The sequence below is a fragment of the Delphinus delphis genome, chromosome 15, assembly GCF_949987515.2.
Source record: "Delphinus delphis chromosome 15, mDelDel1.2, whole genome shotgun sequence".
NCBI classification, from domain to species: domain Eukaryota; kingdom Metazoa; phylum Chordata; class Mammalia; order Artiodactyla; family Delphinidae; genus Delphinus; species Delphinus delphis.
The window spans coordinates 11,910,505-12,154,255 of NC_082697.1; the positions used below are offsets into that span (position 1 = coordinate 11,910,505).

At 43.3% G+C, this 243,751-nt stretch overlaps 5 protein-coding genes, 1 long non-coding RNA gene and 3 other non-coding genes across 17 annotated transcripts; 2 read left to right on the plus strand and 7 right to left on the minus strand.

Annotated features, from left to right (window-relative positions):
- Positions 1–807: 807 nt before the first annotated feature.
- Positions 808–19,313, minus strand: LOC132438646 (somatomedin-B and thrombospondin type-1 domain-containing protein-like). Its single transcript, XM_060032903.1, has 5 exons — positions 19,070–19,313; positions 10,045–10,239; positions 7,673–7,751; positions 4,828–5,004; positions 808–1,239 (listed from the first exon to the last, which is right to left on the minus strand). The coding sequence occupies exons 1-5, from the start codon at positions 19,311–19,313 to the stop codon at positions 1,122–1,124; spliced, it is 813 nt and encodes a 270-aa protein (XP_059888886.1). The 3' UTR covers positions 808–1,121.
- Positions 19,314–39,872: 20,559 nt separating this feature from the next.
- LOC132439024 (uncharacterized) lies at positions 39,873–43,428 on the minus strand. Its single transcript, XR_009522263.1, has 5 exons — positions 43,282–43,428; positions 42,819–42,928; positions 41,377–41,441; positions 40,968–41,048; positions 39,873–40,108 (listed from the first exon to the last, which is right to left on the minus strand). It is a non-coding gene; the product is annotated as an uncharacterized lncRNA (long non-coding RNA).
- On the minus strand, positions 41,207–41,298 carry LOC132439045 (small nucleolar SNORD12/SNORD106). Its single transcript, XR_009522278.1, has one exon. It is a non-coding gene; the product is annotated as a small nucleolar SNORD12/SNORD106 (small nucleolar RNA).
- On the minus strand, positions 41,516–41,606 carry LOC132439043 (small nucleolar SNORD12/SNORD106). Its single transcript, XR_009522277.1, has one exon. It is a non-coding gene; the product is annotated as a small nucleolar SNORD12/SNORD106 (small nucleolar RNA).
- LOC132439046 (small nucleolar SNORD12/SNORD106) lies at positions 43,004–43,094 on the minus strand. Its single transcript, XR_009522279.1, has one exon. It is a non-coding gene; the product is annotated as a small nucleolar SNORD12/SNORD106 (small nucleolar RNA).
- A 208-nt stretch (positions 43,429–43,636) lies between the features above and the next one.
- ZNFX1 (zinc finger NFX1-type containing 1) lies at positions 43,637–71,554 on the plus strand. Of its 2 annotated transcripts, none has more exons than XM_060033435.1 (15): positions 43,637–44,043; positions 45,369–45,476; positions 46,070–46,176; positions 50,354–52,162; positions 56,289–56,420; positions 57,867–58,015; positions 58,599–58,748; positions 60,052–60,166; positions 61,438–61,688; positions 63,373–63,512; positions 64,528–64,682; positions 65,060–65,205; positions 66,819–66,929; positions 67,351–67,446; positions 68,056–71,554. In XM_060033435.1, the coding sequence occupies exons 3-15, from the start codon at positions 46,116–46,118 to the stop codon at positions 70,495–70,497; spliced, it is 5,757 nt and encodes a 1,918-aa protein (XP_059889418.1). In that variant the 5' UTR covers positions 43,637–44,043; positions 45,369–45,476; positions 46,070–46,115; the 3' UTR covers positions 70,498–71,554. The 2 variants fall into 2 exon arrangements, with proteins under 2 accessions (XP_059889418.1, XP_059889420.1); XM_060033437.1 differs by having other exon boundaries at positions 45,369–45,465.
- A 2,285-nt stretch (positions 71,555–73,839) lies between these two features.
- On the minus strand, positions 73,840–93,862 carry DDX27 (DEAD-box helicase 27). The gene is made up of 21 exons (XM_060033438.1): positions 93,711–93,862; positions 91,543–91,689; positions 90,322–90,381; positions 89,966–90,131; positions 88,600–88,643; positions 88,396–88,482; positions 87,609–87,714; positions 85,991–86,164; positions 85,167–85,317; positions 82,411–82,510; positions 82,150–82,291; positions 81,111–81,264; positions 80,202–80,283; positions 79,912–80,089; positions 78,065–78,171; positions 77,756–77,858; positions 76,091–76,185; positions 75,872–75,995; positions 75,263–75,350; positions 74,102–74,176; positions 73,840–73,970 (listed from the first exon to the last, which is right to left on the minus strand). The coding sequence occupies exons 1-21, from the start codon at positions 93,801–93,803 to the stop codon at positions 73,952–73,954; spliced, it is 2,295 nt and encodes a 764-aa protein (XP_059889421.1). The 5' UTR covers positions 93,804–93,862; the 3' UTR covers positions 73,840–73,951.
- A 215-nt stretch (positions 93,863–94,077) lies between these two features.
- On the plus strand, positions 94,078–184,688 carry STAU1 (staufen double-stranded RNA binding protein 1). 8 transcript variants are annotated; one of them, XM_060033448.2, is made up of 16 exons: positions 134,558–134,623; positions 140,788–141,076; positions 142,759–142,883; positions 144,433–144,480; positions 145,906–146,062; positions 148,145–148,283; positions 149,714–149,879; positions 160,423–160,521; positions 174,446–174,676; positions 175,650–175,793; positions 178,038–178,184; positions 179,939–180,014; positions 180,239–180,558; positions 181,168–181,290; positions 182,065–182,150; positions 183,073–184,688. In XM_060033448.2, the coding sequence occupies exons 2-16, from the start codon at positions 140,872–140,874 to the stop codon at positions 183,086–183,088; spliced, it is 2,082 nt and encodes a 693-aa protein (XP_059889431.1). In that variant the 5' UTR covers positions 134,558–134,623; positions 140,788–140,871; the 3' UTR covers positions 183,089–184,688. The 8 variants fall into 8 exon arrangements, with proteins under 8 accessions (XP_059889426.1, XP_059889429.1, XP_059889430.1 ...); XM_060033441.2 differs by lacking the exons at positions 140,788–141,076; positions 142,759–142,883; positions 144,433–144,480 and adding an exon at positions 123,136–123,300; XM_060033443.2 differs by lacking the exons at positions 140,788–141,076; positions 142,759–142,883; positions 144,433–144,480; positions 145,906–146,062 and adding an exon at positions 94,078–94,096.
- An 8,631-nt stretch (positions 184,689–193,319) lies between these two features.
- CSE1L (chromosome segregation 1 like) lies at positions 193,320–235,198 on the minus strand. Its single transcript, XM_060033439.1, has 25 exons — positions 235,085–235,198; positions 227,330–227,425; positions 223,926–224,068; positions 221,025–221,126; positions 220,804–220,949; positions 220,386–220,476; positions 218,672–218,779; positions 214,805–214,897; positions 212,829–212,996; positions 212,593–212,722; positions 211,689–211,754; positions 211,076–211,278; positions 210,543–210,627; positions 208,825–208,886; positions 203,051–203,187; positions 201,811–201,914; positions 199,849–199,946; positions 198,425–198,575; positions 198,074–198,282; positions 197,550–197,647; positions 197,363–197,448; positions 196,829–196,910; positions 195,363–195,509; positions 194,222–194,453; positions 193,320–193,999 (listed from the first exon to the last, which is right to left on the minus strand). Exons 2-25 carry the CDS (start codon positions 227,412–227,414, stop codon positions 193,910–193,912), a joined length of 2,916 nt encoding a protein of 971 aa, XP_059889422.1. The 5' UTR covers positions 227,415–227,425; positions 235,085–235,198; the 3' UTR covers positions 193,320–193,909.
- Positions 235,199–243,751: the final 8,553 nt, after the last annotated feature.

Below are 243,751 nucleotides of genomic sequence, written 5' to 3' on the forward strand. Positions count from 1 at the left end.
GGTAAAGTATTGTGAATTCTATCTCAATAAAGGTGTTAAAATGCTTAGTAATTACAGTTGACTCCCAAGAGGAGAAAATCTGCTCCCTTTCAAGTCCCTTGTAATTCCTCTAGGTTGTCAAGGACCTAGTCTCCATTAGATGCTAGTGTCCCCTCACTCCCTCTCACACACGTGCTAATGTCTTGTTTGAATAACGAGAGAGCAGGCTTCATGCTCGGCTCCTTGGGCAACAACACCTCACCAGACTTGTCTGGTTTCCATCGTGTTTGTTTTTCTGATTGCCTTCTATTTATGGCAGCTGATCATTCAGCTATTCATTTCATTTATTCAGCAAATATTTATTGGGCATTATGGCGTACCAGACACTATTCTAGGCACAGGGGACACAGCAGGGAACAAGACAGACCAAAAACCTTGCCCTCCTGGAGCTGATGTACTGCTAGTGCAGAAAATCTTAGCAGTAGGTATAGCTCATGGGTTTCAAATCCCCACTCTGCCACTCACTAGCTTTGTGTCCTGGGGCGAGTAACTTAACCTCTCTGTGCCTCAGTTTCGGCCCATGTGAAATGGGGATAATAACTGCACCTAACTCAGGATCCAGTGAGTCGGTACGTGTAAAGGGCCAGGACAGGGCTTGGCACACTGTACCTACAGTACTTGTACCTTAATAAATGTTTGCTACTGTTATTTATTTTCATTTCTAGTTGTGATTTTTTTAAAAAAACATTTCCTATTTATACACATATATGTAAGTATAAGCTTCCTTTTAAAAAAACTATTTAAGTAAAAAAAAAAAAAGGATGAGTGAGGTGGGGTGTCAAAAAGAAAAAGGTACAGGTAAGGAAAATAGGGCAAAATGGAGAAGGGTGTATTTAGGAGATGAAATTTGGGAAGCCCTGAACTAGAGGGAGATGGCAGTAAGGCTGTGACTCAGCTGGCACCCAGTGGAAACATAAAGCTATTTTCAGTGTCAGCATAAGGACAAGGCTTGTTCCTTCAGTCTCAAATGTGCAGGTTTCTCCCCACTCCCTCGTCCTGGAGGATCCCAAGCCCTGGGGGTTTCCCTGCCACCCAGGGAGGCTTTGGAAAGAAGGGCTCTGGACAGACGGGGGTCATCGCTGCTAGAGGAAGACGAGGCTGTGGACCTCGGGGCAGGAACAGTCACGGAGCTGCCCAAGCCTCTCCCAGGTCCCTCGGCACCGGGGGTGGCCGGCTGCTTGCCACAGCGACAGCTGGTGCCTGCAAGACATGGGGCTGCTTCAGCGGCGTCATGACTCCCCTGGGCGCCAGGGCTATTTGCTTTCGGGGGCCCCTTCTCCATGCAAAAATGTTTTAAATCAAAGTTTACAACTGCATTATAAAAAGATAAATATAATCCGGGCTGGAGTCAGTATCAGATCTTCACTACTATTACATCTTATTTCTTCTGATTTTAAGAGGATAAAATTAAAGCATTTTTGTGGAGCCTGAACATGTGTGGGCACTGGGCCCTGTGTCTACTGTGTCTGATGAAGAAGTTGGGCTGGCCGCAGAACTGCTGACCCTAGAGGCCACCCGGGGCAATCCAGACTTGGCTCTTAGGGTCTGGTGACACTAAGACATCCTTAACCTCCCTGCACCCCCCTTTCCCTCCTGTTGGGAGGCAACAGAGTGGAGTGATTAAGAAAGGTTTTGGAATGGTGGGGTGGGGAGGTTCATGACCCAGCTGCTAGGAGCCTCTGACTCTTCAATGAATAACAGATAACTATAATCTCCACCCCTCTGAAGTGTTGGGAGGGTTTGATGAGATGCTGTGTGCAGAGAAAGTAAAAATGATCATGACAATAATAGCTAACCATTTCAGCAACAAGAATGAACCATCCAGTGCTACAAGGCAGCCACGTGCACGGACCTTGCAAACCGCATGTCGAGCAAAGGAAGTCGAATTCTAAAAGGTACATCCTGTACCACTTTATATATGTGAAGTTTGGGGGGGGGGGGAATTTAAACTGTAGTGTTTAGGGATCTGCACCGAGTTGAGTAAAGCTATAAAGAAAACTGTACAGTGGATTACCATAAAAGTCGGGATGGTGGTCTCCTCTATGGGGAGGGGAGGGGCTGTGGTTGGGGGTGGGACTGCGGGGCTAGCCAGGTTCTGTTCCTTGCCTGGGTGGTGACTACCCAGATGTGTCCTCTTTGCAAACATTTATTAACCTGTTCATATGTGTTTGAGCCAATCTCTGTAGGTATAATTCACATCTTTTAAAAATGCAAATAATGGCAATAATAACACACACAGATTGTCTTATGTGCCAGGCACTGTTCTAAGCTTCTAAGCACAGTGCCTCGCACCTAATAGGCACTTCACAAACGATAGCATTTAAAGTTACCATTGTTATTGCCATCCTCAGTGTATGAAATGGAATGAATGTCCCTTGTCTCAACAGGGCTTGTGAGGCTTGAGTGGGAGCTCACATCTAAAGCACCCACTTGGTGCCCAGCACACAGTAGGTGCATGACTATAGCAGGTGTTCCTTCTGCTTGTCCCAAACTCAGAGACCCTTCTCATGCTAAATAAACCGTCCTAAAATCCTCAAATGGCAGGCTCACCCTCCCCGGGGCTGGGCCCTTCGCATGCCCGCCCTCACCAGCTGCCCACGGAAAGAATCTGGCTGGCAGCTCGATTCTCCATCCTCACTTTGATCCTCCTCCTCTGCCCAGTCCTGCCTGGTGAGCTCATGCCCCCAATCAGACCTTCCGTCACCTGTTCTGTGAGCCTGGCCTGGCTGGGGTGGGAGCAGAGAAAGATGCCCCTGCCTGGCACAGACCTGACTCTGCTTTCCATCTCTACCCATGCCTGGTAGAGGCGGCAGTCCCTGCGACCCTCATCTCAGCCTCACCAAAGTGCCATGTTCCTGGAGTATTTGCATCCAAAAAGAGAAGTTTGGGATTAATCAGAGTTTTAGGGCTAGAAAGGCTTATTCAAAGATGGATAAGTAAACTGAGGCTCTAATAAGTGAGCATCTAGTCCAAAGAATGAATCTCTAATGGTAGAATCTCAGGTCTAGGACGAGTAAGTGGTGGAGGGGAGAGGTTGGAGGAAGGTTGGTTGAGAGGGCCTCCCTATTGTCTGCCATTTATTTATTGGGCACCTACTATGTGCCAGGTTCATCACATTTATCATGTGTCATTTTCACAAAGTACATATATTATTATACCCATTTTATAGGTTAAACATGACAAGAGCAGCTTCCACTACTAAGCATCTATGAGGAGCCAGGTGCTGTGCAAAGGGCTCAGGATCCTTCCCACCATCTGAGTGGTGGGGACTGTCAGGGTAAGAAGGGTTTGCCCAGAGTCACATACCTAGTAAGGGCCAGAAGTGGGGTTTGAACCCAGATCTGTGCAGTCCCAATGCCTCTCATTCAGATACATCTGTCCCTAACACCCCAACAGGCACTGGCATTCCCTGCTCTAGGTTTACAGTGAGCAGGGCTGCTCAATTTTAAAAGTCAGGAAACTAACATCCTTAGAAATGGGAGAACTCCCTGGAGAGACCCCAGAGAGAGCTCTTGTTCCTACAGTCTAATAATCCCTGCATGGAAAAGTACAGTCAGTGGAAAACAGTCTAGACTTGTCTTTAGAGCTTGGCCAAGGAGCCTGAGAAATTTAGGTTCAAAGCCTGTTTCTGCCACTTGCTAGGTGTGTGACCTCGGGCACCTCTTTGTGAATCAGTCTCCTCATCTAGAAGGAGAGGATCCCGAAAGTATCCACTTTGGGCTCTTGGAATGTTTCAAGGGCATCCTGTGTGTCAATGTGTCCTCACCTCCTTCCACGCTCCCCCTTGCTCATTCCACGCCAGCCTCAATGGTGGCACGCTCCCGCCTCAGGGCTTTTGCACTTGCTGTTCCCGCTGCCTGGAATACCCTTCCCCCAAACCTCCATATGTCTACCTCCCTCATTTCCTTCTGAACTCTGTCCAAGTGTCACCTCCTTAGTGTCACCTTCCTTAAAAAAAAAAAAATCCCCAGAACTTCCCCGATTCTGCTTTCTTTCCCTAACACTTATCTCCCATCTGACAAATTACAGGTTTACTTGCCTAATGTCTGCCTCCTCAGAGCAGAATGTGTCTCCATAAGAGAAGGACCACAGCTCCTTTGTTCACTGCATCTCCCCAGTACCCAAAACATTGTCTGGCACATGCTCAATGGTAAGTGCTCAACAAATATGTATTGAATGAATGAATGAATATAGAGTTTAGAATAATGCTTGGCACATAGTAGGCACTCAATAAACTTTAGCTACTATTGTAATGCTAAGTGCTTTCCAAGACATTTGCCCTTGTGAGAGGAGTCTAGGGGGATGATAATAGCCAAATCTGGGTCAAATCCTGTGTGACCTTGACTAAGTCACAATGCCTCTCTGAGCCTCTGTTGCCCCATCTATAAAATGAGGGTAACCAAACTTGGCTTTTAAGGGGATTGTAAGGATTCAACAATGAAACCAGCTCCCTTTTCTTGAGTACTTTCTGGATGTCAGGAGCTATGCTAAGTCTTCAACTTGCACAATCTCACTTCACTTTCATCATTGCCCCATGAGGAGGTCCTCTTATTATCTGCATTTTCAGATAAGGAAATTGAGGTTCAGAGAGGTTATGAGATCGCCCAAGGTCACACAGCTGGAAATGGCAGGAGCTGCTCCTCCTCAGACACTGGGATCAGAACCCTCCTGCGCCCTGCCCTGGCCAGGAAACAGGCTCCCACTCCCTGGGCACCTTCATCTCTCAGGCTGCAGAGAGGCCCCAGGCTCTACAGTCGTACTTCCCCATGCCCGAGTCCCATGGCTTACCCTCCGGCCCCTCCACCATCCCCGTAGCAGCGCTGGCTCCTGGCATCCTGGGCAGGCCACTCACACCTCACACAAACTGTGTGGCCCTGGGTCAGATACCTTGTCCACTGGGCATGGGGCGCCCTCACCTGCTGGCAGCTCCCTGGAACGGGCCCCAGCCGGAACTGGACACAGTACCTGCAGCCACACAGGAAGACACCACCCCAAACACCTGTGAGCATTTATGCAACACCTACTGTGTACCTAGCCCTATGCAGGCTCAGGTTGATACAATTTCTCCCTGCTACAGAAGAAACCTTTTGGGCAACTCAATCTGCATCCATGAGACTTGGCTCCTGCTTTTTCAAGTTAACATCATTGAGGGCTTCCATGGGTCAGTTCTTCAAACACCTTATCCAAAAGATTATATTGTTTACTTCTCATCTCTCTCCCCCGCAGTAATGTCAGCTCCACAAAGGCAGGAATTTGTATCTGTTTTGTTCACTGTTGTGTCCAAGTCCTAGACTAGGACCTGGCTCGACAAAAATTTGCCGAATCATTTGGTCCAATGGAATAGGGAAACCCTGCAAGGTGGATCTTGGCCCCAGCTTACAGATTAGGAAACCGAGGAGCAGAAAGGTAACTTGTCCAGAGTCACACAGCTAATAAGTGGTAGTGCCTAAAATGGAACCGCCTAACCCCAAAAGCCTCAATAAGCACTCCACCACATTTCGCAAAAGATCCTATTTTACAGAAAAGAGTCACTGCAAGAATTATTTAAATAACTGTCCCATTCTGGAGTATCTGAATTAAGACCCAATTTGCTAAAATTTTACTTCGACCCAACTTTTTCTACAAGTAGTGGTAAATGGCACTCCCTGCTGCAAGAGATGCAGCTTGTCAAGGACTCCGGGAGGTTATTGTGTGGGGCTGCTGCCCCCTGGTGGCTGCAGCCTCTGGGAAGCCCAAGGACTGGACAGTTTTCTTCCAGGAACAGCCCAAAGCCGGCCCAGAGCCCTTTCCTCTCAGCTGCCCCAGAACGCCTCAGGAACCTGTCCTTGCCAGAAGCCTGTGATAATTGGAATTTTCGCCTTCCCAACGTTCTTTCTCTTTGCTCTTTTGGTGGTTTATTTGGGGAACTCTTGTCCTCACCCTACGTGGTCTTGGAGGGGCAATCAATCAGGATGCCTGGTCCTGGCTCCCCATACCTGCCCCTAGAGTGGACAGATGATTCAAGCTGACCAATCAGAGGTCCCATCATCTGGGTCACAGTGATTGGTTCAGGGATGGGCCTAGGATCCAAGCAGGACCAATCAACCTCCTCCAGAAATTACACAATGAGACTGGGAGGAAGGACCCCGTCAGCTGGGGCTGCTAAGCTGGGAGGATGTGGGGCTGCTCGTGGGCATCTTGGCTACTACAGGGAGAGAGCCTGCTTGAGAATGAAGCCAGTATATGAAGGCAGAAAGGGGAGAAGGAGTCCTGATAATATTTGACCTCTTGGCTCCAGTTCATGCTTGAAGTAATATTATTTCAAAACTTCCCTCTCAGTTATAGGAACCAATAATTCTCCTTTTCACCTGAGCCAGTTTGAGCTGAGTTTCTGTGCCTTGCAGTGAAAGGAATCCTAGCAAATAGAGCTCTCCTCTCCATCTCCCTTAGCACTGCCTTAGTTCAGACCTTATTCTTTCAATTAATATTTGTTGAGTATCTGTCATGTGCCAGGCACTGTCCTAGATGCTTGACCTCATCACCACCATCGGCAACACACTGTCTGACTCCAGTCCCTGAAATCCACCCTTCAAAGGCACAGGGCTACCACCCTGGTCCAAACCACCTTCATTTCTCATGTGGACCATTGCTGTAGGCCCCGCATTGGTCTCCCTGGTTCCCTCCTTGCCTCTCTACGATCCATTCTCCAAATAGTATCCAAAGGGACCCTGTGAAAACCTAAGTCAGATCCTGTCATTCCTCTGCCCAAAACCCTCCCATGACTCCAACTCATGCAGAGAAAGTACCCAACTTCCCACCACAGCCTGTAGACCCTGTGTGATCTGACCACCCCCCTCCCCCCAATATATCATATTTCCTACTCTCTCTCACTCTCCCTGAATTCCAGCCTGAACTACTTGCTGATCCCTGAACACCGGGCATGTCCTGCCTCAGGACTTTTGCACTTGCTAGTCCCTCTGCCAGTCATGCTCTTCCCCCAGATAACCTCTTCAATATCTTAGTTCCTCTAAACAAGGATGTCCCTGGCACACCCACCCTCTTCCCTGCTTCATTTTTCTCCATAGCACTTAGCACCATTTGACAGGTTATGTGTTTGTTTATTGTCTGACTCCATGAGGACAAGTATTTCTGTCCTTTTCTCTTCCTTGCTGTAGACCCAAGGCCTAACGCATATAAACAACATAAACATACCTGTCGTGTAAACAATAAACACTGAGTGAATGAGTAAGTGAATGAAGCTGAATAGAGACCAGGCATTAAGGACTCAAAGTTCATGTTCATGGGTTTACAAATGTAACAGAACAAGAAATGGGGAGAAGTTAAAGGAAGAGAGAGGGCTTCCCTGGTGGCGCAGTGGCTGAGAGTCTGCCTGCCAGTGCAGGGGACACGGGTTCGTGCCCCGGTCTGGGAAGATCCCATGTGCCGCGGAGCGGCTGGGCCCGTGAGCCATGGCCGCTGGGCCTGTGCGTCCAGAGGCTGTGCTCCGCAACGGGAGAGGCCACAACAGTGAGAGGCCCGCGTACCGCAAAAAAAAAAAAAAAAAAAAGGAAGAGAGAAACATGATGAAAGTCTAATCCAAGGAAAAATGTTCACAAATCTGAGTTTGACTTTGGGTTCATTTGCTTCCACTTACCCTATTGTCTCCTGCTTCTTGGGGACACCTCGCTTTTCTCGTTCTTTCCCGTAGCTGCCTGTGGTTATCAGAGCAGGGACTGTGGGCCAAGGAGAAAACAGAGTCAGGTAGCCCAGCACCACCGCCCCCAAGGCTATGACACCACAGGAAGCACGATTAGGTACTCCTGGTGTCAGAGGCATGTCTATGGTAGCCCTAAGGAGACTGTGGGGTCTTGTGACTGGGTAGATAGTCCCCACAAGTACCCCTTATGCAATGATGGAGGCAGGATCATATTTATCTCTTAGATTCAGGGCCTAGTACAGTGGGTTGTATAGTGAGTCTCAATAAAAAGTTCTTCAAATGAATGATTTTGATGAATGAATAAGTGAGTGAGTGAGAAAAAAAGAGATGAGTTAATAACTGAATGGATGGTTGGGTGGCTGAAATGATATAAGAAAAGAAGAATGGATGGGTGATGAGTAAATGGGAAGATGGGAGGATGGAAAAAAGGAGAGACAGAGATGATGAATGGAAAGAAGGATGGATGAAGACATGATAGGTCGATGGACAGATGAAGGGATAAAAGAACCAGATGCATAGATGAATGAATAGGTGGGAAAATGTAAGGATGGAAGAAAAGGGGGACAGAGGTATGGACAGATAAATGAATTAATAAAATTATCTTGTTGGGCCAACTTCCAAGCCTCTTCCTTCCTGGAGCAGACAGAGGAGAACACAGGAGAATTGAGGGTCAGTCCATGAGAGGTTGGTGATTCCTTAGGGGGAAAAAGAGCCCAAAGATGTCCCTACCCCTGCCCATTCTGAGTGATGGGGCTGAATCAAAGATATGGTGTTGAACTAATTAATGCTTGTGATCGAGAGAAGGTAACACACTTAATACACAACTTCCCTTTTCTCTTCTCTTCCAACATCCAGTGCTGCTTTTGGCGTAGCCTAGAGCAGCGAGGAGAGCCCCAGAGAAGCCCAGATTCTGGTTCCAGCTCCCCCTCTTACATCTCAGTGATCTTGGTCCTTTCAGAGCCTCAGTCTCCTCATCAGCAAAATGAGTATAATACTAGGGCTTCCCTGGTGGCGCAGTGGTTGAGAGTCCACCTGCCGATGCAGGGGACGCGGGTTCGTGCCCCGGCCCGGGAAGATCCCACATACCGCGGAGCGGCTGGGCCCGTGAGCCATGGCCGCTGAGCCTGCGCGTCCGGAGCCTGTGCTCCTCAACGGGAGAGTCCACAGCAGTGAGAGGCCCACATACCGCAAAAAAAAAAAAAAAAAAAAAAAATGAGTATAATACTAGAATCTATATCATACGGTTATTGTCAGCGTTGAATAAAATGATGCAGGATGAGCCATGTATCTTGGGCAGGTGTTGTGCCTCCCTGAGCCTTGGTTTCCCCTTCTGTAAAATGCATAGTAACACTGGCCTCACAGAGTCAAGTAATGTGGCCAAGTGCATGGCAGATGGCATGTAGGGGCAGTAGTAGGGGCAGTCAGGAAAATCTTCCTGGAGAAAACTGACATCTACACAGGAAGCGATGAACCAGGCAAGTTAGATGTGGGTGGCAAAGGAGAGGGAGGAGGATTTCAGGCAGAGGAAATGACATTCCCTCTTTCATCACCCCACTGCCACCATCCTGGTCCAGACACCTTCCTCTCTTGCCTGCACCACTGCAGTCACCTCTTCCCTGGCCTCCCCGCTGCCCTCTGACCCCTTTTAGTCTCCTGTCCCCACAGTGAACAGAATGATCCTTTAAAATGTAGATGGAAGAAGGAAGGTGAGGTCACAGGAGGTAAGAGCCAGAACACTTGAGCTTGTAGACCATGAAGATGAGTTTGGGCTTCACGAGGGTGCGGGATACCTATTGGAGAATTTAAAACAGGAGGGTGACACCGCGGTAAGGTTTGGTGAAACGAAGGACATGTGCTGAAACTAAGGGGAAAGAGGCCTTTTCTTCCAGCCGCTAGGCTGGTTGCAGGGAAGCCTGGAGCTATCAAAGACCATTACAGGGGGAATGCCTACCTGAGAATGAGGCCAACTCATTAGAAAACAGAGCTGAGAGATGGAGATAGGTTCCTGGCAACATTGCTTGAGCTCCTAGATCCAGCCATGCCTGAATGCAGACCCTGAGATCTTAGTTACATGAGCCACACATTTTTGCTCCGGTCAGTTTAAAATGGGTTTCCTGTCATCTTCATTTAAACAAAGCCCTGACTGATTCACAATGGGAGATGAGCAGAAAGAAGACATCGAGATGCCCAGAGGAAGTCAGAGCTTCTCACCTCACCTTCTCAGACCCCACACGGAAACTTATGGAGGGCCCTGCGGTGCGGGCAGGCTCTTCCCTCTGACAGCCACCCCCAAGGCCACCCCAACTCACGCAAGGACTGTTGGCACTCCACCCCCTGGTGGTTCCAGTACTCCACGCAGCCAGCCCGTTCTTCCAGTGGGGGGCAGGGAGCACCCCCGTTTCTTGGCTCCTGCAGGACATGCCTTTGGCGGAGACGGTAAGAGACCTGGCAGGGCTTGACACAGCGACTCCAGCTGCTCCACTCTGCCACGACGCAGGAGACCGCTGGAAGAGAAGGTGGCGTCTCCAAGGACAACTGCTATGGAATTTGGGCAGCGGCCAGGTCTTGTCCACCTTCCCCACAAGCCGAACCCCCCAAAGCACCACAGTGAGCACCAGAACTTCTGCAAACCTGAATCCATGTGTGCCTTAAAAGTTTCTCTATGACAAATTTGGTAGACGTATACGTCTACCTAAACTTAGAATTCCACGTTCTATTTACCCATCATCCTGTTGGCAATCATTCCAGTGGTTTCCATCACCCATTCCTCCAATTAACATTTCCTAGGCACTTATGACAACTGATTTCACCTCCCTGTGCCTCAGTTTCTTCCCCTGTCAAATGGGTATAAGAATAGTATTCACCTGATAGTGTGGCTTTGAGGATTCAACCAGATGTGACGTATAAAGCGTTCACTCCTGGCACACAGCAAGTGCTCAGTAAACACTAGCTATTCCTCTGCCGCCGTGAAGCGAACCATGACTACACTAGCAACAACGTGGATGGAAAGAAGCCTCTTGCAGAAGCTATTTCTGGTGTGATACTATTTAGATACAGTCTTAAAAAATGAAAAAGAGTGCTATATAGTGTTTAAGAACTCATATAGGTAATATATATATTACATATATATACATATAATACATATATTACATATATATGATACTGTTACATATATATGATTACATATATATGATCATATTACATATGATATGATATGTATATATCACATATATATGATATTGTATTGATATATATACCTAAGTATATATATGTCAATCTTCACTATTCACAGATTTGGTATTTGTGAATTTACCTATTTGCTAAAAATTGATTTGTAACCCCCGAACCAATATCTGAGGTGCTTTTGTAGTCATGCACAGACATACGCAGAACAGCAAAAATTCGGAGTCACCCAACATGCACATTTGCAGCTGAGGTCAAACGAGGCCCCGATCTGCCTTCTTGGATGGAGGGAGCCAGTGGCTGTGTGGTGCAGTTCAAGGAGCTCCAGCTCCGGGACCAGGAGGACGGGGTTTGAATTCCAGCTCTGACACCTGTTAGTGGGGCACTCTCGGGCCAGTCACTTAATACCTCTGAATCTTGTTCTTCCCTTTTTTAAAAGAGAATCTACGAGAATGAGTTGTTTTTAGGATTTAAGATTATAATCTGTGTGAGATAGGTGTGTACATATTCCCCCTAGGAGCAACGGTTCAGTACTTGTCAATTCAGTGTTCATGGGGATTTTATAGACTGTAACTACCATCCATCATGAGAACTGACTGTATATATTTTATATACATTGAATATATATATGTGTGTGTATATATATATATACACACACACACACACACCCCTCCGCGGGAATTATAAATACCAAATTCAGCATAGCAGTTACCTCTGAGGAGGAAGGGCAGGAATGCAGAAGCTCCAGTGGTATTCATCTAGGCTTATTTCTTAGCTTTTCATGAGGGTTTATTATATTGTTCTCTCCACATTGGGCTAGGTCTGAAATATTCCACCATAAAAAAAGAAGGAAGTTGCTGGGCGTCCATGTCCATGAGATGCTCCCTGTGCTACCACAGTCAGGGGCCCAGTGAGTAGGTATTTTCTGATGATGTGGCCTTTGAGACCTTCAGCTTCTTCACCCAAGTCCACAGTCCCAGACCAGGACTGGGCCAAACCAGACAGGGAAGGCCATCTGGCCAAAACGTGGGATCTTCAGACTTTCCCCAGGGAGAGAATTTCTTGACAAGAAATTGTCAAGCCATGGACTTCCCTGGTGGTCCAGTGGGTAAGACTGCATGCTCCAAATGCAGGCGGCCCGGGTTTGATCCCTGGTCGGGGACTAGATCCTGCATGCATGCCGCAACTAAGTCCACATGCTGCAACTAAGAGCTCTCATGCTACAACTAGAAGATCCCGCGTGCCACAACTAAGACCCAGTGCAGCCAAACTAACTAACTAAATATTAAAAAAAAAAAAAGAAATTGTCAAGCGTTTCTTGACAGGCCTTGACAGTCTCTCTCTCTCTCTCTCTCTCTCTCTCTCTCACACACACACACACACACACACACACACACACACAGAGACACTTGTGAACACACAGGGCACTACTGCTGTCAGAATTAGTGCACTCATTCCACAAACATTTACCAAGCATCTCCTGTGAGCTGGGCACTGTCCTAGGTGCTGGAGACACCGTGGGGAACAAGAAAGACCAGGTCTGTCCTCATGACAAACATTCACCGGCTATGAGACATATCCTAGCTCAGCAACATGAAAATGCGAAGAAAAAAAAAAGTGTATATTCTTGAACTGAGGGAAGGAGGTGATTGTGTTGTAAACACAGACAGTGTTGCTTCTGGCACCTCAGGAAGTCACATACTCCTTGCATGGCTCTCAACTCTGAGCAGAGTTGAAATGCTCAGGGGAAGGAGGGAAGGAGGAAATAAAGTACGACAGCAGAACAATCATCTATTGCTTTCAACACCCACCTAATAACGATGTCAATTATGTCACTGCTGCTGGACCAGGCAGGTCAAGTCCCGGACTTCATGTAATCCTCACAACAACTTTAGGGTCCTTCTTTGTGCCCTCTGCCCCCCAGGGAAGCCTGTGCATCAGAGAGGCCCCCTGGCCGCTGATTGAGTTTAGCCAGTGAGGCACCCATGGGGAGGAGAGTGCAGCCCAGGTGTTTATTGCCCCTCCACCCACCTCACCCTCAGTCCTGCATGGAGGGGCCCCTCAGCCATGGATCCTGCCCTCACCAGGCTCCTATAACACCACTTCCCCCTGCCCGCACCATAGCGAATGGAACCCTTGTCAAATTATATTCCATTCAACTCTTCTGGGCGTACCACCTGTCACTCGCCAGAACCCCAACTCCTACATATATATATATGTATGTATTTGTGTTATTGTCGAATCCATCTCACAGAAGAGGCAAGTGGAGCTTAAGGAGACTGAATATCTGAGTCAAGCCAAGACGCTGGAGTCACACAAGCTTGGATTCCAGCTATAGTCTCACAGAATTGGTGCAATGACAGATGTGCAGCACTAGGAAGATAGTAAACACTCAATACAACAGGGGACTCTCTGCATTTATTCAACAACTATTTGGGGCCTACTATATGCCAAGCACTGGCCCGGGTGCCGGGAACACAGAGGAGCAAAGCAGAAAAAGCGCCTGCCCTGGAGGAGCTGACATTCAGTAGGGGAAACAGACAAGAAACAATACAATATATGAGGTAATTTCAACTGGCAATCCATGCTCTGAGAAAATCCAAAGAAGGATAAGAGTGGCAGGTGCAGGGCGACAAGAAACTGTTTTAGATAGAGGGGTCAAGGGGGGCCTACATGACAAAGGTCATCTGAGGAGGTAAGGGAGGGAGCTGTGTAGGTATCTGAGGGGAAATGTTCCAGGAAGAGGGAACAGGCAGTGCAAAGGGCCTGAGGCAGAGTCCTGGTTAGATGCTGGAGGGACAGTGAGGAGGCCAGTGTGGCTAGAGCATAAAAAGCAGGAAGGAAAGTGGCAGGAAGTGATGTCAGACAGAGGCGGGCAGTGATAGCATACAGGGCCTTGATGACTATTGTAAGGAACTTGGACTTTATTCAAAGCATGAAGAAAAGCCACTGCCAAGTTCTGAGCAGAGGAGTGACATTACCACTATTAAGGTTTTAATAGGATGTCTCTAGCTGCCGGATGGAGGTCAGGGCAGAATCAGGAAAACCAATAAAACAGCTACTGCAGTTGTCCAGGTGAGAGAGTATAATCTACAATAGAAAAATCTGCTAGTGGGGACATCTCTGGTGGCGCAGTGGTTAAGACTCCGTGCTCCCAATGCGGGGGCCTGGGTTCGATCCATGGTCAAGGAACTAGATCCCACATGCATGCTGTAACTAAGCAGCCCACCTGCTGCAACTAAGGAGCTAGCAAGCCACAACTAAGACCAGGTGCAACCTGCTCTTAGTTAATAAATAAATAAATATTTTTTTAAAAAGAAAAGAAAAAAATCTACTAGAAAAAGTGAGTTTAGTGTCAGTGTTCACAGAGTGGCTGGACAACTGACAAGGAGATGGCAGTCCAGATTCAGGCACTGGCTGGGCAGCCGGACCAAGGGAATTTCTGAAGTCCCACCATGATCCCCTGCCAGGCAGGTGAGAGATTTTGCAGAAAATTAGGCAGATGCCACCCTACGCATATTCTTTCCATGTCGCTGGCATCTGTGATGTCACCAAGCAGCATGCACAGCTGACACCCCCAGGGAACTGTCATCACACCTCACCTAGACCTAGGGTCACAACCTCGGTTCATGGGATTATTCATATATTGTCAGCCTCCTCAACTAGAATGTCAGCTCTGTGGAGGCAGGGGGACTTGTTCCCTGCTGAATTCCAGGACCAAACACAGTGCCTGACACATAGGGACCCAGTAAATAAAGAGTCAGTGAATTCTGAAAGAGCAAATTGTGCCTTAGCGACCACAAAGGAAATGTGACCGCAAGTTGGCATTCCAGAAAGGTACCACCAGATGGCAGCGTTTCTCAAAACAAAGGCCATCCCACCTTTTTCTGAGTAAAGGAGAAATTCTAGCTTATCAGTGCAGCTGAAAAAGAGGGAGATGCGAGGAGCTTTTAAGGTTGCTCTTCCAGCCCTGGAGACCCAGATAACATCATGTCAGCAGAGCCTGCTGGAGCCAGGCTGAATTTCCCACAGTCCCCTTGGATCCCTCTGCCCTGCCGCCAACAGGCCCAGGCTCAGCAGGAAATGCCTTTCTGGACAATTCAAACCCGACCTTTTTCTCTGAACCTCACTGCCCAGCCCCCTGACTGTGCATCCCCCTCACTGTCTAGCAAAAGGATTTTTCTGGAATGCAGTTCTGACCTGTCACCTGAAATCCTTTACTGGTTTCCATCTCCTGTTGAGGTGTTTTCACAAAAGGTCTTTTGTAAACACTAGCGGCTAAAAATGTGTTTCCCCAGTGCATCCACAGTCACCCCCTGCCTCCTCTTCCTCCTGTTTGATGTCTCAGCACACTTTTACTTCGAGTTCCCTGAAATGCAGGGTCCGCTACAGCTGGAAGTGGGCAGCTGTCATTTCTGCCCTCCCAGCCTCCTTACCCCTATCTTCTGGTAACACCGCCTCGGTTTTCTTTTGAGGAAGCGACCCTCCCCACTCTCAGTCCACATAGTTTGGGTAGGACTGACCTCACCTTCTCACTCCTGGGATTGGGTACATAGGTGACCCAGACATGACCCGTTGACACATTCCTTCTCCCTAGGCTCAGTGATTTATTGGATCGTGAATGAGCATGCAACCCAAACTGGGCCTATGAGAACCATCCCTAGGAGTTTGGCTGGAATAACTAGGAAAAGGATCTCTCATTCCACTAGGGACACCAGTTTGGAGCTACTAGGTACTGTCTTTATCAACACTCAGTGACAGCATGCCTGAGATTGAAACTAACACAAGCAGAGCTGAGAGGTGGAAAGAGTCCCCATGACATCCTTGGAGTCCCTGGATCCAGCCATGCCTGAAGTCAGAATCCATGGACTGTTTTTCAGTTACCTGTCCTAATACATCCCCTTATTAGCTTAAGTAATACGAGTTGTGTCACAACCCTCAGAGTACTGACTAGCACAATGAACACATAAGTGCATAAGTAGGGACTTTGATCCCTACAGGGTTGAAGTAAGAATTAAGGAGCATAAAACACTTAAAAACATTCAGTAAGGAACTTGAAAAACATGAAGTAATGGTGTCCATCCTTTAAGGTTTTACTAGCCGCTCCAGACCCACCCTCTTCCTGACCCCACCCCATCCTCCCCAATCATTTCCAAGCCTCCGCTTGCTCTAACTGAGCAAGCCACCCTGTTGCCCAAAAATAGAATATAAGCTTGAGGGGGACCAGAGTCCCATCTTTCTGGCCCCCACTGGTCCCAGCTGAGCTGGGCACATAGCAGGTGGCCAGCAATGTAATTGAACTGAAGGTGGGCAAGGTCAAGGGCTCCTGTTTCACCTGAGGGCTCGAGCTTCCCTCCTGCGACAGGCTTAAGTCCTCCCACCCTCAAGCAACCATATGGTATTGTGATCTGGAGCCAGACTGCTGGGGTTCAAATCCTAGATCTACTGCCTAATAGCTGGGCAAGTCAGAGTAGCTCGCTACCTCTCCATGTCTCCGTGCCTCATCTGTAAAATGGGCGTGATAACACTATCTATTCCATCGGGCTGTTATGAGGCTTAAAGGAGACAATTTATTTAAAGCACCTAAAACAGTACCTCCCCAGCAGGTAATAAGTACTCAGTAAATGTTAGTGGTTTGTTTGTTTTTTGTGGTACACGGACCTCTCACTGCTGTGGCCTCTCCTGCTGCGGAGCACAGGCTCCAGACGCGCAGGCTCAGCGGCCATGGCTCACGGGCCCAGCCGCCCCGTGGCATGTGGGATCCTCCCGGATCGGGGCACGAACCCGCATCCCCTGCATCGACAGGCAGACTCTCAACCACTGCGCCACCAGGGAAGTCCTGTTTGTTTGTTTTTAAGCCATCCTCAACACCTCCCTCTACCACAATCAATTCCTGAAGTTAGTCAACTTTATCGCCTAAATCACTCATGAAAAAACATATCTTGCCTCCTAACTGGTCCCCATGTCCCCTTCTGCTCTGCTCCCCTGGGAGGTGGAAAAGTGAACTTTTCCCAGGTCTATTCATAAGACCTCAGCTCTGCCCAGCCTAGACAATGGGGCAGATCCTAGACCTACTGCCTTTTTGACACCTCCCCAAAGGAGCAAAACAAAGAGGTGGGCAAAGCTTTGAGGCTGCTGGGCCCACCAGTCCAAGCTCTTTATGTAACGGGAACCCCCGGGGAGCTGATAACATCGTGTGATTCTGTCAGCGTGAATCAAACCGTGGGAAAGTATCACTGATCCCTCTACCTGGTTCCCTTCCTGGGTCCCCACTCCTGCCGTGTGACAGGGAAGCCCCTGTGGGTGCAGCTGAACTAAGAACCTCAGCCCTACACTCTGAATGACCACACGGCTGCATGCACTCTCTGCACAGAAGCAGATGAGTACAAAAGCATTCCCAAGATAGTCCTTCTGCAAGTTTAATCTGGGGGAGTCTCATTTGCTATGATTTGGGAAGACAGCACATCCAAAATTACTTTTTCATCTCTGCTACCTGAATTTCCACCATTTGCCACTCAAAGTTGTGAGAAGCAGCAAGGGGCTAGAAGAAAGGGGATCGCCAGGTCCAAATCCTACTGGATCACCTTGGCTGGCCAAAGCCCGCTCCTCTCTGAGCCACGCTCTTCCCATCTGCTGAGTAGGGACATTATTATAGACCAGAGCCCCAGAGTGCTGTGAGACAGTAATCGGGTTGGATGAGAGACCCAGCCCACAGAGTAGGTTGGTGATCAATAAATGTTGGATCCCTTCAATTTTGAATTGTTTTAAAGCTGCCTTCATTTAAATATAAGTTCCCGAAGGAAGCTCCACTGATATCTCCAGGTAGAGGGCTCCAATCAATCACTCTTCTCCCTGACAAAGGAAAGTTAGATCATATCCGCTTGACAAGGTGACAGAATTTTGTGTCCAATGGGTGTGAAAAGGTTATTCCTGGAATTTAAAAAGGATGGAGTCCTCCCCACTGGGGGCTCAACAAAAGTGGACCCTAATTTCAAAGCCTGGTGGATACCACTCTGGCAGGGGTCTCTAGAGGGAATGACCTAGACCCTGGTCTGGTGGCCATGGCCGGCACTGGGACCAGTGCCCGGACTTTACTTGCCCAGGGATCAGTACATCCCATCCCAACCCCCTCACACCTCCCCCCACTCATTCACCTAAGTTTTAACCTGTTCCACACACACACCCAGTTCTTCTGCCCCTCCCCGGACCACCCAGCCCGTTTCCTCTCTCGGCTCTGAGCGTCCCTCCACTCCAAACCCTCTCCACGCTTCAGCCTTTCTCTCGGCTTCTCAACACCCCCTCCATCTGCCTTGTGACCTCCTTGCCCGCGATGTGGTGCGTGATCCCACTCGCACTCCCTATGCCCCACGCCCTTCCGCCAGCTAAGGTTGCCAGATAAAATACAGGACGGCCAGTTAGATTTGAATTTCAGAAAAATAATAAGTTTTAATATAAGTATGGCCCGTGCAATATTGAGGACATATGTATACTTTAAAAGTATTTGTTATTTAACTGAAATTTAAGTTTAACTGGGCATCTTGGATTTTTATTTGCTAAATCTGGCACCCAAGCGCCCTCTGCGCCTTCGCAACCCCTCCACGCCTCACGAGCCCTGATGATCGCATACGCCCCCTCCTCCCTCTTACCCCTTCCAGCCGCGTGCGCCCTCCTTAGCGAGTGCGCCCCCTGCTCTCTCTCGCCCCCTCCTCTCTTGCACCCCTCAGTGCCCGCACGAGCCTATTTCTGTTGGGGGCCCCGCGTCCCTCACCCGAGCGCCTGGCTCGCGCGCCTCTTCCACGAGCCCTCCGTATTCGCGCGGTCCTCCCAAGTCCCGCGCGAGGGGAGGCCTCTCGCACCCTCTCCTCCCAAACGCCCCTCTGTTCTCCTCGCATCCGTCTCCATTCCGCCCCCTCCCCCAGACTCGCGCAGCGGCGTCCATGCCCGCCCGAGCATCTTTCTCCGCGCGCACCTTTCCAGCCCCACTCTTCGCCTGGTGTCCTGAGCGTCCCCGTCCCCCTTGCTCCTGCGCCCCTCCAGGTCCAGAACCCCCTCCGAGGGCGGCTTCCTCTCTTCCTTGTACCGTCGCACCCCGGTACCCTGCTCCCCTCCGCCTGGGAGCTCCGCCCATGCCACGTGCTCCCGGGGGCGCACCTGGACAGGCCCGCGCGTAGTCGGGGCAGCAGTCCCGGACCTCTCTGCACGCCTGATCGCAGAAGCAGCGAGGGGGCCCGCGGGCCGCGCAGGTCGGGTCACGGCCCGGACAGCAGCGGCCCAGCGCGGCGCAGCCCTGCCGGGACCAGAGCGTGCCCGACGGTCCCCGTGCCCACGACACCGCGGCCACGGCGGTCAGAGCGAGCGCCAGCGGCAGGATCGGCGCCGCGCCGCACGGGGCCATAGCCGGGCTCAGGCTGGGGACCGCAGGCCGACCGGGACCGACCCTAAGCGGCCCGCCCCATTGTGGGGCGGAGGCTCCTGGCCCGACCCCTCCCCAGACCCACCTCCTACCTGTCAAGGAACTGTTATCCACCCCCATTCGTCCTATAAAAACTTTGCGCGGCTTGAGGCGGTGAAATATCAAGATAACAGTAATAATAACCGCAGCAACTTTGCAGCGTATCCCATTGCCCCCAGGTTCCAGGGAGTTAGAAGCGATACAGAGCTTCATCAAAACAATGCATTATAATAGATAACAATAGTGTATTATTATAGCACTAATAATAGTAACAGCCGCTCTGCCATAATTATAAGAGCAACGATAGCTGCCAATATTATTTAAATAGTAATAACGGGCATAATAATTGGTAAGCTTGAGAGCCAGGCTGTGTACCAGGCCCTTTGTGTATCGTCAGTATTGCCCGAGTCCCTTGGATACACCTTCCTTTTTTGCTATATTCCTACCACTTTAACTATCATTTCCTGAATATTTATCCTTAAGTTGACCCATTTTTAAAATTTTTAAATGATTTATTTGTTACAAACCTGTATCACTCAAGAGGATGAGAAGAGGGACTTCCCTGGTGGTCCACTGGTTAAGAATCCGCCTTCCAATGCAGGGGACGTGGGTTCGACCCCTGGTGGGGGAACTAACATCCCACATGCTTGGGGCAGCTAAGCCCACGTGCCACAACTACTGAGCTCTGGTGCCTCACTGAGGCAGCCTGCGTGCTGCAAACTACAGAGCCCACACGCCCTGGAGCCTGTGCCACCACATCTAGAGAAGAGAAAACCTGCACGCCACCACTAGAGAGAAACCCGCACGCCACAAAGAAAGATCTTGTGTGCTGCAACTAAGACCCGACGCAGCCAAAAACAAAAAAGGAAAATAAAATAAATAAATAAAAGAAAACAAGAAAAGTATAATAATAATAATAAAAAGAGGATGAGAAGACAAGCCACAGGCTGGGAGAAAATACTTGCAGAAGACACATCTGATAATGGACTATTAGCCAAAACATGCAAAGAACTCTCAAAACTCAAGAAGAAAACAAACAATTGGATTAAAAACGAGCCAAAGACCTAAACAGACACACACCAAAGAAGAAATACAGACGGCAAAGAAGCATATGAAGAGATGCTCCACATCATGTCATTAGGGAAATGCAAATTAAAACTATGAGCTACCACTACACACCTGTTAGAATGGCCAATATCTGGAACACTGACAACACCAAATGCTGGTGAAGATGTGGAGCAAAAGGAACTCTCGTACATTGCTGATGGGAATGCAAAATGGTACAGCCGCTATGGAAGACAGTTTAGCAGTTTCTTACAAGACTAAATACACTCTTACAACGCAAGCCAGCAATCGTGCTTCTTGGTATTTACCCAAATGAGTTGAAAACTTATGTCCATACAGAACCCTGCACATGGATGTTTATAGCAGCTTTATCCATAATTGCCAAAACTTGGAAGCAACCAAGATGTCCCTCAGTGAGTGAATGGATAAACTGTGGTACATCCAGACAATGGAATATAAATCACCGCTAAAAAGAAATGAACTATCAAGCCATGAAAACACATGGAAGAAACTTAAATGCATATTACTAAGTGAAAGAAGTCAATCTGAAAAGACTACATACTGTATGATTCCAACTATATGACATTCTGGAAAAGGCAAAACCATGGAGACAGTAAAAAGATCAGTGTTGCCAGGGATTAAGGAGGAAAGAGGGGTGAATAGGCGGAGCACAGAGAATTTTTAGTAGAGTGAAAATACCATGTATGGTACCATACTGATGGGTATATGTTATTATACATTTATCCAAACCCATAGAACTTACAACACCAAGAGCGAACCGTAGCGTAAACCATGGGCTGTGGGTGATAAGACTGTGTGGACGTAGCTTCAATTTATCGCAACAAATGGATCGCTCTGGTGGGGGATGTTGATGGGGGAGGGGCTGAGCAGGGGTGGGGAGCAGAGAGTTTATGAGAACTCTGTACTTTCTGCTCAATTTGACTGTGTCTAAAACTGCTCTTAAAAATAAAGTCTATTTAAAAAGAAAACATATCACTACCATAAGTGGAAAGCCGATAATATTTTTTTTCATAAATAGAATGAGAAGGAAGGAAGGTTGGAAAGAGAGAGGACATGTAAGACAGGATACTGTAAGTGCGCTAAATCCTCATTTATTGGAGCAAAAATCAATAGATAATGTCTAAAGCTGGTAAATCAACAAATGTCCACAGGAGTACATTATTTAGGTCTATGGAAATAACAACTAGAAGAAATCGCTACAAGGGCGAGACACAGTTGCCATGCCAACTAAGAATGTGAAAATAGTCAAACTTCCTAATAAGACATTTCAAATGTAAAAGTACAGAGATACCATTTCTTACCAATTAGGGAAAATCAAAAACGTTGATTTCTCTTTGAATAGAATTGGGGAGGGTATGGAGAAAGGATATTGAGTATGAAGTTGGTGGACAAGTACATCAGCACAGTCTCTTTGGAAGACAGTCCATCAATATCTATCAAAATTAACAAAAATGTGTATCTTTGGACTCAGGAATCCTTACAGGTAGAGGCATGTGTGCAGGAAAATGAGAGTACAAGGTTCTTTGCTGCTTCACTATAATATCAAAAAGTTGCCATCGGGCTTCCCTGGTGGCGCAGTGGTTGAGAGTCCGCCTGCCGATGCAGGGGACATGGGTTCGTGCCCCGGTCTGGGAAGATCCCGCATGCCGCGGAGCGGCTGGGCCCCTGAGCCATGGCCACTGAGCCTGCGCATCCGGAGCCTGTGCTCTGCAACGGGAGAGGCCACAACAGTGAGAGGCCCGCGTACCAAAAAAAAAAAAAAAGTTGCCATCAACCTCACTGTCCCTCATAGGGGCTGGTTAAATCTGTTACGATCCATCCCTACAATGGGATATTATGCAGTCTCCTAAAATAACAAAGCAGTTGTTTATGTACTGGTACAGAAGATCTTGGAGATATATTATTAGGTGAAAAAGCAAGGTGCATGACAGTGTAGCCTGTTACCATCTCTGCTTTATTTTAAAGAATATTTATATTATATGCTGACATATGCATAGCATATCTCTGTAAGGAGATGTACTAAACTGGTAGGAGTAATTGCCTTTGGAGAGAGGAGCTGCTGTGTGGTACCTTTTGAAATTTTTACGTCATGCCCGTATTACCTATTCAAATAAATGTGAAAAAAGAAAAAAAAAGTTAAGTGATTGCCCCTAGAGAACTGAATAGGGTGTGGGAAGGGTAGAATGGGATGGTGGCTTTTAATTACATATATATAATAAAATATATATTATATGTATGTAACAATATTACATATATATAAAATATTGATTTACAAATGCTTTAACTACCGAGAAAAAAGAAAGAAAGGAAAAAAGAAGAAAGAGATACAGAAACAGAGAAAGGTGGTCTCTATTGATGTAAGGGTCAGTTGGGGGCAGGCAACCACTCCTGACCATGGCATGTCCCCTTGACAAGGACCAGGGGCTTCCTGTAGTTTCCAGACTCCTTTATCTGGTTTCTTTCTGTCCTGCCAGGTTTGAAGCATCCAAGTAACTGGTGACCCAGTTCCCAGAAAATCTCCCTTGTTGTCCCTTTGTAAGGGCCCTGGGGGCTGTGGGGCTCTTGGCAGATGCCACATCTGTGGACACAAAGAGAAGCTTATTCTCCTCTTAGCAGGGAGGGGGGACCCATCAGAATTCAGAGAGCCGTCCAGCTGAGGCGGAACACCCCTCTCTCCATGGGTCCGGGCTGAAGGCTATTGGGCTCTGGGTGGGGGCAGGGGGGCTTGTCAGTCTCCCTTCACTGCTCACGTCTGTCTCAGTTATCTGCTGCTGCATAACGAACTGCCCCAGAACTTAGAGGCCTAAAACAACAATTTATTATGATCACTCATGGTCCTGTGGGTTGGTTCGGTGGTTCACTTGGGGTCTCTCATGCAACTGCAGTCAGAAGGCAGCTGCTGCCGGGAATTCCCTGGTGGTCCCGTTAGGACCCCGCACTTCCCCTGCAGGGGGCCCGGGTTCAATCCCTGGTCAGGGAAGTAAGATCCCGCGAGCTGCTAAAATAAACAGACAAACAAACAAATAAATAAATAAGCAGCTACTGCTGAAGTCATCTCAAGGCTTGATTGGGCCAGACATCCAAAGTAACTTCTTCACTCACCTGTCTGCTGCCTCCACTGAGATGGTTGGAACAACCAAGGACTAGCGGGCCATCTTTTTCTCTCCATATTTTCTTGTCACATGGCTAGCTCGGGCTTCCTCCCATCATGGTAGTCTCACAGCCAAACTTCTTCGATGGCAACTAATTTATTCCAGAGCAATGTTCCAAAAGCCAAGGTGGAAGCTACAGGGCTTCTTACAACCTCAGAAGTCAGGCACGTCACTTCTACTCCATTCTGTTGGTTTCGCAGGGTCAGCCCAGAATGAAAGTGGGAGGGGCCATACCGGAGTGTGAAGAGCAGAGTGTGTGGTTCTCTACGGGCCATCTTTGGAGGCCAGCCACTATAGTGTTGCCTGCCAGGAAACACTTTCTTCTCTTCCTCCTCCTCTTACCTCACCAGCCACTCCTTCTTAGTTGCTTTGAGTGGTTTTTGCTCATCTTCTGGCTTCAGATTAATCGAGTGCCCCCAAACCCAGATCTGGCCTCTTCTCTGCCTACACACTCTCCCTTACTGGTCTCATCTGGTCTCGCGACTCAAAACACCGATAAGTTGACAACTCCTGAATTTACATCGCCAACCTGGACCTTTCCTCTGAAGTCTAGCCTCTAATATCCAACTGCCTGGGACTTCCTTGGCAGTCCAGTGGTTAAGATGCTGTGCTTCCAACGCAGGGGGAGCAGGTTTGATCCCTGGTTCGGGAACTAAGATCCCACATGGCGTGGCCAAAAAATAAAAATAAAACTAACCATGCAACTGCCTAATTGACATCTGTGCTTGGGTATCACATGGGGACCTCAATGTCAGCAGCTTTAAAAATAACTTCGAGGGCTTCCCTGGTGCACGGGACACGGGTTCATGCCCCGGTCCAGAAGGATCCCACATGCCGCGGAGCGACTGGGCCCGTGAGTCATGGCCGCTGAGCCTGCACGTCCGGAGCCTGTGCTCCACAACAGGAGAGGCCACAGCAGGGAGAGGCCCGCGTACCGCAAAAACAAAAAACAAAAAACACAAAACACCTTCAACCACCTGCTCCCAGACACTTCCCAAAAGAGTATATGTGAATAGCCAGTAATTGCACATAAAAAGATGCACCATAGCATTAGTCATTAGGGAAATGAAAATTAAAATCACAATAAGATACCACTGCACATCCATTAGAACATCGAAAATTACAAAGACTGATCATAACAAGTGTTGATGAGGACAGGGAGCATATGGAACTCTCATACGCTGCTGGCGGAATGCAAAATGTGCTAAACCATTTTAGAAAATAGTTTCTTGAAATGTTAAACCTGTTCCCACCGTACGATACCATCCAGCCATTCCACTCCTATGCATTTACCCAAAGCAACAAAATATTTGTCCACAAAGACTTGTACTGAAATGTTCAGAGCAGCTTTATTTGTAATCACCAAAAACTAGAAATAATCTAGAAAGTTCATCAACGGATGAATGGATAAACAAATCATGGAACATCCATACATGGGATACTTCTCAGCAGTAAAAAAAAAGAAAAAGTATTGATACCTATGGCATCTCAAAATCATCATACTGAATAAAAGAAGCCAACCTCCATCACCTAAAAATGAGTGCATACACTGTGATTTCATTTACATAAATTCTAGAAAGTGCAAACTAATTTCTCGTGACAAGAGTAGGTCAATGTTCGGGGGTGGGGGGAGGAAGGGAGGGAGGATTGCAAAAGGGCACAAGGATGGATAACAGATTTGGAAGGTGATAGATATGTTCATTATCTTAATTGTGGTGAAGTTACCATGGGTTTGACATGTAGCAAAACTAGTCAAATAACACACTTTAAATATGTGCCGTAGAGTGTATAATATAGTGTATTATACCTCAATAAAGTTGAATCAAAGGAAAAGAACAAAGGACCAAAAAAAAGACATGTGTTTGGATGAATACACACCAAAAGTTAATCATCATTACCTTCAGGGAGTGGGAAGGGGGGGCAAGAACTATCACTTGTTACCTTACATGCACCCAGCTTCCTAGTTTAAATGTTTTCCAACACGCATGTATTACTTATGAGCTTAAGAAAAAGAGTAATACATTTTTTGCCCCAAACCTCAGCCCAGCGCTCAGGAGACCTGTGTCACATGCCCCCAGTGGACCAGGTTGTTCCGCTAAACAAAGACACCTCCTGGAATTGAGCCAAGGGTTTCTGGGCCAAATTCCCATCTGGAGACAATGAAAAATGCTCTCCCTCAGAACAGGGACTTTATTTACACCTTATATCTACATTCCAGACTGAGGCCCACATGGGATGATTGCCCAGGAAGATAATGGAGTCATTAATCTCTGCCCAAGACTGAGCTCTCGCAGCCAACTTCCCATCTGAGTAATTAAACCAGCTGGCAGCCTGGTATCAGTCTCCACAGCATCTGCGGGGCAAAGGGAGAGGGTACCTCTGGATGCCGCACTTGACTTCTCCAGAGGGGCAGCTTCCTGGATGACTTTAGGACAAGCGAACTGAACAAAGGCTGGGGTCCTTGGTCTTGACTTGGCTAAGGCCAGGACTCAGGCAAACATGGACCTCTTGGCATGTCAGGGCTTTGGGAACAGCTGTCTGAGCTTCTGTATTTGTGACGTTGCCCATGTGTGTCCTTCTATTTTTCCTAACCTCACCCAAACACTGGTTCCACTGAATGCCACAGGAGTGGGCTACCCCACAGCTAGTCTACCTCTCCCCCAACTTTCTCCCTTCCTCAATAACAGCATCAAGATGTTTCAGGAGACGGCCGCCTCCCCCTGCCCTCAGACCCAGAAGGTAAATCTTGATTCGGCTTGGCCCTCACTACCCAGAACAGAGTCCAGCATCCGCATCACCTGGGAGCTTGTCAGAAATGCAGAATCTCAGGCCCCATCCCAGACTTACGGACCCAGAATCTTCATTTAAAAAATTTTTTATTTATTTATTTGGCTGTGTGGGGTCTTCGTTGCAGCAGGCGGGCTCCTTAGTTGCAGCACGTGGGCTCCTTAGTTGTGGCATGCAAACTCTTAGTTGCGGCAGGCATGTGAGATCTAGTTCCCTGACCAGGGATCGAACCCAGGCCCCCTACATTGGGAGTGTGGAGTTTTATCCACTGCACCACCAGGGAAGTCCCCAGAATCTTCATTTTTTTTTTTTTTAGCAAGATCTCAGGTGATTTGAACACATTAGCTGTCAAACCTAGTTGAACATTAGAAACCCCAGAGAGAGTTTTCCCAATACCAGTACCTGAGATTCTCAGTTGAGATTTTGATTCAGTTGATCTGAAATACAATTTGGACATCAGTATTTTTTACATTTAGTAGAGTTAAGTGCACTAACTTTAAATGGATAGATTGGTATTTTTACACACATGTACACCCATGTAGCCACCACCCAGATAATGACATAGAACATGTCCAGAAAGTTCCCTCTTGCCCCTTCAAGGTCGGATGACACACTGTCCTGATTTGTCCAAGACTGGGGGGTTTTTCTGGGATGTATGACTTTCAGTACTAAAACAACGAATGTCCAGGGCAAAGTGGGACAAGTTGGTCACACTTCTTGAAGGTCTATACCCCAGCCCACTTCCAGAGGTAACCACCATTCTGATTTCTATCCAGTGGTAATTTTAAGAGTTGCCCTGATGACTCCAGTGTGTAGCCCGGGCTCAATCCAGTGTGTATCAGAATCACTGGGAGACCTTGGGAAACCATTGCTGGGCCTCATCCCTCGCCTTTCTAATTCACTAGGCCTGGGGTAGAACCCAAGAATTTGCATATCTAACAGGTTTCCCAGGTGGTGCTGATCCTGCTGGTCTGAGCACCTTCCTTTAAGAACTAGCTGTCTAAGCCAATCACAGTCATCCTATCTCCTTGCCAATGACGGGTTAGCCTTGACTGCAGGACGCTCTTCTGGCTACGGAGACGTGAGGAGAAGACCGCTGGGAGTTGAGGCAGCATTCCGGTAAAGTTTATTAAAGTGATACCCCTGGGTTGTGCATATCAGTAGCCCTCGAGGGGCAGGGGGTTCTGGGAAAGACTTTCCCACTGATAGTGGGAAATGCACAGGAAGGGATGCTCTCCTCTTCCCTTGAAAGTTCAGTAGTGTGTGGGTGTCCCCTGGAGCTGTCTCATGACCTTGAGGCAACAAGCCTGAAGACTAAACGCCAACCACCCGGGATGGGGGACAGGAAAACGGGAGAGAGCCTGAGTCCTTAAAGAACTTGTTGAACTGCTGGATCAACCAACCCTGAACTTCCTCCTTGGGAACTTCTTTCCTTTTAATTTGTCACGTATAATTGGCTTCTCTCTTATTTGTGTCCAAAGGTATGCAACACCCTGCTATTCAAAGTGTGGTCCTAGAACCAGCAGCATCAGTCTCGCCCGAAATCTTGCTTGTATCAAATGGCAAAACTAAAACACTTTAGTAACGTGTTCGATGTCTTTGTTGAAGGGCAAACAATCCATGGAGTGGGGGAGTACAGCGCCTCCCGAGCAATGGGACACTGTTCGTGAGGGGTTTGGGGCAAGAGCAAGTTTTATAGAGCATTAGAGGAGGCAATACAAAACAAGGGGGACTTCCCTGGTGACGCAGTGGTTAAGAATCCGCCTGCCAATGCAGGGTACACGGGTTCGAGCCCTGGTCCGGGAAGGTCCCACATGCCGTGGAGCAACTAAGCCCGTGTGCCACAACTACTGAGCCTGCGCTCTAGAGCCCGCGAGTCACAACTACTAAAGCCCGCACGCCTGGAGCCCGTGCTCTGCAGCAAGAGAAGCCACCGCAATGAGAAGCCCGCGCATCGCAACGAAGAGTAGCCCCTGCTCGCCGCACATGCACAGCAACGAAGACCCAACACAGCCAAAAATAAATAATATTTAAAAAAAATACAAAACAAGGCATGATGGGCCAGAAGGTCCTGCTTTCTAGGGTTAAGGTCAGCTCATGAAGTTGGAGGATTGTGATTGGTGTATGTTAGGATTCCTTGACAGGTGTTTCCCACAAGTGCAGGCAGACTTAGGTTTGGATCTGTGACATGAGCCAGGCCACTGAAGCAGCCCTCACTTTGTGGGTCCTGATATACAAATTCACTTTATCATTAGAAATGCAGAACCTCGGGTCCCGGCGCAGAATCTGCCTTTGAACAATGCACATTACCCCCACAGTAAGGCCTGAGAAGCACTGCTCTAATCGACACAGCAGCACGTATGCTTTGAATATTCTGGGCCTTTCGGCGGGCTGCCTGCCCCACCTAATAGCTGCATGCAATCATGCTATTGCAACCACGCAAGGGCTCCTGTGCCCTTGGAGCAGAAAGCCAACGTCTTGACAGCTGTTTGCAGCAAAGCAGGGCGCCAAGCAAGGGAGTGGGAGACAAGCCTCAGATGACTCCAACTTGGTCTTTGATTAGGTTTTTTTTTTTTAAAGGGGAAGAACAAAGAGGTTGGGATTAATCATTATCTTGTGACATTTCTTAATCCTAGTTTCGAGAGTCAGAATGTCTCTGGTTTATGATTCTCTGGCCAGGTGGTCCATGACTTGGGGGTCTGTTAACTCACCTTGCCCTGAAGAAACAACCTGAGTTTGTACGTTAATGATGACGTATCTATAACAGCGATTTTAGTACGTTAACAATCTTATTGACAACAGCAATTGTAGTCACAATTGTAGTCACAACAGCAATTGTCACTCATCTGGTTGATGAGTGGTTAGCAGAGGATTGAGGTCAGAGGGGACAAGAAAGGGAATAAAGATTTGGAGAGAGAGAGATTAATCATAAACCCAGTGAGGGAACTTGGTTTTAGGGAGACTCAGTTTCATGATTATTAATAATCATATGAAAAGATGCCATGGGCACTGCATCTAGAAACTCCCTGGCCAAGTTTCCCTTGCATCTTATTGGTCAGAACTGAGCTGCGTGCCTTAATGCAAAGGAGGCTTGGAAGGTGAGTGGCTGGCTTCATCTGCCTCTAGAGTGGGAGACTGGTTCCAGCAAGGACACGAGGCAAGGAAATGGCTGTTAGGTAGGAACCAGCAGTATCTACCACAAATAAATATTATTAATGACTTTTGCAGAGATTGGACAAGGCTCAGAGGTGTGAAGTCACTTGCCTACAGTCACAGAGCTAGAAAGTACTTGCCACTTCGTAGAAAACTGGTAAATTTTTAGAAATGAAGGTGGCTGAGTCAGTGCCTAAGCTGGGCCTTGAACCTTGATGTCCAATATAGTGATCTAGCCACTTCCTCAAGCTGCTTTCCTCTCGCCCTTTGCGTGTGTTTATATCTTAAATAATATGTTTTTGAAGGACAGAGCTAACTCAGTGGGCAATATGTGTCTGTGTGACTTCCTGTATGGCTAGCCACACCCAGAGTGAACAGATGGATGCCTGAGAAAACTGGAATTTTCCAAGCTGCTTTTGGATACCACCCAAGCCAAAATGCATATGGTACCCTCAGCCACCAGGAAAATGTTATTTTCACCATTTCCTGCCAAATGTCTAGCGGGCTCCACTGGTAAATGATGAAGTTTAGGGTGGAGCCAGGTGCATGACCCTCTCTGGACGGTTAAACTTCCAGCTCAATTTCCCTCTCTGGCAGAGAGAGTCTGAGAAATTGGAGGCCCATTAGTTAGAGATGAGGAAAATTCCTTCAAAGCAAATGAAACACAAGTGTTTAGAATGTCTGGAGTTTTCCATTTTTACTCCACATTAACAAGAGTCCAGGTCTGATAAGTGGTTTTTTGTTTTATTTTGTTTCTTATAAATTTTTTTTTTTTGTGGTACGCGGGCCTCTCACAGTTGTGGCCTCTCCCGTTGCGGAGCACAGGCTCCGGACGCGCAGGCTCCGGACGCGCAGGCTCAGCGGCCATGGCTCACGGGCCCAGCCGCTCCGCGGCATGTGGGATCTTCCCGGACCGGGGCATGAACCCGCATCCCCTGCATCAGCAGGTGGACTCTCAACCACTGCGCCACCAGGGAAGCCCTGTTTCTTATAAAATTTTTTAAAATAAATTTATTTATTTATTTTTGGCTGCCTTGGGTCTTCATTGTTGCGCGTGGGCTTTCTCTTCCCGGGCCAGGGCTCCTACCCGTGTCCCCTGCATTGGCAGGCAGATTCTTAACCACTGTACCACCAGGGAAGCCCCTAAATTTATTTATTTTTTATTATTTATTTTTGGCTGCGTTAGGTCTTTGTTGCTGTGCGCGGGCTTTCTCTAGTTGTAGCAAGCAGGGGCTACTCTTCGTTGTGGTGTGCGGGCTTCTCATTGTGGTGGCTTCTCTTGTTGCAGAGCACGGGCTCTAGGCATGCAGGCTTCAGTAGCTGTGGCACGCGGGCTCAGTAGTTGTGGCTCACGGGCTCTAGAGCACAGGCTCAGTAGTGTGGCTCACAGGCTTAATTGCTCTGCGGCATGTGGGATCATCATGGTTTATCACAGGATATTGAATATAGCTCCCTTTCCTATACAGTAGGACCTCATTTATCCATTCTATATATAATAGTTTGCATCTTCTAACCCCAAACTCCTAACGCATCCCTCCTCCACCCCCCTCCCTCTTGGCAACCACAAGTCTGTTCTCTACGTCTGTAAGTCTGTTTCTCTTTCGTAGATAGGTTCATTTGTGTCATATTTTAGATTCCACATATAAGCGATATCATATGGTATTTGTCTTTCTCTTTCTGACTTACCTCACTTAGCACGTTAATCTCTAAGTCTATCCATGTGGCTGCAAATGGCATTATTTCATTTTTTTTTATGGCAGCATAGTATATCATTGTATATAGGTACCACCTCTTCTTTATCCATTCATCTGTGGATGGAAACAACCTAAAAGTCCATGTCTTGGCTGTTGTGAACAGTGCTGCTATGAACATAGGGGTGCACGTATCTTTTTGGATTATAGTTTTGTCTGGATATATGCCCAGGAGTGGGATTGCTGAGGAACCTCCATACTCTTTTCCATAGTGGCTGCACCAACTTACATTCCCACCAACAGTACAGGAGGGTCCCCTTTTCTCCACACCCTCTCCAGCATTTGTTATTTGTAGACTTTTTAATGATGACCATTCTGACCAATGTGAGGTGGTACCCTACTGTAGTTTTGATTTGCATTTCTCTAATAATTAGCGATGTTGAGCATCTTTTCATGTGCCTTTTGACCATCTGTATGTCTTCTTTGGAGAAATATCTACCTAAGACCTACTTAGGTCTTCTGCCTATTTTTTTTTAAAGCATTTTGGGGTTTTGTTTGTTTATTTTTGGCTGTGTCGGGTCTTAGTGGTGGCACATGGGATCTTCATCACAGCACGTGGGTTCTTTGTTGTAGCGCAAGAGCTTCTATCTAGTTGTGGCTTGTGAGTTTTCTCTCTCTAGTTGTAGCACACGGGCTCCAGAGCACGTGGGCTCTGTAGTTTGAGGTGTGTCTGCTCAGTAGTTGGGGCATGTGGGCTTAGTTGCCCCGCAGCATGTGGGATCTTAGTTCCCGACCAGGGATCGAACCCGTGTCTCCTGCATTGCAAGGCAGATTCTTTACCACTGGACCACCAGGGAAGTCCCCAATACTGTCTTTTAAATGGAAGATTTCTTCAAAAATGACATATTCTAATTTTTTTTTGGATGTGGACCATTTTAAAAGTCTTTATTGAACTTGTTACAATATTGCTTCTGTTTTTTGTTTTGGTTTTTTGGCCCAGAGGCATGTGGGATCTTAGCTCTCTGACCAGGGATCAAACCTGCACCCCCTGCACTGGAAGGTGAAGTCTTAACCACTGGACCACCAAGGAAGTTCCAGAAAATGACATATTCTAATAACTCCATTGCCAGCAGAAGTTCATATTCTAATGATATGTCCAACACCAGCATTGCCAGAGGAGAGTTCATTATTTCTCACTGAGAAAGGACCCTGGGCCAGATGTCAGGAGAAACTCACTATGTCCTTGAACAAAGCAAGCTCTCTCTTTGGGACTCAGTTTACTCATCTATATAATGGGGATAGGGTTGAGGGAGGGCCCTTTTCCAACAGCTCTTACATCTCTGACAGCCAATAAGCTGTGATGCAAATACTTTTTTCCATAAGGGTCATAAGCTAGTAGACCCACAACAGTAAAAACCAGAGGGGACCAGCTCTAAGATGAATTATTTGGGTGGAACTATTTTACACCTATGTGGGTCATGGAAAGTTACCTTATGTTAACACTGTGGCAGACACTGCTCCTTCCATATTACCAGAGTTTATTGTTGCCCTTGAACATTTTTTTTCTAACTGTGGTAAAATACACATAAACATAAAATGTACCATCTTAGCCATTTTTAAGTGTACAATTCAGTAGTGTTAAGCTGTGCAACCAATCTCCAGAACTTTCTCATCTTACAAAACTAACACTCTGTACCCAATAAATAACCCCCAATTGTCCCCTCTCCTCAGCCCCTGGCAACCGCCCTTCTATTTTCTGTTTCTACGTGTTTTACTACTGTAGGTACCTCATATAAGTGAAATCATACATTTTCTTGTCTTTTCATAACTGCCTTATTTCAAGGATACTGTCTTCAAAGTTCATCCATCTTGTAGCATTGCCAGAATTTCCTTGTTAAAGTTGAGTAATATTCTGTTGTGTGTATATACCACATTTAAAAAATCCATTCATCTGTCGACGGACATTTAGATTGCTTCCACCTTTTGGCTATTGTGAAAATGCTGCTGTGAACATGGGTGTATAGCTATCTCTTTGAGACCTTTCTTTCAATTCTTTGAAGTATATACCCAGAAGTGGAATTGCTGGATCATATGTCATATTTTTAATTTTTTGAGGAACCACCATAACATTTTCTAAAGCAGCTAAACCTTCCTACCAACAGTGTGCAAGGGTTCCAGTTTCCCCATATCCTCACCAACACTTGTTATTTTCTGCTTTTTTTGTATGGTAGACATCCTCGTGTGTGTGACGTGATATCTCATTGTGGTTTTGATTTGCATTGCCCAAATGATTAGTGATGCTGAGTATCACTTCAAGTCCTTGTTGGCCATTCATAAATCTTCTTTGGAGAAATGTCTATTCGAATTCTTTACCCTTTTTTTAAAAAAAAAAATTTTATTTATTTATTTTTGGCTGCGTTGGGTCTTCGTTGCTGTATGCAGGCTTTCTCTAGTTGCAGCGAGTGGGGGCTACTCTTTGTTGCGGTGTGCGGGCTTCTCATTGCAGTGGCTTCTCTTGTTGCAGAGCATGGGCTCTAGGTGCACAGTCTTCCGTAGTTGTGGCACGTGGGCTCAGTAGTTGTGGCTCACAGGCTCAGTAGTTGTGGCTTGCGGGCTCTAGAGCGCAGGCCCAGTAGTGTGGTGCACGGACTTAGTTGCTCCGTGGCATGTGGGATCTTCCCGGACCAGGGCTTGAACCCGTGTCCCCTGCATTGGCAGGCGGATTCTTAACCACTGCGCCACCAGAGAAGTCCCAGGAAATGTTTCTCAAAATGATTCTCATTAAGAACTTGGGGGTAGGGTGAGGGTGGGTGTGCAAGACTTCACTAGGAGATTGTTCCTAAGAACAAGTCATGTCAAGCTAGCATTGTTTTTTATTTGTTTTTAATAGAGTCCATATACTAGCAGGCACAGAAAATGCACTTAGCAACATTTCCTGTAATTGTTGGAGAAAAGAATAGAAATGAGAGTAGATCCTGGTCCAAGCCAGAATGAAAACACCGTGGCTGGCAGGAGCAAGCAGTTCTAGGATGCCATTAGCAAAGAGGTTATTTTGGAGTCCTTGGGTTCGAATCCCAGCTCTGCCTCTCTACCAGTCCTGGCCCACTGGAAATAGAATAACTCTAAGCAGAGTATAATTCAAGAAGAATACAGTGGTGCTCACAGAATATAAGGAAACCACAGGAGCTAGTACAAAACCTTGGAGCTGGAAGTAGAGGGGATACCCCTACATCTGAAGGGACCAGGGAAGGAGCATCAGAGCCCAGAAGGAGGGTCAGGTAGAAGAACATCTGGAGAGGTGTCCCCACAGGGTGCGGCCAGGGGGATGCATAGGTCATCCTCACTCCCCAACCCCACCTCCATCTCCTGCTGAAGCTCCCACCACAGGGCTTAGAGCTGACGCTGATGTGTCCCTGCTCTAGGAGTGGTGAGCAAGGTGGACTAGGGTAAGGAGGGGACCTGGATGGACAAGCAAAGGCATTGGTAGAGCCATTTACTAACTGTGTGACTTAGGTAAGTCACTTCCCCTTTCTAAACCTCAGTTTCCTCATCTGTAAAGTCAGGATGATAATATTACTGCCCTTGCAGAGTTGAGGTGAGGAATAAATTATTTTAAAATGTAAAGTACCCTAGATTAGAGGCTGGTAAGAAATTTCAATAAATGGCATTGCAGTTATGGTGCTGTTACTATTATGATTCAAGTAGGGAGAAATGGAGCTTACAGAGGAATGTTTGGACTTGACCATACAGTGCGACTGAAATATTTGAGGCAGCCTAGCATTTACTTTGATGAATACCACCACTCTCAGCAGGTAGCTCCTCTAGCTGTAAAAACACCAGGTCAACCTGGGCACAGCCAAAAGTGACGACAAAGTCCCAGTTTGCACATGCCACCATTTTAACACTGGAGCAAAAAAAAAAAAAAGAAAAAGAAAAAAATGCTCTCACCCACCAGGATCACCCCCATCCCAAACCCTCCCACCTGCAAACTGTGGCCCTGTGGCGCCAGTCTGTTTTAGCAAAAGGACCATTTGTTTAAATGAGCCTGCCAAGTGAAAGGATCCAGATTTCTCCTTTTCTCTCTTTTTAAAAAAGCCACAGATATAAATAAGCCCAAGATGGTCTGTTTCTGCCATGACTAACAGATAAAGGAAAAGACAGTTGCCTTCTAAACAAACCTGCAATTAATCAACATTGGGACCTTGGGAGAAACTGATCAGGGGACCAGCCCAGGGGACCATAGGACCTGCCAATTCTACCCATCCAGGCATTACAGCCAAATTGTAAACTATCGGGAAATTTCAGAAACCCCAATTCCCCCCCCCCGCCAAATAATCTGAGAGGAAAGTTCAAGTTGGCAGAGATACAAGTTACTCAGAAGGAATGAGGTCCATCAAGGCTTCATCTTAAAGAACAGATGCACCATCCCAAGCCAGATGCTCCCTGGAATGAGGTTGCCAGATCTAGCCAATAAAAATACAGAACACCCAGTTACATTTGAATTTCAGATAAATAACGATTTTTTAGTGTAAGTATGTTCCATGCAATATTTGGGACATGGTTAAAATTATCTGAAATTCAAATGTATAATAACTGGGCATCATGTGTTTTACCTGCACCAGGAATGACAAGGGCGGTGCTGAAAGGGTCACAGCTCAAACTCCAGAGGTCTTACACTGGTGGCCTCTGGGCTATATGAGGCTCACATGTGTGCATTGTTCAGTCTTCACAGTTTATAAAATTGGGATCAGTTGCCAACATTTTAAGGGTTTCTGGCTTTCTTTAAAAATTGGAAGCTCCAACCATGTTGGTGGTAGCTGCTCCACTACAACGAGAACAGAAGGGAACACGGAAAAGTGAAAACTGATTACTGACATGTTAGATGAAGGGATCGTGGGTAAATTTGTTTTTGGTTGGTTTCTTACACTGTGAGTGGTGGTTGTACGATCAGCAGCCCATGATTCAGGCCCGGGGAACTCGCCCTTTCTCAGGCTCCCCTGTGACAGCCAACCCCCAAAGTGCTGGCTGCAGGATCTGAAAATCTGGCCTAACTATGAAAACTCCCCTGCGGGCCATCTTCCTTCTTCCTAGCCGGAGAGTGGAGGCATCTCGCACAGGCTGGAGAAACGCGTGTCCACAGCGCCCCCTGCAGACACAGGCTGGAGCTGCAAGTTCTGGAAGGGATAAATGGGATTGTAATGAACAAGGGTGGGGTATGGATTAATGAAATAATGATACAATATGGCACATGGTAAGCACTCAATGAGCACACTTCTTACATCTCCCCAGCACAGATTTTCTCCCATCTCAATGTGGCAGGAAGATTTGTTTATTCACTAGATATGAATTGTGTCCCTATAATGTGCCAGGCCTGGGCTAAGTGCTTTACAGACCTGATTTTATTGAAGGTTTCAACTCTCTGAAGCAGGCATTGTTATGAACCCCATTTCACAGATGAGGAAACTGAGGCTGATAGAGGTAAAGAATGTGCCCAAGATCCCTCAGGTAAGAGGACAAAGAAGTAGAATTAGTCTGAGGCATCAAATGTTTTGTGGGACTGAAGCTGGGGAGACAAGATGCAAAGAATTTGAGCATCTGAGGCCTATCATTGCCTTTGGGGTTCAGGGAAGCAGTGATAGCAAAGCCTAGACACTTAAGGGGGTGGGAGCTCTCTAGGGAACTTCTCTGACCCCTGGCTGGTAGGCATTTGGGGCCACTTCTGACCTCAGAGGTGTCTCACCAACAAGGAAGTCAAAAGCATTGAACTGGACTTCCCTGGTGGCCCAGTGGTTGAGAATCCGCCTGCCAATGCAGGGGACACAGGTTTGATCCCTCGTCGGGGAAGATCCCACCTGCCACGGAGCAACTAAACCCATGTGCCACAACTGCTGAAGCCTGCGCGCCTAGAGCCTGTGCTCTGCAACAAGAGAAGCCACCGCAATGAGAAGCCTGCGCACTGCAGCGAAGAGTAGCCCCCTCTTGCCACAACTAGAGAAAGCCCACAGGCAGCAACGAAGACCCAACGCGACCAAAACATAAATAAATAAAATAATTAATAAATAAATAAAAGCATTTGAACTTTTCAGAACCGGAAATTGGCTCCCTCCTGTATCAGTCAGACTGCATTTCAGTAAGAGGCTGCAATTAAGCCAAGGGTTACAAACTCAAGAGCCAGACTTTAGAAACTGCAGGTGATACAAAGAACTGAAAACACTTCTTGTTCTGGTAAAAGGCAGTTAAGTTGGAGAGAGAAAAGGCGTCAAATAAGTCAGAGTTTGTGACCTGATTCTGTCTCATATAGAGACTGAATTTCCTCATCTGTGCAATAAGAGTGAGAATCATGCTAGTTCTCACCTCACAAGGCTGTTGTGATGAGTAACAAAGTGTGCCAGTCAAGGGCTTCCCTGGCGGCACAGTGGTTAAGAATCCGCCTGCCAATGCAGGGGACACGGGTTCGAGCCCTGGTCTGGGAAGATCCCACATGCTGCAGAGCAACTAAGCCCATGCGCCACAACTACTGAGACTGTGCTCTAGAGCCCGTGTGCCACAACTGCTGAAGCCCGCACGCCTAGAGCCTGTGCTCCACAAGAGAAGCCACTGCAGTGAGAAGCCCATGCACAACTAGAGAAAGCCCACACGCAGCAACGAAAACCCAACGTAGCCAAAAAGAAAAAAAAAGAATAAAATAAACCTTTTAAAAAGGTGTGCCAGTCAAGTACCTTAGCAGTCCTGCCACAAGGCAAGCGTCTGATTCACTTTTTTTTTTTTAAATATTTATTTATTTTGCCGGATCTTAGTTGCGGCACACTGGATCTTTGTTGCAGCATGCAGGATCTTTAGCTGCGGGATCACAGCATGCCGGCTTCTTCGTTGCAGCGTGCAGACTCTTAGCTGCGGCATGCATGTGGGGTCTAGTTCCCTGACCAGGGATCAAACCCGGGCCCCCTGCATTGGGAGCACGGAGTCTTACCCACTGGACCACCAGGGAAATCCCAGATTCATTCTTTCATTTAATATTTATTGAATGGCCTACCATGTGCCAGGATCTGTGCTGCGTGCCATGGAGGGGCCACAAAGGAGGGACAGCTGCTATCTACACTATCTATCTCTTGTACTATCTACCATGGAGTCATGGTCTAATGTAGGGAGACAGACGACAAATATATATGCTACATAAACATACACATATAATGTATGTATACTGTATACACATAGGCACTATTTATTAGGCAGTGAAAAATAATACGAAGAAAAATATAAGGGAATAGAAAGTGATGGGGAAGATTGTTTTAGATAGGTTCCCAGAGAAGGTGACATTTAAGTAAACCAAGGGAACCATGCAAAGATCTGGCGGGGCTAGGCCTGGTCATTCATTCCAGGTTGGAGTGCACCTAAAGTGATGGAGGACAGTTAGACCTGTGTGACTGAAAGAGAAGGGAGGAGATGAGGTCAGAGGTTAATGGAGAGGAAGATGGTCCAGGCCATTGAGTCCAGCTTTTACTGTTGAGCAGGACAGTGGTGTGATCTCTGGTTTTCAAGGGCACTCTGGCTGCATATAATTAGATCTCAGGGAGCAAAGGTGGAAGTACAGACCAGTAATCAAAGCTTGGATGATGGTGGCTTGGATCCAGAAGATGGTAGCAATGGAGGTGGGAAAAGGGGTGAATGTCAGATGTATTTTAAGGGTAAACCGGGAATTCCCTGGGGATCCGTTGGCTTCTGGGGTCTGGGTTCAATCCCTGGTTGGAGAACTAAGATCCCGCATGCTGCATGGCACAGCCAAAAAAAAAAAAAAAGGTAAACCAACGTGGGGAATGGAGCAAAACGTCAAGCATAGCTAAGATTTCTGGCCTGAGCACCTAGCTGACAGTGTTGCGACACCTGGAATAGAAATGGTTGTGGGAGCTGCAGCCTTGGTGGAAGGGGGTCAGTTCAGGTTTGGACATGTTAAGTTGAATGCTCACAGGCATCATGGTGTCAGTAAGGTTTCTAGTCACCAAATACCAGGGGAGGATCTGCTCCCAAACTCAGTTGTTGGCAGGACTCAGTTCTCTGCACATTATTGGCTGGAAGCCAATTGCAATTCCTCACTAGCTTGTTTCACTAAAGTGAGCAAGCCAAGGAATAAGACAGGAAGGGAACTAGGCAAGAGGATGTCAACAAGTCTTTTATAACCTAATATCAGAAGTAATACCCCTCTTGGACTTCCCTGGTGCAGCAGTGGTTAAGACTCCAAGCTTCCACTGCAGGGGCATCAGGCCGTGGTGTGTGGCAAAAAAAAAGTAATATACCCCTTTAGCGAGTTTTCTATTTACCGGATGCACTAGGTCCACACACTCAAGGGACTTGGAGTCAACATCAGGAATCAGATTAGAAGGTACAAAGTCAAAAAAACCCACAATGGAATCCTATCTTCCTAAGATTAGTCATATCAAGTATCTGGGACAGAGTAGGGAAGTTAAAGTGAAACCAGATTAGCCCTATGTCACTAGTCTGTTTGGAACTTTCCATGTTTAAACATTAAAATTTTAAGTTTAATATTAAAAGCTCTCTCTGCCCCTAGAGCTTTTTACCTTAAGTATCATTTGGTTCAAGGTCTCTATCTCCAATGACCAAATACAACAGTATTTTGATTCAAAGGATTTTATTTTCTTTCTCCAGATAGGAAGGCTACAAAGTTAGAAATTTTTATCTAAGTTTAATATAATACTTGATTCTTCAAAACAGCCAGAGGCTTTTCAGCTCTGGACACTCAGGTTACACAGCAACCTTATGAGACTGATTCAACCGGAACCTTCATGCTTTCTCAGTAAACAGGGTCATCTTTTTCCAAGAGACCTTGCATTCCAACTCCACAGTTGAGAAACTCCTTAAAAGAAAAAAGATACATCACGATCAGGACTTCATTCTAATGTAAACTGATATAAACAGCTACTTGTTTGGGATGTGGAAGTATCTAGACTTCAGGAACTAGGTGGATGTTGAATTAAGTACCAGACCGAGGAGAGACTTCCAACCTCTCGAGTCTGGCACCTCACTGAAGTCTGTGTTGTTCCTGATAACGTCAAAATGTTCATCATCAATCTACAGCCTTTCTAGGTACAGTAAATAGAGGTAAGGGAGACAAACCCAGGACCACACCAAAAGTTATGTTGATTCTAGAGGGACTTAACACAAATGAAACTCATTCAAAAGATACTTTAGGGACAAATGGGGGCATCTGAAATATAAAGTGGATAAGCAGACATTAGGGATACAAAGTGTTATTTGTTTAAAAATAAAGGAGGCAGGAGATAGAGACTGCCTGTCTCCTTGGCTTGCTCACTGTGATGCAGCAAGCCACTGTGTTCCTTACCCATGGGGTAAGGAACTGAGGTTGGCCTCCAGCTAACAGTGTGAAGAATTCAACCTTTCAAAAAAAAATTACAACCAATTTCAATCTCAACTCAAAAGATGGCTTGGAGCTCCTCATCTCGTATTATCTGCCAAGGCAGAATTAAGTTTTCATTTAATTTTTCCCCCTTTCTTAGGGAAAGACCTGGTAGTACCAATAGGTCAACAGTACTGCCAAGGACACGATCTTCCCCTCCTGTTTTGCCCAACTTGGAACTGGGTACTCAAGTTACTCCCAAGTGGGCAAACCCAACACCTCTCTACCCTGAGCACATTTAGTAATCATTTTACTAAGGAGGGGTTAACACCTAGATAACAATTTGCAGAAACCTCACCTGTTACAGGACAGACTGAACCAAGCTGAGATCAGGCTGCAATCAACCTACTTACGCCCTGACGCACAAAGGGCTCTGGTCCTGTAGGAAGTTAACAGATGAAGCCAAGATAAATGACTTGAATGATGGAAGAGGGAAAAACCCCATAAGGCAAGCCCAATTCCCACTAAAAAAAGCCCCACAGAAAGTAGTCTGTTGGTGGTTAAGCAGAAAACAGATAAATAGAAGTTATCTTTGTGGCCAATGCATCAGACAAAACTGGCTAATAGTTCAGTTAGATCAACAGGGTCGATCTGACGGGGAAAAAAGTTAAGTCATCAGCTGCAATGGCCATACGAGTCACAGAAAGTAGAAAGCAATGGGGATAACCTCTTTCAAAGAAAAGCAGTTAATAATGGACGTGACTTACCAATTCTCTCCCAATCCTGGATCCATCATGGTCCATTCAAAGTCTGCTTTCTGCCAACAGTGAACCTGAGATGAAAACAGAAACATGACCGCCAGTCAGCTAGATACCCAAAGGAATGGGGGACAGAGGAGATGCTCAAGCTGGCATATCAGACAGAAACTGGCTTAGAGAAGTTAGATCAACATGGTCGATCTGTCGGGGAAAAAAGTTCAGTCATCATTTATGCCAGCAGGAAGCTTTTCGCCTCTACAGAAAGAACCCTGGGGACTTCCCTGGTGGTGCAGTAGTTAAGGATCCGCCTGCCATTGCAGGGTACATGGGTTCAAGCCCTGGTTCGGGAAGATCCCACATTCCGCGGAGCAACTAAGCCCTTGTGCCACAACTACTGAAGCCCACATACCTACAGCCTGAGCACCGCAATGAAGAGCAGCCCCCGCTTGCCCCAACTAGAGAAAGCCCGTGCGCAGCAACGGAACGCCCAATGAAAGAAGGGAGGGAGGGAAGGAAGGAAGGAGGGAGGGAAGGAAGGAAGAAAAAAAGAAAGAACCCTGAACTAGGAATAAGATTTGGTTCGTCTGTTTCTCTACCTTCGACTTCATGCAGTATTTCAGCACTTCTGTGTCCTGTTCTCGGCAATGAGATAGTAGCTAAGACAAATACCTCTGACTTCTGTGCTTACATTTGATAGAGGCCAGCGTGGCTGGCAAGAATTGTGGGGAAATGGCTGGGTTTTACTTAGGTGACTGCAGGGTTTCGACTATGTGTTAGGATGTTACACTTTAATGCAAGATGTCATCACTTAAAACGCGACTTAATACTCTGGGACAGCAAGGTTTAAGGAACACTTCGTCCAAGAAGTCCCACCCTTAACGTGCATTTCTGGACTCAGTTAAGGAGTTGGTAATTAAAGCAAATAGGCCAACAGAAACACATTTGGCTTTCCTTAAAAATGTCATCACACCTAAATGGGAAGGAAATCTGAAAAGAGGGGATATATGTATACATGTAACTGATTCACTTTGCTGTACAGCAGAAACTAACACAACATTGTAAAGCAACTCTACGCCAATAGAAATTTTTAAAAAATGTCATCACATTATCCATCCACTTGGAAGCTTAAGTTTAAAAGAAAGCTGTTTATTAAGAAACAAGTGAAGGAATGGCATCTGAAAATGTGCCTTAAACAGCATTACAAAGACATTTAAAATTTAACACCTATTCACTTTCAAGAGATAATTCACTTATTTCACTTTGTAATAAGATATGTTTTTGTGAATTATAATAAAACCAAGCACCCAGAACACCTCAAAGAAAACCTAGTAACTAAAATATGCTAATTGGCTGCCCTTAATCATCTTTTCTTTCCCTCCAAGCTGCCTAGCAAACTAAGAGGCTCCTTAGAGCATGCGTTTCTTACAATAGGCCAAAAGACAAATGCTTACTCCAGAGGTCAGGAGATTGAAGGTTGTTCATGTCTACACGTGGTTTCCTTGAAGGCCCAGCAGGGACCCCTTCCTCCAAGATCCATTCTGTATGCTGTGATCGCGCAAACCTGCGAACCAACAAAGAAAGGTCATCAAGCGCCATCTTCCCACAGTCGGAAGAGAACATGGCAGCGCCTTTTGAGGCCGGTGTCTCAGAACTAACTGGCAAGTATTCAAAGACATCAGCATTGTCGATCTGATGGGGAAAAAAGTGAAGTCATCATTTACACCAGCCGAAGACTCCTCAGACCCGAGCACAAGGCGCGGGCTTTTCCAGCTCTAACTGATCTCCCCAAAGGCGCTGAGGCCTATTTAGAGTCAGAGCAGAGGCAACCACGAGGAGAGGGGGCCACCGGTAGGGGCGACCGCACAAAAAAGGGAAAAAGAGGCACAGAGATCTCGAAGCGAGGTTTCCACTCACCACATACAGTAGTAAACCCTGGTTGCCGGGATGGGACGACACGGGAGGAGAAACAGAGGAGCTACGGCGAAGAACTGACAGCACCGAGGACGGAAAAGAACAAGCAGCTCCAAAGCCTCCCTTATATAACCAGAGGGGACTCACGCCTGCGCACTGGGCCCGAGGCGCTTCCTCCCCGCCCCCCAAGCCGCGCCACGCGAGGCCCTCTGGGAAATGTAGTCGCCGCGCCGCCCAGGCGGAGGAGGCCTAATGGTTGTCAAGGCGACACTAGCCCCGCCCCTTCCCGGTACACACGAGGCCACCCGGGCTCGTCGGCCTCGCCGCCATGTCGCGCTTCACACGCACCAAGCTGTCCGCTGGGTCCCCGCTCCTTTGGGTACGGCTGAGGCCTGCAACGGCCTCGGGTGCCGTTAAGCCGCCCCCCGCAGTCCCCTCCCCTCAGCGGCGCCGGCCCAAGACCGCCTGCCCTGCCGCCGCGGGGAGCTGAGGCGACGCCCGCGGGTCCAACCGCCCCTGCCGGGCCTAAGGGCGGGGGCGCCGGCTGCGCCAGGGCCCGGCCCCCTCGCTCGCCGTCCCAGGCCCCCTCCTGCTCCCCTCCCTCCTCCTCTGGGCCGGCCCCTCGGCCCGCCCAGTGTCTGCGGGGAAAGGAAACCGAAAGTAAGCTGCGCCGGGCGGGGCCGCTGACCTGCTTGGGCCCGAGTCCGAGCAGCAGACGGCGGCGGCGGCGGCTTCGCTGGCAGAGAGAGGACGCGCTGGAGCCCGGTGAGCGACCCCCGCCCCGCGCCCCGGTCACGCATTTGCTCCCGCCCGCCGCGACCCCCGGCGCCCGCGCCGCCCCTCCACTGCCACTTTTGCCCCGACGCCCGCCTCAGCGCCCCCGCCACCTCCTCAGCCCCCGCGCCCCCATCACCCGCTTCAGCACCCGTCACCGCCTCAGTACCCGTCACCTTCTCAGCGCCCCCATCACCCACCTGAGCCCCTGGCCCCTCTCCTCAGCGCCCCTCTTAGCCCCCTCAGCGCCTCCATCACCACCTCCGCCTCCAACCTCATCACCTAGCTCTCCTCTGTCCCCCCATCTCCATCCTCATTTTCTGCCACAGCTCCCCCTTCATCTTCCAGCGTCCTCAGCTCCCCTCATCACCTCATTCATCCCCATTCTCTACAACCACCCTCCGCACCTAGACTCCCCACTCCTATTTCCAGGCCCTCATCACTTTAGCAAACAGCCCCCAGCTGAGCTCAGCCCCACCCTCTCCTTGAGGCCCCCAAACCTCTTCCACTGTCCCCCACCTCCCCAGCGGCTCCCCGCTTCAGCTTTGCCCTGGCACCTTCTTCACTGCCGCACACAGCCCTGGCTCTCCCTTGACCCTACAGTATCTCCATCAGGAGCTGCTGGGCGCCTGGGTGACAGGGACTTCTCCATCCTTTCTTATACTCTCTCAGGACCCTGGAGACTTCCCCCTGAAACCCAGCTCTCACCTCTTTCATCCCATCCTGGTAATTAATATTCCTCTCTAATTTAACCACTACAGCAGCTTGACCATCACTGATTTTCTTCATCCTGCCCTTACAGGCCTTGATTCCCAAAGAAACCCGTTCGATTCTGCTTTTGTGGTAGCATTTCCTGTTCCTCTCTGCTCCTCCCTTTCCTTGCCTTTCTTTTTTCTTTTCTTGTTTCTTTTATCCCAGAAAATTTGTGAGTTTCTATTCAACAAGAGGAAGAAGGAATTTTCCTCTGAGCATTTTTTTCTAATTAGACAAACAAACAAAAAACCCTCTAAATATTGAACCTGTGCCATGAGAGCTGGGTTTGATAAGATGAGGGATGAGATTCACCAAAAATATTCCCAGCAGGAAGGAAAGGGACTCCTTTCTCTGATGAGGGTAAAAGCTACTCCTCATGTAATGCCAGATCTATTCACAGTTTCCAACTATGAATGTTTTAAAACTCAGTGAAAGGGACAGTTGAAAAAGTCCCTTTGCTGAGGACTCTCAGTTAGCCACTCTTTCCCTAGCCCCAGCCCACATGATGTGTATGAGTAGGATGGAGAAGTTGCCTTATAAGGGGCTTCCTCTTTCTCTTACAGGACTACTGTCGAAAACCATCAAGATAAAAGAAAGAGGAGAAGGAAAGAACTGCGGATATCTAGCTGTCCTGAGGAAACAGCATCCTGTAGCCTCCTGGTTATTGAAACGTAATTTCTTTCTCTTGATTCAATAGAGCGGAGGACTTAATCCATTTGGCTGTGTTCCAAAGAGTAGTATAGGGATAACTGCTCACTAATTATTTATGTACTATAGAGTACTGTAAGCTATAGAGTATTATATAGTATAAATGCTGGATGGAATGGTAAATACATGGTTTGGGGGTTCATAAAAATGTACTTCTTTCTGTTGTGGCAACAATATTTGTTTGCTTTATAGGAGAGGAAAGTGAAACCTAGCAACTGCTTAAGTATCTTGGCTAAAGGCATAAATCAAACAGGAGTTTTGAATGGGAATTGATGACACTCCCTTAACCCCAAGAAAGTACAAGGATAAAGGGAAGGGGGAATTTGATCCTTTGAAATTTGATCCTAGATTGTGAATTTAGTGTTTTGTATCATAATTGAGCATTCGCAGAATTGAACACTTGTGCACATGATTAAAATCTATGTTTGACTCTTAATTAACGAATCATTAAGATGTAGAGGTAGAAAGGATTAGCTTGATACTATTTGGGTTTTTTTCCTGCTGGATGCTGTATTTCAAAAGGCACTAATAACTGTCAACCTGTGCGGACTTCCAGACAACTGAAAGTAACGTGAACGTGGAAGAAATCAGGTGACTCAGACATGGAGAACCGAAGACCTTGTCCGGAGGCCCGGCCCAGGAATCCTCATATTAACCACAGAGGTGAGCAAGGGTTTCTACCTTCAGATGGTCCCAGACTGATGATGGTTCCACTTACGATTTTTTGACTTTGCAACATGGTCCAAAAGCAATATGCATTCAGTAGAAACCATACTTCAAATTTTGAATTTTGAACTTTTCCTGGGTAAGATACTGTCTTGTGATGTTGGGCAGCGGCAGTGAGCTGCAGCTCCCGGTCAGCCACTCTGTCCCAAGGGTAAACAGCTAGTACACTTACAACCATTCTGTACCCAGACAACCATCCTGTTCTTTCAGTACGTTATTCAGTAAATTACATGAGGTATTCAACACTTTGTTATAAAATAAACTTTGTGTTAGATGAGTTTGCCCAATGGTAGGCTCATGTAAGTGTTCTGAGCACATGTTAAGGTAGGCTTTGCTAAGCTATGATGTTTGATAGATCAGATGTATTAAATGCTTTTTCGACTTAATGTTTTCAACCTACAGTGGGTTTATCGGGAAGTAACCCAGTTGTACGTTGAAGAAAATCTGTAATGGGAAGGAAATTGAGTTACTTATGAATGAGCAGGCCCACCAAAATAGACTGCATCTCTTAAGTAAAGAATGGTTTATTCCTGGGAATTCCCAGAGGGCCCAGTGGTTAGGACTTGATGCTTTCGCTGCCAAGGCCCAGGTTCAATCCCTGGTTGGGGAACTAGGGTCCTGCAAGCCGCACAGCATGGCCCAAAAAAAAAAAAAGAGAATGGTTTATTCACTAGCTACAACATGAATGACTCAGACTAGACGACCGTCCCCTCTCCTTAAGAGAGCTTCTAAATGGGTGCAGTTCACTTTAGCAAAGGTAGTGTTGAGGTGTCAGAAATGGAAATAACTGTTTTTTTTTTTTTAATATTTATTTATTTGGCTGCGCTAGGTCTTAGTTGCAGCACGTGGGATCTTGTTCCCTGACCGGGATCGAACCTGGGCCCCCTGCATTGGGAGCGCAGAGTCTTAGCCACTGGACCACCAGGGAAGTCCCCGGAAGTAACTGGTTTAGAGGAGCATTATCCAGTAGAAACATAATGCAAGCCCAAAACTTAATTTTTAATTTTCTAGTAGCATCATTAAAAACAAAAAGAAACAGGTAATATACATTTTAAAAACTTAATATAATAAAATTTGGTATTTGTCTTATTTAAGCCAATATATCCAAATAATATCATTTTATTATAATTGAATATATTTTACTATTATAGTACTTTTCTTGGACTTTTTTTTCTTTCCAGGTTTATTGAAATATAATTGACATACAGCACTGTAAGTTTAAGGTGTACAGCATAAATGATTTGACTTACATGTATCATGAAATGATTACTGAAATAAGTTTAGTGAACATCTGTCATCTCATATAGATACAAATTTAAAGAAATAGAAAAAAAATTTTTTCCTTGTGATGAGAATTCTTAGGATTTACTCTCTTAACAACTTTCCTATATAATATATAATGGTGTTAATTACATTTATCATGTTGTACCTTATATCCCTAGTACTTATCTATCTTATAACTGGAAGTTTGTACCTTTTGACTCCTTCATCCATTTTCCCCTCCCCCAACTCCTTACCTCGGGAAACCACAAATCCGATCTCCTTTTCTATGACTTTGTTTTTGAAGTATAATTGACCTACAACATTATGTTAGTTCCTGTTACACAACATAATGATTCAGTATTTCTATATATTTCAAAGTAATCACAGTAAGTCTAGTTACACAATCTGTTACCATACAAAGATATAACATAATTATTGACTATATGCCCCACACTGTACATTTCATACCCATGATGCATTTATTTTGCAACTGTAAGTTTGTACCTCTTAATTTGCCTCATCTATTTATCTTCTCCCCCTACCTCCCTCCCCTCTGGTAACCACCTATTTATTTTCTGTATCTATAATTCTGTTTCTGTTTTTTTGTGTTTATTCATTTCTTTGGTTTTTTAGATTCCACATATAGGTAAAATTATACAGTATTTGTCTTTCTCTGTCTTATTTAGCGTAATGCCCTCTAGGTCCATCCATGTTGTTGCAGATGGTAAGATTTCATTCTTTTATGGATGAGTAGTATTCCGTTTTATATATATATGTATGTGTATATATAGTGTGTGTGGTGTGTGTGTGTGTGTGTGTTTGTGTACACCCCACATCTTCTTTATTCATTCCTCTGTTGATGGGCACTTAGGCTGCTTCTGTATCTTGGCTATTGTAAATAATGCCGCCGTGAACCTAGGGGTGCACATACCTTTTCTAATTAGTGTTCATAGTACTTTAATAATCTTAATATTTGTATTGACTCCCCCCAGATATTCAAATATTATAATTTTAAGATGTTATCAATATAAAAAATTTTAATGAGGTATTTAACATGTTTTGCTGTTAAGTCTTTAAAATTCCATGTGTCATTTTACACATCTTAATTCAGACTAGTCATATTTAAGATGCTTAATAACTACACATAGCTAGTCACCGTGTATTTGATAGTACATGTCTAGAGTCCTAGGCACCAAAGCAAAGTTAGTTCCGAAAGCATCACTCTACTGTAGTGATTATTCTGTTTGCTCAGAACTTTCTAAAACGAAACTAAACTGAATGGATTCTTGCCTTTCCCTAAGTTTGCAACATGTCTTCTGAGTATCAGTCATGGAACGAATGAGGAGGAACTGTAGAACTTTATTTTATGAGCTATGTGAATGTTGAAAGGATGAGAAATGATACAATTTTCCATTCTTCCAAAATACTGAGTCTTCTAATCAGATCAGATTATTAAAAGTAGGACTTTCTTATGATGTCTTGGGAGTTTGAAAAGTAAATATAAAAGTAACAATTATAAAAATTTAAAGTTCGGTATTACAGTATTTATATTTTACCAAATTTTCCTTTGTCTTGTCACATTAAAATTTTCTCGACAACATACAAAGCAAGGAAATGTACATTAGTGGATTTAGGATCTGATGGCATGAAATGGTACAATCATCTTGAATATGATGTGCATTTGAAACTTTCATAACATTTGTTATCATCCAATCATGGCATACAGTCTTCTTTTGTTTATTTGTTCTTAAAATCTCCAAGTCATTCTGCTAAGTTGGGTCAGCTTTAGAATCCGTTTTAGAGAAAAGGAAATTGAAAGAAAAAGGGCTTGGGTATGTTTGCCAAGGTCACTTATGAAATGTGTGGCAGATCAAGGAAGACAAATTCAGCTTCAGCCACAGGATGATGTTAGCTTTCCTGTGTGTGCTGGGTATGTCTCCTTCCTCTCCCCACACCTCCTTGTCTGAGGCTTGGGAATAGATAAGTACTAGGTCGATGAACTCGTGCTGCAGAAAGGAGGAAAAGTTAATTTTCATTTTTCAGTTTCCTGAATCACAGTTTGAGTTTCATTTCTCAGTTTCCTGAAATAGAACTTGAGTTTTATTTTTCAGTTTCCTTCACAATCTATTATTTGGCTCAAAAACATCTTGGTAAAGGAAGCCCTACCTTCCCCTTTGCCATCTGATGCTGAGGAAGGTTCAAAAAGCATTTCCCTTTATGGTTTTATCCCATTTGATGTCTCTGTTGCCTATGACCTAATTGTTTAGAGGCAGAACAAATGGTCCTAGAGATCAGCAGGGTATTCCCAATAAAAAATTATTAGTATTTCTGTTAGTAATTAACATTAATGAGAGCTTTTTATGTGTCAGGTAGTATACTAAGCATTTTATAAACATTTAATCTTTACAGCAACCCAGATGGTGAAGCTTAGAGAAATTATGCAACTTAGCCAAGGTTATACAGTAAGGAAGTACCTAGACCAAGGTTTGAACCAGGTCTGTTCAGCTGTGAAACTCATGCTCTCACTGTTGTTCGGTACTGCCAAGAGACTGAAAGCAATGAGATGACCTTTTTGAGCCTCTGAAATAATCCCAGCGTGTGAGGATTAAATGAGTAGTTATCCTCTATCATGTATTAGGCACTCAACAAATGTTTATTTTTTCTGTTGCACCCTTTGAAAAAACAATATTTTTGTAATATATACAACAACCCTTGTAAACTAGTTTATATTTATCACGACTTGGTCGGAAACCTTTTTTCTCTCCAAATAAAACCTAAGCTCCTTAGTTGTTTTGGAAAATGAAAGTATGTCCATATCATTGTGCTTACCCAAAATTCCCATTGTGTTTAGGGCCTATGGATGGAGAATTACCACCAAGAGCTAGAAATCAGGCCGATAATCCAGCGGCCAGTGCTCTCAGAGGAGGAGCCAACCAGCCCGGAAGGCATCCTAGGGCCAACAACCATCCTGTTCCTCATCGGCAAAGAGAAGAGAGGTTTGGGGCAGTGGGCAGGAACCCACATCAGGGAAGGAGAAACCAGGAGGGGCATGCCAATGATGAACCTAGAGGCCAAAGACATGGTCAGGAAAATGACACCAGGCAGAGAAGTGGCAACCAGGAGGGAAGGAACCGCAGACCACCACGACCCGGTGAAAACTTTCAGCAGTGGCGGAACCCCCACCAAAAGCCTGCAGAACAGCCACAGCAGGTGAAGAAACTGGGCTACAAGTTCCTAGAAAGTCTTCTGCAGAAAGATCCCTCTGAGGTGGTCATCACACTTGCCACAAGTTTAGGACTGAAGGAGCTCTTGTCTCATTCTTTTATGAAGTCCAACTTCCTTGAGCTCATCTGCCAAGTTCTTCGGAAGGCTTGCAGTTCCAAAATGGACCGCCACAGCGTTCTCCATGTTCTGGGCATATTGAAGAATTCCACATTCCTCAAAATCTGCTTGCCGGCTTATGTGGTAGGGATGATCACTGAATCCATCCCCCATGTTCGAAACCAGTATCCAGAACACATTAGCAACATCATCTCCCTCCTCCAGGACCTTGTAAGTGTCTTCCCTGCCAGCTCTGTGCAGGAAACTTCCATGCTCATTTCTGTCCTGCCAGCTTCTCTTAATGCTTTGAGAGCCTCTGGTGTTGACATAGGAGAAGAGACAGAGAAGAACCTGGAAAAGGTCCAGACCATCATCGAACATCTGCAGGAAAAGAGACGAGAGGGCACTTTAAGAGTGGACACCTACACTCTCGTGCAGCCTGAGGCAGAAGACCATGTTGAGAGCTACCGGACCATGCCCATTTACCCCACTTACAATGAAGTGCACTTGGATGAGAGGCCATTCCTTCGCCCCAACATCATTTCTGGAAAATACGACAGCACTGCTATCTATCTGGATACCCACTTCCGACTCCTGCGAGAGGATTTTGTCAGACCCCTGCGGGAGGGCATTTTGGAACTTCTCCAAAGCTTTGAAGACCAAGGCCTGAGGAAGAGAAAGTTTGATGACATCCGAATCTACTTTGATACCAGGATCATCACCCCCGTGTGTTCGTCAACAGGCATTGTCTACAAGGTGCAATTTGACACAAAATCACTGAAGTTTGTTCGCTGGCAGAACTCCAAGCGATTGCTCTATGGGTCCTTGGTGTGCATGTCCAAGGACAACTTTGAGACATTTCTTTTTGCCACCGTGTCTAATCGGGAGCAGGAAGATCTCTGCCGAGGAATTGTCCAGCTCTGCTTCAATGAGCAGAGCCAACAGCTGCTAACAGATGTCCAGCCCTCTGACTCTTTCCTCATGGTGGAAACAACTGCATACTTTGAGGCCTATAGGCACGTCCTGGAAGGACTCCAGGAAGTCCAAGAGGAAGACATCCCCTTCCAGAGGAACATCGTGGAATGTGACTCTTATGTGAAGGAGCCAAGGTACTTGCTAATGGGGGGCAGATATGATTTCACTCCCTTAATAAAGGATCCCTCTGCCACTGGGGAATCTCTGAGGAATACTGAGGGCTTGAGACATCTCAGAGTTAATGTCTTAGACCCCAGCCAGTGGCCCTCAAAAGAAACCCTGAAGCTGGATGACTCCCAGATGGAAGCCTTGCAGTTTGCTCTCACAAGAGAACTGGCTATTATTCAAGGACCTCCTGGAACAGGTAAGAGAAAATTTTTCAGAGCACATGACATCTGCCCTGTGAGATAGGCAAGGGAGGCTTGACTCTAGGTTTCTGGAATGTCTCGGTTTAAAACATTGCCCTGAAATGGGCATTGAACTTGTTGAAAAAGCAGCTTCTCATAGTGATTTTCCAGTGAGGACCCATTGGTGTGCGTAGTAAGACTGCTGAGGGGTTAGACTTAGGGAGATGCATTACTTCTGCTCCGTTGCAGGCTATATTAATTTGCTTGATCTTATATAAATTTAAGTTAAATAATATCAGGTATATAATAGCACTGGACGCCAAATACTGCTGTATATGATTTGCATCTGTTAACTCATTGCAACTCTGTGAGGTAGAAACCATTCCATTTTACAGATGGAAAAAACTAAGGCAAAGAGAGGTTGAATAATATGTTGAAGCTCACACAGATGACAAGTGACAGACCTAAGACTAGAACTCAGGCAGTCTAGAAGCCGGCTCCTGGCTTCTCTCTCTCTTCTGTTGGAAATATACTTCCCTACATCTTCCTCCCTGTGTGCCACTCTCTAATCCTCCTCTGAGATGACAGCTACTATTAGCAGTTTGACATGTGTCTTTTGAGATGTTTTCCAAAGTTAAAACTGATATATCTTTGTGTCTTTATGGGTATTTATATGTTTACATAGCACACTTTTCCTATTTTTTAAATAACAAAAACAAGATTATGCTCTATATATTGGCCTACAGTTTATATATATGTATATAACATGTACGGATATTTTTACATTCTTTACACTACAGTCACATTTAGAAATATACCTCACTCTTTTTTACCATGCCTGCATTCATGGCATGAATGCACCAAGATTTTTTTTTTGGTTTCATAGACAGTGCTTAATAAGTATTCATAATCTATATCTGTGTGTGTTTATCTCTGAGTACTCTGCTTATTATTTCTGTAGTTTTTTTCCTAACGTGGAAATTCACATTAATAGTTAGGGTAGGTACTGCTAAATTACCCTCCCAAAAGAATATTTAAAAAATAAAAAACAAAACAGGAAGAGGTTCTTTAAAAATAACGATAAAAGAATGGCAACTCATGATAAAAAATTAATGTAACAAAATGGAAAGTTCTTTCTGATAAGAAACACCCATATGATGGGAAAATCTGCATAATTAAAGTGATGCTTTCAGGGCTTTAGAAGAAGAAAAAGGATGTACCAGTTTGTACTGCCACCGAGAATGAATTAGTGTTCCCATTTCCTTATATACTTTCCAGCATTGTTGTATGTTATCAATGTTTGCTCATCAGCAGTTTTTGCTGATCTGAGAGGTTAGAGTTTTTGGCTCATTATTAATTTTAACTTTATGTTTTAATAAAAAATGGTTCAAATATTTTAAAAATTCCACGTCTCTCTCCTCCCACCATCCCACCCAGTACCTTTATCTAAAGCAATGTTATTGTCTTCCTGTTTATCCTTCCCGAGATAGTCTATGAATATTCAAGCAAATGCATACTTATATTTATTTCCCCCCACTTTTTTTTGACTCACTATGCTAGAAAACACTTTGCATGTGTTCTGCTTTGCTCACTTATAAAATACATTGGTGATCCTTTCATACTGGTGCATAAGTATTATCTCACTCCTGTTTGTGGCTGCATAATATTCCATTGTATAGATAGCTCATAATCTCTTTAACCAGTTCCCTATGGAAAGATTTACTGATACAAACAATAGGTCAGTGAATAACCTTGTTTGTGAGTCATTTCACACAGAAGCAGAGTATATCCAGGAGAGAAATCCCTAACTGAATCAAAGAATACGTGAATTAGTAATTTTAATAGATAGTGCCAAATTGTCCTCTGGAAATGTATATCACAGTGGTTAATTTGTATTTCTTTAATCAAGAGTGAGATTAAATATCCTTTCTTGTTTTTATTAGCTATCTATATAACTGTTTCTGTAGATTGCCTTTTCATATTTGCCATATTTCTGTTGAATGGTTTCTTTTTCTTACTGATTTATAGAAGCTGTTTGTATTTTCAAAATATGCATGTTGCAACTAATTTCCCCTAATGTTATCATTTGACTTGAGACTCTTTAGCTCCAAGTATAGTAATATAATCATTTCACTCTAGGTTGATACACACACACACACACACACACACACACACACACACACAGAGCTACTAAGAAACAGCCTACCTGTGAGTTTGAGAGGAATGTGACAACACGCTAGGTTGACACACACACACACACACACACACACACACAGAGGTACTAAGAAACAGCCTACCTGTGAGTTTGAGAGGAATGTGACAACATGCTAGGTTCACACACACACACACACACACACACACACACACACACACAGAGCTACTAAGAAACAGCCTACCTGTGAGTTTGAGAGGGATGTGACAAAGGGGGTCATTTTTGAGGTGGAAATCCCGAAAAGTATCCATTCCAAGGGGAAGGAAGCAGTAGGAGAGGATGGGGTAAATATTGAATTATAAAGATTTTCTTTCCTCCGAAGGACTCCTTAGCCATCCAGTCCTCCAAATTAGAAACATAGGAGTTATCCTTTTCTGTTCCTCACCCCAGCCAAACCATTATCAAGTTCCAATCAAGTTTATCTCTGAAACTTCTCCCCAGTCTGCGTAATTATCTCAACTGCTGGAGCCAGACCTTGTCCTCACTCACTGGAAGATGTCAGGAACCTCCCAACCAGTCCATCCCTATTCCGCCTTGCCCGCTCTTACTCAGTTATCACTTTCCCAGGGAAGCCTCTTCTAATCTCATTGAGTAGGCCAGAATCCCAATTATTTGTTTTCTTGGTACCTTGTATTTCTCATTTCCTACATTTGTGATTTTCGCATTTGTTTGTGTGATTATCTTTCTCTTCTGCAAGTCTGTCAGGTCCAGGAAGATAAGAACCATGGCTATTTTGCTCACCATTGTATTTCTTGCACCTAACCCAGTGTCTAACACCTGTTTGGCACTCAATACATATTATTTGAAGAAAAAAAAGGAAGCAAGAAATTGTTATTTATCTATACTGAAAAGTATTCAGCTGTACTGAAATGTTTATTTTCTTGTATTGCTCACTCAACATTGAGTATTTTTGAGGACAGTGGCTTCTCAGCTTGACACAATGTAAGAATTTAGCTGTTTGTAAACAATTAATTATTGACCATTTATTAATGAGCCCATAACTCTAACTCCGATGTTGATTTCTGTGAGTTTTTCACTCCTATCACAAAGGCAAGTCTACTGTGGTATATTAAAAGCATTTCTAGGGCTTCCCTGGTGGCGCAGTGGTTAAGAATCCACCTGCCAATGCAGGGGACACGGGTTCGAGCCCTGGTCCGGGAAGATCCCGCATGCCACGGAGCAACTAAGCCTGTGCGCCACAACTACTGAGCCTGCGCTCTAGAGCTCGCGAGCCAGAGCTACTGAGCCCACATGCCACAACTACTGAAGCCCGTGTGCCTAGAGCCCGTGCTCTGCAGTAAGAGAAGCCCTACAATGAGAAGCCTGTGCACCACAACAAAGAGTAGCCCCCGCTCACCACAACTAGAGAAAGCCCGCGTTCAGCAACAAAGACCCAACACAGCCAAAAATAAATTAAATAAATAAATTTATTTTTTAAAAAAAGCATTTCTAAATAATTTGCTGTGTGAGATTGGAAACAATGTATATGTCCATCAACAGAAAACTGGCTAAAAAAATGCCTTACAGCCCTGAAAAACAAAAAGAGGATTCTTTTTATGTACTGATAGAGAACTATATTAAGTGAAAAAAGCAGGATGTAGAACGGTGAAAATAGTCTGCTACTGTTTGTATTTTAAAAAGGAAGGGGAAGGCTAGAAAAAGACTGTATATTCGTTTTTGTTTGTGCATAGAATGACTACCTCTGGAAAGTTACACAAGAAACTAGTAACGCCGGTTGCTTCCAAGAGGAACTAGGTGGCTGGGGGCAGAAGAGTGAGGAGGACATAACACACCCATTTGCGCTTCTAGGATTTTAAACCATCTCAATATATTACCTTAAATTTTTAAATAATAATAATAATTTGCGTACATAATTACTCCTTTTAGAAAGTCTCTAAGTTTTTTAACTCTCCTTTTTCCTTGTTTTTTAGGCAAAACCTATGTGGGTCTAAAAATTGTTCAGGCCCTTCTAACCAACGAGGCTGTTTGGCAAATTAGCCTCCAGAAGTTCCCCATCTTGGTTGTGTGTTATACTAATCATGCTTTGGACCAGTTTCTGGAAGGTAATATCTGTAGGCAAAATTGTTCTCTGTTGGGAGTTGCCTGGTGGCCTAGTGGTTAGGATTCTGGGCTTTCACTGCTGTGGCCCGGGTTCAGTGCCTGGTCAGGGAACTGAGATCCTGCGGGCTGTGCAGTGTGGCCAAAAAAAAAGTTCTCGACTTTGAACCATCAGCAAGTTCAGTAGCTTTCTATTGCTCTTTGGATAAAGTCCACAGCCTGAAAGGCTGTGTGTGGTTTGCTCCAGCTTAATTCTGAACCTCATCTCCTACCTCTTCCCTTGTTCTCTCTAACTCCAGCAACCCTGACTGTCTACAGTTTCTTGACTTCCTCCAGCTTCTCCCTTGGCCCATGCTGTTCCCTCTGCCTAGCATGTACTTTTTCTTTCTCCCGCTGTCTCCATCTTGATGCACCCAGCCTGGATGGCTCCAGCTGATTCCTCAGGTCTCACTTCATGTGGACTTGCCCTCTTGGCCCCAGACAAGGTTAAGACTCCTTTTGTATTTTTTCCTTCAAATACTTAATTAGCATATATGTACCAGTTTATTTGTATGTGTCTCTACCCTAGACTATAAACACTAAGTGGATTGGTCCTGTTTCTTGCTATATTCACAGATCCTGGCACATACTAGACACTCAAACAATACTAATTGCATAAATGAATGAATAAGTATTTGTTTTTCCTCTGGAAAATAATGCTTAGACTATTATTTTCCACTCTTTCATATCCTCCTTTCACCTAGATTAAATCTTCCTTATTCCTAGAGTATCAGTTTAAATTAGATCCTTAAAAATTAGATCTCTGCCCCACCCAAGCTAGTTAAGGTCCCCTGTTATACACTTTTAGCATGTATTTATAGTATTAAGTTTTATTATGATAAAATGTTTAATATGTATCTTCTCTGGTAGACTGTGAGACATGAGAACAAATGAGGAACTGAACCTGTGTTTTGACCACTGTATCTTCAGAAACTAACACATGCCTGGCACAAAATAAGCAATTAGTAAATATCTGTAGAGTGAATAATAGAGAACATTTACTAATGCTTACTTTGGGCCAGGCCCTCCCTAGGAGCTATAAGGATACTCTCTCGTTTATCCAGACTATAGCCCTATAAGGAAAGTATTACTGTCTTCAAATCACAGACAAAGAAACTGAGGCTCAACTTAAGTAACCTGCCCCAGGTTACATAGCAGTAAGTGTGCAGACAAGACTTGGGTCCCCAAGTGTCTGATTCTAAAGCCTGTGCTCTTAAGCACCACACTTTACTGCTCTGCAGGTCACATCATCTCTGGGGCCTTCTTGTTCACTGGTGGGGTAGGTTCCCTGTAAGTACCAGTTTGTACCCTAAGGGACCGGCTGCAACAACGTCCCAAACATACACAGCTCTCACCTGAGAGAATCCAGCATAGCTCCTCTTAACTCTGCCATGCTCTGCTTTGCTCCACAGGCATCTATAAGTGTCAAAAGACCAGCATTGTGCGGGTAGGTGGAAGGAGCAACAGTGAAATCCTGAAGCAGTTCACCCTGAGGGAGCTGAGGAACAAGCGGGAATTCCGCCGCAACCTCCCCATGCACCTCCGAAGGGCCTACATGAGTGTAAGTCCCAGCTTTGGAGATCTGAGGTAGCTCAAGGGAGAACTAACCAAGATAGCAGTGGCTTTCTGGGTAGGCAGTCCAAGGGAGATAGGGAGGCTCCACAAAGCTGTGAAGGACCCTGGTTCCTTCCAGCATTCCATTCGGGTAATCCTACGGTGTGATCTTTGCCCTCATAATCCAAGATGGGGAAAGGACAGAAAAGGGCACACCACCCCTCCCAGCCCCTGCCAGGGCCTTAAAGCTACTTCCCCAAAACCACCCATAGCACTTTTACTTACGGCCTGTTGACCAGGTAAGTATCATCTTCTAGCTGGGCAGCATTGTGCCCAACCAAAACTTTGAGTTCTTATTACTAAGGAAAAAAGAGAGCGGTCTCTACCACAGTATATTTGGCCTGCTTTTCTGTTGTATTATTTGTTTCCTTTTCTTACTAGTTGGTAGGAGGTTTTTAGACATTTTAGATATTAATCCTTTGGTTAAAGACTGGCTGTTCCTGTGTTAGCTTTGTTTTCCCTCAAGGCAGAGACTGAGTTTGGGACATGATGATACTTCTTCATCATTTCTTTCCCTCTGTTCTTGATAGATCGTGACACAAATGAAAGAGTCAGAGCAAGAGCTGCATGAAGGGGCCCAGACCCTGGAGTGCACCATGCGTGGCGTACTACGGGAACAGCATTTGGAGAAGTACATCTCCCTCCAACACTGGAAAAGCCTGATGAATGGACCAGTACAGGTAGGGGTCATCTTGTGGGGCACAAGCATCTCTCTTGTCCCCATATTTGGCAGCAGAAGTAGAAGTCCAAAGCATTAGCTATAATCTGCTAAGATGCTGCTGTGATGTGAAAAGTTCCTTTTCGTGAGAAAAGGCAGCTGAATATACTAGTCAGAAACAAGACTCTGGAGCCAGTCTGCTGGATGTGAATACTGATTTTGCTCTAGGCAAGTTACTTAATTTTCTTGTTCCTGTTTCCTCTTTTATAAAGTGGGGATAGGGACTTCCCTTGAGGTCCAGTGGTTAAGACTCCAGGCTTCCACTGCAGGGGACACGGGTTCCATTCCTGGTCGGGGAACTAAGATCCCGCAAGCCGTGAGGCGTGGCAAAAAAAAAAAAAAGTGCGGCTAATAACATTAAGTTGAACCCCGTGAAATTGCCAATATTTTTAAATTTAACTTGCAAAAATGGCAGTTTCTTACAGATCAACTTATTTCTTATAGGATTGTTATTGAATAAACAAGTCAATATTTGTAAACCTCTTGATTTAATAAGTGCTCTAAGTGCTTGTTAAATTAAACAAAATCATAACGAGGCAACCTAGCACATATAGAGGATCTGGGACTTGACAGACTGGTCACACAGACTTGTGACTTGAGCCAGTGTGATCCTCAGGTCCCTCAGCAGTCAAGCAGGAATAATAATAACGCCTGCCTTCAAAGGATATTATAAGAAGTATCTGCTATCTGTGTATTTTTTTTTTTTCTTTGTTGGCTGTACTGCGCGGCATGCAGGGATCTTAGTTCCCCAACCAGGGATCAAACCCGTGCCCCCTGAAGTGGAAGCACAGAGTCTAAACCACTGGACCACCAGGGAAGTACCTGACACGATCTCCGTAAAGTGGTTGGCCAGGAATCCAGTGAGATGGTAGCTCTACTATCAATGGGTTGGTGATTTCCAGGGTTTCAAGCCCCAAAGCCTAAAAGGGTCAGTCAGAGTCCTATAAAGGACTGAAGCAGGCTAGATGTGAGGCGTTGGGAAGTAGCAAGGACTGAGGCAAACTGGAAAAGGGGTGGCAGCAGCCAACTTCGGCCATTTGTTGCCATTTAGGAATGCAGGCTCATTGCTCCCATAGCTCCTGATTTTTTCAAAAGAGGCAGGAAATTTTTGTTTTTAAATCTATGCAAGTCATATTAAATGAGCCAGTTGCCCAAACGTTGCATTTTTAAGAGAATTTTAAGGGAATTACCTCTTGATCCTTTGAGAAGACCTTTCCTCATGCTAGTTGTCATAGAATTCTCATGACTAATAATTCTTTCCTCAGAATAGCGAATGGGTTTGCTTCCAGGGCTGGAAGCATTCCATGATGCTGGAGTGGCTGGGTCTAGGTGTTGGTTCTTTCACCCAAAGTGTTGCTCCAGCAGGACCTGAAAATACAGGTAAGAGGTGCATGTCTGCCTAGAATCACATCTTAAGGTGGAATGGTAAAGACTAGAAGAGCAGGACTTAAAAGTAAAGAGCTATAATCAATCAGAAAAAGACAAATAATAGGTTAATAGGAAAACAGATAAAAGACTTTTAATAAGCACATCACAAAATAAATCCTCATGGTCAATAAACATGAAAAGTGCTCATTAGAAATGAGAGGAATTAAAACTACAACGATATACTATTACACACCTACTAGATTGGCAAAAATTTAAATGTTTGATATAATCCCACATTGAAAGAATGTGGAGCAGTGGGAACTCTGATATGAGGCTAATGGCGATATTAATTGGCAAAACCACTTTATGATAAAAGAAAGGCAGAAGGAACTCAAATATCCATCCACATTTGTACACCAGATGGATAAATTACAATCTATTCAGATAATGGATACAACTGTGAAAAGGATTGAATTACAGCATATACAGCAATATGTATGACTCAAAAACATGCTTGGGCTTCCCTGGTGGCACAGTGGTTGAGAGTCTGCCTGCCGATGCAGGGGACGTGGGTTCGTGCCCCAGTCCGGGAAGATCCCACATGCTGCGGAGCGGCTGGGTCTGTGAGCCATGGCTGCTGAGCCTGCGCGTCCGAAGCCTGTGCTCTGCAACGGGAGAGGCCACAACAGTGAGAGGCCCGCATACCGCAAAAAAAAAACCAAAACCATGCTGAATGAAAAAAGCAAGTTATAGGAAAATATTGATATATACAGTATGATTTCATTTATATAGAGCTCAGAAAAGTCAAAACTAGATGATGGTGGTTGTTTGAAGATACATATATATTATATATGTGGTAAAGTTAAAAGGGAGGTATGACTAATATAGAATTCAGGTTAGTAGAGCCCACAAGGGTCTTCAAAGAAATTGGTAACTTTCTGCTTCTTAAGTTGGGTGGAAGGTACTTGGATGTTCATTTTATATACTTTTATAATCCTTTAAGTTGCACATTTACGTTGTATACTTTCCTTTGTATATGTATTTGACATAAGTAAAACCTTCCTTAAAAAGGCATACATTCATGTGATTTTTTAAATGTAACAAAAATGTATGCAAGGAAACCTAAGTCTCTCTCCCCTGTCATTCCTCCCATTTCCCTACCCAGAGGTAACCACTTAAACCCCTTAAGAATGTCTTCATGCATCTAAGCTCTTATAGGTACCCTTTTTCATCCTTTGGCTTCAAGAGTCTCCATCCCTGTCCTGACTGCTTTCCTCTCTTAGCCAAGGCAGAAGGGGAGGAGGAGGAGGAAGAAGGGGAAGAGGAGGGTTCGCTGATTGAGATCGCAGAGGAGGCTGAACTGATTCAAGCAGACCGGATGATTGAGGAGGAAGAGGTGGTGAGGCCCCGGCGACGGAAGAAGGAAGAGAATGGGGCAGTACAGGAGTTGGCTAAAGTGCTTCTGGCCATGAGGCTAGACAACTATGGCCCCGGGACAGCAGCCGGGCAGGAGCAGGCTGCAGGAGAGTGGGAGGTAAGTTCACTTCCTCGTAGCCCCTGCAAGTCCTAACAGAGTAGGAAATGAGAGTTCAGTTATTATTGCCAGGTGGGTGTGGGTAACTCTCCTAAACAGGCCTGAGAGCATATGTTCTGACCAGAACCGCAGCCCCTGATTTTCACTCACTTCTGTTGCACCGTATTCACTGCATCCTCATAATTAGCTTAATTTACCCTTTTACAACCTAATCCTAGTATAAGATAGGTCTAGGGCTTCCCTGGTGGCGCAGTGGCTGAGAGTCCGCCTGCCAATGCAGGGGACACGGGTTCGTGCCCCAGTCCGGGAAGATCCCACATGCCGCGGAGCGGCTGGGCCCGTGAGCCATGGCCGCAGAGCCTGTGCATCTGGAGCCTGTGCTCCGCAAAGGGAGAGGCCACAGCAGTGAGAGGCCCGCGTACTGCAGGAAAAAAAAAAAAAAAGATAGGTCCAGTTTCCAAGAGTATAAAAATTATGGCCTTTTAGAGGGGCCCTGGCAAGAAATGCTAACTTAGAAAGACAGGAAGTAGGTAGCCAAGTGCTTCTCTTGAACTTTTAGAGAAGCGCAGCACATATGAGTCAGATCAAACACTTACGGTCTCAGTGCTTGGTGCTTTCATGGATATTCTCTTTTCAACTACAAACAAGTCTGTGCATTAAGATTTTAGAGGATTCAAGTAAAACAGAATGAAGTAAGCTATGTAGACTGGATGGAATATTTATCCTTCAATCACTCTGAAATTTGATATTTCTCTTAGAGCCAGAATAGTATAAATGCCCAGACTTTCTGTCCGCTCCTTCCTTTGGTAGAACCTAGTGGTCCTCAGAATTTACCGTGTCTTACTCTGACAATAGAACACTGAACCCCACTGATGATTTAAGGGACTTTAAGGGCAGCTTTGAATGCAGCTTTCTCCAGTCTGCTGGCTTTGAATCTGATCTCCTAGTTCAGTTCAACATCTCTATGCGAGGGACAGAATCATGAGCCCAATACTTGGAAGCATGGATTGGGCATCTGCCATCTGGCCTCTGGAGGAGTTGAATTGTTTGGTTTTGAAGCGGAGGGGGGTCCATAGTATTGTGACATCTATCTGGCATGCCAGTCCTTCTAAAGGCTCATGCAGAGCCGGGGGGAGCACTTTCTCCGAAATGGTGCCTTTTACCCACTTCTTAAAGGTACTATCTTGATATAACGGCATTAAGACCATCTTAGCAGGACCTGTATGGCATTTAACGAGAGAGACGCACCTCCACTACTGTCATGACATATGCTTTAGGAATGAGAAGCAGACTGTGGTCAAAGATGTTCAGTAATGACTAGTGCCAGCACTCTTCTAAAGTGCTTTCCATGTATTTACTCCTTCAGTCAATCCAGCAACTCTGTGAAGAGGTACTATTGTTATTCCCATTTTATGGAAGGGGATGCTGAGGCACATAGAGGTTCAGGTTCAGTAACTTACTCTAGGTCCCGCAACATATAAGAGGTAGATGGGACTTTGAATCCAGACAAACTGGCTCCAGAGCCCTCATTTAGCAATGAAATATCTGTTGGGAGAGTGTGAGACACTTAGAGAAGTTCATCAGAGATGACAGCTCCTTTTTTAAATGTACTCTAGCCCCCGCCTCGGGCTTAGAACCAGGCCCACCTCTACTCAGTGACTCTGACTGGTATTGATATCCACAGACCCAGCGCAACCAGAAAAAGAAAATGAAAAAGAAGGTGAAGGTTGAACTTCGCAAGCTGAACACCATGACTGAGGCCGAGGCCAATGAAATCCAGGATGTTTGGCAGCTGGACCTGAATTCTCGCTGGCAGCTTTATAGGTACTGTGCCCACCCCACCCCCACCTACCCCCAGCCGCAGCCAGCCCATGTAATTTCCCCAGGGGGTTCCTTTCCTGTTCCTAGAATATAAGCCCTTCAGATCTTCAATATTAGTGTTAACCGACGATTGATTGAGCACCCCACTGAGCTGAGTGCTAGATGCAGCCATGGGATAGAATAGACACGCTTGGTTCTACCCTCACAGGGTTTAGAGGCTATCCAGGAAGACAAATCAGTTAGTTCCACAAATAAAAAGTTACAAACAGGCATCAACACCAAGGAAGAAAAGAGCAAGGAGTGCTAAGAATATTAACATGGGAGCTGATCTGATCTGAGATATCTAGGAAAGTGACATTGGAGGCAGAATCTGGAAGATGAGTAGGCATTAATAAGGCCAGTTGGGAAGGGGGAGCAGATGAGCTTGCAGGGACCACACGGGTAAAGGCCTCGAGGGGGGAGGGAGCATGTTTGAGAAATTGAAAGAAGGCAGCCAGCATGGCTGTATCTCAGACAAATAGAAAGTGAGGTCAGAGAGGTGGGCAGGGGCCAGACTGTGCAGGGCCTCTTAGGGCTGAAGAGTACCACTGGAAGGTTTTACAGCAGAGTGGTGAAATGATCTGTTTTACTTGTGGAGAGTTACAAGTAATTCTCCACAATTACAAGTAATTGTGAGGGGAGGAGTGGGGACTCAGGCAGGAATGGAGTAGGGACAGTTTGTGAGAAATTCTTCCTGAAGCTTTTAAAGTCCCTTGCTCTTGTCCAGTAGTTAACCTCTGTTCTTTAGCCCCCTCCTTCCTTAGCTCCTGACCACTTACATACATCTCCCTGCACATCATTTTGTTGGCCATTTTGGACTCTCAGGTCCCTGCACATCTGGGTCTCTCTCCTTTCTCTGTGGCTTGTAACTTCCTCTAGGGTGTAGGTTCCACTTCATGCACAGGGCACACTGAAGGGGCTTCCTCCACCTTCTCAAAAAGCACATGGCTTCCTCTCCCTGGTTCTTCACATTCTCCAGGCTGTGGCTACAGATGTACCAGGCTGACACCCGCCGAAAGATCCTCAGCTATGAACGTCAGTACCGCACATCAGCAGAGAGAATGGCAGAGCTGAGACTCCAGGAAGACCTGCACATCCTGAAAGATGCCCAAGTTGTAGGAATGACAACAACAGGTAAGAAAGCATAGAGTTCACTACTGTTGCCAATGCCTATCAGATTATCTAGGACAGGTAAAGAGAAACTTCTTTAGTAGGTTAGAGGAAAATACCATGAAAAGCTATTGGAAGCAAGCTGTGTTTAGGGTTCTCTTGGTGAAATTCACCCACTTGCTTCTACTGCATTTAGAACCTCAACAGTGACAACATGGGGATGGTGCTCTGGAGACCACCCAGCAGCACTCATTCTCATGCAGTGGTCACCGTGGCCCTGGGTGAATGTGAGGACTCAGTTGTAACAGACCCAGGCTCGGGGGTCACCAATCCAGAAGCCCAGTGGCACAGCGAGTCCAGTACATCCGCTCAGAGAACTCTCTTTGTTCTCTTGACTCGAGGTGCTGCCAAATATCGCCAGATCCTGCAGAAGGTGGAGCCTCGGATCGTCATCGTGGAAGAGGCTGCTGAAGTCCTTGAGGCCCACACCATTGCCACCCTGAGCAAAGCTTGCCAGCACCTCATTCTGATTGGGGACCACCAGCAGGTAGGCCAGGGGCCCCTAGAAGATAGGCTGGCTCTCTGCAGGAGTGGAATCAGGAATCAGACAGGAAGACCCTGGTCTCTGCTTTACCAGTCCTCAAGCTTATTAGTGGCTGTCTGTGACACCTCTTTTCCTCACCTCCCATGTTCAATCTAAGAGCAGGTGCTCTTAGATTGGGGGCATGTTTTAGAGGTAGCATTATCCATTTCAGGTTCCCTTTGCTACTTTTTTTTTTTTTTTTTTTTTTTGGCGGTACGTGGGCCTGTCACTGCTGTGGCCTCTCCCTTTGCAGAGCACAGGCTCCAGACGCACAGGCTCAGCGGCCATGGCTCACGGGCCCAGCCACTCCACAGCGTGTGGGATCTTCCCGGACCGGGGCACGAGCCCGTGTCCCCTGCATCGGCAGGCGGACTCTCAGCCACTGCGCCACCAGGGAAGCCCCCCCTTTACTACTTTTTAATAATCTACCGTGGCCTTTTTTTTTGCGCTGCGCGGGCCTCTCACTGTTGTAGCCTCTCCCACTGTGGAGCACAGGCTCCAGATGCGCAGGCTCAGCGGCCATGGCTCACTGGCCTAGCCGCATCGCGGCATGTGGGATCTTCTGCGACTGAGGCACGAACCCGTGTCCCCTGCATCGGCAGGTGGACTCTCAACCACTGCGCCACCAGGGAAGCCCTACCGTGGCCTTTTAAGTGGCCTGTTAAAACAGCGTGTTCCCCATCCCACTGCTTCCATTTTTGCCACCTTCTAATCCATTCTTCATAAAGGAGCTAAAAAGTAAATCAGGTCATGTTACTCCCCAGCTTAAAACCTTCCAGTGGTTTCCCATTGCACTTAAAATAAAAATCAAGCTTCTGGGGCTTCCCTGGTGGCGCAGTGGTTAAGAATCCGCCTGCCAATGCAGGGGACACAGGTTCGAGCCCTAGGTCCGGGAAGATCTCACATGCCGTGGAGCAACTAAGCCCATGCGGCAGTACTACTGAGCCTGTGCTCTAGAGCCCGTGAGCCACAACTACTGAGCCTGCGTCCTGCAACTACTGAAGCCCACGTGCCTAGAGCCCATGCTCCGCAACAAGAGAAGCCACCACAATGAGAAGCCTGCGCACCGCAATGAAGAGTAACCCCGTTCGCCGTAACTAGAGAAAGTCCGTGCACAGCAACGAAGACCCAACGCAGCCAAAAATAAATAAATAAATAAGTCAAGCTTCTTAAAGTGGCCTACAAAGGCCAGTATTCTCAGGGTTCAGCCTGCTTCTCTGACCTCACCTCATACCACCATCTATCTCATTTGCTCACTGTGTTCCCACCCTCTTCTTTCTGCTCTCTCTTATGGCTTGCTCTTTGAATGACTGGTGACTTCCTCCATGCTGGTGTCAACTCAGATGTCACTGTTCAGAGAGGCCTATGTAAAGAACCTCCACCCCTGGGCATTCTGTCCCATCACCCTTATTTCTTGGCTTCATGGCCTTTGTCACTCTTTGTCCTTAGCCTGTTAACAACTAAAGCAGTGCCTGGAACACAGAAGCCACTTGAAAAACATTTGATAGGTGGGTAGATGGGTGGATGGTTAAAATACATTTTCAGTGGAGAATCCTCAGACGTGTTTCTCTTCTCAGCTGCGCCCCAGTGCCAATGTGTATGATCTGGCCAAGAATTTCAACCTTGAGGTGTCCCTCTTTGAACGGTTGGTGAAAGTAAACATTCCCTTTGTCCGTCTGAACTACCAGGTGAGAAGCTAGACCTTTGTTACTACCAAATGTCCAAGGGAAGGCTCCTGGGAGCCTGCCAAATGCCAACAAGAAAGCTTGGCATTTTTATTTCATTAAAATACTGCTAGTTTAGTAATGAAATGACTCTGTCAGATTTATTTTGTTTTTTTGTTTTAAAATACCGCAAGTTCAGCCTGTGTTGAGTTTGTGTCAGATGAAGGAGCTGTTTACATTCTGCTCTTTTTTCCCTATTATTCTTTTCAAATGTTACTGCCCCAGATTTTCCACTAGCAACTTAGTCTTTAGAAAACTGTCCATTTTACTCTTTGCCCATGTTTTTAATGACATACGTGTCTTGTTTCAGCACCGCCCATGTTTTTAATGACATACATGTTTCAGCACCGCCCATGTTTTTAATGACATACATGTCTTGTTTCAGCACCGCATGTGCCCTGAAATTGCCCGGCTTTTGACACCCCACATTTACCAGGATCTGGAAAACCATCCCTCTGTTCTCAAATACGAGAAGATTAAGGTGAATCTGCCCTACCTGATCTTTCTCTGATGCTGTCAGCAACCTAGGAGGTTATATTTTCCTCAGGACAAAAAAGGGCTTTCAGAAGGGAAAACAGCCAGCTTTTTAAAAAGCTGCCTATTGGGAATTCTCTGGTGGTCCAGTGGTTAGGACTTGGTGCTTTCACTGCCGGGGCCTGGATTCGATCCCTGGTTGGGAACTAAGATCCCTCAAGCCATGTGATGTGGCCAAAAACAAAAATCAAAACAGTAAAAAGCTAGTTATTAAGAAGAGGAATAGAATATAAGTTGAGAATACAGACCTGGGTTTTTGAATCCCAGCTCTGCCATTTAGTAGCTGTGTAACCTTTAGCAAATTATATACCAATTCTGAGGGTCAGGGTCTTCTTTTGTACATGAGAATAATGGTTGCTGCTTCGTAATATTATTGTATTGAAGGAGATAAGGTATATAAAGCATTCAGCACAGTGGAATGCTCCTAAATTAAAGATTATGGTACAGAGTATGTAGAAGCCTTCTAAGGTCCTTCCCTGGGACAGGGTCAGTGGCCAACGCACATGAAGGTAGAAAAAACTACCATGAATGTACCTTCTCTTCTTTTTCTTTCCAGGGGGTCTCTTCCAACCTTTTCTTTGTAGAACACAACTTTCCTGAACAGGAAATCCAAGAAGGCAAAAGCCACCAGAACCAGCATGAGGCTCGCTTTGTGGTGGAGCTGTGCAAGTACTTCCTGTGTCAGGAATACCTGCCCTCCCAGATCACCATCCTCACCACCTATACCGGGCAGCTCTTCTGCCTGCGCAAACTCATGCCTGCCAAGACATTTGCTGGTGTCAAGGTCCATGTGGTGGACAAATACCAAGGGGAGGAGAATGATATCGTCCTCCTCTCACTAGTGCGCAGCAACCAGGAAGGCAAGGTGGGTTTTCTCCAGATACCCAACCGCATCTGCGTGGCCTTGTCCCGTGCCAAGAAGGGAATGTATTGCATTGGAAACATGCAGATGCTGGCCAAGGTGCCCTTGTGGAGCAAGATCATCCATACCCTTCGAGAGAACAATCAGATAGGCTCTGCCCTCCAGCTGTGCTGCCAGAACCACCCTGTTATCCACACTTCAGTATCCAAAGCTTCTGACTTCCAAAAAGTGCCCGAAGGAGGCTGCAGCCTACCCTGTGAGTTCCGGCTGGGCTGTGGGCACGTCTGCACCCGTGCCTGCCACCCCTATGACTCCTTGCACAAGGAGTTCCAGTGCATGAAGCCATGCCAGAAGGTGATCTGCCAAGACGGGCACCGGTGCCCCCTTGTTTGCTTCCAGGAGTGTCAGCCTTGTCAGGTGAAGGTGCCCAAAGTCATTCTCCGGTGCGGCCATGAACAAATGGTCCCTTGTTCCATGCCTGAGTCAGATTTCTGCTGCCAAGAGCCTTGCCCCAAGGTCCTGAAATGTGGGCACAGGTGCAGCCACCCATGTGGTGAAGACTGTGTGCGGTTGTGTTCAGAAAAGGTCACCGTGAAACTCAAGTGTGGGCACAGCCAAAAGGTGAAGTGTGGCCATGTGGAGGACCTCAGGTATGACCTGCCAGTCAAATGCACCACCAAGTGTGGCACCATCTTGGACTGTGGGCATCCATGTCCCGGCTCCTGCCACAGCTGCTTCAAAGGGCGCTTCCATGAGCGCTGTCAACAGCCCTGCAATCGCCTGCTCATCTGTTCACACAAGTGCCAGGAGCCGTGCATTGGTGAGTGCCCACCCTGCCAGCGGACCTGTCAGAACCGCTGCGTCCACAGCCAGTGCAAGAAAAAGTGTGGGGAACTGTGCAGTCCCTGTGTGGAACCCTGTGACTGGCGCTGCCAGCACTACCAGTGCACCAAACTCTGCTCTGAGCCCTGTGACCGACCCCCCTGCTACGTGCCTTGTACTAAGCTGCTGGCTTGCGGCCACCCCTGCATTGGTTTGTGTGGGGAACCATGCCCCAAGAAGTGCCGTGTCTGCCACCAGGAAGAAGTCACCCAGATCTTCTTTGGCTTTGAGGATGAGCCAGATGCCCGCTTTGTACAGCTGGAAGACTGCAGCCACATCTTTGAGGTGCAAGCCCTGGACCGCTACATGAACGAGCAGAAGGATGACGAAGTTGCCATCAAGTTGAAGGTCTGCCCTATCTGCCAGGTGCCCATCCGCAAAAATCTGAGGTATGGAACCAGCATCAAACAGCGGCTGGAAGAGATTGAAGTTGTCAAGGAAAAGATCTTGGGCTCAGCAGGGGAAATTGCAGTCAGCCAGGAACAACTTAAGGCCCTACTGGAGAGGAAGAATCTCTTCTACCAGCTGCTCCCTGAAGACTTCCTGATGTTGAAAGAGAAGCTGGCCCAGAAAAATCTGTCAGTGAAGGACCTGGGCCTTGTTGAGAATTATATCAGCTTCTATGACCACCTGGCTGGCCTATATGATTCCCTGAAAAAAGTGCATGTCTTAGAACAGAAGCAGGTGAGGACTCGATTAGACCAGGTCCATGAGTGGCTGGCCAAGAAGCGTTTGAGCTTCACCAGCCAGGAATTGGATGACCTCCAAAGTGAAATCCAGAGGCTCACATACCTGGTGAACCTGCTGACCCGCTGCAAGATAGCAGAGGGGAAGGTGAGAGGCCGCGTAGCAGAAGAGGTCTCCAGAGTCCGGAAGATCCTCGAGGGGACGTGTAAGTTCACCCGGGAGGATGAACAGCTTGTGCAGAGAAAGATGGAGGCTCTGAAAGCCACCCTTCCCTGTTCTGGCCTGGGCATCTCAGAGGAAGAACGAGCGCAGATCGTCAAAGCCATAGGTTACCCTCGTGGCCACTGGTTCAAGTGCCCCAATGGCCACATCTATGTGATTAGTGATTGTGGGGGAGCCATGCAGAGGGGCACGTGTCCTGACTGTAAGGAGGTGATTGGGGGCGTGAACCATACTCTGGAAAGAAGCAATCAGCTTGCTTCCGAGATGGATGGGGCCCAGCACCCTGCCTGGTCTGACACGGCCAACAACCTGCTGAACTTTGAGGAGATCCAGAGGATGATGTAGGAAGATGACATACCGCTGCCTTTTGCCCTGGCCACCGTATGGCTGGGGCCGGCTCCCCCATGAAAGAACCGAAGTTTGTTTTTTATTATTGTCCTTTTAGTCTTAGCACCTATTTAAGGATCCACTTTTAGGGCTTGCCCACATTTGTTTCTAGATTTACCCCTGCTCTAGAGTAAGCACTTTACTTCCAGAACTGAGAGCGAAGTTAACAGATCTCTTCTCTCTTCTGCAAGTTAGTGGACAGACTGCCTGAAGCACGTTTGGGGCTTCCACCCAGGCTACCTAGTAGTGTCTCTGGATCCTGACTCAGTCACATGTTTTTTTCCGCAGTGCTCCAGAGGCAGATAGGAGCTCAGTGAAGCAGACTCATTCTAAATTGCCAGGACCTAACTTGCACACTCATTTCCAGTCTAATAAAGAGGCCCAGAGGAGTTGTTTATGAGCTGCTTATCCTTTTAAGGAGCACAAGAATCCCTCCTACCCTCCTCGGGCACCCTCATTCTAGGAGACGGAGGCACGTGATGAGACAAAGACTTCACTGACTAATCCTGATGTTACATATTCACTGAGAGTGGGGGAAAGTGTGATAGACCACAGCTGGGGGCTTATGCAGCAGGCCCAGGCCAACTAAGGAGTGATCCCTGTACCCTTCCTGGGACTTGCACTTTGGGATGGTTGAGGTTTTTTTCCCTGCAATAGGAGAGGCTCAGTAGCTGTGCTGGTTCCCCAGGGCCTTGAAAGGACTAAACTCTTATTTAGTACCAGCAGCGCCTATCCAAAGTGTGACCCTTTTGTCCCAACACCCTCTATTGCAGCTTTTGCCTGGGCAGGGTTAGCATGCCAGCAGCTTCTGTAGGTCCCAGGTCCATACCAGAAGCCAGCCCCCAGGCCTGCTGCCTGCATACGTATTCCCTCAGTCCAGTGTTCCCTAGAACTGACACTTAGGCATCTCAGGTCTTTCTAATGTTGGCGAGAAAACGTCCCTTTGCTATGTATACATTTCCTTTTTTGTCTTTACTATGCACTTTAGCCTATAAAGCCAATTAATAAAAACAGTGAGAAAAATCAGTGGTCTGTGTTTGTCCTCAACTGTTAAAAGCAGCTCAAGCAGCTTGAGACAGTGAGGATGGGAATGGAGGCAGTGCCTACGAGGAGTCTGTGTCTTTGGCTGGTAAGTCATTTTCACTCTTGGTGAAAAGAAAACTCCAAAGGTATACTTGAAGTTTCCTTCCCCAGAGGCACTCCTATTAACAGCTTTATGAGTTCTCCCAGAGAAAATCGATCAATCTGTGCATATCCAATATCTAACCCTTAAAAAAGTACGTAGTTCTGCACTTGGCCTAACGATCTAGCTTGGGGATCTTTCTGTAAGCATGTAAAAACGGTGACTCTGGGCTTCCCTGGTGGCGCAGTGGTTGAGAGTCCGCCTGTTGATGCAAGGGACGCGGGTTCGTGCCCTGGTCCGGGAAGATCCCACATGCCGCAGAGTGGCTGGGCCTGTGAGCCATGGCCACTGGGCCTGCGCGACCGGAGCCTGTGCTCCGCAACGGGAGAGGCCAAAACAGTGAGAGGCCCGCGTACCGCAAAAACAAGAACAAAACGGTGAGTCTGGGACTGCCCTGGCAGTCCGGTGGTTAAGACTCTGTGCTTCCACTCCGTGGGGCACGGGTTCAATCCCTGGTCTCCATCTTGTGTGTGTGCCAGTATTTACTGAACTGGAACCCTCTGTTGGCAACTTTTAGGTACAGCCTAAATGAATAGCGTTAAACATACTCTAATCTTGAGGGTATATGCTACTGGATAATAATTTTTGAGCTGAAAGAAAAAGGTCTGTGTACTGCTTAAAATTATGACATAAACTACAATCACAATTTTCCCAAGGAGTGTCCTCTGGCTTTCAATCTAATTGTCAAAGGGACCTGTGATTCAGAAAAGGATGAGAACCACCATTCTACAGGGTACAACCTGTTTTTTTGCAACAAAGAGCTAATTTATCTGGTACCCTTTTCTGGGTTTTTTTGGCCGTGCCGCATGGCATACAGGATCTTAGTCCCCCTACTGGGGATCAAAACTGTGCCCCGTGCAGTGGAAGCGCAGTCTTAGCCACTGGACCACCAGGTAAGCCCCTATGTGGTACCCTTTCTGTCCCCTTTGAGCTTCCGTCTCTCCAGTAGCACTTCCACACCATAGTAAAGGTATAGGTTGAGATATACCATGATTTCAAAAACTTGAATTCCCAACTGTGCAATTTTGGAAACTTACTCCATCTTTCTAAGCCTCTGTTTCTTTATCTGCAAAATGGGGATAACAGTACCTGCCTCATAGGGCTGTAGTGAACTGAATGAAACAGTGCTCAGTACACAGAAATGTCTGGCACACGGCTGGTGCTCAATAGATGACAGCTTTTTGTTTTAGGACATTGACAGAACTTCTAGCACGAATATCCTTATTCCACACCCAGCTCCTCTACAAGCATAGAGATGCATACCAAGTATATATGGCAGTGCCAAGCTAGCAGACGACGTAGACTGTGCTATGGAGGGAAGAGACAGGATAAGATATATAATTAGACTGGTCTCTTCAGCCTCCCAAAAATACTTCTTCCATTTGGTATTTTCTTTTTCTAATTAGTTTATTTTTGGCTGCGTTGGGTCTTCATTGCCGCACGCGGGCTTTCTCTAGTTGCGGCGAGCGGGGGCTACTCTTTGTTGTTGCATGCGGCTTCTCATTGTGGTGGCTTCTCTTGTTGTGGAGCACGGGCTCTAGACGTGCGGGCTTCAGCAGTTGTGGCTTGCAGGCTCAGTAGTTGTGGCTTGCGGGTTCTTAGAGCATAGGCTCAGTAGTTGTGGCGCACAGGCGTAGTTGCTCCACGGCATGTGGGATCTTCTTGGACCAGGGCCTGAACCCGTGTCCCCTGCACTGGCAGGCAGATTCTCAGCCACTGCGCCACCAGGGAAGTCCCCTAGTATTTTCTTTATGTGAAAGCTAATCAAGAAAGGAGTCTTGGGGCTTCCCTGGTGGCGCAGTGGTTGAGAGTCCGCCTTCCGATGCAGGGGACACGGGTTCGTGCCCCGGTCCGGGAAGATCCCACATGCCGCGGAGCGGCTGGGCCCGTGAGCCATGGCTGCTGAGCCTGCGCGTCCAGAGCCTGTGCTCCGCAACGGGAGAGGCCACAGCAGTGAGAGGCCCGCGTACCGCAAAAAAAAAAAAAAACAAAAAAAAAAAAAAAAAACGGGAAAGAACCTTTGCTGACAAGGATGCTTAGGATGCTTAGGAAACAGCTATGTACCACCACCACCCCCAACTTTTCCGTTTCTTTAATGTACAAATGACAAAGATGTATTAAAGTTTTAAATAATTTTTTTACAAACAGAAAAGAGAGACCAAACCGGGATGACTTCCCACAAAGAAGGGATCTAAGAGCCGCCCCATGAACTTCTTCAGGCCACCACGGCTACTTCCTCCTCTTGTACCTATGAAGAAAATGAGCAGAGTAAAGACCAACGCTAAGACCAGAAAGAGGAAGGAGAAGCTCCTTTCCCAGGAAAGCTTTCCTCTCCAACCCCACTCATAGCCTCTGGTCCTCCAGAACTATAAACATTACCTGGATTTAGATTTAAAGTTTCCTCCTCGTCTCTGGTGGGGCAAGCCCAATTGTTTTCTTTCTTCAAAGGAGGGGCTGTGAATGAGAGAAGACGGCAAAATATTGGACAAGCAGGTAATGTTTCACCCCCCATCCTACCAGCTCCCACACAAAGCAGCAGCACCACAGATGTGTCATTTTCAGGGCCTGAGGTTCTAAGTCTGTGTTCTTCCACCTGATAATATGGGTTTATGGAAGTCAGGGCCCAGCACTAAAACAAGACGAAGAGGCTCTTCCTTCTTGTGTATGTAATAAAACTGCTGGGGTAACTTAGTTTACCCAGCCACCAACCCCAGCCCAGAGGATATGAGGAGGAAAGCACATTCCCAAGAGCACACCAGAATCCTTTCTTTGGGGTTCTATCACTCCCCTGAGAGAAAGCTCTATTTCTGAACCAAAAATGTGCTATTTCACCTCCAAGGCAGGAGGGCCTTAACACTTCTCTTACTCTCACCCTGGGAATCCACAGATGGGCTGGCGGGGAAGGGGACAGACAGGAGCCCTTAAAATTATATACAGGCAGACCTCAAAGATATTGAGGGTTTGGCTCCAGACGACTGCAATAAAGTGAGTATCACAATAAAGCAAGTCACACGGATTTAGTGGTTTCCCAATGCATGTAACGGTTACGTTTACACTATACTATAGTGTCTTAATAAAGTGTGCAATAGCATTACATCTAAAAAGAAAAACAATGCACATATCTTAATTTAAAAATACTCTATTGCTGGGAATTCCCTGGTGGTCCAGTGGTTAGTACTCCGCACTTTCACTGCTGGGACCCAGGTTCGATCCCTGGTCGGGGAACTAAGATCCTGCAAGTGTGTGGTGCGGCCAGAAAATAAATAAATAAAAATTTAAAAAATAAAAATACTCTATTGCTAAAAAAAGGCTAACCATCATCTGACAACGCAGGGTTGCCACAAACCTTCAACTTGTAAAAACTGCAATATCTGCGAAGTGCAAAAAGCGAAGTGCAATAAAGCAAAATACAATAAAATGAGGCATGCCTGCATTATAAAGCTGTAGGTATATGAGAATTGGGAGTGGGGAAGGAAGGAGGGAGAAGATTCATAGCTTTCATCAGAATACCAAGAGCTCCATGATGACTTAAAACCCTACCCAGCTCGATACTGTTTCAGGGCCTTCTTGCTTGTGTTGGTGAGTTCTTCGTCAAATACAGATTTCTTCACCTGCTTTTGCTTCTTTGCTGTGCACAGAGAGAATGGGTTAGATATGGCCTTTTTGTCCCAAGCTCCTAAATCCCCTTAAGCTCAAGGTAATGGTTCCAAGTTCAGTGGATGCTCTGGCCTGATGTTTTGACATGGAAGCAAGACATCAGATCCCAGCAGAAAAGAGATAAGGAATCACAAGTACCAGGTGTGAAGAACCACTCCAAAGGATGCCTGCAGAGTCCAAAGGTGGAATGGACCATGTAAACATAAAATGGGCTGAAAACATCTTCCCCTCATTCCACCCTGACCCATTCCTTCAAGCAGCAGCTGGTAAGGATTTAGGCTCCAGAATCAGAAAGGCTTGTGTTCAAATGCTACTAAACATGGGGTCACTTCACCCCTTGGAGCCAATAAAGGACAGCTGTACACACCTACATACTCATTAGTCAAAAAGTGTGGGCTCTTATCATCATCCCTCCCCTTTTGTCCCTGACCACAAGCCCAGGTTTCAGGCAGAGCCTTCCTACCAGCTCCTTCAGGTTCCCCATCTGCCTACCAGGGCCCCTCGCTGGCTCCTCCTCGGGCATTGCTCTGGCCCGCTTGGCTCTGCGGTTCCTCTTGGCCAGCCGCTCAGCGAACATCTGTGCCTTGAGGATTTCAAACTGGGACCTTTCGTCTGCCTGGGGAGAGGATGACATGTAAGTGTGGAACAGACCTGGCAGCCTTGACCCACATCCTCAGGCAGGGACCCAACTCCAAAGGGGAGGCTACTCACTGTCATCTCCCCCTTTTTCTTGACATCCTTCATAAACTTCTTCCTTTTCTTCTTTCCTCTCATGGCTAAGTCAAACTCCTGCAGAGCCTTGGCAACTGGGATGAGAAGAGAGCACGAGAGTCCAGGTACCATTTCATAAAATCTTTTTTTAAACTTACAATAAGAAGTGTACATATTTGGGCTTCCCTGGTGGCACAGTGGTTGGGAGTCCGCCTGCCGATGCAGGGGACGCGGGTTTGTGCCCCGGTCCAGGAAGATCCCACATGCCGTGGAGCGGCTGGGCCCATGAGCCATGGCCACTAAGCCTGCGCATCCGGAGCCTGTGCTCCGCAATGGGAGGGGCCACAACAGTGAGAGGCCCAGGTACCGCAAAAAAAAAAAAAAAAAAGAAGTGTACATACTTAAAAGTGATACATTTAAGGGCTTAAAATGAAAAGCAGCAGTCACTTCCTCTCCTGGCAGTTACCTCCATCTCACTAAATAACCTGCTGGTTCCACTATTTCTTAATTAATCTACTTGAGACATTCATTATATATCTGCCTCATATTATGAAAGATATACTTCCCACCCCTTCCCACAATATAGTTATAACTCTATTTATAACACAGAAACTTAACATACATCACCTTAATTTTTTGTCCCATCAAATACAGACAGTATTTCTTAAATGCTGGTACTACCTCTTTGGAGGGTAATTTTGCAATCCCTAACAAAATAATGAATACACATAGCCTCTGACCTACAATTTCACTTTTTGGAACTTACCTTGTAAATCAAATATGCTTGCTTAATTGTGAAAGGGCATCTGTATAGCTATCTACTACATCACTTGTTTATAATAGCAAAAGATTGGAAACAACCTCAATGTCCCTCAATGGGGAACTAATTAAAATAAACTATAATCCACCTATGTGATGGAAGACCACATAGCCACTGAAAACAAGAAAAGGCAGCTATATATGTGCCTATATAAAATGATCTCCAAACTACAAAATTCATTGAAAAAAGCAAGGTGTAGACAATGTGAATTTGTTTGTTTTTTAAAGGGAGAGAAAAGGGAATATATATATCTAAATATCTTTCTGACTTACTTTTTCTAAATTGTGGCAAAATATATATAACAAAGTTTGCCATTTTACCCATTCTTTAGTGTACAATTCGGTAGCATTAATGACATTCACAATATTGTACAATCATCACCATTATCTGTTTCTAAAACTTTTTCATCATCCCAAACAGAAGCTCTATTACCATTAGAGCTTCCCCATGGCTCCTGGTAATCTCTATTCTACTTTCTGTGTCTATGCATTTGCCTATCTAGGTACCTATTATAAATGGAATCATAAAGATGTGTCCCTTTGTCTGGATTATTTCACTTAGCATGTTTCCAAGGTTCATCCTTATGGCATGTACCAGAACTTCATTATGGCTGAATTAATATCCCATTGTATGTACCTACCACATTCTGTGTATCCATTCATCTGCTGATGAACATGGTTGTTTCCACCCTTTGGCTATTGTGAATAATGCTTCAATGAATACTGGCATACAAGTATCTGTTTGAGTCCCTGTTTTCTGTTCTTTGGGGTATAGACCTAGGAGTGGAATTGCTGGACCTGATGGTAATTCTATGTTTAGCTTTTTGAGGAACCTCCCCAACATACTTTTTTCCTTCTTCCTCTCTTCTTTGGTCTGGAACCAGCTCCTTTCAGGCTCAGGGTTTGGTGCCCCCTTCCCTTTCTCCAGGAGCCGCTGTGCTGTGTTGATCTGTGGGGACAGCAAAAGGATGCCTGCCATGAAACCTACATCAGATAATACAGAACATGGTGGCTGCAGGAAGCCACTGCCTGTAAATACTTGGGGCTCTGATGATATGTTTGGCAGACACAGCATATCAGAAGGCAGACCAGCCGGGGCCCATGCAGTCTGCTTACTAAGCAGCATGTGGACCAGAGCGCTCCTCACAGCCTCACCTGGGCTTCTGACTTTTGCATCTCTTTTTCTTCAGCCTCTAACTGCAGAACTGCATACACATCCTTCTCCATTTTCTCAATCTTGTCCCGGAATTTGAGGATGACATCTCAGGGGAGAAGAATGAAAAAGATTTTAAAATAAGGATGAACATGGTGTAGCTGATGCAAACAACGCAGATGGCGATTTTTCTTTAATTATTTATTTATTTATTTTTGGCTGTGTTGGGTCTTCATTGCTGCGCTTGGGCTTCTCATTGCGGTGGCTTCTCTTGCTGTGGAGCACGGGCTCTAGGCACACAGGCTTCAGTAGTCCTGGCATGCGGCCTCAGTAGTTGTGGCTCGCGGGCTCTAGAGCGCAGGCTCAGTAGTTGCAGCGCGTGAGCTTAGTTGCTCCGCGGCATGTGGGGTCTTCCCTGACCAGGGCTCGAACCCATGTCCCCTGCATTGGCAGACAGATTCTTAACCACTGCGCTACCAGGGAAGCCCTCAGATGGGTATTTAGTGACGCAGAAAACTGGGTTTTTGGGGGGTTTTTTATGTGTGGCTGCTCTGCTTAACACCTCCCCAAAGGCTTCCTGATGCTCGTGGAATAAATTCCAAACTCCTCAGCATGGCCCCTGCCTACCTCTCTGACCTCTGCCTACCCCTTGCTCACAGGCCTCGGGCCTCTGGTCCTCCCTGTCTTCTACTCCCACATCAAGTGTGTTCCTGTCTCTGAGGCTTTGCCCTGGTTTTCCGTGCTTGGCACACTCTGTCCCCAGACCACCCACAGCCATCTCATTCTTGTCATCCGGGACTCGGCTCAAATGCCATCTGTCAGAGGCCTTTTCTCAGCAGCTTTTCTAAAGTAGGCACTTCTCCTGTCGTTCTCAATCACACCTACAATTAGCTTATTTATTGTGTCTTTTTCCCAACAGTGTCAGCTGTTTTGTTTCCTGCTGTATCCCCAATACTTAGAATACAACAAACAGCAATAGACTGAATGAATTAAATGAAATTTTTTTAAATGAAAGGAAAAAAAAAAGACCTATGAATGGAAAAAAAGGTCTTGAAAAGATGTGTATCTAAATGCTGTGAGTGGTGAGCTCTTTCACATACAATTACATTTTTACTCTTATTTGATTTACTTTTTTCCAACACTGAATACATATTACTTTTGTAACTTAAAAAAAAATTTTTTTAACGATGTGCATTATATGACCGCTACAGATGAGTAAAAAAGGAATGAAAGATATACGAAAAGAGTAAGTGCTGACTTCCTCCCCATCCGGGGCCCCCACCAAGAGGAAGTGGTGAAGGGTTAGTGGGGGTGGTGCCTTAAGAGGCCTTCTTGGGCTTCCCTGGTGGCGCAGTGGTTGAGAGTCCGCCTGCCGATGCAGGGGACGCGGGTTCGTGCCCCGGTCCAGGAAGATCCCACATGCCGCGGAGTGGCTGGGCCCATGAGCCATGGCCGCTCAGCCAGCGTGTCCAGAGCCTGTGCTCCGCAACGGGAGAGGCCACAACAGTGAGAGGCCCGCGTACCGCAAAAAAAAAAAAAAAAAAAAAAAAAAAGAGGCCTTCTCTTCCCAAAGGCTGGCGAATACCTATGACTAAGCACTTGGGGCACAAGTCTCTCCTCAGTCCCTTTCACACACAGAGAGAATGAAGCCCAGAGAGGCAAGGGGAGACCTGCCCGGGGCCCCTCAGCAAGGAAGTGGCAGAGCTGGGATTCAAATCTGGCTCCTAACTGCAAAGCGCCTGCTCTCACCCATTACCCTCTGCCCGCTGCCCCGTCCTTCGGGGTCTGAGCTAGGATGCTCCCCCACCCACCCGAACCGCCCTGAGCCGTGGCACTGACGCCTGCTCACCCTGGGGCGGCGTCCGGGCCTTCACGGGGGCCTTGGCAGCCTTCACGATCTCCTTCAGCATCTTCCGCTCCTCCTCTCCCACCAGAGAGACTGAGCGCCCGGCCCGGCCGGCACGAGCTGTTCGCCCCACCCGGTGGACATAATGCTTGATGGTGTTGGGCATCGTGAAGTTGATGACCTGGAAGGCCAAAGTTAAGCATCAGTCAGACCTGGGAGTCGGCGGGGAGAGGGGGACGTGAGGAGGCAAAAGGACTCCCAGCAAAAACTCAAGGAAGATGGGGCCTGCTCACCGTTTTGACCCCATCGATGTCAAGTCCACGGGCTGCTACATCTGTGGCCACGAGGATGTCAATCTGTTCATCCTTAAAGCGCCTGGAAACAGCCACAAACATGTTCCTCTGAATACCTGACCCCAGTCAATACTCTGCAGAAGCCTGAGCCAGCGAAGAGAACACAAACCCTTCTGGAGTCAAGCAGCAGAGTACAGACCATCACAGTGGAGACAGATCCTAAGTGTCAGCCTAACGACACTCACATGCCCCCCAAACATCCCACGACATAGAGCAAATGTAGTTTTGTGTATACCACTTTAAACAGCAATTCCTATAAATAGAGAAGCTTGGGAACCACAGAGCTAGACTATAACACGGAGCAGAGGCAAGTGCCTCAGCATTGAAAACAGCCTTTAAGAAACAACTGTCAGCTGCCTGTGTGAATAAGGACCAGTGGAGAGTCCTAAAGGGTTCCTCCTTGCCTACCAAGCTGACTCGATTCTGCGAGAGTTAAACAAGAAACCACGTGGAAAAGCACAGGGCCTGGCAAGGTAAGTGCTCAAGAAATACGAATGGATTTGCTTCAGGATCTCATTCTAGCAGACCTGGGTATGTCCCCTGCTCTGGAAAGGCTGCAGAGATCAGAGTGTGTGCTGCATCATCCCAAGTCAATTTCCTGCTGTGACCCCGCTCAGCAGCTCCCACGCTCAAATCCTGGGGCAAGAGTATCATTTTGTACAAAGTCAGAGTTCTGAATGTCTCTAAGACCTGACCTTAAAATGGTTAGGCTAGAATTTGTGAAGTGGGGAACTGTACTGTATCCCCTGGTACCACTCACACATGACCTCTGGAGGGTACTTTCCGTCTCTGGAATGAACAGAGCCCCCTCTGAAGGATGGGTGGGAGCCTCAGCCCCCGAAACTTTACCGGAGGGCCTCCAACCGCTGCGTCTGTGACAGGTTGCCGTGGAGCTCGCCCACCTGCAGCCCCATCAGCCCCAGGAGGATGTGCATGCGGTGGGCCTGCTTCTTGGTCTGGGTGAACAGCATCACGTGGTCGGTGAAGGTTCTCATCAACAGAGCTGCCAGGGAGAGAAGAGTGAGCGGGTGGCTGCCTCCAGCACGTCCTCCCTCCTCGCCTGCAAAGCGGCTGCTGTGCCTGGTTCGGGGGTGGCAGGTGAGGCCCCTGCCTTGGGGAGCTCCCACTCCAGGGCAGAGACGGAGAGGCCGAGTCCCAATTCTCAAGGGCGGTAAATGCCGTGAGAGAATGAAGAGAAGATGCGGCAGCTTCAGGGCTGGCCTCTCTGAGGAGGTGACATTAGGCTGAATGACAAGGCAGTCTCATCCACGAGAAGATTTGGGGGAAGATTCCAGGCAGAGGAAAGAGCAAAAGCTTGGGGGGTTTGAGAAAGCGAAAGCAGGCGGGTGTGGCTGGAGGGCCATGAGCTAAGGCACCAAGGCCGGGGGCTCCGGGCAGGCCGGGGCAGGTCCAGGGGTCTTACAGGACTCGCTAGGGAGCACGGATTTCAGTCTAAGAGCAATGGAAGACACCAGGGGGTTTAAAGAGCGAAGGAACAGGAGCGAATGCTTGTTTGTACATGATCCTTTTAAATGGTCTGCAGTGTGGAGAAGGCACCTTCCACAGGACAGGGTGGAAGCAGACGGCCAGGTCAGAGGCCACTGCAACAATCCAGGTGACACAGTAGTGGCCTGGACGAAGGGCCAGAGGGGCAGCTGGAGGGAAGTGGCTAGGAGTTCAGCAGGACATAAAGAGGACTGGATGGTGGAAGGGAGGTGAAGCGACGAAAGAAAGGGAGGAAGAACTCGTGGAGCAGAGGAACAGCAGTACCACACGCTGGGGCACGGGAGACCGGATGGAGGAGTCGCCGGGGAAAGACCAACACTTCGGTGTGAAGCTCAGGGGAGCTGAGCAGCCCTCCCTGCTCAGTCCCACCCTGGGCTTTCACCTGCCACGATGGCTTCCCGGTCCCCTTCCCGGTTTGGCCGGATCCGGATGAACTCCTGCCGCAAGAAGGGGGCCACGTCCGTGTTGCTGTTCACAAATATCCGGACGGGATTCTTCAAGGAGACAGAAGCCAGATCTTTCACCTGCCAGGCACAAAGGCAGGGGCACTGACCAGCCTGTCAGGAGGCAGGGAGGGAGGCAAGCCGGGGCTCCCGCTCAGCCCGGGGTCCTCTGCGCCGTCCCTCTGTTCCCTACAGCCCACCTCATCCGTCATCGTGGCTGAGAAGAGCATGGTCTGGCGGTGGTGGGAACACATTCGGATGATCTCCTTCATCTGCTCCTCGAAGTACTCATCCAGCATCCTGGCAAGCAGGGGAGGGGAGGAATCAAGAGAAATGGACTGGGCTTGCATCTGTATCGATGAAGGACAGAAAACACTGCACAGATGATGTTTCGATACTGTCATTGGTTATGTTTCAGGCTCATTTATTTACTTATTTTATTAGCATTGTTTTACCCTTTTTCCAAGATTCACCAAGAATTATCATTATCATTTTATATTTGCTTAGTCTTTCTTTTTTTTCTTTTGCTGAATCATATGCTATTAAGTTGCAGATATCATGACACCGGACCCCTAAATATTTCAGCACACATTCCCTAAGAACGGTGACTTTCTCCTACATAAACACAATGTCGTTACCACACCTGAGAAATTCAAGTGTCTGAATGATATCTAAAGTAAAGTACAATGTACATTCAGTTTTCCCTAACTGTCCCCCAAACGTCATTCTAGAGCTGTCTTTTTATTTTTTTAGTCCAGGAATGACAGTTCCTACGTTGTACTTGGTTGTCACATCTCTTTAGTCTCCCTTAGTCTACAAAGTCCTCTCATCCTTTTTCACACTCTGAATATGTCTAATTATTCCCCAGTGACTGGATTTAACAATCATTGCTGGGAGCGGGGTGGGGGGCAGCTGTGCACCTCACTCTCACTCCATCCGGAGATAGACAGTTTGTTCCAGCATCACAGTTTGGTCACTTGGTTGAAGTGGTGTCTACCACTCTCCACTAGGAAAGGAACCTCTTTCTCTTTGCAGATAACAGTCATCTGTGAGATTACTGTGACTCCAATTTTTTCAACCCATCCAATCCTTTACAGTATTTCTTGTCCAGTTCAGGCTGCAGTTGAGGGACAGGTATCACCTTTAGTTGTCGTGTCTCTTTGGTCTCAGTCTGAAACTTCCACAGCCTTTCTTGGTCTTTTGAGACACTGATATTTTTGATATTTAAAACCTAAATCAGATCATGTTCCCTTGGCTTAGAACGATCTCCTTTACCTCCTTCAGGCCTCAAGAATGCTCGTGGGAGGCAGTCTACCAGTTATTCAACACCTATTGTGCACCTGCTAGACTCTAGACACGGCCCTGGCACTGGGATGTGGCAGCAGGCAACACAAACACAAAGTCGGCCCTTCTCGAACATGAAGTTCTGGGGAGAAGAGGGACACAGCCACCACACGAGCATTCAGGTAACAATGCGGGAGGTCAAGGAGGTGTAGCACCTCAGAGAACATAAGGCAGGAAGGGAAGGACGAGGCGGGGGTGTGGGGGGAAGGGAGGAACTATTTTTTTTTTTGTTTTTTTAAAATATTTCATTTATTTATTTATTTATTTTGGGGGGCTGCATCGGGTCTTCGTTGCTGTACACAGGCTTTTCTCTCTAGTTGCGGTGAACGGTAGCTACTCTTCATTGTGGTGCGTCGGCTTCTCATCGTGGTGGCTTCTCTTGTTGCGGAGCACAGACTCTAGGTGCACGGGCTTCAGTAGTTGTGGCGTGCAGGCTCAGCAGTTGTGGCGCATGGGCTTAGTTGCCCTGCGGCACGTGGGATCTTCAGGGGTCGAACCCATGTCCCTTGCATTGGCAAGCAGATTCTATTTTTTTTTTTTTTTTTGCTGTACGTGGGCCTCTCACTGTTGTGGCCTCTCCCATTGCGGAGCACAGGCTCCGGACGCACAGGCTGAGCGGCCATGGCTCACGGGCCCAGCCGCTCCGCGGCATGTGGGATCTTCCTAGACTGGGGCACGAACCCGTGTCCCCTGCATCGGCAGGTGGACTCTCAACCACTGCGCCACCAGGGAAGCCCGCAAGCGGATTCTTAACCACTGGACCACCGGGGAGGTCCCAGGAACTGTTATAGAGTGGCCAGCAAAGTGACAGCTGGAGCAGAAACCTGAGGAGGTACAGGAGGTCATTCCAAGCTGAGGGAACAACGATGCAGAAGAGAAGCCCCAAAGTGGGAGTGTGTGGATGGGATTTACCAATGGATATCCTGGGGGGATGAGAAAATGAGGAGACAAAAATGGCACTGAGAATATGGCCTGAACAACTAGAAGGCTGGAGTTGCCCTTCAGTGGGATGGGAAGCGGGAGAGGGGCACAGAGGATGAGAAACTTGGTTAAGGACCTGGTTAGTTTGGAGATGCTTCAGTTTGAGAGTAAACTTGAACAGCCTCCTTACCCTGCCACCTCCACAGCAGTCCAGTTCATTAAGAGTTCATTCTGTTGAGTCACGAAGGAAAGAGGTGAGCAGATGAGACACGAATGAGAGAAAGGAAGGAAGAGAGGGAGGGAGGGAAGAGGAGGGAGCGGGGAAGGAGGGGGAGCCTGCAGAGTAATCGAGGCTGTCGGTTGAATGCTCCCTATGCACTGGCACTATACCGGAGTTACTCCTTGAATCTTCAACAGCATGAGGTGGGTACTTATCCCCGACTTACAAACAAGAAAAGATTTGCTTTAAGACTCTAACGTTTCCCAATCTCAGGAAGCGGTGGAGCCAGAATTTAACTTGCCTTCCCTCTTAACCATCACATTACAGAAAAAGAGCAGGATAATCCAGGCTAAGATGGACAAAAAGGCTCAAACGTGAACAGCTGAACTGGTCAGAGCCAGGTAGGACCAGGCAGAGTGCAGGTTCCCGCCCCGGGGTGTGGCCCTGGGGACCCCACCATTTCAGGTGTACCTGTCAGCCTCATCCAGGATGAGCACTTCGATGCTGCTCAGGTGGAAGGAAGGGCAGTTGTGGAGGTGATCGATGAGCCGGCCCGGGGTGGCGATGAGGATGTCAGGCGCTGCCCGGAGGGCTGCTTCCTGAGACTTCACGTCCAGGCCGCCTGCAAAAAGCAAAGCCCACCAGGCAGCCAGCTGAGTCACCCACCAGTACGGCCTTGAGCCCTGCTACCTGCCAGCTCCCGCGGCAGATGCTGAGCAAACGGCAGAGCACGAGACTGACAGAGGCCCCACTTGCGCAGATTTTACGATATGGTGGGAGAGACAGATTATTTAATTACAATTGTGCCAAGTGCAAAAATCTAAAACGATGATGACACAAAGCCACTTCAGAATACAACAATTCAACCGTCCACCAACTGAGAGATGCAGCTGAGAAACTGATAATCTTTCTAAATCACCTACAATTTCCTACTGCATAAGGAGGGTAAAATGAAGGTTAGATAACACTATCATATAACATCATCAGAAAGATTCTGCCCCAATAAATATCTGATTCATTATTCATGCAAGACAAAATTATATCCTAAATTTGTTCAGTATCAAGAAAAAATTTGTTTCATCATTTTGAAGTTTCGTTTTGCAAGGCTGGTGAAGCCTCAGTCAAAGCCCTCCCCATCGCCCTCACTATCTACTGTGAAAACGTCATCTGGTTTTTAACTGGTTTCAATCACATGAAGGCTTTCCTGCACCCATCACCCTCAGACAGTGGTGCACATCCCCCCTCCACCGTGCCACACTCTGTCAGAGGCAGCCAGCCCTCAGCCAGACACTCACCCACAGCCAGGCAGGTGGTGATGCTGCAGAACTGGGCCAGCTGCTTGGTGACGGAGTGCACCTGGATGCCCAGTTCCCGGGTGGGAACCAGCACCAGCACACGGGTCATCGGAGCCTGGCGGGGTTTGTAGATCAGACGCTCCAAGACGGGAAGGGCAAAAGCTGCAGTTTTACCTGGAGGGAAGGGCAGCAGGAAAGCAAAATGAGAAAAGCTTCTGTCCTTCCCAGGTCCAGGTTTTCACCTGCACACAGAAAACCTACATATCTACTCAGAGGGAAATGAAGCAACTTATTTTTCATAAAACTTTTTTTCTGATTTTAAATCACATGGTCAGGGCTTCCCTGGTGGCACAGTGGTTAAGAATCCACCTGCCAATGCTGGGGACACAGGTTCGAGCCCTGGTCCGGGAAGATCCCACATGCCGCAGAGCAACTAAGCCCGTGTACCACAACTACTGAGCCTGCGCTCTAGAGCCCGCGAGCCACAACTACTGAGCCTGCCTGCCACAACTACTGAAGCCCTCATGGCTAGAGCCCATGCTCTGCAACAAGAGAAGCCACCGCAGTGAGAAGCCTGTGCGCTGCAACAAAGAGTAGCCCCCGCACCGCAACTAGAGAAAGCCCGCATGCAGCAATGAAGAAACAACACAGCCAAAAATAAATAAATAAAATAAATTTTAAAAATCAATCAATTGGGCTTCCCTGGTGGTGCAGTGGTTGGGGGTCCGCCTGCCAATGCAGGGGACACGGGTTCGTGCCCTGGTCTGGGAAGATCCCACATGCCGCGGAGCGGCTGGGCCCATAAGCCATGGTCGCTGAGCCTGCGCATCCGGAGCCTATGCTCCGCAACAGTGAGAGGCCCACACACCGCAAAACAAACAAACAAACAAAAAAATCAATCAATCAATCAATCACATGGTCAATGTAAAAAATCTGGGAAATACAAAATAAAAAAAAAAAGCAATAAAAATCACCCACAGTTCAGCCAACCAGAGGTAAGCATTACCAAAACAGTATCTATATTACCAATCTTTTTTTTAATGGACAAAAATGTTAATTTTAATTCAATAACACTATATATTGTTTAGCAACTTCCTTTTAAAAAAAAAACATACATTTTCCTATTTCTTTAAGTACTCTACTTTTTTAAAATGGTTGCATCGTATTTTATTACATGACTATTTCTATTCTATTCTATTACATGACTATATAATTAACTGCACTAACACACAATGTTGTGATAAACATCCCTTTTATAAAATCTTTACTCCTATGACAGGGGCTTATCATGGGAGTGACAGGAGGTCATGGTTACAGAGACACCCTGATAGGATTAAACAAAAATGATCTTCACCAGATCACCTGAAACCTGTAACCTGTGACTACCCTATTTAAAAAAAGTAAAGAGTATTTTAAAAAAAATAGAAAAATATATATTAATATTTTTTAAAAGGGAAGTTACTACACAGAATATACAACGTTATTGCATTAAAATTTATATTTGCATATTTAGCAAAGTGGGCTTTTGGTAAGTCAACCCAGAGTCTATTCTATGTTGCACATCCTCCTTCTTCCTCCTCCTCTCCCTCCCCCACCCCCAAGTCCCTGTCCTTTTTACCTGTCCCAGTGGCTGCACAGGCACAGATGTCCTTCCCCAACAGACCCACAGGTATGCATGCCTTCTGGATCGGTGTGGGCTCCTTGAAGCCCATGGCTGTGATGGCCTGAAGAAAAAGAAAAGATAGGGTCGGAGAGGAGAGGAGGGGGAGTCTCAGCACAAAACAAACAAGGCAGGTTTCCAAACAGGTTTCAATCCCTCCCAGTCATTCAATCCACCTACTGTATGTCACTTATCTAGGCCCTGAGGATATAGTAATAAACAAAAGGAACAACCCTGCCCTTAGAATCTGGTAGAAAAAACAGGCCGAAAACAAACAAGTGTCATATGAAGATAAATGCTATGGAGAGAGCTACAGCAGTCAAGGGGGCTGGCAAGGGCATGGGGAGGGGATGAGTGCAATTTACAGAAGGGCTGTCAGGGAAGGTCTCACTGAGCAGGGGATACTGAGTAGAATCCTGAAAGAGGCGAAGAGCACCCCAACCAGATTTCTGGAACGATCTTCCAGGTGGTGGGAACAGCAAGCACGAAGGCCCTGAGGAAGAAGATGCCTGGCCTGTGTGAGGGCCAGTGAGGCCAGTGCGACCAGAGCAGAATGGCTGCTGAGAGACATCATCAGAGGGGCTCCGAAGGGGCAGGGCCGTGCAGGCCAAGACGAAAACCTCTGCATAAGAGGGTTCTCTGTGTGGACAACAGAGTTCAGGGAGGCCACGAGCCCAGTTTAGGGCAGACAGCCTGGTTACGGGGCGACTGCAAGAATCCCATGGTTGACAAAAGAAGCCACTACCTTCAGAAGAGGGCGGGAAAGGTTCATGTCCTGGAATGAGAGGTTTTCATCATACTGAGATGCATCTTCAAAAAATCCTCCTGCTTCCTACATCAGAAAATCAAAAGACAGAATGAGAATTCAGCAAAAAGGGAACTAAATGACCTTAAAATTCTTTCGGGTTGTAAAAACAAGCTGCACACTGTTGTCCAAGCCCACGCTCACCTGTCCTTTCTTCTTCTTCTTCTGCTCCTTTACTTTGAGTGTATCTATGGAGAAAAAGAGAGCTGATAATCAGGGCTCATACTTCCTGAGCACTCAGTCTGCTAGACACTGTCCTAAGTGCATTACGTAGATGGACACCTCACTGAATCCATGCAACAACCTGAGGGAGCTCCTGTCACCAGCGTCGCCTCACAGAAGAGGAGGCTGTGCAGCCGTGCAGGTAAGTCACTCACCTGAGGTCAGACAGGAAGCAAACTTGGCAGCTTCCAGAGACAAGACTCCCAACCACTGTGCTATATAAGGACGCTTTAGCACTCATTTCTGCAAGAAATATTAATGGAACACCTACTACGTGGCTGGACTCATCTGAGGTGGGGGACCTATCACCCCAAATAAGTTTGAGTCATAGAAGTGTCAACAGCTGTGTGGGGCTGGAGATGAGGAAAAGAGTGAACGTGGGAATTCTCTGGCAGTCCAGTGGCTAGGACTTGGCGCTTTCACTGCTGGTACCTGGGTTTGATCCTTGCTCGGGGAACTAAGATGCCGCAAGCCTCGCGGCATGACCAAAAAAAAAAAAAAAGAAAAGGAAAAAGAAAAAGAGTGAACTCTGACTGCAAAGTACAACAACCCTACCAAAATCCCAAGGAAAAAGAGAAGCTAGCGCTTCCCTGGTGGCGCAGTGGTTGAGAGTCCGCCTGCCGATGCAGGGGACACGGGTTCGTGCCCTGGTCCGGGAAGATACCCCGTGCTGCGGAGCGGCTGGGCCCGTGAGTCATGGCCACTCAGCCTGCGCGTCCAGAGCCTGTGCTCCGCAACAGGAGAGGCCACAACAGTGAGAGGCCCGCGTACCGCAGGAAAAAAAAAAAAAAAAAAAAAAAAAAGAGAGAGAGAAGCTAAAAGAAAAGAAGTCGGGACTTCCCTGGTGGCACAGTGGTTAAAGAATCTGCCTGCCAATGCCGGGGACACGGGTTCGAACCCTGGTCCGGGAAGATCCCATGTGCCACTGAACAGCTAAGCCTGTGTGCCACAACTACTGAGCCTGCGCACCACAACTACTGAAGCCCACGCATTCTAGGGCCTGTGCTCCACAACAAGAGAAGCCACTGCAATGAGAAGTCCGCGCACCACAATGAAGAGTAGCCCCCGCTCACCGCAACTAGAGAAAGCCCGTGCACAGCAATGAAGACCCAACGCAGCCAATAAATAAATAAATTCATTTAAAAAAAGAAAAAAATTAAAAAAAAAAAAAAGAAAGGCGGTCGACCCAGAGATCTTAAATTTAACTGTGTAGAAGAGCATAGGATAACCTACAAAGTAAAAGCGAACACTCCAATTTCCTGTCCCCATTTCTGACAGTATTGCCTACCTGCTTTGGTGAGGATGTTCTCATCAGCTGATGAGTAGTCAGTCTCTGATTCTTCATCTTCTGTGGCTTCCTCGTCTTTCCCTTCAAAGTCTTCCTGCTCCTCCGGTTCAGAGCCCTCCTTTGCTTCTTTCTCCTTCTCCAACTTCCCAGACTTGGCTTCTTTACCCTAGAAAAAGAAACTGTAATAAAGCAAGGCGACTACAAACTTCAGGAAATCCAGAACCTGTGAAGGGAAAGCGAAGGGAAGGAAGGGAAAAATATTATGCTCCCATAAAGCTCCCATAAAGCTTTACTTTATGCTGAGAGTAAAGCTCAGGGCTCACCTACAAAGAGAAGTAACTGCTTTGCTTACTCACCTCTGTTTTCCTTTTCTTTCGAACTTTCTCAATCTTCTCATCTAATGTTGTGGCTGCCCTCTACAGATAAAAATAAAGAGATGAAAAAGAAACATACGTATGGGAAAGAGATAAAGCAAAGGGCTTCTTAAGGTAGGGTCTCAGATGTCAAATATAGAAAAAGCTCATCTGTACTTGGACAGGTTAATCAATCCATAGATTATTCACAACAAAACAAACAAGCAAACAAAAAACCATTAAATAAATGGTCTTTTTGTGAAAAAACTTCAAATTACCTGGAACCAGTAAGAACACCCACACTGTCGGTGTTTAATATCGAGAATGATACAGTTACCAAGAGATGTCACATTGTATCTGAATGCTACTTGGAAAAACTCTTCCCCTTGCCCATCGGACATAATTTAGCCTATCAAACTGTTGAAAGGCGAGCAAATTCAGGTAACGCTGGATCTTGCTAAAACTTTCAAAAGGTGAGGTAATGGCAGGCCCCCTTGATGCACGCTCAAAGCACCCCGAACCGCTACAGCGCTTACCACAGCCATAAGGAACGGCTTAATTGTTTGTCTAGTCATTTTCTACCCTGCTAGAATGTACGCGCTGTAAGACCAAGTCGGTAACTACATGAAGTACACATGAAAAGGAAAAAAAAAACCCACTCAAGATGACTTTGAAAAGGCAATGCTGTTTTATTTGAAACAGAACAAGGACCAGCAGGGTCTGGATTAAACTGCCTTGAGCAGGCAGTATTTCCCTCGGAAGCATGTGAAATGGAAAATAACTTTTAAGCACCTTCTAGCTTGTTAACCAGATTCAAAGAAAAGCACAGGGTCTTGGCAAACAAGCAGATGACAGAGACATTCACGGCAGTTTTGGCCGTGATGTGTGGGAACCAGGGACCCTAAAGAGAAAGGCCACATGAGATCACCTGGCAAGTGACAAAGAGTGATAGTATCTGTGGGGCAGAGTCAAGCCTTCAAAAACACCACTACCGAGGATGGCTGCTAGATTGTTTTTTGTTACAAAACAACATAAAAAAGGTTTCTTTCTAACACTCAAAACAAGGAGCGAATACCTAGAAAATAGACGATTGTAACATAGCTATGTCCATTTTTTAAGCAATTTATATGTAACATTTGGCATTCCTAAACCATTGGACCCTGAAGCTCACCGTCCAACCCTAACAGCCTACGGCATGGAACTGCCTATCTGTGTCAGTCTCACCTTCTTCTTGAGCTGGCTCATGACGTCAGCCATGGCCCAGCTGCCATCGTACATCCCCTCCTTCTCAGTGAAAACAAAGTCAGGGTTGAAATCGGCACTGCGGTTCTTCTGCAAGGCTTTCTGCTTTCTGCCCAGCACAATGGGCCCCTGGGAAGAGGGAGAGGCAGGATGACTATGGGACTGAGATGAAAGAACACTGGAAAAAGAAGAAGGAAATGAGGGTACCCAATAAGAGAACAGAAATATACAAGGCAAAAGCTGACAGATGACAAGAAGTAGAATAATCTACAATTGTCCTGGGAGATTTTAACACATCTCAATAACTGACAGATCAAGCAGACAAAAAAAATGAGTAAGTCCATAGAAAATGTGAACAGCACAATTAATAAGCTTTATTCCAATGAACATATAGAGAACACTGCACTAGAGCACGTACATTCTTTCTAAGCACACGTGGAATAGTTGCAAAAACTGATCACATAGTATTCCTTTTAAGCAAATCTTCAATAAGTTCAAAGAAATCAATATTGTACAGACTCTGTTCTCTGACCACAATTCAATTAAGTTAGAAATAAATAACAACAGCAACAAATTTTTTTAACTCATACATTTGGAAATGGGAAAGGAAGGAGAACTGGCTGAACTATGGCTTCAGGAGGATAAACAGAAGAAAAAACCCTGAGAGCTAAAAAGTGCTATACTGATTTTTTTTTCTTACTTGAGTTAAACAATTTCATAAGAACTCTGACCCTAAACTTTATTAGTAGTAATGATTATATCTCATTTCTCCAGTACCTAGTTTAAATCGGTAATTGTGTAGCACTTCAAGCTAAACTTGAAATTTAGCATTATCATCTGCCATATTTCCTTCAGTCCTTTTCTATGACAATTTTTAAAAAAATTTTTATTGAAGTATGGTTGATTTACAATGTTGTGTTTAATTTCTGCTGTACAGCAAAGTGACTCAGTTATACATATATATTCTTCTTCATATTCTTTCTCATTATGGTTTATCACAGGGTATTGAATATAGTTCCCTGTGCTATACTGTAGGACCTTGTTGTTTATCCATCCTATACATAATAGGTTGCATCTGCTAACCCCACACTCCCAGTCTTTCCCTCCCCCCCCGCTTGGCAACCACAAGTCTGTTCCCTATATTTGTGAGTCTGTTTTTGTTCCGTAGATATGTTCATTTGTGTCGTATTTTAGATTCCACATATAAGTGATAATATTTCTGTGATAGTTTTCCATTCAAGAAACAAAAAGATTCTGGCTGCTAAGTGGAAAATACACTTGGGGGGAAGGGGGGGCGACAAGAGAAACAGTTAGAGACCAGGTATGTTAGGATTGTAGGTATCCAGGTACAAGATGGCAGTGTGTCCTGGACTAGGGCGGAAGCAATGTGGACTGAGGGAGAAAGAAGCTTAAGAGAGATTTCTGAGGTAGCCTGCAGAACACTGGAGGGGAAAGAGGCTGGATAACTCCAAGGTTTCTGGCTTGAGATAAAGCAGGTTGGGAGGGTGAGGGAGACCAGAGTTCAGCTTTGGAAAAGCTGAATTTGTAGAGGCCGAGGGACACCCAAACCAGAGGTGTCAGTAAGCAGATGAGGCCACAGAGGGGAAAACACTTGAGCTGGAGCTTTAAAGGATGAGCACCTTTTCGTGACACCGGTCCCTTTTTAACTGCCATGCTGTTTAATGTCTCTAACTCCCCACCACAACATAAGCTTCAGGAGAGCGGTGTTCCTTGCCCTTCTTGTTCACTGCTGTGTCCTGAATGCTTAACACTAGGTGTAGCACATGTAGTCAATGAATACTGACTTAATGAACGCATGGATAACCATGGCTCCTTGACTAGGAACCAGGACTGACTCTCTCTCTGGATCTCCATGACACAGCGCCTGGATTAAATATCAGTTCAGTGAATGGGTACTGAGTTCACCAAGGCGACACAGAATAGCACGAGCACAGGCGCGGAGGTGAGGAAAAGCTAGTGGCGAGCAAACTGAGGAAGATCTGGGGGTCCGGGTGAGACCCAGGGACACTTGCCGGCCTGGCAGAGGATGCTGAGCCCTTGGGGGCAGGGACCCGAGGCACCACGGGGAAGGGAAGCAGTCAAGGACATCGGCTGCCCGCCGCCGCGCTCCCACCCCGATCGGCTCATACCTCCTCCTCCTGGTCTTCGGAGTCAGTCTCTGGCTCCACCGGCACCTCATCATCTTCGCCTATGGTCCCGATTAAACCCAGCTCCGCAAGCATGTCGCCACAGCAGCCACTTCCGGAAACCAGCGCGGCGCACTAGGCTGCTCTCCTGTTTCCCCGACCTCCGCGTAATCACGGCGCTTGTGCTTACGTCACTTCCTCTTGGAGGCCGCCCTGGCCCGCCCCCTCTCGCAAACTCTCGCGGCGCGCGAGCGGCAACCTGGGGCGTGGTTTGTGTGACGAAGGCAAGGCACGGCGTTTGTGTTAAACAAAATCCGTACTCTTGGTGCTCAGAAAACGGTGGGACGGTTGGAGGCGTGTGCGAGTTGCGGAGGAGAAAGTCTAAAGAGGTGCGTGGATGAGCTCCGTATATTTATGTACAAAAAAATTGTGGAAGAAAATACACTAAACACTTAGCAGTGATTGTCTCTGGGTGGTAGAATTTTAAGCGATTTTTAGTTTCGTCTTAGGTTTTTTTCCACAGTAAACATTTACTTTCATAAAAAAAGAAAAAATTAAAAATAGGAATAGCTGGGACTTCCCTGGCGGTCCAATGGGCCGCACTTTCACTGCCCAGGGCGCGGGTTCGATCCCTGGTCGGGGAACTAAGATTCCGCAAGCCACCGCTGTGAGGCCAAAAATTAAGAATAGCTAACACTTGTATAACATTTACTCTGTGCCAAGTACTGATCTAAGCACTTCTACATGTATTAACTAATTTAATCCTTACGGCAACCCTAGCAGAAGGTACCATTACTGTCGCCATTTTACAGATAAACTAAGGCGATGGGGCTTCCCTGGTGGCGCAGTGGTTGAGAGTCCGCCTGCCAATGCAGGGGACACGGGTTCGTGCCCCGGTCCGGGAAGATCCCACATGCCGCGGAGCCTGCGCGTCCGGAGCCTGTGCTCCGCAACGGGAGAGGCCACAACAGTGAGAGGCCCGCGTACCGCAAAAAAAAAAAAAAAAACTAAGGCGCAGAGAGGTTCCCAGGGTCACAGAGCCACTTAATTACAGAGCCAAGATTATAACCGAGGCAGTGGCTCCAGGGTCCTTAAGGAAAGTAGATCTCACAGCTTACCAGGAAGTTTTCATCTCTTCTCTGCTTGTGGAAATCTCACTGAATCTTAACTTCCTAAATACCACCTCCTACCTGGAGCCTTCGTGGACTACTACCTATCCTCCTTCATAGCTGTTTGCTCCTTCCGTGTTTAACACTTTGTACTTGCAGCAGAATTGCAGTTGTGTCATAAAAGTAGGTTCAGTTGTCTTTTTTTTTTTTTGCTATTTTAACTATTTTTAAGTGTACAATTCATTGGCATTAGTTATATTTACAGTGTTGTGCAACCATCACTGCTATGTGTTTCCAAAACTTTTTCATGAGCTCAAGCCAAAGCCTTGTAACCATTAAGGAATAGCTAACTCCCCATTCTTCTCTCTCCCCAGTCCTGGTAAACCTCTAACCTACTTTATGTCTCTATGAAATTGCGTGTTTTAAATATTTCATGTAAGTTGAATTATACAATATTTGTCCTTTTGTGTCTGGCTTATTATACTTAGCACAGTGTTTTCAAGGTTCATCCATGTTGTAGCATGTGTCAAGTTCATTATGGTTGAATAATGTTCTGTTGTATGGATATACCACGTTTTGTTTATCCATTCATCTGTAAATAGACACTTGGGTTGTTTCCACCTTTTGCCTATTGTGAATAATGCTGCAATGAACATTGGCGTACGAGGATCTATTTGAGTCTCTGTTTTCAATTCTTTCAGGTGTATACCTAGGAGTGAAATTGCTGTGTCATGTGGTTATTCTGTGTTTAGCTTTTCGAGGAACCACCAAAATATTTTCCACAGCAGCTGTACTCTTTTTACATCAGTAATATATGAGTGTTCCAATTACTCCACTTTCTATCCTGTTCACTGCTGTATCCCTAGTGCTTAGTATATAGTAGGCATTCAGTAATTACTAGATGAATAAATGAGTGAATGAATGTCCTTATGTGTTTTTGAATCATTTTCAGACGTCCGTCAAGTCTATATGTCAATGTTTGCTCAATTCAAATAAGCCTTATGTCAGCTCTGGCTCCCTCCACTCTTCTTCCCTGAGCTCTGGAGGGCCGGAACCATGTCCAAGTCATCCTTGCACCTTGGAGCACTTGTACCTGCAAGTGCACAATCTATAGTGAAGGACCAGCATTTGAAATTTCCAATCCATTGCAGACTGGTACTTCTGTAAAATACAATAAAAATGTGTGACAAGATCAGCTTGCTAGAAAACTTTCTGAAAGCTTATTCTCAATTTCTATATTTATAGTGTCCTGAGCAGGTAATGAACAGTTTACAGTTTAAGTCACACTGTCCATATTTTGAGTCACACTGCCTTGAACTCTTAGAAAACCAAGACAGCATCACATGAGATTAAAGACAAAGATGGAGGTGAACAGACTTTGTTTACTACAAAACATCAGATAAATGCCAATTGTTAGATTAATACTGTCCATTGGAACTTTTTGCAGCATTAAAATGTTTTCTATCTGTGGTATCCAATATGATGGCCACTAGCCACAAGTGGCTGTTGAGCACTTGTAATGTAGCAAGTTGAGGAATTGAATTTTCTGTTTTTATTTTAATTACAATAGCCACGTGACGGCGGCGGGAATAATTAGGAGTTTTGGATTAACATATACACACTACTATATATAAAATACATGGAGAATTCCCTGGTGGTCCAGTGGTTAGGACTCAGTGCTTTCACAGCATGGCTGAATAAATAAATAAAAATAAAAAGATTTATTCTCTTAGCAACTTTCAAATATAAAATACAGTATTATTATCTGTTGTCACCATGCTATATGTTACATCTCCATGACTTATTTTATAGCTGGACGTTTGTACCTTTTGACCACCTTCACCCATTTCACCCGCCTCTGGCAACCACCCACTGTTCTCTGACCTATGAGTTTCAGTGGGGGTTGCTTTTTTCTTTTTAGATTCCACATATAAGTGAGATAATACGGTATTTATCTTTCTCCGTCCTACTTATTTCACTTAGCATTATGCCCTCAAGGTCCATCCATGTTGTTGCATATGGCAAGATTTCCTTCTTTTTTATGGCTGAATAATATTTCATTATGTATAAATACCACATTTTCTTTATCCATTCATCCATTGATGGACACTTAGGTTGCTTCCATGTGTTGACTATTGTTAATAATGCTGCTATGAATATGGGGGGGTTCAGATACGGTTTTGAGTTAGTATTTTCATTTCCTTTGGATAGATACCCAGAAGTGGAATTGCTGGATCATATGGTAGTTGTATTTTTAATATTTTGAGGCATCTTCATACTGTTTTCCATAGCAGCTGCACCAATTTACATTCCCACCAACAGTGCACAAGCATTCCTTTTTCTCCACATCTTCAGCAACACTTATTTCTTGCCTTCTTGATGATAGCCATTCTAACAGGTGTTAGGTGATATCACCTTTTGGTTTTGATTTGCATTTCCCTGATGATTAATGATGTTGAACACCTTTTCATGTAACCATTGGCCATCTGTATGTCTTCTTTGGAAAAATGTCTATTTGGATCCTCTGCCCATTTTTTAAATCAGATTTTCTGGGGTTTTTGGTATTGAATTGTATGAGTTCTCTATATATTTTGGATATTAATTAGTCCCTTATCGGATATGTGATTTGCAAATATTTTCCCACATTTGGTAGGTTGCTTTTTGATTTTGTTGATGTTTTTCTTTGCTGTGCAGAGGCTTTTTAGTTTGATGTAGTCCCACATGTTTATTTTTGCTTTTATTGCCTTTGCTTTTAGTGTCAAATCAAAAAATCATCACCAAGACTGATGTCAAGGAGCTTATTGCCTGTGTTTTCTTGTAGAGGTTTTATGGTTTCAGGTCCTACATTCAAGGCTTTTTTGAGTTAATTTTGAGTTAATACTTGTGTATGGTGTGAGGTAGTGGTCCAGTTTCATTCATCTGCATGTTGCTGTTCAGTTTTCCCAACAGTGTTTATTGAAGAGACTGTCCCATCCCCGCTGTATATTCTTGGCTCCATTGTCGTAAATTAATTGACCATATATATGTCGGTTTATTTCTGGGCCCTCTATTCTGTTCCATTGATCTATGTGTCTTTTTAAAATATGAATACCATACTGGTTTGATTACTATAGCTTTGTAATATAGTTTAAAACCAGGAAGCATGATGCCTCCAACTTTGTTCTTCTTTCTCAAGATTGCTTTGGCTATTTGAGGGGTCTTAAACAATTCTTTACATTAAATTTTCTCTGTTAAAATAACTAGTATAGGACTAGTGGTGGTGGTGCAGTGGTTAAGAATCTGCCTGCCAATGCAGGGGACACAGGTTTGAGCCCTGGTCCAGGAAGATCGCACATTGCTGCGGAGCAACTAAGCTCGTGTGCCACAACTACTGAGCCTGCACTCTAGAGCCCACATGCCACAACTACTGAGCCCTTGTGCCACAACTATTGAAGCCCACAAGCCTAGAGCCCACGCTCTGCAACAAGAGAAGCCACCACAATGAGAAGCCCGTGCACCACAACGAAGAGTAGTCCCCGCTCGCCGCAACTAGAGAAAGCCCACGCGCAGCAACGAAGACCCAACGCAGCCAAAAATAAATAAATTAAATATATATATATATATATATATATTCAGACAAGTGTACACAGTCATATGTACATCAAAACACTGTTTACAACGGTAAAAAGTTGTAAATGACCCTACTGTGTAACAATAAAGAAATAGTTCACTCAGTTGTGGTACATTTTTACAAGGGAATACTGTAGCCATTAAAAAATATGTAGCTCCGTTTATGCTAACATAGAATAATATCTAAGATACAGTAAGAAAGCAGATTATAAAACAACATGTATGGTAAGATTCCATTTTTATGTCTGGAATATGGGGAAGTTATTAAGAAAACGGTTGGTATTTTGTGCTTTTTGCTGCTGTGGACTCACCAAGAGGGGGCAATGGGATTTTAGGCCCACCAAGAAAGGCTAAACTGAAGAGAAACAGCGGAGAAAGCAATGGAGGTGTGTGGCTTCAGGGTTGTGAGAGGAGTGTGGCCTAATGTTTATGTTGGGTTATAGGTTTTCTAAAATGGGAAAGAGGTGGAAGCTCCTGCTTTGGGTTGAAGACGGACAACTAATCCAATCCCAGAAAGTTGTTTATTGGTCATTGTGATGGTTAACTGTATGTGTCAACTTGACTGGGCCACAAGATGTCCAGATATCTGATCAGACATTCTAGGTGGTTCTGTGAGAGTGTTTTGGGGTGAGATGAAGGTAAATGACTAGACTGAGTAAAGCAGATTATCCTCCATAAGGAGCCTAATCCAATCCGTTGAAGGTGTGAATAGAACAAAAGACTGACCCCTGTGTGAGAGAGAATTCTTCCTGCCTCAGGGCATTTGTCAAACTGGAACTGGAATTCTCGTGATTCCAAAACAATTTGCAGCCTTCGGACTCAAACTGGGACATTGGCTCTACAGATTTTGGACTTGCCAGACACATAATTGCATGAACCAATTCTTTACAATCTCTATCTCTACCTCTCCCATTCTTCCTCTGTCTCTGTCTCTTTCTGTATCTCTATAGCCATATAGGTATCTCTAGGTGGATGGGTGGATTGATAGATAGGAAGGAAGGAAGGGAAGAAAGGAAGGAGGGAAAGAAGGAAGGAAGGAAAGAAAAAGAAAGAAAAAGAAGGAAGGAAGGGAGGGAGGGAGGGAAGAAAAAGAAAGGAAAAGAAAATCTTCAGACCTGAAGGCTACATCCAGAAACAATGGCCAAATTACTTTGTAAATCTCCTTTGACTGAGATACCACTGAAGCCACTGCTGTTTCCAGACATCATGATTTGTCCTCTGACTAAAGAACCAGAGATCCCTGCTGCCTCCGAAGTTGAGAGTCTCTTCTGCCATGCTGGCTACAGTGGATTCTGACTGGCTGTCTGCTTCCCATGGAAGACGGGCACTGATCCTCTGATTGGCGGAGCTTAGGTCACAAGCCTGTACTCCAGATGCAGGGATCTTGAAAAAGTGATGATCTAGTCTCCATCTTAGATAGGCATGAATTGATGAGGTGGGATACTCCCGAACATTGGGAGGGGAAGGAATCCAAGGATGTTGAGCAGCCGTAAAGAATAACAGACATTCACTACAGGAAGGCTGGAAGGACAGAGAGTGGTGAATTTCTGAGTATTCAAGACCTACATCTCTCATGCTCCCAGTGCCCTGCAAAGCAGCAAGTTCCTTGATTGGGGTCTCTGCATGGCCAGGCTTTGCACAGAGGAAGTGGATGTTGAGAGCAGAGCCATCTAACTTTTTTGGGACTTGGTCTGGACTTGGTCTCTGAGCAAATCAGCAGTGATCATGAGCAGAAAACTAAATTGGGCCTTCCCCACTTTTCTTGTATTATGGGAACCTGGGCTGGTGGGTTGGTTGGTTGGTTGGTTGGTTTTGCATGATTCCAAGTGATGGGAAAGAGCCCCCCAAAAGAGCTGACATTGGATTTACCGACAAACTTGGTGAATGGAGACTGAATCAAATAAATTCAACACTGAGTTCTCTTTTGAATAAAAGGGCAAGTAGGGTGGTTTCACAAAGTCATCAGGAACCCAGGCTCCTTCCACCCTTTTGTTCCATATCATCATCACGTGGCTTCCACCACACTGTCCAAAATAGCTGCTAAACCTCCAGCCATCAGGCCTCATTCCAGCAAGCAGGAAGGAAGGGGCAGGGAAAGAAAAACACATATCCTACCCTTAATCACACTTCTAGGACTTCTGCTTCCATCCCATTGACCAGAACTTAGTCTGTGGGCATACCTACCTGCAAAGAAACTGGGAAATATAGGTTTTATCCTGAGCAGCCATATGCCCAACTAAAATTCAATGGAAGAAATGGATAACAGCTACTGGAGGCAACAGGAAATCTGTTACAGTCAAGAGGTACATACACCAAAATTTATCTCTGGAAAGGGGGTAAAATTATGGGTGATTTTTAGTTACTTCTTTATAGTTTTCCATAATACTTGATTTTTTAAAAACTGACCATATATTTGTAATCAGAGGGGAGGGGGAAGCATTGTCACTCTTTTCAGTTTGAGGGGGAAATACAATATGAGTAAAAGAAATGGTAAAAATGAAACAGGAGGGAAGAGGCCAGGGCACAACCTTTAAAAGAATGACATAGCCATAGGACATGACAAAAACTGGTTAGAACTAACTACACCCAAGATGGTGGAAGATTTGACTTCCAGTAGACCTTGAGCCTCATTATATGCTCATTGTAATACATTCGCTAAATGACACACCCACCAGTGCCATGACAGTTCAGGGCTAACCATAAAAGGCCAAAAATTGGGTGGTGGCTGAATTCCCGGAAATCCCCACTACCCTGCCACCCAAAAATAGTTGGACTAATCCTCCCACTCATTAGTCTATGAAATTACCCAGCCTATAAAAACTAAACACGCCATATTTCCGGGCCTCTCGCCTTCTGAGATGGCCCGTACTCTATGGAGTATGTTTCTCTCTAAATAAATGCACTTTTTGCCTGTCACTTTGTCTCTCACTGAATTTTCTCTGCGTTGTGACATCAAGACCCTGAGCTTCATTAAGTCCTGAGACTAGTTGTGTGACTTCAATTAAAAGACCGTGGGGGGCTTCCCTGGTTGCGCAATGGTTGAGAGTCTGCCTGCCGATGCAGGGGACACGGGTTCGTGCCCCGGTCCGGGAAGATCCCACGTGCCGCGGAGCGTCTGGGCCCGTGAGCCATGGCCGCTGAGCCTGCGTGTCCGGAGCCTGTGCTCCGCAGCGGGAGAGGCCACAACAGTGAGAGGCCCGCATACCACACACACACACACAAAAACAAACAAAAAAGACCGTGGGTTCGGGCTTCCCTGGTGGCGCAGTGGTTGGGAATCCGCCTGCCAATGCAGGGGACACGGGTTCAACCCTGGTCCGGGAAGATCCCACATGCCGCGGAGCGACTAAGCCCGTACGCCACAACTACTGAGCCTGCACTCTAGAGGCTGCGAGCCACAACTGCTAAGCCCACATGCTACAACTACTGAAGCCCGTGCACCTAGAGCCTGTGCTCAACAACAAGAGAAGCCACCGCAACGAGAAGCCTGTGCACCGCAACAAAGAGTAGCTCCCGCTTGCCGCAACTAGAGAAAGCCCGCGTGCAGCAACAAAGACCCAATGCAGCCCCAAAAATTAATTAATTAAAAAAAAAAAAAAAGACCGTGGGTTCAAGTCCCAATCAGGGTTTTGGCCGGGTTCAAATCCCTGCACGTGGGTTCAAGTCCCAGCCTGAGTTGCATGGTTTCAAAGTGATACCAAGAGCTAAGGCAATTTTTAAAGAAACACATCTGCTCTCTTGTGCAGTGTTCCCAAGGAAATAAAACTTCCCTGGAAATGCTGCTTCTTTTAGCAGCCCTACTTGGCTCTCTCCACCTACAAATAAGACCTCTTCCTCCCCAGAATGCCTGGATGATCTGTTAGGACTTGTCATTGGCACGAGGAATGTTTTGTATTGACGTGTGTCTACTTGCCTTGATTCTGGAACCACCAGGCTGTGTTCCAGGAGTGCTATGCATTTCCCTGCACGTGGTGCCCCACCGGCTTAAGCTTCATTAACTATTTATTAGCCAGATCCAGGCTGCCTTCACATCTTAATTCCCTGAAATGATTTGCGATTGATAAGATCTGGGTAGATGTGGAAATCTTAACAACCTTGCCCAAGAATGAGCAAGTCCTCTGAAATCTTTGGAGGTCAAAGATGTTGGGAGCTTTGGAGATTTGCTGCACTTCCTTGTAAAATCCATCTGGACTCTCACTTCCACCCTTCCTCCTCACCATTCCCACTTAATTTATTATCTCCTCTCCAAACTAAAGTCTAAGAAGAACAGACTGGAAAAAAGGAAAAGAGATTGCTTATTTTTCTCCTTGGGGGTCTAACATCAGCCCCAGAACTTTATTTTTATTTATTTTTGGCTGCGTTGGGTCTTTGTTGCTGCGCGCGGGCTTTCTCTAGTTGCGGCAGGCGGGGGCTACTCTTCGTTTCGGTGTGCGTGCTTCTCATTGCAGTGGCTTCTCTTGTTACAGAGCACAGGCTCTAGGCTCGCGGGCTTCAGTAGTTGTGGCGCCCGGGCTTAGTTGCTCTGGGGCATGTGGAATCTTCCCAGACCAGGGATCGAACCCATGTCCCCTGCATTGGCAGGTGAATTCTTAACCACTGTGCCACCAGGGAAGGTACCCAGCCCCAGAACTCAAGCTGTATTTAGGAAAATCAAGTTTTCCCCCTCCAATTCAACGCAGAGTTTCCAACTGATTTCGTTCTCAGAGAGTCAAGGTGGATATTCTCAATAATTAGTGTTGAGCAATATTCTACTACTGAACAGTGGTACCAAACGTTTTCATTAATTCCACAACTACTTATTGAGCTCCTGCTTTGTTTCAGCCTCTGTTTTACACACTGGGGATATTGCCTTCTCATTCCTTCTCTCTCCTCTCGCCAGAGCCAGCCATTCTCGTGAGTTCGAAGTGTAACCTTCCTAATGGTGCTATCATATGCTCATTTTACAGGTGAAGAAACTGAGGCACAGAGAGATAAAGGAATTTGCCCAAGGTCACACCCTTGGTAGGTTGTAGAATCAGTACAAACTGAATAAATGAGATGAAGAAAAGGCAGGTTGATAAGAGGGACTGTCCCAAAGCTGAGAACTGAAAGTGGAGAAAGAGGCACCAAATGTCGATTTCTAAGAAATCCTCCCACAAACACCCCAGCCCTAGGCAATCACTAATCTACTTTTTGTCCCTATGGATTTGCCTCTTCTGGGCAATCGTGTAATTGTGTAATATATTGACTGGCTTCCTTCACTTAGCATGTTTTCCAGGTTCATCCATGTTGTAGCATGTATCGGTACTTCATTCTTTTATACATGGCTGAATAATATTCCATTGTATGGATATGCCAGATTTCACTTATCAGTTGATGGGCATTTGAGTTGTTTCTATTTTTTGGCTGTCATGAATAATGCTGCTGTGAACATGTATGAGTTTTTATGTGGACATACGTGTTCAGTTCTCTTGGGTACTAGGAGCGGAATTGTTGGGTATATGTTAACTCTATGTTTAAATTCTTAAATAGCTGCCAGACTCATCAGAACAACATTGGGATCATCAGGTTGGGAAGTCTGCTCACTGTAATCACCCGTGGGCCCAGGCTTACAAAGGCTTTATCTCAACATGGGATGTGACGATTACCGCAGCAGTGAGAAGGATATATGACAACGATTGAACTGCCTCTTAGACTTTTGTCCAGAAACAATATAAATCACTTCTGTTCACATTTTACTGGTCAAATCAAGACATAGAGCCACACTCAACATCAAGGGGACAGGAAAGTACAGTCTTACCTAAAGTGCTGACAAGGAGAACTAGAGACATTTACAGAATGATGTTAATAATGGCAGCTGCGGGACTTCCCTGGCGGTCCAGTGGTTAAGACTTCTTCCAATGCAGAGGGTGCGGGTTTGATCCCTGTTTGGGGAGCTGAGATCCCAAATGCCTTGCAATCAAAATACCAAAACATAAAACAGAAGCAATATTGTAACAAATTCAATAAAGACTTTAAAAATGGTCCACATCAAAAAAAAATCTTAAAAAAAAATAACGGCAGCTGCAGTGAATGTTACATAAAAGACGTAGGGAAGGCCTCTGTGAGAAGAGGACCTTTACTCTGAGACTTGAAAGGTCAGAAAGAGCCTGTTGGAGATGATGAGGGCAAAGAGATGCTCAACGTCACTAATCATTAGGGAAATGTAAATGAAAACCACAGGCACTGTCACTTTGCATCCACTAAGATGGCTGTAATAAAAAGAGAAACTGACAATAAGAACTGTTGGCAAGAGTGTGGAGAAACTGAAACCTTCATACATATTTGGTGGGAGTATAAAATGGTGCAGCCCCTTTGGAAAACAGTTTGGCAATTCCTCACAAAGTTAAACACAGAGTTATCACATGGTCCAACAATTCCACTTCTAGCTACATACCCAAGAGAATTAAAAACATCTATCCACACAAAAACCTGTAAATGGATGTTCATAGAAGCCTTAATTCATAATAGCCCCAAATGGACACAACCCAAATGTCCATCACCTGATGAATAAATAAGCAAAATGTGGTAAATATATCCATACAATGGAATACTAGTCATCAACAAGAAGGAGTGAAGTACTGATGCATGCTACAACATGGATGAACCTGGAAAACATTATGCTAAGTGAAAGGAGCCACCAAATATTTTATGATTCTGTTTGTATGAAAGGTCCAGAATAGGCAAATGCATAGAGACAGAAGGTAGATTAGTGTTTGCCAGTGGCTGGGAAGAGGGATGAACAGAGAGTGACTGCTAATGAGTACAGTGTTTGTTTTGGGGTGATGAAAATGTCTGGAATTAGAAAGCTATGAGTATACTAAAAACTCCTGAATTGTACACTTTAAAAGTGTGAACTGTTTTTTAAAAAGGTGAGTTTTATGGTATGTGGATTACATCTCAATTTAAAAAAAGTAACAGGGACTTCCCTGGCAGTCCAGTGGTTAGGACTCGGCACTTCCACTGCTGGGGGCACAAGTTCGATCCCTGGTTGGGGAGCTAAGACCCTGCACACTGCATGGCGAGGCCAAAAAAAAAAAGTAACAGATTAAACCCATTGAATAAAAGAGAAAAATAAAGAAATTGAAGTCTGTACAAACTACTGTTCATAAAATAAGTTATAAGGATATATTGTACAGCACAGGGACTATAGCAAATATTTTATACTAACTATAAATGGAGTATAATCTTTAAAAATTGTGAATCACTATGTTTCACACCTGAAACCTATAATATTGTACATCAACTATACCTCAATGGAAAAAAAAATTTTCTGATAAGGAATAACATATTTACCTAATTTCAAAGTGCCTCTCCACAAAATACTTAATAAGAAGAAAAAAAGAGTAACTATACAGATGTGAAGCCCAGCAGATGCCACCTTAATCAAGTGATCAGAGTGAACATGATCAGCAAGGGGACAAATCGCAGTCACATGTCACCTGGTAAGATGCAATGAGAAAACACCATTAGCAGTGTTTGATTTTCCTGCCAAAAACCTGAATCGAATCATGAGGAAACCTCAGTTAAACCCAGATGGAGGAACGTGCCCCAAATAGTTGCCCTGAAATCTTCAAAAGTGTCAAGGACGAGAAAGTTGAGGAAAGACTGAAGAACTGTTCCAGACTGAAAGAAATAGAACAATCTGAATGCAAAGATCTTTTTGCTGGAAGTTACATTGTTGGGTGAATTGGCAAACCTGAAAGGTGTGTGAGGGTTAGATGATAGCCCTGTATCATAATTATTTTATTTGGATGTGTGTATCACATAGAAGAAAGTCCTTGTTGTAGGAAATACGCACTGAAGTGTTTGGGGATGACGAGGTATCAAGTCAGCATTTACTCTCAAATGGTTCAGGACAAAAAAAAAAAGATCCGAACCATATTCACAACTTTTTTTGCTTGTAGATCCGAGGTTGTTTTTAAAAACGAATACACCAGGACTCCCCTGGTGGTGCAGTGGTTAAGAATCCACCTGCCAATGCAGGGGATGCGGGTTCGAACACTGGTCTGGGAAGATCCCACATGCCACGGAGCAACTGAGCCTGTGTGCCGTAACTACTGTGCTCTAGAGTCAGCGAGCCACAACTACTGAGCCCTCGTGCCAAAACTACTGAAGCCTGCGCACCTAGAGCTCGTGCTCTGCCACAGGAGAAGCCACTGCAATGAGAAGCCCGTGCACCACAATGAAGACCCAATGCAGCCAAAAATAAAAATAAATTAAAAAAAAATACACCAATTTCCAGTGAGGTTTCATACTTTCTCAATTAACCCAGGGACCAGGGACCAGGGATCAAACCCGTACCCCCTGCATTGGAAGTGCGGAGTCTTAACCACTGGACCTCCGGGGAAGTCCCCTCAGTTAACTTACTTTAACGTTAATCTTTTCTGCACCTTACAATCTCTTATATCTCATTGAATATAAATAATATCTACCATTTATGTGGCACAAAATTCTTTATACACGTGTGACAACATGCATGAAAAACCCTGTAATTTATTGTGTCACTTAGAGTTCAGGTTTCTGAATTCTTTTTTCTGCTTGACTAACTCAAGCAGGAAAAAGAATTTACTGGAAGAATATGGGGTATATGGCAGGCTCTGTTTTAACTGTTTCCTCCACTTAATGAAAGTGTGTTGATCTTGGGCAAATGACTTTACTCTGTGCCTCAGTTTCTGCATCTCTAAAATGGAGGAAATTATAGTACCTACCTCATGAGATTGTTGTGGGGGTTAAATTAATTAATACATGTAAAGCACTTAAAAGAGTGCCTGACACATAGTCAGTGCTCCATAAGTGTTATTTGTGATCATTAACTGACTTGTCCAAAGAAGCCATTGAGTGGCCAGTGCAGGATTTGAACCCAAGTCCACAGGAAACAAAAACCTGAACTTGCCAGCAACCCCTTATCACAACATTAAGTGAGCCGTGATTCTCCCTCTTTTCTCGTAAACGTTGATGAAAACTGAAGGATGTTCCTTCTCCCACCCCACAAGCAGTTACTTCCTCTTGCATTCTCCTAGGGCTTATACACAAAAACTTGTCAAGCCAGCTCCACCCTTTCAGCGGCTCAGTTCCTGCCCACACCCTCCAAAAGCTTTTGCTTCACTGGTACACTTTGTTTGCCTTGGGTAATGTTATTCTTTTAAGTATGGAGGACATTTAATGTAAGTAATACTGTCCATGGTCTTTGACCTAGGCCTGCAACAGCTGCAGCTGTGAGTAACATGCTTGCTTCATGCATTGTCTATCTATCTAAGCATTATCCTTCCTTCTCATATCTGATGTATCAGGTCAGCATCTGAAAGAGTAATGCAGTTCCCTGGAAGGTGTAGTATTAATCATGTTTTAAATTTTCTGATGTTTTGACATCTTAAAAAGCTTGCTGGTAGGGAAGAGGCTGCTCCTCCCAGGGCTACTCAATCCTTAGCGATAGCAGAGGACTCAGCTCAGAGCACTGTCTTTCAGATACAAACCAACCAATCTCAAGTCTATAGCTCTAATCACCTCCTTATCTAACTCACTCATCAAGCCAATATTTCCCTTGCCCTACATCATCCCAAGGCTAGGTACCAGGCAACTAGAGACCACCCCTATAGCCCAGAGCCCACTGGGATTATTCAAACTAACCAAACCTAAACGGTTTAGCCCTATTCCAATAAAGGCTCTGGCCCAGGCTTTCCCCTCTCTCCTGTCTTCTGCCACCTGACCAACCCCGGGTGCTTCCCCTGTGGTCCTGCATGGTATAGAGTGATCCCTTCTCTGGCGGACCTGTGAGTAAATAAACTTTTTCCTTGAGGAAGAGCCTCGTTCTCATTTCCACCAACTTTACCATGCTATTGCTAACATCTACATTCTTAGAACGTACTATGAATTGATTATTTTCTAAAAAATATGCTTGATTTATATATGTTGTTAAAATACTATTAATGCGTGTTAATTTTACCCAAATAAAATATATATCGTACACTGTAAAATATATATCGTACACTGTAAAATATATATCGTACAGTGTAAAACACTGTTACAGTATAAAGGAAATTAGAGAAAGAGAGAAGATGACACCTGTAATCTACCATTTCAACAAAACCATCACTTTCATTTTCCAGTCCACCTTCCAACTTTGCTCCATATGCATTCCTCTCTTTATATGAGTAACAAAAATCTATTAACGATTTCTGCTAATTACAGTGTTCAGGTTTGCAAAACACTTTCATCTATCTCATTTTGAGACCTTAAAAAGACAGAAAAGGGACTTCCCTAGCAGTCCAGTGGTTAAGACTCTGCATTTCCAATGCAGGGGATGCAGGTTCGATCTCTGGTCAGGGAACTAAGATCCCACATGCTGCGGGGCAAGCAAGCCCGCACACCACAACAAAGGGTCCCTCACGCTGCAACGAGTATCCCGCATGCTGCAACAAAGATCCTGTGTGCCGTAACTAAGACCCGACGCAGCCAAATAAATAAATATTTTTTAAAAAAGAAAAGAATAGGAGTGATCAGAGAAATAGGATGAAAACTAGAAGAGAGTCAGGTCCAGAAGCCCAGGGAGAAGATTATTTCTAGAAGGGAGTGATGGACCACGTCCAATGCCTGTGAAAGACCGAGCAACAGATCTGAAAAGTCCATTGGACTTAGTGACCTCTTTTAATAAAGTATTAGCAAAGCTTTCAAGAAGTTTGGCTGTGAAGGGAAAGAAGAAAATGGGATAGAGCTGGAGAGCAAATGGGACTAAGGCATTTTTTGTTTGTTTGTTATGTTTTTGTCCTTTAAATAAGAGAGACTTGAGAATGCTTAAATAAAGATTGGAAGAATCTAGTTGAGAGCTAATGCTTAGATATCCAGAAGAGAAAATGAATCATTGATAGTGTGAGGTTTATATGAAGGAGAGGAGGAGATAAGGGTTGGTTTGGATAGGAGAGACACCAACCACTCCTATGGCAACTGGAAAAAGATTGGTTCAAATGTAGATAGGGTTTTGTTTTGTTTGGGGAAGATGAATGAGTTTTTCAGTATAGACATTGGCAAAGCAGATAGATGGGTTTTGACAGGCAAGTACAGCAAAATACAAATGGTCACGAGAGTTTAGGGTGTTGGAAAGAGTGTTCTTGAAATGATGGACCATGAAATCTTGCTAAATACGGAAGGGCACGAAGAATGAAGAAAACTGTTGGAAGGGGAGAAGCTAGATAGGTAAATAGACTAGAGTCCTAATGAGCTAGAAAAACAGTCTTAGTGGCCATTGAATATGAAAGCTGGAAGGGATGTGGCCAGAATGTAGAATGATGTTTTGGATATGTTTATTTTTTATGTCAAGACCCAGTGTATGGCCATAGGATGAGTGACTGAGGAGGGAGGGAGGAGGTCGCTGGAAATGAGAAGGTCCTATAACTCAGTGACCAGGGTCTTTGATCATATGTGTGTGTGAATGTCGAGGTCACTAGGGTGGTGAGTGGAGGGGAGTTATATGAGCCAAGTACCAAAATGTGATGGATAAAGGCAGTGGGGAAGGGACAACTGGGCTATAGCTGAATTACATCTCTCCTGGACTCCATTCTTGAATTTTCCGCTATCTATCCAATATCTCCACTTGGATGTCTAATAGATATATTCAACTTAACAGTGTGGCTAAGCCTCGAAGCAGAGGGGCCAGAAAATATAGCATTTTTTTTTTCCTGGGCACATAGTTCTTTCAAAAATAAAGTTAGGGTTCTATTGCAAAAAAGTGAGAAAATGGATATCATTAGGCAATGGTCTCTTCCACATTGTGTGGAACACTCAAATATTAACAGATATTACAACAGTGAAAATTCAGGTAGCTTTAGAAATTAAGAGAAATATCTAGAACATATAAAGAACTCTTCAAAACAAAAAGACAAATGACCCACTTAAAAAATGGGGAAAGAACTTGAATAGACTTTTCTCCAAAGACGATATACAAATGGCCAAGAAGCCCATGAAAAGATGCTCAACATCATTAGACATTAGGGAAATGCAAATCAAAACCATGGTGAGATGCCACTTCACACCCACTAGGATGGCCATAATTTAAAAAAAGGAAAATAACAATCATTGGCGAAGATGTAGAGAAATTACAACACTTGTACATTGCAGGTGGGAATGTAAAAGTGGTTCAGCTGCTGTGGAAAACAGCTTGGCAGTTCCTTGAAAACTAAACATAGAATTACCGTGTGACTTAGCAATTCCACTCCCACGTATATACCCAAAAGAACTGAAAACAGGTACTCAAAAAAAATCCTTGTACACAAATATTCATAACAGAATTATTCACAGTAGCCAAAGGTGAAAACAACCCAAACATCCACAAACAGATGACTGAATAAACAAATTGTGTTATATCCGTACAACGGAAATTTGGCTGTAAAAAGGAATGAAGGTCTACCTATACATGCTATAAGGTAGATGAGCCTTCAAAACTTTACGCTAAGTGGAAGATGTCAGGCATTAAAGGTCACACATTTTATGATTCCATTTATATGAAATATCCAGACTAGGTAAATCCATAGAAACAGAATGCAGATTGGGGGTTGCCAGAGATTTGGGGGAGGGGAGAATGGGGAGTAGCTGCTTAATGGGTACAAGGTTTCCTTTAGGAGTGGTGAAAATGTTTTGGAACTAGTTAGAGATGGCGGTTGCTCAACGTTGTGAATGTACTAAATGCCACTGAATTGTTCGCTATAAGATGGTTAATTGTACGTTATATGAACTTCACCTCAATTTAAAAAAAATTAAGGGGAAGAGTTGTAGTATTAGGAATGATAGAAAAGTCACTTATCAAGGTAGAAGCAAATTTTTATTTATTTATTTATTTATTTTTGCGGTACGCGGGCCTCTCACTGTTGTGGCCTCTCCCGTGGCGGAGCACAGGCTCCGGACGCGCAGGCTCAGCGGCCATGGCTCACGGGCCCAGCTGCTCCGCGGCCTGTGGGATCTTCCCGGACCGGGGCACAAACCCGTGTCCCCTGCATCGGCAGGCAGACTCTCAACCACTGTGCCACCAGGGAAGCCCAAGCAAAATTTTTAACTGAAAAAAGCAGTACATGATGGTTTGTATGTTCTCACTACAGCAGTAATTCAAACACAGCGCAAAGTGTAAGTACCAAATTTATTTTCTGCTATATAAATACAAGTCTATGGACTTCGCTTGTGGTCCAGTGGCTAAGACGCAGCACTCCCAATGCAGGAGGCCTGGGTTCGATCCCTGGTCAGAGAACTAGATCCCACATGCCACAACTAAAGATCATGCATGCTGCAACAAAGATCCCACGTGCCACAACGAAGATCCCGTGTGCTGCAACTAAGAGCCTGCACAGCCAAATAAAAATAAATAAATAAGTAAAAATAAATACAAGTCTATGTTAGGAAAACAGTTGTGTGCTTTTTGACAGCTCTAGAGTTTGAAAACCCAGTGATGTAGAATTTTTCCCCACCACCATCAAGAAGAAGAAAGAGAAGGAGGGAGAGAGGAGGGGGAGGAAAAGAAAGAGAGACAGAGAGAGAAATACAGGGAAGAAATAAGAGAAAATTTGGTTTCCCATCTAAGTGTAAAGTTCTAAGGAACAGATTTCCAACCCCCCATTCCCTCTGCCAGTATGAGATAGAAAACCTCTGTGTTCTGAAGGACAATGATCTCTAACCTAGAATTCTATACCCAGCCAAATTACCCATGAAATGAGAGGATAGAATGATGATATTTCCAAATATGTAATCTCTCAAAATTTTCTCTTTCTCAGAAAGAGAATGGAGCATGAGGGAGAAAGCCATTAAAAAAGAACTTGTGGAATCCAGGAAACAGGAGTTCCAGCCCAGGAAAAAGGCAAAAGGAAGGGCTAGCGCTGCAGCTTCCAGCAGGTCTAGAGAGGAATCAGTCCGAATCAGAGCAGGAGAACAGAGAGGTATGGGGTAATGTCTCCAAGACAAAAAATGAAGAAAGAAAGAAAGAGAGAAAGAGAAGAAAGAAGGAAGGAAGGATGAAAGGAAGGAAGGAAAGAAATAGGTTACCTATTTCTGATGTGTTTGAATTTATTGAGAGATTTCTATTCCTGTCAGAGACTTTGTGGGTCGACTGGTGATAAACACATAGAAAATGAAGTGTAGCCAATTTGTTGAACAGATGGGGCCTATGGGGTGTAGGCAGAAAAGAAGTTTATTCTTGGATGTAAAGTTTATTCTTTGCATGTCAAATTGTCTCTGGGAAGCCAGTTCTTCCCTCATACTCTTGGATGAAGTCTAGGGCAAATCTCACTCTCAGGTAATAAAACTCTCTCCATCACTTAAAACCCCCAGACAGTCTCAGTTCAGTAATTAAAATGTCCACTCTTACGCATTAAGCAGAATCACATGAAATTGCCATTTTTGTGAGCATAGATGGTTGAATATTAACAATTTCATTTGATTTCACTCTAATGAGTCAAAAATTCCAAATTTATTTAAAGTTAAACCATCTCTCCTTCTGCCACTTTGGACTGGTCACCTGAGGTGAGAAGAGGCCTGGGGGGCTTCTCTGTTTCCCCACCCAGGCCTTGCACCACCCTCCTCCACTCAGGAGTCAGCCTCTGTGGAGGTGGGGTGGGCACTCTCTGACCATGGCGGGTGTTTCCAATGGACTCTACCTCTCTCAGGGTACTTTTGGCATCTGTGATGCTCAGAGATACTCCTCCACCTCTCAGCCCCCACTCTGCACTCCTCTGGATGGGTCAGGCCTCTGTCAACCTGAAGATCCCTTGATTTGATGACTGCTTACAATTCCACCTTTAGCCCCCAGGCATGCAGTCTCTTTTGACGGGGTCACCTCACACCATGGGGGAAACCTCTTAGACAAGATGCAAGCTGGTGTTTCCCCAGCACAGCCCAATCTGGTCCTCAGGACACTGTCCTGCACCCTTGAACACCACCACCCCTTCCCTCTGCCGCTATCAAAGCAGCTAACCAGCCACAGTGCCTTTCATTTATACCTCTCAGGTGTGAGTCACACACCACTTACTGTGTCACCTGAGCTTCCAGAGACACTTCAAGCTCTTCAAGAGGTCTGATGGAAGTGTCTTTCTTTAGGCTCGAAGAAAAAGCATCGTTCTCTTCCCCTTCCCATAAATTGGGCAAACTTACTGTCATCTCATCAGCAGCTCTCTCTCCAAACATTTTCTTTATAGTCCCTGGAAGTTTCAAACTTAGCCCTTTTATGCTCTTGAATGGGTAAGGGACCAAAGATAACAAAATCAGTTTTTGTGTTTTTATTTTAGTAGATTTAATTTACTTCATTTTTTAGAGCAGTTTTAGGTTCACAGCAGAATTGAGCAGAAGGTACAGAGATTTTCTGTGCATCCTCTGACCCCACAGATGCACAGCCTCCTCCAGTGTCAGCATCCCCCGCCAGAGTGGTACATTTGTTACAGTCATGAACCTACACAGACACGTTATTAACACCCAAAGTCCATAGTTTACTAGGGTTCACTCTGGGTGTTTTATATTCTGTAGGTTTGGAAAAATATATAATGGCATGTATCCACCATTATAGTGTCACGTAGAATAGTTTCACTGCCTTAAAAATCCTGTGTGCTCTGTCTATTCATCCCTCCCTCTCCCGCAAACCCCTGGCAACCATTGATCCTCTTCTAACCATCTCCATAGTTTTGCCTTTTCCAGAATGTCATAGAGTTGGAATCACACAGTATGTAGCCTTTTAAGATTGGCTTTTTTCACTTAGTAATATGCATTTAAGTTTCCTTCATGTCTTTTCATGGACTGATAGCTCATTTCTTATTAGTGTGGAATAATATTCTATTGTCTGAATGTACCACAATTAATCCATTCACCTGCTGGAGGACATCTTGATTGCTTACATGCTTTGGCAATTATAAATAAAGCTGCTAGAACCAGTTTTTAATCACCGCTTTTACAAGTCCCACCTGGGTGGACTTACTTTGGAATGGGGAAGCATCGCTTGAAACTGAGATGGAAATAGTTCTCTATTACATCCTGTTACACAAGAAAATGAAAAATCAAGGCAATTAATAACTTCAGGCAAGGAAATTTATGTAAGAAATGAAATTTAACCATACTACTCTACATACTCAGTGGTGAATACTACTTGTACAATCTTAATAATGTAAATGTTGATTGAATCAAGAATTGTGGTACAAACATATTGGAAGGATAGGAGAAGGGGAAATGTGTGTGCTGGAGGGAGTGGGAACAGGACTAAGAGAACAAAATTCTCATATACCATAGTAAGCAAGCAACAGAAGAAGTCTAAATGGGAGAATCAAGGATTATCTGTTCAGGCATGTCGTTTAGAAACATGAAGGGAGATACCAGAGAGCTGCAAGTGTTCAAAGTGAGTGGGTGGGGATGTTGTTTCATGATAAGCTTCTTAAAGCTATTTGACTCTTTAAACTATGAACACATTACTGTGATTAAGCAATTTAATTTAAAAAACTGTAATAAAACATAGAAATTATCTAGAGACTAGGTAATATTTCAATATAACAAGAGCACTTGTACTCTTCTGTTTTTTAACATCTTTATTGGAGTATAATTGCTTTACAATGGTGTGTTAGTTTCTGCTGTATAACAAAGTGAATCAGCTATACATATATCCCCATATCTCCTCCCTCTTGTGTCTGCCTCCCACCCTCCCTATCCCACCCCTCTAGGTGGACACAAAGCACCGAGCTGATCTCCCTAGCACTTACTCTCTTAACGACAAATGATTTGCATGAAGCCAAAAGTTATTTTGCGTGACCAAAATCTTTCTAATGTTACAGGGAAAATGACTCCCTTTAGCTTTCTGCTTCTAGTATAATATGAAAATACACCCTCCTATTTCCAGATAACCTTGAGATAAGCAGTGGATTCTCCTACGAGATCAATATTTAAAAATTATATCGTGAGGGATTTGTTTTTCCCACTGGGTTACTTAGTATTAAATGTGAGAAATAACCAGGTCAGCTAAGCCAAAAGGGGCTACCTTGTCGATCTATAACTAACCCATGATCACTAATTCTCACCTCACTTATCCTGGAGCCCTTAACATCCCAATGATGAAACCCTATCAGGATTTTTTAGGACAATGGGTGAGAGAAAAAGACCAAGAGAGAAAAACAGAGATATGTTCTTCATGTAACCTCCACGAGGACAGGGGCCTGTCTTGTTCGTTTTATATATTTATTTATTTATTTGTTCGTTATTTTTTAAAACTTTTTGGCTGCGCCGCGGAGCATGCGGGATCTTAGTTCCCCGACCAGAGATCGAACCGGTGCCCCTTGCAGTGGAAGCGCGGAGTCTTAACCACTGGACCGCCAGGGAAATCCCCTTCTTGTTCATTTTAGTATTCTCGGTGTCTGGCACATAGTTAATGCTCAGTAAGTATGTAAGAATCTATTGAATAAATAAATCAATGAGTGATCCTAATTCTCCACTTTTCTCAAAGTCTATGTGCATTGGAATAAAGTTATGCTATATTTACAGTTCATAGATCTGTAAAAATCAACAGGTAAGATAGCCCTTAGATAAGGATACCCCATTGGATGTTTTGTGAAACAGCCAATTACAAATACTGGAAATGTAAAATCTACCAAGTGCGTGAGGAGATACGCAAAAATGTTGACCGTAGTATTATTTATAATAACAAGAAATGGCACTAACCTAAATGTCCATCAATAGAAGCCTGGGTAAGTACAAGATGGTATACTCATTTGATGGCATACTCTATAGCAATGAAAATGAACAAGCTAGAGCTACACATGCACATATAGAGGAACCACCCAAAAATGTAACGTTGAGGGAAAAAAGCAAGTCATAGAAGAATTCAAATATTAGTATGCCATTTATATAAAGTTTTAAAATATACAAAACAATATTGTTTTAAGAAGCCTTCATTTGCAGTGTAAGTATAAAAATGCATGGAGGGCTTCCCTGGTGGCGCAGTGGTTGAGAGTCCGCCTGCCGATTCAGGGGACGCGGGTTCGTGCCCCGGTCCGGGAAGATCCCACATGCCGTGGAGCGGCTGGGCTCGTGAGCCATGGCCGCTGGGCCTGCGCGTCCGGAGCCTGTGCTCCGCAACGGGAGAGGCCACAACAGTGAGAGGCCCGCGTACCGCAAAAAAAAAAAAAAAAAGCATGGAAATAAGAAATACTAAATGTTAAATCAATGAATGAATATGCTTTTTAGAATTACCAGCCCCCAAATGAAGATGTTTTCTTTAAAAAAAAAAGCATTTTATTTACTTTTAATAGGTGATTATATATGCACATTCAAAAGAATACTAAAAGGTATTTTCAGTATTTTTTCCACCTCATCCCTAGCTACTCAGTCCTTGTCTCCAGAGGTAAATACTGTTATCACTTTTTGTTTTTGGTCACACCACACGGCATGTGGGATCTTAGCTCCCAGGGATATTAGCTCCCAGGGATCTTAGCAGGGATCGAACCCATGCCCCCTTGCATTGGAAGCATGGAGTCTTAACCACTGGACCACCAGGGAAGTCCCCTGTTATCACTTTTTTAATGTCTCATTCCAGACCTCTGGAATCCAGAGGTGGTCTCTTCATTAATAAACATATATGTGTTCTGCACCTACCACAAAACTTCTGGCTGTTTTTTCTTGAGCAGTATGGCTAAAGATTTATCAATTTTATTGATATCTGCTTTTACCTTTATCATTTCTTTCCTTCTGCTTGCTTTGGGTTTAATTTGATCTTCTTCTTTTTTTTAAATACATTTATTTATTTATTTTTGGCTGTGTTGGAGCTCTGTTGCTGCGTGCGGGCTTTCTCTAGTTGCGGCGCGAGGGCTTCTCATTGCAGTGGCTTCTCTTGTGGAGCACGGACTCTAAGCGCGCGGACTTCAGTAGTTGTGACACGCGGGCTCTAGAGCGCAGGCTCAGTAGTTGTGGCACACGGGCATAGTTGCTCCAAGGCATGTGGGATCTTCCCGGACCAGGGCTTGAACCCATGTCCCCTGCGTTGGCAGGCAGGTTCTTAACCATTGCGCCTCCAGGGAAGCCCTTAACAACTTTTATTTATAAAGTGCAGCAGCATTAATCATCTTTATCATGTTGTATATTACATCCCTAGTAGTTCCTTATAATTAACTGGAAGTTTATACATATTGACTATCTTCATCTAATTCCCCTCCCCCCATTTCTTAGGTCCTTTTAATGTGTTATGAAATTTGCCTTTTCCATAATTGAGGTGCAATTCTTTTTCCAGTTTGTCATTTATCTTTTTACTTCACATGATTATTTTTTGTATTTTCATTGATCTTTTCCCCTAAGCCTCCTGAATTTTGTGTTATAGTTAAAAGGGTATTCTCAAAAAAAAAAAAAAGGATATTCTCCACTTCAGGGTTGTAAAAGAATTCTCCCAGGGATTTTCCTGGTACTCTTATGGTTTCCTTCTTTCCATTTAAATCTTTGATCCTTTTGGCATTTTTCCAGGTATAAGATATAAAGTATGGATGTAACTCTGTTTTTCACTTGCAGAGGCTGCATAGTTGTCCCAAGCCTCTTACTGAATGAAATCCATCTTATCTTAGCCAATTTGAAATACCACCTTTGTTGAATATTAAATGTCTACATGTATTTGAGTCTATCTGGGAATTTTTCTTCTCTTCCACTGATTTGTGGAACTAATTAGGTACTAGTACCTAATAGTCGTAATTATAAGGCTTTATAATATGTTCACTACATGGTCAGGCGTTTTCAGAAATGTTTTCTTGTTAATTTTTCCAGAAGAATTTTAGACATGGCTCATCTAGTTCCAAAACAAAATCCTATTTGTGTTTTTCTTGGGCTGTCATTAAATGTCTAGATTAAATCTCATCAACTGTCTGATATCTTAGTGATATGGCGTCTTTCTAGCCAAGAACATAGCTTATATTTCTGTTTGTTCCAGTTTTTCTGTGTCCTTCTGCGGAATCAAATTTTTTCTTCACATAGATTGTGAATCTTTATTGTAAAGTTTATTCCTAGGAATTTTAAAAGATTTCTTTGGAAATGGAGGCTTCCATTATATCTTCTGTTGTATCCCTAAGATTTCTGAAATAGCCCTAGGAGATAACACTATCTTAAATAATTCCGAGAATTACCTAGACTAGCAAGTAGTTCTCAACCTGTTTCCCCTTGCAACACATACTATAGGTGACCTTGACATAGGCCAATCAATCCTACAGGTGTTCCTTGTTTTTTAGAGACTCCAACAGAGAAAGAGGCTGTCGTTCTTCAGCAGCTGATGGAAATTTATGTGTACCAGACATGCATTGAGGGTCAGGGACACCATGGTGACCAAGACAGCCTGAGTCCCTGCCCTCATGAAAGTTGATCACATAGTTCTAGCCAAACAGAGCAAACTCAGCAAATAATTGAATAATTATAAGGGTGCAAAGTTCTGCTAAGGGGCTATGAGATTGGAGCAGAGATAATGGTCAGGTGTTAACATCCATTAACATCCACACACAAGGCTTCAATTACCTCCCAAATGCTACTCACGCATACATTGTGTCTCCAGTCCTGAATTTCCTCTAAACTCCATTTCCAATTCCCCATCAGGAGGCAGAGTCTAATTCTCCTACCCTGATCTGGACTGGCTTTGTGTTTTGCTTGTAGCCAATTAACTACAGTGGTAGTGTGAGATACAAGTCTAATTTCTTCCTTATGCTTGTGAATATTCAGTTTCCCACTAATTTACTGAAGAGAGGATCCTTTTCTCATTGCATATGCCTCTGGCACTTTTGTCAAAGATCATTGATTGTAAATATGTAGGTTTATTTCTTTCCATTGTTCTGTATGTCTGTTATGATGTGGCTCTATGTTACGTCCAAGGCTAGGTCACATGAGGTAGTGCACCTCTGCCTTGCTGTATGGGACACACACTCTTGAAGCCTTCAGCTGCCATGTAAACAATTTGACAGCCCTGAGGCTGCCATACTGTGAGGAAGCTCAAAGTAGCCCATTCAGAGACCACATGGATAGGCCCTAAGGCTTCCGGAAGAGAGAGAGGCCCAGCTAGCACCCAGGCACTCTGTCCCCCAGTGGTCCACTCCACAGTAGAGACCCCCAAGTTACAAAAACCTAGCCAAGCTCTTTCCAAATTCCAGACCCACAGATCTACTAGAGATAATACAATAATTGCTGTTCTTCCAAAGTACTAAATTTTGGAGCAGCTTGTTTTGTAGTATAGTAACTGGGACCTGGGCCACGTGTCCTACCACAGGGTTTTGCACATGCTTTCCCTCCTACTTGGAACACTTGCACTGCTTTTGCCTAGTTACCACCAACGTGTCTCTTCAGACCTTTGCTAAAGCTACAGTGCTTCTGGATGCTCCATCCTTAAACCCTGAAACCAGGGTTTCATAACATCAGGTACCTTTACTTCCTATACTTATCACAGTTGTATTTGGAGATTCTTTCACTGTCTTTCTGACAGGTCTTCAGCTCCATAGACCAGCATTCAGTCCATGCAGTTACACAGTAAGCCAGGCATTGCAAACTCAAATATCAACAGGTACAGGAAAGTAACATAAATGAGAGATGCGGGCAGGGTGGGGACTGTGGTAAAATATAAGTACCCATCTTTAGGGCACAGCTGCCACTCAGCAGGCTCTGTGCAGCCTAATCTGCCTCCTTTTTTAAAATTTTATTTTATTTTATTTTTTTTGGCTGCGTTGGGTCTTCGTTGCTGCATGCGGGCTTTCTCTAGTTGTGGCGCAAGGGCTTCTCATTGCAGTGGCTTCTCTTGTTGTGGAGCACGGGCTCTAGGCACGTGAGCTTCAGTAGTTGTGGCATGCGGGCTCAGTAGTTGTGGCTCACGTGCTTAGTTGCTCGACGGCATGTGGGATCTTCCCGGACCAGGGCTGGAACCTGTGTCTCCTGCATTAGCAGGCGGATTCTTAACCACTGCATCACCAGGGAAGTCCCTGCCTCATTTTTAAGGAGATGACACAAACCCAGATTATTATGTGTATGTTAAAGTGATAGCAACTAATTAAAAGTAAAAACCCAGAAGAAAGAAAAGGAGAGAAAAGAAAAACAACCACCGCCTGAAGATTTAATACTCCTTGTTTTCTGAGAACGCTGAACTCTTACTTTGTGTAACCAAGAAATTGTATTTAACTGAGGCATAGGTTAGCCGTGGGCTGGCTGTGGTTCAGGAGCGGGTCACTTGGATTTGTTTTTCTCTATTTGTACCGAGAGACTGTCAGTCAAAATCTATTCCAAGGGCCAGAATGCTTCTTGACTCTTGCTTAATAATAAAATAATAATTATTTTTTAGGAATTATTTATTTTTCTTTAGGAAGCAGATGGAAGTAAGATATTGTGACCATTAAGTTACACTAAATCCTGTGTGTTCCTTGCCAGAAGATAAATTATATATGTGTTTGTAATAAGGAATGGAACATGCAAAGCTCATAAAAACCCTGTGAGAAGTTGATTTTTATCTAAAGATTATGCTTCTTGTTAGTTAATGTGTCTGTTAAAAAAACAGAAAAAGAAATGAGCTATGAAGCCATGAGAAGGCATGGAGGCAGGAGTTCCCTGGCAGTCCAGTGGTTAGGACTCGGCGCTCTCACTGCCATGGCCTGGGTTCAATCCCTGGTTGATGAACTGAGATCCCACAAACTGTGCGTTGCGGCCAAAAAAAAAAGTAAAAGAAGAGAAAAGAAAAGACATGAAGGCCACATACATGCAATGCATATTACTAAGTGAAACAAGCCAATCTGCATGATTCCAACTATATGACATTCTGGGAAAGGCAAAACTGCAGGACACAGTTCAAAGATCAGCGGTTACCAGGGAATGGGAGAGGGAGGGGAAGGCAGTGCTCTGAGAACAAGTGATTCCCTAGGATGACGGGTGATCAGTCACTAACAAGAGCAGGTAGGGAATTCCCTGGAGGTCCAGTGGTGAGGACTCCATGCTTCCACTGCAGGGGGCACAGGTTCAATCCCTGGTCGGTGAACTATGATCCTGCGTGCTGCGAGGAGCAGCCAAAAACAAAAAACAAAAAAACCAAGAGCATGTAGTAGCCTTGGTTGCTCAGAGCAGCACACTGAGGACTTCACTAAGGAGCGTCCTATCACTCTTTAGATGGGGAAGTTGAGACAGGGTGTCATCGAACTCTACTAATTCTCATGACCCCTGGATAAAACAGGAAATTGTTTTTCCCGTTTAAGAGGAAAACTAAGGCCCAGCTGTGTTGAGGCCCAAGTCACAGGATAAAATCCAAAGACTGGCTTAGAGAAGGAAAAGAGAGATCTCCCCTCAATATATGGAAGGAGGGAAGAAAGTTGAGACTAGAAGTCATAGGCCCATCACTTGGGTGCCCAAGGGTGATAGTAAAATGGGTCAGAACACCCCCTTCTACCTTTAAACCTTTGAAGAGATTGTCTGATTGTGCAGGGACCTCAGCTTTGGGTTTAGGGAAACCCCTCTGTGTCTGCTCCTTCACCCAAGCGACCTATGGGATCCAGATTGCTTGGAAGATAGAAAGAAGAAAATTCACCTTTAGCAGAGGGCTGGACAATATCTGAATGTTGCTTAGTACTGTCTTAGACTGGCACTCAATGGACAGTGAAATTCCTTTGACTGTTTTTGGTGTCCTGAAATTCAGTCTCAATGTATTTTATAAGGAGCGAAGTAAGGAGGCCTGCCTGGTCCAGAGAAGGGAGTCCTCCAAGGCTGGGGCAAGGTCCCAAAGCACTGTTTGGAGTGGCCCCGTCAGCCACACATTTCATATCATGAACTTATGCAAATTAAACTATATAGCCTTGGCAAGGAAGATTGAGCAGGAGTTAAATTGAGAGATATTGAGAGATAGAGAAACTATTTTTAAATAGTGGGGAAGCAGTCCTAGAGTGAGCAAGAGAGAGCTTGCCTGGACATCTGCAGTCCCTTCACTCACTGTTCCCTGAACCTACCACAACGCGTGTATAATTCTTTGCTGAGTGTGATTCTAGAGGGTCAACATTCCCCACGCCCAAACCTCAACCTGTCATATAAGAGGGCTACAAAAAACTACTTAGTTTATCTAGAACTGGGTGAAAGAAATAGCAATCTGGCACTTCTTGCCTTTTAACTCACTATAAAAGTTACTGATTTTATTGTTTCACCCTCACTAGAACCTAAGTTCCATGAGGGCAGGGATTTTTGTCTGTTTGATCACCACTATGTTCTCAGCTCTGCGAGCAGTGCTTTGCAAGTAGTGGGCGTTTAATAAACACTTACGAAAGGAGCAATTGAGGGAAGGAGAGAAAGGAGTAACAAAGGCCGGAGAAGAGGAATAGGGAAAGGGAAAAAGGGAAGAACGAAGCGGAAGAAGAAAAGAAGGAAGCCCCAGCGTCCGCGTCTAGCGGGCAGCCTGCAACTCCCAGTAGAACTGCAACTCCCAGTAGAACTACAACTCCCAGCAGGCCTCGGGGCCCAAAAGGCTGGCCTAGGAGGCTCAGGCGGGACCAACGAGGGTTAGCCCGGCTCCCGGCGTGCCTTTGCGAGCGCAGGCGTCGCCGCAGGGCCCGCCGGGACTTGTGGTCCGGGCCGCGGGTGGGGCTGGGCATGGAGGCGGGCGGGGGCCGGGGGCGGGCGCAGGCCCCTCCCCCGTCACTTCCTGCCGGGCTGCGGGCGCCCGAGCGGCTGTTCAGTGTTTGTGCCGGTAGCGGCCGCGTCTGGCTCGGCTCCCCCTCCCTCTAACCCCCGGCCCGGCGGCGCCCGCCTCCTCCGCGGCCACTCCGCCTCTTCCCTCCCGCCGTCCCTTCCTCCTCTTCCTTCCTCCTTCCCCTCCTCGCCGTCACCTCCGCCGCCGCCCAGGACTGCCGGCCGGGAGACGAGTTCGGGGCAGCAGCCAGGTGAGGCGGCAGGGCCAGGCCTGGCGGGGCCCGCGCGGGCGCCGTGGCCGCTGGGAGGTGGGTGGCGGGCGGGGTTTAGGCCTCGGCGGGCCCGCGCGCTCGGCCTTTTTCCCCGGGCTTCTCTCCCGCCCGCGGGGCCTTCCCGGAGGAGGCGGGTTCTCCCGCGCCCCCCGCCTCGGGGCGCCCCGCGGCCTGGACCTTGGGCGTCCCTAGCTCCTCCACCCCTTGCTGGGCCCAGAAACAGGTGCCACGCCGCCTTTCCTCATTCCTCTGATTGCGCTGCGATGCCGAAGTTATTCCCGGGGCGGGGGCGGGGCGGGGGATCCCCGCTTCAAGTCCCTGCGGGCCGGAGCACTTAAATCTCCCCAGCCGGGCCTGTAGCGTTATAGTTACGCACACGGCCCAGGTGTCCAGCGCGGGTGCAAATCCCAGCGCAGTCTCTTTAGGCAAGTCACTTGAAGTCTTTGTGTTTTGGTTAGAAAAAGGGGCTAATGCCGTCCCTGCCTCTGAAGGCTGTTAAGGTTCAGTGAAATGGGGCGTATAAAGCGCTTATCAGAGTGCCAGACGCACAGCGTGTCCCAATAAACCGTCTGCATAATTTATTAGCATGATATTAAGGTATAACTTAATGGGTAGAGTGGACCAAAGTTGACCTACCTAGCCGTTTGGGTTTCTTTAGGGGCCGAAGCGTTCAGCGTTTTGCCCACCGCCAGCGCCGGGGCATTGTTTTGGGTTGTTAACAGCTGAAAGGGGCGTACGTTTAATTGGGACACTCTGTAAGTAGGCATTCTGTAAAAGATAGTGTTGCTATTTCCACGTCCTCCGCTGAGTCAACTGCAGGATTTTCACCAGCTCCCTCCGTATGAGCAACCTGTCCATTTTCCTGCCATCATCCGCTTCTTGTTGTCTTTCCATTTCTGGGAAAGTTTCCTTGAGTTTAGCAAACCTTTCTGGAGCACTTGCTGTGTGTCAGGCTCTGGAGGGAGGGTGTACGGAGCTGGAAAAGTTGTCTTTTTTTTGCCGCTGCATTTCTAACTTTTGACTTTTTCTCACGGCAGCTTTGCTTTTATTCCCTCCGTCCCCGTTGGCCGACTTTCCTTTTAAGCCCTTGCCCCACCTCCGTGTCGCAGTATTGCTTATGTGGAAGTTTTCTTCTGTTCGGGCGAAGATGTGTGCTTCAGTCTGTTCTGCCTCTGTTCTCTTGCTGTGGGGACGTTTTTAAGGTCATTCTTCCTGCTTGTAGCTTTAATTGTTTAGAGGGTGGTGGAAAAAGAGTTAGACCAGATTTTTGGTTGATTTTGGACTTTCAGGAATCAGTGTGCTTACCAAATGTATTCAGTAGATTACATTGCAGCTTGAAGTAAAAACTAAAAATACAGTGGGATTGTAGAGGGGGTAGTTTCAGTCATCCTGGTGACAGGTGGGATTTTTAAAACATTATTTAAAGATACTGAGTTTTTTTGTTTTTAATTTTATTTTTTAAAATTTATTTATTTAATTTGTTTTTTGCTGTGTTGGGTCTTCGTTGCTGCGTGCAGGCTTTCTCTAGTTGCGGCTAGCGGGGGCTACTCTTTGTTGAGGTGTGAAGGCTTCTCATTGCGGTGGCTTCTCGTTGCGGAGCACGGGCTTCAGTAGTTGTGGCACGAGGGTTCAGTAGTTGTGGCTCGCGGGCCCTAGAGCGCAGGCTCAGTAGTTGTGGCACACGGGCTTAGTTGCTCTGCAGCATGTGGGATCTTCCTGGACCAGGGCTCGAACCCATGTCCCCTGCATTGGCAGGCGGATTCTTAACCACTGCGCCACCAGGGAAGCCCCTGAGTTTGTTTTAATTCTGTTCTTAGTTGTATAGGTGTACTCTTCATTAAGGAAATTCAATTTATGGAGGTTCAAATTTACAAAAGAGGAAGGAGTGTGTGTTTGCTCTACTGACTGATCCTCCTGTGTCATAGCATTGTTTTAGGTAGTAAATTTCCTTACTGAATTTAAACTCTTTTGATTTACACTCATCTCTCAGCAACACACAGGATGCAAAGTGGCCTCCCTGTTTTTACATTTTCCTGGAATTTTCTGACACAGTGTTACCATCAAGAAATAGTTTAAAGTCTTCGTTTGGATGACTCTAAAAACACCTAAGCAAACAGCTGTAGAAGCACTACAAAGCATGTCTTCTGCCATATCAAAAACAGTAGTGTTAGGGAAATGATGTTTTAACATTTCAGTCAATAATCTAATTTTGAACAACTTTCTCTCATGGAAAACATACAAAAGTCGAATAGTATAGAGAACCCCCCCTGAACTGGTTACTCAGATTTGATAATTAACGCATAGCCAAGGTCAATCTTGTTTTATGTAGTACTCCCTCCCCCAAACTGGGTTATTTTGACATAAATCCTGAATATCATATAATTTTGCCAGGTTGCCCCAGGCTCATAATCTGTCGCAAAATTACTTTTAGTGGAATCATAGTTCTCATTTTGTTTGCTTTGTGGGGCTTCTTATCTCTGTTTATGCATGATTACAGCAGAAAAAAATATCCTCATCCCCCTCAAAGTCATATCCAGGATGCTGCCTTGCTTCTTTGTGTACAAGAGCAACAATTTTTGAGCTATTAATGACTATAATTGAGGAGCAATCAGAAATACAGATATACCTAATCCTGTTTGGTGGAGGCCTACCTATGAAACCACTTTTTTTTTTTTTAATTTCCTGGAACTTTTTAATTTCCTATATCATGGGCAGCTTCCCATTTCAGCACAGATCTATTTCATTATTTTTGTCTCGTGTATTCTACTGCATGGAAAGCTAAGATATTTTTAAATGATGAAGTCATTGGTCTGTGGAGATGATTATTACCTAACGTTTAATTCTAGCAAAATGTCATCAATTTTAACTTGAGAACTGAGATATTTGGCAAAGAGATTGTTCCAGTTTACCTTTACCTATAAAATGAAACCACTTTTGATGGAGAATAACTTTGTGTTAAAATACAGTTAATAGTTCATAATGAAACTTGTAAAGTTTCTTTACAGTATTTGTGTAAATATACTGCTGTCACCTTAGGTTAAGAATTAAGCAAAAGATTTTTTTTTTTTTTTTTAAGCGGTACGCGGGCCTCTCACTGTTGTGGCCTCTCCTGTTGCGGAGCACAGGCTCCGGACGCGCAGGCTCAGCGGCCATGGCTCACGGGCCCAGCCGCTCCGCGGCATGTGGGATCTTCCCGGACTGCGGCACGAACCCATGCCCCCTGCATCGGCAGGCGGACTCTCAACCACTGTGCCACCAGGGAAGCCCAAGCAAAAGATATTTGATTTCAAAAGTGTTGTAGAATTATTTTCTAAAGACCGCCCCCCCAATCTGCTGTATTTACAAACCAATTTTGTAAATATGAATGAATTCACAGCATAAATGATCATATTTTTCTTTCTCATCTAAAAAGAGATCTCTCCTAGAATGGAAGTTGACAGGAATATTATGTTTGTCATTGTTACTTTTGAAATTTCTGGTCATGAACAGTTTTCAACTCGTAGACCTGTAATGTCATTATTTCATTTGTGTAGGTTTACTTTTGAGCTTGATCAGTTACAGTTAACTTGTGTTTTAGTTATTACAACTTGGGAGATGAGGAGGGATATGCATACCTCTTAACATTAGGGGGAAAAAAAACCCCAACCAATTTGGCATCTAAGAAAGGACACAATATGTACTTTATTTTAAAAAATGCTCAGTGCTTCCCAGTAGGCTTTCAGTAAAACTTTTAAGTATTTGGAATTGTTACCGTTAATACAGTTTGTTCAGACTAAAGTGCTCTAAGATTCAGCCAGAAAGCCTATTTATATACAGATTATCTTAAGTTTAGAAATGAGCATGAGGCATGGAACTCCCCCCCGCCCCCAGTTCTTGAAGTCTAACCCATTAACGTTCTGGGTGTAATCATTAAACATGGGGCTGCACTGTGCTGCTTCATCCACAGCTTCTCCCCAATATGACAGTGACAATGTAAGGCGGCACAGAGTGGGTCTCAGCTTGTGGGACAGTTTTCTCTGATGCCTTTTTACTCATGGAGTAAGAAAGAGTGAAATTCGCCAGCATAAAGATGGAACTTTCATGAAAAATGTATCTTTCTGTAGAATGTCATAAATCAAAATTCTAGGAGCCTTGTTTATGAACCTCCAAACTGGATCATACTTGATGTCATACTTAGTGACAAACATTTGCTCAATTTGGGGAAATATAAATTCTATCCCCTCAGATGAGAGCTTTTGGAGTTGCTTTATTTCTCTCAGAATAGGATTTTGTGGCCTTCAAAAATGTTTAGAGAACTTTTTTTTCACTTACATATATATGTATGTATATTATATATGTGTGTGTTTGTTGGATTGTCATGTAAAATGTATTTTTTAGGTCAAAAAAGTTTGCAGGCCACTGTAGTTAAGTTATACTGGCAAATAAAAGCACAAATTAACCTCAAAAAATGTTTAGAGAATTTTATGACAGATTTTTGTTTCACACTAGACCTATAACAGATTGTTTTAAATTAACTTCTTGTGACAGAGACCTTTGTGGTTAAAATGCTTCTGGTGTAATTTTCTGCATGAGCTTTTCCGTAAATGCTTGATTTTGACCAGGTTTTATTTATGCCATTCCAAAAATATAATTTGTAGGTTAGAGGTTGAACCATGAGAAGACATGTTATTTGCTATGGTTATTTTCCCCCAACATTTTGTTATGAAAAATTTCACACACATAAGAAAGTTTAAAGAATTTCAGTGTACACTTCTATGTTTACCACCTACTTTCTGCCATTATTTTACTGTATTTACTTTATTACATGTCTGTTCCATGTGTCCATCTCTCTTAATTCATTAATCCATTCTATTTTTCGATACATTTCCAAGTACATTATAACATTAGCACACAGCATGCATATCTACCACAGTTAATTTTATTTATTTTTTGTAACTTTTTTTAACATCCTTTTTTTAAATAATTAATTAATTAATTAATTTTGGGCTGCATTGGGTCTTCGTTGCTGTGCGCGGGCTTCTCATTGCAGTGGCTTCTCTTGTCGCGGAGCACAGGCTCCAGGCACGTGTGCTTCAGTAGTTGTGGCTCACGGGCCCTAGAGCGCAGGCCCAGCAGCCATGGCGCACGGGCTTAGTTGCTCCGCGGCATGCGGGATCTTCCCGGACCAGGGCTCGAACCCGTGTCCCCTGCATTGGCAGGCGGATTCTTAACCACTGTGTCACCAGGGAAGCCTGCATCACAGTTAATTTTTTTTTTTTTTTTTTTTTTGCGGTACGCGGGCCTCTCACTGTTGTGGCCTCTCCCGTTGCGGAGCAACAGGCTCCGGACGCGCAGGCTCAGCAGCCATGGCTCACGGGCCCAGCTGCTCCGCGGCATGTGGGATCTTCCCGGACCGGGGCACGAACCCGTGTCCCCTGCATCGGCAGGCGGACTCTCAACCACTGCGCCACCAGGGAAGCCCCACAGTTAATTTTAAAAGTGAGACAGTTCTACAAGGTATTCCTAGATCTTTAAAAGCCAAGAGCTTTGTTGACTTTTGTTTCCAATTTTACTTTGATTACAGAACTCTTTGCTATTTATTTTATTTTTTAAATTTTATTTATTCGTTTATTTATGTATCTATATATTTATCTATTTATCTTTACTTATCTATTTATATATCTATTTATTCATCTATTTATCTGTTTATTTACCTATTTATTTATTTATCTATATTTATCTATTTATCCATTCATTCATTCATGCTGCGTCCTGAGGCATGTGGAACTTCCCTGACTAGGGATCAAACCTGTGCCCCCTGCAGTGGAAGCACCGAGTCTTAACCACTGGACCACCAGGGAAGTCCCAGAACTCTTTGCTTTTTAAAGGAAATTGTTTAAAGAACTTTTTGCACCAAGCTGTGCTTACCTACGAATCACGTATTACGAAGTTGGAATAATGTTGATCAAATCCTTTCTTCTCACATAAGGAGATAATAAGATTATAAATATGCAGCTATGTTGATCTTAACAAATGCCACTAGATGGATGGCTTGGATATGTTTTGCTGACAGCTTAATGCTCTGAACTAAAAAACTTTACCAAAGAGAATTATTTATTTTAATAAAATGGTAAAATGAGGAAATTACTGCAAATAGCTTATTTACTTTTTAAAATATTTACATTCCTATAGTAGTGAATAAGGTTGATGTTAAGTGATTTATGTCACCAGATAAATGGAGGTAGAAACAAATTCTCTTCAGACTTAATTATATTTTCTGGAATAACACATGTTCAATTATTTGTTAAAGGAATATATTCAGGGGGCTCCCTCAGAGTAATTTACTGAAAGCAGAAGTAGAAAAATCTATCCAAGAATGTGTTTGCTTTCAATTAAGAATTAGTCTTCTAAATATTAAATCTGTATCCCATCTGCTTCTGTTTAATCTGGAATCTAATTTGGAAAAATGTGATGACTTTGTGAGTTTATAACAGTAATGGAAGCAAAACAGATAATTGTATTATAATAGAGAGGTCATAATTGTCCTAGAGGCTTTTTGAAATGTCTGCTGGACTACAAAGTCTAAGAAAATCTATTTAAGTGCCCTGGGGTCTTTTCCCAAAATGAAAATGATTGCTCATCAGATTGTCTCTATATTTGAAGTAGCGTTAAAATTGGTTGCCCAGTGAGTGTGGGTTGATTTTAGTCAGCATGTCCTCTATTCCCATTTAAAATGTTTTTTTTACAAGTGGTGTGTAACTATTAAGTTTATATTTGTAGATGTTTATATGTGACTGAGGACAGGATCAGTGAATCTGCTGGATAATAATATTTGCTACTATTTATTAAGCTCTTACCATGTGCCAGGTTAGGATTACAGGGTGAGAGTTATTTGATGGAGCAAAGGAATCTGAAAGGTCAGATTGAATTTATCTAATAATATAAAAGCTGCTGTTCACCGAGCTCTTCCTTTGTGCCAGAGGTTGAAGTGGACGCTTTGTGTTGTATTTCTGTTACTCCCCAACGTCTTTGCAAAGGAAGGGTCGTAATAGCTGAGGTGCTGAGGCCCATCTGGGAGGCCAAGTAACTGGAGTGGGGTCCTGAGCTCTTTCCACTGAAGCACAACACGTCTCTAATTATTCTCAGGTGCTTTTTGTTTAGAGTAATTTATTCTGGGTGTCACCAGTGCTTTCTCCCCAGTTCTCCCACCCACCACAGTTAGGATGAATTTTGTTCACTAGGACTTCAGACCAATTTGGAAAAAAGTCTGGCTCGGTAGTCCTCAGTCTTTCAAATGAATGCTGTTCATGATTTCCTTGAAATAGTTGGAAGATTTTCAGTTTCCTTTTGTTTGTTGTGACAGATTACTGTAGTCAAATTAAACTAAAACTTTTAAGCTGTTTCAAAGGTTGGGGGTGGGCCTTAGAGGTAAATGGGGATGAGGATGTTTCATTAGCCTTTGTGTTGAAGGATGCTGTCCCCTAAATTATTGCTATAATCCTTCATGAAGTTTATTGAAAATGATTTATTAACTGTAGACAAGGTTGTTGCCAAGAAAATCAGTTTTTTATTTTTAATATATAAATTTATTTATTTATTTATTTAATTTATTTGGCTGCGTTGGGTCTTTGTTGCTGTGCGCGAGCTTTCTCTAGTTGCGGTGAGCGGGGGCTACTCTTTGTTGCGGTGCGTGGGCTTATTGCGGTGGTTTCTCTTCTTGTGGAGCATGGGCTCTAGGCGTGTGGGCTCAGTAGTTGTGGCTTGCGGGCTCAGTAGTTGTGGCTCACAGGCTCTAGAGTGCAGGCTCAGTAGTTGTGGTGCACCCGCTTAGTTGCTCCGTGGCATGTGGGATCTTCCCGGACCAGAGCTCGAACCTGTGTCCCCTGCATTGGCAGGCAGATTCTTAGCCATTGCGCCACCAGGGAAGTCTGAAACTTAGTTTCTGTAGAATTATATTATTCTGCTTTACTGGAAATGAGTTAACTAAGCCTCTAATTAACTTTATAGGGTTGTTGCCCTCTTTGCTTCCCAGCCATTTTAAAAAAATTTTATTTATTTATTTTTGGCTGCTTTGGGTCTTTGTTGCTGTGCGCCGGCTTTCTCTAGTTGTGTCAGGAGGGGGCTACTCTTCATTGCGGTGCGTGGGCGTCTCACTGTGGTGGCTCTAGGCATGCGGGCTTCAGTAGTTGCGGCACGTGGGCTCTGGGGTGCGTGGGCTTAGTTGCTCTGCGGCATTGGGATCTTCCCCGACCAGGGATCAAACCCGTGTCCCCTGCATTGGCAGGCAGATTCTTAACCACTGCGCTACCAGGGCAACCCTTATGGCTAGTCTTAAAAGGCTAGATCACTGAAATTTAATGTGCCTTTGGATTTGGGGTTATGAGTTTGGATTTGGTATATGAGTTTCCATTCTGTGTTTAACCTCAACCAAGGCATAAGTGTGTCTCATTAATCATGAAAAGGTGTTGGAAATGTGTCTTTTCTGGGAATGAAATGAGCAAGATAATGCTTCTTAAGGTGTTACTATATTAGCTCCTCTCAGGCATGAGCTTTATGATCTACCTAGATCTTGTCTGATTCTCGCACATTTTTGCTCTTTTGAAGTCCATGCTTTCTGTAGATTAAAATTAAGACATGAATTTTCTACCCTTGCAGATTCCATCCTGATACGAATAGGACCATTGTCTGCCGGTGCCATTGTGATTTGGTACAAAATGCAAGGCAGTCCTTTCCTCTGTTAGTAGATAATTTATATGTAATGATAAGTCTGATTATTCTTGGAGGCTTACGTTCTTTGTTGCGCAGTTTAACCTGCTCATTGAGGCTCCATGACCCTTTACCTAGATGACAGTCAAATGTAGTCAGGCAAATAAGTTTCCTTTTGGTTTGTAGTAGAGTGAACCTTTACAGTCTGAAACATTTAGAGGACGACTGCCAAGGAACTATTTCCCTGTTAACTCAGAATTTATTAAGCACCAAACATAAAAAAGCATAAAGTAAAAAAATTTTTTTGGAGGGGACGAGGTTCTTCTTAAGTTTGCTACATTTTTTTTCTTTCTTAAATAGTGTGTTTTGAACATAATTTATTAATATTATTTTATAATATTGGTTACTGTGTACCCTAAGAAAGTGATGTTTATTAGCTAACTTTGTCGTAGTTTATAAGCATTTCACCTACATTACCAGTTCATCCACCCAAGAATAATATGATTATTGTTTGTTAATCATATGAAATTGGTGGTGGTAACCCTATTTGATATATTAAAAGGTTGAAGTCTACAGAGTAACTTGCTCAGGGTAGTTCAGCTGAGCACCTGAGTTGGCACCCAAACTCAAATCCCCAGTCGAGAGTTTTCTCTACGTCACCCACACAGCCATGTCATGGCTTGTTTGCCCTTATCCTAAATCAGTGTCTTGCAGCCAGGGGACCTTTTATGTTCTTTTGTGTCTTCTTTAGTTATGAGGTAATGTGTATTATAAATGATGTTACTACTAATTAAAATGCCACTGTGAATTACTTATTTAAGTTTGTGTTGGAGTCAAGGTTATTCCTATACAAATGTGAATTCCATGAGGACAGGGACTACATCTTATTTGTGTACTCCTCTCTCCCCAGTGCACAGAATAGTGCCTGCTGTTTATTAGGTGTTCAGGAATCATTTGTTGAGTGAATAAAGCAATGAATTTAATTCACTCTCGTGTTCTAGTGTGCTTCTTGAGTGGGAAAGAAAGGGAGTTGGGCTTATCCCATAGTCTTTCTTCTCTGCTGCTGCTTGGAGTAAGTAAGTGGTATAAAGATACACTGGTAGTAATCATGATGGCTTTGGAAATGGTTGGGGATTAAAAAAAAAGTTTGCTCATGGAAGTGTGAATGTGTATATGAATCTCAGCTATCACCTGTGTTGTGTTGAGATGTTTGAAATCCATGGCGTTGTAGACTGATGTTTTTCTCCTCCCTCCCCCTTTTTTTCTTTGCTGTTAAGTTGTTAACAGTTGTTTCTCACTGTTGTCTGATTCTAGCACCTCCTTTTTAACATTTTATTTTTTTAACTTCAGGCTTGGGCTAGAAAACTAGATAACCAAACCTACCAGAAGCGTTCAGCATAGATTTAGATGAGCTTGAATTGAGGGAAGCCCGCACTGGCAAAAGGCATGGCCTCTATTAAGTGGTCTTAGACATTTGTTTGGGCTGTGCAGAGGCCTTTTCATTTTCCATTCATGCTAGTCTTTTGAATGGGTGAGATTGCGGAACAATAGGGTTCTAGATTGGAGAATTGTTAGTATAGTGTACTATTTACAGAAAGAAGTTGGGTTGTTAAAATACTGTAGAACCAATTAAAGCTCATAATTTTATTTCTGAAATTATTTGGACAGTGAACAGCTACTTTTTATTGTTTACTAAGTCACAGTGGCAGTGTGAAATTGAAATGAGCAAAATTACTTTATGTTGTAAAAATGCAAAAAGCATCTCAAGGTAAAGAATTCTATTTGTTACTGACGACTGCCAGTTTACAGAAGGGGCACCTCTAGATAAATGAGACCTGAGAGTTTGAGAGTTAAACTCTTATGTCATCTGAAATCCAGTTCTAAAGAATGATTATGATTTGGATTTGCTAGAGGTAATGTGCTTTTTCATATTTTGCAGTTTAATATAAGAATATTTATGTACAAGTTCCTTTTTGTAAATTTTCCCATGTAATTGCATTTGCATCACCAAGCATATGGTAAGGACATTTATGAATAAAATATTTAATCAGGAGTTAAAGGCTGCAAATTTAAAAATCAGGCTTGTGTGATTGGATGGTATATGATGTCCAGTTCCTTTTTTTTTTTGGCCATGCTGTGCAGCTTGCAGGATCTTAGTTCCCCGACCAGGGATTCAACCCACGCCCTCAGCAGTGCAAGCATGGAGTCCTAACCATTGGAATGCCGGGAAGTTCCCTCCAGTTCCTTTCTAAAAAATTAACTCCGAGGTATTCATAGTTCTCTTAGCAGGAAGTAATTAAGATTTAAAAAGGAAATTTTTACTGTCTCATATGTTTGTGTCTCTGCAAAGCACTTTTTACCCAGTTAGTTCCCAGGCACTTGTTTCTTTTGTAGACTCTACAGTGTGCTGCTTCAAGCCATGACATCATGCTTTCAGAAACTTCCTTCCCTACTTGTAAATTTTAGGCTTCCCCAAAACTTTAGCAATATATATCTTCATTTTCAGAAGAAGATCTACTCTAGTAAACTGCTACTGTTTCTTATTTTCCAGGAGTTTCCCAACCACTTAACCTCTCTGAACCAAAACAACATTGTTGCTGGAGCGCTTGTTTTTAAGGTACGCGTAATTTGGCTCTGTAATTTCAGGCCTGTTCATAATCTGTAATGTTTTTGTATTCTTCAGTGATTTGTGTGGAAAATGACTTTTACTTCTGGCTATAGTATTAGAGAAACAAGAAATTTTATGCAGTTTGATTTCTTTTTACTCTTGAGATTTAATTAGAAAGTCAATACAGGGAAAATTGTTGGCAAGAATGTAAAACCTTCTAGCCAGCACTGCCATACACTTTAAATGTAGAGACGTGAAAATTTACCACTGAAGTGTTGTTAAACATAACTCGGTCAATAGCATCTTGGTCATAGAAACTTTTGTAGTTTGCCTTTGATTTCACAGATTGCTTATGTTAAACCTGGTTTTCAAACTTGTGGAAATAATTCCACATTGTTTTTTGTTGTGAATGAAAACAAGTTCCATTTACCACTGACTGCTTGTGATCACCTGGACCCAAAAAGTTTTACTGTAAGAGTGTTCAGGATTTTACAGTCCTTTGTCAGGACACTGCAAGCATTGACACTGCTTTGTGTTTTTTAGCACTTTCCCTCTAAGGGCTGAAAGCACATGATCATACCCTATCTCTGAGGTGGTAATTAATAGACAAGTTAACCCTTGCTTTCTTTGGGAATAAGGAAATTGATGCATAAGGAATTTAGAGAAGTTATACAAAGCTCGGGGAATGGATTTGCACTCATCACACTGAATTTGTATAATGCTTTTCTTTTCAAAGGACTGAGTAACTGTTACCAGTGCCTCAGGATTCCTTCAGTGTTTTAGCTCTCAGATTGCTACAACTGAGGCTTTGTCAAAGAGCCTATTACAGATTGCTTTGGGGAAACTGAGGCAGCAAGCAGTGGATTGGCAAGAGTTGGGCATATAATTGCTATCTGAGTTGGGAGTAGAACTGAAAGCCACAACTCAGAAGTTTGACATGATTTAACATTGTTGCTACTTAGCAGGAAGGCTGGTTTCTACGTAGATGGCACATGACTACAGACTACAATTTTTTTTCTTTGAAAGAAAAGACAGTTAAGTGTATTGAACCAAGCCCCTTCTTATTCAAGAATTTTTTTTTTTTTTTTTTTTTTTGCGGTACGCGGGCCTCTCACTGTTGTGGCCTCTCCCGTTGCGGAGCACAGGCTCTGGACGCGCAGGCTGAGCGGTCATGGCTCACGGGCCCAGCCGCTCTGCGGCATGTGGGATCTTCCTGGACCGGGGCACGAACCCGTGTCCCCTGCATCGGCAGGCGGACTCTCAACCACTGCGCCACCAGGGAAGTCCCACAGTATTACTCTTAACAATCACCAGCAAATCACACACAGATACTCATTTTGATTTAAAAACACTTCCATTTTGGGAATTCTCTGGCGGTCCAGTGGTTAGAACTCTGCACTTTCACTACCGAGGGTCTGGGTTCAATCCCTGCTTGGGTACCTAAGATCCCGCAAGCTGCATGGCATGGCCAAAAAAAAAAACCCCAAACTTCCATATTTACAAAAATAATAAGTGTTTGTGTTGACTTACTTTTAAGAAGTTCTCCTAGGGAAGGGAGGAGGGGAACTTGATAACGTTTCAAACCTAGAAAAGAAAATAAGGTTTTCAGCTTGTTAGGCTGCACAGGTAAATTTTTTTTTTCCCCTTTAGTGCACAGTATGGTGTGATGGTTTTTCTATGATGAACAATAGTGAATTCTCCTTTAGGAAGTATTTCTTTAAATGGACCACCTAATGGTTACATCTGTGTGTAAAGAAAATCCTCCATTGCCTGCTTGGCCCTGCAATCAGTCACTTGTATTGGATGCAAAGGTCTTGAACAGTCTGGGTTGTTTCCAGGCATTATTTTTGGCTCATTTTATTGTCTTGCGAGTGATTGTGCCTCATCATGGCTTTTTGTTCTGTGTCTTTCTCTTGAGCACCAAGTACATTGTGGTCTTTTTTTTTTCTTTTAAGTAGTTTGGTCATATTTCTTTTCAAGAACCTTTTATTATTGTGTGATTTGATATATGGGCCTGCTGTTGGACATTATTTGCTTGACGTTGACATCGTCTTTTTGGAAATGATTATGTAGGATGATAGTGATTGCCATGTTTCTGTACTTGTGGTTGCCCTGCCTGCAGGTGTTTGGATAACATTTGGAGTCAGTGAATTGCTGTTTCCAGGGGGCAGGAGATGGTGGATGCTGGTAGGGGGAGGTGAAGGTAGGGTGGTATGGTGGTGGGGGAGTGAGTTCACTTGCAGAAAACATAACCACATTGCAGCTAGAAAGATGTATTGGACAGGGATCTTGGAAGTAAGTGTTGGATGTAAGGGAAGGACGTGGGTATTTTAGGTGTATTTCAAGGCTTTTATAGGAAAAGTGGTTTATTCCTTAACTTTTTGTTGTTGACAAAGTTTCTCTGAGAGTGAAGCCTCTCAGAAGCTATAGAGAACAGATTAATAGATGTACAGTTGGTTGCTTAAAGAGCTCTTCTTGTGTCTTTGAGGAAAAGTTTAACAAGTAGTTTCTAGCACTTGAGAATGTACAATCTGCCATAAAAGGGTTCACACGTACTAGATGCTTAATAAATTTTTGTTGAATAGTGAATAAATATATCCTAAAATTGCTGTTGGTACTGTTAATGTTCTGTCATGGTGAGGAACTGGAATATTCCTTTGTATCTGTGTACCCATACTATATAAAATATAATAAAGAAGAGAAGGGGAGATATTTCTTGCAGTGTCTTGGCTATCTTAAAAGCTTGTTCAGAATTGGGATGACTTTCTTTTTCCCTCCCTCCCTCCCTCCCTTCCTGTTTTTTAAAAAACACATCTTGTTTGGAAACATCACTTATTACAAAGGGGAATGATGTGTTGATTGCACAAAAGTATAGATACTTCATTATGTCATGTGTAAATCCTGATAAAAATTGGATATTAAAAATGATCTTCCCTAATTGCTGAAGTAGGTATTTCATACTGCAACAATTTAACAATCTGTTAGTTGAAAATGGTTAGGACTAAGTAGTATTGTAGGTGTTTCTGTAAACTGTTTCTAGAAGGATCTGCCTTTTTGTGTATTAAATCTCTCAGACTGTGCACTCAGTATGGCCCAGTCTTGGTAGATTCATTGCTGAGTTAGGAATATGCATTTTGTGCCTGATCACTTTTTAGCACATCATGTACAATTAAAAAAAATGCTTTTATAGAGGTACCCATAATTATCATCTAACCCCTTATAATGTCGTAGTTCTTATATGTACTCCACAAATTTAGGATTTGAGAACAGGATGAAAATGTTTTCTTGAGTTGGTTTCTCAAGCTCTTCAAATAGGAAAAAAACCCAGGAGATTAAAGGTTCTCATCTGTGCTGGAGGCAGGGAAATAGCACAACACGGGCTTAACAGTCAAGGTGTTTCCAACGCTGGGGAAAACTGGAGTCTCTGTGTTTCAAACTTTTCAACCTAATTTTACTGTGTGTGAAATATTGTTCTTCTGTAAGAAGATTCTAAAAAAGCATTTTAATCTCTTCTAAGTCCCTAATTTATCTGTTGGAAAACAATCCTTAAAGACAGGTGTAAAGGAAAAGATAAGTTTTCATTTAAGGATTTAATCTCAGTATGGAGCACTGTTGAGCAACAGGTTCTAAATTTATACAGAAGTAATATCTCTGAAATTCTGTGATTGCCCTGAATACTTCTGTGAACTATATAGATATCAGTAATGAAAAACTTTATTTGTTCTTTGAATTATGTGAGTAAACCATATATTTCCCCCCATTTATAGCTATGATAGCTGCCTGGCTTCTCTTAGGGGAGGAGCATCTGTTTGGGTAAAATATTAGCATCAGTGTTTTAGAGCCTTTTGAGATGAAAAGGGGGTTTTCTTTTCCTGTCTGAGAATATAAGCTGCTTAATACATTAGTAAGATTTTAGTTTGTGGATTCGTATTATATATGTACTAGAAATAGCATGCTTGCCCCTCTACCCACTAGATACTGATAGGTTCTGCCATCCCCCAAATAGGACAATCAAATAATGGCTCCAGATATTGTCAAATGTCTTTGGGGAGCAAAATTGCCCCCACTTTAGAACTACTGCTTCAGATTCTCTTTTCAGGCTTAAAGACACGTAGAAATGTTAAATTAGTAAATGACTAAAAATGAGTACTGGTTGTTGAATTTTTATTGGTCATATTGGAAATTAAAAATTTGTAAAATACAGAGCCTTATTAGGAGGGTTTAAAATTTTTTTAATTTGCAGTTCTGAGCTACTGGTTTCAACCAGTTGTTTTAAAGACATAACCCCTCCAGGTGTACCTGGGGTTAACATTTTTGGGGCAGTTTTAATTAATAACTTGTTTGTTCCCTTTCTCAACTTCTAGAAAACCTATGAATTTATGTCTGTGACTGGAAATGCTGGCAGTGGGCCTGCTGTAGAGAACGTTAGCCAAAAGAGATCCCTTTGGGCCCCACCCTTTCTAAATTTAGTTCATTCAGTCTCAGACTCTCCAGAGCCACCCAGGGCAGAGTTGGGTTGCTCCTTCTGGATGCAGGTAGACTGTGGAGCAAACACTTTGGCTTTTGGCTTATGTTTTGACCTGTGACCTATGGTTGGTGTTGTGAAGTTGTGAGTATACTCTTTAGAAAAATGCCCTCAAGACAGAGTTCAGAAAGAGAGGGAGAGAGTGAATAAAAGAAGGAGGGGGAAGATTGAGAGAGAAGTGTTTATATTTTGGCAGCTGAATGAAATAAGAACAATGAAACAGGGTCATAGCTGACTTCTGAAAGGTTCTGGACTTGTTTCTTGACACTGGCAACTTATCTGCTAAGACCATTACCTAGATCTTCAGTGCATCTCCTCCGTTATTTTGTTCTGATTTCAAAAGTAAGCAAGGAACAACTGCAGTATTGGAGAATTTTGTTGTATAAGGTAATGTTTATGCCTCTATTAACCAAAGTCATAGTTTAGCTGAGGTTTGCTTTTGTTTTTTGTCTTGTTTTGAACTTTGTAGTCCTTTTTGTTTCAACAAGAGAGGGTGTGCCAGGACTCCTCAAGTAACTTAATTGCTCTGGTCATTCATCTCTTTCTAGAGGTCCAGCGTTAATTAAAAATCATTTTGAGACTTAAAAAAAATAAAGTAACAAAAATTACTCTATAATAGAACTTCCAATTTGTTAGCTTGCTGGCTTCTGCTTTGGTTGGCTTTTTCTGTTCCTTGTTGCTTACTGGTTATTTTTGAGTACTTTTGATTTGCTTAAACATTTTCAACTTTTTGAACTATGACTATAAAAATGAGCAGAACTGTCCTTATTTTTGACTTGTGAAGAAATTTAAATGTATTTAGGATTAATGCCTTTGGAACTTACAAGATGCAGTAAACAGTCTCTGCTCCGTAGGCTCTACCCCTACAAGCCACACTAGTAAAATCATCTGTCTGAAATCTGTTCCTCTCTTCTTCATCTTCTCCGCTTTTGCTTTTAATGATAGAAATACTGTAGAATGTTCTTTGCTATTCAGATGATTTCTCAGGATCATGAGCATTGATGTGGGTGCAGCAATTCTTGTTTGGGATCTGTAAATAAATGAGACTATCTCAAACAAACCTTGTAGGAAAACAAAGAGATCTTTTACCATCATAAGGAAAAAGAAAAAGGAAAAGTGAGGAATTCTTCTCTTTCTTCAGTCAATGTAAAGGAAAGCTCTAAGGTTGCCAATCTGAGCATATGGCCCTAAAATGGAAGCAGTGTTTACATTCACCTGTTAATGGTGTTACAAACCCAGTTTGCTTTCAGTTTCTTATCAATTTGAAACCAGAAACCTTTACCATATCCCATATGCAATGGAAAACCTCTTCATATTTTTTAATTTGCATTTTTGAATATAACTATAGTTTATAATTCTTAATATTCAACAATAAATATTATCATACCATGCCGATTCTCTTTGTAAAATGAACATGCAGGGCATGTGGGTATTGTAGGTCATTTAAAAACACTTTGAGAAATTTACAAGGCTAGTGAACCTTACTGTATACGAAGGAGAGACACATTTCTAATACATCAACATAGCTACGTACTAAACGGGGCCATTATCATACTAGAGTAGGTGACACCAATTTTGACTGAATATTGGCAATTACATATCTCCTCTATAATTTATCTTTTTATTTTCTTTCCCTTACAACTTTCAGGTAGAACTTTAGACTTCATAGCACTGAATTAACCTGCACTGAAAGCTGTTTACCTGCAGTTGTTCACTTTTGTTGAAAGTGACCATGTCTCAAGTTCAAGTGCAAGTTCAGAACCCATCTGCCGCTCTCTCAGGGAGCCAAATACTGAACAAGAACCAGTCTCTTCTCTCACAGCCTTTGATGAGTATTCCTTCTACTACTAGCTCTCTGCCCTCTGAAAATGCAGGTAGACCTATTCAAAACTCTGCTTTACCCTCTGCATCTATTACATCCACCAGTGCAGCTGCAGGTAAGCGTATGACTCCAAGTGTCTTCTGTTTCAAATGTTTTCTTAGCCTGTTTTCTGATCTGATAAGTAGATTGCAGATGTAGGGAGCTCTCACACACATTTACCTTCAAGAAGCAGAAGAAAGTATACCACCCACGCTTCTTTATCCCAGATATAGAACACACTTGGTTGTATATCGGGTTGATGGAGGCCTTTGACAGACCATTTCAAAGTGTAAGAAAGAAAATTGGAAACTAAACTATACAGCCTTGTCTATTATAAAATGGTAGCTGGCAGAAAGAATCGAACAGTAAATACCACTTTGGATATTCATTGTTATATGGGAAAATTCTGCTTTTATCATTATTTCCCAGAATTGATTTGTAGGTGTAAGCCTCCTTTTTGGATGTCTATAAGATTTTTCCCAAGCAAGGGGGCAGGCAGATTTATTGGAAAGCAAAAGAGTGTGTTCGCATTTGATAATTTTTATTTTGAATAAGTAAGCTTAAATTGAGATTCCAGAGGTGGCTAAGAAATCATAGTGAGGACCAGTTAGAAGTTGAACAAAGAAGCAGAGATTTTTAAAAAAGAAATAAGTTTAGAAGCATTCAAATTTAAATATTAGGAAAATAAAAATGAAATAAATGTGCTCATTGATCAGGAAAAACTTGAAACCTCTGGGGAAAAAACCCTAAAAACAATATTCTGCTCCCCAAACCTCCCCTTCCCCCAAGTTGCAAAACCAATTAAATGGGGTGTCAGCATAGGTGTCTCTATGCTAGAGTCACCTAATAAAAAATTCTTTTCAACCTTAAGCCTGACAGTTTCCCTTGCATTTCCTCCTCTTCCTTCATCGTCTGTTTCCTTTGCTTTGTAAATCTGTTCTTAGAGTGTTAGCTTGTCCCACTCTCGGCAGAATGGCATCTATCATGCTGCTACCTCTAGACTTCCTTGGACCGGCTCACCAAATAGCATTCTTGACTTGTCATGGTCCCCTAGAGATTCAGTGTTCCCCATATTTGCCATTTGAATACCATCTTAATAGGAAATGGCACAGACTATTTCAGTCCTCTGGGATTTATTGCTTTTTCTTCTAATGTGTTCTTATATCCACATTTTTTTGACTTCATAAAACTCCCACCCACAAAGGCCATTTTATTTTACTTATAATTATCAGAAATGGATATGGTCTGAGAATGGCAGCCTCTGGAGATAAGACTAGAGGACGCCCTAGGAATGAGAAGTTAGCTGTGTGGAAAAGGACAGTCGTTGTTTGAGAAATGGTACTGGCATATTGAGTTTTTATGAAATAACGAACAGGGTACAGCTGACAGCTGTTGCGGTAACCAGTGTGTGTGTGTGTCTCTACTCAAAAGACCTCCTTGTTATTCCCTTGGTTATAATAGCAGTGCTTCATCTGATTTCAAATCTTGTGTGCTTGCCATGGTTTAGTTATTCCTCTGACTTCTATTCTCTCTCTTTTGAAGACACACCCCCTCCTAGGTTACCTGGCTTCAACTGGTTCAGAAAAGATCCCAGCTGTGTCTTCAGATATGTGCCCCCAGTGTGGTTTGCAGTATTGCATCACTGCTGCTTTAAATCCTTAGACCTTCAGCTTGTTTTCCCTCTTTTTTCATATCCCTGGGAGAGCTGCAGTCTTAAATACTGCTAGTTGACTTCAATGCTCTTACGTTATTTTTCAGTTCCTTCTAACATGGCACACCCCAAAGAGAAAACCCCAATGTGTCTTGTGAATGAGTTAGCCCGTTTCAACAAGATTCAACCTGAGTATAAGCTTTTGCGTGAGCAAGGTCCAGCTCACTGTAAGGTAAATATTGTCCATACTGCTTGTGCATTTATAACCCACTAGGAATGTTTTCTTTCTTTTTATACAGTTGCAAGTGGTTCTGTGATGCAAAATATATATATTTTCAAACTGCTGAGGTTGTCTTAAAGAGACGCAAAAGTACAGATTGTTGGCGAGTCGCTTCTTTTTTCATCCTTGCAGAATGGGTCAAAGAAAAGATGTGCTTGTTTGGGGGATATTTGGCTTTTAAAACTCCAGTTAGTGTGTGGTTGTTTAGCATTCTGAATAGAGACAATTCCCAAGCACCTGTGATTGATTTCCTGTGAGTTTTCCAGGCTCTGGGCCTCCTGGCTTCTGCCTACCTCTGGCTCCTTTCCTGCTTGTTTGAAAGTGCATGTGTACCTTAGACTGGGCAGGGAGAGGAGGTGAATGGGAAATCAGTTCTGCCACTTGTTGGCAATCAGATAACAAGGTTTGAATATGAGAGGTAAAATTAGTCTCCCAGTGAGTATTTTGGATTATCTCTGATTTCAGGTACCCTTCTCATTCCCCTCATCTTAGAGGATGAAAGACTGACTGTAATTTGAATTTTTCCTATTTGTTATTCAGGAGTTCAGTCTTTTAAGCTTGTTTGATATCTGTGCTAATGTATCAGTACATCTTGGAACTTAAATGTTTGCGTATCTGGCTTTATCTTTTGCAGCTGTAGTATGAGACATAAGGAATTGGGCCTCCTGTTTCTGATCCTAGCCTTGCAGTAAGATGATATACTTTTTATAAGGATGAGTTATTTGTCTCTTTATGCCTCATTTTTCTTGACATGCAAACCTCAAACCTTGACTGATACCAGGTTTCTCTTTTCATTTGACTAAAAGTAACATCAACCACAATCATAAATGGCACCACAGGATAGCACAGTTAGGTGAGTTGCCTTTGGAGTCAGACAGATCTGGGTTTGAATCTTAGCTTCTTACTAGCTGTGTGACCTTGGGCAAGTTGCTACTTTTTTTGAACCTCAGTTTTCTCATCTGTAAAATGGGGATGATAATACCTACCAAATAAGTCTATTGTGAGATATATTAAAGTGTGGAGCACAATGTCTGGCACATAGTAAATGCTTGAGAAATGGTACTTATTATTATTAGGCAATTATGCATTTAAGAAAAACAGAAATTTCCCACTCACATGAAGCTAGTTTTAATATTATTCTAAAGCATAATTATATTTGAAATGTTTCTTTACCTTTAGAAGGCAATTAGCCATTTTTTATAACTGTTCTGTTTCTTCTACAGGATTTTTTTTGCAGATCTTAACTTTGGGATTCCCTTTATTAACTGTTTTGATATTTTTGGAAATATGTACTTTCTCACTTGAACTTTAGTACTTTAGGTAATTTGGCTGTGTGTTCAATCTGTAACTGCATTTTTTTTTTTTTTACCTACAAGTTGTTCAAAGAGGAAAAGTTATTCCCTCCTAGATGATTGTTAGACTATTTAAAAAGTCAGAGGTCTGGTGTACTTTTAATTCTGTCTGAACCAAGATCTAACCTCACTACCAACCCTCCACACAGAAGGCAGCAGAGTGGCAGCAGCGCCGACGGGGACAGCCCTGGAGAAAGGCAAGACTGATCATGAAATTAACTGTTTTCTATCTTTTAGCATTTTCCCCTTCAATGTCTTTCCATGAAAGGATCACAAAAATGACTCAGGGATTGCACAGGATTGCAGGCTTCTTCTGCCATTTGACCTTTCATGCCAGCCAGGGTTTTGAGTTCATGCTATTGGTGCTTAAGTGAGTAGCTTTATGAACTGCAGCATAAATATAGGAGACCCCTAATATTTCAAGGGGGATGAAGGATTCTTTAATTTTTCCCCTTTAGTGGAAGCTGTGCACTGAGGGAATCCTGAAGTTAAGACCTATAAGAAAAATCAGCTATAAGGCAGGTTGGCCCCATCCCTTTAGGCACCAAATTTAAATGACCTAGGCATACTCAGATTAACATTTCTCATGTGAATTATTTGTCAATGAAATAAAGTGATATTCTGTGATAAAGAAGATGAGAAGAATAAAAGCTCCAAAGTAGTGAGTTTGAAACGTTGAAGTGCATCAGAATCACTTTGGGAGCTTGTTAAAAATACACATGCTTGGGCTTCCCTGGTGCTGTTCAGTCGAAATCCCTGGGCATGTGTATGTTACCAAGCTTCCCAGGTTATTCTTCAGATGCACACCAAAGTTAAAGAATCACTGAGCTGTGATGGGTCATGGTTTGTTTTTTTTTGATAGAGTATTAGTCCAGTTCTGATCGGATTAACGTAACCTAATTTTACGAATGGAGTGTGCACATGAGTTACCTTTATACTTAAAAAGGAAGAAAGAGGCTTGCCATTGTCAGTATTTGTTGAGGACGGAATTAGCTGTTTTGATTGCCTCCTTAGAATTGAGTTCAGAAACGTTTTTAGATCTTTACTTGCTATGAATCTGATTTGCTTCTGCAAGTGGAAGCAGTGTCTGACTAGTGCAGTCTTAGGAAAGTAAAAGGCAACATTTTCGAACCTGGCTGACATTCCCAAATTTATTTGAGTTTTCGTTCTAATGGGGTTGTGTTTTCAGACAAGCGTCCACAAACAAATTACAACATCAAAACAAATATTGTCTTCATTTGTATGAGGTACTACTGTGTGTCTAAATCAAGTTTGCTAAGTTTCTTCCATGAGAAATAATGGGAAGACAATTTTCTATTTGGATGGCTTCCAAATCATCAGCATTTAATATTTTAATATATAAGCGAACATTTTTTAATCTCTGTACTTACCCCCATCTTTCAAAGCATAGTTTTTTCATGGAGTGCTATGCAGTACAAGTCAATGATATGTGTATCTTTTTGTGTTTATAAAAACAACGAAAAGGGGGATGAAGGGATAAATTATCAAGATAATCACCAGGCCTTTTAAACCATGACCATAAATTATGTTCAAGGACCAAGTGACATATTATAGTCAACATCAGGTTTCATGAATTGAGAGCTCACAATTTTCATTTGTAGGTGTTTACAGTACAGCTAACACTTGGAGATCAGCACTGGGAAGCTGAAGGAACTAGTATTAAAAAAGCCCAACACACAGCTGCTGCCAAAGCTTTGGAAGGAACAAAATTTCCTAAACCTATAGTCCGCCCTTTTCGTAGCGAAGGAAGGAATCCAGGTATTATGCGTGGGCCAAGACAGGTTCCTTTCAAAAGTGTGTCTAGAGGTATCTGTTTAGTATGTATATGAATTCTTTCTTAACTAACTTGTTGGTTTTGAAAGCACAGAGTCTGCACTACCAGTGGCAAATGCTTATCTTTTCAGGTCTTAGCCTTACTCTAAAGCAGTGGTTCCCAGGCTCCAGTCCCTCCACTCCTGCTGGTCTGGAAAGGTGGTCGTGGGCGGTGAAGGATGTCACCAGATGATTTCCGAGATTTTTAGAAAAGCCTAATGAAAATACATGTTTTCTTTTGATAAGGTTGTATAGATGCCAAGAATGTGGGTTTTAGCTAAAATCACTTCAACTCCGTGTGGTCATATTGATTATAACATGTTGATCATAACCCCTGATTATCAGTTTTATGTTTCCTGATCATTAACAAGAATGAGAAAATATTTTAAATATTTGTTTCTTAAATACAAATCAGTAGGTAATATCTCTTCAAGCAAGGGCCCAACTGGGGAGAATACTGATAAAGAGGAGTATCTGGCGGGAGCTTGAGAACCACTGACCTGGAGGCTGTAGGTAGAAGTGGCTGTTTTAGGAGAGTTATTGCTCCAGTACGTGAAGTCATTCCAGGCCCTTTGCACTCGGGAATGATCTGGGAAGATCTCAAAAGATCTCGGTCACACCTTTCTTGTTGCTTTTGATTGCTTTGTGGTATTCTTTCTTTAAATTTATTCTCTACTGCAGATAAATTTTATGGGTCAGAGCTGCTCTTACTTAAAATGCACTATTTGAATTGTGTAAAAAATATAATTCTGATGTTAGCTAGAGAGAGGTTGGTTATTCATGTGACCCTCTGACTTTGCAAACTCAAAGATATTCTTATAAATTTGATTTATGCACTAAACTTAGTCAAACCAGTTATGGTACAGAATCGAGTCATTTTTATTTTCCTCTACATACACCCTAAAGAGGCATTTTAAAATGGATTTTTGTGTGCATTTAAATCGAACTTTGCCATTGCTAGTGTTGTTCTGTGTTTGATATTAAAGTGTTATTTTTAAATGTGATTGTGCCCCTACACTAATCTTTCCAGGCTGGTTTTCTTTTTAAATGATTTTTAAAGGTTTATGAGTTGGATGAAATGAGAGGGGAAAAAAAGGAAGATGAATAATGAATATTTTCTAAAGTTGCTATTTCTGAGATAACCCAAGATATACTTGCTCCTGTTGTATACGGCAACAGATCTCATTTTTCTAACAAGTATTACCACAAGTCAGATCCCATTATAAGTATCAAGAATGAAACATCCAGTGCTTCCCTGGTGGTCCAGTGGTTAAGACTCCGTGCTTCCACTGCTGAGGGTGCAGGTTCAATCCCTGATCAGGGAAGTTCCACATGCTGTGAGCTGTGGCCCGCCCCCCGAAAAAAAATTAAGAATGGGAACCTCTAAATATTTTGTAGGTCTCATCTGACTTCTCCAGATAGAATTTACTTGTCTCTTCCTCAGTGATACTGCACCTTTCCTTATAGCACACATAATGTTGTATTGTAGTTCTTTGAGTGTGTTTTGTGTTCTTTGAACTCCTCTGGGGCAAGAATTGTGTTCAAGCTTAGCACAGTACTCTGCCTCCAGTTAGTACTGAATAAATGCATTGTTCTATGAAATAGTGTGTACAAACATCCTTCTAAGTGTAAGCCAGCCAGTCAGTGCAACCAAAGTTATGTTGGTTGAGTATTCCCAAACAATGAAATGACTTGGACGGTCCTGTGGGATTTTTTAATCATGGAATTTGATGTGTATTGGAACTTATTTCTGACAACTGGCTTTCACTGCTAACATCTTGTGTTACACTGATGCTCCCTTAATAGCCGTTACAGTATATTTTGTGCTGCTGACTGTGTATTAATACCTAGAAATCACAGCAGATTCTTGGATTTCCTGACCTGATGCCTAGCAGTGAAGTATTTAGATCTTTTCCTGAAATACATCATGAATCCAATTAGTAGAAAGCATGCTATTCTTTTTGATTTTAGTGAGTGTCATTCTCACATCAGAAAAAAACAATTCTTTGTGTTGATTCTGTGTTGCAGAAAGCATAACCCCTACTGTAGAGCTAAATGCACTGTGCATGAAACTTGGAAAAAAACCAATGTATAAGCCTGTCGACCCTTACTCTCGGATGCAGTCCACCTATAACTACAACATGAGAGGAGGTGCTTATCCCCCAAGGTATGTGTTTGTTTTGTTTTCAATACAGGTGAAGATATATTTGATCTTTTACGTAGAATAATAAGATCTTTAGATTGTAGAGCACAAAATGGTTTGGTCCTCTCTGGCCTGCCAAATGCTAAAGTCAGTCTTAATTGTCTTGGTGTCATTGGAACTGTATCTTGATGCTCTTTTAACTCCTGTCATTGGAAAGGGCCTGAGCACATTCCTCACGAGCAGTACGGCTCATGCCCCAAGCTATCTGGTTAAAGCTATCACCCTTCTAACTGCTTTGTGCAACTGAGTCATATTTTTATTTTTTAAACAAAGATGGCCTAATGATTTTTATTTTATTTTTTAAAATTTATTAATTTTTTTTGGCTGTGTTGGGTCTTCGTTGCTATGCGCGGGCTTTCTGTAGTTGCAGCGAGCGGGGGCTACTCTTCTTGGAGGTGTGTGGGCTTCTCATTGCGGTGGCTTCTCTTGTCATAGAGCACGGGCTCTAGGGCATGCGGGCTTCAGTAGTTGTGGCGCGTGGGCTCAGTAGTTGTGGCTCGTGGGCTCTAGAGCGCAGGCTCAGTAGTTGGGGCGCATGGACTTAGTTGTTCCGTGGCATGTGGGCTCTTCCCGGACCAGGGCTCGAACCTGTGTCCCCTGCATTGGCAGGCGGATTCTTAACCACTGTGCCACCAGGAAAGTCCCAAACTGAGTCATATTTGAACATGATTCCTGCAATACCACAATTCTCATCATTCACAGATTTCCTGATTATTGTTTATTGGGTACTTTTTGACTGTTGAACTTACATATGTGTTTGTAAATAGCCTTGGTATATGGATGCAGTAAAATATTAATCGAAACCTGAAAATGCCATGTGTTAAAAACCTTCTGCTTGTGGTCATAAGACACTAGTGGATAGATTGATGATCAAACTGGAGGTCTTCATTTTTCATTTCCCTTCCCTACTTTGGGGTAGGAGGGAGGTGGAATTTTAAAAATAGAAACCAGCCTCCACCAGGCTATAGGATATTGGGATTTACAGAAATGAGGGTCCTTTCTAAAAGACGTCTGTTAAAAAATTTCCATCCTTTTCTGGAGACCCGGAAGCGTGAATCTCAGGTACGAGAAAGTAGAGCGAGTTAAGTGTTCTGTCTTAGCCAAAGTCTAATCTATTTTAGATTTTGTAAACACGGGTTAGCTTTATAAATTGAACTCATATAATTTGTAAGGCAGTGTATTTTGTGGCACATAAACAGTATTTGCTCATACCGTGTGGCAATTCTAATGCAGCATAAACATGGGAAGTCTCTGGATGTACTGATGAGGAGTCATTATTGGTGAGTAAACGCTGATGTGATCAGGACCTGTGATGAAGGAAATACCTGGAGTTTTTCAGAGAACGTATGGTGACTTACCTGAGACTCATTTTCCTTACCCCCCTCTATTTTTAGGTACTTTTACCCATTTCCAGTGCCACCTTTACTTTATCAAGTTGAACTTTCTGTGGGAGGACAGCAATTTAACGGGAAAGGAAAGACGAGACAGGCTGCGAAACACGACGCTGCTGCAAAAGCTTTGAGGACCCTGCAGAACGAGCCCCCACCCGAGAGGCTGGAGGTGAGGAGAGAGCAGAGCTGGGGCTCCTTGACGCTTTGGGTGTAGCAGGAAGGTGGTAGGGAAGACACCATCTCAAGTTGCTTTCTCTAAGAGGATGTATTGAGAGTTGTCCATAATGTTTGTTATTTGATAGCTTACAAGTTTTTATACCCTGTAGCTTTCTTGCCTTTCTTCCCCCTTAAAAAAAATGTCTCAGCAAGAAAGTCAGGTGCCTTCTTTTGTGCTCAATGGCATAGTTTTGAGTGAACATGTTAGAAAGATTGTGGACTCACTTGAGTTGTGAAGAACATGCATGGCAGAATTCTTTGGTGCTGAAGATTATGCTTGTCAGAATCTGTGATTTATGGTACCAGGTTAGAGGGTTTTCTAAAGCCATTTTGACCAGTCTTTCTTTCTTTATTATCTTGAAGTGCCAGTTATCCATTGCTGCTTAACACACTGTCACAAAAATTAGTGGCTTAAACACCTACAGGCCTTTATTTTGCTCACAAGCCTGCAGTTTAGGCAGGGCTTGGCACGGGGAGCTTGTCTCTGCTACACGTAGCTTGGGCTGAGGCAGCTATGCAGGGGCTGGAGGATCTCTTTCAAGATGGCTCCTTCACATGGCTGGTGAGTTGTTGCTGGCTGTCGCCTGGGAGCTGAGAGGGGGCTTTGGTCCGGAGACCTCAGTTCCTCTCCTAGTTAACCTGTGCAGAGATTGTTTACACATCCTCACAGTGTGGTGGCTAGGTTCCAAAGGTGAGCATTCTAGAAGACAGGAAATGGAAGCAGCTGCCAGTTTCTTAGGACCTAGGCCCAGAAGTCAGCACAGCGTCACTTCTGCCATATTCTGTAGGTCAAGCAGGCACAGAGCCCAGATTCAAAAACAGGAGGTACAGAATCTCACTTTTTGTACTGAGGTAAAATTCACATAACATAATTTCACAATTTTAACCATTTTATGTGTATATAGTTCAGTGACTTTTAGTACGTTCACAATGCTGAGAACCCCACTTCTGGATGAGAGGAGTATCAAAGAACTTGGGGGCTGAGCCAGCCAACTGCTCTGTGAGTCACTCTGAGACACATTTTATTTTTTTATTTTTAATTTTTAATTTTTGGCCACACCATGCAGCTTGTGAGATTTTAGTTCCCCAACCAGGGATTGAACCCGGGCCCTCGGCAGTGAGAGTGCGGAGCCCTAATCACTGGGCTGCCAGGGAACTCCCTTGGGGACTGTGTTTTAAAATTATCACAACAGGTAAAGGATTTGAACTCTGTGACTAAATAGGAATATGGGTCTTAGAAAATCAGTGATTCCATGCCATTGAGGGTCCAGAGTTCCAGGAGAAACCCACTGAGTTAGAAAACACTGAGATTTCATGATTCTGTTTAATCATAGTATGAAATGCTTCCTGAAAACATCCCTGGGAAGCATTTGACTTTTCTTCATCAAGAAACAAGTCCTCAAAGAATAGGAAGATCTTGCACAGAACGTAGGGCTAAATGGGTGATGATAGGTTTGAAGTTGAAGGGACCCTTGGCAGGGTGCTTGCTGAGGTCCATTGTGTCCAGCTGTCCCCCAGGGTGACCCAGCTCAGGGTGGTGCTCTGTGGCTTCATGGCTGCTGTGCAGGACGGTTTTGTTTTTCTTCTGTTGCAGTGCATTTCCATCTTGAGTGTCATCATGCATTTTAACAGAGATGATCTGTTTCCTGGGTCCACTGAGGACCAAATAAAGGAGAATGGACTATAGCTTAGAAGAGGAGAATTTAGTGAAGTGAAAGGATGAAGTTCTCAGTGGTGAGATTTGTTAAAAACACCAAAGGTAGTGAAATCTGAGTTATTTTTGGAGGCTTCATTTTTTGAGTTGACTTTGGTGCTAATATAATTGGAGTCAGATGGAGTAGGTATTTCTTGGTTCCTTCTAGCCAGCAGTTGTTAAACGATCGCTGAACAGTGGTATGTGGGTTGTCTGCTTCAGAATCACTTGAGAAGTTAAAAAAAAAATTCCTTGGCCTAACCCACATGAATCTAGATTCTAATGCAGTGGGTCTAGCCAGGAGTCTGGCTTTTTCTTTTTTTCCTTTTTCTTTTTCCTGGCTGTGCCGCACGGCATGTGGGATCTTAGCGCCCTGACCAGGGATCGAACCCACGCTGCCTGCAGTGGGAGCGTGGAGTCTTAACCACTGGACCACCAGGGAAGTCCTGCTTTTTTTTTTCTTTTTTAACATGCTCTTAGAGTACCTCTAAAGCACAGTCAGGGTTTGGGAATCCCAGGTCCTAAGTATTTTCAGTGCTTCCCAGGCAGTTTTCCCCCTTGGAATCCTCCTTGGAAGTATGTACTCACCATATCGCTGCAAAGGGAAAGCGCCCGTCAGTGTCTCAGAGTGACTCACAGAGCAGTTGGTTGGCTCAGGTCTTAAGGTCAGGGGGCTGTAGTGGACACCCTGTCCTCGGCTCACCTGACGTTCTATAAGCAGCTTGGCTGGGAGTCATGATCATCACTTGTGCCCCTTGTTTCCTCCTCTTTGCCCCTTTTCTAATTCTATATGGTTTGAAGTAGAGACTTCAGAAATTAGGGTCATTAACTAGGATATGACCTTTTCTTTGAGGTAATAAGTGAAACACTTGGCTTCCCACCTAAATGAGCTGCGCCTGGTCTACCAGGCCCCCTGGAGGGTGGGCAGCAGGGGAGAAGGACATTTTTAAAAGACAGCTTTAATTTTTTTCTTATAAGTAATGCCTGTGAACTATAAAAATTTTAAAACTCAAAAAGAAAAACAAATGCTGTATAAATTTACCACTTGTAGAGAGTCACTGTAAACATTTTTGTGAATGTCAGTGCACATATAAGTAAGCACATGCACCTGTTTCACAAAAATGGGATGATATTGTACAGTAACCACCTTTTTTTCACTGAAGTGCTCATTATGAATATGTTGTAATGCCATTTACTTATAATTCCATGGGGGACTCAAATTCAACATGGTTCTAAGTACTTTTTTTTTTGGCCACACTGCACAGCATGTGTGATCTTAGTTCCCCAACCAGGGTTCGAACCCACACCCCTTGCACTGGAAGTGCAGAGTCTCAACCACTGGACTGCCAGGGATGTCCCTTAAGCACTTGTTAATGGCTGCACAGTGTTCCATTGTGTGAGCATACCAGTTTATTTTTTCAGCAACAGAGGCTTGGTTTTTAGGTTGTTTGCAGTTTTTCCTGTTATAAAAATAGGTAGTGAAGAACATTGTGGTAGTTAAATCTTTGTGTATGTCCGTGATTATTTTTATGAGCCACAGTCCTAGAAGTGGAATTGCATGGTAACGTATATGGCCAAGTTCCCCACCAGGAAGATGGTACCATTTTAGGCCTCTGCCAACAGGGCCTGAGCAGCCTGTTTGCCCACAGCCTGCCAGCACTGGAAATTATCATTTTAAACGAATTGTCCATTTTGCTATTAAAAATTTTTAGCTCATGTGGTGGATCGATTCACCTTCTCTAAAATATAGCCACTAAATCTGGCGGTTTCTGTCTAAGACAGGTGTGGTTTGGTCCCTTGATGACAGGCACTGTGCTTGGCTGACCCTAAAGGTAAACAGCAGCACTGCCCCTCCCCATGTGGAGCTTGGTTGAATGGAGTATCATCAAAAAGTGCAGTGCTAGGATGGAAGTAGCAAGTATCATGAGAGCATAACATGTCTTGTTTAGGTAGGAGTACTGATGGTGCATTGAGGAAGAGTCATTTAAGCTCAGACTGAAGATGAGCAGAAGAGCAGGGGAAGTACATTCCCAGCAGAGGGAGCAGCTTGAGCAGAGGCCCTGAGTTGGGAAAGCACCTCTATTCTATTCTATTCTGTTCTGTTCCTGTCCCGTCCATGGCTTGTGCTAATAAAGGATGACTTATTCAGTGTTGAGGTATTAGGAGTAAGATGGTCATAACTACAGTATCTGTAATAGAGAAAAACAGGAGCTAGCCTAATATGTCCATTAGTAGGGAAATGGTTAAATAAATGAATACATTTATCCCAAGAGTATCAGAGTGTGGTATATCTATTTACGTGGATGTGAAAGGAGGCCCATAATGAATGAATGGGGGGGGAATCATGATCCAGAGCTGTTACTACGTGTATAGTGTGATTGTGTTAAGTAATCAAAATTGCCAACTGTGTGTGCATGTATCTGTATGTATTTGCATGTGCATAGTTTCTATCTTGAAGCTTATAGCAAACTTTAAAAGTAGTTTTCTCTTGGTGGTAGTGGTAGAGGACAGACTTTTAAAAAAGTTGTATTGTTTGAAGTTTTCTTTTTTTAAATACTACTTCTGAAAAAATAAATAAATGCAGTTCTTCCTGGTCTTGAGTTCTTATCTTCACTTGAGCCAGGGACGTATTTAAGTAGGACTAAAACTAAAATTGGAGACCTTAATCTTCATTATACTATCAGGGTCCATTGGACCCAATTTCCATTTTTGAGCTTTCTCTACCTCTGTAATAATTGATATTGCATGACTTTTATTCTTTTTCTAGAGGTTTTAAAAAGAACAAAGAGAAAACATACTTATTTTTGAAAGTAGAATAATGATTTCTGTCTTAAAATGATCATGTGGGTCCTTTGGATCCTTTTATAAATCTTTACGTTATGGAATCTTAATTTTCCTATGCTTTGAAAAACATTTTGCTGCTGTCCTCCTACATATCATTTCAACACTCTTCATCATATTTTCCCAAATATGCAATAAACAAGACTAAAATAATAATAAAGTGGAAGAATGATGAAATCCTTGGTGGATGATACAGTAGTGAAATAATTGTCATTATTGCATCATCCTTTAATGCTCTTACTGCATTGCCTAATGTATCACATTATCTTTCAAGAAGATACAAAAGAAGACTGGAGACACCATCTTTTTACTCTACTTTTAGCTTTTGTTGAACCCAGGAGAGACTTCAGAATTTTTCTTTTCCCATCCGTACTGGCAAAGAGAAGAAAATTGATGGAGGAAGACATTTTCATTATTAGGTAAATCAGAAGATGAATGCAGAGAGAAAAACAGCAGCATTCTAGACTCTATTGGTGATGGTGAGATTGAGTGTTGACGTGACTCAGACTGGGAGTCTTCAGTTGATACCTTAGATAAGTTTTCCCAGACTTGAAGAGTGAGCAGGTGAACTGTGTATTTCTCTGGTGTATGAAAAAGAAATGTGCATTCTCTTCTGGTCAGTCATTCAACAGGAAGGACTTCGCTGCACAATATTTTGCAACAAGAACTGGACCATCCTGTTTTGTTTTTCTAAAAAATTTGTGTGGCAACATTCTCTCATCTTATACGATGTTTGGCCACCAGAGTTTTCTCACCACTTAATGTCCACAAAATAACTGGATACATATAGAAAGAGGTGTATGTATTAGAAGGAAATTGATGATACAACAATGAAAAAAATCATTAGATCCTTCTTTTGGTGTTTATAAATCTAGAAATGAAAGCATTTTGTATTGGGTTGGCCAAAAAGTTCGTTCGGTTAGTGAATCCGTTCAATAATGTTCTTCGTGAAAATGAAAAATGTGTCTTTTATTTTTACTTAAAACCAAACGAACTGTTTGGCCAACCCAGTAGTTACGGGGCAAAGAAGATGGCTTTTCTCCCTTCAACAAAGTTATGAGTCAGTTTCAAAAGTAATGTGTTTTGACAATACCAGTACAAGAAGAATCAGAATCATAAGCTAGAACCCATTGGAGGTGGATTTGAAATCTGGCATCGTTACTATGGGCAGTGCTCAAAGTTCAGGCGTGACAGCTGTTAGTTGCATTTAATGACCTTGCCCATTTTGGGTATATGTACCTTCCTTCCTGACTACAAACCTGGAATAAAAACTTAGGTTTGTTATTTTAATTTTTTATTAAAGTCTCTAATGAAATGATTTTTGTTGTCCTTTTATTCTGTATGTTATTTGTAAAATGTCTTTAAATATAGAAAAATAAAGAGGGCCCATTGGAGCCAGATGGTAAATGGTGATTACTATTTTTCCCTGGCATATTGAGGGTTAAGCATGGTTCAGAGTGTTTTTTTCTTTTCTTAATGTTGCCTAGATTTTATTGCTGAACCATACACTATGGGATTGATGTTAACAGTAATTCCCACTTCATGAAGGTAAGACTGAGGGCCCGCTACACTTTCCTCATCTCACTGGGAATGGTATTTGTGGATTTGTTTTGAGTCATTTGCTGCTTCCCCCATTGCAACATTTTGTCCAGTCCAGATAATATTAAAATTATTTGTGTAAAAGAGCAACATAATCTCACTTCCAGATAAATGTATATCTTTGTTTCCTGTTTTGCATTTTTATTTTACTGGCTGCTTTGTCCCTTTTGCAATTCCTTCAGAAGTAGTACCTTCGAGCAGTGAATCTCAACTCTGTTTGCTAGTAAAATCACGTGGGGACTTAAAAAAAAATCAAATACTATATATAAAACGATATCCTGGGACTTCCCTGGTGGCGCAGTGGTTAAGAACATTGCAGGGGACACGGGTTTGAACCCTGGTCCAGGAAGATCCCACATGCTGTAGAGCAAATAAGCCCATGTGCCACAACTATTGAGCTTGCGTTCTAGAGCCTGCGAGCCACAACTACTGAAGCCTGCGTGCCTAGAGCCCATGCGCTGCAACAAGAGAAGCCAGCGCAATGAGAAGCCCGTGCACCGCAACGAAGAGTAGCCCCCGCTCACCACAACTAGAGAAAGCCCATGCACAGCAACGAAGACCCAACGCAGCCAAAAAAAAAAAAAAAAAAAATCCAGGCCCTATCTGCAAAAACTTGAGTTCACTTATCTGGAGCAGGGCTCTGGCATCTGTATTTGTAAAGCTCCCAAGTGATTCTAATGCTGCTATGGTTGAGGACTGCTGGCTGAGAGTTTAAAATTTAGTAGTAGACCATTGTTTTTTATCAGACTTATGTGGAACCTCAATATGCAAAATAGAAAAATAACATTTCATTAGTAAAACTTATAAGTTTGAACTTTAGAATATTTATAAAAGGCAATCAATGAGAATGATTTATGTGAATTTTCACAACACAAAATTATACTATATATTGTTTTGGTCCATTTGAAAAAGAAAGCCACATGGCTGGGAAAGATCCAGTCCCATTTTAGAATAGCAGTTAACTCTTCTATGGGGAGAAGAGTGAGAAGGGCTTCATTCATTGTTTTCCTTATAAAAGCAAAAAAAAATTGATGTCAATAGTGTCTAGTGTTGGCATTTGTTAAATCCAGCACAATTGCCTGTTACATTATTATCTGTACTTTTCTGTATGTTTGAAATAGGTCATAACTAACAATAAAAGTTAAAAGGAATTGAGCTGATACAGTGAACAAAAAATGAAAAGTGGGGTACATGCATGGCAATAGAAGCATTATCATCCTCATCACCTGGTTTATTTCCAAATTTGGTTCTTGTTGCACCTAAGGAAAACATTCTCATTGACATAGTTATTTATCATGAGAGTGGACCAGTTTTTAAAATAACTCATTTATTTAAAAAATCTATGGATACTCTTCAAATAAACAGCTGTCAGAAAACTTGTTTGTGTACAAAAATGAGTTAGCCTGTTAGCACAAGTTAATGTGTTGATGGTCTCTAGTGTGTTACTGTTTGGTATGAAACACATAGTTTTCTTTGTTGCTTTTCAAAAAATTAAGGTCAAATATATAGATAATATAAAGGACGCCATTTTAACCATTTTTTAAGTGTATAGTCCTATGACATAAAATATATTCTCAATGTTATGTAACTATCACCACTGTCCATTTTCAAAACGTTTTCATCATCTCACACGGAAACTCTTGTACACATTAAACAAAACTCCACCTTCCCCCCCCGTCCTCATCCCCTGTAAACCTCTGTCCTGCTTCTGTCTCCGCACTTGCCTGTTCTGGATACCTTGTATAAGTGAATATTTGTCTTTTGTGTGTGGCTTATTTCATTTATCATAATGTTTTCGAGGTTCATCCATGTTGTAGCTTGTTTCACAATTCCATTCCTTATTAAGACTGAGTAATATTCCATTGTATCAGTATTCCACATTTTGTTTATCCATTCATCTGTTGATGGATGTTTGGGTGGTTATCATCTTTTGGCTATTGTGAATAATGCTGTTATGAACACTGATGTACAAGTATCTGTCCCTACTGAGTATATATTTAGCAGTGAAGTTGCTGGATCATATTGTAATTCTAAGTTTAACTTTTTGAGGAACCACCATACCGTTCTCTACAGAGGTTATACCATTTTACATTCCCACCAGCAGTGTACAAAGATTCCAATTTCTGCACATTCTTGACAACACTTGCTATTGTCTGTGGCTGTCCTTACGGGTGTGAAGTGGTATCCCATTGTAGTTTTGATTTGCATTTCTCTATGATTAGTGATGTTGAGCGTTTGTATATCTTCTCTGGAGAAATGTCTATTCAAATTCTTTCTCCATTTTTGAATTGCATTGTTTGTTATTGTAGTTATTTATATATTCTGGACATTAATTCTTTATCAGATACATGATTTGCGAATATTTTCTTCCATTCTGTGGGTTGTCTTTGCTCTCTTAATTGTGTCCTTCAATGTACTGAAGTGTTTTTTGGTTTCTTTTTGTACAAAAGTTTTAAATTTTGAGTCTCAATTCATCTGTTGATTTTCTTTTTTTAAAAATTAATTAATTTGTTGGTTGTGTTTGGTCTGCGTTGCTGCGTGCGAGCTTTCTCTAGTTGCGGCGAGCGGGGGCTGCTGCTCTTCATTGCGGTGCACGGGGCTTCTCATTGCGGTGGCTTCTCTTGTCGCGGAGCATGGGCTCTAGGCATGTGGGCTCTAGAGCGCAGGCTCAGTAGTTGTGGCGCATGGGCTTAGTTGCTCTGCGGCATGTGGGCTCTTCCCGGACCCCGTGGGCTCGAACCCGTGTCCCCTGCATTGGCAGGCGGATTCTTAACCACTGTGCCACCGGGGAAGTCCTGTTGGTTTTCTTTTGTTGCCTATGCTTTTGGTGTCATATCCAAGAAATCATTCCCAAATCCAGTGTCATGAAGCTTTTCCCCTGTATTTTCTTCTAAAAGCTTTATACTCTTAGCCCTTATGCTTAGGTCTTTGATCCATTTTGAGTTAATTTGTGTATGTGGTATGAGGTAAGAGTCCAACTTCATTTTTGTGTGTGTGGTATCTGGTTTTCTCAGCACTATTGTTGAACATGCTTACTTTTTAAAATACAGTATTTTTTTTGTTGTTCTTGTTTAAACCTATTTAAAAAATAAATTTCAAACCAAACCTCTTTGGAACTCTAGCCTTCTAAGATACCTTGCTTGAACATTTCTGCCTTTAAGGATTCACTCATAAAAAGGCAGGCCCTCTTTCTCCTTATGATTTAAACAACAAGCATGAAAGTGTGTTTGGCTTAATAATTAATCACAGAAGTTGCTATGCAAACAGTTTCGACCAGGTAGTGAGTGAAGTGAAACCAGATTGGAAAGAAAACATTATCATCATGGAAGGAGAGAAAGAATTACAGTGTCTGGTTAAATTTACTTATACAGGATTATATCCTTAATTATATTAATTTTTTTTATTTAGAGTTTTCTTTCTTTTAATTATAGCTTGAAATATGGATCCTGTGTTAGGGTTAGGAGCTACCTGATAAACCTAAGGAAATGCACAACAAATCAAATCCTGGATGGTGCTACATCTGCCTATCCAGTGATTTCAGCCTTGGGTTCCTGTCATGTAGTTCTTATCTTGGAAATAGGATTTTACAAATTCTTTGACAGAAGAATCCCAGTAATAAGAAAAACACAGCTGTCTTGCCATGTTTTGGGGTCACTTTGCTATTACTGAACTTATCTCATTGCTTGTATTATCACTGCCACACAGTATAGACTCCATGTGGTCCGTGTGCACAGAGAAGATCTCTGCCCCTCTGTAGTCCCAGCCTGTGGAGGACTGTAAATGAACCTTGTTACAAAGCTGGAGTCAGCTTTTGTTCAAGGTTCTTTATTAGTCTGCACCTTGCATTTTTGCCAGCAGCAGTGAAGTATGAGACACGTGGCGGTTTTGTAATTGTTCCACTGCAACTTTTTTAAAAAAGTGGTTTCCAGGGATTTTTTTGTCCAAATAAGAAACCCACATACCTAGGTGGAGAGACTTACATTTGTCCTTGCCATGCCCCACACAGACTGTACTTGGACTTTTTCCAGAATGTGGCTTGCCAGTCCTTGAGGAGGCTTCGGGAGTCCCTCTCCCTGAGCGGCCGTGGCTCACTACAACGCGATTAGACTGATCCGTACCCAAAGGCCTGTTATGTGTGGACTGTTTATGTTGGATTTATGAGGTAGAAACTAGCCAAAGTTTGATAGGACACTTTTTTTTAACCTTTTAATTTCAGTGACACATGAAACACATGTGGCTCTGTTCACGGGGTTACTGCTGCATCTATAAAGCCTAGTTTCAGTGCTTTTAAGATTTATCATCACAGCTGGGATCTTGACCGCTTTAACAAGAGTTCACTACTAACCAATTATTCTTCCTTTAGGTGAACGGAAGAGAATCAGAAGAAGAAAATCTCAATAAATCTGAAATAAGTCAAGTGTTTGAGATTGCACTTAAACGGAACTTGCCTGTGAATTTTGAGGTAAGCTTATTTTACACATCTATTATACTGTTGGTGTTCATCATCGGAATTGTATTTTTCTTAAATAACATTGGAATGATAATCATATATATGTGAATCTTCAAATTTAAGATTCAAACTTTATTTATTTTTAAGTAATCATGTTTTATTAACAGAAGAATATACAAATTTTTTTTTTTTTTTGATGGTACGCGGGCCTCTCACTGCTGTGGCCTCTCCCGTTGCGGAGCACAGGCTCCGGACGCGTAGGCTCAGCGGCCATGGCTCACGGGCCTAGCATCTCCGCAGCATGTGGGATCTTCCCGGACTGGGGCACGAACCCGTGTCCCCTGCATCGGCAGGCGGACTCTCAACCATTGTGCCACCAGGGAAGCCCCCAATTTTTGTTTTTTTTTGAATTTTATTTATTTTTTTATATAGCAGGTTCTTATTAGTTATGCATTTTATACACATCAGTGTATAGATGTCAATCCCAGTCCCCCAATTCATCCCACCCCACCCACCCCACCCCTGCCGCTTTCCCCCCTTGGTGTCCATACGTTCTCTACATCTGTGTCTCAATTTCTGCCCTGCAAACCGGTTCATCTGTACCATTTTTCTAGGTTCCACATATATATGCATTAATATATGATATTTGTTCTTCTCTTTCTGATTTACTTCACTCTGTATGACAGTCTCTAGATCTATCCACGTCTCTACAAATGACCCAATTTCATTCCTTTTCATGGGAGAGTAATATTCCATTGTATATATGTACCACATCTTCTTAATCTATTCGTCTGTCAATGGGCATTTAGGTTGCTTCCGTGTAAATAGTGCTGCAGTGGGCATTGGGGTGCATGTGTCTTTTTGAATTAGGTTTTCTCTGGGTATATGCCCAGTAGTCGGATTGCTGGATCATATGGTAATTCTATTTTTAGTTTTTTAAGGAATCTCCATACTGTTCTCCATAGTGACTGTATCAATTTACATTCCCATCAACAGTGCAAGAGGGTTCCCTTTCTCCACACCCCAACAAAAACAACAACATTTGTTGTTTGTAGATTTTCTGATGATGCCCATTCTAACTGGTGTGAGGTGATACCTCATTGTAGTTTTGATTTGCATTTCCCTAATAATTAGTGATATTGAGCAGCTTTTCATGTGCTTCTTGGCCATCTGTATGTCTTCTTTGGAGAAATGTCTATTTAGGTCTTCTGCCCATTTTTGGACTGGGTTTGTTTTTTTAATATTGAGCTGCATGAGCTGTTTATATATTTTGGAGATTAATCCTTTGTCCGTTGATTTGTTTGCAAATATTTTCTCCCATTCTGAGGGTTGTCTTTTCGTCCTGTTTATGATTTCCTTTGCTGTGCAAAAGCTTTGAAGTTTCATTAAGTCCCATTTGTTTATTTTTGTTTTTATTTCCATTACTCTAGGAGGTGGATCAAAAAAGACCTTGCTGTGATTTATGTCAAAGAGTGTTCTTCCTATGTTTTCCTCTTAAGAGTTTTGTAGTGTCCGGTCTTACATTTAGGTCTTGAATCCATTTTGAGTTTATTTTTGTGTATTGTGTTAGGGAGTGTTCTAATTTCATTCTTTTACATGTAGTTGTCCAGTTTTCCCGGCATCACTTATTGAAGAGACTGTCTTTTCTCCATTGTATATCCTTGCCTCCTTTGTCATACATTAGTTGACCATAGGTGTGTGGGTTTATCTCTGGGCTTTCTATCCTGTTCCATTGATCTATGTTTCTGTTTTTGTGCCAGTACCATATTGTCTTGATTACTGTAGCTTTGTAGTATAAAGTCAGGGAGTCTGATTCCTCTAGTTCCGTTTTTTTTCCTCAAGACTGCTTTGGCTATTCGGGGTGTTTTGTGTCTCCATACAGATTTTAAGATTTTTTGTTCTAGTTCCATAAAAAAATGCCATTGGTAATTTGATAGGGATTACATTGAATCTGTAGATTGCTTTGGGTACTATAGTCATTTTCACAATATTGATTCTTCCAACCAAGAGCATGGTATATCTCTCCGTCTGTTGGTGTCATCTTTAATTTCTTTCATCAGTGTCTTATAGTTTTCTGCATACAGGTCTTTTGTCTCCCTAGGTAGGTTTATTCCTAGGTATTTTAATCTTTTTTTTGCAGTGGTAAGTGGGAGTGTTTCCTTAATTTCTCTTTCAGATTTCTCATCATTAGTGTATAGGAATGCAAGAGATTTCTGTGCATTAATTTTGTATCCTGCAACTTTACCAAATTCATTGATTAGCTCTAGTAGTTTTCTGGTGGCATCTTTAGGATTCTTTATGTATAGTATCATGTCATCTGCAAACAGTGACAGTTTTACTTCTTCTTTTCCAATTTGTATTTCTTTTATTTCTTTTTCTTCTCTGTTTGCCGTGGCTAGGACTTCCAAAACTATGTTGAATAATAGTGGTGAGAGTGGATGTCCTTGTCTTGTTCCTGATCTTAGAGGAAATGCTTTCAGTTTTTCACCACTGAGAATGATGTTTGCTGTGGGTTTGTCATATATGGCCTTTATTATGTTGAGGTAGGTTCCCTCTATGTCCACTTTCTGCAGAGTTTTTTTTTTTTTTTTTTTTTTTTTGTGGTACGTGGACCTCTCACTGTTGTGGCCTCTCCCATTGCGGAGCACAGGCTCCAGACGTGCAGGCTCAGCGGCCATGGCTCACGGGCCCAGCTGCTCTGCGGCATATGGAATCTTCCCGGACCAGGGCACGAACCCGTGTACCCTGCATCAGCAGGCGGACTCTCAACCACTGCGCCACCAGGGAATCCCGAGAGTTTTTATCATAAATGGGTGTTGAATTTTGTCGAAAGCTTTTTCTGCATCTATTGAGATGATCGTATGGTTTTTCTTCTTCAGTTTGTTAATATGGTGTATCACATGGATTGATCTGCATATATTGAAGAATCCTTGCATCCCTGGGATAAATCCCACTGGTGTATGATCCTTTTAATGTGTTGTTGGATTCTGTTTGCAAGTATTTTGTTGAGGATTTTTGCATCTATATTCATCAGTGATATTGGTCTGTAATTTTCTTTTTTTGTAGTATCTGTGTCTGGTTTTCGTATCAGGGTGATCATGGCCTCATAGAATCAGTTTGGGAGTGTTCCTTCCTCTGCCAATTTTTTGGAAGAGTTTGAGAAGGATGGGTGTTAGCTCTTCTCTAAATGTTTGATAGAATTCACCTGTGAAGCCACCCGGTCCTGGACTTTTGTTTGTTGGAAGATTTTTAATCACAGTTTCAGTTTCATTACTTGTGATTGGTTTGTTCATATTTTCTATTTCTTCCTGGTTCAGTCTTGGAAGGTTATACCTTTCTAAGAATTTGTCCATTTCTTCCAGGTTGTCCATTTTATTGGACAACTCTATGGACAACTCTATTGTCCATAGAGTTGCTTGTAGTAGTCTCTTAGGATGCTTTGTATTTCTGCAGTGTCTGTCGTAACTTCTCCTTTTTCATTTCTAATTTTATTGATTTGAGTCCTCTCCCTCTTTTTCTTGATGAGTCTGGCTAATGGTTTATCAATTTTATCTTCTCAAAGAACCAGCTTTTAGTTTTATTGATCTTTGCTATTGTTTTCTTTGTTTCTATTTCATTTATTTCTGCTCTGATCTTTATGATTTCTTTCCTTTTGCTAACTTTGGATTTTGTTTGTTCTTCTTTCTCAAGTTCCTTTAAGTGTAAGGTTAGATTGTTTATTTGAGATTTTTCTTGTTTCTTGAGGTAGGCTTGTAGAGCTATAAACTTCCCTCTTAGAACTGCTTTTGCTGCATCCCATAGGTTTTGGATTGTTGTGTTTTTGTTGTCATTTGTCTCTAGGTACTTTTTGATTTCCTCTTTGATTTCTTCAGTGATCTCTTGGTTATTTAGTAACGTATTGTTTACCCTCCATGTGTTTGTGTTTTTTACGTTTTTTTCCCTGTAATTCATTTCTAATCTCATAGCGTTGTGGTCGGAACAGATGCTTGATATGCTTGATTTCTATTTTCTTAAATTTACTGTGGCTTGATTTGTGACCCAAGATGTGATCTATCCTGGAGAGTGTTCCATGTGCACTTGAGAAGAAAGTGTAACCTGCTGTTTTTGGATGGAATGTCCTATAAATATAAATTAAATCCATCTGGTCTGTTGTGTCATTTAAACCTTCTGTTTCCTTATTTTTTTCATTTTGGATGATCTGTCCATTGCTGTAAGTGAGGTGTTAAAAGTCCCCCACTATTATTGTGTTACTGTTGATTTCCTCTTTTATAGCTGTTAGCAGTTGCCTTATGTATTGAGGTGCTCCTAGGTTGGGTGCATATATATTTATCATTGTTATCTCTTCTTCTTGGATTGATCCCTTGATCATTATGTAGTGTCCTTCCTTGTCTCTTGTAACATTCTTTATTTTAAAGTCTATTTTATCTGAGAGTATTTTATTGCTACTCCAGCTTTCTTTTGATTTCCATTTGCATGGAATATCTTTTTCCATCCCCTCACTTTCAGTCTGTATGTGTCCCTAGGTCTGAAGTGGGTCTCTTGCAGACAGCATATATATGGGTCTTGTTTTTGTATCCATTCAGCAAGCCTGTGTCTTTCGGTTGGAGCATTTAATCTATTCACGTTTAAGGTAATTATCGATATGTATGTTCCTATGACCATTTTCTTAATTGTCTTGGGTTTGTTTTTGTAGGTCCTTCTCTTCTCTTGTGTTTCCCACTTAGAGAAGTTCCTTTGGCATTTGTAGAGCTGGTTTGGTGGTGCTGAATTCTCTTAGCTTTTGCTTGTCTGTAAAGCTTTTGATTTTTCCATCGAAGATTCAAACTTTATATTTATTTAGCAAAGCAGTATTTATTCCTAGGGCAGCCATGGATCTCTAGGCGGTCCACAGCTGGCCTCTGTAGGTCCATTAACCTCCTAAAATGGTCTGAAGGGGATCCTTTTGTTGTTCACGTGTGTTTTCTTCTGGCAGGAGGGTCCGTTGGTTTCATAAGATTCTCAAAAGCATCTGCTACCCTCCAAATATTAAGAATCTCCTTAAATGGTCCCTAAAAATGTCAGAGTAATTGTTAAAAAGACATAAGTTTTGTCATTGCCCAGTGTGTGCCTCCCAGTTCACCCATTTAATAACCTCATTTGTTGTTGGAGACTTTGTGGCCTAAAGACAACAATTAATGATTGTTAGTTCAAAATGGAAAATAAAGTACATTTAGTATGTGTTTCTTTCAAAGACACAGTGAGTCCAAATAGGTTAGGCAGGTAAGGGGGAATTTTTTTTAAAGTTTCCATAATTTTCAAAAATTCTTTGCAAATTCTTTCTTTTGATTTCTGTGCTTGGTTATGCAAGGTTGTGTTTTAATAGATTTCTTTATCAACTATTTGATCTTTCAAAGTTATAAAGAGTATAGGTTTAGTCTTCCAAAGAGCTTTAAAACTCAACGTATTTGTTACTTCAGGCAAATGTAATTTGAGGTGGGACATCTGCTTAAAACAATTTTAAGTGGTTCATTAACTTCTTTTGGCCTATTTCTTTTTTAAAAAGCCTACCTGGGGCTTCCCTGGTGGCGCAGTGGTTGAGAGTCCGCCTGCCGATGCAGGGGACATGGGTTCGTGCCCCGGTCCGGGAAGGTCCCACATGACGCGGAGCAGCTGGGCCCGTGAGCCATGGCTGCTGAGCCTGTGCGTCCAGAGCCTGTGCTCCGCAACGGGAGAGGCCACAACAGTGAGAGGCCCGCGTACCGCAAAAAAAAAAGTCTACCTGAAGTTTATTGTCCTGTAAAATACTTTAATTGTGTAGTTAGGTGATCCCCAAATTTCATGTCTGACTCTCATGAAATATATGCCTTCTTCTATTATGTGCTAGTGCCCTAAACTGGCTCCTGAGTTCAGTCCTTATGCCATCAGCTGAGTGATGGTGATGGTGATTTCTGACCTCCAAACTCATCTGTTGCCATGAGGCACAGGTGGGGGTAGAGAGTGGCACTTGGCTCACAGGGCCATCCCACACCCCCCCCACACCCATCCCTGCCCCTTCCTGGCAGGCAGGATCAGTTTATATTGTCCCCTTTCCAGAGTGCAGTGCACCAGATGGCTCTCGGGCTGGCATCGTACCTGGCCCTACATCCCTTCCAGCCTTTCTGCCTCTGTTCTGGGTGGGAGATGGTGGCTGGGGAGGCAGTGAGACAGGGGACACACAGAATAATAGGGGTAGTTGTTGAGTGGGAACTAGGTGGGAGCTTCACCCGGAGAAGCCTCATGGTCTCCCTGGGAACCTGTTTTGGGAAAGGGAAGAAATGCTTCTTTCCCTCCTGCTGAGGGATTAGTGTGGCACAAGAATGGATGTTTAAAGATTGGAGGGAGGGGTACAAAGATTGTGGGAATGGGAGATGCCTGGCTTCTCGGGTCACCTAGGGGTTACAGAGGTGACTGCTGGGGCCAGGGCCCTAGATCCTTGTGAAGCTTGGCACCTGCCCACACCAATTGCTGCTTTGCCTGAGAGTCACAGAGCTTTCTGGACCTTAGTGAGGGATTGCCATTTTATATTTTTGCTCTTTGGGATTTGGGGACCAGATTGCTTCTGTCCTGCCTATACTTCTGTTTAGGTTTTAGATTTGGCTTTCATACTTCTGTTCAGGAATATGTAACACTTAGCAGGGTATTGTCAGGTAGTCACAAAAGAAATTGTGGGAGTGCCCTGTGGTGGTGAATATCTCTTGAAGTAATAATTTAAAACGTGACAGTTTGTGTGTAGGTAGTGTCATTGAGTTTGTTAATATGAGTGCTTATATTAAATAGCTCTCACATATCAAAAGTTCATATTAGCTTCCATTATTAGGTTGAGCAAAGCTTTTATTTTTTCCCCACAGTTCTGTCTCTGGCACCTGGAAGATTCCCTTGCCTATATTGGATGCTCAGGAAATATTTATTGAATAAATGAATAGAATAGTTTTTTTTTTTTTTTTTTATTTTGACAGATAGCAAGATACGTCATGTTGGAAACTGAGTTAAGTGTGCAATAGAGAATACAGGAGCCGTTCATACAGCTTTTCAGAAAAATGTATACAGCTAGATTTTTGATAAAATACATAGTTTTAGTTAGAAAATGTTACGGTGCTGGTTGATATAGTTACTGGGAGGCAGTTGTGACTTGATCCCACTAAATACATTCTAGGTTAAATTGCAGATGTAGATTGGTGGGATTATGATGTGAGCAGACAATGAAAATGGTTGCTGAGGGACCAGGATGGACTGTGAATCTGAAGTGAGCCATCAGGGTGGCTACCCTTACTTTTCAAGTCTCATCTGAGGATGCGGAGAGCACTGTTCAAGGAGGGAGCATTTGGCATATAGGCTGTCAGTGTGGGAGGGCATCCCGGAGGCTCTCTTTTTTTTTTTTTTGCGGTACGCGGGCCTCTCACTGTTGTGGCCTCTCCCGTTGCGGAGCACAGGCTCCGGACGCGCAGGCTCAGCGGCCATGGCTCACGGACCCAGCCGCTCTGCGGCATGTGGGATCTTCCCGGACCAGGGCACGAACCCGTGTCCCCTGCATCGGCAGGCGTACTCTCAACCACTGCGCCACCAGAAAAGCCCCCTGGGGGGCTCTCTAAGATCAGTCTGCAAGCGCCTATGCGAGCGGGGCTCTTCCCAACAAACCTCTTCCTTTGTAGGGCAGTGAGGCCGCTCTCTGAGATGCCTCCCTTTCTCACCTTTGAGCACAGCACAGCCAGTTCTTGGGCTCACACAGATTTCTTGGGCTCACACAGATTTCCTAGCCATCCTTCCAACTTTTTATTTTGAAACATTTCAAACCAATGGAAAAGTTGCAAGCGTAGGACAGTGAATGTATCCTTCACATCGATTCACCAGTGGTTAACATTTTAGCACATTTGCTTTTTTCTTCTCTGTAAATGTACATATTTTTCTATTTTTCATTCTGCTGACTCATTTGAGAGCAAGTGGCAGACATCATGCCCTTTGACTCCTAATATTTCAGTATGTGTCTCTTAAGAACAAGGACATTATCTTAAAATAACTATAATCTGATTGTCAATACAGGAAATTTAGCATTGCTGTAATACTGTTACCTAATATACATCCTAGATTCACATATTGCCACTTGTCCCCATGATGTCCTTTAGAGAAAGTATTTTCCTGGTCTTGAGTCTGGTACAGGATCACACATTGTGTTTAGCTGATGCATCTCTTTAGTCTCCTTTAATGTGTAACAGTTCCTCAGCGTTTTTTTGGTTTTTTTTGTCTTTTATGATATTGGTTTGTTTTGTTTTTCAACATCTTTATGGAGTATAATTGCTTTACAATGTTATGTTAGTTTCTTTTTTTTTTCCAGCATCTTTATTGGAGTATAATTGCTTTACAATGGTGTGTTAGTTTCTGCTTTATAACAAAGTGAATCAGTTACACATATACATATGTTCCCATATCTCTTCCCTCTTGCATCTCCCTCCCTCCCAGCCTCCCTATCCCACCCCTCTAGGTGGTCACAAAGCACCGAGCTGATCTCCCTGTACTATGCGGCTGCTTCCCACTAGCAATCTAGTTTGGTAGTGTATATATGTCCATGCCACTCTCTCGCTTTGTCACAGCTTACCCTTCCCCCTCCCCGTATCCTCAAGTCCATTCTCTAGTAGGTCTGTGTCTTTATTCCCGTCTTGCCCCTAGGTTCTTTATGACCTTTTTTTTCCCCCTTAGATTCCATATATATGTGTTAGCATACGGTATTTGTTTTTCTCTTTCTGACTTACTTCACTCTGTATGACAGACTCTAGGTCCATCCACCTCACTACAAATAACTCAATTTCGTTTCTTTTTGTGGCTGAGTAATATTTCATTGTATATATGTGCCACATCTTCTTTATCCATTCATCTGTGGATGGACATTTAGGTTGCTTGCATGTCCTGGCTATTGTAAATAGAGCTTCAATGAACATTTTGGTACATGACTCTTTTTGAATTATGGTTTTCTCAGGGTATATGTCCAGTAGTAGGATTGCTGGGTCGTATGGTAGTTCTATTTGTAGTGTTTTAAGGAACCTCCATACTGTTCTCCATAGTGGCTGTATCAATTTACATTCCCACCAACAGTGCAAGAGGGTTCCCTTTTCTCCATACCCTCTCCAGCATTTATTGTTTGTAGATTTTTTGATGATGGCCATTCTGACCTGTGTGAGATGATACCTCATTGTAGTTTTGATTTGCATTTCTCTAATGATTAATGATGTTGAGCATTCTTTCATGTGTTTGTTGGCAATCTGTATATATGATATTGGTATTTTTAAAAGTCAGTTATTTTGTAGAATGGCCCTCAATTTGGGTTTGTCAGATTGTTTCCTCAGGATTAGTTTCGGGTTGTGCGTTTTTTGGCAGGGAACACTACAGAAGTAATGTTGGTTCTCAGCAGCACATGATGTCATTTTATCCGAGTGTTAGTGATGTTAGTTTCACTGCCTACACCAGATGTGTGCCACTCTGTGGAGACTTCCTTTCCCTTTATAGTTAATCCATAACCTATGGGGAGATGCTTGAAGGCTATGCCCTTACAGAGTTCCCCAGTGTTTCTAGCAGTCATTTATAATTCTTCCCGGCACCAGTTATTACTGTGGTGGATGTCAAACATTGATTTTCTGCATGTCCAAAGAAAATCTCCTCCTGCCTTATATTATATTAATTTATATTAGTATAGATGCATTCAAAGTGTTACTCCATTATTGTTGCTAATCATTTTGATGTTCAACTTGCCATTCAGACTAGCTCCTGTATCCTTTGATATGCCTCTATCAGCTTTTCTTGGGGGGGTGCGGGGGGCGGGGGGCTGTGCAGTCCGATTCCTTGAGGTATAATTTACATAAAGTAAAATTCATCCTATTTAAGTATGTAATTTGATGTGTTTTGATGGTATGGTTGTATAACTATCACCACAATTAAGATAAAGAACATCTTTCACCCCATAAAGTTTCCCCCGTGTCCCCTTGCAGTCAATCCCTTCCCTCCATCCTCAGCCTTGGGCAACCATTGATCTGATGTCTGTCCCTACAGTTTTGCTTATTTTCAAAATATTACGTACATGGAATTAGAGAATTTATTGCCTTTTTTTTTTTTTTCCCTTTTGGGCTTTCCCTTTATCTATTTATTTAACGGGATGGGTAATAACATTTTGAGAAGCCTGGAGGGAGCACATAAAAATATAAAGCCATCTTAGAAAACACAACCCAGACATGACCTTTCCATAATTGTAAATCATGATAACAAAGGCCAAAGTTCCTTGTACGGTTCCTTCCCTCAGGCCTCTCACCTTTTAACAAATGGCCAACCAGATACAGTGTGTTCGGTGTTGTCCATTTGGAAGTTTGTGATCTTTCCAGATTGCAAGATTACAAATCTACTGGCAAGAGTATATTGCCTTTTGTGTGGCTTTTTAACTTAACATAATGCAGATTTTGAGTCCCTATGTTATATGTATCAATAGTTCATTTCTTTTTATTTCTGAATAATGTTCCATTGTATGGATGTACCACAACTTATTCATGCATTTACCAGTTGAAGAACATTTTCTTTTTTTTCTTAATTAAAAAAATTTTTTTAAAAATTTTTGGCGGGCGTCCCTGGTGGCGCAGTGGTTAAGAGTCCGCCTGCCAATGCAGGGGACGCGGGTTCGTGCCCCGGTCTGGGAAGATCCCACGTGCCGCGGAGCGGCTGGGCCCATGAGCCATGGCTAATGAGCCTGCGCGTCCGGAGCCTGTGCTCCGCAACGGGAGAGGCCACAACAGTGAGAGGCCCGCGTACCGCAAAAAAAAAGAAAAAAAATTTTTGGCTGCATTGGGTCTTCAGTGCTGCGCGGGCTTTCTCTACTTGCAGTGGGCTTACTCTTCATTGCGGTGTGAGGGCTTCTCATTGCAGTGGCTTTGCTTGTTGCGGAGCATGGGCTCCAGGTGCGTGGACTTCAGTAGTTGCAGCGTGTAGGCTCAGTAGTTGTGGCACACGGGCTTAGTTGCTCTGTGGCATGTGGGATCTTCCCGGACCAGGGCTCAAACCTGTGTCCCCTGCATTGGCAGGCGGATTCTTAACTACTACGCCACCAGGGAAGTCCAAGTTTAAGTTATCTTTGCAGTTCTTTTTATCTTTACACTGAATGTGTATATTCAGAGCATTGTTTTCCTAAGTTGCTTGGATTATTTTTTTCCCTATGCTAACAGTCTATTACACAGTAATGTATGTATCTTAAGTGCACAGCCCATTAAATTTTAACATGTGTAAAAACCCATGATTCACACTACCCAGATAAAGATACAGAACATTATCATAACCTCCGTAAGTCCCTGTGCTCCTTTCCAGCCAGAAGAAGCTGCTTTCTGTAATCACTATAGATTTTGTTTTCTGTGTTCTTAGACTTCATATAAATAAAAAGATGTAATGTGACTTACTTCACTCTGTATGACAGACTCTAGGTCCATCCACCTAACTACATATAGTTCAATTTCATTTCTTTTTATGGCTGAGTAATATTCTATTGTATATATGTGCCACATCTTCGTTACCCATTCATCTGTTGATGGACACTTAGGTTGCTTCCATGTCCTGGCTATTGTAAATAGAGCTGCAGTGAACATTGTGGTACATGTCTCTTTTTGAATTATGGTTTTCTCAGGGTATATGCCCAGTAGTGGGATTGCTGGGTCATATGGAAGTCAGAAAGAGAAAACAAATACAGTATGTTAACACATATGTATGGAATCTTAAAAAAAAACAAAACAAAACTGGTTCTTATGAACCTAGGGGCAGGACAGGAATAAAGATGCAGACGTAGAGAATGGACTTGAGGACACCAGGAGGGGGAAGGGTAAGCTGGGATGAAGTGAGAGAGTAGCATTGACATATATACACTACCAAACGTAAAATAGATAGCTAGTGGGAAGCAGCTGCATAGCACAGGGAGATCAGCTCGGTGCTTTGTGACCACCTAGAGGGGTGGTATAGGGAGGGTGGGAGGGAGATGCAAGAGGGAGGGGATATGGGGATATATGTATACGTATAGCCGATTCACTTTGTTATACAGCAGAAACTAACACAACATTGTAAAGCAATTATACTCCAATAAAGATGTTAAATAAAAAAAGATATAATATGGATTGTTGGGTCGAGTTTCTTATCCTTAACAGAATGCTTTTAAGTCTTATCCATGTGTATCAGTAGTTTAATGCTGAGTGGTATTCCAGTGTATGAATATAAAACTCTTAATTTATCCATTGTCCTATTGATAGATATTGGATAGTTGGGAACCATTATAAATAGGGTTGATAAGTCTTCTTGGGTACATGTGCACTCAGAATTGCTAAGTCAAAGGGTAGGTGTTTATAAAAATTCTCAAAACTATTTCCCAAAGTGATTGTACCAATTTACACTCCCACCACTTGTTCCACATCCTTGCCAAAAGTACCTGTTGAAGTATCTTTTTAATTGAATATTTGTCTTTTTATTATTGACTTGTAGGAATTCTTTAAATATTCTGGATATAATTCCTTTGTTTGGTACATATATTGCAAATATTCTCTCCCATTCTATGAGTTCCCTTTTTAAATTTTTAAATGTTGTCTTTTGATGAGCAGTTTTTAATTTTGAGGACTTCTAATTTGTGTTTTTTGTGTTCAAGAATTCTTTGCCAACCTCATGTTCATGAAGTTTTCTCCTGTGTTTTCTGCTGAAAGCTTTATAGTTTTAGCTTTCGTGTTTGGGTCTGTGTTCTAGCTTCAGTTAATTTTTGTTTTTGGTTGAGTTTAGGGTCTTGGTTCAGTTTTTTCCCCATGTGGATATCTAGTTGCTCCAATGTCATTATAAAAAAAAGACTTTGGATTTGCTTTGGTGTGTTTGCCAGAAATCAAGACCGTCTATGTGCAGGTCTGTTTCTACATTCTTTTCTGTTTTATTGATCTTTTGGTTTATCCTTAAACAATGCCATGATGTTGTAGATGCTGTAACTTCACAGAAAGTCTTGAAATCTGGCAGTGTAAGTCTGCTAACTCAGTTGTTCTTTTCAAGGGTATCTTGGCTCATGTAGGTTGGATTTGATTTTTATTTTCCTTCTGTGTGATTATGTAATCACTTTAATTACAGTTAGGTTTCATGTTCATATTTTAGTATTTTCCCCCATCTCTGTTGACTTATTCTTATATATTTAATATGTGTTATACTAAATGGTTCCAAGAGTCAAAGCTACACAAAAAGATATATTCAGAAGTGTCATCTCGTCCCCTTTCTACCCCATTCCCTCCCATCTGCTGTAGGAAACTGATTCCATTGGTTTCTGCTTTATCCTTCCTGAGTTTCTTTTTGCAAAAATAAGCATATAAACACACACACTTGTGTGTCTATTTATATGTGTGTGTATATGTATACATAGATTTAACACCCCCCCCACCCTTTGTACACTCTTTTGCAGTTTGCTTTTTTCAGTTACTGTGTACTGGGGATCACTTTATGTGCTTGGAGATTTTCTTATTCCTTTTTACAGCTGTAGAGCAGCCAGTATTTAATAAGCTCAATCTTGGCTGGCAGCTCAGAGCAAATATTAAACTTGACCTCTGTGTGCTGCATTTATTTCTGGGCTTTGCTGGGCCAGTTTCCTTTCTGCCGTTTTCAGGGGAGCTCACTACATTCAGGACAGTCTGTGACCCTGGGTGGGCGGGAGTAGAAAATGTTTCCCTATTCCATGTCTGTTTTGGACTCATCAGACCTGAGAACATTAACAAGTTTGGGGGAAGAAAAAGAAATGGGAAGAGAAAGCATTCAGGATTATCAGTGTTTACACTCCCTTCATTTAATGGGTCTTGTCCTCAATTCCCCTTTTCCTGTGTTTCGTGTGAAGTAGTGTGCTAACCAGTGTGCCGTGCAGCTGGTAATGAGTGCCTGTCACGCTTTCACTCAGTCTTTCCCTCTAAAACAGGTTGCCCGGGAGAGTGGCCCACCCCACATGAAGAGCTTTGTGACCAGGGTGTCGGTTGGGGAGTTTGTGGGGGAAGGTGAAGGGAAGAGCAAGAAGATTTCAAAGAAAAATGCTGCTATAGCTGTTCTTGAGGAGCTGAAGAAGTTGCCGCCCCTGCCTACAGTTGAGCGAGTGAAGCCCAGAATCAAAAAGAAAACAAAATGCATAGTCAGGGTAAGGACTTTTCTGAATGAAGAGGGCGTTTTCATTGCCCAAAGGCAGCTGGGGGGTTAGAAGGCTGGTGAAGGAGGTCGGGAGCTGGCAGGCACAGGCCCGGCCTTGGAGAGCCTTTACAGGGGCCACCTTGGGTTGCTCCACAGGAGTCCCAGGTTAGGCAACGACAGGGACACTGTGCTGGCTTCAGTGGAGGCCTCCGCAGGCGGCCACGCCCGTCTGGGTGCGGTCACAGTGAGAAGCTGTGTGTTGGCAGCCGCGCTGCCAGTCTGCGGGGAGAACAGTTAAATTGTGCTGCCTCCGTCTCATTGCCCACTGCGCGGTTCTGAACGCGCGGGATACTCCTGGGCGGGGAGATGTCTGGGGCAGGCGTAGGCGTCAGACGTATACACCTTCTTCTTATTTTTGAGTCACGTTAAAGAACCTATCAAAAATTATACTCTCTCTCACCCACCCAAAGAAGGGACAGGGGTCCATTCGGGGACAGTTATGAACACCAGGATCCGTTCTGATTGTCAGTATCGTTTCATGTTGTATCAAAATCCAAGTTTTTCTCACACACAAGTTAGCATATGGTTTCTGGATTTTGAGTCATTGTTAAGAAAGCTGGGAACCCATCCTTATAATGTAGACTTTTGGAAAGTTTTAGAAAGAATTTGTTATGTTTTTTCTACCTCTTCATTTACTGTCATATGTTGACATTTATTGTTCAAAAGCAGATGTTACAGTGATGCTTGCCTACTCGTATGAATGGTGATGTTGGTTTGCTAAGAAGACCTTAAAATCACCTCAGAGCGATCATAGAAAATCATTAGGCATCTTTCAATTAAAGAAAGGTTTAAAAAAGATCTGATTAATTCTGAGCCGTTAGAACAACATAGAAGTAATCAACTGTCATGTCCTTGTCTCTGAATTGGCAAGGTCCTTACTGTGACTAACATGGCACATGGTTTCTACATTCATTGTTCCTCAGCTACAAAGCAGCCCGGAGTACGGCCAGGGGATGAACCCGATTAGCAGACTGGCCCAGATCCAGCAGGCAAAAAAGGAGAAGGAGCCAGAGTACCTCCTCCTCACTGAGCGAGGCCTCCCGCGCCGCAGGGAGTTTGTGATGCAGGTGGGTCAGCCGGCTTGTGGGCGGCCCTTCTCTGACCGCCTCCTGTCTCAGGGCCTGAGGTAGTCCAGCGGCCGGACACCTCTCCCCAGGAGGCCAGGTCCAGTGGGCACTCCCTGCCGCCAGATGTCACTGTTATTAGACCATGTTGCCTGCACTAATCTGATGCCTTAAAACGTGCTTGTCTGCACAGCACGCATGCTGCTGTATCAACAGGTAGGAGCCTGGACTCACTGCGCCTGTTTAGAGGAGTGGGGGAATCATGGGTAACTTTTTTCTTTGTTACTTCTTGAAAGTTACTATTGTTCTTCTCAGAAGCTTTATGAATTATAGAAAGGGTCTGCTTCTCCTGATCCTTCTGTAGAGCCTGGAGTTCGGGGATTGGGTTCACGCCTCAGATTTGTACAGAGCGTTTCTCCATGCACTCAGCTTATTAAACAGTTATTCACACGGGCAGCTGAATGTTTTTTTTGTTTTTTTTTTTTTGCGGTATGCGGGTCTCTCACTGTTGTGGCCTCTCCCATTGTGGAGCACAGGCTCCGGACGCGCAGGCTCAGCGGCCATGGCTCACGGGCCCAGCAGCTCCGCGGCATGTGGGATCTTCCCGGACCGGGGCACGAACCCGTGTCCCCTGCATTGGCAGGTGGACTCTCAACCACTGCGCCACCAGGGAAGCCCTGAATGTTTGATTTGAATTTAATAGTGTTTTCTGGTGAAAAACAGAATACTTCACTCTGCATAGCAGTTTACAGCTTATATTTTTATTTTTTATTTATTTATTTATTTTTTTGCGGTGTGCGGGCGTCTCACTGTTGTGGCCTCTCCCGTTGTGGAGCACGGGCTCCGGACGCGCAGGCTTAGCGGCCATGGCTCACGGGCCCAGCCGCTCCGCGGCATGTGGGATCCTCCCCGACCGGGGCACGAACCCGCGTCTGCTGCATCGGCAGGCGGACTCTCAACCACTGCGCCACCAGGGAAGCCCAGTTTACAGCTTATAAAGCACCATCAGTTAGCCTGGTGTGTTTCACCTCTGCAGTCAGAGGGCAGGAAGAGTAATGACCCTTCCATGTACAAGAGAAAATTGCAGTTTGTTGAGAGGCTCAGTAATTTGCCTAGGATCAAACGGCTGGTAGATGCCCGGTTGGGATTCAACCTCAGGCCCCTCTTCACAGGCCAGGGAGGGTTTCCTTGACTCTTTCGTGACGGGGCTTCTGGTTTTGGTCTGCGGTCAAGACCAGCTTGGAAGGGGATGGTAAGCAGTGATGTGTGCTGGAGTATGTGTAACAGCCAACTCTTAGGGAAAGGCAGTGTGTGTGGAGACTATACGCGTATATGCACACGTATTATATGTACATATGTGTATATTATAAATTTTACTGATAGGAAGGAAGTGTAGCATACAATTTACAAAAAATATGTAATACTCTTGTAAATTTCATACATCTGTGTGACAGTCACCAATAGCAGCGTTACAGAATGAGACTCGTGTGAATTCTTTATTCCCCTCAGGTTCAGCAAGGAGGTTTGCGTCTGTCATTGTTGAATGACTGTGGTACGAGCATGAGGACTGGTTGATATTTTTATTTACATCAACAACAAAGACATGTCAGAACTTCACTCATTTAAACAATATGAATGGCTTCTTTGCTGAATCAGATAATACTTTTCCAAGACTGGAAGTTTCAGTTTTTTCTATTAGTTACGTCATGGCTGCAGACTTGACAACAAATTTAAAGATTAATCTGCGTTATTAACCTTTTCTCCATCACTTAAGCTTAAGAATAGACAATCAACAGTATAACTTAATCCTTGATAAGTAGTTGCAGATCTCTGTGGCGTAAGTACCCTCACTGTGGCCATTTTCTGTCTGAGTTGGAAAGAGATGTGTAGCTGCACATTGACACCATACACATACACGTGTGAAGAATCTCAAAAGCATAGACAGTTGTAAACTGGAGTCCAGTTAGGAAGTGATGAATTTGAGGTATTCATTCCCTCTGTTTGTTAAAATAATTTGTTTAATTATAAGCTTATATACTTTAGTGTTTAATAATAGCTACCTTTAACAGCCACCTCTCCAAATTCCTCAGGATTTCATAATGGGCTCTCACAGGCTGGTCCAAGCCAGCCCCAGGGCACCACTGTTAAGCCATCCATCTTCTGACCATTCTGGGTTCTTTTCAGTTCCTGACCAGTCTTTATTCTAAAGGGTTAAGCCCTGATCTGAGTTCTGCCTTCTTTATGCAGGTGAAGGTGGGAAACCACACTGCAGAAGGATCAGGCACCAATAAGAAGGTGGCCAAACGCAATGCAGCCGAGAACATGCTGGAAATCCTTGGTTTCAAAGTCCCACAGGCTCAGCCCACCAAACCAGCCCTCAAATCAGAGGAGAAGGTGACTGCTCAGGGCTCTGTGTCCTTGCTCTCTAACTGCAAGATGACCTTCTCACCTCAGGACTCTGACTCCTCCAGGGCTAAGCTTCAGGGCAAGGCTTCATCCTCCTGGCAGTAAAGCAGCCCGGCTGAGCAGGGTCCTAGCATTTGGTTCATTATAATGTGGTCAGAAGGGGAGTTGCATGTCCATGGCTCCAAGCATGGTGCTGGGTTAAGTCGTTACTGTTTCAGTATCTTTGTGGTCTGGGATGCTTGGTGGAGGGCAGCTTGCTCCTCTCCTTTTGTGGGATGACGGGTAATTAATTGGACTTGAAATTAATGTGTGTGTGATTTTGTCATTTGTGCTCTTAGAGTGAGTCCTGCATAAAAGACTCATCAGCCTTAGGCTTTTGTTAGTTGTGGAACACGCTTGGGACACTGAGACAGTGTGATGATAGAGTCAGGGCCAGATCCATAGTTTCGATTGGGGATTTCTTTCTCTTTGTGAATTGAACATTAGACAAAAATGATCCCATATTGAAAATTGCACTTCTGCCAAGGTTGGTAAGCAGTACCCTCAGTGAAAGCCTTGGCCGACCTTGTTTCCAGTCACTGGATGGTCCTTTCAGGATAAACTTGAAAACACCAGGACTGATTCAGTCATGTCTGTCAGCAGAGAGAAATGGCAGCAGCTGTGGCCACATAGTCAATAACTGGGATCCCAAACACTCATCAGAGAATCTGTAGAGATCCTGGACTTGGCTTTGGGGGTTTTCATTCCAGAATCTTACAGAGCATCATAGGCAGCTTTGTCTCCTCAGAAGAGAGACCTTTGTGTTCGGCAATTTTTTTTTTTTTTTTTTTTTTTTGCAGTACGCGGGCCTCTCACCGCTGCGGCCTCTCCCGTTGCGGAGCACAGGCTTTGGACGCGCAGGCCCAGCGGCCATGGCTTACGGGCCCAGCCGCCCCACGGCATGTGGGGTCTTCCCGGACCGGGGCACGAACCCGCATCCCCTGCATCGGCAGGCGGACTCCCAACCACTGCGCCACCAGGGAAGCCCCAAAATTTTTATCTAGTAACATTTTCCCCCTACATTTGTTATCTTTGGTTATGTCATTTTATCTTTTAGTGGGACATGTGCTCCAGGAAATATTCTTTGTTTATTTAATTATTTAGCATCAACCTAAAAGTTTTTTTTTTTTTTTTTTTTTTTTTTTTTGCGGTACGCGGGCCTCTCACTGTTACGGCCTCTCCCGTTGCGGAGCACAGGCTCCGGACGCGCAGGCTCAGCGGCCGTGGCTCACGGGCCCAGCCGCTCCGCGGCATGTGAGATCTTCCCGGACTGAGGTACTAACCCGCGTCCCCTGCATCGGCAGGCGGACTCTCAACCACTGCACCACCAGGGAAGCCCCCAAAAGTTTCTTTCTTGGTCAGCTCTATCAATCTAACATCTTCAGGGTCCTTCTGGTTAAACGTTCCCCTCTCGTGAGCACAGAACAGAGGCCCCATCCCTTAGATGCTGTTCGTGGACAGGCTGACGTGGCTGAGAGTGTGCTTTGGGAGAAAGCAGGGGGCTCTGCTGTGGGCACATTGGCGGCACAAGCAGACCAGTGGTGGGGCCTTGGGAGAGGGCCTTTCTGCCAGTGCCCTCATCGTTTAAAAGTTTATAAAACTAAGATTAGGGCTGGTTGGAGTTTGTTTAGTTTTGGACAGAAGGAACTAATTTTTCAACAGTTTGATTGATGCTCATGGCCTTTTTTTTGTTTTTTTTTAAGACACCCATAAAGAAACCAGGGGATGGAAGAAAAGTAACGTTTTTTGAACCTGGCTCTGGGGATGAAAATGGGACTAGTAAGTGTGAAGTTAATATTGTCTTGGTCTGACTGTGATTCTGGGCTTTGCATGGTTCCTGGTAATAGCAGGAACCTAGGTAATGAGTTAGTGGTCAGTGCTTGGTTCTGCATTATGCCTGTGCTGTTGTGTGTGCTGGGGTGGGGGGCAGCGTGGGGTTTTACAGCATCTCTCCACGCGGCGTGCGTGGACTTGGGTTGATTTGTCTGCTTGTCCATCCCCAGGCCATAAAGAGGATGAGTTCAGGATGCCTTATCTTAGTCATCAGCAGCTGCCTGCTGGAATTCTTCCCATGGTGCCCGAGGTCGCCCAGGCCGTAGGAGTCAGTCAAGGGCATCACACCAGAGAGTTCAGCAGGGTAGCCCCGAACCCTGCCAAGGCCACGGTAACTGCCATGATAGCCCGAGAATTGTTGTATGGGGGCACCTCGCCTACAGCCGAGACCGTTTTAAAGAATAACATCTCTTCAGGCCACGCACCCCATGGACCTCTCACGAGACCCTCAGAGCAGTTGGACTATCTTTCCAGAGTCCAGGGATTCCAGGTAACTGTTGGGTCTGAGCTGTGTGGTCTGTACCTCAGTGCGGTCATCTCTGGTTTCTCTCAGTACTAAGTAACTTGTTTTTTTAAGTCAAGTTCTTTGTCTCGGGGGATGGTTGGGGGAAGCATGGTAAAGAGTGGTCCTGAGGAAGGGAGGAGGCACGGGAAGTATTAGAACCCTGGATGGTAAGAGAATATCCTCAACCTTTGGTAATTTTTAAAAATCTAGGCCAACCGTAATGACAAGGCCTCGAATCCAGTGGGAGTTACAAAGTTAGACTTCAGTGAGAACAGATTCACGTGCTGGCCCTTTTTCTACCTGCTAGGAAAGGACATGGCTTCTTCCAGACCAGGGTTTCTGAGTAGACATTTAGGTTCCTGGAGGATTCTGGAAGCTGGGGCCCTGGCATCCTGCCTGCAGCCCTCAGTGCCCCTTAGCCGCAGACCCCACTGTGAGTCTCTTGTGCCTGTTGAGCAGGAGTTGGTGTAGACAAGTCAGGCTGAGACCAGGGAGAGGTGTCACCTCTGTTCACTGGGCCCAGAGCCGCAGCCCTGTGCCGGGCTCATACTCCCCGCCTTCCTGTCCTTGCCTCAGTTTTCTTTTCCCCTTTAGGTTGAATACAAAGACTTCCCCAAAAACAACAAGAACGAATTCGTATCTCTCATCAATTGCTCCTCTCAGCCGCCCCTGATCAGCCATGGTATCGGAAAGGATGTGGAGTCCTGCCACGATATGGTACGTTACCCCCCGCGGCTCGTTGCTGGCCTCAGAAAGACAGGAAAAGGATTCTCCTGCAGACTTCGAGAACAGTTGATTGTTCTACAGGGTTCATATTTCTGAGGACTTTTCTTAGGTTACTGGCTTGATTTCTCATTCTGTTGATCAGAACTCATGGGCTTTGGCCAACCCCTCTCCTCTCTTCCCTTGCTGACCTGAGAGGTGGACTTGGGTCCTGGAACGCATCCAGATACTGTATTCAGTTCATGTCTGACCAGAACAAGGAATTGCATGCCCACGTTCTGGCAACTTAGAAAGCCCCTTGTTTTGGTGTTCTGTTCAGATGAAATTATTATTGTAAGAAATACTAAAATGAAGAAAAGGAATTGATTAAATTAATTGACATAAACTGTGGTATATTCACCTCATGTAATATAATGTGCCCATCATATTAATGTCACCGAGGGTAATGTATTCTAATTCTAACATGGAAACATGATAAGGTTTTATTTTAAAGCGGGATGTAAAATTTGTAGAGTCTGGTGACCACAGGTTAAAAATGTTAGAAGGCAATATGTAATAAAATTAACAGAGGTTGTGATTCAGTGAGGTAACCATGGATAACATTTTTTAATTTATATTTTTAATTAAAAATTCAAACATGAAAGGGTTATTTAGTGGGACCACTTGTTTTGTTGGGCAGTAGGACAAGCCCTCGACTCGCTATTCAGTGTCGTATACTGTGGTCCTGAGCGGTGGCCGTGGTTTGACTTCCCTTTTCATTCCTGCTAGGCTGCACTGAACATTTTAAAGTTGCTGTCTGAGTTGGACCAACAAAATACAGAGATGCCAAGAACAGGAAATGGACCAATGTCTGTGTGAGTGAGCTGATCTACATGGAAAGGCAGTTCTGTTCCTCATTTGCATTAAATTCAAATTGTCTGCTCAAGTTAGTAGTGAAATACTTGTCTTAGTCACTTTCTGTCCCTTTGCCCTGAAAGGTTTCCAAGTTTTGGGCAGAGAGCTCTACTTCTTTTTAATTTGTTTGTTTTGTTTTTTTCATTTATTTATTTATTTATTTTTGGCTGTGTTGGGTCTCCGTTTCTGTGAGAGGGCTTTCTCTAGTCACAGCGAGTGGGGGCCACTCTTCATCGCGGCGCACAGGCCTCTCAGTGTCGCGGCCTCTCTTGTTGCAGAGCACAGGCTCCAGACACGCAGGCTCAGTAGTTGTAGCTCACGGGCCTAGCTGCTCCACGGCATGTGGGATCTTCCCAGACTGGGGCTCGAATCCGTGTCCCTTGGGTTGGCAGGCAGATTCTCAACCACTGCGCCACCAGGGAAGCCCTTTTTTTTTTTTAAGCTTTCACTTTTTTTTTTTTTTTTTTAAGCTTTCAATCGGTAATACATTCACATGGTGCAAAAGTCAAAATTATTTTAAAAGGTGTCCACAGTGATACGTCTTGCCCCTCATGCAGTCCTCATCCATACCATTCTCTTCACCCCACCCAGAGATCACATTTGTATTAGTTTCTTGTGTACCTTTCCTGTATGTTTCTTTATGCAGATACATTTATTTCCTTATTTTCTTCCTTTTCCTCCTAGAGATAACATACTACATACCCATTCTCTTCTTTGCTGTTTTCACTTGCTGGTGTATTCTGGGAAGACCTTAATCCAGTTATCATAAACTGGGGCCTGAACTATTGGACTTCTCGATGTCTGCTACTTTCATTTTTAACATGGCTTAATTGTCTTAAATTTCAAAACTTGGGTCATTTTTGGTTTTTTTCTTCCTTAAAGGTGTGGGAGGTGCTGAACCTTATCTGGCCATGAACCATTGAAAAATCCCAACATACATACTGAAAATACTGAAACTGCTTTGAAAATTTGGAACTTCTGATACCTCCAGTGGGCCGAGAGACACGATGGGTAAAGGACTGGAGACAGCAGTGGTGAAGAAGGCGGGGCCCCGAGGAGGCAGCGGCATGGCCGCTCGCCTGTGCTATGGTTTCTCCTCATGCAGCAGCAGCTGCTGGGGGCCGGGCGGGCCTGCCGGGCACCCCGGCGCCACTGGGAAACCAGCGGGTCCACGCCCCAGGCACCCTAGCGCTTGGTTAGGGTGGGGGGGGGGTTGGTTTTTGGTTTTGGTTTTTTGGGGTGGTTTTTTTTTTTTTTTTTTTTCCTTGCTGTGTGAAAGAAGAAACAGAAAGCACGACTCCTTCTCAAACTGGCTCACTCAGACACTTTGGGACAAACCCTGGACACCACGCTGGAGAGAGGCCTTAGTCTGGCCCCAGAGCTGAAAGCACCAGAGAAAATCACATGCTTCCTACTCAGCCTGAGCTGACCTCGGCGTGCTCTGGCCCACACCTACCGCGGTACCCACACCGTCACCACTGCTCTCTTCCAAGAGATACGTATTCTTAGTTTCATTATTTTCTTTTGATTGAAATGACACTATATAAAATTTTCATTTGAGAGTTTCTCAGTTGTATTTAGTTACATAGCACAGTTTAGAAACTTGTCTGAGACTGACCTTATCAGTAATCTAACCGGCAAAGATCATATCCGTGTGTATGTGGTTATACATTTTTATTTCATTGGACTAACCCAGGACCATTTCAGTGATGAAAATTGTGTGCCCTCTGGTTTAGCTGAAACAGTCCTGCACTTCTCAGAAACCTTGAAGTCTCCCATAGTTGTATAAATTGGACAATTTAGGAATTTTAAACTTTAAATGATCATTTGGTTCCTTTTCTATTTTATTTTTGTTAATGCAACAGGACTTAAATGAACTTTGATCTTTGTTTTAAAGATTAAAAAAATTGTGTGTGTGTATATATATATATATATATGTATGTGTGTATATATATATATATATATATGACTCTTGAAGACACATAGCTTTCACTACACTACAGGATATGATCTCCATGTAGCACATCTACAACTGCAACTTGATTTTCCTTGAGTGCTTTATACTGTTGATTACATCTCCATGTAGGGCTGAAAAGAATGACCCATGTTTATCTCTATAACTGTGTTGCTTTTGATGTCGTGTTGCTGTGCACAGAAATGTGTGCGGCGAGGTCCTGCATATGGTCCAGATGAAAAGCACGGTAGCCTTGCGAGTTAAGTACTGCTTCGATTCATTGTTTACGCTGGAATTTTTTCTCCCCATGGAATGTAAGTAAAACTTAGTGTTTGTCACCAATAAATAGTAATACTAAATTTTTTTTGTTAATTTATTCTTAAATGCCACTACTGCTAGGTTGGTCCCTCCCAACCTGCCCCCTATACTTTTTTTATTTTTAAGAAAAAAACTTTGTAATGCTTGTGATTCCATTTGGGCAAAATTCTGAAGCTCTGAAATAACTTTATATCAAACCATTGATCAATAAACAGCTACTAATGAATTTTTGGTCCTGTCGAGCAGTAACTGAAGCAGTAAGGGAAGATGTGAGGGCATGGAAGCATGGCGTGGGGGGCACTGCTGCCAGTGAGGGGCAAGTGGGTGCCCGGGTGAAGGGAGGCGCCTCTCATCTGAACCAGACGATGTCACCCAAAGAAATGACCGAGAGGAGAGAGGCTTCCTGGTCACTTCCCTCAGGCGGGCTCGCGCTTGGAAGAGTGAAGGTGAGGCGTTGCATTCTAGTCTGGCTGAGGAGTGGGGCTGGTAGTTTTCTATTTTTTCATTTTAGAATATGCTCATAAAGGTGGTTCACTATAAAACCAGCCTGTGGATTGGACTGCAAGAAGCACCGGAAGTGAGGTTATGGAAAAATGCTACAGGGTATGAGGGGACTCAGCAGGGCAGGGATAAAAGCAGTGAAAGGAAAGGCATTTTTTCCCTTTCCCATCCTGGATTCAGCATTTCTGCAAGAAGCCTTGATCCTCTTTAGTGGTAGATGACATGTAGCAACCAAGGTCTGGGTGCTCTGAGACCTCACTGCTAGGGGTGTGTTGTGTCTGGGCCCTCTCAGTGGACAGCTAGGAAGTGTATGTGTGTGTACGTATACACATCTGCCGACTTGTGTATCTACTTAAAAGCCATGTGTTGGTCCTGATACCTCTGGCACCTCAGGGTTCTTCACAGCCTTCCCTGCTGTGTTTTTAGCACCTTTTCCCGCATTGAGATTGTAGCCAATGTCCCAGCCTTGCCAGCCACTCCTGCCACTCCTGCCCTGAGATCTTGCTGCCTCTGCCCAGCTCTCGCCTCCTTGCCTCACAGTGTTTCCAACCGGTGACCCTCCACACTGTGAAGGGAAGATGGAAAGGGCTGGACAGTACAGTCTTAGAAGTAATTCATGACTTCTAATTGGCAGTCCAGTTGGCCCTCATTGACAGCACTCCAAGAAGGGGAAGTTTCCTCTTAATATCTGGGATATTGTTAGGAAGGATCTACAGGTTTCTTTGACAGGTTTTTTTGAAGGTGTATTTTGGTTGCTTTGGAAAGCTGTCCAGATGGGATGTCCTTGACTATTCTTACATTGTAAACTCTCAAACTAGTCTTGCCTCTGTGAAGGCCCTGTAGCTGTCATCGCCTGCTGAGGACTCACTCACCTGCAGTATCTCTGTCTCAACAGGCTTTGAGAGAGCTGCCTGGGAATCGAGTTTGCACTAAGTTTTATCCCAACATGATCTCTAAGAGTTGCAAGAACTTTGGCTCAAAACTAGCCCTTGGGACAACATGCAGTCCTGGTTTCCAGACTACAGGCAGAAAAGCAGACATGAAGGCACCTGAGAGGCAGGTCTGAAAAAAATCAGAGCTGCAAGTCAGCCACAGTAAGACTAGTGGGTCTTAGGATTTGAGGAGCATCGATCTGCAAAGGTGGAGCAGCTCCTGTTGTCTTTGGGGAAGACAGACTTAGGATTCAGTCACCCCACAACAGGTGCACTGACATTAGGTCAATTTCGTTAAGTTCCTCTTATCACAGGGAGATATTAATGAGTAAGGATGATTTCCCCATAGCAGGGTTTTGTTCTGGTTTGTATTTTTAAAGGCCTTCTTGAGCTGAGCAATGTGAACTGTAGCTCTTAAAAAAAGTGTCATTTCTGAATCTAGGTTTTGTTCCATAGCTCACTGAGCTAATGTGCCCAGCTTTGCAGGGTGAATGCCCAGTGACGGAGACCTTGGCCTGGGTCCCAAGGTCTGAGTCTGGGGTTCTTGTGACCCATGGGAAAAGACACCCGGCCATTCCCAAGAAGCAGTATGCTGCTGCTTGCTCTCTAGAAGCTAACAGGAGCTCAGTAGACTACAACCACCAGGAAATAAACCTGAGGATGGAGATGTGTAGCTGTTTGTTTGTATGAAACTCAACTTCAGAAACTTCCGACATTACCATCTCTGGTTTAAGTGCTTAAACATCTGTGTGCCCTTAAAAACAGACAAGAAAAACTTTCTAAATCCATAAATAATGGATTGTTGAGCACTTAAGCACTGCTGGATTGGCAGGGAGGAGTTAACCAATTTTCTGAAATAGGCTTTTAAAGAGATGTGTGTTAAGATGCAAGGCTAACTGAGACTGGAGAGGGTGTGGTTTCTAGTCATCAAAGCAGCAGAGCTGTTTTCTTGGTATTTGGCACTGTGTGCTTGCAGTGGTGTGTTTAATGTATATATACAATGTATATATAGAATATACATATGAAACTAATTTTTACAACTCCATATTCTAATCAGACTTCTTGGCATACCAATTTTTATTAGGAAAAATTATACGTAATTTGGGAAATTGGTACTGCTTTGCTTAATATGTGCTTAATAACTTGTTTGATATTTTAAAAGTAATTTCCTTTGTACATTCTTTTACAAATATTTTCATCAAAACCTACTTTGTTGGAAGTAGGCCTGTGATGACAAATTATAAAGCAGTCTTTGTGTATTGGTAATTTTAAAAAGGACCTTTGAAAGTAAACTGTGAAAAATTTGTAAGTTATCCCTAAAAGCCCTCTATCCAAACACAAACCCTATCGTTTATTTCCACCCCCTTTCACACGCACTCCTTTCATGATTGTGTCTGCAGTGCACATGCAGTGGTGCCACCCATTGTAAAGCTGAACAACCTGGAGCTCGGTGGTCCCAGAGAGGATCAGGTATGCCTGTCCCCTGCTGCCCTCCTACAGAGCCAGCTGGATCCAGCCTTCAGCTAGCTCACTGTGGCTGTCCTCACTTCTTTAGGCTGCAGTAGAAGCAGTGACAGGGGTGTCTCTCTCTGACCTCTGACATTGCTGAGCCTGGATTCAGTAGTGGGCAGTTGGTGCCACTTTGGAGTGAGATCTAACAGAATCCTGTGTCGCTTCTGCCTTTTTAATCGTGTATTGGCTCCAGCTGCCAAAAGCCTGCCCAGGAAATGGCCTGAGATTCCCTTGGGCCTGTGTTTTACTGTGTAAATATCGCCACCTCCCCACAGGTCTGTATGCTGAGCATATGCTCGCCTGGTAGATTCAGGACGCATATCTGAAAATGTTCCTCTGGACCCCTAATAGCTTACTTTCCTCTCTGATTGGCTCCTTGGGCTCATGGACAAGAATAATGTAAACCAGGTTGAATCCAGCTAAGAAAACTGCAAATGCTCAGACCTTCCTTAGCCCAGGGACCATGATTTTTGGACATGTCGTATGGCTGTGTTTGGGGAGTTACGGCGTAGAGTGTTTGTTGGCAACCAGTGTGTCCTCTGAATCCCCAAAGCCTGAGTGGCCCCAGACCTGGCCCGACTCTTTCTGAGGTGGTTTGACCACCTTTGTCATTGCTCCCCTGGGCCAGGTAACATTTTCACAAGGCCCCGAGCGAGGAGCAGCCTGGTGGACGGTGGATTGGGTGTGGATAAGGCTTCCGTGCTGTGAAGAGCGCCTGTAAATAGATCACCTCACGAAGGGCCAAGATGCTGTAATGTAGGTGGGTGAATACCAACATGTAAGTAGCGGCTCAGAGACTGCAGTGCGGTCACTGCAGAAGTCAGCACCTTCTGCTGTTCTTGGAGCCCAGAGACGGACTCTGAAGCCGCTTGCTCCCAGGCAGTTTCTAGAGTCCCACTGCTCAGGGTGGCTGATGGAGAGGCATTGGCCCAATTCCTTGCTGGAGGCGTCTGGAGCCCTCCTCTCCCCCATTCTGTCCTCCTGTCCAGCTGGCAGGGCTCTTCTCCCTGGGCTGCAGACCGTAGTCCACTTCCAGGTCTCTCCCAAGAAAACGTGTGGAGACAGATGCCATGACAACAGGAGTTCAGGTCCGTCTCAGCTACGGCTGGAGGGAGTGGTTGAGTTCTGGAAGAGGCCCACGAAGGCTGTGGCTCCTCTGGGCCCTAAGCTGCCACAGCCGTCTTCCGCCTGCCACCCTTTGTTAATTTCCTATCTTTACAATATGATCCCTTCTGACTTCTGAGGCCATGGAACCTTGGACTCTAACAGTGTTCACAGCTTGTGCCGCGCCTGCGTGTCTTTCTGATTCGGTTTTTCTTGGCTTCTTCATGAGCATCAGCTCACTGGGAGGGCTGTTGGTTAAAAAGGCTGCTGGGTCCCTTTCCCAGATGTGCTGATGCCGTGGGTCTGGGGTCAAGAACGTGCATAATAAAGTCCCAGGTGATGTAGATGTACTTTGAGAACAACTGTCCTCAAGCAGTAACACCCATGAAGTTGCTAGTGACTTTTTTTCTAATACAAAGCATACAACTGTAAATGATACATGCTCTTTGGATGGTACCCCCAAGTCCTTCGAATCATGTTGAGAAATGCTGCCTTTGGCTAAACAGAGGGCAGGCAGCTTTGGCCTCACTGTTTTAGGCTCTGCACTGTGCTGTCCCAGCCCAGAGGCAGTCTGTCCTGGGGACTGAAGGCAGTGTCCTCAACAGCCTGTTAGGAGGATGGGGGTTTGGAATGCTCAGCCTGCAGCCGCTGGCTTAGCTCGTTGCCGCCACCCTGGTTCTCCTTGGGAAGGTTTCTCTGCAGGCACCATCGCAGAGACTTCTTCCAGCCTGAGATCTACAGTCACGACGGAGGCAGCCCTCTGCGTGGGGCTGGCTCCAGCTCAACTTTGGCTCTCAGGAGTGGGACTGTATGGCCTGCCTAGGACACTAAGCCCTGCTCTGTCTGAGAGTGGCAGGACCTGGTGGGTGCTAGGTTCCTCCCCACTGCCCTGCGGACCCACGAGGAGACAGTTTAGGATCTGTCTTCGCAGCTGACGTCTGCTGAGAAATCCAGTTTCCTGAGAGTAGCATTTCCCTCTCTAGACTCAGGAGGATTGACCCTTAACTGCTTGCCAAGGAGATGGACCATCTTTCCGACGTAAGGTAAACAAACTCTCATTTTGCTTTCCACTCCTCCGCCGGTCATCCTCCTTTTGCATCAGGTCTGAGAAACTTCCCCCTGACCTGTCTGCGGTGGCTCTTCCTTCCACGTTGTCAAGTTTTTCTCCCACATCATCCACATTATAAGGGAGAAAGTTGACTTCTCCAACCACATGTGAGCTTTTGAAAAAAAAGTCTTTATTACCTGTCATGCAGGAACCCCAGAGAAAGGTTGGTGGATGATGGTGGCTCTTCATAGTGTTTACCTCACAGTCACGCCCTTATTAACTGATTACCTGTTTCTAACTTTTGCAAAGCCATGGTATAGTGGCCAAGTCCTGTGCTCCGGACGCCATCCATGCTGCCTGGGTTTGAATCCCAGGTCCACCCAGCTGTGCAAGCTGGTAATTTCCTCCACCTCTCAGGAAAGAAGGATTTGGACCTGTCACATTCTCAGACCGAAGACTCACATCTGGTTCTCAAGGTTCCATGAAACACTGGAAGAGGGAGGCTCAGCTGGGAGTCCTAGCAATTAACCTAAAGAAGCTGCATGGCCCACGAGAGCCAGTGAGCTGTAAAAAGAACATCTAAGAGAAGAGTGGAAGGGTTCCCATGTAACACTCAGAATGAAGAAAGCTAATGAAAACCAGTCAGGATCCGAATGTATCACAAGATAAAATGGGGCATGGTTTGCTCTGAGCAACTGACAGAATATGAGGGCAAAGCCCAATCCATTTGACCTTGACTCTAAGAACATTCTTTTGATGGATGCAAGAGTCAAACCTTGAGAGGAAGAAATATAATCTCTACACACTGCCCAGCTCCAGCTCTGAATACTATTCACACCATTGTAACAGTTCACATACTGTTTATCTGTTCTCACCTTTTAAAAGATACCTACAGATGAAGCACACAAAAGGACTACTGCACAGGATGAAAAGCCATCTGCTGTGACAGCGTGAAAATGAAGGCAGAGGTGGACGGTGGGAGACGTCCTGTTATCAGTACAGAGGACCCGACACGAGGGCCACAGTTGATGGGACTACAGTTAGGGTTATTATTAAAGATGAAGAGAACTGTAAAAGGTAGGCTGGAAGTAAGCGGTGTGAGCCAAGTTCTGATTTGTCATAGCAGGGAGTTATGAAGTCTTACGGTTGATGTATCAAGAAGATGAAGAATTAAGTGGTAAAGAATGAAGATTATAGGCAGTACTAGTTGAAAGGTGTTGCCTCTGGGAGGGCAGAGACTTGTTGCTCAGATACAAGCCCTATTTACTAATTAATTAGACTTTTACCACACGCAGCTAATAGTCTGACTGAATGCCACATTCATTATGCCCCACAAATAAATGAAATAACTAAGTAAGGCCCAGTGTGGGTAGGGATGTGCTACAGAAATTGGCACAACCTGGCCCAATAATTCCACCTTCAGGAAACAGACGTAGACAAATATTGGCATATATAGGATGTCCACCTCAAGAATTATTTATAAAATAAAAAATCTCTACGTGTCCAACAGTGTCTGTATAACTTGGTAGTGGTATATCCAAATGATAAACACCATACATAACCACTGAAAAATACAGTTGCCGGCTTCCCTGGTGGTGCAGTGGTTGGGAGTCCGCCTGCCGATGCATGGGGACACGGGCTTATGCCCCGGTCCGGGAGGGTCCCACATGCCGCGGAGCGGCTGGGCCCGTGAGCCATGGCCGCTGAGCCTGTGTGTCCGGAGCCTGTGCTCTGCAACGGGAGAGGCCACAACAGTGAGAGGCCCACGTACAGCAAGAAAAAAAAAAAAAAAAAAAATATATATATATATATATTTGCCAAGTAAGTGTTTTAAATGTTAAAAGGTTTTTAAAAAAGCATATAAAACTGTATTTACAGGGACTTCCCTGGTGGTCCAGTGGTAAAGAATCCACCTTCCAATGCTGGGGACTCGGGTTCGATCCCTGGTGGGGGAACTAAGGTCCGACATGCCCCGGGGCAACTAAGCCCGCATGCCACAACTACTGAGCTTGTGCGCCTCAACTAGAGAGCCAGCCTACCACAAACTGCAGAGCCCACGCACCACAACTAGAGAAGAGAAAACCTGCACGCCACAACAAAGATCCTGCATGCCACAACTAAGACCCGACGCAGCCCAAAAAAATAAACTTTGTTTGGGCAGGAAAGAAGAAAATTAAAATGCTTAAAGAAGGTAGGAGTATGGATGATTTTTTATTTTCAAATCTTTTCCTGTATTTTCCACAAGGAAAATACACATAAAAGAGGAGATAATGATCAAACAGCACGGAGAATCAGTGGATCCGACACAAGACTCTCATGAGGAACATTGCAATGACGTTTGCCCCGTGTCTAAAAATGTCCTGAGAGTGAGGGCCTTGCCTAGGCCAGGACTCCTCCGGAGTCTTCCCACCAAGCTGTTTTATTCTTAAAACTGTCGTGAAGTTAAGTAGTAGTACCCTCATTTTTCATAAGAGTAAATAAAAGCATAGCGGTCAAGGCATTTGTTCAAGGCCTCAGTCAGTGGCAGAGGTGGAATTCAAACCCAGGTTGGCCTGGTCCCAGAGTATGAGCCCAGCTCCTCCTGCACACGAAGAATTGCCGCCACCGTTGAGGAACAGTCACTAAGACTTAGCCAAACACAGCGCAGCAGCTTCAGCCTGCCATCTCTTAAAATCTGTACAACCTCACTTTAGAACATTTTAAAAAACCATTAACAAAATATTCATGAATTATGCCAGAGTAGAAGTGCCAGCCTTCCTGTTCAGGAACTATTTAAAAAGGTGCGCTTGTTTACAGAGAGAAACCACCTTCCGTTCAACTGTTCTGAGGAAGGAAAAAATTCAGAACTTAGAAGACTGATCAAGATGCTGAAACAAGGGTCCTCCAGAACAGTGACTATCCCTGCATTTACTTAACTGTTAACCAACAGCTTTAGCAAGCACAGAGCCAAACACGAGAGCTTATCTGAGCGCCAAACGTAAACCATCACCAATTCTGTTTGCCATTTCAGACTTTTCGCCTGTATTATGTTCATAGTTGAAAAATGGATCTCAGTGCTATCTCAGCATCTGCCTGCCAGTGACCACTTTTAAGCCATGTAGTAATTATATGATTTAATACTTCCATTACTGGGTCAAAACAAAAATGGTGCAGTACACTAGATTAAGCTGGAAATCTCTCAAGCAACACAACAAAACCAACATGTGAAGAAAATAAAGCATTCAAGTCAGGTGCCTGAGATTTGAAAAAAACAAATCCACATAATCTGCACAGAATGAGATTCCAGTCTAACTGCACTAAGTATACATAGAAACTGTGCCTCTCCAAGTGTCAACAGTCTGATTCTTTTTACCCCCTAAAGATAAAGGCCATGGAACCCCTGGGCCCAGTCCAGGGAGGAGCCAGACTGGCAGCCTTTGCCAAGATGGACTGACACCTGTAGGTTCCTCCTAGACCGCAGGTTCTAAGATGTCACCGTTGGAAAAGTTCCTTGTAACCTCTGATCTTCAGAGAAGAAAGACACTGCAAAAAAAGAGCAAACACCTGCACTGTCTAAAGCAGTCCCAACAGCCTTGTGAAGCCAGGCAGAGCATTTCTTTTCCAATTCACAGAGGAAACCATCTACCTAAATAAAGTTCATGCTGCCGTCCAGGAACTGGTCTAGCTAGAAAGTTCTAACAGATGAGCCCCAAGTCTGCAGTAATTGTTCCCTTTCCCTTGTAAAAAAGACTAAGTAACCTGGGTTTGAGTTATTAAGAAATTAGGATTTTATGAAGTCCAGGAGAGGAACAATTAAACTCTTCATTATAAAAATATCAGCACCAAAAGCCTGGGCTTAAGATGTTCTTAGATACAGATTTTAGGGCTCTTTTTTTTTTCTTTTATTGCTGATTACAGATTTAAAACTATGAAATGTGCATTTCTTGGCAAGTTACATAAGTGATTTCTTTGCTTACTGACATTTCCAATAAAAGCTTAAGGAAACGGACAAAAACACAAAGGACAAGAGAAATACGAATAGCCTCAAAACAAAAGGATTTAGTAACTGAAAAAAAACCTCCACAGTTAAGTGTCTGTCAAATTTTAGAATTATCAAAACTGTGCAAATGCTCAACTCAATGTCATACACTAAGCTAGTAAAACTTGTCTTTGTAGCTGCAAACTGAAAAAGTCACCCACCTATATTTGTGATCACACAAACCACCTAATTTTCTCAAGGTTCAGCTTAAAGCAACATTTAATAGACAAGTTCAAAAGGAACACTTGCTTTGTTTTAACACAGCTGTGCTCAGACGTCTCCACGATGTCCTCAGAAACCATCCTGGACTAAGCCAATTCAAAAAATACAGTTCAAAGCAGCGTCACACTAGCCGCCTGAAGGTATCCTTGGAGATACTGGAGCGCTTCTGCGTTGAGGCTGGTGCTCACCATTGAGGGAACCTACACAAGATGGGAAGCACACGTACAGCTGCTAGAGATCCCAACGTACAAACACAACGCCCCCGCACTTGCCGCCCTTCTACGGGGGAGCTGCCACAGCTCTGAGAAGGGCAGTCCATCACCAATAATGGTTTAAGGGATCCCCAAGTAACTCAACTGCTTTCATGCCTTCAAAAATGGGAAGATGAATGACAAGAGTTCTTTGACCAGAAAGACACTTACCCTTCCTGGACAGGCAGTAGACAATTTGTGAAGTGACTGTGCCAGGTGAATTCTGGGGTTGTTCACCATTTGACCTACAGGATCATGCTCTTTTTTCCCAGCGAATGCCAGCTGAGAGAAGGCAGTCTGGTATCCTGGTGTGTCTTCTATGTCAATAAAATGTTCTTCATCAGGAATAGTATTATCTTCAGGTAACTCAAATAGGCCGATCAGAGACTGTAATAAAGGAGTCCTGGATTGGAAGATGACAAAAAGACTGAAGTAACTGCTCTGAAGACTTAAACAATAAGGAGCAGCTTCCTCAGAGACGTAAGACTGTAGACTCGTAGTCTCCAGAGTAATAAGGGACCTTTGAAATTACGAATGAAATGGTGCTTATGCCTAACCAGAAACCATTCAGTTCTTCTGGCCACAGCACCCCAATGTCTCTTTCCCAGAGCTGCCAAAGCTGGCTTGTGTGAGTGACCCAGGCCTGGCTGATTAGAAGGCCATATGGCATCAAGCCAGACCAAGGCAATCCAATGCTTCTAAGTCAGAAGAAATAAGCTTCAAGTTGTCAGGTCACTTGACGGAAGGCTACTTGAGTGAAACCATAGTAAGGGAGAGGCAAAAGGTCAAGAAAAGCTAGGTCTGCACATCGAGCTAGACATCAAGCACAAGCACATAAACCTTCTCTTGGCCTATTCAGTTTCTCCTCTTAAGGACTTAGGCCGGTTTAGTCGAGTGACTATCATGAAAGTCTTAGAGATCATCTAAACCACGGACTTTCACCAGGCTTTTCAAAGGGGTCCATGAATTCCCCTACAAAGAAAAGTTAATCAGGGGACTTCCCTGGAGGTCCAGTGGTTAAGACTGCACTTCCACTGCCAGGGGCATGGGTTTGATCCCTGGTTGGGGAAACTAGGATCTCACATGCCGTGCAGCGGGGCCAAAAAAAAAAAAAAGTTAATCAGGAAACAAGATCTTTCTAGGTAGGCTCAGAAGAACCCACAAGTCATGTCTTGGATCTCATGGTTGCTAGGGGGGAGGCTGAGGTCAGAACCAAATTCTCTTGGCTCCCAAGAGAATAAGCTTGGTTAATTTTGTAGTCACAGGGGAAAGAAACTGTAATTTCCAAAACACCTTAGCATGGAGTACTTACCATAGCTTGGTATACTCTGTATCCATCATTGGGGGACATTCTGTTAGTAATTTGGTTATGCCAACCGCACAAATCTTTTTCTCTACATTTCCAGATACTTTCTGAATTTCAGGAATAATGATTTTTTCCAAAACCATTCCAAACATTCTATGAATCAATGCAAAATAAATTCATTCAGTATTTCATTATACCACTATAGTCTAATTTAACAGTGAGATGCTTACATTATTTATGCTCAGCGACTCCTTATGAATATAACAAAATACAAAATAAGGCTGTTAATTTTGGTCAACTGAATGGGAGAGACCTAAAAATGACAGAACAAAACATCAAACCTCTACTCTGTGACCAACTGTCATCATCTTTTGTGAATACTACCTTAAGCCTCTGCTCAAGGAAAATCTTTACAGCCATTCTTTTGGTCTTGTATGTTTTTACAAATTACTCATGAAATCTTTGAAAAATTAGAAATCAGAAAACAGATAAGAAAAAAAGAATTACCATCACCCCACCATCCAGCATTAACTAGTTTTAACATTTTTGGATTATAAGCTTCCCAACTTTCTATGCTTACATACCTTTAAGTATGTAAATGTTAATGGCTGTATTTTAAAAAAATGATTTGGCCTATGAATGTTGTCGCAAACATCCTAGCAGTAAAGTTTTTAATAATTCTAAATGCTGTAAGATTCTCAATGTAAAATTCTCAATTTATACTCTCATTATTTTATGAAGAATTTATTTTATTAAATTCTTTCAAGTGGAAATAGTAGATAAAGAGCATGGACATTTTGATGCTCTAGGTAACAAGTACGTATTTTTTGCTCTGCAGAAAGACCATACCAACTTAGGCACCACCAGCACTGAATGAAACTGCTGATTTCCTCACAATTTCCTATAGCTCGAAAAGCATATTTTCTGGTACATTTCAGGTTAATTCATTTTTTTTACATTTCAATCAATCTGGAATTATTTTTGGTACAATACAGATGCGGAAAGTTTTTCTCCAAGGAGTTGTCCTCCTTTCCATCCTTCCTTTCCCTACTACATGGGAAATGCTGCCTAACTACATTCTTATGCATATATACTAAGTCAAAAGCAAAATTTCACTGATCCAAACTCTTCTCATTTGAAAAATCACAGTTGGCTCTAACAGAGAGGCAGGCTCCGGGAGACAATGCCAGCTGTCTAAACACAACATAGAACACTGGCTGTAGAGAATGCCGGGGGATGGGGCAGGGGGCAGGGGGCGGGGGTGGGGGGGTGGGGGGTGTGGAGACCTTCGGGAATTAGGAAAACGTTTGCAGTATTTCCTTTACAACCCAACCCCCCAAGAATATTTTGGAAACCACAAAGATAACTATCACTGTGCATCAAGAACTATAAAGTCATCTATAAAATAGAGACTAAGAGGTCAAATGTTTTGCTTTTAAAAACAGGATAATAAATAATGAAAACAGACTTACTTTGGTTGTATACCATCAAATATTTCTTGTAGTGCTAGCGCCCCGTATTTTATGCAATACAAATTAATAAACACTAAGAAACCTGTTGAAAGGAGGTGCAGAGTATCAATACAGAGGACTCACTGCATTAAATAAGTGATTTAGTGAAAGTCTGCCAAATGAAATATTCACAAATCATTAAAACCCAATGACTAACTTTGGCATCAATACTGGCCTTTTAATACAATTTAACATACAGAATCGCTGCCTTTACACTACAGTCATAAAAAGGCTTTACATACAGTCTCTGATTTATATTTCTTTATGATATTTCTATTAAAAATGAAAAATGTTTTGATATTTAAACTTACAAACTAACCTCTGGAACACAATATATTGAAACTGATTTAGTGCTTGAAGAATACGAGCATCTTAAAATATTTTATATATAAAATTTATAACTGTTAAAAGGTTTATATGTACATATAAAGTCTAAGGGTTTTTAGCCTCTTTCCTTCATTATTTCTATAGTAACACCAAAATGATTTTACTCACTCTTGATAAACTTTGTTGTTTTGGAATTCTGAAGTCTTTGGAATAGTAGAATGAAGATTTGCTTCCTGTATTGGTCAACTGACTCACTAAAGAAGTGAATAAAAAGCAACAATATAAACTCAGCATTTTTCTGAGTACTTAACAGAAGCCTCAATTAAATGTACAATGAGGTTATATTCATACTCACGGAGGCATGTGCTCTATTATACTATTTAGAAGATAAAAACCTTGGTGGTCATTGGCTTTGGATGCAATCAGCTTCTGGAAGACACCTAATAAGCCAGGCTACAACAAATTAGATTAAATAATTAGTTAAAGAAGCAACAAGGATTAATTGTTCCAAAAGTTAAACAGGTGATATATTTTGGAAAAGGGTGCATGCTGTCATAATCTAACCCTTTTTCTCTTTTTCTTACTTCTGAAGTGTAGAGGAAAAAAAAAAAACACAACAAGCCTTTAAAGTTAAGTTCCTGAAATTAACCTATTTGGCTCTTACTCTTTTAGTTTCCACCAGAGATAAATATTACTAAAGGATACCTAGTTCTAATAAAATATACATTAATGTTTTCTACTAATTAATTCTGTTACATGTTCTAATTAATTCCCTTTTTATTAAGTTTAAGAAATTTTTTAAAAAGTTTAAAGAATCTGCCATCCCTAGTTTTTCTCAGTTACCTTAGAAAATTACAGTTACATCAAAATCTGACTCACAATTTTGTCAGCGGCAGCACTTGCTATTGTATTTGAACCTCGTTCTAAGAATGCCTGGAGAAGCCTCACTAGAGCAGGAATATTTCCTGTTCTTTCCCAAAGCACTGGCTGAAGGAGATGAGGAAATAAGGCCATATAGGAAGACGGGATGTCATTTTTGTGTGTTTCCAGAAGCAAAGACATCACTTGAAAGACATACGGAATAAATTCTGTTGATAAAAGTAAAAACAGAGCTGTCAGCTTCAGAATTAATGACTCTGACACAAAAGGCACATATCTCTTAGGCAGACTGCATTTTATAATCACTTGAATAATTTTATTCAACTAGAAAAATAACTTTCTTTTACTTACCTTGCACATCATTTTGTAAAATTTCAGTAAACACCAGAAACAAAGCCTCCTCAAAATTTACAACAGCAGCAGGGTTAGCCTTGCAAGTTATTCTTATGGATAAACATATTGCTTCAAACATATAGTGATTAAAGTGAGGTTTGCTTGGGTTCTGAAATTAAAAAAAAAAAGCTTATGACTCTAATAATCCAATTGACTATATTAAAAATAACCTAAAACATTTAACCTTACTAAAAGCACACTGAAAGAGATGCCATTTTTTTTTAAATCAATATTAAAAAAAACCCCACAAATTACACTAAAAAGCCTGCATATATGTTAAAATTTTACAGTGCCTTTAAAATTCAGAAAATGAAGTAATACTAATACCTGTTTGGATTTTTTTTTTTTAAAATGAGCAAAAGTCTACTTATGAAAAAACACTTCCGAATCACGGGGAGGTGACTACGTAAGCCCAAGCTCCCAGCGCTTGCAAGGAGCTTTCTTAAACCTGTGTGCTCTCCTAGAGTCGTCACTGTAAACAGCGGTGGGAGAAACGAGCAGGGATATAAAAGGCCTGACTCTGCCACTAGCCGTGTGTGGGACCTCAGGCAAACCTTAACCTCTGTGGGCCTCAGTATGTCTGTATCTGCACCGTGACAATCCTTCATATCATTTTCAATTTTCTTTTTCAAACAAAATCCTTCTTGGAAGGCTACCGTATGAAGCTGATGAACTCAGAAGATAAGTGTGTATGTACAGGGGCAGGTGAAAGTGGAGAGGCCCTATGTCTGTTTTCTCTCAATTCCCCCAAACCCAAGTAGGCCCAAGGCCCTTACCCAGAATTTGGTGCAAACAGGATCACTATTTTGAGTCTCTCTAATACTTCCTATGACTTCATCTCCTTATCATAGAGTAATTAAGAATAAGCGTCTACAAAGGAATTTTATTAGCCTTAAACCGATTTATTTTCTAAAACTTGGTATTAATATTTAAATATGGATCAAAATATCTAAAATCTTTGATCAAAGAAAGTGAATTTTATTTTTGGGGAAATGAGTCAGGAAGAACAGACACAAGGACTTCAGTCATCATTTTATATTAGTCTGAATAGCTGCTTTTGTGTCCATTTGGTGCAAAGCCTACTTCTTCCATCTAAGATCATTTCAGATTGTTTGTACTTTCTCAATTCTCTTCAATGAACCCGTTACTTTTTAAAGCGAGAATAAAATGTTTTAAAGTCTCTGAGCTTACACTTAAAGGAGAGTTCTGCCCAGGCTCCCATCTCTGTCACCCCACACTTTCAGAATCACACATTAACTGCTGGTCGGGAAGGAGTCACAGAGCTCTCTCTGTCCGACCGACTGCCAGGGAGTTCTGAGGCTCAAACAGTCTGAAGCATTTAGGTTAAAAAGCAACTGCACTTTCAGAACTGGTTCTGTTACCTTACTAACAGCTAATAGCTTCTGTGTAAGCTGCGTGATGAGAGTAGGGATGTAGGGGATTATGGCTTCTCGTAGGAGGGAAAAACTTCTCATGATAGCTGTAAAATATGAAAAGAGCAAAAACAAATAGTTAAACTTCAGAATAAAAGAGTGATTAGTGGGAGAAAAAAGTCCACTGATTCATAAACTAAAATCTTAAGACTCTTACACAACCCCCAGATAGCTCTCTACATTTAAAAATCATCTAAATTTCCCTCCCTTTTAAAATTAGACCAACAAATTGGCAACAAAATTTAGCTGGGAAGTGTTATTTCCAGAAGGCTTAAGGGACAATAAAAAATAATGAAGTGGCTAAAGAAGCAGACCAAGAGGAGGCAGGTGAAGTAGTGGATGGACACGGCGGGCAGCAGGTGGAAGGGAGTCTGTTTTGAGTCTCCTTTACTTAGAAATCAGTGGCATGAAATTTTACCTCTAGCCTATTGGAAGTATGATCACAGCCTACCAGAAGCTGAAAGAGAAGGCCACTTGCCCATCACCCCCCAAAAGAGAGACTAGGAGCCTGAGAAAAATCCAAAAATACACGTAAAGCTAAGGCCCATATTACAGAATTAACTGCTCATTAACAGACACCTAAAAACACTGCGCACAGGAGAGAAATACATTATCAAGCTAAAAATATATGATGGCTATTTCTGCACAAACAGAATAGATGTTTACTAAGTAGAGCACCTACTGTATGCTAGGCACACAGGATAGACAGAAAGTTATCCTTTCTTGCCTCCTCGACTTTGCAGTGACGCCAAAGACTCACCCTCCAAGTAGCTAACTGCTACCTATCCCGCACCTCAGCCTAGATATCACTTGCTAGAGAAAGCTGAGGGCTACAGGATGGATCAGCGCCCCTCCTCTGGGCTGGCACAGAATCCTCACATTCATTCACACAACAGTATTTACTGGGAAGCTGTTACATACTGGGCGCTCCTGCAAACCCTAAATGGATATTCAACAAAAGTAGTTACACATCACTGTTGGGAGAAATACAGTGCTGAAAACACACACAGACACACACAGACACACACACACACACACCCCACCCCACCCCCCCCCACCCCCCGTCCTGACCAAGCCACAGGCACTGGGAATTAAAAAGCATTTCCAGATTTCCCTGGTGGCGCAGTGGTTGGGAGTCTGCCTGCCAGTGCGGGGGACACCCTAGTCCGGGAGGATCCCACATGCCGCGGAGCAGCTGGGCCCTAGCGCCACAACTGCTGGGGCTTGCGTGCCTGGAGCCCGTGCTCCGCAACAAGAGAAGCCACCACAGTGGGAAGCCCGCGCACCACAACGGGGAGCGGCCCCCACTCGCCGCAACTAGAGGAAGCCCGTGTGCAGCAACTAAGACCCAATGCAGCCAAAAATACATAAATTTATTAAAAAAAAAAAGGCATTTCCTATGAGTCATCCACCATGCTAGACTCTTGGAATGCAACCGCAAGTAAGACTAAGACTGTCCCAGAGCTGTTCCCAAAACACTCTCCTAATGGAGCACCTGACAGATTGTTAACAGCTGCCTGTGTCCCTGGCAGTATTTCTATGAAGGCAGGATCTGTGCGGGGTCTATCAAATACACCCAGGTTTCACACCAAGACCTAGCAGAACATGCCGTCAATAAATGTTGTCTGAGCTCATCTTTGCCCTCAAGAATTTCAACCTAGGAAAAGAAAAAAGGAGTTTGCTACCTTTTCTTTAGTAAGAGGAGTTCTATATCAAGTTAGGGTAAAATTTTTTCTGAAAACACCAACAAACTAAACTATTTTTCATTTAAAAATATTGAAACCTACCTAATGCTTGACAAACAGTATCTGGTTCATAGACTACATAACCTGAAGTACAACTCAGAGTGTTTACCACCCCTGTAGTCTGAAATTAGATACTTATAGTCTGTACACCAGGGAAACGGCCTACCTTTCATAATATATTCATTTTCTGAAGAGCCAGGAAGTGTGAGAGCTTTGAAAAGGTTTGTTAGCAGAATCTCAACAAACGGTGCGATTTCTGCAGCTGTAAAGCTATAGATGAAAAAACAGCTTTCAGTCACTACCAACTCTTGAGCTTGTCACTTTGGAACACCCTTCGCAACTACTAAATCACACTTCTTGGCATAAAAGTGAGCCATCTCCCACCACTGACAGTCGGAAGACAGCTTAGGAAAATATTGCTTTTATGAGTGCTCATGTTAAGTTCCTAAGAAGGCATATCTGGGACCAAACACAATTAAACAAACCCAGCAAACCCAACATTGTCTACGGCTGTTGAGGTCATCCCTGGATCACATCTGTCACCATCGAGAACAGAGCCCGGACTCTCAGTCATCTAGCTTTCCTGGAGGTGGAGCAAGTTCGGAAATGTTTTCTGCATAAATTCTGGGCCTGAAGACAGGTACTGGCTTAACTCGCCTAAAGGATAACCTTTCAACCCTTAACTGGCCACTGTACATATCTGTACTTCAAGTTCTTGATGAAAGAAAGAACCTAGAATGTTTTCCATCTCTTACCCAAAGCTGTTTCAAGAAATAACACTGTTGAAGAAAAGGCCTGAAAGACATGCAGACCACCCAATCCTCTGCATTTTATCCTTGGATCAGGCCACAACAGCTACTGCCTTGGACCCTAGAGAATTACTTTCACTCAGCTGTGTCATGTCTCAGCACTAAATAAGATCACAAAAACAGCAAGGTGAAAATAACTCTGTTGCATGATGTTGCTATGAACAGGGCTACTACACTGTATTCCCTTAACAAAGGCCCACTTCTGAATAACTTTTAATTTTAATCTCATGGACATTATGGACATTTTAACTCACCAAGTTTCTCTCTGCCTTGGCCGCTAGAGGACTCCACATAAAATCCACAAGTTTCTTTCTTTACCTACTGTACAGGATCCTCTGACACACTTCTGTTTATTAACCTCACACCCCAGTTATTTTCCTTTGCTCCAATTTCCTCCATTTAACTTTACTGTCAGAATGTGTCTACTCTGGCATGCAGTCTCAAATCCTTTTGGAACGAGGCATAGTATAAATGAGTAAAATATACACATTTATTTTTTTAACTACTAATGAAATTATGAATATACTGAGATATCTTTGACCAGTACAGAATGGTCTTCACCCCGAGATGAAAAAATATATTGCATCAAATACTTACAGAGCGGCATTGTTAGGCCCCCTCATAGTAAACATTCTCTCAAGAGCATGTGCTGCATAAGTATGAACAACAGTACTTTCAGCTTGAAGATGATTAATTAAGAGAGGAATAGAGACTAAAAGATGCTCTTTTGGTACCTGAAAAAAACAATATACATGCTGTAACTCACTGATACTATCTTGAGTAAAAGACAGCTCTAAGAGAGTGACTTGCTGATTCTAAAAAGTGTTTTTTTTTTCAGCCACTATTACAATGGAGATGATACAGGTGAAAAAATCAAAACTTCTACCTTCACATAATGGTTCAGCTCACACTCACTCTTCCAATTCTCTTTCTCTGAGCATAAAACTATGGTTAGGGTAAAATAATAATATCATGGAGAAGCAGAGATTTCATTAATCTTAGAACCATACTTTTCACTAGCAAGTATTTCTTAGAAAAGTCATTCAAGCTCTTTGTGCCTCATTTTCTCCTCTGAAAAGGGGGGGGGGGGAATGGCATAAACATAAGCATACTAATCTTCACTAAAAACCTCTAAAACTTTAGCATATCCTTTAATCTTTAAAACAGAACAGCTTCACAAGGTTGCATGTAACCCTGGTAGATACCTGTCAAAGACACATAAAAAGTATAAATCAAGAAACTGAAGAATCATCCACAGGAAATAAACTGTGGCATGTTCTTATGATAGAATACTACACAGCTTACCGCAAAAAAAAAAAAAAAAAATACTACACAGCTATTAAAAATGAACTCTAACACATCTACTAAAAACAACGTTAAGCACAAAAGAAAACTAGATATGTAGACCAATACCTATAGTAGGGTATCATTTAAATAAATAAAAAACTTACACCTATGTAATACTATAGAATTTTTGTGGAAACAAACGTGTAAAGCCATAAATAATCACTTACACTGAATTCATTCATTATCTCTGGGGAGAAAGAGAATAGAATGGGAATGGGGAGGGCGTGCCCTGCGTCCCTCCACTGTGTGTGTAGGTTTAAGTAATTATGGCCTGGAGTTAAGATTTGTGGTGGTTATGTATCATTAAATTATTCTCTATTCCTGCTTGTGTGTTTAAAATAATTTACAAGATGGCTGCAGGGTAATTTGGTGGAGGTACTGGAGGGAGTAAGACGAACTGTGCTGTTTTGTTTTCTGTGTCACTAAAATTAAAGTGACAGTGTTAAGAATCAGAAGGATTATATAACTAAACAGCAAAAAACAATCCAATTAACTCAGCAGAGGAGCTGAATAATATTTTCTTTCTTATTTTTTTTGGCCACACTGCATGGCTTGCAGGATCTTAGTTCCCTGACCAGGGACTGAACCCAGGCCCCAGCAGTGAAAGCGCTGAATCCTAACCACTGGACCACCAGGGAATTCCCCTGAATATTTTCCCAAAGAAGACACAGAGATGGCTACAGGCACCCGCAAGCTCACAGGCAGCATTAACAATGGCCAAGATTTGGAAGCAACTTAAGTGTCCATCAGTGGATGAATGGATAAAGAAAGTGTGGAGTGCACACGTGCGCGCGCGTGCGCGCACACACACACACACACACACACACACACACACAGATGGAATGTTATTCAGCCATAAAAAAAGAAAATCTTGCCATTTGCGACAATATGTATGGACCTTAAGGGCATTATACTAAGTGAAATAGAGAAAGACAAACACCATGTATCTCACACGTGGAACCTTAAAAAACAAAACAGGAAAAAAAAAAATAAAAAAAAACACCAGAAAAACAAACTCCTATGGAGCACAGATTGGTGGTTGCCAGAGGCGGGGAGTGGATGAAATGGGTGACAGGGGTCAAAAGGTAAAAACTTCCAGTTACAAAACAAGTCATGAGGATGCAATGTACAGTGACTACAGTTGCTTCTATACTGCATATGGAGAACAGATCTCAGAAGTTCTCATCAACAGAAAAAAAATTCTGTCAATGTGTATAGTGACATGTTAACTAGATTTACTGTTATCATTTCACAATACATACAAATATGAATCATTATGTTGTATACCTGAAATTAATGTCAATTATTTCTCAATTAAAAAAAAAAGACGAGGCTCACTGAGGGAAGAGTAGATTGGAGTCTCCCCACTCTGGGGGGTGTCTGCTCATTGACAGGCACTAGGTGGTGGAGTTTTTCTCTTTCATTCTCTTTGCTGAGGCCCAATAACTGAATGTGTATAAGTCAAATGAGGTGGGATTCCATCATAAGCATTAACACTGTACTTGACAAACAGTAAAAACTTAGTAAATGTAAGCTACACTCTTTCTCCATCACAGCTAACTGTCAAAATGGTATTCAGCCCTGAAGTAGATAGAACTAATAGAATTTATCTGTCTTCCCTGGGGGGTGGCTGTTAATAAATTTCTATGTTGTGATCTTCAAACAGACAACAGCAGATAACTTAATGGTGGAATAATCGGTGGTTTAAAAATGCCCACTGCATTTCCAACATAGGAAACGGAGTACTCCTGCACAAGGGGCAGCCCCAGGTGTGGGTCTGTTTTCCTTTCTCTGGTCGAGAGTGCTACAGTTGGCTGGAGCCTGAATTGAATGTGATTGATCAAAATGGGGAATGATATGAAGATAAAGTTTTATAAAGGAGATTTATGTTGTAAAACTAGATACTTCAGGATCCACAAATTCTTATTCACGGTTCAAACTATTTGGAAAATATATGAATCAAGAAATGAAAAATGTGAAGGGTATTTTGATTCTGAACATGTTTGGGAAGCTGTTGTGAAGAGCTTTAACAAGGAAAGGGTTGTGACCAAAAGACTCCATCAGTGACTTGAAGGGGTGGATCCAGAGTCTCAGTGAACTTGCTGGACTGACTTTTAGCTTTTATTGGTCCAGTGGAATCAATAAAATTGATCGTGCCTGAGAACATATATAGGTAGATGAAATAATATATCTTCTACCATTAAAAAATAATAATAATCAGAAGGAAATTACATGTTTTCTAAAAATTAAGACCAACAATCAGATGGAAATATGGACAAAAAATATGAATAGATAGTTCGCAGAAATGAAAATGGCCCTTTAAATGGAAAGATGCGGGGGGGGGGAATAAATTGGAAGACTGGCACTGACATATACACACTACTATATATAACACAGATAACTAATAAGGAACTCCTGTATAGCACAGAGTACTCTACTTAATACTCTGTAATGGCTTATATGGGAAAAGAATCTAAAGGATGGATATATGTGTAACTGATTCACTCTGCTGTACACCTGAAACTTAACACACAATTGTAAATCAACTATACTCCAATAAAAACTAAGAATAAATAAATAAATGGCAAGATAAGCTTTTAAACTCTAAGAAAAATACAAAGTAAAACTACAATAAGATACCATTTCACATCTGTGAGTTTGGCAAAATGGCAAAATTCCAACATCTTTGGGGAAATAGGTGCTTTTTTTTTTTTAAATGCAACATGATACAACCCCTGTGGAGATTTGGCAAGATCTGGCAAAATTACATATAAGTTTACCCTCTAATCTAGTAACGTCACTTCTAGGAATCTATCTCAAAGTTACAATGGCAAAAACACTATGTGACACATACAAAGCTATTGTTTCAAATAATTAGCATTATTTAAAATAGTGGAAGTTAGAAAACACCCAGAACATCTACCTCTTGGGGGACTGGTTGAGTAAACCACAGGAGAGCCACCCAGAGTACTATGCTATTTAAATTAAAAAAAAAAAAAAAAAAAAAAAAAGAGGGAACTGTGTAAATACTACCATGGAATGACATCCAGGATTTACTAAGTGAAAAAAAGCAAGGTGTCAGAATTCCCTGGTGGTCCAGTGGTTAGGACTCCAAGTTTTCACTGCCATGGGCCCGGGTTCAAGCCCTGGTTGGGGAACTAAGATCCTGTAAACCACGTGGTACGGCCAAAAAAGAAAAAAAACCAAAGTGATAAACAGCGTGTTTAGCATACTCTCTTCTGTGTAGGAGGAGGGGAAATACATAAATATATCTAGGACAGTATTAGGGTATATTTTTAAAATTAACTAATGGAAACATAAACCAAAACTTGGTAAAAAATGGTTACTTTTAGGACGAGAGAAGGAACAGGGAGGAAAGCTAGACCTTTCTGAATGTACCATGCCTGACTTTGGAGGTGTGTAAAGTAACCTTTCTCATGCCCCCCCCCAAATAAAACAAAACCCCACAAACAGAAGAATCTAATTATTTATCAAGTTAATGGCAAAAATGCACAAAGAATAATTTCAAGTTGCTTTAAACATAGTATTTCTTGACTATACATGCCTAATAGGATAATATACGAAGGATATAAAAAACACAAAGAAATCAAACAGCATTCAGCACCATTACTTTAGTAATAATATTGGTATTATTTATTTTCTGGCTCTCTCCTATGAAAAAGCCTAAAACCAATTTCCCTAGCACCTAGATTATAGTCTCTAAATAAAATTTCCCACCTTCAAGTGTGGCTAGTTCAGGTCTGGGGCAGGAAATGTACAAGATGAACATGGAATATTCTGTCATATATGAAAGAAGGGAAGCTGTTAAAGGCTACTAAGTGTGTCAAGGGGACACAGGAACCTACATAATGGGGCTCCTACTGGCCAAAGAAGGAACAACTAGAGAGTCAAAAAAACACTCATTTGTCCTCTGGAGGCTGGTAAGGCACTTAAACTCATTACTCTGAACTGACACGGGAAAAACACACAAACATTTATCCTGTTTTTCCCATTCAAATTGGTAATTAAATAATCTATGAGGCAGTGGTGTTGGTTGTACAAAAAAATAAACATACTAAAAACCACACAAGTATACACTTAAAAATGGTGAATATTATATTAGGTTACCTAGATCTCAATTAAAAAATGTGTCAATGATCACTCTTAACATCACTGAAAGTGGATGAGACAATGTACGTGTCCTAGTGAAATGAAGCAAAGTATACCAGTGACAAACTCTCGCCACCCCCCACCTACCAGAGGAATAAAATCTAATCAAGCCTCCAGATTTACCAATTTAGAAATACAGGGAACAGAGAACAAGAGGTAAATCATACCTCTGAGGATGCAATCAGCCAGAACTAGAATGAGAAACTCTGCAAGGTAAATGACTGGTTTCTCCAAAAAATGACATGAATAAAGAAAGGGGAAGAAGGACCCCTCTGTTGTAAATTAGAAGACGTGAGACATAATCAACCGTAAGCAACGTGTAGACCTTGTTTGGATCCCAAATTTTAATAAAATCACTGTAAAACAGTATTTTAGAGAAACTGAGGAAAATTAATCATGGTCTGGCATCCTAATTTTTTATTTTTTTATTTTTTTGAATTTTATTTTTTTATACAGCAGGTTCTTACTAGTTATCTATTTTATACATATTAGTGTATGTATGTCAATCCCAATCTCCCAGTTCATCCCACCCGCCCCACCCCTGCTTTCCCCCCTTGGTGTTCATACATTTGTTCTCTACATCTGTCTCTCTATTTCTGCCTTGCAAACCGGTTCATTTGTACTATTTTTCTGGATTCCACATTTATGCGTTAATATACAATATTTGTTTTTCTCTTTCTGACTTACTTCACTCTGTATGACAGTCTCTACTGGCATCGTAAGTTCAAGGAGTTATTGTTAATTTTGTTAGATGTGGATATCGAATGATTGCACAGAAGGGAAGAGAAGCCAGTATACAATAAAACTCTTAAGAGATTAAGTGGCATATAATATATAAATGAAAAGCAACTTACTTGATTCCTAAAAATCATAATGTATTTGATACCATCAGCTTTAAGAACAGGAAATTCATTCACTATATAAAAAAAAAAAAGTCACAGTTATTTTAGTGCTAAGGACTGTTAACTCCCAAACTAGTGACAACATTATCAGATTTTAAAAACATGGTTCTGGTAAACAAAATGTCAAGTAATTAAAGCTTAATTATATAATGATCTACTACACAGCTATTAATACTGGTAAGTTTATAAATAATTTTATTTTTCCCCCTTATCTTTAAGTTTCATTACAAATGAACGTGTGTTACTTATGTAATTGAACAAAAATGATTTGGACCATGAAATAACAGTAGTATCTTCTTCCAAAATTGAAGCTATTCTGAATCAAGAGCAAGTCTCTCTAGAGGAGCTTGCACTAGTAGTGGGAAGTAAGTTAGTGAAAGGGATAAAATATCGGCTAATTGTTAAAAGTTCCTGAAGCTGAATGATAGTAACATGGAAGTTCTTTGTAATATTATCCCTACCTATTAGTGTATTTAAATTTTCCACAAAGTTTTAGAAGAATATCTCTTGATCAACATATTTTTGTAAACATATGAAAGTATCCTTAGTATTTATTAGTTTCAAGTACTTTAAATTTACTTCAATTTTTAAGAGTTCTTTTTTTTTTTAGTTTTATTGGGTTAGCCAATAAGTTCGTTCGTCCCTTAACATATTTTGGACAAACCCAAACGAACTTTTTGGCCAACCCAATATTGTATTTTTATTTTCTTTTTCGCCATGTAGCTTGTGGGATCTTAGTTCCTTGACCAGGGATTGAACCCCGGCAGTGAAGCACGGAGTCCCAACCACAGGACTGCCAGGGAATTCCCAAGAGTTCATTTTTTAAATAATTAATTAATTATTTTTGGCTGCATTGGGTCTTTGTTGCTGCACGCGGGCTTTCTCTAGTTGCGGCTAGTGGGGGCTACTCTTCGTTGCGGTGTGTGGACTTATCGTTGTGGCTTCTCTTGTTGCCGAGCATGGGCTCTCGGCATGAGGGCTTCAGTAGTTGTGGCTCGTGGGCTCTAGAGCACAGGCTCAGTAGTTGTGGCGCATGGGCTTAGCTGCTCCGGGGCATGTGGGATCTTCCCGGGTGAGGGCTCGAACCCGTGTCCCCTGCATTGGCAGGAGGATTCTTAACCACTGAACCACCAGGGAAGTCCCCCAAGAGTTCATTTTTTAAATGAGAAGGAAAACAAAAACCAAAGTATAATTTCTAGTGCATTATTATATGTACATTAGAAATATACAGTGACAATTTAGTCTCACTTGTTCCTGTTTTCCTTCTACATAAGAGACATTTTCTTTATGGAAAGTTAATTTCACCTGGGCAAGATCTGGGGCAACCATTTGAGATTTTATCCAATAAAGTAACTGCAATAAGGATAGGAGCCACCACTTTCAGTATCATGGTGATATAGAGCTGTAACGGTACTCATTTTTTAGTTAAAAATAAAAATTGCAGGTGTAGGGACTTCCCTTGTGGTCCAGTGGCTAAGACTCTGCGCTCCCAATGCAGGGGACGTGAGTTCGATCCCTGGTCAGGGAACTAGATCCCACATGCCACAACTAAAAGATCCTGCACGCTGCAGCTAAGACCTGGTGCAGACAAATAAATAAATAAATAAATGTATTTTTAAATAACTGCAGGTATAGTGTAAGCTGTACTAAAAACATTTCACAAAACTCACCATTAGCTGCTTTTAAATCAGGGAGAATGTGATTCACAAAGAACTCAGTCAGGTTTACAAGTTCATTCGCTTGTGTAATTCCATGCTAAAAAACAAATTCATAACAGTGAAATAACATGAAAAATCTGTAATTATTTACCACACTGCAAATTTAGGCAGCTTTAGAAAACCAGGTTGAAGATGGAAATGAATACTTCAAAACACAAACTACTTACATATAAGACTATCCTAATAGATAATAAAGAAACTTCCCTAAGTTAAAGAACAGCTAAATTTAAGTTTAGCACGTTTTATATACTGAGCCTCAGCTAAGGAAGCAAGTGTGGCATCTGTTGATATTTTGGTCCATAAGAAACTTAAGTGCTTAATACATCAGTATAAAGCCATCTTTGGAAACCATATGAATTCTAATCAGAACTGACACATTATCTAACAGAGTAGGCTATATAACCAGAAATATATATCACTTCTTTTTGACTTCTGTGGTACCAACAACTATGTTTTAGAAATAAAAATATACTGAAAGGATTCACCTTCTGGGTTTGGGCTTTTGATGCCAAAGACGTCACCAGGTAAATGGCTGCATCTTTGTGTTTCCAGTTGACAGATGGATTTTTTGCATATTCCTGCAGCATGGAATTAACATAACCAGAGAAGATTCCTGTCACGGGTCCCTCAAAAAACTTGCATAATCCTCGTACTAGATCACAAGCAGCCCTGCGTCTAGTATCAATATCTACAAAATCAAAGGGAAATACATTATGGGAGAAAGAAACCACCACCAACCGACCAAGTTTATAAGAAAACAAATTGCCATCTGAGAGCTAACAGCAACAAAAACAATGAAAAAATTCCCCACAAATGTAAAATGAGAACAAAACTGAAAGACCATAATAGTACGATAAACACTAATAAGTATATAAAAAAGAGAAGACAAGTAATTCTACATCTGATACTTTGATATAGCTCGTATAAAGAGCTGCTTTCTACCATGTACAAGTTAAAGAAGGAAAACAGTTCTCCAATGAAAGCCAGCTGAAATGACACACTTATCAGGACTCCCTCACCTCCCCGTATTTATTAGACAGAGAGCAACTTTAAAACTGGCTTGCTAAGAGACCAACAGCTAAAAACCAAAATACACACCAGATCCTTCCAAATCTCTTCTTATATACTCCTCAGAATTATCTTCAAAGGCTTCTTCATCAGCAGCTACAAAGCAAGATGACATTTCAGATCACCTCTTGAAAGACATGGCAAGTCATTCTACCTTTACAGTTGAGTGTGCAGAAGAGTATGTGGAATTGCCATGTTTTACAGCAAAGTGTTCTTTCCCAACAAATGACTACTTCATATACTCTTAATCATTAGAGCAGCAAACGCTACCCTGAAAGATTAGGTAATAGGTAATGCATACAGCTGCGAGATAGGCTCACTTGTTCTAATGTGAACGTCCACAGAACTGGACTTCATCACCAACCTTCAAAAGTGTTGGGAGACCAATCTAGGGATGCCAACTTGTTATTCTGCCAGATAAGGACATTAAACAAACAACCTAACAACTACTATCACCATTATTTCATAAACAGTCATTTCAACACCAAAACAAGTAGGACAGACAGTATCAGATTAAAGATCTGTCCTTTACATATAGTTTTATGAAAAAAGGAAAGGAAATAAAACCCCACGTTACACTTTTATTTCCTCATTTTGTTCCTGAATGAATGATCTAATGACTGCTCTTCCCAACTATCAGAAAGACATTTTGTACAAATACAGACTCTTAGGACTATTTTAACCTTAAGCACAAACTAGGTGGGCTTCAACTCTGTATTTAAAAGTCATCAATCACTTCTTGTCTCAAGTCAACTGTTCAAAAATAGCTTCTGCCTTGGTGAAATACTAAATCCAACAAAACTTAGACTGAATATGTTACAAAAAGCAACACAGAGAAGACTTCTTAAATTCTTAAATTTATACTAACATACTCTTTTAAAAAACAAGCTTTTAATTAATCTCCTGAAAAAGCTTTACACTTTGCCACAATTACCTCTAAATTCCATGTTAGGTACAATAACCTTTTCACAGATACTTGTCAGCGTGTTCTGGTCCTCAAATAGATTCTTATAGTGAGGTCTCTCACAAACTGAAGCCAGAAACTGAATTGCATTACTTACCAACTGGAATAAAACACAAAAATAAGCATATTTTTAAGAGCAAACGGAACCATTTATTTCATGGGGGGGGAGGGGATGTCTTAATTATTTGTCTCCACCATCACCTTACCAAGTCATATTTAACCTCTTGACCTGTTGTAACTAGTAAATTCCAGATGGCTGTGACAAAACGAGGCAGGTACCGCTGAAATTCTTCATCATATTTTTGTGCATAGAGTGCGGCATTATCACAAATCTGGGATTTTAAGAGCTCCAATAAGCCTGCTTCCTCTTCATCCTCACATAAGAGAAAACGGAAAACTCAAACATACAACTTCAACGCTATCATAAACATGGAGAGTAGCTGTAATTCCTGAACTCTTTAAAAATTTTACATCAAAGCCAAGTGCTGTGAACTACATCTACGCCACTGTAAATTTATTCACCTGGTCTATCAAACAAATACAAGACGAAATGCTTCTTATTTATTAATCAATGAGAGCAGTTCTCAAAAGTTTTCAAGTTAAATAAAGCCTTTTCAGGACTTCCCTGGTGGTCCAGTGGGTAAGACTCCACGCTCCCAATGCAGGGGGCCTGGGTTTGATCCCCAGTTGGGGAACTAGATCCCACGTGCATGCCGCAACCAAGAAGTCCATGTGCCTCAACTAAGACACGGCACTGCATGCATGCGTGAATAAATATTTTAAGTAAATAAATAAAGCTTTTTCTTCTGGTTGCTGAATTATAAAATATTTACATATTAAATCGAAAATAATATATTCCTACAAAAACCTGAGTAATAAAAATCATATCACATTTTCCTTTGTAACACAGTCTTGCTATCTCCCAAAAGGTTCCCATTTCAAATATATTAAAATGTGTTCTCTTCCCAATAAGCTAATGCTATAACATTCTCACAAATAATATTCTGGTTATAAAATGTTGAACAACCTAAAGCAGGGGTTAACCTGCTGCCTAATTTCTGAAGTTTTATTAAAACCCAGTCACACACATTCTTTGTTTTCATTTATACAATTTATAGTATTGCCTATGGCTGCTTTCAACTACAACTGCAGAGTTGAGTATATAGCCCACAAAGCCAAATATATTTACCACTCGGACCTTTATAGGAAAAGCTTGCCAACCCCACCTGAAACCATGACAGTGACTGATATAATAATGCTTACTACATATAACAGCAATCACAAATACTTTTTGAGCTATATTATGTGCCAAAGAACTCAAATTGAGAAGAGATAAAAGAACAGCTCCTCAAGGCATAAATATAAGGGATATCACACAGTGAGATGATGCATTTAAATGGGCAAACAATTCCCTTAAGAATCCTAAGTGAAAAACTTCCTTTAGACTTAAGTGTAAAGACAAGCTTTGTTTTCTGAGGGAGTGGTTTCTTCCTAGTGGGCTGAAGGAGTTATTTTATTGGAACTCTATTTTTTTTTTGGTTGCTTCTTGTTGTGTAACAATCTCAGACAAAATTTGCTGTACACCCACAGTAATGATTCTCCCTCTGCGTGCCACCCAAACAGATCTGCATCACCAACTGTAATTTTTATCTGGTGTTGAAATATTCTTAATATTTTACTTTTTACATTTTTTGTTTGTTGAGAAAGAGGTAAATCATAAATATATTAATAAACAAGCAAACGAATAACACAGAGTGCTACATGTTGAAAGTACATATTACAAAACTCAGATCAGAAACTTTTACACATTACAAACTTTCATGTCCCCTCTTTCCCACACTGTAGATGACTTTTTCAAGAGGCCATTAGAGAGGTTTAAGTTTTCTTAGTATCTTCAATGACAAATGATTTTCTCTTTCATAAAATGTTCACAATGTGAATACTCCTGAGGCCTTACTTTCAATAATGTAATAAAACAGCCTTATCCATAAATTGTGACTTAAGTCAGGACTACAAGAAGGGTAATTCTGCACATTACAATTATCCTCCCTCCAGTGTTCTGAGGGCACTCAAATAATTTTTTTAACATTAAAAAAAATTGAGATATAATTGACATTTAACATTATATTTCAAATAATTCTTAAAAAAAGCTTACTTGGGAAATATTTTAAATAATACTTACATCAGTTTGCAGCAGCTTATTATCTAATGTCAAGAGGGTATGAAAATTGTTCATCCAAGTTTCCATATTATCTTCAAAAAATTCAGGGAGATCCTAAAGAATAAATGGTGACTTGAGACTTTTGGTTGAAGTAATTGTTATATTTTAGTAAGTTTTCCCCACCACGCCAAATGTTTTGCACATGCCTATAGACTCAAGCTCACATTTCTCAGCTAAGTCAATGGATACCTATTTTGACAAGAATTCTCTGCTCCAGCTAGGTCTGACAGATAAGTAAACCATTCTGACTGTCTCAGTAAGCTTTCAACCGCAAACGATGCCACCTGTTCCTGTCCCAATGTAAATCTACTTATTCCTTTAAGGTTCAGCTAAGACTGAAAACTTTCCTTACAAAACTCAGTGCTTACCAACACATTCCTTTTCCTTTCTGAACTACTGCATTTACTGTAAGATGACCGCCAAGTCAGGCTTACTGTCTTATACAGTTACTGATTTCCTGTGGCACAATACTGCCCTCTTAATGAGGGATAAATCCAAGGGTAAAGATTATGCCTCCCTTCCTATCAGGCTTCCGTGACTAACAAGTTATTAATCACCTCATTCTACCTGACTTCTAGGAAGCAGAACTCAAAATGAGGTATACAAGAACCCAGTGGTATCCTTAAGAATTTCTCAAATTGCTGTCTAGCTGCACACTGAAGGTATGCCATTTTGGGCTGTTCATTTCATATTCATTCTACCTATTCCTTTTGAGGAATGCTCTCCCTACCACTGCGAGTACAATCACGTTGGGAGGATTAAGTCCAAGTACTTGGCTCTGGCTAGAGGCAACAAAAAAGCTACATCCTTTCTCTTGCATCTCAGTATAGGAGTCTGTACCAGTAAGACTCCCTTCTCATTCCTGGAGCCCTGAATCTTAAAGTAATAACTCAAGAACAGAAAGAATGACTGGAGACCACCACCTCAGTAGCAACCGGGTGACCAGGCATTTTCTGCTATAAGATCGTGGCTGTGTTTCCTCTCAAATGCCACTGGTTCTTACACCTTCCCAAGTCTGTTTCTTCAGTCTTTTGTCTCCCAGATATGCTTCCATTAAAAGCTATAAGCTTTGCTTCCATGACCTGGCTATTGTAAATAGTGCTGCAGTGAACATTGGGATACATGTGTCTTTTTGAATTATGGTCTTCTCTGGGTATATGCCCAGTAGTGGGATTGCTGGGTCATATGGTAGTTCTATTTTTAGTTTTTTAAGGAACCTCCATACTGTTCTCCATAGTGGCTGTATCAATTTACATTCCCACCAACAGTGCAAGAGGGTTCCCTTTTCTCCACACCCTCTCCAGCATTTGTTGTTTGTAGATTTTCTGATGATGCCCATTCTAACTGGTGTGAGGTGATATCTCATTGTAGTTTTTTTTGTGTGTGTGTTTTTTTTTTTTGCTGTACGTGGGCCTCTCACTGTTGTGGCCTCTCCTGTTGTGGAGCACAGGCTCCAGATGCGCAGGCTCAGCGGCCATGGCTCACGGGCCCAGCCGCTCCGTGGCAGTGGGATCTTCCTGGACCGGGGCATGAACCCGTGTCCCCTTCATCAGCAGGCGGACTCTCAACCACTGCGCCACCAGGGAAGCCCTCACTGTAGTTTTGATTTTCATTTCTCTAATAATTATGGTGCTGAGCAGCTTTTCATGTGCTCCTTGGCCATCTGTATGTCTTCTTTGGAGAGACGTCTATTTAGGTTTTCTGCCCATTTTTGGATTGGGTTGTTTGTTTCTTTAATATTGAGCTGCATGAGCTGTTTATATTTTGGAGATTAATCCTTTGTCCGATGATTCGTTTGCGAATATTTTCTCCCATTCCGAGGGTTGTCTTTTCGTCTTGTTTATGGTTTCCTTTGCTGTGCAAAAGCTTTGAAGTTTCATTAGGTCCCATTTGTTTACTTTTGTTTTTATTTCCATTACTCTAGGAGATGGGTCAAAAAAGACCTTGCTGTGATTTATGTCAAAGAGTGTTCTTCCTATGTTTTCCTCTAAGAGTTTTATAGTGTCCAGTCTTACATTTAGGTCTCGAATCCATTTTGAGTTTATTTTTGTGTATGGTGTTAGGGAGTGTTCTAATTTCATTCTTTTACATGTAGCTGTCCAGTTTTCCCAGCACCACTTATTGAAGAGACTGTCTTTTCTCCATTGTATATCCTTGCCACCTTTGTCATAGATTAGTTGACCATAGGTGCGTGGGTTTATCTCTGGGCTATCTATCTTGTTCCATTGACCTATCTTTCTGTTTTTGTGCCAGTAGCATATTGTCTTGATTACTGTAGCTTTGTAGTACACTCTGAAGTCAGGGAGTCCAATTGCCCATCGACAGACGAATGGATAAAGAAGTTGTGGTACATATATACAATGGAATATTACTCAACCATAAAAAGGAACAAATTGAGTCATTTGTTGAGACGTGGATGGATCTAGAGACTGTCATACAGAGTGAAGTAAGTCAGAAAGAGAAAAACAAATATCGTATATTAACGCATGTATATGGAACCTAGAAAAATGGTACAGATGAACCGGTTTGCAGGGCAGAAGTTGAGGCACAGATGTAGAGAACAAACGTATGGACACCAAGGGGGGAAAACCACGGTGGGGTGGGGATGGTGGTGTGCTGAATTGGGCGATTGGGATTGACATGTATACACTGTGTGTATAAAACTGATGACTAATAAGAACCTGCAGTATAAAAAAATACACAAACAAAAAAACTAATACTAAACTTTCTTTGGGTTATTTGTATGGAAATATGTTAATATAAATGTTTCAGACATTACATGAAATTTCTAAGAATCTTATATGTTCCGGTATAATGTTATAAGTCATAATTCTAGTTATTACTTTAAAATGTGTATCTCAGAAATAACTAAATTTGCTTGTCAACTGCATTATTATGAACTTCCATCAAAACTTTAACCATGGTCATTTTTAAGTCTTTTGTCATTTACAGACAGTTCTGGGTGTACTCTGATGCTTTTGCAAAAATGTTCCTATAAGGGCTTCCCTGGTGGCACAGTGGGTGTGAGTCCACCTGCCGATACAAAGGACACAGGTTCGTGCCCCAGTCCAGGAAGATTCCACATCCCGTGGAGTGGCTGGGACCGTGAGCCATGGCCGCTGAGCCTGCGCATCCAGAGCCTGTGCTCCGCAACAGGAGAGGCCACAACAGTGAGAGGCCCGCGTACCACAAAAAAAAAAAAAAGTTCCTATAAAAGGGTTTCATCTTCAAGGAATTCATGGAAAAGACTATGACAAGTACAGGTTTCTGGTAACTGACTATACTAGTGAACTGAATGAATAAGCATTTTCAGAACTCTAATGGGAAAACTGATGAATTCATAAAAGTGCTAACAAAAGATCAAGATGAAAAAAAATTAATTACATGGGACTGAGTGAACTGATGAGGATGATTATATAATTGTGACTTTCTGTTTGAATAAAAAAAAAAAATCCCACAAGGACTCAGAGGCAAAAAATATACAAATCAATTTTCACTGCAAAGTAAAGGAGCTGTTACAGTGGAGGATTCCTGGACTGAATGTCAATATTATGACATAGTATGAGTGTGTTTCGTGTTTGGTAATTGCAATCATTGTTGCTTCTGTTGTGGTCATCCATTTACAATGCTTGGTGTCAGTTTATTTATCTCTTGTAAAAAAAAAAAAAAAAAAGAATGGCGGGGAATCAGAACACAAGCAACCAATGTCTATTTTTTCAGGGTGAGGGGGGGAAATCAATGCTAGCAAAGAAGTCTTTATCAAGTGAAAAACTTTATATATGACATCAAAGAATAAGAATCAAAAGCAAGAAATAAAACGAAACTTACCTGAAAGTTTAAACTGTAGAACAGTTTTGAGATTAGGATCAGGGAAGAAAACAGAATCCTCAGAGCAGAGGCATCATTTGCGTGGGTGCTGCAGAGTTCAATAGTGGCCTTGGAAAGGAATTTAGAAAGACAGTTTTAGTGTATTGTAAACCTTAGTGAAAAAGCCTTGTATTAGGCTGAAACTATTCATACATCTTCTCCAAAATTTGGATTTTAAATAGTAGTATACAGTCATTTAGAATTTTTGAAAAAACACATTAAAATATATATTTTTAAGTTGTCCATCACAGCACTACTGTAAAGTCCAATATTAATATTTTGGACTAGATCCTTCTACTCTCCTCTGTGCATGTCTATAACTATATTACACAAAACTGTCTTTATATGCACTCATTAAATAATTCCCTGCCACCTGGCCTGTAGGTTGTTTGCAACTGTTTGTTATTCTAACTGCAATAAACAAGCTTATGTATAAAACTTTGGGCACACTTCTAGTTTTCCGAGTTTGAGATTCTACAACTGTATTACCAGTAGAGAACAGTATGCTATGAGTAAGAGTTCTGGAAGCCAGATAGATCTGGATACAACCCAGACCCTGTTACTCATAATAAGCATGACTCTGAGTAAGTTATTTTACTGCGCCCCCATCTCCATATCTGTCTGTAATTAAGAATAATGCCTACCTCATAAAATATGAGAATAAAATGAGAAAATATACATAAAAGGTCCTTGTAATTTGTGCACACCTACAATGTAAAAGACACTCAACAAACGTTGCTAAGTATATCCCAGAGTTAGAAAATATGAATATTATGGTTTTCTCAATGAAATGTCCAACTCCAGAAAGCTAGTACCATTTATAACCCAATGGACAGGACACTAGTGTTCATTTCACTGGACTCTGGCTAAAACATTTTCCCCCCACCCGTCCCTCTCTGCTCCTGGCTAAAACTTTTAATGTCATTAAAAAGAAATAAAAATCTTTGCTAGTCCAATAGGTGAAAAAATTGACATTTTGTCCAATTTTATTTTTAAAAATAAAAATGTACTATCAGTAAGATATCCTAACCATGAAAAATCCCGTGCATACTCTGTAATTTAGAAAGTTGTGATTATCACACAACTTTCCTTTCTGAAAACAGGAAATGAGCAGCTTTTCTCAAGTTAGCAAAACTAGGTTTGAGGCCTGGCTCTCTTTTTTATTAGCTGTGTGATACCGAACCCTCCACTTTCCTTATCTGGAAAAAAAGGTTAACAATACTTCTCTTTCGATCTTAAACGAGTTTCAGAAAGATATCTAGGAAAGTTCCTTATGTGCTATAAGATGATGTACGGATATATAAATTAAACTCCATAAAGTCAAATCAAAATACAGATACATTCCTTTAGAGACACATACTCAAATACTTGAGTGAAATAATAAGACGCCTGGGATTTGCTTTTAACTATTCGTATGAAATCAAAGGGAGAGAACAAATCAAAAAGAAATAAAATTCTAGTAACCATTAAACTTGTGTAGTCAATACATGGGATTTCATTCTACCAGCTTCTCTATTTTGGTGTAGATTTGAAATTTTTCAAAAGAAATGCTGCTCTAAACCATTACCTATCAAATACACTTTCAAAGCAATCTCTTAAACAAAATTTATACAAATATTCAAGCACTTTAAAATATTAAGTAATTTAAAAATACCACCAAGATGTTATCACATACCTTAAACAGATTAGTCAAAGGCAAAGCAAAGGCATCCAGAACAAGTTTAATTTCAGTCCATAACTCATTTGACTTAAATTCATGGCGATATCTAGAAAATTAAGGTAAAAGAGGCAAATTTACAAATTTTGGTTAACTGACTTTAGGTCTTCAAGGCTAGATTAGAGAAAAATCTATGGCTAGATAGCTTTCTGAAATAAAAAGGGAATTCAAGCACGGTTTATCAAGACCAGGTATTTCACAAGTAATAGGGCAATATGAAATAAACATCCTACACTTAAGAAGAAACAAACACAATAATGAGAGGCTTATGCTCTTATTCTAGAATTATCATAAAAAATGACATAATCACAAAAATACACACAAGCAAAAATATCTGAAACAAGTATTTTAAAAATATGAATTTATATATCAATACCTTTTAAATAAAGAATGTGCTGTACGAAGGACTCCATTAATAACATGGAAATCTCCACTCTGAAAGCGATTCACCATTTCTGTCAACAAGTCAGGCCATTTCTGAGGGAAATCTTCTCTGCCAATAATGCTAATGGCATCACTTAACTGTGGGGAGGAAAGAGACTAATTAGACTGAAAGCTCTACAAACAAGCCCACCTAACAAGCAGGGCCTCACATACCTGCTTCTGAATTTGCTCTGGGCTGCTAAGCATCAAGTGCACTATGTTAGCTTTAATGGCTGCTCGGTCGGCTTCGCAAATTTTATTTGGTTCATCTTCAACCTAAAAGCAAAACATTAATAAGCAAGTGACATAAATCCATATCTATTACTGTACGGGTTTGCAGATAAAACAGAACCATTTCTCATTTCCTGGTTTCCTAAGAAAAATAGAGGAAGGTAGGGCCTTCATTCTACATAAATGGGTCACAGATTCCTTTAATAATCTGATGGAAGCATTTTTCTGCAGAAAAATGTACCTTCCTTCCCAAATGCAAATATTTTACATACAAATTAAGGAGCTTCTCTGACTCCCTGATGCCAATTAAGAATCTCAGTTCTGGGCTTCCCTGGTGGCACAGTGGTTGAGAGTCTGCCTGCCGATGCAGGGGACACGGGTTCGTGCCCCGGTCCGGGAAGATCCCACATGCCGTGGAGCGGCTGGGCCCATGAGCCATGGCCTGTGCTCCGCAACGGGAGAGGCCACAAGAGTGAGAGGCCCGCGTACCACAAAAAAAAAAAAAAAAAGAAAAGAATCTCAGTTCTGTAAATAAACTAATCAGAACATGTGGTTAAAAATCTTTATACAGGGCTTCCCTGGTGGCGCAGTGGTTGGGGGTCCGCCTGCCGAGGCAGGGGACTCGGGTTTGTGCCCCGGTCCGGGAGGATCCCACATGCCGCGGAGCGGCTGGGCCCGTGAGCCATGGCCGTTGAGCCTGCGCGTCCAGAGCCTGTGCTCCGCAACGGGAGAGGCCACAGCAGTGAGAGGCCTGCGTACCGCGGGGCGGGGGGGGGGGGAATCTTTATACATATATGCTACTCAGCCGATATTCATCTTCAAAAGCTTCAATTTGACTGTTACCTTAAGTCAAAGAAAAGTCTTTTCAATGAAAACTTCTTGACCATTACCAGTTTGAATGCATCCAGGACTACATCGCCCAAACAGATTCTGGATCTCACTAGTTTTACAAATCAAGACAGAGGTATAGGACTTGCATGTCTACAAGTAGATGAATGGATTTTTAAACATTCTAAAATTCACTAAGTCATTTCTTCACATGTGAGAATGCTTGACTTAAGCTTAAAAACAATATTTACTGTTTTTGAATTCTTCTATGGAATGAGGAAAAAAGATTCTAAATAAATATTTAACCAGATTTAAAGCTGATTTTTTAGAAAAACTGACTCTTTCTGTCAACTTTAATACTTTCTAAGTATCATTACTGCTATTACTAAAAACATTTCTCACTTTTTTCTTTATCCTAACCCAGAGTTACCTCAACCCCGGCATTACTGACATTTTGGGTCAGATAAATCTTTGTTATGGGGATCTTTCTTGTGCACTGTAGGATGGTTCCCAGCACCCTCACCTTCTACCCACTAGATGCCAGACACCCTCCCCACCCCACCCCCAGCGTGGACAACCAGAACGTCTCTAAATATCCCCAGGTTGGCAAAACTACCCCCAATTTAGAACCACTGTCATAAGCTAAGGTAGGGAAGAAGCTAAGGTAAGGAAGATACCCATTTCTCAATGTATAGCTATACTGATCATTAAACTTGCAGCATAATAAGATTTACCTTATGATTAGAAAATATTTCCCATATCCCACAAGACACAGGACAAATCCCTTACCAAAAACTTCAAATCTAAATTATTTTGCATTCTACACATATATATGTGTAGAATGCATATATATACACATAAAATGTGTTTTTTTCCAGCTTTATATAATTCTTCCTTGTTTACAATAGAAATTGCTTCAATTACTCATTTAGACTGTATCTTCCCATGTAATGTCTCTTCAGTAGATAGTAAGCTAAAGTTAAATTTCAACCAAACTGGATGTTAAAACAAAGTCTCACAGTCTCTAGCAACCTGGGTTATGAAGCTGACTTAACTGATATGAATTTAAATAAAAAACGTCCTGTTTAACTTTTTTTTTTTTTGCAGTACGCAGGCCTCTCACTGTTGTGGCCTCTCCCGTTGCAGAGCACAGGCTCCAGACGCGCAGGCTCAGCGGCCACGGCTCACGGGCCCAGCCGCTCCGCGGCATGTGGGATCTTCCCAGACCGGGGCACGAACCCGCGTCCCCTGCCTCGGCAGGCGGACTCTCAACCACTGCGCCACCAGGGAAGCCCCTGTTTAACTTTTGTCAATTCTTTTGCATTCTCTACATGGACAATCATGTCATCTGAGAACAAAGACAGTTTTATGTCTTTCCAAATGGTATATTTCCTTTTCTTACTGCATTATCAAGGACATCCCTGGTGGTCCAGTGGTTAAGACTCCGTGCTTCCAATGCAGAGGACACAGGTTCGATTCCTGGACTGGGAACTAAGGTCCACATGCCATGGCAAAAGAATATATATAAAATAAAAAAGACTTCCAACACAATGTTGAAAAGGAGTGGTAAGAGGGGACACCCTTGCTTTGTAACTGATCTTGGTGGGAAAGCTTCAAGTTTCTCACCATTAGGTATGATGTTAGTTATAGGTTTTTCACAGTCTTTACATTGCCGAGAAAACTCCTCTCTATTCCAAATTTACTGAGTTTTTACCATGAATGGGAGTTGGACTTTGACAAATGCTTTTTCTGCACCTAATGATATAATAATGTGATTTATCTTCTCTTAGTCGATAGGTTTTTGAATGTTGAACCAGCCTTGCATATCTGAGATAAATCCCACTTGGTCATGGTATTTTTATACTTTTGATACATTTTTGGATTTGACTTTTTAATATTTTGTTGAGGAGGGTCCTGCTTTTATCTTTAATCTGTGCCTGAATCGTTCAGGAACACTGCATATATCAATCTGATAAACATGCAGGGTCTTAAACTATGTACTCACAAAATACTTACAATTCTCCAGTTTCTTTTAATATAGTTCTTGAATGTTACTGAGGCACACACTTTGATAACATTATCCTGAGCCTTCTCCAGTAATGTTAAGAGCAACAGTGGGTAATTCTGATTGCCTTCTACAGATTCAAGAAACTTCTCAGCTGTAAAACAATTTCCATGTTAGAAGATCTGTTATTACAACCTAATCTTAAGACTTCATGAATATGTGAACTATGCATATCTCTCACTGAAGCATCATGGAAAGATTAGGATATTTTTTCCCTTAGGGAACCTATCTTTTAGTGCCTCACTTCTCTTATCTATTAAATGAACTATATATGATGTTACATTAAATTTATATAATACCTTGGTTTTCAGATCACTTTACCATCTGTTAACTCACCCAATTCTCACAAACCTATAAGGTGGCCTGATCAGATGATCACCCCATGTGAAGGACAATCTGCTTCTCAGAGATTAAGTGACCTTAGGGCAAAATTCATACACTCCGTCTTGTTCCAGAAGGATTACTATTAGTACTATTAGTAATGGCAGTAATATTTCTTTTATACTACTGTGATTAAGATTAAATGAGTTAATTTATGCTAATACATATTATTATTAACCATATGCATCTGGTGCTTTACTCACATATGTTGTCACTATTACCCAGAGAGGTAGGTAGTATTATCCTCATTTTAAAGACAAGGCCACTCACATATATACAATGGAATATTACTCAGCCATAAAAACAAACGAAATTGAGTTATCTGTAGTGAGGTAGATGAACCTAGAGTCTGTCATACAGAGTGAAGTAAGTCAGAAAGAGAAAAACAAATACTGTATGATAACACATATATATGGAATCTAAAAAAAAAAAAAACGGTTCTAATGAACCTAGGGGCAGGACAGGAATAAAGACACAGACGTAGAGAATGGACTTGAGGACACGGGGAGGGGTAAGGGTAAGCTGGGATGAAGTGAGAGAGTAGCACTGACATATATACACTACCAAATGTAAATAGTGTAATTAGCACCGGGAGATCAGCTCAGTGCTTGCAACCACCTAGAGGGGTGGGATAGGGAGGGTGGGAGGGAGGGAGGGAGACGCAAGAGGGAGGGGATATGGGGATGTATGTGTGCATATAGCTGATTCGCTTTGTTATACAGCAGAAACTAACACAACAATGTAAAGCAATTATACTCCAATAAAGATGTTAAAAAGAAAATAAAGACGAGGCCACTGAGGTTAAGTAAGATCACACAGCTAGAAGATTTCATCACTGTAAACGTTTTAGTCCAGTCCTTATTCTACCATACTAGCCCTCAGTTTTCTTCTTGAATTAAACATTTCTAATATCAGCAATAAATTTATACAAAGATTTTACCCATACGTTTTAAACTCATACTACACTTAGGGATAATAAATCTCCTAGGTTTACAGGTCACACCATGAAGGTTTACAGCACTTCTAATTTTTCCTGTCTTAAGCTTCTTCATAAGGCAACATCCATTCCAAGGTTCCGATATTTACTGAAAAGGTCTGCTGTTAGCATGTATTATCTTCTACGATTTAATATGATTTAACACCTTTCTTCTTTCCAAATTGAGTCCCAAGAGTTTAACTTCCACCCTCAAAGCCGCCCTGCTTTGTGTCTACCATGTGGTTCCTTGGAGGATGAAGAATGCTGAACTGGAAAATATTTTTCAGGACGGGACACACTCTGGTTCTGTATGGTCTGTGAGGTTTACAGAAGGCTTTGGCTGCGTCAATGTTTGGCTGGTCAGTATTTCACATCCAGCAACCCCTTGGAAATGCTCTGTTCTTAACTCTTCTCAGAAACAACAATTTATTCCCACATTTTGTCCCTGATTCATAAGACAACAGCACCTCAACCTTACAAAGACACAATTATTAAAAATAATTTTTATTAGACAGTGTTGGCAGAGGCTTTCTGGGAACGTCTAAGACTAGAGCCATTAATTTCCTTTTATCCAAGAACAAATTACTTCTCTAAGCACTAACAGGAAAATCACAATTTTCCCTCACAGAAATCACAAAGGCCTCTCTAGACTAGGATGGATGCATTAACATGTGTACGATTCTACGTATTATATATAACATATAAATATAACATGTATGTGCACGCATTCATCTGGGTCTTCATGGGGTGCTTCCAAAATCCTCTTTATGAGAATGCACATCAGCATTTCTGGTTAACACGGCTTACAAGAAGGATCATCAACTTACTACCCACAAGACACACGTGGCCCCCGGAAATTTATTTGGTTTGCACGGTGTTTCAAAAATTTTTGAAGTTAATTGCTATCATTTAAAAATGAGAGGGACGGGCTTCCCTGGTGGCTCAGTGGTTGAGAATCCGCCTGCCAAGGCAGGGGACATGGGTTCGAGCCCTGGTCCGGGAAGATCCCACATGCCACAGAGGAACTAAGCCCGTGTGCCACAACTACTGAGCCTGCGCTCTAGAGCCCACGACCCACAACTACTGAGCCCACGTGTCACAGCTACTGAAGCCCGCGCGCCTAGAGCCCGTGCTCCGTAACAAAAGAAGCCACCGCAATGAGAAGCCTGTGCACTGCAACGAAGACTAGCCCCCGCTCGCCGCAACAAGAGAAAGCCCGCACACAGCAACAAAGACCCAACTCAGCCAAAAATAAATAAATAAATAAAAATTAAAAAAAAAAAAGATGAGAACACTTCATATAAATATACTTATTTTTCAAGCAAAGCTGGAAATCTGATCTTGAAAGACTGGTGTGAATCCCCCAGAGTTAGCTGGTTCCAAATAATATTTGCCCCTTAACCAAGGCACTTAACCCCCTTGGCCTGCCTCCTTGATTTACCTTTACGTGTGACTCCTGCGGGCATCTGAGTTTATAATTCTAAGCTTATACTAAGTTTCTAATGAAAACTGGTCAAATTTGGACGGGGGGAGAGAGTAGGAGGAACCCTAGATCTTAAAATATATTAATTAAATCAAACCCAACATGGTGATTTAAGAGACAGTGTCTGATTACCTAGTTTCATTCACTTAATCACTTTTTAGGCAATTAACTCTTACCTCTCTGCCCTAATTATTTTATCTCTAAAACAGGCAGGTGTATAGCGATTTTCAGAAAGGTCAAGGGACAAAGCATCCTAAACTTACCAGTCCTTTTTACCCCAGAAGGGATAAAAGCTATTTTACTCAAAAAATAAACCAAAAACAAAAAAAACCCCACGCCACCATATGTTACAGCAGCTATAAGCAGCCAACTAAAGACTTTATGGCTAGAGAATGAAAAATAAACTATGCCTAAGAATTCAAAATTTTATTTACAAACAGGCATATTGCACAAACGTTTCCCTCACCTGTCCTTTAAGAATAAATCAATCACAAAACAGTATTTATTTTCTTTACCTGGACGTCTGATGGCAGGATCAGGATCAAGAGTTTTCTTCAAATATTCTGTTAGCGTTTGCAAATTTGCATCGCTGAGCTCCATTGCCACAGAACCTAAAACAAAAAATGAGGTTTGGGTAATTGGTCACATGGGGACGCAGTGATTTACATAAAAGAATCATTTTATATTACGGGTGTCCCTCTCTCTGAAAGTCATCTACTTGTTACATTTTATGTGTGGGCTATAAGCCTTGCTTACTCTTAGCTGAGACAAGGTTCCAGAAGATAAGGTGGGCTTTTTTGAAACAGTAGTGGGATAATTTTGAGACAAAGAAGGAAAAACATACCATAAGCTAAGGGTTAAAAACACAAATCACTAGGTTTATTTTTTTAAAGCCCCACAATAAAAAATTAAAATTCTAAGCATCCTTAATTCTAAGGATCCCACAGAGTTCTGAGATAAAAAACTAGAATACATTCCTTTGTGTACAACATGCAACCATAGGTACTGACAGCAAACTACATACTGAGAATTTGTACCTGGGAAGATAATTTTGGGGTTCATAAGATGATAGCTGTGATTATAATTAAAAAGCAATTTTCCACACCAAAAGCAAAGTCAACAAAAGTAAAAATAAACAAGTGAGACTACATCAAACTAAAAAGTGTCTGCATGGCAAAAGAAAACATCAACAAAATGAAAAGACAACATACCAAATGGGAGAAAATATATTCAAATCATATCTGATAAAAAGGTTAATTTCCAAAACATATATAAAAAATACTCATACAACTTGGAAAAAAAATCCAATTGAAAAATGGGCAGAAGAGCTGAACAGACATTTTTCCAAAGAAAACATACAGTTGGCCAAAAGGTACATGAAAAGGAGCTCAACATCATTAAACATGAGGGAATGCAAATCAAAACTACAATGAGATTAACACCTCACACCTGTTAGAATGGTGATCATCAAAAAGACGAGGAGGACTTCCCTGGTGGCGCAGTGGTTAAGAATCTACCTGCCAATGCAGGGGACATGGGTTCGAGCCCTGGTCCAGGAAGATCCCACATGCCATGGAGCAACTAAGCCCATGGCACCACAACTAGACAGAAGCCTGTGAGCCACAACAAAAGATCCTGAGTGCCGCAACTAAGACCCGACATAGCCAAAAAAAATTAAAATAAAATAAAAATAAAAGCCTAGTTGGAAGACAAGATAAAACTGAAATACCAACTACAGACCTATAATCCCTTTCCTGCAGTTCTGAGATCCAAACATCTACAAACTGAGTTTTTTTTTTAACAAGTTTGTGGCAAACTCACTTGGCAACAAAACCTGGCCTGAACTGTCCGAGGCTGTAAATATGAATATCTCACTTAGTATGTAAATTTTTTACTAAATAATGTATTTGATTGCGGGGCGATACCGCATGCCCTACTGGGGATGCTGTATAATCTACAGCAAGTGCATTTCAAAAGAAAAAAAATCTGAATTCTGAAACACTTTTGACTGTAAGTGCCAAATGAATCACACAGACAGCGACTTAACTGCTAGGTTAAGAGAGTCACTGGAGTATCTGTGGTCCAAGACTTCCCAGAGGATACATAGATTTGGATAGGCCAAGTGGAACGAGGACCCATCTCATACAGGCAATAGTATGAGCAAAGTACAGAGATGGGAAGAATCCATAGCTCCTTTGGGGAACAGTGAACTTGGAGGCTGAGATCAGATCATATAGGTTCCCCAATACTTAGCTGAAGAATTTCATGATTTAATGTACAAGAGGAAGGCACTAAAGGTTTATTGAAATGGGTAAAAACTTAATGAAAGTGGAATATATGTACTTTGGGCTGGTAATGGTTTACAGACTGGAGTCGAGGAAGAGAACAGAAGATTAGGACACTTTTGTAAAATGGGGGAAGGGTCACAAACATGAACCAGGCACAGTGCTAGAAGATACGCTTCACATCATTTCACACAATAACCATTTTACAATCAAGGAAGGCAACTCTGAGAGATTAACTAACTTTCCCCAAGCATACAATTAATAAAGATTAGATTCAAATCAGTCTGACCCTATAGATCTACCCTATTCCTACTACCCAAGGCTGCCTCTCAAGTGGAAATAACGACACAGGGCTGAACTAGAGCGGAAGCACCAGCGACAGCGATAGAAAGGATGACGTGAAAAGACAGCCAGATTAGAAGAAGGGAGAGGAAGAAGTCAAAGATGACTGAGATTTTGAACAAGACTGATCCAAACAAAAAAAGCCATAACACTTCGTCTTGTCACTAAAAAAAAAAAAAAAAAAAAAGCTAGGAAGATTTTATAAGGGCTATAGCTAATGCTGTGCTTGTGCGGAGTACTCTTCCACAGCCAGAAACCACAACCTGCTAAGGAGACTGATCTGTTTGAAACTTTGTATTCTCCTCAGTAGAGTCGTTTTTATCATAAGGGAAGCCAATATGCTGACTGATTTAGTAGATTCCCCCACCTGTATATTCACCTCCTTTGACCCAGGGCAAACCACTCTATGGGCACGAATACCAAGCCCTGCTTAACCACACACATAATTTATCAAGAGGCTACTCTTTCTGGTTTTTATACCAAAAGTTTGGAAAATGCTACGCATCATATTCCCCCTCTTTTGGAGATTCACTTCAAAGCCTTCAGGAACTCAAAGAGTAAGTTATCCATTTAACGTTCTTTAATCGAGTTCCTCCCATCACTTGCCCACCGAACCACTTTATTATGGAACACATGTTGGAAAGCAGTGATTTAATCAATTCATTTCCCATTCTTTTTTGTGTTGCAATGCTGAATCTGTTATGAAATCATGAAAGTTTGCTGTGCCAAACAAAACCATTTACATCAGTATATATGAGCTAAAAAAAAACTTACTTTGCCACATGCAAATTATTCTACCTTTTGGGGTTTATGCAAGGCAACACGTTAAACTGTGTGTGTGTTGAGGGGATTATAGATGTTAACTGGATCTATTTTGTTCAGTTTTTAAAGACACTCCTCAATAAATCTGCATTTTACTTTCTTCATGACAGAGTCCCATGCAATCTGGCACCTGTCAACCTTGTCTCCTACCTTCTTCTTGCCCCTATGTTCCAGCCCCCAAAGCCTTCTTTATGTTCCTCAAACCAGACAAAGACAGTTCTCTCTGCCTGTGATAACGCCCTTCCTTCTAATTTGATATCAGGTATCATTCAGCTGTCAGCCCACTGTCAAATCCTCAAAAGAGCCTTCCGTGACTATCATCTACCTCATCCCTATTGTACTGTTAATAGCATTTATCCTCATCTGAGAGATCTTTGACTTGTTATCTCATTTGTAAGCTCCTTAGGGCAGGGACTTTGTAGGTCTTCCTCTCCGTATACCCAGGACCTTCAACACTGCCTGGCACACAGCAGACATTCATTAAGCATTTGTTGCATGAACTAATGGCTAAGACAATATGTCAGCGAACCAGCTAAAACATGGATCCAGTTTGGATTGGAGACTATTCTCTGCGGATCAGTTACTAGCAGGCCCGACATAATGTAGTAACTCAGTTACACCTGTCAGATAAACAGTGACCAACTTACTGCCATAATTAGTTTCTGTTCATTCAAAAATGCTTGAAGAAAGATGTGCATTTGAAATCTGTCCTGTATTACTGTTCATATCTGCCAGTGCTAGCACTTTTGTTTCGGAGGTTTGCGCTTACTGTCCCGTCTGCCTGGATATCTCTGCCCCTGGAGAGCTTTGTGGCTCACTGCCCACTTCATTCAGGTCTCTTTGCAAATGTCATCTCTTTTTAGAGGCGCTGTCCTGGACCATCATATCTAAAAGAGCACCCACCTCAGCCACTCTCCATTCTCTTACTCTGTTTTTCCAAGTCAATTTTATCAGGCATATGAATTGCTTTCTTGTTTACTATGGTTTTCCCTCCATTAGACTGTAAGCTCCATGTGAGCAGGGACTTTGTGTTTTGTTCACTGCAATCTCCCTAGACCCTTAAAACAGTGATGGGTACCTACTACATATTTGTTGTACGATTTTCAAAGGCTACATACCCTTTACTGATTTTTTTTTCCCCATCGAAAAGCACTACTGGGGCTTCCCTGGTGGCGCAGTGGTTGAGAATCTGCCTGCCAATGCAGGGACATGGGTTCGAGCCCTGGTCTGGGAAGATCCCACATGCCGCAGAGCAACTGGGCCCTTGAGCCACAACTACTGAGCCTGCGCGTCTGAAGCCTGTGCTCCGCAACAAGAGAGGCCGTGATAGTGAGAGGCCCGCACACCGCGATGAAGAGTGGCCCCCGCTTGCCGCAACTGGAGACAGCCCTTGCACAGAAACGAAGACCCAACACAGCCATAAATAATAAATAAATAAATTTAAAAAAAAAGCACTATCATTCTTCACATTTATTTTGGTCAATTGACTGTGACAAACAGGAAGAACTGGAGACAACTGATTCTAAGAGCACATGACAGAGTGACCCCAGAAAACAACAAAGTTGAAGTGCTAGGGTGGGACTATGTTTAAATTAAAAAAAAAAAAAAAAAGTGTGTAGGGGGAAAAACTGTGAGGCGTTGGGGGGGAGGATATAAATATGCATGCTACAACCCTGAAAGTTAAAATACTAGGTAAGTCCTATATTTTTAATGTTAGTTAAGGGACTAAATGTCAACAAATCCTTTTTCTATCTCCTCAGTGACAATGCCTATACACCCAATTTATAAGCTTAGCCTTGATTTGGGAAAGTATGACCAATCAGGTAATTTTAGAGAATACTCCACAGGTTTTCACAATATATCAGCAAGATCAAGGTCTAATTAAATTATTTTATTTGCCACAGGTGAAGGGGCTTTGACACTTGGAAATGTTAGCAATATATAAATGTAAAAAGTGTTACTGACTTTAAAGACTCAAACTAGAAGTGAAAAAATTCACTCTTTTGCTTTTGAATAAGGCGTGATACTTTACTTCTCCACTGAGCTATTTTTGGAAATCCCTACCAATACACAAAAAATAAAAAATATGTACCACAATAAATCAACTATGACAGACTTATCTAAATCCCAAGTTCTTCTTATTGAAAGAATGGCTGGGCCTAAGTCTAGCCTCTTCTCACTGGCCCTCAATTACAGGTGAAGATTTTTGGAATAAAAGCTTTGCTTTCCAAGGCCATCTCACAGACATCTGTGACATAAGTTGATCCAAGATGTGTGCCTTTTCCTTAGATATTTCCTCCACATTAGAGAACCATTCCTGAAGCCCTACATTTGGGGAAAGGGAAAGAGATCCAATAAATGAAAACTATCTGGTGCACACACACATCAAGAACATACCCCAACACCTCAATCCACTCTCTGCTTTTTTAAAAAAAAAAAAATTTATTTATTTTCGGCCACGTTGGTCTTTGTTGTTGCACGCGGGCTTTCTCTAGTTGCAGAGAGCAGAGGCTACTCTTCGTTGCAGTGCGCAGGCTTCTCACTGCAGTGGCTTCTCCCGTTGCGGAGCACGGGCTCTAGGCGTGCGGGCTTCAGTAGCTGTGGCACGTGGGCTCAGTAGTTGTGGCTCTCGCGGCTCTAGAGCACAGGCTCAGTAGTTTTGGCTCACGGGCTTAGTGGGCATGTGGGATCTTCCCGGACCAGGGCTCGAACCCACGTCCCCTGCATTGGCAGGCAGATTCTTAACCACTGTGCCACCAGGGAAGCCCCACCCTCTGCTTTCTAATCACAAGAACATACCAATGAGATGCAAATCCAAACTTTTTACATTGTCTGCAAAGCCCTATGTGATCTGGCCCCTGGATACCTCTCCCTTCATATACTACTCTGTGCAAGTTGGATTTTCTTCAAATATTCCAGGCTTGTTCCTGTCCCGAGCCCTTTGTACTTTCTATTCTCTCTGCCTGGAATGTTCTGTTCCCTCATCTTTCCTGGTCTCAGCTCAAATGCCACCTCCTCAGAGAAGTCGCCTTCATCTGTCACTATCTGAAATTATCTAGGTCATTTATGTGTATTCTTGTTTCTTTCCCCCACTAGAATATAAGCTTCCCAAGGGAAGGGACTTTGTCCATTTTTGTTTCTTCACTGTATTCACAGAGATTAAGTGGATGCTCAATCAAGTTATTAAATGAATAAAGGAACAAATTAATACCAAAGGTAGAACACTGCCCCCAAACCCATCTAATACTATATAGGAAATGGTTTCCCTCTATCCCAGTCTCTAACCAGCAAAAATCAAAGTAAACAGAAGGGGAGAGAGAACTCTCTTGTACTGATGTAAAGAAATGAAAGATAAAGGGTCTTAAGAGGGAAGAGGCTGGGTAGATCAAGTCCCAAGAATTATGCAAAAATATGGAGACACACAAAAAAGGGCCCAAAATTTGACTATGGGGGCCCAAGTGGAGGAGAAAAAGAGCACTGTTAGGATCTAAGAGTAAAAATCCCCTTTCTGTGCATTATTATTCCAAGGAATAATACTTGCACATCTAACACGTGGCAAGCAACAGCCATCTGCGTACAGCAGTAATGAGACAGGCGAGGTCCTTGCTTTTTTACATCCTAGCAGTTGAGGAAGACAATAAACAAACTACACGTGATTCTAGATTATGATAAAAGCTGTGAAGTAACTAAACCTCGGGTGATGTGATGGAGAGTTGAAGGAAAGAGATCTTTTGAGAGGTTGGCCAGAAAAGGCGTAAGGCGAGTGAAACTCGAAAGACAGGAACCAGCAAAGACCTGATGCTGGTAATTTCCAAGCAGAGGAATGGCGCGTCCAAACGCTTTATGGAGGACATGAGCTCGGAACATTTAAAAAGAAAGGTCAGCAGTATAGCTACAGTGGCTAAGGAGAAGAGACAGATGGGAGAGGCGGACAATGGTCACCACCGACGGGACTCTGTAAACCACGGTAGTAACTCTGTGGATCCTCAGCCACTTAACGAAGTAGATGTTTTCAACCCCACTGTGCAGATAAGGAAGTGGAGGCCGGAGAGATGAAGAGACCAGCCCTAAGCTACACCCCTAGGGAGAGGCTAAATCTGGAATGGGCTCAGGCCTTCTCATTCCAACGCTGAATTCCACGCTCCGAACGGTATACCACGCCATAGCGTCTCCCCCAAGAGGCGGACCCCGTGTTACCGCGCAGGTGCGTGGACTCCCCAGTGCACGGACTACAAGCTAATCTTCACGAGCAACTCACCAAAGTGAGACCACGAAGCCCGTGTTACAGTCGCGGAGGCTGAAGCACTGGGAGGTGCCGCTCCACCGCCTCCTTTATGAGAAAGTGAGGCCAGGGGAAGAAGCGGTCGGGGCGGCTGCCCGCAAGCCCGCTCAGCCGCCGGACAGGCCTGGCTGCCGCACTCCGCTCGCGTTGCGGGTGGCCCGGAGCGCCGAGAACGGACGCGCGGGCGCCACCAATGAGAGGCGGCCTTCCCGAGCGGCGCGGCCAATCAGCGCGGTGCTGGAGGGGAAGGGGCGGGCGCTTGGGCCGCTCTGGTTAGGCCGCGCCTGGGCAGCCCTCGCCCCTCGCAGGCTCGGGGGCCGCCGGGCCTGGGCCTCAGACCTGGGGTGCCGAGAGGAGACGAGACCCGCAGGCGAAGACCCTCCCCGAGGGCGCTGCCCGGGACACGGGCCCATAATCCGCTCTCGCCCAGAGGTGCGGTTCTTGCTTCCCAGCGTTCGGAAGTGCCGGGAGCGCCTCATCCCTCCCGCAGCCGGGTCCCAAGAGGCCACTGTGCCAGGCCGTGCACGCCCGCGCCTTACCTTGTGGGGGTACGGGTACGGAGAAGGGAATCTCAGCCGCAGACCGTAGCTGGCAATACCCACCCCTGCTGCCGCTCCACCGCACATTCAAACCCCGGCAAAATGGCGCGGCGGCGAGGCTGTGGTCGGGGCGCATGCGTGAGCGGGACCGAGGCAAGGGGCGGGGCCGAGGGCGCTCGGCTCCACCTCGGCTGGAATCGCCAATCGCGGCCCCGCTCTGTGTGTGCTGACGTCACAAGCGACAATGCCCTTTGGCTTTTTTTTTTTTTTTTTGCGGTACGCAGGCTTCTCACTGCTGTGGCCTCCACCGCTGCGGAGCACAGGCTCCGGACATGCAGGCTCAGCGGCCATGGCTCACGGGCCCAGCCGCTCCGCGGCATGTGGGATCCTCCCGGACCGGGGTACGAACCCGTGTCCCCTGCATCAGCAGGCGGACTCTCAACCACTGCGCCACCAGGGAAGCCCTGCCCTTTGGCTTTGAACGCTCCATCGGACATCACAATGCCGATTCTGAGACGAGCACAGATTTGGCGAGTGGCCGCTGCATTGTGGCCTATTTTGATGTCAGGCACCTAGTAGGTCTTATATAACTGTTGAACGAACTGCCCAAAGTCATGTCCAAAGCGTCTCCAATCGAAGAGAACTGCCTGCCCCTCATGGAGCTTATGTTTTAGAGGGAGGAACGGAATAAACAAGATAATTTCAAATTTGATAAGTGCTATGAGTCTTCTCATAGGATTTAAAAACAGAATGATGTGGCAGCAGTGACGTAGAATGTCAATGGGATGGCCAGAGGAGACCCCTAAACAAGTGACAATTGACTTGAATTTCAACAAGGAGACAGCTGTGGATCAGCCTGCAGACCGTTCCAGGAGGAGGGGATGCTAATAGCAAAGGCTCTGAGGCAGGACTGGGCTAGGCTGGGGCTTAAAAAATAAAGTGGAGCATGGCAGGAGATGAAGTTAGGTCGGCAGGGGCCAGATGATGCAGGCCTCTTAAGCCAGTGTTATGTCTTAAGTGCACCCATTACAGGATGACCACCAAATTTATATTTTAAAAGGTCCACCAGTTGCTGCTTGGACTGTATGGGGGAAAGACCTTGAAGCAGGGAGACCAGTGAGGAAGCTGCTGGAGGCATCCAGGAAAGAGACGTTAGGCCTGGACTAGGGTGAATAGCAGTGCACGTGGAGAGAAGTGGACAGCTTCAGGATATATTTTAGAGGTAGAGCCCATAGGATCTTATGTCACACTGAGTGTGGGAAAGAGGAACCAATGGTGACTTATGGAAATCCCAACCCTCAGTTTTGGCCACCTCCTCTGCCTGCCTCAACAGGCTCAGCTGTCTCCCCTCAGAGCCCATCCCTTGGAATTGCTAGCTTGCTACTTCTGGGACTGAATGTCATGCTATTTGGTCATCATTCGAGGAAACAAATATAGGAACAAAAGGATATAGGCACTGAGGACAGCAGAGCTCTCAGCCCGTGGTGACTCCGTCCAAACTTCTACACTAAGCGCTGACCAATCTCGAACATGGCTTCTAGCAACACAAGGTTGTGTCCCTAGGGTGACCCCAGTGTCCCCACCCCCTCAAGACTGCCTGAGAAAACTCAGTGCCACCAGGAGAATTTACTGTTTTTTTCTAACCAAGATCTGAGGATGGGCTCCAACCTCCCTTTCTTAAAGCATTTACTGAAAAGGGCTTACAATTGTGAACTCCTTCCTCTGTCCTTTTGAGAGGTATACGTATCTCCTACACTTCAGCAATGTCTTTCTTAAGGACCTGAAAGCCCTTCCTTCGAAATGTAATCATCAGGAAGGTAGGGTCTCTGTCTCCCAGTCTCTGTGGGAGGCTAGAAGCCTAACTTTGGTAATTCCCAGCTAGCAGACACTGCTGGCCTCATCACATTTACACTGACCAACTCTCTAACTTTTCACTTGAGCCCCTGTTCTTTCCTTACTCCCTCATTCTCCTTTTAAAACATCCAATCACCTCCGCACAAGTCCAGAATGAGCTCAGCTCTTTCCCCACCAGTAATTACAGAACAAAATCTGTTTTTACCACTTTAACAATGTCTGGCTGTGTTTATCTTTGACTGCACCCTGGCTACAGACATGTAAAAGCAACTCCTATGTATAAAATGTAAAAAGTTGCTCTGTTTGAGTAGAAGGGTTGTAGTTATAAGTTTTTGGTAAAGTTACTCAACCTCTCTCATCATAGTCCACAAACCCCACAAGATCTGACTCCTGCCAACCCGTTTGACTCATCACCTTCCTTTCTGCTTCCCTCCACCCTCACTCAGCTCAGCCACCCTACCTTCCTTTCTGTTCTTCCAAGCTCCAAGCTTATTCCTACCTCATTCCTACATGCTCTTCCCTCTTTGTCTGGAAGGCTCTTCTAGATCCTTGAAAGACTGGCTTTTCTGCACCTTCAGATTCCAGCTCAAATGTCACCTCCTCAAAGAGGCCGTCCACTCTTTTCCAAACGAAATTACCCACTCCTCACCACCCAATAACAAGACATTTAGGGTTGCCAGATTTAGCAAACCAAATACAGGACACCTGGTGCAAGGTGAATTTCAGAAAAGCAATGCATGATTTTTTAGTATAAATATCGCATGGGACGTAGTTACACTAAAAAAATCATAGTGTTTATCTGAAATTCACATTGAATCAAGTGTCCTGTATTTTATCTGACAGCCCTACCTCCATTATATCATCTTCTTCACAGCATTTATCACTCCCTGCAATTGTCTCCTTTTTTTTTTTTTTTTTTTTTGGCCGCGCTGTGAAGCATGCGGGATCTTAGTTCCCCAACCAGGGACCGAACCTGTGGCCCTTGCGTTAAGAGGCCGGAGTCTTAACCACTGGACTGCCGGGAAGTCCCCAATTGTCTTTTTCAATTGTCCCTCCCACACCTGCCTAAGGACGCTATTAAAACAAGGACTTTCTCTTATTTACAGCTATACTCCCAGCACCTAGCACAGCGTAGCTGTTCAATAAATATTTGTTGAGTGTTGAATTAAATGCCCTATATAAATAGGTGAAGTCCATTGAGAAAGGTGTACATTATTAGGACACTGGTGGAAAAGATATATTTTCATCATCGCAGCAACAGTATAAGCAATCATCTTGATCATACTAGTCTGCTTTCCTGGACATCTTCCTCTAGTCCTGGGGAGAGCAACCCTGATGACTTAACAGTTTTTCATCTCCGAGAGCCAATCAGGAAGGAAGCTGGCTGGCATCTTGTGTCTGCCTAGCATCACTGCCCGTTTCTGTAGGAAGCCCTCAAGATGTGCCCAGGTTATCATGTCTGTGGACGTGGCTCCAGCGGGGCGCTCTCCCCTCACCCGTAGCAGCCTCAAGAACTACAGGGGTGAGGGCCACAGAAAGGCTTGTGGGTCCTCTCTCTCCATCCTCTGTGGGGCGTGGGGGATCCATGAAGATTCCCTGGGTATCCCCATCCTCCCTCCTGCCACGTACACACACTCTTAGGTTTCCCACAACTGCTGCTGTGCTGGAAACCAAGGAAAATAATTCAGCCATTTTCAGGAGCTGGAACTGAGTATGCATGTAGTTTTCTTTCTTTCCAAACCCTGATAAAACAATGCATATACTGTATGGAAAGATTTTCTGAAAAAAGGAAGATACTCTTACATTTTATTTGGATTCAGAAGGCCATGGACACATCTGGCTGTGCTTGGAAAGAAGAAGTCTTCTTTTGGTTCTATCTCACTTTTAAAGCCCAGCTGAGATGCAGAAAAGTGTTGACAGCTAAAATTGAGACGTGTCAGATTGCTGTTTCTTACCTTTTTTTAAACGGAGGCACCTTTCTTTCTTGTGCACATGGTAGAAAATTCACATGGTACAAACAGCTTTTGGTCTTTCACTAATCAGGACATTAGCTGTAGATAATATATTGAATATTTAAGCCCTTTATGTTATTATTTTTTAAATGTTCTTTATCTGATGTTCTCTGAGAGGCGTGTGAGTCTCCCATCGTGGTTCTGGCTTTGTCATTGTTAAAGGGTACTTCAGTCAGCTTTTGATTTATAGTTTGAAGCTGTTAGGTGGATAAAGGGTTCCTGCCCTTTCTTCCTGATGAAGCCTACCATTTGATAATGTGAAATATTCCTCTTTGGCCCTTTCAAAGCTTTCCTCTTCCAATTCTTGTCTGGTATCAGTACGGTTGGACCTACTTTCTTTCTGTTAACAATTTCCTGGCTCTTCTCCTCCCCATTTTATTGAGATATAATTTTTTAAAATAAATGTATTCATTCATTTATTTTTGGCTGTGTTGCGTCTTCGTTGCTGCGCGCGGGCTTTCTCTAGTTGCGGTGAGCGGGGGCTACTCTTCGTTGCGGTGCGCAGGCTTCTCATTGCGGTGGCTTCTCTTGTTGCGGAGCACAGGCTCTAGGCATGTGGGCTCAGTAGTTGTGGCTCGTGGGCTCTAGAGCACCAGCTCAGTAGTTGTGGCGCACGGGCTTAGTTGCTCCGTGGCATGCGGGTCTTCCTGGACCAGGGCTCAAACCCGTGTCCCCTGCATTAGCAGGCGGATTCTTAACCACTGCGCCACCAGGGAAGTCCTTGAGATACAACTGACATATTTTTCAGCATCCCTTTATTGCCAGAATTCTTTCATCCTTTTGTATCATGCTAGTTAAGTACATGGATTTGAGCCAGACTACTGAGGTTAAGACCCCAATGCCATCTGTGTGACACTGGGCAAGTTACTTATAACTTGGTTGACTAATCTCTAACATCCGGGTAATAATGTTATTTTGCCTCAGGGTGGTAGTGAGGATCAAAGAGCCAATATATATGAAGCCCACAGAAGGGCACCGGGGAAGCAGCGCCCAACAGTGTTAGCTGTTATGACCATTTGTTGTGACTGGTGGGAGTGTATTCTTGACGCCCTCCCATTGTCCCCAGTCCTCTGTTTTCCCAGGTGTGCTACTTTAGAGCTGGGCAAGCCTTTGGACCTTGGCCACTGTGCCTTAGAGGACTCCACGCTGGCCCTCCTCCAGCCACTCCCTGCCCACAGGCCAGGGGTCCACAGGCCAAGTGGGTTCCCTTCCGTGCTCACCCGAACCTGTGCCACCCCCTTTCAGACCACATTCCAGTCGTGCAGGACCCGGGAAGTCCCCACCCTCAGGCCCTGAGCTCTCTTCCAGGGTCTGTGGAAATCTCTTGCCTGGGTTACTTCTGAGAGCAAATACACAGCTGGCGTGAGCGCCTCTAAGCTGGAAGTGTGACTGGGAGGCAGCGTGTTCGCAGCTGTTTTTTTAAAAAAATAAATTTATTTATTTTTGGTTGCGTTGGGTCTTCGTTACTGCACACGGGCTTTCTCTAGTTGCGGCGAGCGGGGGCTACTCCTCCTTGCGGAGCACGGGCTCTAGGTGCACGGGCCTAGCTGCTCCGCGGCATGTAGGATCTTCCCGGACCAGGGCTCGAACCTGTGTCCCCTGCACTGGCAGGAGGATTCTTAACCACTGTGCCACCAGGGAAGCCCCTGCAGCGGGTTTGGACAGAGCTGGATATCCACACACACATTCAAAGCCCTGTGGTGCAAGTTGAGGCTTGAGGGGGGAGGAGAAAGGGTGCAGGACAAAGGCCAATTCTCCCCCCACTGCTCTGTTCTGGCATGGGGAACTCTGGGGAGCCTGAGAATTCAACTTTTGAACCTGGACTTGCAGGTATTACAAAGGTATTTATCAAGGAAGGAGGTTAGGGTCTGTTTTATTCGAAAGCTTATAGCTTGACATATAACTTTGAAATATGTAGACTTAACTGCATGAGCCCACGGTTGTATTTCTGCCCCACAGCCAGCAGATGTCAGTAGTGGGCTGTGCTCTCTGCCCTCTGGAGCCAGTGCCACAATGATCTATCAATACGTCCATCTGTCTGCTCTCCAGCACATTAAATAGCCCTTCCCTTGTGTGAGATCCCTCCTTAGGGAGGGACTGAAGGGAGCATCAATGATGCAGTGGAGGGAATTCCCTGGGAGTCCAGTAGATAGGACTCTGAGCTTTCACTGCCAAGGGCCCGGGGTTTGATCTCTGGTCAGGGAACTAGGATCCCGCAAGCCACATGGCCCCCCGCCACCTCCCCAAAAAAAGGTGTAGTGGAGGAGAGGCATGCGGACAGGAGGTGACGGCTCTCACAAGCACTGATAAGTGGTGTGCAGCAGTGGTTAAGAGGCAGGCTCTAGAGCCAGACTGCAGGGCGTCAAATCTAGCTGTGTGGCCTTAGGCAAGTTCCTTGAACTCTCTGAGCCCCATGTTAAAAAATGGGGTGTGATGGGAATTCCCTGGCGGCCCAGTGGTTTGATCCCTGGTTGGGGAACTAAGATCCCACAAGCTGCACAGCCAAAAAAAAAAAAGGGGGTGTGATGATGGTAGCTATCTTATGTCCTTATGGAGTAGTTGTGAGGATTAAAGGGGATAATATATGCAGAACAAATGCCTCGCACATTAAAAATCCAGTAAATGATCACTATTTGATCACTGCTCTGGTGCTATCACAGAAATGGAAAAAAAAAAAAAGGCTGAACAATGGCTGAAATGGCAAAGAGCATATCAAATGATCAACAGGGAAGACTAACAGAAGAAATGAAGTTCTCTTTCTCACCTCCTTTGGTGGAGAGGAAGGGGGAAGTGAGGCCGGCAAGAATCCAGGGAGTGTGGAGTTTCAAACCAGAGCCCTTTGGGCACCTTTGGAGTTGAGGACTGAGCATCTTCCTGAATGCTCTCAGGGGAAGCAGGTACCTAGTGCTAATTTCCACCATGGCAGGTATAGAGGGCAAGTGGGGTCTTTGGGTGGCAGCTTCCTCTTCAAGCTGAGCAAGGCAAATGGAGAGTGGAATCGCCAGCAACTCAAGAAAGCACAGGAAATTACCAAATTCCTCTGGGTTTGTGAACTGTCCCATGATCACCCTAGAATTTCCACTTAAAAAAAAAAAATCCCGGGGCTTCCCTGGTGGTGCAGTGGTTAATCTGCCTACCAATGCAGGGGACACGGGTTCAAGCCCTGGTCTGGGAAGATCCCACATGCCGTGGAGCCACTAAGCCCGTGCGCCACATCTACTGAGCCTGCACTCTAGAGCCCGTGAGCCACAACTACTGAGCCCGTGTGCCACAACTACTGAAGCCCGTGCACCTAGAGCCCATGCCCCGCAACAAGCCACTGCAATGAGAAGCCCACGCACCACAACGAAGAGTAGCCCCCACTCACCGCAACTAGAGAAAGCCCGCGCGCAGCAACGAAGACCCAACACAGCCAAAAATAAATAAATTAAATTAAAAATAAATAAAAGAACTAAAAAAAATTTTGAAAATCCCTACATTCTTTCACCAAAAATTCACTGAATTTTATACCTGGTACTGTGTTCTGGTTGGTGAGACTGTCATAAACAAAACAACCCTGGTTCCTGTCCCCACTCCATTCCCCCATTTCAGTGGGGGGAGACATATCAAACAGATCATTACAGATGGTGGTGAGCTCTGAGGAGGACACCAAGAAGGCACAAGGAGTTAGTGTTTCGGTTGAACCCAGGAGGAGGAACTAGCCATGAAGCAATCTAGAGAAAGCGCCTTCCAGGCAGAGGAACAGCAGGGGCAAAGGCCCTGAGGCAGGAGCAAGTGTGGGACTCTAAAGAAGTCACGAATTCGTGCCTTTTTAAAAAAAATTGGAGTATAGTTGATTTACAATGTTGTTAGTTTCAGGTGTACAGCAAAGTGATTCAGATATCTATATCTATAAATATCTATATCTATATAAATATCTTTTTCACGTTCTTTTCCATTATCGGTTATTACAAGATCTTGAATGTAGTCCCCTGTGTTATACAGTAGGTCCTTATTGTTTATCTGTTTTACATATAGTAGTGTATATCTGTTAATCCCAAACTCCTAAATTATCCCTCCCTCCCCACCTTTCCCCTTTGATAACCGTAAGTTTGTTTTCTACGTTTGTGAGTCTATTTCTCTATTGTAAATAAGTTCATTTGTATAATTTTTTTTAGATTCCACATATAAGCGATATCATATGATATTTGCCTTTTTCTGTGTGACTTACTTCACTTGGTATGATAATCTCTAGGTTCATCCATGTTGCTGCAAATGGCATTATTTCATTCCTTTTTATGGCTAATATTCCTATATATATATATATATATATATATATGTACACATACATATATATATATACACACACACACACACACACCCGTCTTCTTTATCCATTCATCTGTTGATAGACATTTAGGTTGCTTCCGTGTCTTGGCTATTGTAAATAGGGCTGCTGTGAACATTGGGGGTGCATGTATCTTTTTGAATTAGAGGTTTTGTCTTTTCTGGATATATGCCCAGGAGTGGGATTGCTGGATCACATGGTAACTCTGTCTTAAGTTTTTTAAGGAACCCCCATACTGTTCTCCATAGTGGCTGCACCAATTTACATTCCTACCAACAACATAAGAGGGTTCCCTTTTCTCCACACCCTCTTCAGCATTTAGAAATTGGTGATGTTTAAGGTGTGTATTAAAGTGGAAAAATGAAGGCACAAACCACAAGCGCTTACTGGCCCAACCTCGGCATCTGCTCGCTTCCTCTTACATCTTCTCTGCCAGTCACCGTTCCTTTCCTCGACTTCTGAATGTCTGTGCTA

Excerpts from the sequence above, each read along its gene's own strand:
- LOC132438646 (XM_060032903.1), bottom strand. The coding sequence starts at position 19,313 with ATGGCCCCGTGCGGCGCGGCGCCGATCCTGCCGCTGGCGCTCGCTCTG. Across the intron at positions 7,752-10,044 it reads GGAGTGCCAACAGTCCTTGC|TCCCTGCTCTGATAACCACA; the intron begins GTGAGTTGGGGT and ends CTTGGCCCACAG. Across the intron at positions 1,240-4,827 it reads GATGGTGGAGGGGCCGGAGG|GCACCAGCTGTCGCTGTGGC; the intron begins GTAAGCCATGGG and ends CATGTCTTGCAG.
- ZNFX1 (XM_060033435.1), top strand. The coding sequence starts at position 46,116 with ATGGAGAACCGAAGACCTTGTCCGGAGGCCCGGCCCAGGAATCCTCAT. Across the intron at positions 58,016-58,598 it reads TCCGAAGGGCCTACATGAGT|ATCGTGACACAAATGAAAGA; the intron begins GTAAGTCCCAGC and ends TGTTCTTGATAG. Across the intron at positions 58,749-60,051 it reads TGATGAATGGACCAGTACAG|AATAGCGAATGGGTTTGCTT; the intron begins GTAGGGGTCATC and ends TTCTTTCCTCAG.
- DDX27 (XM_060033438.1), bottom strand. The coding sequence starts at position 93,803 with ATGCTTGCGGAGCTGGGTTTAATCGGGACCATAGGCGAAGATGATGAG. Across the intron at positions 90,132-90,321 it reads GAAAGAAAAGGAAAACAGAG|GGTAAAGAAGCCAAGTCTGG; the intron begins GTGAGTAAGCAA and ends TTCTTTTTCTAG. Across the intron at positions 82,511-85,166 it reads ATCCTGGATGAGGCTGACAG|GATGCTGGATGAGTACTTCG; the intron begins GTACACCTGAAA and ends CCTGCTTGCCAG.
- STAU1 (XM_060033448.2), top strand. The coding sequence starts at position 140,872 with ATGTCTCAAGTTCAAGTGCAAGTTCAGAACCCATCTGCCGCTCTCTCA. Across the intron at positions 142,884-144,432 it reads AAGGTCCAGCTCACTGTAAG|AAGGCAGCAGAGTGGCAGCA; the intron begins GTAAATATTGTC and ends CCCTCCACACAG. Across the intron at positions 148,284-149,713 it reads GGAGGTGCTTATCCCCCAAG|GTACTTTTACCCATTTCCAG; the intron begins GTATGTGTTTGT and ends CTCTATTTTTAG.
- CSE1L (XM_060033439.1), bottom strand. The coding sequence starts at position 227,414 with ATGGAGCTCAGCGATGCAAATTTGCAAACGCTAACAGAATATTTGAAG. Across the intron at positions 212,997-214,804 it reads ATAAGCTGCTGCAAACTGAT|GATGAAGAGGAAGCAGGCTT; the intron begins GTAAGTATTATT and ends CTCTTATGTGAG. Across the intron at positions 211,755-212,592 it reads ACCTAACATGGAATTTAGAG|CTGCTGATGAAGAAGCCTTT; the intron begins GTAATTGTGGCA and ends CTTGCTTTGTAG.